This window comes from Calonectris borealis, chromosome 3, assembly GCF_964195595.1.
Source record: "Calonectris borealis chromosome 3, bCalBor7.hap1.2, whole genome shotgun sequence".
Lineage (NCBI taxonomy): Eukaryota > Metazoa > Chordata > Aves > Procellariiformes > Procellariidae > Calonectris > Calonectris borealis.
In genome coordinates this window covers 114521444-114805999 of record NC_134314.1, presented here as the reverse complement: position 1 = coordinate 114805999, position 284556 = coordinate 114521444, and the positions used below count along the sequence as shown (strand labels likewise).

The following is a 284556-nucleotide window of genomic DNA, read 5'->3' as shown; positions in this document are numbered from 1 at the left end:
AGGTTAGAGTTTATAAATACCCAGTTATCCTGTTTGTTCTCTTTTCTTACTGGCGAAACTAAAATTGTTTTTTAAAAAATAGAACAATAGAAATTTTCATCCCTAAAATTGACCTTGAAAAGTGAACATCAGTGTTTTGGAGACTATGAACTAAAAATTATTAAGAGCTACTGATTTCATATCTCCTTCTTTTACAAATTCCATTTGCTCTGGAATCTGCTGTTCTATTAAAGTCTCTAGTGAACATGGAAAAAATAACATCAGAGCAGAGTCTACTTAAGGAAATCACCCTTTTTATGTCACTTTGAGAAAAGCAAAGCCTTGCTCTTTCTCGTTTCTCTGTGCTTGACAACAGAAGAACTGCCAAAGAGGATTAGGCTACTGGTTATTTAAGTCCAAGTATTTCTGGCAATGCCCAGTGCCTTTTTTAAAAATAAAACTGATCAACAAATGGCAGATAAAAATTTTGCCTAGGCAGTAAAGTGTCCTGTTCACTCACGTTCTTGGGGCAAATCAAAAGAAATTGATGTCACTGATTCAGGAATGACTGTGGGAGGAGACTGGTTGTGCCTACCCTGAATCTTCTCAAGGAGAGTGTGTTGCCCCCTCCATCTCCATTCCTGCACCCACAGGGATGCTCTGTGGGGAGGCAGGAGGCAGCGCATGCCCAGCCTGCCTGAGCATGTCCTGCGGCATGCAGACCCACTGGGCCAGGTCCTATGAGCTTCAGAAAGCACCACACACCCCGTCTGGGGTTGCACTGTCTGGGGTTGGTTATAGAAGGGTGAATCTGACATTAAGGGAGCCTCAGGCAGGGCAGATATACCTACAGAAATCAGTATTTGGAAGGAAGCGTTCACTGTAACTCCACTGGAAACACCCTACCTATGCAGTAATACCTCCACGTCTCAACTTTCTTCCAACACCCATACTTATCCCACGCCATTTTCACAAATGCCTCAGCTTTCTATATGTTTTCTTGTCTGTATCCTGTGCTTATATACTTTCTGCAGAGTATTTTACTTTGGACTCGCACTTTCCTAAAGCCCTGAGCATCAGCAATGACCCCTTCTTCTTTAACCTTAACATCCATACTGCTTCTTCTCCCAGAAGACCTGACCAAAGGCTCATTTCAATAGAAGACAGTTACTACATTCACTTAGGTCTTCATACAGCCTGTTGTTTTTTATGGTGCAGCTATACTGAGAAGGGCAATATATCCCTGCAAACCCAGGAAATATGGATACTTATGACAATTTAAATTAACTTTGATCTCCCTTTTCCTCTGAGATTCAAGTCAGTTTTAGACAAGGGCTCCAGGGGCTCTGTATACCAAGTGCTGAGGCTGGTTTATTTCTCAAGTGAGATCTGTTACCACAGGCATTTCCAAGCAAGGCCAAGAAGCAGGGCTGCTCTGCCATTAAAAAGCTGCAGGTGCCTAAAATTTCTGGAATTTAGAAACAGCGTAATATACAGCTGGATCAGTAAGAAAATCCTTGCTATCCAACTCTTGACAGTCAGCGCCTCTGGGGGAAGGCAGGTAGATTTGGAGCAGCTTAGGAGTGGAGAGCAGACAAACAGGTCCACTGTCAGGTAACAGAGGCAAAGCCAGAGAGACAGAAATACGTGGTCACTGTATGGAAACCAAACCGCAACAAAAGCAAGGGGATTTCCAAAGCCAAAGCAACAAAGAGATACATGATCGTAACTCCACAAGAGGGACAAATCCTGAGGTCCTGCCTCAGGTGAGCTTCCAGTAGGAGTCTGCCTATATCTAGATGGAGTAAAACCGCCTACAGATTTGGCCCAGTGTAAGATACCAACAAAGATGCTTGAACCGATTTGCCCAGGGAAGTAACGCTTGCTGATACCTCCACGGTCTCTCCACTCCAGTCATAATTTGACAATGTGGCTTGAGTGCATGTGTTCAGCGAGGCAGCCCTGCACTTCCTACCCCAAGGCTGCAGGACGCGCAAGTGAGTCTCTGAGATGAGCCCTGGCATCCACCTCTTTCACACATCACACGTTCACCATCCGCGTTCTCATCTTCGGCCATGCTGCTGCCCCTCGCCCAGGGGGGCTGGGAGGTTTAGAAAGGCAGATGTTTTCAGTCTCTGTGAGGTCTGGTTGCAGGGGCTTTGGAAGTTACAGTACCTTAGGCCAGTGTTGTCTGGGATTCAATATTGCATTAAGTGGTGACACATTGTGGGCAGGTGGGATCTATTATTGCATTATGGAGGCTGCTGCTTCCCTGAACAGGCTATGTTTTGTGTGTGAAGCGGGCCCACACCTGCTGGAGCTGGGACCTGGAAATGCGGAGGACGGAAGGCATGAGTCTGTGGTTTCCTGCCGTGAGGGGCATGTGCCTGCGGTGGGGCATGCGCACGGGACTGCTCTCCGCTGAACGGCTGCGCTGTATGAAAGTGCCACCAACGTGAGGGTAGTGTTCTGTCTCCAGGGTTGAGGAGGAGAAAACGGAGGACGCCAGTCTTCTCAGGGGGCTGTACCTCGGGAGGGAGTGCTGAGAAGGCCTGTCCTCCTCCAACTGAAAAAGACCAAGAAGAGTGGAGGAAAAGGTGTCAGGCAAAGACTTGACTCGCCCCTGGTTTGTGATGCGCATGCTGCAGACATCTTCGCTGGCGGATGAAAAATGCTTTTGCTCTACGCGGGGCTTACTTACTGCTCTGTGTCTATAAAATCCCGGGGATCCTACGGGCACCATGGGAGCCTGCCATTACAGGGGGCCTGCCATGCTCTCCCCAGCCACACATGGACATGAGCGACACCAGCAGTGTCAGGCTCTGCTACGTCCGTCCCCTCCTCTGGCTCTTCAGGCCACACGCCTCACCTCTCTGTTCCTCTGGCATCACTCATCTTGACATGTCACTAGGCTATTCATACGTCTTGCATAAAGCTAACAGTCAAACTCTGAACACACTTGGAAACCATGTGTACGAGAAAAGGTGAAACACCTGGCGCTAAAATGATTACATGTGTTTAAAAGCGAGGAATTCTCAGGGGCTCTTTCAATGAGTCTTATTAACACTCGCTCCGGGGATTTGCAGAGACAACTTTGGGGGCTGTTAGTGGACTTTCCTTTTCTCACACTTACACTGCTGGCCTCCGGATATACTTTTATATTGAGTACCTGCAGGGGGAGTGTTAATGCTCCCAGTTTTGGTAAGTGGAGGACAGGCAGCCCCTGGAAAGGCAGGCAGAGTATAATTCTCCTTTCAGTGAGAAATTCAAAACACAGAGCCACGCGAGGACATGAGGAGAAGATGCACTCAGGTCCCTTTTCTGCTTCTGTGATCCTGGGATGGCCAGGAAAGGGAGGAAAGTATACTCACAGAGAACAGCTTGCGCCAGGATGAGATCGCAGTCCCTACCTTCCCTTTACGCACTGAATGGAAGAGAGAGGCATTACGGGAATGACTTCAGATTCTTCACCCTGAAAATACTAAGCCCTTCCTCCCCTTTCTACCTCTGCTATGAAACTAGCACTTTCACAGGGGTCAGCAACCTCAATTTCCAAAACCAGACCATTTTTCCTGGAATTACGTTTTTCCTTTCAAATCCATTCCCTTCCTTGTGCTGCATTTCTTTTCAGGAATCCTCTGCAGGTTTCAAAATGTAATTGGGAAATGTGAAAAGGCAATATTGTATTTTCTTAAGCCAACACTGCTCTCCTTACCTTACTAGACATGTTGCCCTTGCAACTGATATAAGAAAAAGAGCTGAACTTCATCCAGTCTCATCTCTTTCCTGTCACCTTCAATATCTTTCCAATGCTTTGAGGCAGGTACCTTATCTTCATAAGTGTCTGAGAACTACTCAGCTTGTGGTGAACATTAAATATGAAAAGCAATTATTCACAGTCCTAAATGCAGAATCATAGAATCATTAAGGTTGGAAAAGACCTCCAAGACCATCAAGTCCAACTGTCAACCCAACACCACCATGCCCACTAAACCATGTCCCTAAGCACCACATCTACACGTCTTTTAAATACCTCCAGGGATGGTGACTCAACCACTTCCCTGAGAAGCCTTTCCAAGGCTTGGCCACTCTTTCAGTAAAGAAATTTTTCCTAATATCCAATCTAAACCTCCCCTGGCACAACTTGAAGCCATTTCCTCTCGTCCTATCACTAGTTACTTGGGAGAAGAGACCAACACCCACCTCGCTACAACCTCCTTTCAGGTAGTTGTAGAGTGCGATAAGGTCTCCCCTAAGCCTCCTCTTCTCCAGACTAAACAACCCCAGTTCCCTCAGCTGCTCCTCATAAGACTTGTTCTCCAGACCCTTCACCAGCTTTGTTGCCCTTCTCTGGACACGCTCCAGCACCTCCATGTCCTTCTTGTAGTGAGGGGCCCAGAACTGAACACAGTATTCGAGATGCAGCCTCACCAGTGCCGTGTACAGGGGCACGATCACCTCCCTGCTCCTGCTGGCCACACTAGTTCTGATACAAGCCAGGATGCTGCTGGCGTTCTTGGCCACTTGGGCACACTGCCAGCTCATGTTCAGCCGGCTGTCAACCAGCACCCCCAGGTCCTTTTCCTCCGGGCAGCTTTCCAGCCACTCTTCCCCAAGCCTGTAGCGTTGCATGGCATTGTTGTGGCCCAAGTGCAGGACCCGGCACTTGGCCTTGTTGAACCTCATACAGTTGGCCTCAGCCCATCAATCCAGCCTGTCCAGGTCCCTCTGCAGAGCCTTCCTACCCTCCAGCAGATCAACACTCCTGCCGAACTTCATGTCGTCTGCAAACTTACTGAGGGAGCACTCGATCCCCTCGTCCAGATCATTGATAAAGATATTGAACAGGACCGGCCCTGGGGAACACCTTGTGACCGGCCACCAACTGGATTTAACTCCGTTCACCACAACTCTCTGGGCTCGGCCGTCCAGCCAGTTTTTTACCCAGCGAAGAGTGAACCTGTCTAGGCCGTGAGCCGCCAGCTTCTCTAGGAGAATGCTGTGGGAGACAGTATCAAAGGCTTTACTGAAGTCCAGGTAGACCACATCCACAGCCTTTCCCTCATCCAAGAGGCGGGTCACCTGGTCATAGAAGGAGATCAGGTTGGTCAAGCAGGAACCCGTGCTGGCTGGGCCTGATCCCCTGGTTGTCCCGCATGTGGCTTGTGAGCGCCTTCAAGATGAACCGCTCCATAATCTTCCTGGGTACCGAGGTCAGGCTGACCGGCCTGTAGTTCCCCGGACCCTCTTTCCAGCCCTTCTTGTAGATGGGCATCACACTGGCAAGCCTCCAGTTGTCTGGACCTCCCCTGTTAACCAGGCCTGCTGATAAATGATGGAGAGTGGCTCGGCAAGCTCCTCCGCCAGCTCCCTCAGTACCCTCGGGTGGATCCCATCCGGCCCCATAGACTTGTGAGTGTCCAGGTGGCGTAGCAGGTCATTAACTGCTTCCTCTTGGATTATGGGGGGTTTATCCTGCTCTCTTTCCCTGTCTTCCAGCTCAAGGGGCTGAGTACCCTGAGGATAACTGGTCTGACTATTAAAGACTGAGGCAAAGAAGGCATTAAGTACCTCAGCCTTTTCCTTGTCCTCGGTAGCAATGTTGCCCCCTGCATCCAATAAAGGGCTCTCTTTTTGTTGTTAATATATTTGTAAAAACATTTTTTGTTGTCTCTCATGACAGTGGCCAGGTTGAGTTCTAGCTGGGCTTTTGCCTTTCTAATTTTCTCTCTGCATGACCTAACGAGATCCCTGTACTCTTCTTGAGTTGCCTGCCCCTTCTTCCACAAGTGGTAAACTCTCCTTTTTTTCCCGAGTCCCAGCAAAAGCTCCCTGTTCAGCCAGGCCGGTCGTCTTCCCCGCCAGTTCTTCTTATGGCACATGGAGACAGCCTGCTCCTGCACCTTTAAGACTTCCTTCTTCAGGAATGTCCAGCCTTCCTGGACCCCTTTGCCATTCAGGACTGAATCCCAAGCGACTCTCTCAAGCAGTGTCCTGAACAGGTATGTACTGCATGTCACCGCATAGATCAGACTCTCAGATAACAATGTAATGCTGTCATACAGAGTATTTGAGAGAGACAAAGAAATTCTAGACAGCAGCTCTAATTTCTCATAAAGACAACTGTCTCTTCTTTGTGTAGATGGTGTAGAAATTCAGTCCTGAGTGTCCTGTTTGTATAGGCTGCTCAACTAAGTATACTGGAATTCCTATTATTACTTTTTGCTCTACCTTTGGACTCAGTATATTGTATGATTTCCAATGTACATATCATCCCAACATGGTAAAGACTTCTCAGATCAAAAAGGATCACTCCAACTACCCAGATGGACCTCCTTCACAGCACAGGACCAAGGACCTCACCCAGGCTAAGAAGGGGCAAACTGCAACACCCCACCAGCAAACGCACTTAGGTATTGCTGCCTCCTAGCTGAAGCTGAGGTAACAAACATGCCGCTTTTCTTCATTGATGCTCTAATGCGTAAATTACACAGTCAAAGGTGTTGCCCCCTTTTATCCCTTTGCCCTTGGCAGCAATCAGGCTGGACCACCTTCCATCAGGCCTATTCTGCTCTGTTTGGACAGAAGCAGTATGACACCTCTCATGTGAAGTCCCAGAAAAATCTGATGTTGATAGAGCTCAATATATTTTAAAGATATGAAATGTAATTAGGGATTTCTACTGAGCTTAAGGTATGGATTGTTATGATCTGTATATATATAATGAGCATACATGAGCATTACTTCTTTTATAGTATCACCCTTCTGCTGATCCTTTATTCCTAACATATGGATGGACAGGGACCCTGAATCTAAAGAGCATAAGGGACAGAGGTCAACTCTACATACATCCTTCTGTGTCAGCTGGCAAGCTCTTCTCATGTGGAGGGAAGCCGGAGGAGCTGAATGTCAAAGAAGTGCACCATCTACAACAGGCACCAAGCGCAGCTCAACGGGAATTACACTGAGTGAGGGGCAATGAGAGTCTGCCCCTCTTCTACAAATGTCCATTTCTCACCACTGAGAAATGGTCCCTCAGGTCCCCTCACTCAGCCCACAGGGCCACGCTGTAGAAGGAAAAGGAAACCAAGACACATAGCACCTTTTCATATCTCATTTTTCCTGCTGCCTTCTTCCCCCAGGGTTATAAATCTGAGAGCCTGCTATGTTTTTCTCGATTATTTCAGCCCAGCTTTTCTTCCTTCTGCCTCAGAGCCAATAAAACTGTATCTTCTGTCCTCTCCCCCTGCTATCTATAGGCACTCTGGGAGTGAGTGACAAGGATTTCCCTCATCGCTGCTCCAGGCTTTGGGGCCACAGAGGCCACTGGGCCCAAAATATAACGCAGAGAAAGCCCTGTTCAGCTTTTAGTTCTCAGTGCAAATCAGAGTTCCTCCAGGTAACAGACCGGGGGCAACTCAGGGCTCTACACCACATGAACCAGAGAGGCAGCACAGATCACCCAAAATGCTAAAGCCCTGTCCTTGTTGTGAGGGAGCCCCCTCCTGTGTCTCTGTGTCCCTTTCCAAGGAATAATCATCACCAGCTCAAACCAATGGAGGAAGAGAACAGCATACTGGCATCGCTGAAATGGTCGTCCCCTGAGCAGCTGTGCTGCTCCCAATGGTATCAGGCAACATCACAACTATAGCATCTCTCAGATGCAGCAATGATGAAGTTCAGGAGCATGGGGGCACCCGTGGGCTCAGCACCAGAACAGAGAATATTTTCTTGGCTCAGTGAGGGTCTCAGCACAGTTTTTTACAGAAGAAAACCAGTGATTATAGGTAAAGTTGGACTCCCAGGTGAAGCTGGCCCAGGCAGCCTGTGCAATGTGCTTCTGACTGCCTCCTGTCTTACCCATGGTATTACCAACACAGGTCCTCATGCTCAGCATCCTTGCATGATCTCTCAGCAAAGATGCCAATGGTGGGGTATGGCTGGGAAGGGCTCATAAGCTCCATAACTGCTGCCCTCTCAGGGTCAAGACATGGACAACTTTAAAGAAGTCCATTTGTGGCATTCTCCTGGCTGTGGAAGGCTGGCTGTGGGAGAAAAGAGGCCTAATACAGCACCAAGGGAGATTTTCTTAAGAGTGATTCTAACTACACATCTAAGTTGGTGAGGAAATACACCAGTGCCTCTTCACATTGGGACCTTTTCTAAAAGATGAACTCTTGGCTCTGGGAGATGGGACTGTAAGACACAGTACAAGCAAAATGCTCTCTGAACTCTGCAGAATATATCCAAGAATAGATAAGAAAGAGTTAGTATGATCTCTCACTATTGCTTCACTTTTCTCGTGTTTTTTAGATGCGGCATCATTTGGACAGGCACGTTTTAGGCAGGCAAGTCTCAATGCCAATTGCACTAGCAGCAAGAGAGATTCAGAGTCAAGAAATACCTATGAGCACAGACCTACAGTCAGAAGTAATTGCTAAAACTCACAAATGTATGAACATTTGTATTTCTTTCCAATGCAGAAGGCAGCAGTAAGATGCCATCTCTGTCAAGTGTCAGTGAATTTACCCAGCATATTTAAGAACTTGACAGATTTTAAAATTATATAGCTAGGTGTAGATATAAATGATTTCCAACAATAATACCAATCCTATGTCAGGATTAATATGCAAACAAAAGTGCAGGTTCAATCTTTTTTTCCACTCATTTTTAGCTATTTCTATAGCTATACCTGCACATTAGTGCATAAAAATAAGCAGAGATTTATTTGTACATTCCTGAAATGCATATATTAAAGTAAACCCTAAGAGCTCTGTTAAACAGCTCAGTGCTGCACTGCGTGGTGCACAGACAGAAGGGCTTGAACAGGACATAGTTTCATGACAGACCTGTTCTCCCTCTATACCTGGGCTTCCTATGAGGTCTACGTTCCACTGCAGCTGTCTTCTTGTCAGCTGAAACTGGGAGATACCTAATATGTGAGAATATTTGGGTCAGAAATTCCCCCAGGCTATTCAGAACCTCCTCTGTACTTGACTTTCCCCACGGTAGCATCTGTTCATACTGTGCTCCCTCTTATACCCACACAGTTTCACAAGGACACCACCATCACTCACACTTGCACTACAGTATCTTTCTTCCAACAGATTCATACATTTGAACAGACATCTGAGCTCTAAATGAGGATAACTCGGGGAACCACAGGCTGGTCAGTCTGGAAAGGGCATGGAGCAAATCCCCCTGGAAGCCATTTCCAAACATATGAAGAAGAAGATGACTGACAGCAGTCAGCCTGGATATATGAAGGAGAAATCATGCCTGATGAACCTGATAGCTTTCTGTGATGAGATGACTAGGTGGGAGGTTGTTTACCTCGACTTTAGTAAGGTTTCTGACACTGTCTCCCATAACATCCTTACAGACAAAATGATGAAATATGGGCTAGATAAGTAGACAGTGAGTTGGACTGAAAACTGAGCTGCTTGGTTGAGCTGCTGGGCTCCAAACATTGTGCTTAGGGAAATAAAGTCCAGCTGGAGGCCAGTCATTAGTGGTGTGGCCAGGGGATGATACTGGGGCCGCTACTGTTTAACAACTTCATTAATGACCTGGATGATGGGACAGAGTGTACCCTCAGCACGTTCACAGATGACACAAAGCTGGGAGGAGTGGCTGACACACCAGAAGGTTGTGCTGATATTCAGAGGTGCCTGGATAGGCTGGTGAAATGGGCAAAAAGGAATTTCATAAAATTCAAGAAAGGGAAGTGCAAAGTCCTGCACCTGGGGAGGAACAGTACATGCTGGGAGCCAACTGTCTGGAAAGCAGTTTGACAGAGAAGTACCTGGAGGTCCTGGTGGAAGCTAAGCTGGACACAAGCCAGCAACGTGCCTTTGTGGCAAAAAGGGCCAACAGCCCCCTGGGCTGCATTAGGAGGAGTGTTGCCAGCAGGTTGAGGGAGGTAGTCCTTCCCCTCTACTCAGCACTGGTGAGGTCACACCTGGAGTGCTGTGTTCCCGTTCTGGGCTGCCCAGTACAAAAAAGACATGGACATACTGGAGATAGTCCAGCGAACGGTCACAAAGATGATGAAGGGACTGGAGCACCTCTCATTTGAGGAAAGGCTGAGAGAGCTGGGACTGTTTAGTCTGGAGAAGAGAAGGCTCAGCGGGGTTCTTATCAACATTTATAAATAACTGATGGGAAAAAGAAGATGGATCCAGTCTCTTCTTAGTGGTGCCCAGTGAAAGGACAAGAAGAAATGGGCAGAAATTGAAATACAGGGAATTCCATTTAAACATAAGAAGAAGTTTTTTTACCATAAGGGTGATTGAACACTTGAACAGGTTGCCCAGAGTGGTTGTGGAGTCTCCTTCCTTGGAGATATTCTGATTGGACACCATCCTGAGCAACCTGCTCTAGTCGATCCATCTTGGAGCAGAGGGTGGGACTAGATGATCTCCAGAGGTCCCTTCCAACCTCAACCATGCTGTGATAATCTATGATAATCCAGAGGTCACTGTCTTTTTGCCAGTAACAAGTAATGGCTTATATAATGGAGCCTGATAATGGAGGAACAGAAGAAAGCGTTAGAGCAGGGATTACCCAATTGCTCTCAGTTAGTACTCTACTGACACCAGTGGATGATCACCAGTTTTCAGCAGACCAGAATGAGGACCCAAATCAGTACAACAAGCCTATGCCCTTAGTCATGGTAGTTCTGCATTTAGTGACATTTTTACCTATCTTAAAGGCTCAGTTCATATTCAAAGATAAGGAAGATTTACTAACACACACACACTATCTAATCAGTTTCAATCAAACCCAAAGGAAGCCCAAGCCTGAGCTACAGGAAACATCTGTCATTGCTAGTGAGGCCTTCAGTATTTTAATTAGTTAAGCCCTTGGTCAACTTCTTATTAGCGTCCCAACCAACTGTCCCTCCATCTCTGCTGTACCTAAGGAGAACAGGCTTCTGCTTTCCTTTAGGCACCAAGTCATTTTTCCTTTGAGAATTAGCAGTTGGTTTTGTGACAGCAAATGGAAAATTATGAATGTCACTGCAAAGCTGTGAATACAGAGGCAACTGAAAGATCCAGACATCAAAGGAAGCACAACTAAATCCCAGCCAGCCAAAGAAGTCCAGTGTTGGTCTGTATGAACAAAGGTAGGCCCAGGAGTAACTAGAGTGTATTTCAGAACATAGGAGCAAAAAAATGCGCAGTCTGATGGAGAACCAAGGCTGTCTAATATATTAGCAGTGATCATCCACAACCCCATTAATTTAACTTTTTTGCCTGCTTTTTAAGTATCACTGTGCAGTGATGAGCAGCCTTCATACTGCATCATACCCAACTCCCCCAGTCATTTCACATAGCAGTATTACGTGCTATGGCCAAGAAGGCATCTCCAGCCTTCTTCAGCTACGCTGAATATGTCAGTGAAGCGTCCCTGCTGGTTCTTTCAGCTGGTTCTTACCAGCTGACTCTTGCCATGTTCATCGCATCTTGCACGTCTTGCACATCTTGCACTGACCAGCCTACTAAGTGTATAGACAGAGCAAATTCAGACACAGACCCTTCCAACTCTGCCCATTTTGCCTATGCAATTTCTAGATATCTGGGGCATTCAACATACTGGCTTTATACAACAACACCTCTACCTAGGAACCTTGCAACTAGATGCAGTCTCCGTGAGAAGCATGTACTGCTACTATTCCGTGCTTAGCAGGACAGTCCCACTAGTGCCTGCTGTCAGAATTTCTATTCTTCCTGTAAATGCTGCAGCCTCATACACCTTAGCAAGGAACACCTTGCCTGGCAGGCAAGGATTTGGTTTGATTCTTTTTATATAGTTTCTTGTATCATTCATGTTTTGCTGCCAAAATGAACAGTCCTTTTTTTCTTGTACCTCTCCGGGATCCAGAGAAGAATCTGGGCAAGGCCTGAACGGAAGGATGTTCTTTTAACATGCGCCAGTCCAGTGAACACTCCCTTAGAGAATAAGCTCAAGAGGGAATGGGAGATGGAGTTACCATCTTCCAGAGGGGAACAAGCAGACTGCACGAACGCCTGCCGTAGGAGGCTATCACTGTGTACATGACCCGAGACTCGCCTGCTCTTTGCTGCTTTTATGGATCCCATGTGCATGAAGGATCTTCATTAACATACAAATACAAAAAGCCCTCAGGAGAACAATTTTAATGTCTCTTGCAGTGAACACTCTGGGACAGCCTTCTTCTGAATGTCTGAGAAATGAAGATTAGATATCAGGAGGAACTCTGAGCCTAACAATATATCATGTTTTGCCAGGAAATCTAATAAATTACCTCCCACTAAAAACTGAACTTCTTTGTATCTTCAGAGGACCACAAAAAAAAGCAAAACCGAAAGAAAAAAAGCCCTCTACAACTATCTGGAAAAAACACAGTAGGTAAAGAACATTTCTGTGAGTAAATAACAACAGTGCCAGTCATGGAAGTAAGGTTGACGGGATGTTGTGTGCTGGTTACTCTGAGCTTTTTATTAGGTATTTAGAAGAAAGTTTAATTTCAGGGAGTTATTTTATGATTTGCATTGCTGCAGGCCTGCCCAGTGCTGATGTGTGATTAGATTAGAGGGCATTCTCTTGCCATACACTGCCGTTGCTGCTGAGAAACTATGTGGAGAAGATTTGCTAGCGACACCTCCATACAACTAAGTGGTTATTAACAAAACACCGTTGAAGACCAATAAGAGAACTGATTAAAGATACCCACAACCACAACAGCATCCATGCTTGGAATCACAGACTTCTCCAGCACAGCTGAGGTCTCCTAAGATGATGCTGTGCTAGGCAACAAGATACAAACCCAGGGATCTTACCTGCCTCTGAGGACCAGTAGGTTCAGATTCTCGTCTCCTTTGTCGGATAGCTGGTGCTGAATGTAGGGGGGAGTGGGCTGGACTTCCTGTCTGCTGTTCATGTTTACTGTCAGATACTGTTTGAGAAGGTCCTTCATGTCTGTGGGAACTGTCCTCCTCAGTCACAGGCTGCATACCCCGACTTCGCCCATCATGCGTCTTCGGCCTGACTGCAGCATCTGCCCCCAAGCGCCTTCTCTCCTCACCCTCTTCAATAGGTCTTAGTTCCTCAGGCTCCTCATCCGTGGTTCCAGAGGTGCTTGGCTCAGCACCTGGGTGAAAGTCCTTCAGCTCTGTCTCCTTATCAATGATAACCCACTCCTTGCTATCGAAGTCCTCCTCCTCTGCGAGTGGCACTGAGCGGAAGGCATTGCTGAGGGCTTCATGTTCCACCGAAGCAGACACATCCATCCTACCACTTGCCTGCCGGTCAGCCTGGCCAGTATCAATGGACAGCATCTGGGCTGGTTGGGAGGAGCATACAAGCCGTGATGGAGAGCCAGGTAAATCCATTCGAGATCTAAAGACAGAACATGAAGCCATTAAAAATACATCAGGTTTGTGGTTAAAGTTAAAGTTATGATCCCTTCTAGGGATCGTAAGAGTTGAGAGAAAACCTGTATAGTCCTTCTCACTCATTTCTTGGTACGCTTCAGAAAGGCAGGCTTAAGCAAAAATATTTCTTTAGAACCTGCAATGGCATAAAGATGTTCCCACTAAAGTGCTTCAGTATGACAGCCGATTCAGCATCTCTCTTCCTTGTAGATGACAGGATGATAACCAGTTTCCCCCAACAACACCAATATACTCTTTCCCCTTTGGTAAGTTCTACTGGTTTGTGAAAAAAAAAAAAACACCAAACCACCAAACCCCAACACTCCTAAATCTACTGTCTGACTTAACAGTGTCTCTGCTGGGCTCCTATAACCTCTTCAGATGCACTGTGCTGTCTCTGTGGTGGCCACTGAGGCCTTTAAGGTGGCCACATGAGTTCTTCAAAGACAGCAAGAATCTTTGACCCCATTGTGCACAGACGACCCCAAAATACTTTGGAGGAGCAGGAAGGAAATATGGCAAGCATCCTTTTACAAAGAGTAGTATAATGTTCAGTGGCTCACAGTCTAAATAGCAGCAGCTTCTATAGCCATGCAGAAATACCTTTCAAAGAGGCCCTGGAAGCTCCCTATGCCCCAATGGCCCTGGCAGCATCTCAGCTGGAAAAGCCAGTGGCACTTCTGTCTTTCTGCTCCACAGTGTTATGATCCATGCTTCTCATTTGGCCAGCACCTGCTGCTTGCTTTGCTTCTGTGTCTACCACAGAGGCTAGCAGCTTGCTGCACAAAGCCAGAGTGTCTGCTGCCCAGAAGAAGACAGCTGCATGTGTTTTACAAAAGGATTTCAACAAGGACCATACAGGAGCCTTGCAGACTCTTCTGGGAAAGGCCTTCCATGTGTGAAAAAGCATGAGGGGAAACAGACAAGTGACTGACCACTGGGGGAGGGTTCCCCTGCAAAACTGGGTATCTTTAAAACAGTGGAAGGTCAGAGCTGACATGGGAAGAATTACAAGCAAAAATGAAAAAATTCTGATGAAGAAAGGGGAATTACAGAAGCAGGTGAACTAAAGGTTGATGTAGAGAAAGTTGTGAGCAAAAACAAAGATCTCAGCAAAAGCCATCTGATGGATCTGAAAGAAGCAAGGCTGTATTTGTTAAAGTCTTAAAAATATATTATTGTGAATAGGGAACACTAAGTATGCAAAGTAAGAATGAAAAATGTGTGAAGATCTGGATTTTAAAGAGCTGTTGCTAGGAGAAAAAAAGGAAACTCTGGATTTAGCCAGTATCTCCATCCATTCCCCAGCAGAGGAGAGACTCCTGGAGTGGGAGAATTTACTCCAGAAAGCCAGAAGAATTTCTCAGTGCTGGAAGTCAGGTCTGTGTTGTGAAAAGACGAAAACAGAATTTGTGGCAGAGTGGGATTGTATTTGCACCATACTTGGTGCCGGCTACTTGGAAGATGAAAAAAGATCTTGATTTTAAAAACAGGAGCTGAGGGAAGAAGGGAGGAGAAAGGGATCTGTTTTGGATAATACACATTTTCTATATTAAGTTAGCATGATGCTGAGTAGACAAGGAAGAGTGGGAGAAACAAATGAAGGAGTTAAAAGCATTCAGTGAATATACAGGACTAGTGTTGCTGACTGTTATAAGTGGCCTTTTTCCCTTCCTATTTTAAAAAGTCTTTTTTCTGAGTAAGAAACATAAGAGGTAGCAAGACCCAAGATTTGTTATTCAAACCCTAAATTATTAATAGCAACACAAACAATCTTTCATGAATTACAGAGAAGCATTACAGCTTCCCCCAGCCACAGAATAAAACAGTACCTAACAAACTGAGGGTAGTCCTAGGGGCTCATCCTCCCTCTAGTTCTTTTTGATCCTCCATTTCCAGCTACTGGCTCCTTGTGACTGTTCCTCTTGGCTGAAGTCTGTCAGATTTTCTCTGAGAAGAAGGCCTGTCTCTTCCCTACCTCTTTTAGAGGGGCCATTTCACCAGTACATCCTGCAACCACAGTCCATGCCCTGACTTTCAATGGGAAGAGGAAGACAGAGTAACAAAGGATGTGAAGGGGGTTACCAGCACCAAGGGCTTATGTCTTGTAACACGTGTTCTCCAGCACACAATACTTTAAAAAGCTTCTTTTAATTATTTTTATTATTCTTGGTTTTTTGTTTATTTCTTTGCTGTGGATCTGAGAGAAGGTATTCCTATTACCCTCAAAATCAGAGTGTAATGTGTACTTTCCACATGCAAACAAGTGCAATGCTATATGCTGAAAAATGAATGCTATTATTACTATTAATGAAAAATAATGAAATAATGAAACCCACCACATCAGGATCTGTCAGCTAGCTCCCAGAATACATGCATCCCGCTATGAATCCTAACAAGACCCATTCTTCCCTCCCACCTCGGGCCAGCCAAAAGCTTTGTGACTGTTTACATTATCTCTGATCTAATGCTTTGCCTTCCCTCTGACAAATGTCCCTCCTTCCATCTGTGGAGTTCTTCCCATCCAGGGACAGGATGAGAGTCATTCCGAATAACTCTCCTTATTAACAGACATCAGTGTCTCATCAGAATGATCATAAAGCCCATGAACACCTCCACCCAGAAATGAACTTCCAGTGCCTGCTGATCTAATGATTAGGTTGGTCTCAACAATCAATCCTTAAGACACTGCTAAAAGCAGTAGGAGGCTACAGAGTGTGAGCAAACCTTCTTTCATGTAGATCTGCTTTGCCATCAGCAGTGGAGAGGCGTTCTGACTCAGGGCTGTTCACACGGCGGTATCTTAGGGAGCGCACTTGTGCGGTAGGGGACTCCGGAGGCACTCGGACAGGGGAACTGGGGCAGACGCCATTTCTCTGCTCCTCTTCCACCATGCACTGAGTCTGTAGGGGGTAAACACAGAGAACCTCAAAATTTGACCAAAGACATTGATTTCCCATCCTTCATTGTTGCTCTGTGCTTTCTTCCAGGATACAGTTTCAGCTTCATTTTCGCAATCTACACAAACAATGTTTGAAGGAATGCAAGGGCCCACACGCCCTGGCAATTATTTAATATTAAAACAAGGTATGGATTTTAAATTAATTCAGATATTTAAACGTCTTTAAAAGGTGGCCTTTGCATTTCAATTACCCTGAATAGTTGATCCAAAGGAGTTATTATGGACTAACCTACTGCATAAACAAACCTAACTGCTTATCCAAGATGTCTAAGAGCCCTTGTTCGTCAATATTCGTCTATGCAGGGTCCATGCATTATATTGCAATGTACACACTTTTACTTCTGACGAACTTGATATGACTAAGTCATCTCCTAATTCCCACGGTGGTTTGGGTTTTTTTTGGTTTTGTTTGTTTGTTTGTTTTTTTAAATCTTGGTCTTTTAGACTTTTAGGTCCTCCAGGACATATACTCAACCACAACATCTGTAAGAGCTTTCTACAGACCAAAGGTCATGCAGGGACCTGAACATGCTCAAGGATACTCGTGAGCATTGAGTGTTCATACTCCACCAGTACATATTTTCTGTTTTCATATGGCCTTAGTGAATTTGATTTTTTTTTAATTTAGCAGCAGACAAAGGAGCAAAAGTAGGTGACTGTAACACAGCTGCCTTCTGCCTTCCACTGTGCTGCTTCCCTTTGGAAGAGAAGACCTGCTTAGGCAAAAGCATAGAGGCAGAATGGTCCAAGGGCTACAGCAGCAGTCTAGGATTTGCATTCAACGCTGTTGTGCGCCAGCCATGCAACATCAGCTGCTACACACTGCCTCTGTGTAGGGATGTGCATTGAGGTGCCAGTGCAAGTTCCTAGTATGGAGAGTGTTCACCCTTCTCTGCAGCATGCCCTACATCCGCTTGTCCTCTATTAATGCCAAGGCTCTGAATGTAAGCAGGCTTCTCAGTAAAATGCTGCTGATCAAGACAGTTGCCTTTGTGTGTGCACTGTGTATATGGTAAGTCAGTCAGTGTCCATAAATTAGCAGATCTAAACCATCCAGGCTAGGTTTGGAATGCATATCTAAGGAGCCTTTGCAGCTAGGGAGAGAGGAGAAGAACTTTCAGACATTACAGGAAAAGCAGAATAGATGGTAATAATCCATTTAATCTGTAATCCATTCAGGCCAGGAGAAGGTTAGTGACAGAGGAAGGTCAAATGTGTTTGTGAAAGGAGCAAAGTGCTGATGTAACTGCAGGGTACCAGGCAACTTGGTAAGTTTCAAGAGCAAAGAATTGGAGGAGGGTGTGGGAGAGAAGGAAGAAGCTTCTGAAAAAGCACCGAATGAGAACTTTGATCCAGTGGAGGAAGGAGAACCAGAAGCAGGATTTAGAAAGGTCAGTGACAGTAAGCAAGGAAACCGTCCTTAGCACAGAAATGGGAGAAGTGGGACAGAAGGAGATCTGAACTGTGTGAACAGAGAAATAAGGATGACCTTAGAGAGGTATTGGGGAGAAAAAAAATGGCAAGATCTACTCATCACCTAAATTCAAAGAGCAAGACAGGGAGAGCCAGAGTTACTTCTAGTGCTACAAGACTGGAAGATGAAGGATAGTGAAGTTGTGAATAGCAGAAGGGTGTTTTACACACCAGCTGCCCTTGTGGTTCTGAAAGACACAAGGGATGCCTGAGATTACAAACAGAAGTGAAGCTGTGCCCTTACAATATCAAATCTGCAGCCTCCTTTTTTTCTCCATGTGGTGACTGTGACTTAAATAAAAACTGATTCTCTCAGAGAACAGTCAGACTAAAGATAATAAGCCCCGCACAGCGGAAGGACAGGCAAGAGTCAGAATATAGATAACAACCCTCACAGAGAAAAAGGACAGACTTCTTAAGCTTTGGAGAGCATGATGCCCTGGGCTCTATTTCATAGACTGCTGTGTAGCTACAGAGCTTGTCAGAACTGAAGTGCTCATTGCCACGCTGACTAACTCCCTAAGCCCCTTTGCCAGCAAACTGACAAGAAATAGCATATGCCTTGGCAGAAGAGTCACCTGGTCATGCTGTGGATCTTGTAGAAACCTCTCCTGCCTCTAGCTGCTGTTATGACAGGGCCTGTGAATGACAGCGCTGGGTACCTAAGACATGACGTACAACTAGCATGCAGAAAGGACATTTAGGACTCCCTTGTGCACATCTCAGTCTGACTGAAGAGCATCAAGGCACCTGGTGGTTCAAAGGAACAGAAAAACACATAGGAGTTACTACGATTTTTCTGTAATACTCTTTTTTTTTTTTAATGTATGTGGTGGAAACAGAACTGTTCCACTCTACCAGGCTTTTCTTATTTCATGTGTCTTCAAATGAGAACTCTGGGAATGCACACAGTTTACCAGTAAGAGATGAAGAAGTGATTTGAACTTGGTTTATAATTCTCAGTATTGGCGAATGCCGCTGGTAATGTTCCATACAGATAACACGTTGATCCAAATTATTTGCATTGGAGAATTTTAAGCAAGTTAGATGAGATTATTTCTTGTCCATGAATAATGTTTTCTAATAAGACTAAGGATAGTGGAGATATCTACAGGGCTGAAAGAAGGGCTAACTTTTTGCCAGCAGAGACTGAAGTGAATTCTGGTCAGAACCAGAAGACTGGTAGATTTAACATGCTAGTCCACAAATGTCCATTAAAGACAGGTTTGTGAAGTGAATTCAATATGCCCTGATAATATTTTAAGTCTGATGAAAGTTTCTCTGCTATCAGATTCTGTATGTATCTGATGTCATGCCATGTGACATTCTGATTTTTAAATAAGAATTGAGATCCACAAAACAAATACTAATTTACTTACAATATGTAAATTGATCTAGTAAATAAACTAACTGGTAGATTCTCATACTTAACATTTACTATGTAATCATCATTCAGTGGGGATGCCCCCAAGAAATTAGGTAACATTTACAACAAAGGACTGAGAAACAGCTTAGGGATTATGAGGAAAACCAACTGAAGTATACACTTTATGCGAGCTAAAAAGTCCAGTATGATCTTGGAATGCTGAAGTATGAGAATATTAAGTGATAGTTTCTCTCACTCTTCACAGGGGTGAAACCATCACTAGATGCTACCCTTAGAAAGGAAAGTTAAAAAATTGGAAGAGAAAAATTAGTGATGATTCAAGATGTAGAAAAATATGGCTTACGAAGACATCTCTGATGAAATTTATTTACCCAAGAGGTTAGGACACAATAAAATTTTGGTTTATAATTTCCAAACCTGGGACATTTCTGATATTGTATCAGTTATGCAAGGACTAGAATTCCACTGCTTGAAGTATCAAGATCCTAGATAATGATATAATGATTGTACGAAAGATTCACTCTAGCATTATTGGCCCCCAAAATGTCATTGGCATAAAGATCCGATTTTTACTTGGTGAAAAAATTGTTTGTAATTTCCGACTTCCACAGGGAAATTCCACAGTGCTTTTTGTGTTGCGCTATGTAGGATACTACATCAGTGGATCCGGGTGGCTTCTAGCAGTCTATGAATCCATTGCCCTAAATCCAACAGCCACAGGAGATAAATAAATATTCTTTACTTTGCTGATGCTGATCCTGAGTTTGTTGCGATTCACATCTGTCTCTTCCCAAACTTCAGCCTCATTGAAAGCAGTGTTTGGAGCCTGACCAAGACCTTCCGCTGGCCTGCCTGACAGGATGGGAGGAGCATTCTCTTGATCACTCAGATGTTCACCCTGTAGGACATCCTCAGTGTTCTCACGAAGCAAGTCCCCAGGTACTGGAGTGACATTAACCACCCTAAGAGACAAGAGACAAGAAGAGACAAGAAGAAAGGTAAAATTATTAGTACTTAAAGAAGGAGGCCTATCACACTGCCCCACAGGAATTCCTTAGCAGCTTTTAGGGTATTACCAGGTTGAAAAAACAGGCAGTCCAGCATTATCCCAGATATGACAACCTGAAACAGAACAGGAGGATTCCACCTAACATACAGTCACAAAGACAGTGGGATGGATCACTGAAAGCATCTTGGGACCCTTGATACACAGGCTGCAAACTTCTTCAGAAGAGCCCATTGAACAACATTTAGCTTAGAATGAGTAAATGAGGCTTAATAGGCCTTATATTTTAAGATTTTATCTTCTATAATATTACTAAGGATTATTGTTATCCCTTAATGTCAGCCCCCTCAAAAGCACCAAGACAGACCAGTGAACTAAGCCTTATCAACTTTTGTTTGGACTCATTTCCATCTCTGAGCACCAAACTCTGTGTACTTTTGCACCAGCACATGAAACACCCTGTAAAGGTTGAGGAGCTGTGTTCGAGGCGTGACCAGTGCATGCACTCTGCTGTGTTCAGCTCACTATCAATCACAAACCCACCCCACAGCAAGGCAACAATTGCCTTACAGCAGGCACTCTCACAGAAGCTCCAGCCATGTGTGCCATATAATATGCAAAACATACAAGCATATGGGCTCCATCAGTCCTGGCCAAAGGTCTCCAGAAATCCCTTAATGTGTCTCCAACCCACACACTCATCCCCAACAGAAAATGTGTTTTCAGGACAGCAAGGATCTGAAACTGGGTTCTATCACCTTAGATATATGTTAATATATATAAAGTCAAATCAAGTGGTGGCTGCCATGCAGCTCCAACTTCCCAGGATCGTAATGGCCTTGAAATCTTTCAAAAATGAACTTGTTACTGAGCTTGTTTCTGAGGATGTCCATAGTCTGACTAGTGCAAATGCAATACTCACCCAAACATGGCTGCTGTTTGCCTGGTGTTTTGCTGTGGTGGAGTAGAGGTGCTAGTGGACAACAAGATATCTGTACCAGCCTTCTCCCAGTCAAAGGCTTCATTTTCAGTGATGCCTCTTTCTTTCATGCTGTTCTCGAAAACGGACATGATTAGCTGGAATAAATTTACAAAACCAATTTATGTTAAGTAGCTGAGGGTGGCTCTCACAAAAAATCTGAAGTATGAGCATGAGGACCAAGTGCAGTTTCTAATCCCCATCTTGCCTACGAAAGGTACCAAAAAATGAAAGCAAATGTCATAAAATCGTATCAGTTGTTTCTCAGGCTGGTTTTGGCTTGGTAACTGAAATATCTTTAAATCTACAAAAGAAGTGCATGCAACATTTTGACACAGATTTTATGAAATCTTGCAGTTGGCTTGTTACTCTAACTCTAAAGCCTTAACTTCAGCTCAGCTTTCCTGTAGATTAGACATATGCAGAATAGTACATTTGATATGTAGAGTTCAAGGGCTGTTGGAAGATGTAAACACAACAGGAAAACACAGTCCTAGGATGCAGACTCGTTGCAGTGTCTGGCTCAAATACAGCTTGGTCAGGAGTCCTATGATACGCTTATGCACAATGTGGCCTGCCATATTTGGCTACAGAAGAAAATAAAACTGTAAAAGGGATGATACAATTTTCTTTATAAGACGGCAGGTACAAATGCTCACGCTGACATGGTTTATGCTTGTTGCTTTCTAAGAACAGATATTCTTTAGGAAAGAATGAAACTACTGGCAACAGTGCTCCATGCAACAGTGTGTTACCCAGGGAAATCTGTCAAAGGGAAACTGAATGTTACAGGCCAACACAGCCATATGTGAGGTCCTGCATTTCTAATAAAATTATTCAGCTAAATAATGCAGAACTGAGAGGATTCAGCCTAAAGTCTATATGGAGAGAGAATATGGTGACAAATACATTTGGCTTATGGCATAGAATTAGCCATAAGTTATGAATAAAAATTACCATGAACAACCCCCCTATTTGTTTGCATTTATATTCCAGTTCTGTTTATCACCATGATCAGAAGGCCAGGAGAGTCTGCCATTTCCTACTACCTTCCACCAAACTGCAGTAAAATGCCTATTTGCAGCTTTCTGTTGAGCCGTCTTTCTCCTCCTTTTTGTGACCTAGAATCCTAGAATTAGGTGCTCCACTCCTGCAGTGGCACTACGTTTGATTAAAAGAATTCCCAGAGTTGACTGTCGGTCAGACCAAGGAACAGGTAACACCTCTCCAGAGAGTGGACATGACATAGCAGTAGTAGCAGCTTCTTTGATTTGAAAGGGATTTTACTGTTGTGACAGTTTAATATGATAGGATTGTGTTTCTGCTTGTTAGCCTCATGTCATGATGCTCCTTTTCAACTCCGATGGAAATGGGAGTTGTGCTGCTTCTGTTGGCAGGGAATTTCTTGCTCAAAACTGATGTGAGTAACTAAAGGGTTACAAATCTTGCTTTTAGTAAATGCATTTCTGGTATTTAGTAACCTTAGATGGACCTTTTCTCATGAATTTGCCTAATTACTTATTGAATACATAAGCTTTTGGACTACACCTATCTTATGGCAAAGAATGCACCAATTATATGAACTACCTTCTTTGCTCCTTCAAACCTGCCACCTGCTAATTTCATTTGGCAGTTCCTCATTTTCATATCAGAAGAAGCAGAAAACAATCATTCTCTATCCATTCACTTCTTGCCATTCTGCCTTTTATTTTAAAGATGTCACGTACATGTCAGTCCTCTCTTTTTTTCAGTGTACTGTCCTAGTCTAATTAGTCTTTCCATATCTGGATCTCTATCCTCCTTGTTACCCTTCCCTACAACTTCTCTGATTTAATCCTTTTTGAGATGCAGGAATGGAACTACACACAGTATTTAAGAGTATGCTTCACACAGATTTACATGGTAGTATAAGGATATTTTCTGTTTACCCTCTAATACTACTCTAATTATTCTTAGGATTATATTTGCTTTCTGACTGCTACTTTGGCAAGGATTACTGTCAAATGTCTTTTAGAAATTAATACCCCACATCCTCAACGACTCCTTCCAAGAACTCCATACATTTGTAGACAGATGCCCTTATAAAAGTCATACTGACTTCTGCTCATTAGATCATCCTCACCCATTTGTCCACTAATCCCAGCCTTTATCACAGTTTCTGATTCTTTGTGATTTACATATCAGTGTCAGGGACTGGTATCTTCTGAAGCCATTTAAAAATTGGTATTGCTTCTGCTGCCTTCCATTCCTTTGATACTGAAGCAGTCTGAAGTAAGAAACCACATGCTAAAACTAGAAGTTCAGCTGTCTTATTCTTAGCATTCATTCATGCTGTAAAGGATCCACTCAGTCAAAACAACTTTTGTTACTTTCTGCTATAAATTCTTCTGTAACACTTTCATTTGACCTTGGAGGCCATTCAGGATTTTACAGACCTCTACTGTATTCCCTGTAGGGTCTTTTTTCACAGGCTGAAGGATACTAGTGTCCTCAGCTGCCATTATTCTCAAGCCTTTCCATGGTCTTATTGAGCGTTCTCAGCTTTCTCTGAACCCTTTGAACCCTTTATACTTCTGATGAAAGGTCAAAGCTTTACAAGGAGGGAAGTGGAGCGGGATACGGCACAGAACAATCCCAACAACAACCACTGCTCCCAAAAGTCATGCAGAGTTACTGGATCCCGTCTAGGGATCCTCTGCAGACATAATATTATTAGGGACCAGAAGAGTTTCCACAGTCACTACAAGCCTCCCATACTGAGTTTCCTTCTGCTGGGCCCAAGAACAGCTAACTTGGCAGAGCCAGGAGGAAGATGACAAGAGATCCCTCAGTTACACAGGATGTCAGATAAGGAGCACAGCGAGAGCCTTGGCAGGAGGTGCTACAGATGCAGAGGGCTAGAACTCAAAAGATCTTTAAGTTGCAAGGGAACTCAGACGATCACCTAGTCCACCCCCTACTCAAAGTAGGGCTTACCTTCAAGTCAGATCCAGTTTCAAAGTCAGATCAACTTGTTCAATGCCCTGTCAAGTTACGTTCTGACAATCTCCAAGGATGAAGATCCCACTACTGTTTGACATCCTCGTGGTGATAACTTTTTCCCATAGAGCCAACTGCAATTTCCTTTGTTGTGGATTGCATCAATTGCATCTCATTGTTTCGCTGTGCACCTCAGAAGAGTCAAGCTCAGTCTTCCCTATAGGTAGCAGAAGGCAAAACCAGGATCCCCTTTGATCCTTCCCTTCTTAAGGTCAAAGAAACCCACTTCTTTCAGCCTCTCTTATGGCATGTGCTCTACTCCCAGTCATCTTGGTGGCTTTCCACTGGGCTCACTCCGGTTTGTATGTCTTTTTTGCACTGGACACAGCTTTCCCGATGTGATTTAACAAGTGCCTAACAGAATGGAATAATCACTTCCCTTACACTGCTGGCCATGCTCTTCCTAATACAGCCCAACATGCAGTTACTGTGTTTTGTCACAAGGACACGCTACTGTTTCATGGTCACCACTAAGACATACAGGTCTGCAGAAGCAGAGCTCCTCCCTAGCCAGTTAGTTGATCCCCAGCCTGTACTGTTTTTTCCATCTCAAGTGCAGGACTTTGTACTTGCCTTTGCTGAACCTCATGAGGTTCCTGTAAACCTGTCAAGGTCTCTCTGAGAATCAGTACTGCCCAGAACTGGCTGAGAGTGTGCTCTGTCCCCCTATCCCATCGTCCAGGTCTTTAATGAAGACACTGAACACTATTAGCTCCAGTACTGTTTCCTGAGAGATAACACTAGTGGCTAGCCACCAACTGAACTTTGCATCGCTGATCACAACCCTCTGACACCCAGCAATCCAGACAATTTGCCACCAACCTTGTGGTCCACTTATTCAAACCATCTCTTTCCAATCTGGCTACGAAGACATTATGAGAGACTGTAACGTCAAGATAGATAACATTCACTGCTCTCTCTGCATCCATAGAAGAAATCACCTCCTCACAGAAGGAGGTTTGGTCAGGTTGGTCAGGTATGCTCTGTCCTGGATAATTCCATGCTGGCTCTTCCCAGTCCCCTTCTAATCTTTCATGTACCTGGACATGCTTTCCAAAAGTAGTTATTTCATAATGAGCCCAGCATCCCTCTTCAGCAAGAATATAATGTCCACCATAGCTATGCCTGTATACACCACTCCATTAAGAATTTTTTAGTTTGTATACCATGGACCTAAGGGTAGATAGAGGCTGACCTGCCATATTTTCTTGGCAGTAACAGACCTAGCCTTTTGGTGTCTGGACAGAACACAAAAACAAGGAAAGTGATTATGAAGCATGTGCATACATGAACAATATTACCTTTTTTTTCAAAAACTTTACGAGTAACCATTTGATGGGGTTTGAGGCTAGATGAAGAAACTTCAGGGAAGGCTGAGGGAACACAGGTCATAAGGGAACATAGGAAAAGGCAGCAGATGACCAAGTAACATCTTCTCGTAAGACTTCCTTGATGCAGGAAGATATTCCAATTTCTTTCTACTGGTTGAGAATAATGCATATGTCTGTCATCCATGCATCAGGTAAAAGTTATGTACACCTAATTGTAACCTAAAAATTAAGCTCAAATCATGAAGCTACCAGAAAGGATTAACCTGCAGTACACTCAACAGCTCTATACCACATGCAGACAGGGACCTATGAAAGCAACCCATTATCACGGTGCCTGTAGTTGGCCTTACTTGGAAAAGAGCTTCCAAGTCATAGGGAAGTTGTGGTGGAAGACCAACAGTTTGGATAGGTCTCACTGGGAATTCCTCATATATAAAGGAATGTTGGCCATTCTGGAACCCTGGGAGGTAACAAGAAAGGCACAAGGCAGTATATTTCATTCAGACTAGCTGCACTGTACAGCAATCACTCCACCTCTCCAGGGTCCAGAAAGAGAAGGGAGGCAATGGCTACAGATGCAGATCAGATCCTCTTCCCCACCTACAGGGTAAGCAGACATCCATAGCACCCCAGTGAGAAGAAATACAGAATTTTCCCTTGGAAGGTTATCAGAGTCACAGGAGAATGTTTCTGAAACAGGGGCAAAGCATGGACGGGATCAGCTTTGCCCCTTTAGGGCTGTTCAGACTCCTGAGCTTTCTATTGGGCCAGATTTAACAACAGAAAGGGATAAACAATAAAGAAAATACATTGGATAAACCAAACTGCATCACAGCAATGGGAACTAGGGAACCCTCGTGGTACCTTTCCCTCCCTAGCACTGGACAAGGACTCATGACTCAGTAGATGTAGGCTGGTGAGGGCATGGCTTGTCAGGCTATAGGCCAGGTCTAGATCATGTCCCATCAGAGCATGTCAACTTCCACAAGACAATGTGCAATTCCAACTCTTTGAGTATCAAAACCACTGGTAGGACAAAGAAGAGGCCCAACATGTTTCTCTATTAAAGATGTTAATGTCCATGAGGACATAAAACTTAATTGCACATTTTGTAGTAGCATACCATATTTTGGGCTGATGCCTCACAGAATAAGAGAGAAGCAGCCAATTGTGCAGAAATTATCCATTAAACTGTCATGATACATCTTGTCAAATGCCTTCTCCTGGCCAAGGTTCAGGAAATGAATCATAGTCAATCCTGAAATACCAGGTGAAAAAGGTCCCAAAATAGTTATGGATTGTCCAGATGCTCCAGCCTTGAATTCTTCAGGGCTCATCTAGTGTCTAGGAAGATGGAACCTTTCAGCACAAACTTCAGGTGTGGCAAGTTGGTCTTGCTCAAGTTTCTAATCTGCACTATAATCCCCAACACAGTATTGAAGAATAAATATTAGGCACACCTCTTAAGTGGCAGGGGTCCCCTTTTGACAAGGGAATGCTCCTGATATGTGTTTGTAAGCCCTAGAGGGATGCCTGGGGAGAAAACACTAAGCCTACAATGGAAGACTTCCAATAACTTGGCCAGCATGAGAGAGCTCAAACTGGCACTGGTTGTCCAGTGTTGGGAGTCTTTCCCAAATGCTCTGACAATATCTGGTGTTGACTGGATCTGAAAGGAAGAGGTCCATGTACAAAGCTCTTACCTTCCCACATCTGCTCTGGATGCGTACAAGACAGACATTCTCTTACACAATCACAGGTGATGTGATCACTTATTCTTGGGTGAAATACAATTCACAATCCACCAGCTGAGGGAATCTGATGGGCTCCCAGGCAAAGGCACCCTGATTCCTATAATATTTCAGGACCAAACGTTACCATTCCTTTTCTGACACTCATTGCAAAAAGATGGATCTTTGGGGAGAGAAGTCAGCCACCTCCCCAGCCATACCTGAAACTATCCCTCTACCAGTTGGGCCTAGCATGCAACTGTAGTAGAAAAGATTTTCATGCACCTTTCTCACATCCTATCTTCACTATGCCAGGGAAAAGGCGTGTGTCTCTTGCTTTCAAATGAGTCAGAAAACCCAAAAATGTTGCTTTAATGCCCACATCCTCCTGCTGTGAAAGTGCTAAAAGTTTGATCCTAACCATCAACCAATACTGACAATGATCCATTAAAGGGACAGGCCTGATGTCGGAGGCTGTGAGCCCAAGAAGTGCAAAACCACAAGGTGGAAGTAAGATCCATCACGTGACAGCCCAACTCTATTTTATTCTACCATCATTTTCTTCACCTATGCCTAGGCAAAGCTTGTGCCATCTATCCATCAGAGATTAGCGGCCTCCAGTCACACTTAGTCTTCAGTCACAGCCTGGTATCCCTCTCTTCTGACATGATCTCAGGGGCCCAGAACTGTGATAAAATTGCCACTCAATATGAAGTGTGCTTAGGAGGATCTAAAATGGCAAGGGAAGGCAGAAGACAACTGACGAACACTTTTGGATGGCTTGGCCTTGGGGCATAGATGTCAATAGTTAAGACACTTCCCATGGATCTAGAGCCACCGTCTGTGACCAACTATGATCTTGGCAACCTTCACCGCCATGGGGAGTAGGTCCAGGAAGAACAGGCTCACCATCCCATCAGCTTCTGGGCCCAGGTAAGGTCACTGGCTAAGTAAGAGTGAACCGGCTGCAGACACACAATCCCCTTTTTCCCCCAAGGCAGGTGACTACTTGGATGCTGCAGAGCGTCAGCTGTAGGCCTGAGTGTTAGCAATGTTATTTTCATGTGTTAAGGAGGATTATGATCTTCCCAGTCAGAGGTGGTAGGGGAAAAGACAGTAGTGTGATTACTTAATTGAGGCAAACAAGAGATAATCATGGTGGCTAACAAGTGCAAAAAAGAAAAAAACAATCACATAGGGTCAAGGATGTGAGTAGGAGAATTGCAAAACTAGGAGACAGAGAGGAGCGAATTCACACAAAGACAGAAAAAGCCATAAGCCAGGCTAGGGGGTGGATGGAGAGAGAGAGAGAGAGAGAGAGAGAGAGAGAGAGAGAAATACGGCTCTGAGTAGTGGGAGAGGACTGGTTTTTTTTTGGTTGGGTTTTTTCGCCTTTTTTTTTTTTTTAAAAACAACAATATGGAGAAGGAAGGATGGGGAGAGGGAGAAGTCATGGGGTCACTGAGATGAAGTATCTGCATTGCCTTCCACCCCTAAAACTTTTTTCTTGTGACAGTGATAAAACAAGTCTGAAGACAGCAGACGCAGTTGCTTTTCCTTCATGCAACAGTTAAGGTGTGCTGCACAATGGTGGTGAGGGCTACAGGTGTACTTCACCCCTCTCCCTTTCCCATCCTTCACACTAGCATATCTGCCTAGATGGACAATCCCAGATGATGATGGTGGCAGAGCTGAAGAAAAAGATTGCAAACTTCAGGGCATTGACCACTTGGAGCAAGGAGGACAGCAGCAGTGGCCAGTCCCCTATTTTCTGTCCACATTTACAAATGAGCAAGAAAGGAGGGGCTGACGCAGTATGGCTCTTCTTACATTCATGTCTGGCCTCTTTCTAAAGCCAAAAGCATCCTATGATATCCAGCATCCTGCAAAGCCAGAAGACATACATCAGGAGAAGTTAGAGAGATAATACATCAGAATTCAGACAGTGAGGGAGGAGGGAGCAGTTGGAATGATCTTATTATCGTATGCTCACATGCAGCGTTTATGCATCATTCCCCACTTCAAAATGATGGAGGTGGGAGAGGAAGGATTTTACCAAAACTTCATGCTACTGCAAAAGAAGCCAAAGCTTTACTTGGTATATGGAGATGGGAGCAATCAAAACTGCGTTATCAGTGGATAAAACAGATAGAATATTAGAAAGTCTTAGGAATGGAACAGAACATTGTAACTGCAGTTTATCACTTCATGGGCTACATAGATCTTGAACATGCAATGCTGGCAAGTCCTCACCTCACAAAGGTACAATTGGACAAGGTTCAGAGGAGGACACAAACCAAAGGTCCGGAAAGGTTTCCTTCTGGGCAAAAAGCAAGTAAGTAGACTAGGATCCTTCAGTCTGCGCAAAAGAGTAACTGAAGAGCAATGCCATGGAGGTCTGTAAGATTCTGTGTGTCTGGGAAGCGACAGAGGGACTAGGACCAGCGTTCACAGTTATGTCCAAGATATAACAGGAATTAAATAAGGCTGGCAGGTGGCAAGTTTAGAACAAACAGAAGAAAGTAGTTCTTCTCACAGCAAGCATTTAAGTTGTGGTGCCTGCCTGTCACATGATGGATGCTAAAGGTTTACATGAATTCAGGAGGAGACTGGACAAGTTATGGAAGACAAATTCATTGAGGGCTATGAAATACAGAGACATTTTTGGTTTAGGAGATTCTTGAGCCTCAAGAATCCTCGATCCTCAAGCTTTGAGAGTTTTCTGGGGAAATGTCACTGAATGCTCATTCTTTTAGAATCCTCCCACAGACAAGACTGTTGGAGACATGCTACTAGGGCAGACAAACCTTTTCTCCAGCCCAGTGAGGCTGCCCTTTCATCATAATTTCTCTCAAAGAGGAGAACTCGGAGGTTGACTAGAGCTGGGTAGCTGCATGAAACACCAAACCTGTCCAGCTACAGGACAGCATTCAGAGTCATAATCCTCACCTGCTGATTAGCATACATCTTAAATTGAAATATATTAAAGAGCTAGGAAGGGAAATGGTGAACTGTAACTTCAAATTATATTCATATATGTTTTATTCTGTTTCCTTACTTCTAATCTTGTCATTCCAATTTTTAAATAAACCATGACTTTATATATTAGTAGACATACTTCCCCAATTTCCTTAATTTTCCTGAGGATCTGGTACTGGTGACAAATTCAGATGCCATTTGATATACTTTTTAATCTTTCACAGTAATAAATCCAGATAAATCAATATAAAGACATCTCTGGAGCTGAGATGTTTGGAGAATTTGCTGGCTGGAATAGGCCTCCAAGTCAAGCTAGAAGAATCAGTGTTTGGTGGCAAGCTGCAGGTGCCAGACTTTTGTGGGGAGTTCCCTTTTGGAGGCTTCTTCCCAGAGCTGCACCTGCAAGAAACTGAAGGCAAAGAGGCAATTCACAGCTTCAGACAAATCTGCTACTGTGAAAGAGCTGTTTGTGACTTGTACTGCACTAAAATTGTCTGGAAACATCTTCTTCCATTTCCATCTCAAGGATGGCTTTTCAGTACTGTTAGGACACAATTATTTTAAATTGGAATAGAATATAGGAGCATGTAGGTTTAAAAGGAGCTTTGGAGATCTCTAATCCAACCACCTGCTCAAACCAGGACTAATTGCAAAGTCAGATCAGGTTCCTCATCCAGTCAACTTTTGGAAATCCCCAAGGATGGAAATTCCACAGCTTCTTTAGTTACCTGTTCCATACTTAAGAACCCTCATTCTGATTTCCGCCCCTCCCTAGACTTAGTCACAATTTCCCTTGCTGCCTCTGAGAAAAGTCTGCCTCTATTCTCCCCAAAACCATCCTTGAAGCAGTAGAAGACAGCAATCAGATCCTCTCTTTGACTTTTCTTCTCCAGGCTAAACAAATCCTGCTCAGTCAGCATCTCCTCAGTCTACCTCCATCCCTCTATAGCCCTCCATCTTAGTGGCAAATGTTATTTTTCCACTGTACTATCCAGAAAGTATTTGCCTTTTTTTTTTTCCTTTTTAAAAAAGTTGTGGTTGCTATGCTGCAACATGTACGTGGCTAAAATACAAAAGCACTGTTGGAGAGAGTTTGCTGGAACACCCTCCTACCATTTTCCCACTCATTTGATGCACTATCAACAGGAGCAGGCACAGATCTGCTAATAAAATGTTGTTTTCATCACTCTGGCTTTAATGTACAGAGAAAACCACTGCGATAAAAAAGGGACACAGAATCAAGGTTGTCTCAGTTATATTGTGTTAGTTGAGCTACGGTAACTGATCACATATATGCTGATAGCAAACAGTGAATGGGAGAAAAAAAAATGTTAAGATGAATATTAAAGAAAGAGATAATAATAGCTAAGGCCCATATGAGTCTGCAGGAAAACAAAGGGGTTGGTGTGCACTGTTGAGCTGTTGGCATAGGCTCTTTGCAGACTTTGGCAAGCTGTGCTAAAATTCCGTCACATTTGGAGTATCTCAAAACTTCTGTGTTTTAATGAAAGCCAAAAGTACTCTGTTGCTGGGAAGAGCTTTCTGGTCTGGAGTACAAGATTATTTTGGACAAGGTGGTACAAGGAGAAAAAAACTTTTGAGATGTTGAAGAACTGTACAGTCCAACCTTTTCCTCCTGGTCCTAGGAAAGGTATTCCTCAGCCAGATATGAACAAGTGCATGGAAATGTTAGAAAATCCAGATGCCAATCCAGAGTGCCATGCATCAGACTGGTAACAAAGAACGGCTCCTACCTGATAGTCTGGCTTGGTGAAGTAGTCTAGGCTTGCAATATGATCCAGAAAAAGGTGGAACTCTGAAGGCATGTGTTTTAGCAGCATTCGGTGCTCGTACTTTTCTTTTATCATGCCAACCTGCTCCTGGAAAAAAGAAAATATCTCAGAGGCAAGAATCTCTTCTATTGCTTCATATTCATACAGTCTTATCATTCCTGAATACCATCTAGTCTTGTCATTCCTGGAACGTGGCCTCTTCTTAGACCTGGCACTGTGCTGTCCCTAGCAAAGTGAGGTTGATCACTGCAGGCAAAGGTCAAAGGGGAATCCTGAGTTGGAAACACTCTTCAGAAGCTGTCCCTTTAGCAGAGCTTTCTGCACAGGTGACCTATTTCTTTCCAGGATTTTATTCTCTAGCACAAAGTATTTCCACGACAACATGAACAGTTAGCTTTATCCTGTTTAACCTTCCAGTTGCAATTCTCATTTGGCTTGTTTGGCATGGCAAAGCATTATCCTCCCACCTTTCTAAAGGCTCTGTTTATTTGTCAAAAGGACAGCTCAGCCTTTTCACTTTTGTTGTTTGCTTTGCAAGAACAAAGTCAAAGTTGCTTGATCAAATATGATTAACAACATGCATAAGAAAACGTCTAGCTATTCCAAATAAGACAAGCTCCACGCTGTGTGTCTGAACACACAAAAGCAGGTTAGCATCTTGCAGCAAGATCTGATGAAAAGCAGGCTCTGGCTTTACTTCAGCAAAAAGCTGCACTGAGCTGCAGGAGGAATAATAAGAGTCATAATAATAAAAATGTAGCACCCTATCCCAGGCACAGACACTAGGTTTCCTACCTTATCTTTGATCTTTCGCCATGGAAGCTGACCAACCGCAAACTCCACCAACATATAAAAGAGGGACCACAGATCATCATGCCTACCCATCTCCTGGAGAAAAGAGAGACGAAGACTGAGGAGCAAAGTTCCATGCTGCTCAGTAGTCCAGCTGTGCTCTCCAGATGAGCTACCACATTTTAAAAAGCAGGAAGAGAAGTCATACTTCCCATTCAATGATTAAAGAAGCCAGGTTAAAGACTACAGATGCAAAATCAAACATTTATTAAACTTGGCAACGTCAATACAGTCACCCTGAATAAGCTGTTTTGTTTTCCTTTTTGTGAATATATTAGGAAATAGTTTTTTACCTATACAACAAAGAACAAGTTTTCTATCGTACTCTCCCTCACTGAGTATACAGGAGTGGAATATTTGTTAATGGGATGTGGAATTACCTAGATTAAGAAAACCAAACTGTGTGTAGAAAGTCTTTTCTATTATTATTTTTAAGCTAAATATCATTCAAACTCTTTTCAAAAGACAGCATTTACTCAAGGGCTTTTGCAAAACATTCATCATCAAGCACCACAACAATTTACAGATTTATAACATTTCCACATACCACTTTCCTCCTGGCCTAGCAAATGGGAAATTGAAACATGCAGATTAAGGCTGAAATTGTCAAAGCACAATTTTTTGAAGTAATTTTTGGTGCTCAACATCCAATGTCTAGAACATTATTTCTCAGAATAGCATGTATTATACAGCAATTTTTGTGCCTAAATATACATTCAGCTGATGCCAGCTACAACTGGCACTATTCAGCTCTTCCAAAAATTATACCTCAGGTTTCTCAGTGTCTCCCAGGAAACAGAATGAATTCATGATGGCATTCAACTGCCCTCCCCACATCACACTTCCCACCTTTTGCAGACAATAACTTCTTTCCCTAAAAGAACTTGAAACTTCCTCATATGCCACAGGTCATCCTACAGACTCATCCCAAATAAGGCCAGAAACCTGGAGGTAATGCAGGAGGGCTGATAGTTTCCATCTGGCAAGCACTTAGCAGCAGAACCAGAGGATGTGGTTTACTGTCTACACAGGAACATTACTGAAGTAGGACAAATGAGTGTTTTGAGAAAAATGTTGGATGAGACTTCTGGAAGCGTTTAGAATGAAACAGGCCAGACACTATGTAAATAATGGCTCTTTTCAGGGAAAAATATACCTAGCTTTCACTAGGTGGCTCTTCACCTGACAGCATGATGTTAATAGTAAAAATTCCAGGTGGAGAATGGATCTGGGGACCTGGCAATTGGTAATTCACAGCCAAGTTCTGCTAGAAACTAGCAGCAAGCAGCCTGGCACCTGATTTCACTTTAGCATTTTTTTTTTTTCCTCTTAAAAAGTGTCTGATAATGCAATAATTACAATTATTAAGGCTGCCAACTAGAGAGGATCCAATAGCTGAATCATAATTTTGATCTTACAGTCAACAGCTTTGACCACCTAATGGAATTCATCTGGTATACTAACTTCTGTAGGTGACAAACCAGAACTCGCACCTCTTACTCCTCTGCTCCTGAGAACAGGTTTCTGAAGAAATAACCTTGCTGTTAACTCCTTATAACCTAAAAATACTCACTCGGTTTTTGTGTGCATTCACCGAAGCATAGCGGACCGTTCCTCGAAAACCAGCAACATTGCGAGGCTGAAGGGAGACAATGGAAAATCTCAGAGACAGAGCAGATTTCTAAATCCCTTGTGCAGCTAACTCCTGAGAACTTCTCGTCTATACTGTTATTTCATATGTACCCAAGGGATACAAAGCTTTTACTGCCTTCATCTGCTCTAGCAGCCAGCTAAACAGACAGCATTCTCCAATTCTGCATTTATAGAAAAGCGTATTTTACAGAGAGGGCAAGGTGGTTACAGTGATAGGTTAGAATAGTAATAGTCTAGGCATGGAGCTAAGAACATTATCCAAGATCATATTTTCCTTTTTAAACTCCAGGTCAAGGGAAAAGCTAGTAAAGAAGCGCAAGTGCAAAACTGAGTCATGAATAACATAAGCTAAGCAAAGCCTGAGGGCAGCCTGGTCAGGACAAGAACGGGGATCCCCTACTCTGACACAGGGCAGATGACCATACATGTTTGCTGACACTGCTTATCAAGAACCTCTGTAAGACTTAAACAAATTAAGAACCTCTGACTTTCAGAGTTCTTGTTTTTTTCCCCAGATACTTCCCAGTATATCCTAAACCATGTATCTTTATTTTCTGTTCCTCTGATTCTCTTGTTTTTCGCATCCTTGGGAAGTGAAGGCTTGATAACAGTGGCCTTGGGAAGAAGGCAGTCTTCCCGTGACTCTTCCTTCGAGCCGGAGGCTTTCTCTGTTCTGGGGGCTGAGCAACACTTCCAACTCTTTCCACTGCTGCCTCCACAAGAACATTAGACCATGTGAGTTCACTTACTGAATATGTAATTGTTCTGAAAAAATTGCATTTAAATAATGATGTCCACCAAATCCTTTCAGCTTAGCTAGAAGCACCAGAGTTAACAGCAGTTTTCAAAATTCGTGTGGCAAAACCAGGTTCAGGCCCAGACATCTTCCATCATAAGGCTAAGCTTGGGCAAAGAACTAAACATACTCATAATTAAGATCCCACTCTTGCAGAAATTTGAGCACATTAATAACAACTTTAATTGGGCAACTTTTCCCAGTTAGGTCAGTTGATTCATGTTTGTTCTTTCAGCTGTGCCCATGCTTTCAGAACTAAGCCTAAAACTCTGTACTTTTATTCTAGGGCACCCTTCTGTCAGTTTAAATGCATATAATTCAGTTGCTTCCTTTTGGGTGCAGGAAAGTTGCTCTGAGTTTCAACACTCTCAGAAAGAATAAAAGTTCAAATGTTTTTTAAACAAGTTTACCAACACTGTGCCACTAACACACACTTGAATGGTGTATAATGCAGCTCTTAAGTTATAGTGACTCCAAGCCACAAAAGCTACAAGTCTATCTTACAACTCCTTTATGTTAATCAAATAGTCCCCAAGGAGAACCCGTATGCATATCCCATGCGCTTAATGCAGCATTTAATGTTGCAGTACACCAGCTTGAGCTATATGCTCCTTATTTAGCAGCAGGTAATAGTCGAGATTACATTCATGATCGTGAACCTCATTCTTCCCGGAGCATAAACTCAGGATTCCCACTGACAAATGACTGCAAAATATTTTTCAGAATTCCAGTGTTGTGAGTTCCTGAAAAGCAGAATAGTGTCCACTGGAATACATCTGTTGGAATCAGCCATCACCATAAATGGCCTCTACATATTGAAAAGCAAGAGGACATTCCTCTTTTCCGTTATGAGTGGAAGCTAGTGTGTTTGGATACTTTTCATGAGCCATAAAATAAGAGCATATTGTGAACAATTCTAGTGTGTAACTCGTCATGTTTTCAGAACAAATATTGTTCAACTTTTGCAGTCCATGGGAGTTTGTTCTTTCTGTACTTCAATGTCTTCAGTTATCAACTGTGTATGTACTGAACCAAGTATCACATGTGCTGGTTTCAGTATGGTTGGCAATGTCTCTGAAAATCTTTTTAGATCAATACTTACTATTTCTGGCAGACAGGCTATCTTTGCAGTCTTTAATTAGATCTATTCTGAAACCAGCGCTAGGCAGTTTACAAATGTATTCCCCTCCTCTTTCAGAAGCAAACCAAAAGCCCAGCCATCTTTTAACTGTGCATCTGTCACACAGTCAACATGAAACAGTTCACCAAACCAGTCCTACAGCTCAACCTGAAGGGCTCTCTCTCCAGTCCTTTCTCATGTGGTACCTCTGCGAAGGGAGAGCACTGCAACTGAGCATGACTTTGCAATTGTTTTGACAGGATGTTTAGAGCTTTGAACAAAATAGGCAGATGCTAACTGTGTTAACAGCATCTTTTTCTCATAAAGGTTTCACCTCTTTTAACCATATTTGACTGCCCTGCCAGTCACAAGGCAATTAGTCATGCCTTTTGACTTTGTCACTGATCACTGCAATCAAATATTTCCATGGCTGTGGAGATACCTTGTTTTTCATCCAAACAAACAGTATTTATTGTAGCACATGCAGTATACCCAACCGTTATTGACTTTTCTTCTGAATTCATCAACATTAATTTTCCAGATGATTTCTTTACACACCTAATTTCTTCCAGTTTATAAATTTCATCCCACCACTGCATTGCCCAGCAGTGGAAAAGAGCCTGGATAAATCATCCTTGCTGTCCACACCGGTCCTCATTTGACACAGAACTGAAATTGTAACAGTTAGGAGCTTCAAACTGTGGAATCATATATAACCCAACTGATTTGAATCCCCAAAATGATAAGAAGGTAATAAGCTACCAAGCTGAAATACAATTTTAAACCTTGCATGATTTATTTTTTAATTTTTCCGTATCAGTATTACTGTAAAAAGGGTAAAGTATATCTCTTCCTACATTCAGACTGTGTCTAGCACAAAGTTAAAATAATTTATTACACAGAGCTGTCAGGGAGATGATAGAGAGATGAAGTATATTGCATTGTGTTAGAAGCTTGGTTTAAAATGAGTTTTAGCTTGGGAGAATGTGTTAGATCACTACCACAGAGCAAAAATTATACTCTGTGTGCCTTTCACTATATTAGCAATGTACACTACCTCACAGAATTAGGTAACAAAATCCTGTATGAAGTGGATGCATTGTTCCAAACTGTGCTCTTTTGCTCCCATCAGCTTTTCATTATTCTCCAGTTCAGACACTCATGATCATTTATATTTTAAGTGCCAACAGTGTCTCCCTTATGATTCACATGAAGTCTGTCTTTCCTGTATATGCTCCATTTATTTCAGGAGTGCTCGTATTTCCTCATTAATCTGAATCCCTGCTCCTTACACCACATTCATACATAGAGATTAAAACTTTTCCTCTTGCCTCACTGGTCCCCAGATTGGTATTTTCAATGTCCCAGTTTCCAGCTTCCTTCCTAAAAACTTATATTTGGATTCCTCCTGCCGTTTCTTATGCCTGTGGTACTCTCATGGAACATGACTGCTGGTTCCTCCCCAACTTTCTGGAAGCCTGTGGAAACACCTCATGAGATCTACCACCTTTGCCCCTGGCAGGCCTGCTGTCATCTAGGATCATTAACCCACTTCTCCTGGAACAGGAAAAGGATTTCCAGCAGTAAGAAAATGAAAAGAAAGTTAGCGCAGATCGAAGAGAAGGTGGTAAGGGAAGAGAGGAAATGCCACAGATCATGGGAAGCACTTGGAAATATATCTTGGATTGAAATGACTTGTTGGAAAAGTTGTGATAAGAAGGAAAGGTGAAAGGAAGCTTTAACTGAACTAAAAGGAAGTATCTCTGTGATTTCTAGGAATCTCCTGCTTCCATCAGTTAGGCTCATGGGAGAGATGCAGGGATATGCATCTCCACCTCTTCTGTGGAGACAAATTCTGCACCTCCTATATGCGTTTTGACTTGCTAATTTAAACAGCAAGACTTTGTAGAATCATTAATGACAGCAGCATATTTTATCCCAATGGGGAGTCAGAAATGAATAGAGGAAGCTGGAGTCAAAAATGTAAGATAAGAGAACTCCCCTCCCCTTGCCTCAAAGCGACAAAAATCACAGTCTCTGGCACCACCCAAATGTCTGCCAGCCCCTGAGGCAGAATCCCAAGTGTTCTAGGCCTCTGCATCACATTTAGGTAGTTGTCACGATCCTGCTGAAAAACAAACATATCATGAGGGAAAAAAAGAAAAACAGGTGTAATTCGGACTTCCATATATAACAAAAGCACAAAACAAAATGAAAACCCAGAAGCATGGTGATGGCTCACTCACAACTCATAGCAGAGATGGTTACGAGCAGCGGATGGGAAGCCAACGCATCAAACACAGCCTCAAAAGAAGAGCCCAAAAGAACTGTAAAACAAAGAGAAACCCAAAGAAAAACATGATAAAAACCAACAAAATGAGAAAAAAATTAAACAGAAATTAATTAAAAAACAATTCAATATTGTATCCCTCCAGAAACCTGGGAACCTTGTTTAGCTGTTGCCATCTCCCAGCATCCTTCTCAGAGCTGTTGGCCCACGTTGTATTTAGTTTCATTTAGACACAAAGTGTTGGGTGAGCCTGCGTGGTTTGTGAGTGCTCTGTAAAGTGGTGAGAGGGGTCCCTCTAGAGACTAACTTCCCCCTGCTCACATATCACACTAATAGTATAAAAAACAAAAGTTGAGAGCAGGGATGCATACAGCCTAACCACAGGTCAGTTGTATGGTTCTACCGTAATTTTCCTTCCTAAAATTATCTGATACCTACACCTCCCTTCCTCCCCTAATCAAACTGATCTAATAACCAGCAAGGGGATTTCCTCTTTCTCATCTCTTGCCCTTTTCGCCCAGAGCAAGTTCTAACATTAGCACATAAGTTTCTAAAAATGAACAAAGATGTCCCCTTCCCCATTTGAATTGTCATGGGTTCCCACCCAAGATATTTGGCTTTTTCTGCAACCACCACCTTGCTTTCTCAGCAGCAATTTCCATGCAATCACTGGCTTGCCAACTTTACAAGCTTCATAGCTGCCAACTTCAGGCATCTTCCCCTTCCCTGATGATTGCTGCAGCGCTCCACCTAGAAATAGCGGGGTCTTTGCTGTCCATGGTGGGATGCAGCATGGTGGTTTGAAAGAGAGCAGAATGAAAGTCAGTGCTGCTTTTAGGCCATGTGAGCAGTCACTGTATCTTAAGATGTGAATTGCACAGTATGGAAACATGAGGGCCACACTGATCAGAGGCAAGAGCTAATATTATAATATATTATATAACCTTAAAACTCAATTCAGTAAACTGAGGAAAGACCTCAGCTGAGAGATACTTATTCCAGCAGAAATCAACTAATCAAAAGCAATCAACCCAATGGAGTTTATTTGAGTCTCAGTATTCCTCTTCCCTAAAACGTGCAAGTTCTAAGAATTCCATAGATTTTGCACGAAATTTAGTTTTGAGAAGGTTACTTAATAGTCCTCTACTATTCTTTCCAAAGCAAAAGACCAGGACATGAGTTAAAATGCAATCTTTCCTTCTTTACTTTAGAAGAATTCAAAATTTCCAATGGATTTTAACCAGAAAAGACCAAGGTAATAATTTTGTCTTTCTGAATAGCATGCGCCAACCATTTCCTCATGCGATTCCTGCAGCAGAACTTGTGCTGGAGATGAGGATGCCCTTCTCACATTAAAAACTGTGCTAAGAATGAGCATTTTTTTTAAATCAAAAGCTTATTCCAGCTCTAATCCTATTATTCAATTATCATTCAATTTTTAAGAAGAGAATTTTGGCCTCAGAGCTGCATTTGTTTCTTACATGCATGGTCCCATAGGGGAACAAGCAGCACAGAATATCCCCGTGGAAAGCATGGGGAGTGCCAAGTAAGGTAAGTTTTTCATGCACTGTAACACAGAGCAGGGGAACCACTGAAATGGAAATGTTTTGGAGAGTGTTGTAGAGTGTTAGTCACATCTCATTTGGCATTTACAGCTCATAATGCTTTCCTGGAGTCGGATGGAGAAGACGGTCCTTTTCTACCAAAAGGAAGAAGACAAAAGACAGTCGTGGCAATCACTGAGATGCAGCAGAACTAAGTTCAAATCTCTCTACCCCTTGGACAGACATGAAAACCACACCTCCCTCCTTCCAGAGTACACCCTCACTCCTAAGCCACAGGGTGCTTTGAGATGCAAGTCTAAGAACATCCACGTTGGAAAGGATCCCTTTTGCACAGAATAATTGAATATTTATTACCAAGAGAGAAAAAGTGTATGACAGGCACTCTGTAACCTGGCAGGACTTACCTGATGGACGGGAGACTTGACCTGCAATCCAGCTCAATATTCACTTGACCAGGGAGTGAAGCCCCTGTTCCCTCACCACCGGACACAGTAATAGTTTCCTGTTTCTCTCTCTGTAGTCCAGTGGGAAGAATAATCAGAGCTTCAAGTGGAACAGCATTGACCAGAAGGAATAACACATTCAGACGTACCATATCCCCCCTGCAGCTTGGCAGTAAAGGCACTCGGAAATGGAAAATGGGATGTCAGGTCCCTGCAGACATATATGAGATTTGAGCCTGAGTTGTCCTTCCTTTTCCCTCACCCCTGTAGCACAAGAGCTCTAACCAGAGAGCTGCTACATAAAATAAAACTACCAACAATCTGATGTAGATGATCTCCGGTCACCCTCACTGAACCAGGGCTTCCAGGGGAGGAAAGCGGAGAAACAGCTGGTTATAACAAGATACAAGAGTCCCTGCTTGCTAATAGATTTTCAAATCCATCAGCTAGTCTGCTTTTCATACATTTAATTTCAACTGCACTAGCTTTCTGTAATTGTAATGTTTTAAACCAGACCATAAACTCCCTTTCTCAAGTCCAGATATGCTACTCCAACAATGAAAGTAACACTGAGAACCTTTATGTAATTTTCACGATGATCTGTTTTATAACTAACCCATTCCCACAGAAACGGCATTTCTATAATATATTAAATGTGCAATATTTTTAAAGATATAGGTCCATTTTTTTCCTTTTCCCCATCTCTGTGTGAACCAATGTGACCATGCTGTGCTTTCAGCCTTTTCTCTGACTACCTTTTTACAATACAAAGTTCAAGACAAAAATTATATCCCTTCCTAAGCTAATACAGTACTCCAAGTAGTATAGCTTCACAAATCTGTTTATTCTACTGCAAAATATTCATCTCCTACATAACATTACAGCTTTACATATATTTCAAGTACAAAGTAAGTATAAAAGCTACTGGGCTTCTATCTTTGAATATTTGGAGTCAGGATATAGGAGTTAATATCCTTTGTGTTATTTTATAGCTCATTTTCAAGTGGGGGGAAAACCACTTAGTAGAAAAACATACCATACTCTCCTCTTCTAATACCTCATTCACTGCAGCGAAATTTATTTTTAACTATGCACCGACATTTGGAAAATAAATATCTTTTTCTCAATTAGCTGACACATTTCTGCAGCCTTCATCATGCTTGTCTAAACAGACTATGTACTGTCCTGCCTATGACATCTTCTTTCTGCCCACTGACTCACAGAACCGCCCTTGCACAAGTACAGTATCTTCAGCAAGGCACTGCAAACTACTGCAGTGCAGTCTGAGCCACGAGGAGATCGAGATCTAATCAATGGGCTGCAGCTGACTAAGCTAAAAAAATGCTTGCTGAGCATAACAGTCCAGTGTCAGATCCTGCAACGGGAGACAGACTCCAGGAAAAACATAGCCTCTCCTCTATTTTCAAATAAATAATTAAGACCAAGCTGCTAAACCCTCGACCACTTTCAATTAATATTTGTGGAGCCACAGGGAATATGTTTCTGAAGGCAGGGTGTCACAGACAGAGGAAAAGTATAATGCTTTCTGTACTGCACGTTAGTGATGAAACTAGCAGACCTGAACAAAGCCCAGTAATGATCAAGGAGTTATTGTTCAAAACCTGACCTACTCAGAAGACCTTCATGACTCCGAACACCTCCACTATACAAGCACATGTTGTTCATCATATTATCTGTACAACAACATTTATGTCTATTTTCCCCTCCAAGTTCAAATTTTCTTCTCAGCCTTAGTTCGCCATATCAAACATGTTCTGCTAGTCCAGCTCTCTGCTATACAAATTAATGCAAGATGAAAATTTTGACTTGTGCATTTTCTATAAAAGATACTTCCACAAATTTAAAAAATCCAACTTTTCAATTCATTACCCAGTTGTTTAGCTCTGTTGTTCTAACATGTGCATCAACACTGACTGCTTATACTGCTGCAAAGATGGGTTGCACAACCAGGACATCACAGTGAATAAAACTGCTCATGCCTCTATCTGAACCATGGCAGAAGGTTTCCACCAGAGGAAATAATAATTAAATCCCTAAAAAAGCTCTCTGCAACCCGTAATATCAAATTTGTTACGGAAGGTCTTGGGATTCACCCCAACCCCAAAATGGACTTTTTCATGGGGGGCGGGGGGGGATTGCTTTAGGTATTAAGGAAAGGAAAAACTGCTTCCTATGTATCAGTAGTCTGGACAAAGGTCAGATTGGTCCAAAACAACACTGCCCCCAAGCTACTTATATTTCCCAATTTTCTTCTCCAACGAAGCAAAAATGGAGTGCAAATGTTCTACAGGAAGACCATTGATATGGAAGAGAACACCAGTTCTTTCTTCTACCTCCATTTTTTAAATGTTTCTAAACAGATTTTATATTTACCCATTTTCCTGTTGCTGGGCTAGTTTGCCCACATGCAACCACAAAGTGAAGCCATTGCAAAAATCTTAGAGAAGGGTTAAAAAGTAAAGCACCCTAAAGCAAACTCTTTTAGTAGTAGATGGCAGAGATGGCCCATACCCACAATTGCTGCTAGTGTCACACTATGACCAACACGAAGAGAAAGGCTCTTTGCAAGAACAAGGCCAATAGATACTCAGCCCTCCTCAGATCAGTCTAAAGTTTTCTCTCAGGTATGCTATGAGAACACTGAAAAGCCACCCCCATCTCATCAAGGCTCACAACAGTGATCTCTGATTTGTCCTGTAATCCCTTCCCGATGACTTCCAACGTTTGAGCACCTTCTAGAAAGCTGTTGAGTATCAAACCCATGTTTTCCTGAAGCTAATCCATAACATCAAGGTCTCACTTACCAGTGATACCTGTCAGCTCAGAGGCCACTATCATATATGTGAAATTAGAACTGTTCTCCCCCCCCGCAAACACACACCATGAGCATCACCTTTTATCTACACAGAATTTCACCTGCCCGTTTATAGCCTCCCCTATTTTCTATAGCTGGCCCTTACCTTTACCACAGCACACTCTGTCCCATCGCTGCTATTTAGACCAGCCTCTGACCTGCACGCGTGTATTACTCTTCCCAATGCATGCTGACTCCCTGTCAGCAGCAAGTGATGCCTCATGAATAAATGAATCCCTTTATTGGTTTGAATTTATCACCTGTTTCACTGAATATCTTGTTCCTATGTAATCAAAAAACAGAGGCTCTCTCATTTGCTTCTCAAGACTTTATAATATTTTACACACTTTTATAAAATTCCTTTTATTCATCTTCTTGCTCAGGTTATAATCACAACCTTTTCGATCCCTCTTCATGCAAGTTTGTCATTACTGTCTTCTGAATACTGTTTAGATCTGCAATACCTTCTCTGAAACTGGATGGGTGGTATCTTGTGCATCATCAACTGTTATCTCATCTAGATTTATATAAAGGCACTAAAAAAAGGTTTTGTAGCTTTCATCATCCTATTCCATATGGACCATAACAATTGCATCACTGGCTCGATGCATCTCATCTGGTAACCTGCCTCCAGTCCTGAAGAAGGTGCTTCTGGATATCCTACAGGTAGGGTACATGTAGTTGGGCAGATGCAGTCCCTATGCATTCTGTTTAATCTGGCATGTGCAATACTAATTTTTAAAAGGTATAATGTTGGTTCAGACCCCAGGCACCAGAATGAATACTTGAAACTTTCCTAAAGAGCAAAATCAGTAGAAATGTGGCTAGCCGGGATGTAATTAGGAAAAGTCTATGCAGCTTTTCTAAGGGAAAGTAGCGTATCACCAACAGTGCTCTCTGCAGCATTTGTGCATACAGACAAGGGCAACCTAGTCCATATAGTACATCTGAATTTTCAAAAACATCAGCCCCTGAGAAAGTCCACACTTCAAGAAATTACACTGCAAAAGACAATGTTTCTCTCTCATTTGAGTGTGGCAATTACAGTTATCCTTTAAAGAGGCAACAAACTCTTACACAACAAGAACTTCATGATACGACCTGGTCAAAGTTGTGTTTTCAGTTTCCCCTCTCCTGTTATATTATTCATCATATCATGAGACAAGAAAGTTTTGAGATCAGCCAAATTCAGAACCTGATTTCCTTCAGATCAAAGTTTAACTGTGAGATTCTTAACGTTTAACAAAAACTTCGGCATGAAAAGCATGAAAATTTTGATTTAATTTTTTCCACTATTTATGGTATTTATAAGCAGCACAGTAAACAGACAACTAACAGAGCTGTAGCAGTTGTGACAGCAGTTAGCAAAACAAGGTGCAAAGGGGCCACAAACTTTCCTCAGGACAATGTGGGCCTGACTGAGGCTGCAATAATGGTGGTGATGGGCCACAGGGTCTGGTCCCCAGCATGGGCTGATGCAACTATCTTTAGCATATTGGAGACCTCAACCCAGAAAAAGCCCCAAAGGAAGGATGTGGCCATCCACATTGGACTCATTTCTAAGAGAAGTACTCTGGTTAAGGCACGGAGTTGTCAGGTGAAGGAGCTGTGGTGAGGTCGGAGAGGAGGTGAGCAGACTGTGTAGCATCAGAGAGGGTGAACAAGAGATCAACAGAATCTTCACAAAGCCTCTGAAAGTGAAGATCATGAACCCTGCAACACAAGGAAAAAGGGAAAACTAGCAGTTATGCTCCAAGGAGCAACAGATGGAGACTCCCAAGAAGAGGGAAGCTAGCAGCAGAAGGGAGGCTCCTGCTCCACATGCAGATCTGCAGTTGCAGAATAGATTTAGTAACCTGGGAACTGGTGAGGAGGAACAAGACCTGTCAGGGGAGCCAGCTGAGCCTGAACCAACTGTCCATACCAAGAAGCAAAGGTGAGTGATGGTCACTGAAGACTCCTTCCTGCAAGAAATGGAAGCCCCATCTACTGGCCTGACTTGAGACTCTTGATGTCTCAAGAGCTTTGTGGCTTGTTGGGGGCCTGGATATGGGATGATAAGGACAGATTGCCAAGATTTGTGTGGCCCTCTGACTATTCAACCTTGCTGCTCATTCATGGGAGCACCAAAAGCACCTGTTTTTCAAGGGGTGACCTTGAGTATACTAAGAGTGACTACAGATCTGGGGGCTTGAGGGCCCGGGTGCTGTCCTCCTAAATCCTGCCAGTGAGTGGGAAAGACTTAGGTAGAAGTGGATGCATCCTGCAAGTCAACACCTAGCTATCAAAGACAGAGATTTGGCTTTTATGACCATGGGTCCCTCTTTGAGGAAAAAGGACTGTTGGTGAAAGAAGGGACCCATGTGACAGAGTGGCAAGAGCATCTTTGCAAAGGCTTTGATTAGGCTTGCTAACCTAGCGAGGAGGGCTTAAAGCAGGTACAATGAGAGAGGATTACCGTAACCTGAAGAGAAATGGAAGAACGGAGGCTATGAGGAGGTGACCCGGGAGAAGATGATAGAAGCTCTCATGCCTGGGAGCAGCACAACTGGTGGCCCACCACAAGTGCCTGTCCACAAACACCTACACATGTGAAACAAACAGGAGGAGTTAGTGGTCCATGTCCCGTTGCAAAACTATGATCTCACTGGGATTACAGAGAATTGGTGGGACAGCTCGCATGGCTTGAGTGCTGCAATGAATGGAAAGAAGGACTGGGAAGGCAAGGAGGTGCGTTTGCACAGGATTGGCTTGAATGTATGAAGCTCTCCTTGGAGCAGGTGATGAGACAGTCACTACTGATGCGTAAGTGATCAGCACCAACTAACACAGGTAACATAATGGTAAGCACCTGCTACTGATTGCCTGATCAAGAAGAAAAAGTAGATGAAGCCACCTTTAGACAACTGACGGAAGCCTTGCAATTGCAAGCCCTGGTACTCATAGGGGGCTTGAATAACCCTTGTATCTGCCTGGAGAGCCAATATGGCCAGGTGAAGCAATCCAGGAGTTTTCGGGTGAGCATTGAGCAGAACCAGAAAAACAAGAAATGAAGGTTCAGAGTCACAAAAAAAGGACAACACCAAACAGTTTCTTCTCTCCAGCATTAGACCATCCACCCAAAATTTGGAAGTCTCAGGTTCAATAACCACCTCTCCTACAGGAGTTCCTGCATTCTCACCTGACAGTAGAGTACCACAAACATCGTGTATCTAAGCCACAGGCAGAATGGGAGCAGACGTATTGCGATCTCTCTCATTGAAGCTTTACAGCTTTGCACAAAATTAAGATACATTCCCTAGAAAAGGAACCTCAGGAGTCTCACAGCCCTGGAGATGGCCCTGTTTACTGTGAATAAGTAATTTTTCCACTCTCTGTTTCAGTAAATATATAAGTATTGAGCTCCAAAAGATGTTACACTAAGGGTAACAGACCAGGAATACTTTGTGGATTATCACTGACAGTGCTCTCTTGAGAAATGGGAAATCCCAGGTCAAACATACCCTGCTGAATACAGATCACAGATCTTAACCAGTATTTGCCACCTTTCAAACAGGAGAGTGGGGCTTGGAGGGGCAGGGAGGAGCAGGAAAGAAATCAGCATGTCCTCTAGCAGTTTTGTCAAGCTGCCTGTCTTTTCCTTCATTTCCCTGTCCTCACAAGTGTTTGAAAACAAAACCCTCTGGAAAGATTAATTTTTTTTTGCACTAGCAATCTGTCCTGTTTATCATAATAGCTAGAGTCCCTCCTGCTAGCCAGGATGTTGACTCTGATCCAAATGCCAGAAACGCTGATAGTAGCCTTCAGCCAGGCCCTAAGCAGTTCTCAACACACAGGGACACCAAATGGCTATATGACTGATGCACATCGGCTCTACTTGTCCAAAGGAGTAACTATCAAAGACTGGCTTCTACAACCCTCAGAGAAATATCAAGTAATGAGATTGTTGAGAACAGCTGAGTTCCCCTGATTGCTAACAGAGGGAAAAATTGTTGCTGATGCTTCCTTACACACCTTCTGGCTCCAATCATCTTCTGTCTTTATAGTGCAATGTGAGTTCCTACAGACTGTTATCCAGGTGATTTTGTAACATGTGTGTCCTGGTTCCGGCTGGGACAGAGTTAACTTTCTTTCTAGTAGCTGGCAGGAGGCGGAGGTGTGGTGCTGTGTTTTGGGTTTGGTATGAGAGGAACGTTGATGGCCCGTTGATGTTTTGGTTGTTGCAGAGTGGCGCTTGCACCAGGGACTTCTTGGCTTCCCATGCTCTGCCAGGTGCATGGGAAGCTGAGGGGGGAGCATAGCTGGGGTGACTGACCCAGCTGGCCAATAGGGTATTCCATACCATGTGACATCATGCTCAGTATATAATTAGGAGGCGTGGTCCAGGAAAAGGGGAGGGCTCTCGTGGTTCGGGACACACGGGGCATTGGTCAGCGGGTGATGAGCAGTTGCATTGTGCATCATCTGCTTTGTATATTCTATTATTGTTGTTGTTATCATTATTATTACTGTTCTACTTAGTTTTATTTCAATTATTAAACTGTTTTTATCTCAACCCGGGAGTTTTCCTACTTGTGCCCTCCCGATTCTCTCCCCCATCCTACCGGAGTCGGGGGGTGAGCGAGTGGCTGCGTGGTATTTAGTTGCTGGCTGGGGCTGAACCATGACAATCTGGCAAGGGCCAAGTGGTAGAGGGTTGAGACCATTCCCATAAAAGCAAATCTGTGTGACAACAGCTTTTCTCCAAAAAGTAGCATTTATGCTAATATTAGCATTCCACATAAGGTAGATCAGTTTTGTTTTCCTAGAAGCACAGAATAAATTCAGATTCAGAATAAATTTGGATTTAGTTAAGCCAAGTGGCCCATAACTTTACAAATGCCGAGCAATCAAGTTGACCTGTCAAGTAGCTATCCTCTGTAAAAACATACAAACCAAATACATAGCACTCATCAGAAGCTTAGCAGAGTAACAGCTCCCTAGGTAAAAGCTACTGTGGTAGCCCTTGAAAGAGGGTCTGGAAAGCCAGAGTGGTAACAGCTGAGGATGGAGGAACAAATGCTCAATGAAGATCATGGAGAGTAGAAATAATCCCACCTCAAAGCTTTAATCAATCTTTAGAAAATCAGAATGAGACCTTTTTAGTGACAGCCTATGCTATCTGCCTACTAAGGAGCTCCTTGCCTTTTCAAATAAAAAAAATTAATACTGTTTGACATCAGTGAATTGCACATAAAAAAATAAATACATAAAATCTGTGCCAACACAGCTTTCTAGAGGATTTTATTCCACAGGATCATTGGCTTTTCCCTTTTTCGAAATCAAAGATGTTTTCAAAATAGAAAAGTGACCAAAAATAAGCAGGCCAAAGGTAAGTTAAAAAAACAAAACAAAACCACAGCATCCTAAAGGCCAGGCCCATTATCTGTATTACTAGCAACTCATTCAGAGTCTTTCTGAAAAGCTGACAAGCAAGATTGAGGTTATGAATTTCAGAGGATGTGAAAAAAACAAATGCTTTTTATGTTATTATTCATAAAATATGACAATGCTTCTGAAACTGTAGGAAACTGCACAGAACCTCCTTGAGCAGAAAACACCTGTTAATAAATGAATACGACTGAAAGCAAAATTCAGACATGCTTCCAGAAAAAAAGAAAGTGAATTCCCTCCCCTACCTCTCTTGTGTATTGTACCTCAGAACCAAATCACAAAAAAACTAGGCTCAGAATGATCATGTTATAAATCTGGGAATTGTATTCTTCACAGATAAAGGAACTGAAAGAGAACGGAGAAAGAAGAATCTATCTTACTAGCTTGAAATAATCTCTTCAGTGAAATAAAAGATAAAGTTCTTAATTAAAAAAAAGAAAACACCCCACCCCAAAAAATAAAAAAAAAATTTCATTTCACTTATCTTCATACCGCCCTTCACCCCCATTTCCTTCCTAATCCTCAGTGGAATATTTGGGCAGCAATTATGCCATGCTTCTCCAGGCAAAGGTCTCAGTGCGGTAAGTGGGACTCAACTGTGGTGTCAGGCAGCAGGGACACAAAAGGATCGAACAACCCAGTGACTACAACATAATGTTAAAAGGGACTGAAGTAAATATTTATGTCTTTTTTATTGTATCATTTCAGTCAAAAAGCCTCACCACCTGAAGTGTGGCGTGGGAGAATAGGTACATTAGGTATATGAGACTTTACCCCATACGATCCTCCCACATCCCAAACAAACCGAGACCACTTTCAGCAGAGGATAGTCCCACTCCTCTGGGGATCCCCATGTCTTTTTTCAGGAAAAGATTATGTGTCATTAGTCCTTCTATGACACCCATCTGTGGCAAGTAAGCAACCAACCACCAGAATGACCAGAATTAAGACCGACCTTCTCAAAGTCTTGCATCCTAACAAAGCCCCACCTCACCCACACCAACCAAGGCAGGACACAGCCTCCGAATCCTTCGCTCTGAAAAATGTCAAGGCTGGATGTAGTGCTACTTCCAAAAACAAGGCCTGTTCTCTATTCTCTAAGGATGTAGCAAAATAAAAGCAAAGTAATTTTAAATTCATGGGAGAAAGGAAGAAAAGAGAGGATACAAATAAGAGACATCTGAAAAAATTAGTTTCTTTAACTGTAAAGAAAGAACAGTGTTCAAACAATGGGACTTGAAATACAGACATAAAACATAGTTGTTCAGTGAAGCAATGAAGAAATTTTGCAGAAAACCAAATGCCAGTTTCAATCCATAATGGGCCTGAATTCTGACTGCAGAAAGAGGAAATGAGTGGGGCTGCATTTTGAAAAGGGCAATATGGAGAAGGGTTAACCCCAAACTAAACAGCATTGACAAGGAAGACCAGTAGTACACAGTGTGTGTCTTTTTAAGAATAAGATGCAGACACAACCTTTGGAGCTGCTCCCATCTACAGCTAAAAAGAAAAGGCTTGCAATGTCCAACTGAAAAGACTTATAAAAAAAGAAGAAAAAAATAAAAGAAAAATCCCCCAGCTGTGTTCATCTGCTAAAGACACAAAATCTGCTCACTGATCTTTGCTTTCTTCCCACTCACCAACCATATCCTGTCTCTGAATTTAGCTCTCACATTGTCAACATTTTCTGGAACAACAATTGTCTTGCAAATGGAAAAGATATGCAGACCAAAAGGTATAAGCCTAGGCTGATAAACAGAGAGATTGTCTGAGCCCTCCTTGCTTGTGCTGTGTTCCGAAATAAATCTAGGAATGCTTTGACTGATACCTAGAGCATCTGAAGCTTAATGCATCCTTATGAGTGACCCCAGATAGCGCAGAACTGGTAAAAGGACTAAAGATAACATACATGACACGTGGCGCAAGTTATGCCCCCTGCCCTTACCTCCCCTTCAAGCAGGCATGCTGAAATACTCCTGCTAAGGAATCTGGACAGGGGGCAATATACACAAAACCAAAGCCAGGCAAGGGTAAGAACAGCATTACAGGATGCAGTTCACAGGAAGCTCAGCCTCAGAGATCAGGTAGCCTCTAACTTCTAGCATTTTTTTTCATAAAAAGCTTTAAGAACGCATCGACCTGGTTCCTCAGATCACAGAGAACTAAACTACACCAGTCCTATGGGACTACAGAAGTGACATGGCCAGCATTGGGCTCACCCTCTTTGCTTGGCCATAATGTACTCAGCAAGTATACCAAGCCTGTGGAAAACACGATTATCCTAAAGGGAAAAAAAAAAGAAAAAAAAAAGCCACACACATCATAAGACAAAAGCAAGCAGCCCTTCTTAGATTCCCAACTCAGTTGAAGTCACCTGCTGCTTCTTACCTTGCAGAAAATGCAGTCCAATATAATGACCAAGCATAAGAACCACAAAACAAAGAAAATCACAAAACCTTCCCATGCCTAAGCAGTTGCAGAAGTGGAAAAAAATTACTTAAAATTTACTTACTGGCCGGACTTCACCAGTAGTGTTGGTATACTGACGGGCCAGACCAAAGTCTAACATGTAGCACTTCCTGTACGTTGAAGGTAAGCGTCCCATGGCAAAATTGGACTAGACAAAGAAAGAAAAAAAATCAATTTGATACCAGCAACTTGGGTAAGAGCAGCCATTTGTTAACAAGACTTTGTCATATAGCCCCACATGCCTCTGGTAGAAACGTAAGTCAAAGAGAAGAGTTTTAAGATGCATCTTAAGCATCATGATTAGAGAATCACTGCCATGTTAAGAAGTTCAATTTGCAGATAAGTGACTGTGGAGTCTCAAAATAACTAAAATTCACATTAGCTTAGCTAAATTTCAGCTGCTGTGAGGAAGAGCTACATTTAACACCACTAGCTCTGCAGTGAGAGCTCCATCACTTGCATAACAGGCTGGAGTTATTGCAGACAAATGCGTCTGTTCATGGTTCAGCTGCTAGCATGCATTATTCTGCCCTAACTCCCAGAATCTCCATCCACTGTATTGCATTACCTAAATTTATCTGAACATTCAGACATCTAAAAAACACCGGGTTTGGTTCTTAGTAAATAAAGACAACAAGCAAATGGAGCAGCTCTTTTTTAACCCCCATCTTGAAGTTATAGCCTTTACCATAACAAATGGCTGCTAAAGGATTTGTGGCCAGTCACATTAGTGACTGATTTTCAGCTGAATCTGATCAGCCAAAGCCAGCTGATTTTAAAAGCAGCAAATGATTTTCCTGGAAGGAAAATGGTCTCAGGGATGGTGTAGCAACAAGTGTTCAGGTCAAGTAGTGACGAGGAAAAAGACAGGCTCCTACAGTGAGACTTAGAATTTTTGTGCCTCACCTAGGTAGGTGACCAATACTGTGACTGTGTTTCTGACACTGGAAACTGTGCTCCACTTTTTTTGGCAATTGCTCAGAAAAGATTAAGAGGATTATTTAGCTAAGTCAAATACATGAAATAGCATTTATTCAAGTGATGGGTCATAAAGCAAGACATCCTTTCTGAACCCCTTTTATAGTAATAATTGGTTGGACTCCAAATGATTGTTCAAAATTAGATTGCTTCGTCGTGTGATCTTGACTGGAACAAGTATGACTGACAGCTACTAACCCACCATGCAGCAGCCTCTGCTGATAAAAACTAGTTTGCAATGCACTTAAAGGAATGACAATACTATATTACTATTCTGTACTTATAGAAAATAGCCAATGTGTCAGACAGTGGGAGTGTGCAAGGAGGCCTAAATGCCTCCACTGGGATCTGCCCATATTCAGACTGTCTTTATGGACTCAAGCAGAACAGACAGACATACAACCAAAAGAAAATTTTCCAAAACAACATACAGGCTTGATGTCACGATGCAGGAATCCCACAGAGTGAATGGCTTCTATTGATTCCAGAATCTGTTTGCCTAATCGCAGCGTTGTGCTCAGCGTGAAGGTCCCTCGAGGCTGACTCCTTCTGAGATCTGCAAGATTTCGGCCCTGGAACAATCAATAAAACACTTAAACCATAACACTAAAGCATAGCATTTCACAGCTGCAAGTTCAAACATGCATCCCCAAAAAAGCACAAATGCTAATCAGACAGGTGCTCACCTTACGTCTGCCTTATTTCTTGTATATGACCTTCTAATACTTCATTTTAACTTTTAAGTGATGTATTTGCTGATAAGAAGATACTAGACCATTATCTTGGGAAGTCAGCTGATGTACTATTTGGGAAACAGGCACGTCATGGACAGCAGTGCCTCAGACTGTGTCAGCCCAGTATCTCCTTCCTGTTAAACCCAGACTATATAGCAGCTGATTTAAGAACAACCTTTGACTGTTCTCTGAGCCATCTAAAGATTAAAGCAGTACAAATATGATAAGCAGGTTATGAAGCCACCATCTATTACACCTCATAGAAGCAGTTTCACCAGAAGCTCCCTAGCACACAACTGTCTAGCTCAAGCTCAAGTCAGCATTGTTGTGGCAACGCCACAACACAACGCCACAGGGAAAGTTGTCTTTCAAGAGTCATACCCAAAAATCAGGAGAGGAGGACTTTTCTACTGACTTAAAAAATACTTATTAAAAAACTTGGTAATTTACCCCCAGTTAATTAAATTTCGGGGGGGGTGGAAGTCTACCAGCTGTGCATGAAAATAAAGACAATTTAGAGAGAGAAAAAAAAAAGAGGAGAGACTAAACACAGTGTTCTTTGATCTCCGTCATCTCAGTTTTGTCTATACCTCTTTAAATTTGTAAAGAGAAAGAAGGTTTTGAAATGACTATATTCTATGGCAGAGTACCCCTCTAATCCACAAAACTAATGCATTTATCAACTGATCAAAAACATTAGGAATAAGAGTCCACTGTTTCAGAGACCATACATCAAGAACAAAAGTTATAGGGACATGCTGATTATCACTATACTATGGAATCTCTTGATTCTGCTTCTGCAAAGACATATATGCTTATAATACAAGTTCAGATGTATTCAAACAAAATTCACAACAGAAGATATATAAAAGATTCCAAACATTTCATGAGAAAACACAGATGGCTCTCCAAACCAGTGAAATGCCATTTATTCATCCACCCATTTCCAGTTCTCAAGTTATTTACAGACATTAAGGGGCCAACTGCAACTGGCTCTTCTAGCGTATGACTGGTCTCTCAAATTGGTTTGACCCATGTTTCACTTCAGGGCTCTGGTTCCTTGAAGAACCACATTTGATACAGGTCAGCTAATACAGATACAGTCAAGCCACAGCAACCGGCCCAGGTTTGCTCCTTAGCATGAACAAAATAAGACTAAGCTACTTCTCTAGTGCTTAACTTTTTTAATTTCTGTGACAGTTTACTAGAGGCAGCACAGATTTGTTTTCACTATCCTGAAAGATCCAAGTTACTGAATTGACAGCAGATCTTTCTTTCCACTGTAAAGTGGTTCCTTAGACACCAACTCTCTTATCCAATGGTAATAGGGAAAGGCAGATTTTTTTCAGAGCCACACACTGCAATGTACTATAATTTTCCCCAGCTAGTCTGGGGGACGATCTCAGACACCTGCTCTCCAGAAACAACCCAAGGCATGTGAATATCCAATACTGCCCTCAGGAAAAGACAGAAAATGAGCATTAATTTCCAAATAAATGCCATCAGGCTGGCTAAGAAACAAAGCAGATGCAATGAGTTGCAAAGCTTAGAGTGGAAGCCTCAGTCCCAGACTGAAGAGAAGGGGAGAACTGCAGTACATAACAGTCAGAGGGACACATGATAAACCATGTCTCATCAGACCTTGAAGTTGAAGAAGAATTTTAGCCTGAAGAGTGATGGTGCAAAACTAGCTAATGCTTTAAGTATCAAAGTCTTCATTTGCAAATAATGAAATGATTTTTAGCTCTGCCTACTCTACGAGCTCAGCTACATAGTCAAGAACAGGCTAGAAAGTAAGAGATTCTGTGCAGAGAAGTTTTTTTCCAAGGTATAGCCATCTTCATCAGGCTTGTTAAGGACAGGATTGGGGGGTTAGAAGCCTTGTTGTTCCATGAGCTCCAGGTTAGCCCTTTCAAGAATCATACTCACACTCACACTGCAGCAGCAGCAACAGCCAGGGTTGGTTAGAGAGCAAAAGGTTTTTTCTATCTATTACAGCAGTTGGGATACCAACAGTGCGTAAAAGGCAAACCCAAGTACCAGGAATTTACTAGTTTTATACATGTGCCTTGCAAAGTAGAACTACACTTCAAAAGAAACAGAAGTTTATTTTTAAGAAGCACTGGGGTCTGCTGGTGTCTATTTTACTTCATTCACTGTTCACTAATTAAAAATAACCTTCCAGTTTATGCAGCAGCTTACTTCTCATTACTTAGTGCTTCAACCTTCTCACTTTTCTTCAGCATGTTCTATCACCCAAATTATACATAAAGAAACATGACATGGCTGCAAGCTCTTCAGAGGAAGGGTAGGCTTCTATTGTATAATCATACAGTGCTTTGCACAGCAAAGCCCTGATCATACAAGCTAGAAGAGAGAGAGGACAAGTTCCCTGTCAACTCTTACGTCAGGTGCTGAAACAGGCCAGCTTCCAAGGCAACTGTGTCAGAAAGAAGCACCTTTAGTTTGAAAGTATTCCCTTCGAGCCAGGGACAATCTCCCTCTCCTTAAAGGGCTTTCTTCCATGTGTTTTTGACTCAGCCATCTCTTCCCACTTGCTCCCCTCCAACTCTTTCTCCTGTGACTGTATGCTGTAAAAGAAAGCTGCTTTCGTGAATAAGAAAGCTGTTTTCATGACAGTACCACCATATCTGGTCTCTGAAGATCTAACTATATATGTTTTCTTGGTGAAGTTTCATGCTGAACCATGCAGAGGTCCCTGCAGCTCCTGCTGTTATTCTGGCTTGTGTAGACACCCATGTAAGACTTCAGCTGGCTAACTGATAGGAGTAGCTGGCTGTCTAGCTGTACAGTCACTATGGGCTAGCTACCCAAGTATTTACCCATATTGACTTAATATCAGCAGTGTTCAAAGAGGAGAAAACACTTTCACAGCAGAAGCCAAGGTAGTGCTGAGCTTGGTAGAGTCGGGGGAGCCAGATATCACTCCCTTTCATAGAGAAGACTGTGCTGCTGGTGTGACACCACTGGCTCCTACTGTAGTCTGAGCTCTGATACAAGACACATATTTTGAATCCTGCATCACAGAGCTCAGCAGGAGATATTTCAAACAGCTGCCACTACTGCACGATGTTGTGGGTAGCTCCTGCGAGCACTCTGAATTGCTTTCCCCAGAAAATTGACAGAAAGCCATCTTAAACAGAAAAGCAGAGCTATGAAATATCTTAGTGCATCTTGACAACTAGAGCTATCCCAAGGGATATCACAGAAACGCCACCCCTTCTCACTGTCTCCCATTCCACTCACTTTATATGTACAACAATGTCTCTACACCAGTGCTTGGCCTTATTCTCTCACTGTAAATCCTTCCCTGCGATGCCATCTCCATAGCACAGGGGAGAGGGGAAGCACAGAACTCACCTGAAGCTGCATGACCACATAATTAAATTTTTCATTCCTTCCGCAGCCAATAAATCTGCAAACATGATCCTTCCCTGAAAAGAAACAGAAACATACAGAATGGAACATAAGATAACAACCCTGTGATCATGGTTTTTAGAAAAATGTTTTCTGATCAAGGGCTTGTAACCATAAGCGGCATCAGGCAGGGAGTTTTGCAGAACAGACTGATTTTGTTTCTGCTTCCCAGTCTCGTAGCTTAGGAGAGTACTGACATTCACAAGAAAACTGCCTGTGAAATAGCCATGAGTGGATATCAGTGTCAGGGATCCTCAAACCCTCAAATTGACATAGGGCACAAGCAAGAGTGTGACAAACTGCAGTTCATACCACCACCACGTGCATGCAATACCACCACAGCCACCACCATCCCTGAAGAAAACCATGGGTAGCAGACATGACCATGTGGTTTCACAGTTTCACTGGCAGCACGTTTAAGCTCATTAGACCAACTTTACTCAGTAAATGTCGACTTTTACACACCACCACTACACTTGCCTATTAGCATTGCTTACCCTGAAACAGCTAAACTAATGCTAGTTCAACATGGACAAACCCTGATTTTAATAGTCAGAAACATCTGCAAAAGAAAGACGCTTATGGAAAAGCTTCATTGAAACATTAAAGCAATTTCATAATAAAAGAAGGAAATAAACCTGCGCAATTTCATGTCGAGTTCTGGCATGGTGTGAGAAGTACAAACTGCATCTATTCAGGCAAAATCAAAACCAACCAGCCACCTCGCAACACTCAGCTAGTCCTCTAGGTTCATTCTTTGTGGTACAAAAGTGCTGCTGCAACGTCTACGTTTCATCACGTGGCGCCAGGCAGGACCTAACTAAAAAAAAAAAAACTGCAGAGGGAATAGAGGCTGTGGTTTCAGATCCTGACTGTAATGGATTTGTGATGGTGTGCTCTGTGTATTAGCAAAAGGGGAAGTATGATGCATGCATTTCTCAAATAGCAGACTACCTATAACAGAGTAAAGGTTGATGCACACCACAATGGTGAACAGTTGGTTCCTGGTGGGGTCTCTAAGAAGGGAAGAGGGTGAGCATCATTGCATAGTTTTGCCCTGTATTTCTTTGCAGCACTTGAGCAATGGTGATTTTAATTAGTTTTTAAACCAAAGCTCATTGTTTGATACTTGTGTGCTTCAGCAAACTGGCAATCTACACAGTCTCAGGCAGGATGGTCAGGCCAGTGCAGGTCCACTCATCCCAGACCTGACTCCTTTAAGTCCATACAGATTCACAGAGACCAGCCTGGCTTACTTACAGACACTCTGTAAGTCCCACTTTGTTTTGCCTTTCAGAGCACCAGGAGATGGATACTGAGGCACAGTCAAAACAATGACTTTTTCTACTGGCAGTGAGAGATACTGTGTGGTAAAAAGGGTAAATTACTCCAATTTTTATTTGCTTTTATTGTTTTAAATAATTGCAAAGCACTGATAGGCAGGACACCACATGCTTTTTATTGCTGGAAAACTACAGACAAGAACATTAAAAAAACAATCCTCTGAAAGGGAGATCCTGGCCACCTAAATCAATCGTTTCAGCAAAACAGGAGTGGTAGTGTCCAATACACTTGATTGTGACTTAAGACACATCCCTGCTAATTCGGTACTGCCTCTTCTGATTTCCAGTATATTCCTGAGACCTTTTTTTTTTTAAAAAAAAAAAAATCAGTTTCCTCCATAACATTATTGTTTTCTGGATCACAACATTTTACAGAAAGAAAAATCATTTAAATTTTTAATTTATTATCTTTGAGAATTGTATGCACGTTTAGGCTGACAACATTTTTCTGCTTACTATAATTTTCGAAAATGATGAACTGACTGACAGTTCTTGATGACCCACATCCCCAAACTGACTTGATTTTATACTGACTCCTCCTTTCAAGCCTAAAATGGGCTCCTACCTGACCTGTTGGTCTTGGGAATTTAGGCTTTCCCTGGAACAGTTCTCCCATGCACTATTCTGCAACACAAGCAACACCAGGAAAAGAAGAAGAAAGGGGGGGAGGGAAGACTGTGCCAATTCCTACATGAAACAAAAGGAATATAACAGAGTGTAGAAAAAGCGGGCCACATTTAGAGGTGGTGTATGTACAGCCAGCTGGTCATATAGATGGGATAAATGCTTGCAGCTTCAACCCCTCTGGGTTTCCGAGGCTTTTACTCATTTTTCAACTAAAGGAGGCACCAGGTTACAACTGTTTGCTCTCTCGGAGTTCATGTCATGCTGAAGTAGCAGATGGAGGCTGACAGTCAGGCGTGACTTTGGGATTACTGCAGATCAGTCCTGAGGCTGATCAGAATTATGAAGCCCACAAGAACAATCATGTTAATAACCTCCCGTGCGGTCAGGATGATGGGACTGTCATACTTTCCTTTAAGGCAGAAGGAAATAGACCTCTTTCGTCACACATGCCCTCCTCAAGCATGAAGATCATAGCACAGAAAGCAGCAAAGCATATTTTAACCCAGAAAAGTAAGAAAAGAGAAAAAAAAGTTTCTTCAACGTATACTTGGTATGGGGAGCCTCACAACCATTTTACTGCACTAACTGCCAGATCACACTTGCTCCTTTGCTAGACTGTGCCACTGAACAGCCATTCTGATATTACAGAAGATCACAAGCTCATACTTTAGAAAATAAGTCCCATATCTGTATTTGCTAATTACTAAAACAAAGGAGTTAACTTCCAACAAAGTAAAGGAACAGAGCAAGAGATTATAAACTAATCTCTTAGTTAAGTTAACTAACTAACATAGCTTGGAGGAATAAGTCAGCCTGATGTTCATAAACACTGACCTGAGAAAAACTTCAGAGAAAATCTGTTTTATTTTGTTTCACATGCATTCATTTTTCCAAGCATTTAGTTAAGGCAATGTTTTAATGTTCACCCATAGAAAAATATTCTTTCTACTGCTGCCTTTAAACTAAAATGAACATAATAATCTCCCATATAATACTGGGTAAGAAATACAAATATTTCAGTTACTGAAATGGTCTTCACCATTCTTGTTCTGAAGGAACTTAAAAAATACAGTCAATAACCATGTCCTCATGTGTAAAAATAACTTCAAGTATCTGGAAAACCTTTCCACCCTAGGATAGATATTCATCACCTTGTAGAGATATGATTAAAAACCCCATGTTAATACTTAAAAACTTCCATTACATGAAAAACTTTCATTACACAGCACTTAAAAAATTAAATGATGATCCTTTTTTGAGTGTATTTTTCCACACGGATCAATTTCAAACTGCTGGAAACCAATATTCATTCCAATCTTCTACTCGTTTTAGTTCCTAATGTATTTTCAATACAGCAACAAAACTAATCAAATAAATAGTAAGAAAGAAAGATGTGACATTAATGTTGCAATTTGAAGTATCTTTTTTTTTTTTTTTTTGTAACAGACTCCGTATTTCCTGCATTTTCACCTGCAGAAAACAAATAAGCACTCTTCTCTCCAAAGGAGTTCAAGAATTTAATCTTTTAAATTTATGCTAAAATTATTTTGTGATTCATCTCCATAGATGAGCTGTCTCATTGCTAACAGTCCACCCAAAACACTGAAGCAACTTCTATTGCATAGATTATCAGAAATCTCATGGCAAAAACTACACTGGAAAAGGCCCAGAGCAACCTGATCTATTTCTTTCTGCTTGGAGCAAGAGGTTGTACTAGAGACCTCCAGAGGTGCTCCCCGCCACCCTAAATTATCCTCCGGATCTATCCGTGTCAAACACTTATTTTTCTTTAAGGCCTGCCTCTCACATCAGCAGCGGCCTCTGACCTCTCTGATCACAAACCCAGCTTAATTCCAGAATCATCAGTCAAGTTTCTTTTTATTCAGGTAATACATGAAGTATCAAAACCAATAGTATACTGCTGGCCAAAAATAACCATCGTGGCACAGCCATCCAGCAGCTCAACCCTAAAGACAACTGCATAAGAAAGCCCAAGTGTTGAGTGACATAACTTGCTTGAGCACTTGGCACTGCCAGGGTCTCTATTATATGCACAGTTCTGGACATAGAATCATTAAGGTTGGAAAAGACCTCTAAGATCAAGTCCAACCGTCAACCCAACACCACCATGCTCACTAAACCATGTCCCTAAGCGCCACATCGACACGTCTTTTAAATACCTCCAGGGATGGTGACTCAACCACTTCCCTGGGCAGCCTGTTCCAAGGCCTGATCACTCTTTCAGTAAAGAAATTTTTCCTAATGTTCAATCTAAACCTCCCTTGGCGCAACTTGAGGCCATTTCCTCTCGTCCTATCGCTTGTTACTTGGCAGAAGAGACCAACACCCACCTCACTACAACCTCCTTTCAGGTAGTTGTAGAGCGCAATGAGGTCTCCCCTCAGCCTCCTCTTCTCCAGACTAAACAACCCCAGTTCCCTCAGCTGCTCCTCGTAAGACTGGTGCTCCAGGCCCTTCACCAGCTTCGTTGCCCTCCTCTGGACACGCTCCAGCACCTCCATGTCCTTCTTGTAGTGAGGAGCCCAAAACAGAACACAGTATGCGAGGTGCGGCCTCACCACACCTAGCTATACAATTGTCCTCACCGGCATTTGGAAAGCTGCAGCTATTTCTCATGCTCTGCATTATAGATATAATACACATTTTACAACTATCCTCTTTTTTATTCACCTGTCAACATCAGTATCAGGTTTATCAGCTTATCACAGATTTTGTACTGTGAGGATATTGGATTCACTTCTGTACAAATATTCTAAAGAAATGGAGGATCCATCAGGACTAGAAATGAAATTAAGAGTTATTTTCATCATCTTCTAACTTTACTGGGAAATGGTGTCTGTAGCTTAGCAAAGCTGACTAGCATACAGTTTTCTTTCCTTTGCAGTTAGCAAGTTTCATCTCTGGCCGGACAAACTAGCTCACTTCAGGGACTTGTCAACTCAGCTGGAGACAAGGAATTTTGAACATGAAAGAAAACAAATTCTATGCTGGAAGTAGGGCTTCAATAACTACATTATCCAATTGTAATCAACTAGGATTTAATCAAGTGGGTTAACCTTGCTAGTGCTTCTGTAACAAATGAATGAACTAAAGGACATAAAAACAAAAGGCTGGTCATCATCTTCTAATTGAACAGTAAAAGGTAAAACTGCCTGACCTTGCATGGCATAATTTCCTCTACTTGTTTCCCAAGACCACTAAAAACTTTAAGATGAGCAACTGATAACAGATCCCACGCAGGGCAAGGGAGAATGGCAAAGAAGCAAGAATTCAACACAGCCTCAAAAGAAGTGTGTTTTAAATCCTCTTTCATCCATCCCATGTCCTTCCCCCATCCTGTGACTCCATGGTTGACACAGAAAACATGTCGCCCAAATGCCAGTTCATTCAAACACCCGTAGGACTCTTCCACGTGGAAAAATGTAGTGCTGGGCAGAGAGGCTAGAGCTACATCAAGTGTCTGAATCTGCCACCCTGTGATAGCCTAAAAGCCTGCCAAGGGTAATTTACCCTGCTTTCCAGCCTTTACAGATAGCTTGGTTACATCAGTCTAGCAAAATACTGTTGAAACATACAAAACGTGTCTACAAAAGTAACAGAAACTAAATCACAGAGAGTTAAGACACCACTTTAACACGAAAAACTCACATATGCAAAAAGAAAAGACTAGGACTGGCAAATGAGAAAAAACAAGATCCCTTTTCTTCCCTTATTTTGTTAGGAAACCCTTACCTGTCCAACCCCTGGCAGTAAACGGGGAACAAGCAACACAGACCTGCTTCACTATCTGCTGTAATAAAATCAGGTACTCAAAAACTACAATGTGACCAGGCTGCATCTTGCACAACTACTCAATATGCAGAAGATCTCTGCACTGCAGAACAAAATTAATCAGAGTCCTACGCAATGAGATTGGTTACACTGAAAAGAAGGCATTTACAAAGAAAATGACACACTGAAGAGAGCTTAGGAATATCTGGCTGCCGAGTGAGGTCAAAGGCAAGTACACGGGGCCTTGTAGCCTCACACCAGGGCAAAATCGCCACCGCGGATGAACAGAAAACAGTGCTCAGCACCAGAATAATCTGGCCATTTTAACTGACAATCTGAAAGTTAGGCTGCTCCAAGGAGAATCCCAGCAAAGGAAACTGAATGCTGTGGCCACATCCATATTTTGGAGAGCCTGTGGACCCGAAGGCATCCAAGTGCACACCTTGTGAGAGATACTTTTGCACCATCCTCTTCTCACAAGCCCTCAGAGTGCTCTCAGAGAGACCTGTCCAGAAGTGGGTAAGGACAGGGAGAATACTTTTGAATTCAAAGCATCTGCTGCTGGGCCTCACACAGCCCCAGATGAGCATCTAGAGCAGACACTGCCTGGTTTGGCATGTAAAGATGGTTTCCACACCCCTCTCTGCAGCAGCCTGAAAGCTAGAGAAAATAATCCATTGGATTTAATCAGGGATACTGGTTTTATTTCTGCAATTAAGGCTACTATTGGAAAGGCAGGCTGACACTGAGATAGCCCAAGCCAAGCACCTCAAAAGCTGTGCAAGAGCTGTTCTAACAGAGCTATTGCATTTTGATAACCTCAAAGACCTCAGAGATGGGAAACAGAATCTGGATAGTATTTCACAGATGCTCCTTTGCCACCTGGATGTTGCTCCACAGCAAATCCAGGGTGGGAAGAAAAGTCAGAGAGAGAGCAGGCAGGTTTCTGTCTGTCTGTATTCCAAAGAGTTAGAAAAGCATTGAAGATATGGAAAAACATCTGCTCTTCTAGAAGCGACAGGACTCTCGTTCCATGTGTTCAATGGCGGGAAACCATCCCATTTTTTCTCCCCATGATTCCAAAGAACAGGAGTTTCAGAGTCCTGATTTATAATAGCAAAGAGGTTTTAAAGCAAGCCCCCATACTGCCTTAAATCATTGCAATTACAATGTGTCAGTGTTGTTCACAGAGTGGCTTTGGGTCATGTAAACTTTTCTGAGCAAACAGACCCAGAAGTTCTATTCCAGGTGCACACCAAATAGTACCCAAATCCTAAAGGAGACAGTCCAAGCCAACAACTGGTCCCTCGGAGAGGGGGACCAGATTAAAACTAACCCAAAGCAAAATCCCCCAAATGCATGCTGTTTTATAGTGTAAAATAAACAACCCCCAGTAGCAACCCCTGGGGTTATCGAGGCAACCCCCGTATCAATACAGGCTGGGGGATGAAGGGATTGAGAACAGCCCTGCGGAGGAGGACTTGGGGGTACTGGCGGATGAAAAGCTCGACATGATCCAGCAATATGCGCTCACAGCCCATAAGGCCAACCATATCCTGGGCTGCATCAAAAGAAGCATGGCCAGCAGGTCAAGGGAAGGTGATTCTGCCCCTCTACTCCGTTCTGGTGAGACCCCACCTGGAGTACTGCATCCAGCTCTGGAGCCCTCAGCACAAGAAAGACATGGACCTGTTGGAGCGGTCCAGAGGAGGGCCGTGAAAATCATCAGGGGGATGGAACACCTCTCCTATGAAGAAAGGCTGAGAGACTTGGGGTTAGCCAGCCTGGAGAAGGCTTTGGGGAGACCTTACTGCAGCCTTCCAGTACTTAAAGGGGGCTTATAAGAAAGATAGAGACGAACTTTTTAGCAGGGCCTGTTGCTAAGGGATAATGGTTTTAATCTAAAAGAGGGTAGATTTAGACTAGATACAAGGAAGAAATTTTTTACAATGAGGGTGGTGAAACACTGGAACAGGTTGCCCAGAGAGGTGGTTAGATGCCCCATCCCTGGAAACATTCAAGGTCAGGTTGGACGGGGCTCTGAGCAACCTGATCTAGTTGAAGATGTCCCAGCCCACAGCAGGGGGGTTGGACTAGATGACCTTTAAAGGTCCCTTCCAATCCAAACTATTCTATGATTCTATGAAAATGCCCAAGCCATACATGCTGGAGATGTACAGGCCTGAGCAACTGCTTCTATCCACTGATCTGCTGGTACTATACTGCTCACTAATGTAGACGTATCTTAAGAGGGTGAAACATAGAAAACCCAGCAAAGGCCCTTGTTACTCTCTGGATAAGCAAGTTGCTAATTCACTTAGCCATACAGATCTTATTTCCACTCGCTTTTTAACATATATGATCAAAAGGCTTGTCTACACTGCAAAACACTTGCAGATACCACTAGATCAGCAACCTTCTCTGCTGGAGACAAGCTGTATCTGCAAGAAGTATTTTGCTAATGCAGCTTAGGTTTGGTTTCAAAATGCTTGACTGCAAAGTAAAAAAGCCCAATAGGTTAAAATTATGTGCAAATGGTACAATCATATACAATTACCTCACTTAAAGATAATTTTACAGTCATGATTAAGGTAATAAAATGAGGGCTTGGCACTAAAATAGTATTCTTCTGTCAGAGAAGCTGTATGCATGCAGAAGTTCCCTGTCCAGATGTGCCAAACTATCCCTGAAACAGTTTTGGAATTTGTTATAGGTAAGATTTTTGTCCCTAGTAGGGTAATTCTCTATTAGCTGTCTATAAAATAATTTTTCTTATTATCTTTTTTCATACTATTACTTTGATATATTATCCCTATACTTACCAACTACATACACACATTTCTTATTGCTGCACACCATGAATTTTTCATGTCTTTTCCATATTGCTTGTTACTTATTGCACATTTTAGAGATAAATATGCATATAAGAATTTATTACTGCAAAAGTCTACTCTCTGATGTGGTTCCTTGGACTCTCCATGACACCCAGTAGCCGGGAACTGCACAGCAGCCTTCTTCAAGGGAGGAAAATTTTCTGATCCTCCAGGTAAACTTAGTCCTGCTTACTCCTTCATCCATGGAAGGGACAGATAAGCCAGAGATAATCAAGCCTCCTGTAGTCAGGCCAAAAGGGTTGCTCAGGCTGGTGCTGATAAACAGCAGAGGACTTGACCTACAGCAAACAGTGGGTAAACACATGGTGCGATCTCAAGTAAAAGAGAGGTCCAAGGTCGTAACCTGTAGTGGCCACCGGTTCTACAACAAGGTATGATTGCCTCAATGCCACCACGGGGTGAGGATTTGGAAAGAAAGACTTGTTTTCAAATGGTGATTCCTCATGGAAGAGGCCTGGCATCATGGAGGATCCCATCTGCTCATGCTGCAATGAAGATACAGGTAAAATCAGGCTCTGCGGAGGGTGCAGGCCTCCTTGAGCAGCAAGGACAGTAGTACACATTGTGATACTTTGGTCAACATTCCTAATGGTACCAAAAAGAGAACGCAATTTCCCTGTTCCCCAAGCAAGCTTACCAACACACACTGAGAAAAGGGCTTTGGTTCAACAGTGCCAAGGCTTGTCAGAAGAGGGGAGCAACAGGACAATGTAAGCCAAACAGTGCTTGACAAAGATGAAAAAAAAAAAATGTTATCTTGTGGTGCTCTGATTAGAATTGGCCAGATAGAGTAGCACCAGACAGAATGTCCTGAGCCCTGAAAGCCCAGCCTTAACAAAGAAATACTCTACAGCAACTCTGTGGGACCAAGAGGTTTTGATTTTCACTAAAATAGTCCATGGAAGGCAAGAAAAAGACAGGAATTTTGCTGGAAACTTTTTGGGTAAGTGTGCAACAACAGGACAACTGAGAGCTTCAGCTCATCACCTGCTTGAGCAAGAAACTCTGTAAGCTGACTTCTGCCCTGGAGGTAACACATATTGATGCTAGCCAGCATGATAGCATCATCTCCTGTATTCTAATAATCCGCCGTTCTACACAGTCACACCCTCACTCAATTCAGAGCAGTTCCAAGTGTACAACCAAATGCAAAAATCTAAATCTCTGCCTTGCTTGCCCTCACTACATTGCTTTCAGACCTCAGCCACCTGCTCTGCGGTTCTCTGGGAACTCTGTGTATCCAGACCTTTCACAGATCAACAGCAAGCTTCCTCCTAATGACCTGCGTTGATTTCTTCTTTGTTTCAATTCTCTTTACACAGCTCAGCTGCATCTATTACAATACAGTGTATTCAAAAAAGGCCTTATCAGTCCTCCTCTTAGAAGAGCTGAACTGTGGAAAACTATTTGACCTTCAAAAATAATTCACTTTTACCTAGAGGCGATCTGTCAAACATTACCCCTGTTTCACAAGACCTGCAACAGTCTCACCCTCTAATTCAATCATATCTCTGGAGATTTTGTGCAAGGGCAGAGGTATAGACACAGACATAGGGCAACAACACTATCTCTGAAGCATGAGCCCTTGGTGACAAGGATACTACTCTCTGCTTCATGGGAGGGAGTTTCCTCAGCCCAAGTGGGAATCCTACAAAAAGGAACATCCCTTCAAAGGCCTATTATACTTGAATGTGTAAACTGTACCTGTCAATAGCTGGTCTTGCCTTCACAAGAAAATCCATGCACAAAGCACTTCAGCAAACAGCAGTTCTCAGCTCCTCAAAGGCAGATTTGGAAATTCCTTGTTTACATCCTCCCCTAGTGATCGGTTTTTAGTAGAAGTCCCCTCACTCTTCCTTCAGCCAGGAACAACTGCAGCAAGACTGCTCCTTTGCACCCTTTGGTATTAAACTGTATCTCATTAGCATCGCAAAAGCCTTTGGGATACTGGCTGGCTTCTTTCACCCTATTCTACTAGTTCACTCCTGAGAATGACTGTGACTTTAAAGATCAACACAGGAAGTTTTAACTTTTAGCTTTATTTATAGTTTCATCGGAGTAAATGGAAAACAGCATCCTGGCATAAGGCAAGTCCCCCTTCAGTGTAATTTCTTAAGTGGAAGCAAGGTTGGACATGAGTCCAGGAAGTCCCATTTTGCTGCTTCCCAGTCAGTTTGAAACCTGCTTATAAGTTTTGCCAGGTTCAACTATAGAAATCGATGGTCCCAGGGCTGACTTCCACATCCAAACCTGGATTTGGAATTTCCCTAAAGCTGTGTTAGGGAAAATTAAGAATAGGCATATCATTCAAATTAACATAGTTCAAACCCCCCACTCCCAAAACTAAAAGGCCTAAAATCACTTCACACTTTGCCTTCACGACAGTCAGGTACATGAAAAATTAACTAATTGCCAGTTTCCCTATAGTCAACCATTTTACTTGGAGACTCTGTCATGCTCACAGTGCTATAGTCAAAAACATTGTCCCAGTCCTCTGGGAGGCAATCAGCTAACCCCATTTCTTAGTCAGACATTGCTTGCTGTATTCCTTATTATCTAATCAGTATCACTAGACTGCACAGACCAGTGTACCAATAGTTCAGTTTAAGTCTTCTCATTGTTCTTATAGCCTGGAGGACAAAAATAGTCCCTGTAGTTGGAACTCACTTGAGTAGGATGCTTTGCAGAATGTAATAACTTTCTGAGATGAATGACTTAATGTAACATAATGTATAGATGGAAGCTGAAGAGAAAATTATAGAAAACTTTGGATTCTAATTGTTAACATGCACAGCGTCCTTTAGCACTTTCAAAGAGCTTTCTGCCTTACCTTGCAGTTTTTTCAGGACAGCCACTTCCATCTTGAGAACTTGCTTGGGCTGCTGGGCTGATTCCACCTTCAAGGCCACATTCTCACGGGTCAGCAAATCCATCGCCTCATAGATCTCCCCAAAGCCACCGCCACCAATCTTCTTCAACTAGAAAAGTACAAAGAGGTTTGGTACAATGTATAAGAGAGACGACATCAAATTGGCTCTCACAGAGCCAGGCACTAGCTTCTTTACTGCATAGGGAGAACAAACTCAGCTCCCAATCTGTGCTGTGCCTGGATCCCTTCACTGCACAGCTAGGCAAAAGTCCAGCTACCCACTTGACTATGCTATGTATAAATTCTTTGCTGTAACAACAAAGAACAAGCCTAGCAAGTGATGACATGTGATACATTTAAAAGCAGATGATAACACCTATTACCTCAATAATGTTCTTGCCAAAATTCAAAGAAAGACCCTTCAAGGAGATAGCAGAACCACTATCCAGACCGTGATAGATAAAAACTGTCATTCCCTCTCAGTAAACACATCTCTGCAGTAAAACACAACCATGGTAGTTGGAACTAATGGTTTCAAGAAATAAGTTAAACTGAAGTTTAGATCTCATTCACAGGATTTTAAATACAGAACAAAACATCCACTGGAATATTTTACAAGATGCTTGACCTCCTCTGCTAGTGAGGTTACTTCAGTGTCAGATTTCAGAGAACTGCCAAGTGCATTACCTCAAAACAGTTACGTACAAGCCACAAGTACAGCTCCATTGTTTCTCATTCTCTCTTTCCCTCTTTTTGTTTTTCTTTTTAATTTTAAACCACACCAAAGGATGCTTTTTGTGTCTCTGAGCAAAATTAAAGACTGTTTCATAATAGAAGGATATCACTACTTGGAAATGAAAACAATTTCAATTGACATAAACTCAAAGCTAAAGATGTCTAAGTTTCAGCATATTTGACATGCACCTACTAGAGATAGATCACCTCCTGTTCTAGAGTAGCCACCCACTCAGAGAGCAAGCTGGGATCTTCTGCCTTTCCTGGAAGGCGATTCCTTGATTCTCCTTCTGCTGAGACTTCACAGCATATGCACATATAGTTATACATATGCATGTATAAGACAGACTCCTAACGTGTTGCAAGTGTCAATGTCTATGCCAGGAAAATTATTTTATATTTGTTTCTCTTAGATATATTTAAAGCATACTATGCTATCCAGGAACAAACTCAGGTTTACAGCAGAGCTAGATCAGGGCTCCTTTGATCTGCTTAGCACTTGCTCATTGAACCTAGCTGCAGCCCTTCCCTTCAGCATTTCGTGTTCCCTCTGTTCACAACTGTGCAGAAAGCCCTGAGCACTGCCTCCTTCCAACAGCAGCAATAACCCTTGAAGAGAAAAAGAAGTTTAAATCAGGCATAGTCAAACATATATCTTACACAATGTTTAATGAGGTTTAGATGATATTTTAGTGTCTTCTGCACCACAGAAGGCCTGTCCTGTGCATCTGTCCAGTTTGCTGAACAAAGAGCCCTGCCTCTCAGGAGCAGGTTTTTTTTCTTCTTAAGGCAACCCAAACCATTTGCTTTTCTGGCTCCCAGGTCAAGAAAAACAGCTCTGCATGAAGAAGGTAGTACTTTCCATATTAACAGCCTGACTATTGTCTCTGAAGCTATTTCCTGATAACCCTTTGAGAGCTACTGTCCAGAGCCATTCTTCTTCTCCTTTTATTTGTTACTTTTCCTCACAATCTTCCACTGGGCTAAACAGGCATATTCATACAGTAAACAGCCCAATAACTAGGTCACCACATATTATTCACAAATTATTACAGTGCAGCCCTACTTCTACTGGGAAATTCACACTAAGTGAGCTGGCTATTAAAAAATCTTTCTATCAAAACAATGCTACATTCAGCATAGCAACAACATGGCAGCTAATACCTCAGGATTCAGTACACAAGATCTTCTGTTGCCAGACATATTAATGACACAGAAGTGAAAGGGAAAGCTGCAGAAGGCAAAAAGTTTAGTCGGGATCTGGAAGGACTCTGAGGAAGATTAAAAAAGCTTCACTGGAAAAATGGGTAACATAACAAGCAAAAGTCAACAGTAATAAATATAACACAACATAGCTGGGACAGAGAAACATCTTGCTGGGCTGCAAATCCAAGAAATGGATCTGGGGAGAAATATTGCTGAGCCAGCACAGACACACACAATGATCCTTTTTCATTCACTGGCCTTAACAGGAACAGGTCCCACGTCCAACACAGTTGTCAAAATGCAAAGCTACTACAATACAAATGGAACAACACAGTAATATGATTAGGATAGCGGCACTATAAGGATCTGTAGGAAGGTCTAGTAATCTACAATGCACAATATCAATCACCTTGCTGCTAGAGGCTCTCACTGAGTTAGGAGTGGTTCATTTCAGGATGATCAGGAGCCTGGAAAAACTAAGGAGACTAGAACTGCTACCTCAGAAAAAGCAAAAGAACATGTGCATCAGAGAAGCAGGTTCAGGGAGAAAGGTACAGGTATTGAGACTGCTCACCTGGGAAAACAGCCAAATCAGAGGATACATATAAGTCTACAGAGCAACAAATGCGAGATGACATGAGATCAAGATCAGAGCTTCTGCTGAATCAGAAAACCGATTTTATGTACACATTCCAGCCAAAGGATGCACCTCACTGTCCAAGAGCCCTCAAGCTGCCCCTGCTTCCTCACATCCTTTCTCACCCTCTTATGGAAATTATTCTCTGGCATACTTTTCCCAGCACACCAGATGGTCCTATTCATCATTACCAGCACTTCCATCCTCCTTGATTTTTCAGTAACATCCATAGGCCATCAGCAGCCATTTCCTTTTCTTTGTTGCAGAGCAAGTTGTTATCTTGCAACTCAAGGTCTTGGCTGAGGTCAGGGGCTTACCACACAGGCATTCCCTCATTGCTTGGGTACTCTGTGGGAGTTCACTGTCTAAGGTGAACTCAGCACAGCCTTCTGCTGGACACAAAGGAGAGATGGGCCATATACCACTCAAGAAAACAAACGAATAATGAAACCGTTAAACACAAAGTCAAGAAAGAGAAGGAAACATCTAACGAGAATCACTTAAGTGGTAATCATGAGCCACCAGCCCATGCTAAGCTTCACTGCTCTGGGAATATTCTCTTCTCATCCTGTTTCCTACCTTCCACCAGTCCATTTACTGTTAAGACCGGGATACAGGCTGACAACACCAGCAGGATTCATTCTACTTAAATGCACGAGCCTATATGTGAGCTGGGTGTCCAGGTTTCCATTACAGCCTGTGGAGTCAAGTGAACAATTCATCTGACCAAACACAGGTATCTATTTGGACTTGCACATAGAAAACTAAAACAAGTAAGCTGCATCTTATGAGGTCATAAGATGACCTCATATGCATCATATGAGGTTCAACAAGACCACATGCTGGGTCCTGCACTTGGGCCACAACAACCCCAGGCAACGCTACAGGCTTGGGGAAGAGTGGCTGGAAAGGAAAGGAAGGAAAAGGACCCAGAGGAAAAGGACCTGGGGGTGCTGATTGACAGCCGGCTGAACATGAGCCGGCAGTGTGCCCAAGTGGCCAAGAAGGCCAATGGCATCCTGGCCTGTATCAGAAATAGTGTGGCCAGCAGGAGCAGGGAGGTGATCGTGCCCCTGTACTCGGCACTGGTGAGGCCGCACCTCGAATACTGTGTTCTGTTTTGGGCCCCTCACTACAAGAAGGACATGGAGGTGCTGGAGCGTGTCCAGAGAAGGGCAACGAAGCTGGTGAAGGGCCTGGAGCACAAGTCTTATGAGGAGCGGCTGAGGGAACTGGGACTGTTTAGTCTGGAGAAGAGGAGGCTGAGGGGAGACCTCATCACGCTCTACAACTACCTGAAAGGAGGTTGTAGCGAGGTGGGTGTTGGTCTCTTCTGCCAAGTAACAAGCAATAGGATGAGAGGAAATGGCCTCAAGTTGCGCCAAGGGAGGTTTAGATTGGACATTAGGAGAAATTTCTTTACTGAAAGAGTGGTCAGGCCTTGGAACAGGCTGCCCAGGGAAGTGGTTGAGTCACCATCCCTGGAAGTATTTAAAAGACGTGTAGATGAGGCACTTAGGGACATGGTTTAGTGGGCATGGTGGTGTTGGGTTGACGGTTGGACTCGATGATCTTAGAGGTCTTTTCCAACCTTAATGATTCTATGATCTCAGACACTATTTCAGTCCTTTCAGCATCCCACTAATGGCCACGTGACCATAGAGCTCATTGCAGCGCTTCTTCCATATTCTAAGAGGTTTCATGCCACATTAGGCCCTTGGAGTAAACTGTTACCTAAAAGCCACTCTACTTGACCCCCCAGTGTTGCAGTCTCCAACCAGGGGGTTCCAGGAATTCCCCAAACTGGACTGTCCCTCAGGACTATGGACACAAAACAGCCATGTCCTGATGGGGACATCCGGATGGGATGCACCACCACAGGAAGTCACTCCCAAAAGCCCCTCTGGATGTATCAGTAGTTACACAGGACACAGATGGCTCCCTTTGAAGTCTCCTTTAAATATCCTGAAATATTTTGGATTTATCCTGAAAAGACTCTTGCAGCACAATCCTCCAGAGCCTATTAAAAAAATAAAAAACCCCACAAAACAACACATAGCCTTCCCACTAAACAGAAATCAGTACTCACAGAGACATAGTTCAAAAAAACAAGGCAACACCCCCCCAAACCAAAAATAGCCTTCAATTACAAATTTAATCTTTTATTCAGCAAGCGTATAAGACACCGCTGCTCTAAACAAAGTCTGCCTTCCAAGGTTGTTACATAAAGACTAGACCTTTCCAGTAAAACACTCCAGGACCAAGGCATGAGTGGTTCAGTCTCAGGATCGGTGGCAAGGTCACAACCAAGAACATGTGCTCTGAATCCAGAGCGAAGGACCAAATCGAGAGCCACCGAGGTATGGTGAACAGCCAGGGTCAAGGCTGTCACCCACAGGCTTCAAATGTTGATAAGGTGAAACAGTGACTACTATGACTGCCTTTTAGGAGCACTTGTATAGTCAAGCCTGCAACTCCTGCAGTCCAACTCAATGGGCTACTTGATCCAGAAATGGCTAGCAGGCCTCATCTGACTTAACAACAGATGAGGAAGGGTGGACCTACATTCATCAAACTCTCAGAGACCGCTCAACTTACTTAGGAGGACTGGAGTTATACTGATCTCAAGGGAAACCTAACTTATATAACAGGCATGAACTGAGAAGACAATCAAGGAGAAGTCAACCAGCCACTTTCTAAATCATCTGAAGACCTGCCAAAGCCCACTTAAAGCAATTCTGCACTGAGTGAGACCAAAACAGGCCCCGCGACTGCCAAAGCACCTTCTTTGTCCCAAGTTCCCTCTTGGAATCATAAATGGCCTTTGTGACCAAGACAAGGTGAAGAGTCCACAAAGTTTGTGGGGCTTCCAGCAAGGTTTCCAAAATAAACAGGAGAAGGACAAGTGCAACCAAAACTTCAGTTCAAGAACCTCAGAAACCTGGAAGAAACCAAAGCATGGATTGCACCTGACAAAAGAACATACAAATGTACAAAAGTCACCACTTGTATTCAAAGCTCAGAGCAGGGGCTGCCAACTCTGTCTTGCTAATAAGTCTCAGTTACGCATACCCAATACAAATCGTTTAGGTGAAATAAAGGTGAAATAGAGAGATACATCCATTCAGCCTTAACATCTATACCTAGTTCAAAGCAAGTACAAGTTATGTTTGATTTTGTTCCTGCCCTGGAACAAAGCACTTCACATCATTCAGAGCACGTGTGGATCAAGTCACCCTTTGGGGTCTCAGCAAAAGTCACAGTACCGTCCAAATTTCATCCAGTTGAAGAATCAAAAATATCTACAAGTAAAGAATGATGACTCCAAAGAATACTTCAAGTCCAAAAGTTGTGATAAAAAGCATAAGCACTCCCTGTCCATGTCTTTCTCCAAAAATAAGAACAAAAATATCATTGCTGTCAGACAGCCAAACTTTACTGACTTGCAGCCACAGGAAAATGAACTACCAACAGGCTAACTGCAGAGAACTAACATCTTCATTTGTCAAAACTTTGTCAGCCAGCATATTGGAGGAGAGGAGGAAAGGAATTCAAGGAATACATTACACCAATCTAAAATTAGAAATTGGCTCAATACTGGAAGTATGCCAGCACTAAGAACTACAAGGTTCAAGCAGATGCCCAGCCAGAGACAGTCACAATGGGAGGACAAATTACACAAGAAGCCTTCTGGCACCTGAACCCCAGCATCACGTAAATATGCCACACACCTGCTTGAGCAGGATCCATCACTCAAAGCTTGCACTGTCTGGCTTGCATGCTATGGGTTAGATTCAGAAATGTATATGATAATGAAAAAAAATTCTACTACTGATGTTACAGCTGTATGCTCACTTTAAAGTACACTCCCTTTTTCATCTGTCACTTGATCCTGTGCTATCCATTTCCTTGGGTCAACAGAGGTATTTTTATATTTTTTCCAGATTACTTCGAGCCCCATACAGCTTGCAGTTCTGACTGGTCCCACACCAACATCAAGCACAGCAAGGGGACAGCACAGAAGGCCTGCCTAAAGGGTGTGCATTTTTGGGGGGACAGAAATGACTGTTCAATGAAGGCTCACAACACACAACTTAGCTAGCATAAGGCCAAATTTCCAGTCCTACTCAGCTGGGAATTAGAATTTCTCATCGCTATTTACCCTCATTGCCCTTTAGCAAGTCATGTAATTTCTCAGGGCCTTCAAGTGGGGTAATGACCTCACTGCAATATTGAAGACTACCGTGAGCCAACATTATAAAACATAAAAGGCTGTTTCTCTAGTTAGAGGTAGTTGCTGTTGACAATATAGCTGCACATTTCTATATTTTCTAAGGCCGAGTTAGTGGGTAGAGCTTCTAGCAGTCCCCAGTCACAGATTCATGCAACAATGAAGTCATTGAATCCTGCATTTATTGCCTCTAACAAATTTAAAATTAGTTTGAAATGTTCCCCTATGAGCACATTTTAGGCTTTATTGGGAGTTTTTGTGCTTTTAAAAGTTCTGCTGTTTCCAAGAACAAAGTTACTTTGTTTAGACTGTATTAAAAAATACTCCCATCGTTTACAGAAGTTTTAGCACTCCTGTCTATGAAGGAGAAACGCAAAGTTTGATGAGCAGTAGGAATGGTACAAGCCAAAGCTAGCTAGGGTAAAGGAGAATGGAGAAGAATGAGTATTTGCAACCATGCACCTGAAGCAATGGCTTAGCATCAGAAGAGCATCTAAATTCAGCTTTGCAAAGAACACGTACCAGTCTGACCAAATTGTAGGCTCTGAGGAAATTTCCATTTGTGCAGGGAGGGTCAGATAAAAATTGCAAGCAGTATTTTCCAAGAAGTCCATAAGCACAAAGCATGTTTCAAGTCCTATACTTGAGTTAACCTGCACATGTATCATCCTGCCAAAACAAGTATACGTGCTCCAGCCCAGAGCTGCAAGAGCACAGCAAGACTTTCCTTCAGCTGTGCCAGAAAGCTTTGGGAGGGGGATAGGGGTTGTCTCCATTTTGGTATCTAATCACAGAGAAAATTGAGATTCTCCATCTGCTCTCAGGAAGCATGGAGAATGAAGAGCAGTTTGAACTGCTTAAATATAAATAGGCTGGTCAGGGATAGGCCAGTCAGAAAAGTGAAGGCTGTGGAGATAGCAGGAGCAAAGTGCTAGGATGAAGAGAGGCAGGCAATGGGGGAGTAACAAGAACAGAGCAAGGTGGAACTGTCCAGGGCAACAGATACAGGCACGAGGCAAGTCTAACGAAAGGATAACATGTTGTCTGAAGTGGGCTGTTGAAAATAAACTATCCACAGCCTGGAACTGCAGCAAGTTCAGAGTCCTGAGTCTCTTTAGTCCTCTGCTCTTCACAGCCCACTGCAAAACTCACAGGGCAGCTGTACCACAGCTAGTTAGCATAGAGAAACGACTCCGTGCTACTACTACAAATCACTTGTAGTTCAAACTAGTGAGGCTTCTGCTGTGAGTTTAGTGATTCAGACACTGCTGGTAATCCAAGTTAAAAATGGACACAATGGCACAATGGACACATGGGATTTAAATTTTTTTCAGTTTTTTAAAAGCAAAGCTTTTAAAGCCAGAAATCAAAACCCCTCAGAAAACACATACAGAATTTCAAGAAGTATAAAGGTACATCATCCTTTCACATGTTATATTCTAGTTTCTTTAACTGAGATGATAATGTAATGCTACTTGCCCCACCACCCCAGAGACCTCACTCTATGACTAAAGAGAAAGCCCTATACGTAAGAGGAACTGCACCTTCTGAACAAATCTGGTGGCAATGAAACACATGTCTAGACGATGACATTCTTCCCATGTCTCTACCACAGCATTCTTGCACGATTCTGGTCAAGCTGCGGAAGTCTCTGCTCACAAGCCATCATTAATTACATGCTCATCTCCTGGGTGCCTAAGGCAAGACAGCCAGGTCCAATCTACAGAAGTGATGAGCATGCCTAGATGCCCATGATGTCTAGCGGAGTTGTGCTTTGGTCATAAATATTAAGCAGTCAGTAAAAGATAATAAAAACCAAGATTTAACTAAATTTGAAACTGTATCTGTAAAAGCAAGCTAATAGTTCTCTCTTGTATGACCTGGTAAAAGCATGAATAAAAAAAAAATTTGACACAGATACTACAGCAATAAGAAACAAAGAGCTGAGTTTAAATGACAAACTCATGCCAAAAATTAAATGGATAGTGAGATCTGGAGCCATACAATGAATACATAAAAGATGAAACGGCTACTAATTCAGTGTACCGCATCCAGCTTGCACAACAGATGAGACAGTTGTCCCATGAAGAACTAAAACTCTTAACATGTGATGATATAATTTTAAAAAGTATTGTAATAAATTTACACAGAAGTTGTACCAACAAGCTAATTATGGAATTTCTGACTTTTGAAGTAGCTGACTTCCAACCTTAAACATTTGCTTTTAAATTATTTTATTGTAATGCAATTTATTTATAGGCATGTCTGTAGTATTCTTTGCCACAGTATCTCGAAATCTAAGTTTCTTACTAAAAGATGACTCAGCCTGTTGCAACAGTTCAATCCTACCTAAAAATCCTTGGCAGGTTTAGTCTTCTAAAAATACCAGACAGTCTAAAAAACACTAGAACAATATTAACCATCTTCTTGCAGTATCTTACTAACATGTCAAACCATACCACTCCACTGTTGCTTGCCAGAGCCCAGGATTAACTAGCCAAGTTTCTATACTACTACAGGAGGAGGAGATCTGTTTGGGCCACCAAAGGAAGCACAAAGCCAGGGCTACTCACCACTTTCCAGCGATCTTTGACCACATAATTGGCCGGAAGAATGTCCACCTGTTCCCCTCCTCCACTCATGTTTGGTTCGTCCTTGATGACTGCTGCTAGGCACTGCATTTGCCAGCCAGAGAGTATTTTAGTAGCTCCCAATTTAAATGAGCCATTTATCTGTGGAAAAAAGGGGCGGGGGGAAGGAATGACAAAATTAGTACAGGTCATGGCAGAAGTACATGCTACATTTCCACAGGTTTTGCTTATGACTAAATCAGAACCAGTCTCTTAGGAAAGAAGGCAAACTCACCTTGCAAACACCTGAACTCACTTCATGCATAAACTTGGCAGACACAACCATGCTTCAAGTAAGCAGCACAAAGTAAGAGAGTGACAATTACCAGCTATACCATGCAGGAGTCCAGTGCTCTCGGGCCTGACAGCCAACAAGTCAAAGAGAATCCAATGCCAAATGCTGCAGGAGCTGTTATTGTTAACAGGCAAAAAGGTCTTGCTTTAACAGAGCAGCTGCTACATATGCAGTTTTTATGGTTTTCACTGGACAACATCCAACACAAATCAGAAAGGTTTGCCAGGTATTGCATTCAATAAGCCTAAAAGCATCTGAATAGGGTAGAAGGGCCTTTACAGAGCCAGGATTACAGACACTATCACTGTGATGAACAGCCAAGCAAAGAAAATGAGGATGGTTAGAAAGGGCTTCAGCCATGTATAAATTAGTCCTCCTCATAGCGTACACACAGTGCTAAAAAATGATCAAATGAAAATTCAGAGAGATATCTTGTTCCTATGGTGTTTGCATTCTACCTCATGCCCCTTTTTCCTGCTTTTATAGGGAGCTCCAGATAGCCTATGCTGAAATTAATTTTGTTTTGAGGTTTTTTGGTTATAATTCTTCTACAAAAATGACACATTAACTCCACTCTCCTGGAAGAAAATTGATCGAAACAGGACTAATAAAAGATCATCCTAATGCATTTCATCTCTTCCTGTAAGATATTTTTCTGGCTTTAGAAGTAGGCTGGATCTTTTATTAAGCTTTCTGGGCAGTTCTATTGTCCTTCCCCCAAGATATGAAATATTTTCCTTCCTAAAAATGAATGTTACTGTAGCACTCTGACTGCAGACTTAAATAAGATTAACAATATAAATACCCAAATTAGAAAAAAAGACTAGAGCTGGTCATTCAACCATCACACTTCTTCAGGCCCAAAAAAAGGAAAAAAGTCACCAGTGAATTATGAGCTCAACTAGAGAAAAGAGCTTATTCCCTAGCAATAAAAGGACTGAGAAGGAAGAATAGGAAGTGACCAGCATGTAGTGTGCACAAGGAAGCAGCAGACAGAAGTATGTTAAAAGTGCAAGACATAGAGGATGATCAAACAAAACATGAACAAAAGATCTCAAAGCGACCTTCTCAAAAGCTCTTCAGAAAAGAAGATTTCATTCTAGATATAGAAAATAACTACATGGAAAAAAGGAGCAGCAGACTAATGCAGTAAGAGGGCTGCTGAGAAATGTTCATACAATCCAACGCCTGCTCAAGTACAATCAAAATGATAGAAGAGAAATAAGAAGAAACTAAATATTGAAGAAATTCAGAAGCAAGGTGTTGCAAAATGCTCCGAATTCTCATAGAAAGAGTGCTGCATTTGTACGGGATAGCAGCCCTTTCAGTGACCAGGTATTGAAGTAAGAAACTGGAAAGCTCTCCAATGAGAAAGTACATGTTGTGTTTGGCAGCACAATATTTGTGCTCCTTCTTCCTAATGAAGAATTCTAATGCCATTCCCAGGCTTCTTTATGGTCACCAGAACATCTGAACTGACCACCCCTAAGCTACCAGTGAGCTCTGCATATGCTGTGCACCCAGCCTCTCTGCACATCACTGCAAACTGCACAGGAGAGAGAATCCCCACAAAAATCTCTTCTAAGGCTGGCTTTTCTGTTATTTAAAGAAAAGTAATTTAATTATAGATTGTCCCCAACCCTCAACATTACAAAAATATAAAAAACCCAACATTAACACACAGGTAGAGAGGCAGGTATCCCCTCCCTACTCTTGATGGTCTCTTCGCATCACTTCATGAAGACAAGTACAGCACAATGCAGGCTCTGGATTGCAGGAGATACAAAGGCAGCTAGAGATCCAGGACGTGGGGTGGTAGTAGCAAAGACAGATAGAAAGAAGTTTAGGAGTTTTCCAGAGAAAGTCTGCCATGCGCTATTTTTCACTTTGAAGCAAAACACCTAAAAAGTATGGTACATGATGTACGCATTAGCGATGCATGTGCGTAATAAGATTTCAGTCTAGTGACTAGTGGTGGAAAGTAATCCCAAGGAATAATTTTAGAGGAGAGACAGAGCACGAAAGTCTATAAGCACTCAAAAGTAGGCAAGGTAGAGCTGCCTTCCCTGGTGCACTATTCCACTTTCCTTTACCAATGTTATAATACAATGTTATAAATGTGTACAAAGATAACATGTTTGTTATTTAGAGGAGTCACATAAATCTTCACTGGCTTGAAATAGAACAAAATCCTCCTGGGTACTACCATGAATAGCAGCGATTTGGCAATAGAGAATTACAGAACTAAGTCTATGGATATGCTCTGGTATAACCAGAGTGATGCAGCTAAACCAAAAGCCAGTTTAATTACAGCCTGAGACAAATTTCAAGCTGTTTTAGATCACAGTAGCAGCATAAAGCAGTGTTAACATATCAAAAATTTGTTCCTGAGGCAGTACTAATACTGCAGAAACATGTTCAAGCCTACGGACCAAGGGTTTACCAGAGTAACACTGAAGCATTGCCTACACCCATGGCACATGTTAACACGTTAACCTAGATCTCCAGAAGCGTCACAAAGAAAGGGCAAAAGAAGGGATGAAGTTACCTTTGTGCAGAAAACATAAGCACATTTAAATGATGCTTTTAACTTAAAAATTATTATAGTTCCTTCTAAATCAATAAAATATAGTGTAAATATTGTTTGACTAGCATCAAAGCCTGCAGCCAGCCCCCTGCTAGAGCTGAATTTGCTAACGTGTGCTACAGAAGGGAGGTGGCAAAGGATGGTCAGTGGGGGAGAGGTAAGGCACTACCATCTCTTCCTCAACACACAGCAGAAAGCATCATTTCTGCATGTTAAATGTTGAGTGGTGTTAAGGGGAACTGGAGGAGAGATGGAAAGATTATATCTCTCTTGAACTCCAGTAAAGCTGTTCCTGATCCAAAGGGTGACCAAGCATATGAACTTTGACATATCTGCATCACTTTTATCTTTAAAATGTACAGACCGTAGAATGTAAAGATACATAATTTTGAAGATAGTGACTGAGAAGACAAAAACTTTCAGATTGTCTTTTCGTGTAGGAAATGTACAGGATGTCAAGAAATTATTGTATACCCCTCTCCCATGAAGACAGGCAAGAGAGTTGAGCAATCTTAAGATGCTGTAAAACTGGCTTCCTAGAAATAGCAAGTGAAGCAGAAATGAAAGCAGCTGTGAGAAAGAAACAGTGACAACAACAGGACCAAATCCCGCCTCTTGGCCAACCTCAGCATGAAGAAATGTGAAATCAGCTCTTGCATACTCCTATCTCTGCCAGCCCATACTGGAGAATCTTTATAGTTTTATAAATTTAGTCTTGGCCTTTAAAAAAAAAGAAATCCAAAACCCCATGCTTAAACAGGCTAAGCCCCATTATATATTCTGACACACTGCTCTGCTAGCTGTTCCTTCTATTTGGCATCAAGACAGTTCCAGTCAATAGCACTCGTGGGTAAATTGTCTCCTTATTTTTAAGGCAGCTTACAAAAATCTGATGGACTATAGCAGCAATTATTTAGCCGACATGAAAATCAAGACCCAGCAGAGAAGCATGACTGGGATAGGCAACAGTAACAAACTTAGGAGGAAAGCCTGCAAGAATTTCAGTGCAAGGCCTGGTGTTGCAATTAATGTGGCAGAGTCTTACATCAAATGCATCTGCCTTGTTCACACGTGTGTTCATCAGGAGACAAACTAGACCAAGCAAAAGTAACTTCATACAAGTTGTTAAGCTGAAGAAATCTTCGCTGCAGCTGCTAAAAGCTTACATAGATTCAAAAAGTGACTTGACAAATTCACTAAAAATAATAAAAAAAAAAAATCCATTAAACAGTTACATACAAATATTCCATCTTTAGCTTAGGAAGCCTTCAATTTACAAATCACTGAAGATGGCAAGAGCATTCTGTGGAGCCATTTTATATGTTTTCCCTGCTCTTATTCTCTACCCTAGATACCCACTCTTGGCCAACTTAGGATGGGATACTGTCCTAGATGGACCTGTGATATGGCTCAGTATGGCCAGACTTGTGTTTTTATTAGTTACTTTCAGAGGAAGTAGTGTATATATAATATATATGTCTCCTTTATCCCTTCAAGGAGGTCAGAGACCAAAAAATAAAGAATCAATCAAAAAGTCTCATATACACAACCCAATTACCTATCTTAGAATGTTCTTTCATGCAAGTATCATTTTAAACAGCTTTACTGGAAAAATTATGTCCTAAATTTATAGGATCATAGCACTCTTAAAATTAAACTTATAAATATGGAGCATTCCCTGTGGAAATTCCTAACGCATATATGAGATCTTTCCTATGTTAGCTTACTTCAGTCTCAATATACTGTGGTAGTGGTGCTCAAAATACAGCCAAACTCAAACAAACATCAAGTTGAAAACTCATCAGAGCAGGGTGGTTATTAAATAGCAGAACACAGCTATGGAGGTCTGTCTCTCACCATCTTACTAAAGGTCCTGGATAATCTTAAGTGTCTTAATCTCACTGTGGAGGAATTGCAATATCCCACTTTATTTCAGGACACATCCTCACCTCTGGAAGCCTACAAATTAGAACAATTAAAACAAGTGAAGTTTATTTAGACTGCTGTATCCCATGACCCTCTTTACTTGATCAAAATTCCCCACCATGAACACAGGATCCACCTTAAGAGCAGATCCCAATGGTGTTTTAGAAAGCTGATGCAAACTACAGCTTTTTAGGTGAGACAAAGCTGGACATCTGCAAAAACAAAAGAAGTAACCTCAGTAAACTGCAGTGTAGAAATCAGATCAATCTCCCTGTCTAATACTGGCATGGGAGGACAAACAAAAAAAAGCTGTAAATAGGATTTAAGCATAACTTAGCTGTTCCTGACATGAACTTTACTGGCATTAAGCCAAAATGAAACAGATGGGGTGGGGAATAAGAGGAGAATATAACAAGTAGGATTGAGAGTGCTTGGAAGTAAGAAAGAACAACAGTGGAGTTTCCAAGTGTAACTGAGCAGCAGAACTCGGGCTCAGTTAATGGCAGCATTAACTGCACGCACTCAGTGTCCCTCACTGTTTTACAAACGTCATCCGCTTCCAACACACAATACCAATTATAAAAATGAAATCCCTCAGATTAAAACAAACAAAAAACCCCTTAAATCTTTGTATAAATAACTTGTACCATGCACTAGCATTCTGTTATTAGGGTAGAAATGCATATGACAGTACAGGAAACAAGTTGATTAAAAAAAAATACAGTGCACTGGACTAACAGCCCCTCAGCCCTGAGGATGAGGAATACATCATACCTCCTGCTGAACTTGAAACAGCAATTAAAAAAAGTCATACGCTGTTAGGGTAGGTCTGACAGCAGGAGCTCGAAAGGTTCTGAATTGTTCCTTGAAGACACATATCTTCCTTCATTGCCTGCCTCTGCTGTAGCAAACCCTGCTTAGAGAGCAGGCTCAACTCCTAGCAGCTGCGGCTTAAAGTCTCCTCTGTGACATATTCTTCTCATAGGCATGCAAGGGCATCGGCCTTAGAAATTCTGGATTTGCTATTCACAGCATTTCATTTCTGTAAAAAACAAAACATCTAAAGGTGAGGTTGCAAGATACTAGGACTGTTTTTCACCTTTGAAAGGTTTATGACCATTAAGGAGTGATGTAGCTATGACTGGGAAAAACAAAAAAAAACACCAAAAAACCCAAACCAAACAAATGAAAAAATACCCCCCAAAAAAAGCTGCAATCAAAACAGACAGGTCCGGATTCTCTGCTAACACGAGGCTGCACTGAACAGAACATACGTAAATATATTAAATACGATAACAGATGCACCTTGACAGCAGTACGATGGCTACCTGGTTGCACAGCCAACTGAATGTATTATTGCCTGCACAATAATGTGACTTACAAGTAACAGCATACGACCTAAGCAAAACAAACAAAACCCACAAACACATAATTTCATACTGCAGAGACTGTATTCACATACATTATAGTGCAGTCAGGCACACCAGTGATTTCTGTGCCAAAACCACCTATCTACAGGGAGAATCAGCACAGTTAATTATGACAACAAATCATTAGGAACACACACCAGATAAGCACGCCTGCACTACTGGCAGTTTATGTGATCCTAATCCTCTCCAACTACATCCCAGCAGCAAAGCTAAAAAAATGGGGAGCAGGAGAGTTTGAGAGGAAAGACTATTACCTTCCACCAATCTCCCTGATAGAGTCGCTCCAATTTTTGATCCAAGCAGAAAATTAAACCCAACACCAGGAAATCCCTCTAATATCATAACCAGCTTAACCTTTGCTAATTTAACAGGCAAACATTATGGTCTGCTTACAATAAACATTTAACTGCAGCTTAAGTATATCTATCTCCAAAGTCAATATAGATCACTACTTGCAAAGCTTGAGTAGTCTGCTGGTAGCCAAAACAAATATATCTGAATAAAAGCAAGAACTAAGCAGAGGTTATACTTACGGTATCAGACCCAATCTACACCTGACACCACCAGAAACACAACACGGAGGTATGTTTTCATGACCTGATCCTGGACCAGTTTGTTTAATTGATCCTTAGATAATGCAAAGTGTCCTTCTTAGGCAAGCCCTCTCCCCTCTCCCAGCAGAGTGCTTTTGTGGGGAGCCTGTTATTCATCTTCCTTCAAACGTGGCCACTCCAAGTGGCTTTTCATAGCTGTGGTCAACAGTACCTTCCTCAAGTCCTTGTTCTTGGAGAACAGTATTTTACCTTGAGTAACCAAGTCAGCCATACAGCAAACTGATAACATCTGTTGCTCAATGATCTTGTATATAACCTATTATATTAGGTTATTAAAAGGCCCACAGTCTGAGATTAATCATTTTAAACCTCCATTCCAGGGAAAATGGTGCTCATCTTACCCATTCAAATCATTTTATGATAGATGCAGTCACCATAATTACCAAGGATTAAATAAACTTGTCAAAAAACTATTCAGAGGTTAGCAACATAACAATAAGTTCCTGATCACAGATTTGGTATTTTGATTCAAATTCTGGAAGACAGGGTATTTTGCAGGGAAAAATCACGTATTTATAGATTTGCCACATAGACTTCATGTTGCCAAGCGCTTTCTGAAATTTAGTAAAAATTAGCATAAGTGGGGCAACTGCCACTTGCTGCACTGATAAGTCATATCAGACTAAATGAGACTGAATGGGACAAAATTTTTGCGGTTTTCAAGTCCACTGCTGGTCACAGCAGAGATTCTCTTTGTAATTACACAGAAAAGATTTCCTGGGACTGACAAAAAATGTTTTATCATGCCAACTGTTAGTCACTTAAATAATCTCTCTACAGCCTTTCTGTAACCATTTTTCCCATTTTTGTAAGGAACTCTCCCCCCTAGTTAGAGCATGCTCAGGGGAGCACGTTCAACCTTCCTCTGTCCCCTGGAAATCTACAGTTTCATTCTCTGATCTGCAGCCTCACCATTTTTTAGTTTGCAGACAGCTGGTGACTTGCCCGAAGGTGATATCCTCATGGTTGACCCACTTTTTCTTCTACCCTTGGGAAATCCCAGTGCATTCTCAACCATATTCGATGGTTCCCTGAGCTTTTTTCTCAGAGACAAAAGTCCCCAGAGGTGTAAAATTTGGTTTTAGATTGGAAGCTCAAATTTCATTGTTATTTGAAGGATCTACAGTTCTAGAGGAATTTGTTTCCTTTATAGTTAATATCTAAAGATAATATTAACAAAGAAAACAATAACATCAAAGCAGATAATGGCTGAGGCCAGCACCTGTTTCTCTCTATGCCTAAACATCCTAGAAAGATATATGAAAACTCTTGTATATGCAAGCACGGTCTGTTTAATTTCTTTCTGCACTTCTGCGTGAGTCAGTTTCCAAGAAGAAATGGTGTTACTAAGATTATGGAAGAGTTTTACAAGCTGGTCGGGACTGCCTCTATATAAGCCATAAACCACATGTGTCAATGATGCCATCTAGTCTTCAGCTGTCAGTATCTGCTTGCATTCTCCCAATCCATGCAAATAATTGTTTCCGATCCATAAGTTTTCCTATCATCTGTTAAGTAGTTCTATGACTTAGGCATGTGTCTTCTCATTCTGCTACCAGATCTTACACCAGCTTGTTGTGCTTGACAGCAAAATCCCTTGAAAATTATTCTCAGGTGGGAAGGAGGGGAAAAAAAAAAATCTTCAAAATGTGTCATTGTAATAAACCATATTTGTACTTTAATCCTTAATTTGCCAGTGCTATGCCAGGTAACTGGATCCTGAGAATTTCCTACTACAGAATACAGAACACAGATGGTCAGAATTTGTTTCTATAAAAAAGCATCATAAACCTTATGTCATATTTGAATGTAAAAATAATTTTAATTCTATTCATAGCTGTAATAAAGTAATGGAAAACTGATCTCAACCTGAAACAGGTAATTGCGCATTCTGTGCTCAACTTGCCAGAATAAGCTGGCTACTGGTGAATGCTTTTAATAATATTCTACCGACAGAATTACTGGTTCAAGTCCAGCCTAAGATGTTTGGAGGGGGAAAAAAAAAGTGTGTCATTTCATGACAATCAGAAACACAGGTAGAAAGGTTAAAGAAAATCTGTTTCGCAAAAGAAGCAACAACCACACTAAAAATACTAGCTTCTGAGTCGCCATCAAACTTGAAAATAGGTTGCAGAGACCTATGCGACCAGATAGCCCCGAGTCCTAGAACCAAAGGCCTCCTGCCATTTCTCCCACATCAAATGTCACAAGAGTGAGAAAATACTTGACTACCTGCCCTTTGCATCTTTTACATTTTCTTTTTTTTCCTGTTAGCTCAATGGACAAAGCCCCTTAAGCCTCATCTCTCCTTGATAAGCAGCCGCTCCTGATTTTTTCTAGACGTGGAGAACAGCAGAAAGAAAAAGTACATCTTCCACAAAACGCTTCTTAATACAACCAAATTCATGCTCAGACATCTATGAATAAATCATACAGGTCATGCATACAGAACACAGCATTGCTACAGAGAGAAGCAGAAAAAAAAAGGGAGGCAATTCTGTCCTTGCCTACAACTGGGGAGAGACAGCGGAGCCTGGTAAAGGGCCAACATCAGTGCCTCACAGTCACTAAAAAAGCTGGAGCTGAAAAAGGGCTGAAAGATGCCTTCCAGCCACCTGAAAACTAAACTGTTTAAAATGCATATATCTTATCCAAAAGGCACACTGAAAAGCAAATTGATGTAGTGTAGAAGTATCTCCCTATAATGAAAATTTAAGAAACTGAAGGGCTTTCCCATTCTAGCTCATCCTCTGTTAGAAGCTGAAGCCTGACAACTGCAGATTAATTTTTCATGGGAGTTTTCCTTAAGGACAGGACCTAGAACAAGGGAGATGGTGGATTCTGGAACTCTTGCTCTTTTCAGATCAAGGCTGGGCACCTCCTGCTCTTTTCTGATCAAGGCTTGGCACCTTTAAAAAGGCATGCTGTAGCTACTGCAAATTTTACTAAAAACAAAAACAATGACAAAAAAACAAAACCAAAAATCACATTTTTGGGTGCTTAGACACTAATGAATGAAAGTGGAGAATCAATGGAAGCACTGTTACATCACATTACCTACATTCTTTCCTCCATAAAGCCTACAAAAAGACGCTGATCCTGGATCCACAGCTTCAGGTTCCTGGTCAGCCAATCTAAAAACCTACCTGCAATGAAGAGAAACAGTTCCCCTCTCTCCTGCCAGTTCTGAACTCCTGCATGCAGGATTCCACCATGGGCCAGTTCAATGACTTGTACCAGCAGAAAAACTATTCCTCTTCCTAATAAATACGGTTATTTCCTTGGCTTAGAGCTCCTTGAACTGGTTCATTGTAGGGTCGGTCAAACACAAGTGCCAGCACAATGGAGGAGCGGTACCTCAGATCCATTTCAGCTTCAGTCAAGCTGTGCTCCGTGTTTGTCTCCACAGCAGGAAGCCCTCGGCCTTCCATGAGATCACAGGATTCAGCCACTTCTGCTTAAAAACAGTGGAGTAACTCTGCCTGAGGCCAACTTTTTTTTTTTTTCAAGGAAAGCAAAATTTAAAGAAACCAGTTAGTTTCAGTAAGTTACTTGCATAACCCCTAAACTAGTAAATTTTAGAGTCTAATGCAGCTAGATTCTGTTTAAATAATTCAAGATGTAATTAAACCACAAAGCTCTAAGTCTCCTAACACAATGTCACCACAAAAGTGACTTCTATTTTCTGACTGAGGTACTTCAGCAAGCAAGCAACTTTCTCTTCTTCATGAAATGAGGGGAACAATCCACACAATTTAATGGAGTGTCCACTCAAAAGGAGCATTGCGCTGATGCCTATACGAAGGTAAAAGTATAAGACAGCTACACCGTCCCCTTGTTTGAGTGAGCAGAACATGTATCAAGAATTTAAGCTATATGTCAAGAAGACTATGAAGTCCCTAGTCCCTAACTGTAGAAGTGAAATAAAAAAAAATTATGCTAAAAGAGGGAAACAACAGAACTACCTACTGACTGCTCTCCACTACCTCTAAAAAGGCTGGAAGCTGGGAAGCAGGCAGCAGTGCAGCAGAAAGGTCAGACAGCTATAGTCTGCTTCAAGCGCTGCATGTATAGCTACCTACCTCTGAACAGATGTATGCACACCTCACTGTCCTCAGAAGCAACGTATTGCTTTTTCACATTAGGGATGGATGAACTGCACAAATTGGGGTTTGGGGAGGGGGAAGAGAAGAACTCCAGATACGTTCCTACCTTCAGGCTATGCTCCTACCAAGGAGGGGAAAACACTCTGTGGCAGTAGGTCTTAGGGTGACTAGCAATGATCCTGTTGGTGAAACCTCCTCACCGGATGGCAGTATCCCATCCTCTTGCACCAGGAATACCCACCCGCTGGGCAGAGGAAAAGGAAGGCTGCAGAGGCAACTCAGATACCTGGCAGGCAGACAGCTGAATTTGTGAGGTGAAAGGACAGTGCGGTGACCTGCCAGTCAGGTGCAAGAGTGGCACACCAGGTGCTGGAAGGCAGATTCTTACAAAGAACAAGTTGAGGTGCACTACGATTGAGGTCTACACAACCAAGTTCCACATGGAGAAGGTGAACAAGAAATGACTGCTTACTGCTTTTTCCGATGCGTTAAGGAAGCAGCAGCAGGCAACTCTAGCAGGTGGCATGTCTGAAACAAATGCAAAGCACAGAGGAGTTGTACAACACCCTGCTGCAAGACACAGTGGAGGTTAGCATTTACACTGAGTCCAAAGAACTGGACAAATTCATAGAAAAAAACAACCAAGAAAAACAAAACCCAAAAAAAACAACTAAGAAAAACAAAACTGGAAAAAACAACTACGAAAAACAAAACAAAAACCCCAAAACCAGCCAGTGGAGGACAACAATACAATGACAAAAATCCCTAACCAAAAAAATCACTGAGCTGAAAGCGACTGAGCGCTGAGAAAGCACTCCAGGAAAATGGCACTGGCCACCAGCTCCAACCTCCGGCTCCCCCCGGGCATTCAGCGTTGGTCTCAGTCACAGGTAACATGCTGGGTGGTCTAATCCAGAACAGCCATTTCTATATCACCCCATGGAAAAGCTGGCAAGCATGATCCGTATGGCTTTCAATGGTATAAAGGCCAGGAATGACAGCCTGAGTGAAATCCCAAGTTCTGTAACTTCTGATGCAGGTTAGGGAAAAAAGGGGCAGAATTTTAGAAGAAACAGCCCCCCTCCCAAACAGCAGTTTCGGGGTTATATGATATTTAAATAGGCCGCAGAAAACCAAACAGATGAAATAGGTCTCAGAAGTAAGGTGGGGAACTAGGATGTATGGATTCAAGGGAGAACATGGAGGTAACATATACCCCAGGAACCTGTTAACAGGGTGGCAAGGTAGACAGGGAAAAAGGTACACAGAAAAAGGCCAGGTCACTCAAGGGGAGGAATAGTACTACATACTAAAAAAAAAAAAAAATAGACTCAAAGGAGATAGATAAATTAATTGTATCAAGCCTAAACAGAAAAAATGGTAGAAGTAAAACTACCCCATTGGACCAGAATAAAGCAGCAACGGTGATTTGCCATGGGAGAACAGATGGGCTGTGCCTTTAGGAAACAGGCAGCAATGGGGAACTTCAGTTTCCTCGTGGAGATCATGACATGTCACCAAGATGAAATTTTAAATAATAACTTTATAACTCAACAGTAACTCAACTTTGTTGAGTAAGGACAGAAATAGATCACCTTTAAAAAAAAAAAAAAAAAAAAAAAAGAGTCTTTGGCCAGTGCAACTTCTGCTTGGTCCTTTAAATTGTACAAACAAAAAGTCTTTTAAAAATAGAAGATGTGCACGAAAGAAGAACACAGCACAAATCCTTCCAAGTTAACTACGGTATTTTTTCCTTGATGATTTTAAAGAGATTAAGCAAATTTCTACGATAAAAACTACATATTTTCCATACATACCTGACCAGAGGCCAGCCAGCCAGTCTGCTGGATGACAGACAGACAAGAAATAGAAAGACTGAATAGAGAAAAGATAAGAAAGAAGATGCCAAGGATTTTTGGTTGTTGTTTATTTTAAAGAGCTTTGCAGAGGATCTGGAAAATCAGTGTCTTACCTCTGCATCAGACATGTTCAGAAAACAGAAAATGAAAAAACAAAACTAACTGGCAGGCAGGGGGTAGAAGTCATGATTTACACACCTATTGGGAAAGGCTAGGTGCTTTTAGGAAGACTCAACAAGCACACAGATAGTGCCTCACTAATATCTCATTAATAACAATGTCTCTGGATAGCCAAAACCTGCTGGTGTGGTATCAGACCAAAGGCCTTAAAAATTAAGATGTTAGGATAAAACTAAAGTTTCTCTGAAACTAATAACTGGCTAAAAGAGAGGAAAACACACAGGAATGCATAGCTGGGTTTCACAACAGAGTGCTGTTACCAGTGGAACAACACACCTTGTGTAGGTACAAAATTATTCAGGCTAACAAATAAAAAGACTGAAAAACTGTGGACTGCAACACCAAGAAGGGTATAACTAGGGCAAGCATGTTATACGTGTCCTCTTAGCCTTTCCTTAAGCATCATCTCTTGGTCACTGGTAGAAAAAGGGCTGGAGCAATACAGGGTTTTGGCCTGAGCAGTTGCGTTGATAATCCTATAATCAAAACCTTTTCACTAGACATCAACTTCTCCTTATCCCTTTTGCAGTCTTTTCATATCTGATTGGTAGGCCACCAAAGCTTTCTACACATGCAGCCTCCGGGCTGACGGTGAGCCTCCTAACATTTACTGTCGCATGGATGCGAGGAACCACTTCCACCTATCATGGCTGACACTAAATCTCTTTGCTAAGGCTAGGCTGCCCCATTTCTCCAGAGAAGAGGAAATCTGCGCCCTCTGCTCCCCATTGCGCCTATACAGCTGGAGTCAGCCCATGATCTGCAGTTTGTCCTCTCATATTGTTCACAGAATTTGTTCCTCTCATATTGTTCACAGAATTAAAGATGACACGGCTTGACACCAAAAGGAAAGGGTTTCCAAGCACATCTTATCTGATTACATCTACAGTCCATCACGCTGTCAACATCTTCCTTCTCACTACAAAAAAAGACCCTTTCCCATGTAAACAGCTCTTGAGTAGCGAAAAAGACTTAATGGAAAACAGCGTGGAACCGGGTAAGACCAAAAGGGATTGCGAGTCTGACATCTGACGATGGTGGCAATTTCCACCCCCCCCAGCAAGTCTTATATATTGATGTATCTGCTGGTCTCCAAAAAATTGAAAAGTTCGTGTGAAAAAACACTTGATACATTGAGTTCCAAGCCACACTGTTATTGCTAGATTATTTCCCATATTTTCTGGGATAACTGTCTCAACAGTGTGATACACAGGCTGTATGTGGGCACTGTTGTGGAGAAGACCAAGAGCTGGTCCTGCATGACATGGAGGACTGCCATTGCCCAGTTTGTAGCTGGCAAGACTCTTACAGGCAAGGGAGTCTCAACTCGGGTTCAGACGCATGGTGTAAAAATCACATCATCTCCCTCACCTCCCACCTCTCCTTCCTAACACTTCAATAAACGTCCAACAGATTCTCCCATTCTTCCTCTGCCCTAGGAAGGGAGGCCTCATAGGTGGCCTTCCTTATTCCTCTCTCCCAAAGCAATCTTAACATTTATTCCAATTGGATGGTGTCCCACAATAACATCTAAGGGGATTTCAGGATTTTTCAGAGGAATACCCACTTTTCGGTTATTTTTGATGGAAGAAGGGGAGGGAAGGACTAGTCGTGCCCATTCTGTATCTATTCAGTAAACTGAAGAGCTTAAGTTAATCTTTAAGCTCTGAAGAGCAGAGCTTAAATGTCCTTTTAGCAAATGCTTCCACAATGACTCCAGCAAATATTGGGCTGTGCCTTGCAATGTTCAAAGGAGAAGATACCAACAAAGCCAACAAACCCTTAAAAATCAGGGGACAATTTAGAGTCCCTTGAGGACTTTATAGAGACGTATTCCTCTATAAGGCCCTATTTTCTGTCTTCTGCTCTGTTTTCAAAGTGAAACAATATTACTGGAAGGTCATTATGGAGCTCTGGCAAATGAATCTAATCTAGGACCTTCCGAGAATGGGGAGTCATTCCTTCAGAGTTTATCTGGACCCTGCACATTGATACATACCTAAATAAGACCAAGGCAGAAAACTGACAGGACATAATTGAAGAGGTGAGCCCACAGCAAGACCCACAAGAGAGTAGTGGGCTACCTAATAAGCTATAAAGTGATGTGGCAATCTTTCTCCAAGAAAGGGCAAGAAGCAGCATGAAGGGATCCCAGCACTAAAGATGAAGGAGGGATTTGGCTCTTCCTGGATCTGTCTGATCACTCCTGCTTTGGAGTGAGTACCACCTACTTCCAATGGAGGAGAGCTCCATGCTGCTTGTTGCAGTGTAGAGATACACTTGCCTTCGCCACCAAACATTGGGGTTGGGACAGAGAGGGAAGGGGAAGGAAATCCACATGGGGGCCACAAGCACCACTTCATTAGCATCAACCCTGGGAGCTGGTGAAATAGATTTCCTAACATCAGAAACACTCCTTTCCGGAGGACCAAGAGCATTGATGGGGATCCGACTTTCCTCTTGCTAACTATTCCAAGGAAAAAAGGTTAGGCAGGTATCCCCAAGACTGATCCTGATAAAATGGTTCTACAAGGGAATGATAATTCCAGTGTTTTTCTTTGCCAGTCAGAGAAGAGGAACTTTGCCCATTCCTGAAGGAATGAGATTTTCATAAAGCATGCAAAAGCACACAGAACACAAAAGTAACAGCAGTGGTCACCACATACACCATTCCTGAGCATCGCATCTCAAAAGTTTCTGATCCCACATACATCAGCGTGAGAATGCTTGTTATGAGCTGGATGATCACCAGCACACAAAGGAAAAAAAGCCAAAACATTAACACGTAATTCCTAACCTGCCCCTTTTATACTGAGAGATAGTCTCAAAAGAAGCTGATACACTGAAATGTGGTGAATAACTACTAGTGAGACAGTACTGATGCACACTGCCCTTTATTCATAGCACCTGTATAGGCACAGCACTTATAAGCATTGGGGTGTGCTAATGTTCCCTCAACACTATTCCACACACAATGTGGGTTTAAATTTCACTCATACAAAGAAAAAGTTCTCAGGCTGAAAAATGTCTATTGTGACTCTCGAGAAGTTTGTTGCTAAAAGGTAGCATTTTCAGTGAAAGTACAAGGAATATAAAGAAATTAACCTGCAATGGTAAGATTAGGAAACCTTTCCTTCTATCAGTCAAATTCTATACTTCCTCCTTGCAAGCCTAAGGAAATTTAAAAATATAGAAGAAAGATTTTAATATACAGCTGGTTTGGACTGCTCAGACACATGATAGCAACAGGTATTGAAACCTCAACCCCCAAAAAAACATAAGGCATCTTGTGAACACTTGGCATGCAAGTAGTTCAGCAACACTGATGGAGTGGCAGTGTCACTCCAGCCCTTCATATAGTACACTGGTTCCTCGTTAAATACAAGATGCACTTCAAGGTCATAGTGTTCATCTTGAAAGTTCTCAGTGGGTCAGACCCAGGTTACTGGATACCTCCTCTCTCAGTAAGCAGGGAAAGCATAATGACTACAGTCGCATTTGCCAATGCAAACTTGGGCACCACGAGGAATAAAGACACAATGGCAGGAGACTTCAAGCCAAAAAGCTGCAGGAGACATGGCAACGCACACAGGAGTAAAATCTCCCACCCCACGAAAGCTGAGAAGAAACTCTGTCTCCCGCCTCAAACCCAAGCACCAAAGAGTTATCCCAAAATACCACAATGAAAACGCTCCCTCCCTAAAAGCCCCTACAAAACGGGCTGGCTTTCTAGCACCGGGTTAAACAGGCACCTAATGACACCTGGAAGGATGCTCGTCCCCTCGCCCCCTCGCCCCGGCCGGCAGCCTGGCCTCGCTGAAATAGCTGACACCCCCCGTAGGTTCACCTGACACGGCCCCCCAGGCCCCGGCCCGGCCGCCCGGCACAAGGCCACCGGCTGCCTTCGCACCTCAGCCCCCACCCCGACCCCGGGGGCCGGGCGGGCGACGGAGCGACCAGGCACCTCCCGGCGGGGCCATTCCCTCCGCGGCGGAACCTCTGAAGGCGCGGGGGGACAGGGCACCCCCGCTCAGGCCGCCCTCGGCCCCACACGACGCTGCCGTCGCCCGCGCCCCTGCGAGGCCACCGCCCGCCCCTCCCCCGGCGGGCACCCCCCGGGCCTCGCCCTGAGCCCCGGCACCCGCCGGCCCGCAGCCTGCCCGGGCAGGACGCGGCGGGGCGCGGGCAGAGGGAGGCCCCGCCACCGCCCCGGGCCCCCCCCGCCCTGCCCCTCACCTCGGGCCGCCCCGCCTCCCCCCGCCGAGGAGGTGGCCGCGTCCGCCCCTGCACTGCAGCTGCCGGCACACCGCCCCCCCCACCCCCTACCGCCCCTCTCGGCAGATGGTTCGCCCCACCCCGGCGCGCCTTCTCATTGGTGGCCCCGCCCGTCACTCCGCTTCGGGTCCGCCCAGCCCCGCGGGCATGCTGGGAACCCGAGTCCTCCGCGCGTGACCCTTCCCCTTCCGCAGCCGGCACCGGGCAGAGGGGCGAACTACAGTTCCCACAGTGCCCCGCGCGCAGCCCCGGAGCGGCCCGGCCCGGTGCGGCCCGCGGCACCACACCTCCCCAGCCGCCAGCGGGACGCCCCTCCCCCGCCAATGACCGCAACGGCCGCCGCGGCCCGGCTCGGCTCACCTGGCCCCGCCGCAGCCGGCGCCTCCCGCTGCGGCCGGCGTGGGTAGCGCATGCCCCGCGCCCCTCAGTGCGGCTGGCCGGGCTCGGTGCCGCCGGCCCGGCGCGCTGCGGCTGCGGCTGTGGGGCGGGCCGGCCCCGGGCGCATCCTCCCCCTCGGAGCCGCGGCGGGCGGCGGGATTCGCCCACAATGCACCGCGCGCCGCACCGATAGCATCAGCCTGACATCACCCGCGGGCCGCCCCCGCCCGGCCGGGCCCGCCCCGGGCCCGCCCCGCCGCCACCGGCAACCGGCCCCGGCGTGAGGCTGGGCGCCGCACCGCCACCGGCACCGGGCACCGCACTGCCGGCACACGGAACTGGGCATGCAGCGCGCCGGGACACGGGACGCTGGGCACCGCACCGGCGTGGGGCTGGGGACGGCACAGCACCGCCCTGGCAGCCGGGCCGGCACGGGACTGCCCCGCTCTGGGACCGGGACCCGCACCGCCGGCACGATCACGGGCATTGCCAGGACGGGGACTGGTGCAAGGCTCGTCTCTGCACTGCTGGGATCAGCACTGGCGTTACCAGCATGCGGCTGGGCACTGCACGGCCCGGGGACGGGGACCCATGCTGGCACTGTCTGCAGAGGGCCAGGTGCTGCGCTTTGACTGGGACCAGCACACTGGTCCTGGGACTGTGTCGCCACGACTGTCCCACTGGGCCTGGGACTGTCACCAGCACCTTCAGCGTGGAGCTGGGCACTGCACTGTTGGGATGAAGGCCAGAGTCAGCACATCTGCCTGGGGCTGGGCGTTGTGTTGCGCTGGGACAGGTAGTGTCACCAGTGTGGGGCTGGCACTGCCCTGGGCTGGCAGCGGAGTCAGCCCCAGTAGTGCTGGCCTCGGGTTTTTTACTCCAGTGCTCTGGAGCCAGGACCAGCTCTAGGACCACCAGCAAGGGACTGGTGCACTACGCTGCACTGCCAGTGCCAGCACCAGCATAGTCTGGGCTGGACACTGCGCTGGGACTGGGACCAGCACCACCAGCATTGGGCCGGACACTGCACCGCCAGGACCAGCACCGTCCCCATCTGCATAGGGCCAGGCCCTGCCCTGCCAGGGCTGGGAACAGGCGCAGCAGCCCACAGCCGGGCGCAGCACCAGTGCTACTAAAACTGCACCACACGCAGAAATGGCTCACACAAGTGAGCCTCTCCCTGCACGTGGCTGAGCAGTGTGCCTGTCCCCAGGCAGTCGCCTGTTCCCCCGCCCTGAGGTACACAGCTGCGCCCCTGCTCCAGGGATGTGCCATCCTCCATGCTCCAGCTCACCACTACTCACGTTGTACTCGGAGCGCAGATAAGCACGTGGCTCCTACAGATATGCTGTGCAGTGCACGCAGTTATGCTTTCTTGTTCCCTTTCATCCCAGATATGCACTGCAAATTGCCCATATCCCCAGCTGTACCTTGTACCTGTGCCCCAAACTGTGGATGTGCACTGTCTCGTGCCCTATAGATGTTCACACAACACACTGCAAAAGGCGCTCCTCCCAGACCCTCTCCGCAGACTTGCAACACTCTCATCCCTTCTCCCTGTCCCCACCTGAGTGACCCAACCTGTTGTTGGTCCCTAGCTGGAGGTTCACATCTGATGCCATGTGTGGGATGTCACACCAGCTTCCACAGGGCTGTGGTGCTCCCCAATCCCTTGTGGGATGTATCTCCTAGCCAGGACTCTTCCCCTCCCAAAGCAGTCCCTTGGGGCCAGGGTGGTGATGAGGGGGATATGTTATGAAGATTGACATACCTGCAGACATGCCTGTGCAAAGGTAGAACCACCATAGCTGTGGCCACCCCCAGCCACTCAGACCAGGGAGAACAGGGCTACCAGGCCCGTGTAATGTTCCTCCACTGGCTGGAGGTGGCCCTGCTCTCCCTGCATTTAGGGCTTGCTTGGCAGAAGCATCCTGCAGAGACTCCAGGGAGTCTCCAGCCCTGCAGGGGCTCAGCCCCCAGGTCCCAAGGTGTTACGCAACCCTTCACAGGCAGTTGCATCCTCATCCCTGTCATTCTAGGTCTATGATTGACAGATGATTGACAGATGATTGACAGTTGCTGCATGAGCTCTCTGTGCTGCAAGTCAAGTCCCCATCACTTGTATCCTTATGTGCTGGCCCCTGGTGTTGGGTTTGAGAAGGCTCGAAGGAAGCAGGCAAAGCAAAGGGAGAAGGTGGGGGAGCTTCCCGTGCAAAGGCCCTCTCACATGCTTCTCGGTGCCCTTTAGGCCCCTTTTTCAGCATTCTACCTGCTGCCATGGACATCTTTGGCACACTGGTCTCCCAGGCTGCCTCCCAGATATGCCCAGGGGCCTGGCAGAGCTTTCCCCATGGAGGGATGCAACCAGGGGAGGGATTCCCAGCCAGAGATGCCAGCTCCTTCATGCCATGTCCTGCTGCCAACATCCATATGGGCATTCGCTGGGGGAAAGGAGCCTGCGTGGCTGAGGGCAGGGTTCTCACAGCCCAGCAGAAGGCTGGTGGAGCACCAAGCACAGACCCAGCAGCAGAGTTGTGTTGGAAGAAACTGTCTTGGTCCTGAGTGCACTAATAAGCCTTAATGGCTCTTACCAGCCTCATCGGGGGCTCTACCTACACCCTGCGCATGGGTCCATGAGCTCTATTTCAGCTTAGTATTTAGTCCCTGCCTGAGCAATGCTGTGCTGATCTCCAGCTCAACCACAGCTGTACCTGTCCATGGACCCTGACCTGTGGATGGACTTCCTTGTTTGAGCTTGAAGCTGTCTTGTCAGTATAGGACTGCTGAGGAATCACTGGACAGTGTCTGAGCTAGGCTATCATCACTGGACCTGATCCTGGTCTGTAGATTGACTACCTGGCTTGAACCCCACAGCTGCCTCATCACCACAAATTTGCCTGATGATGGGCTTTTGGTTGAAGCTGGCTACCACCGCTGCATCTACCTTGCTTGGGTAGTGCAATACTGGGCCCTGGCTGGCGAGGGCCTTGCCTTGCTGGCAGGGCCAACTTCAGAATTAGAACAGGGACTTGTCCAGTCCAGTTTGGAAGATCTCCAGGGATGGAGAGACCACAGCCTCTTTGGGTCCCTCAACCCCTCTCCTGGGAAAGCAGTTTTTCATGCAGTCACAGTTATGTTGCAACTTGTGTCTCTGACCTTAATTGAAAGGAGAAGGCAATACCACTTGATCAGCTGAAGTGGAAGTCAAGTGAGAGCTGGGGGCTTCCTAACTTTCTCAGTGGTTTCCCCCAGGCAATTGTTTGCCTATGAGTGGGCTTCTGCCACATGTGGACACTGAGCCTAGTAGCAAGCTGGAGGGGACAGAAGAGTTTGGTGCTGAAGCCTGCAGTCCCCCCTCAGGGTGGGCAGCCCAAGTGCTGCCCAAGAGGAAGCCAGCATGATGGGGAGGTTCATCAGCAAGGACTTTCTGGAACAAAGCACATCATAGCAAAAACAGCGCAGACTGTGCTGGTGCAGGAGAGGAGCCAAATGGCAAGGGAAGTTCAGTGTTAATCAGTATCAACAACAGCACTGAATCCCTTTGGTTTGAAATCCAGCCTTGCGCAGGAAACTCTTGAGGATGGGAAAACTGATGGCCTGGGCAGGCTAATGGCAAGTGAGATGGAGAGTATGGGCACTAGCAGGGAAGGATATCCAGAAAAAGCAGTGATCTCTTTTGCTACTGATTGCCCCAGTGCGGTACTTTACCAGTGGTGGCAAGGAGTCTCAAGAGGAGAAGGAAGCCGACTCCGTACTAGGTACCGGGCTCTGAGCAGTGCCCCTGAGGCATTGGCTCTCTAATGCCAAACACAGCATGCCCTCCATGCACTCTGGACAGACGGCCTGGAGGAGCACCAGACACCCCTGTGCCCACACCCTGCGGGGTGCTCCTGCACTGTGCACCGCCACTGTGCATGTGGCAGCCATGCCCCGTGCTGCGCTGTGCATTGCAGCCAGACCTTGCATGGCAGACGTTTGCACTCTCCTGCTTCTTGATGCAGAGCTGGGCTCTGCTCCTTGGTCCTGTGCTGCACGCTGCACCCGGGCAGGCACCGCGCGCTCTATCTGCCTTTGTGTTCAGCTGGGCACTGGGTCTCCAACAGCCTTATCATGAATTTGTATCATGCTTCTTGAAACATTCTTGGGGGAGAAAAGGCATTTTTGTTCATGATTTTTTTAACACTTCTAAGTGGTGTTTGTGCTGTGTACAGCAAATGCAAACCTTGCAGCCAATTTAAGGGAAATATGTCCAATTTTGTGAGTTAAATATTTGCAAGATATTTCTATAATGTTAGAGATGGTTTTTAGTCTCTTTACATCTGTCTAAAAGCACTTCAGTTATTTGGATATTTCTAAATATTGTTTTTCTCCTTTGTCACTTACTGGGCATTTATTACACATTCATAAATGGAAGAGCAGCAAATCTATTTTTCTTACTGTTTAGACCTTTATTTCAGGTGTGGCTGGATGTAAGCAGATCAGGCAAAGATTCATGTGCCCGATTACCTTGAGTACTCTGCCCCTTCAAACCCTCTGTAGTTCCTGTTGCTTTGGACCCAAGGTCCGTGCTGATCTGTGCCACTCAGTTAAAGTGGTACCTGAACAACTGCATTTTAGCTTTATTTCATCCCTGCTCTAAACCTCCCTCTGAGCCCTCTCCTCTGCAGATGGAGCTGAATGGGCCCACGAACCCACTGGAACAGCCACCTGGGAACATGTCCAATTTCATCTGCAGATCCAAATGTCGCTGAAAATGATCAAAAGATTTTATTAAAATCTGGGTTAATTGTGATTTGGGAAGATTTCTAACAGAGACCCGTGTGTACATGGCTCTGACATTTTTGCCTGGCCCTGCCTTTCTTTGTGGGGGCAGATATCAGCTGTGTGCACACCGTCTGGGAAGACCGCTGGAAACTACCGTTAGGAGCAGAACAGTGATAACCAAATGGCAGTCATGGATTTCACCATCTTCTTACTCTCCTTTTTAGGGCATTAAGGGAAAAATAGGGGGGTGAGCAACTGGGAAACATAACTCACGTCAAATACCTGCTTTGACAGAAAAGATAGAAAGGCAAAGCAAAGCTGTCAGAGGGCATCGATGTGCGTGCCCATAGGGTAGCCGTGCCTGGGAGAGGGGCACGAGCAGAAATCCCTGATATTCTCATTCTCCCCAGTAGTGCAGGCCTGGTGCTCACCAGGGAGAGCAAGAGGTGGTCTGTGGGGTAAATGCAAAATGAGCCCATGGAGAGTTGCTGTGGTGTGGAGGCTGTAACTGGGATTAGCCCACCTGGTGGAGTCCTGGCTCTAACCAGGGTGGCTTCAGCTGAAGGCTGAGGTTTCAAACTGTCTCCAGTGGGCCAGGGATGGATGTGGAAAAGCCACCAGGATTGCTAGGATGCCAGGTGCTCTTTAACCTGGCAGGGATGAAAATCCTGTACCTGAGAGCTTCCAGTTGAAGGTCCCAATCCTGCAAACACCTCTGCCTGTGTTCAGCTTTATGCTGGCACTTTTAGGGCTTGCACACTGCATTGAGAAAGTCTTGTACATCTTGGCAGGAATCAAAGATGAGGCCAATAAATAACACTGTTGGTAGTAGTAGGAATACGAGTACAAAGATGTGGGGGATTGGGGTTTTTTTTGTTTTGTTTTGTTTTTGAATTTTTTATCTGTTGTTTTATCAAGAGATACCCGCAGCCAAACTCACCCCCTACTCCAACCACTGCTGGCTTGGTTCATCAATGCCTGCTGTCATATCAGCACAAAAGACCCATAATATATGCCAAGGGCTGCAGCTATTTAGCAGGTGATCCTCTTAGCTGCTAAAATCTCTTGCAAGACAGTGAGGTTGCCTGGCTGGACCACGAGGCCGTGCCAGGGAACTTGGCTGCAGCAGGGAATGACTTCTTCTACCCTGGCAGCCACAAGCCTTTGGGAGCTGCCATAGAGAGGTGGCATTTGCAGATCACAGTTACTGGACTTCCACAGAGCATCGCATCGCTGTTTGGACTCCATAATGCCAGGAGGGTCTTCTGAATGGAGACACCGCAAATGCAGGAAGCAATTCCATAACCTGTCTTTTACCCAGTGCCAGCCTTTCCTGACATACTCAAGTGCCATACTTAATAATGTGAATTGCTGTAACCCCCATCAGCTTTCAAAAGTCAAGAGCCTGGTGGCAGCCTTCACCGCCAGAAAGTCATAGCTGGGACAAGTAGACATCGCAAAATCTCAGGGACTCATCTCCCCTCTCCTCAGCTCTCTTGGAGGTAAGAAAGGAGATTTGGGGTTGTGCTTGTCCTGTCCAGCAGCCCAGCTGAATGGGGAGATCGGGTGGCCTCCAGGCTGGATTACATCCGAGTTGTGTTGATGACAGTCATGGCTTTCTTTGAGGAAAAAGACAGTCAAAACTTGAGGGTGGGGAGTGGTCTGGTGAAGAATGAGAAAAATAAAACTTGGTGGTGGAAAAGTAAAATCAGCCTTATGTGGAAGAAAACCGGAGGAGGGCACCATTCCCAGAAGATTTCAAGGTCTGCAAATGAAACAGCTAGTTTTTCAGGCCAAAGAATTTAAATTCATGCGCAGTTTTTTTGACAACTCATTTGCTTGTTTTGTAAAAAGTATTACTATGAAATCCTGGGGAGGGGGGGTGGTTTGCATATAAGTAATGTTTGATAGAAAACTTCTGAGCAATCCTTAAGCAAACCAAGTGAAAGCCGAAGAGCTCTCCATACTCCTGTCTGGCACCAGGTGGCACTCGTGCTGCTGTTTGTAACTTAGCACTTGGGCAAACCGGAGCACTGGCGTTTAAAACATAAGGAAGGAATACCGAACTACATTAGCAGTGCGGTAATGCCAACTTTACAACGACGTTAAGAGTATATTTATTCTTGTACTTTACCTATAAAACAAAGCTGCAAACGTCAGAAGTGCCAGAAATCCAAATCCTGATAAAATCTGTATTATTTACTTAGATAAAGTCTCCGGTGATATATCTAGGGTAGGAAAAATTTATAGAAAACACTACTTGTCTCTACCACTGCCGGAACAAGCTTCAGCTTAGCATAAAGAGTAGGTTCAAGTTTTTAATCTCGAACATGAAATGTGCTTTGTCTGCCCAAACTCTGGGCATGAGTTGAGTTGGCGCTCAGATAGTTTGGCACTTCTTAAGGATGCCTAGACCTTGCCGCTCTAACGTGAGTTTTTGAACTCTGCTGGGAGGCTTGGACCAAACTGCCTGAAAGAATTAGTTTCTTCATGCCAGCAAAGATGTCCCTGCTACGCAGAGGGAAGAAGCTCCGTGTTACGTGCTGTAAAATCTCGCTGCTCATTGTTGGGGGTTTGCACTGTAAAGTCAGGGTTAAATCTGGTGCTGACGTTAAGACAGAAGTGTAGTGACATCAAAGCCAGGAGCTCCACGTTGTGGTAATGACGATGCTCGCAGGGCTGCCAAGCAAACAGTGGATGTGTATGCACTTAGAGAGACTTACCCCGTTTCGAGCAAAGACGGGACAGGGGTATGACACGTGGCAGTGCGCGAGGACACAGCATGTTCGCCACCTACCCACGTGCACAAGCACTGTCTGTGCACAAGGGCTGGGCACGCCGTTTGAAGACCGTGTGTGCTGTGCTGTGCTGACTTTGTGGTTGGTGTCCAGGCGTGTGGTGACATAGAGCCGTCGTCGACAGGACAGTGTGCATGTGCGCCGAGTGTTGCTGTGTGTGTTGAAGTGCCTGGCTGTGCCTGGGCGCCTGTGTCCATGGTGATGAGGGTGTGTGCAGGGGTGCCCCTCTGCCTGCCTGTCTGTGCAGGTGATGTTCCCAGGGTAGTGTTAGTGCAGGGTGCATCTCTGTGGGTGTCTCTGGGGGTGCAGGGGGGTTGCTCCCAGGGCTGTGTGGACACAGGGGTGTATTTGGGTAGATGTCTCTCTACCAGTGTATGTGCTATGGGTGTGAGGGTGCAGGCTCTCCCGGGGCCCTGTGGCTGCTGGGGTGTCTCTGGGTGTGGGATGCTCCCAGGAGTGCAGGGGCGTCCCTGGGTGCGGGGCGACCCTGGGTCCGTGCGGGTGCAGGGGTGTTTCTTGGGGTGCTCCCGGGGCCGTGCGGGTGCAGGGGTGTCTCGGGGTGTGGGGCACCCCCGGGTCCTTGGGGAGCGGGGTGCCCCTGGCCGCGGGGCGCTCCCGGGGCCGCTCCGCTGGGGGCAGCCCCTCCCCGCAGGCGGTCTCTCCCGGCGGGCGGGGGCTGTTCCGCGGCCGGGGGCGGTGCCGGGGCTGGCGGGGACGGGCGCGGCGGGGCCGCGACAGCGGCGCAGGGCTGTGCCCCATGGCGCTGGCGGCGGCCCGAGCGCGGGTGCTGCGCGCCCTCAGCCGCCCGCCTCCGCCGGGACGGGTCCCGGTCGCCGCCCGGCGCTGCTGCAGCGACGCGGGGAGCCCGGCTGCGCTGCCGCCCGGCGGGTACGGGGTCTGGCAGGAGCGGGCGGCCCGCGACCCCGCCGGCTTCTGGGCAGAGGTGGCGCGGGGGGCGCTGCGCTGGGACAGCCCCTTCCACACGGCCTGCCAGGCCGGCCCGGCCGCCGGCGCCACCCGCTGGTTCCTCGGCGGCCGCCTCAACGTCTCGGGTAAGGCGTCCCCGGGCCCGCGCATCCCCCGCGCCCCGCCGCCCTGGGGGCCGCCCTGCCGGCCCTGCCCTCCGGTGCTGCCGGCTTCTGCCTTCGGGCTGGCCGCGGGGTTTCCCGCTGGGGTAGTTCTCGCCAGCGCCCCTCTTTGGGGGAAAACCCGAGGATTTCGGTTGGGCGGCGCTCGGAGAAAATCTGCCAGGCATTGCGAAATGCTGGGAAGCGGGGAGAAAATCCGAAGCCGGGATAACCCTGGCTAAGCCTCTTGCCCTGGCACTGCTTCCCGGCGGCCGCCCACCGCTTCTGCGGAAACCCTGCCGCAGCCCCGGCGTCTGCCTTGGGTCCGCGCGGGGCAGAGGCGAGCGAAGGCCTGCCGAAGGGCTGGGATGCGGCATCCCCGGCGCCATGCCGGCAGGGATGCCTTGACCTCGGCTGTGCCGCCCTCGACCCGGCGGCCGGTTGCGGGGTGCTGCTTGGTCCTGTGGTGGGCTCTGCAGCGCTGACACAAAGATGAACCAAAGGTGGGGGACGGTGTGAATCCCAATCTTTTATGGGGGAAGCTGCAGCCTCTTTTCTCTTTTAAATGAAGATCTGAGTCTTTTCCTCCAACTTCACCACTTACATGAAGGAAGAGAAAAATTTGCCGTGACAGTCCTAACTACCTCTGAGTTTCTTCCTGGCCATATCTGCCTTGAAGGCTCTTCTGTGCTCTGTGGCCCTGCTTCATTCAGTGGGAGTAAGCCCCAGTCCTGTCTAGAGTACAACTCGGTGATGAAGTCTTTTAGCAGGGATGTACGTTTCTTAACTTCATTTCCCGTTCCTGAGAGAGTACTTGCATCACCAGACTGCGGTTCAGAAGTGCAGGAACTGTAACATCTCTGGCCACCTTTTTTCACAGCAAAAGAGCAAACCCTCCTCAGGTCTTCCAGAGAACATAGGGGAACGTCTCCTCCCAGGAGATGGTTCCCAGCAGTGGATCCCAAGTTGATAGAGGTGTGTGTACAGCCCTGCTTCCAGCACCTAGCAATCAGAAGGATTTTAGCCAAACTTCTGTTTTCATTGATTCCTATTGAAATGAAGATCTTGGCTAAGCACAGAGACTTTCGAGGATCTGCTTCTGTCCTCTGTAGATGGGATCAGCACCTTCTGGATCCCACATGGGTCAGGTGTCTGAAATCCAGATATTGCTGGGCCTGATTTTAGATCGTGTCTTGGGTCTGGTTCTTCTGCAGGCACTAAATGCCGCTTAGTTTTCTTTGCATAGGTAAGAAAAGTAATCATAGACCACTGAAACATAGATGCATAGAATTAAACAGCTTTGCTATTGCTGTTTTTCTTCTTTTAAAGCACGATGAAGACGGCACTCGGCCACAGCCGACTGGCTAGTTTTCTGCTAGGAGGCTCTGGTTTGTCCCTTGATCTTTTGATTTGAACTAGTTCCAGAAATACAGCAACAGTTCAGGTCCCTGATCCAGAGCATCCTGTGTGCCTGTCTCCCAACACAGCTGGACCACAGGCAAATGAGTCATCTGCTGCTTTTGCTTGGGGAGACTTTGCAATAGGATTTGGGGGAACTGAGCTTCAGCGCTTCTGGGTTTATTGCACTATAACTCCTGGCCAGGAAAATACCCTGACAAACTACTGCACTTCCAAGGCACTGAGTTCTCAGGAGCATGTCTTACCGAAATGAATCATTTCCAAGCATTGTTGTGGAGGCGAGAAAATCTATGGAGAAACCATTAGGGTATAGCAGTAAGGGGAAGGTCTCTAAATTCTATTTTGTAAAATGAGCAAAAGGTTCTTGTAAGCCTAAGATCAGGAAGGAAATAATAGCATTTGGCCCTGGTTCACCTGCCAGTTCTTACTGACCAAAGAGCTAAAGCTCTCCCTTGGCTGCGCTGGGGTTTACTGCAACAGAAATTCCCTCTGAAGGCTAGTACAGCTGCTCACGAGAAAGAAATGCTGCTTGGCAATGAATCCCCGTTAACGTGGTTTACTATAGTGTGGCGCAATACGTAAGGGTGTTGCTGCAATGAGCTTGGAGATGGGAATTGCTAAGGGTCATGGACCAAGCCACAGCAGATCCAATTACTTGTGGATGGACAACAGAGGAAACTAGTGTATAACTGCTTAAAGCATTCTCCATTAGAGCTTTTGTCCTCCCGTATCATATTAGGATTACCTCAGAAGTGGCTTTATTTCCTTTATTTTTATAATATCGCTGCACGAATTTACTTTAAAAAATAAAAGACTTTAAACAGCTGAAGAGTGTTTTTTCATATTTTTGAGATTGACAGTAGTCCTTGAAATGAAATATGCCGAATTCTGAGGGATTTCTCTCTCTGTGCACCTTTAGGGGCTCATTCCCACCCTCTGTGTGGTGGTCTAAATCAGCTGTGATCAAAGAACAGCTGAAGCTGGCTCCCGGGCTGCAGTTTACTTAAACTTCACAAATTGTGACAGCAATAGGCAGCTTTCGTTGCACTTAATTTATCTGGAAAAATGAAATCCTTCCCCACCAGTATTAATGTTTCCAGGAAATATGATCTGAAACTCAGCAATTTTTTAAGGGTTTTCTCTGAGTTGTACAGCAGTGTGCCTGACTGTTTTTAATAGTTGTCTGTTGAAATAAAGTAACTGCCTTTGGAAGATTATAATGAAATAAGTAAGTGTAGTTTAGGCTTGGAATTAATACTTTACAAGGTTAATCTCTAACCACCAGGCAAGTTGCTACTGAACAGCAGGAAGGTTTCTTGGGTGGATTCTCTATAAGTTTCTTCAGGGTGGGTGCTCTCCCTGAGTCCACTTGAGCATCTCGTGTAGTTGTTCAGGTTTCCTCTACCTCAAGTTGTTGGGGGGAGAGATGCACCTTCGGAGGGTAATTTTATACCTTTAAGCTTTAGGAGGTGTAGCACACAGCTTGAGACATGTTCATCTTTCGCAGATGTCTGGTAATATGTAGATGTCTGTATTCTGTGAGTTTACCCTAGATCCTAAAGTTTTAGATATTTTCAGTTAGGTGAGATTCAGCTCTTCTGCTCTATATCCTGGGATAAAAATGTTTCATATGAGCTTTAATTGGAAAATTCAAACGATGCAGTGCTAAAAATGCAAGCTGGGGAAGACAGTCTGTCAGATTTATGTAGTGAAATGCTGCTGTGGGCAGCAAAAACAATCAAAAGAGTGTCTTGTCTTTGTGCTGCTGGGAGCAGGGGAGAGGTTTGGGCTGGTTTAAGCTTAGCCAGTGGAGCTAAGCTGAGCTGAATCAGCTGAGGCCTCTCATGGAGATGCCATCTCTAAGGCAGCTGTACCAATTAAGTGTAGTATTTGTAGTATTTTCATACTACAGATATGGCAAAGAACAGCTTTACCAGTGCTACACACGCTGTCACTTCCAGCGTTATAGTGTGTGGCTAGCTAGCTAACAAATGATGTTTCATCTTACGCTAGCTTGCTGTTACACTTGACCAAGCTAAGTTTACAGAGCACCTTGTTTATGATCAGGCTTTGTTTAATCCTCTGTTTTCTTACAGTAAATTGCTTGGATCAGCATGTCGAAAAGTCTCCGAATAGAGTGGCTTTGATTTGGGAGAGAGATGAGCCTGGCACTGCAGTGCATGTCACGTACAGGTATGCCACCTTCTTACGATGCCTGGCAATGTGGTGGGGCGGGGAGAAGAGCTGCTGCTCTGAAATCGGACCTCTGTGAAACTCTGCTTTCTTCCAAGGTACTCCAGCACATAGGACATGCAGCTGCAGCGCTGCGGCTAGGTTGTGGAGTCATGGTGAGATAGCTTCTGAAAAACGGAGGCATGTTCCCACCGAGAAATTATATTCTTCCCTTGGGTTCTTCATGGAGAGGGCTCCCTGATCTTAGACATCTGTATAGTAAACATACTACAGGGTGAGAGGTACAGTGGATGTAAATTAGTGACAGCTACTGAAAATTTAAGATTGAGATCTGGCATCATCTTCTGGTTATGGCGTTAATCAGGCCTGCCTATAGATTCCCTCTCTCTAAGTGGGGGCTTTTAGAAGAGAAAGGCTTGTTTTTTCTCCCTGGCTTATGTTCTCACCTGCCAGTTTTCTTTTTGCTTGTTAGAAGTGTTCATGGGAGAATTTCTGTGAGCAGCTTTTGGTTTCAGCACAGCAGTTTGTCTTGGTGCAAACATCTTGTGTTGATGGTCAATAGTATGATACCGAGTCCTGGCTGGAGGGGATTTGAAGCTCCCTGTGTTCCTCTTCCCCATCTTCAGTGCAGTTTAGAGCAACCTTGAGGCTGCTCTGAGTGACGCCAACTTGTAATTGCTGCTATAGATTGTAGGGTTTGTTAGAATATGGCAGTTTTCAAGCATATTTCTCCTTTCCCTGCTATGTGCCCTCATTTAGGAGACAGGCCTGCCTGCAAAAATGCCTTTTAAATCATCTCTCTCTCTAGTGACAGTTAAAGGTTTCCCAGACTTGTACGTTCCTCAGTGCGTATTTGAGGGAGCCAGATGTTTGATCTGCTGGATGTCAGGAATCTGCTGAATCAAAAAGCAGAGGAGACATAGGAAGTCCTGGTATCTGACTCTTTTACAAAATGTTTTCTGTAGCTTATTGATAGTTGGGATTCCTGGAGCTCCTTGAGTCTAAATAGGTTCTAGTGGTCTGGTTCACCTCCAGAATTTATTAAAGCTCCTGAAAACATTCTTCATTGGAGTGAGGAAGCTGGTCAGCAGGGAGGAGTGGGTGTACAAATATCTTTGAGAGGTTAGTGCTCCATGCCACAGAAATAAACACTATCTGATATAAAGGTGTGGAAGAAATGGATTGGTTTTAATGTTGGTATCGTTATTTGACAGGCTATGTAGGCATGTTATGATCCAAATGTGTTGTAACCAACTGGGTAGCTTGGCTAAATGCTTTGAGTTTTGCTTTTGCCATTCTGGTGGTAGAAAAGGAGATGGAATTGAAGGTTTCTCCCAGAGTTTGGGCTGGTGTATGTGCTTTTACTGCTCTCTTCATGCTCCAGGCATGAAACTGGGGGTAGGTCAGAGGTGGGAATTGTGTTCTGATTAACCTGAGAAAGAGAGCAGCCCATCAGATAGCACAGCCTCATTCAAGGCAACTCTAGCCTCCCCCTTAGTCCGTGCTACTTGAAATGTGCTGAGCTGCTCCAGACCCTCAAACCATCTTCTCGGGATCTCTGGAGATATGAGAAGGCCTTTCTGAACAGCAACAGAACTGTTTTTTTCTTGGCCACGCCAAAATGTATTTGGAAGAAAGCATATTTTCAGCCTGTGGATTTGTGATTGCTGTGGCTTGAAGACAAGTAACCCACATCTGAAAATTGAATCCCTCTTTGTGCAGCCTTACAAAGGTACGGTAATTAGCAATCAGAAAGAAGAACATCCAAGTGAAAGACAAGTTGGCAACCTCTATTTTCGAACTTCTCCTTGTATTTGGGAGCCATGTTCCTGTTTCTGTCTGATACTCGTGGTGAGATGTGACTCCATTTGAGCGACACATTTTCGCAAGAGACTTTGGTCTTAGGACGTGGTAAAATAGGTCACTTGGTTCTCTGCTTATCTCATTAAGTCAGGAATAGCTTTGTTGAAAACAGTGATATTATATGGGTGTGTACGCAAGGAGAGAATCAAAAGTATTGCTTTTTCTGTGATCTTTGGGCTGCATTTTTAAAAGTTTTAAATGGGGCAATGAGGTTTTCCAAGGTGTGTTGGCACTGACCTCCCTTTGAGGCTGAGCTTAGTTGAAAACTTTTTGCAGTAGCGTCTTGTTTTAGCTAGAAGTTTTGTGAGGGAAAGCAGATCAGGAAAAGAGATGGCCCAGAAGCTGTGATGCTGGTTGAATAATCCCCTGAGAGCCTTCTGTAGCAGCGTGGTCTCTGCACGCCAGCCTCCATGCAGGACAGCCCCAGTGTAAAGAGGGGAGTGAGAGCGATGCTGGATATCAGGACGACCCAACTCTGGTGTCTGTGGCAGAGGAGATGTGCCCCTTTCCTTAGGATCTGGATGCGCTGTTAATAGGACAGCAGCCTTAAAGTTGTGTGCTAGGAAGGTAAAGACTTTAATTTGGCCACTGCCTTATGGATCAGCTTTGAGGAAGGTCCTGGAATCTCAGCTGGTAGATGTCCAGGGCTTATGTGCAGAGAAGTACAAGGCACCAGTTTTTTGCATTATCTACTTTGCAAAGCTTGCTGCTGTGAGCTGCTTCTTATAGATAAGCCCTGGGTGGCACCAGGAAGGATGCGGCTGCTGGTGTGGGTGCTCTCCCTTCTCCCCCGGGGAGCTGTCAGGGGCAAGAAAACAGCTGAGCGCAGGCCCCGTTCCCATCGCAGCCTGCAAAGGAAGCAGGTGGCTGTGCAGGAAAAGGGCTGGAACAGGCTTCCTCCTCCCTGAGGAAGGGAAAGGCCTCGATCAGTGGGACCTCCTCCATGCATCGGCAAGAAACGCAGCTATATTGGAAAGTGCTGTCCCAGCTTGCTCATGCTTGGGAGAAATAAGAGCCTCCGTTTGCCTCTGCTGCCCCACTAACGGCCTAGCTCGCAGCAGGCAAAGAGCTGCTGGGGCCGTGCTGCCAGTCAGCCTACGTCCACTTGCACGTTTGTCAGCAAGGTGGGTTGTGTTTATGCAGCTGAGTTCAAGTGCGCCGTGCTAGGAGAGGAATCCAAACATCTCCTTATTGGCAAAGATACACAAAGCCATGGGTGAAACGTTTCAGTTTTGCTTGAATGATGATTGCTGCCCTTACAAGCTCGGTTGTGATCATCTTTTTCACTGCTGTGTTTTGTTCTGTCTCTCCAGCTGATGCAACTCAGCCTTTTGGGGGAAAAAAGTTCCCTGGCCCCTCTTGTGCTTTTTCCCCCCTCTGGGTTTCATTTTCATCAAGTAGAAATTCAGCTGTCTTTCAAATTATCTCCAGTTTTGAGTGGGAGGGCAGGAGACTTGTTTTTTTACTACTTTGTGACGGCAGGGCGTGCAACCCTCCTGGGATTTGGTGGCTGCAGTCAGCAAAGTGGGGACAGATGATGCCAATCTCTTATCAAGAGGTCTGGCTTGCCAGAGGCTAAACCACCATAAGCTCATTGGTAGGGCAGTGGCGAAGTAGCAGTTAACCCACAGGAGTGTCCTGCTGTGAGCAGCCAGCTGAATTTATTGGCAGAAGGGTCCAACTCGTCTGGGAGTGTTTTGTCCTGCTCTGTGGGTGTTGTCAGGGCCCAGGAGCTTTGAAACCTTGCAGAGGAATTCCCCAACGCGTTGCTGAGCCTGGGTTCTAAAGGGCACTGTGTTATCAAGTGCCTCATATAAGCAGGCGGAGTTGGTGGCTGGAGCTGTTGGGTTGCAGCCTCTGTAAGCTCAACAACAGGGAATGTTAAAGACAGCAGCTAAAGTTATGCCAGACCTCCCCCTGTCCGACATGGGATTATTTATTGTCTCTGGTGTTCCCTTGTTTAGCACAGTCTATACAATTTAGCCACCTGTGAGCCAGTGTTTCCTAGCACTGCAAAATCCTATGGATATTGCCAAAGGGAGCTGTGCGAAGAAGTGGGCAGCAGTACGTGTTAGCTAACCTGTTTTTGCAAAGGGTTGTAGGCTGGGTCTCAGCGGAAGGGTTTTAATTTACAAAGGAGCTCACTCTGGTGCAGAAAATGTTGTGGGCAGAGGGAATGTTCAAAATGCAAAATACAAAGTAGGGAGAGGAAAGCAGAAGCTGAGGCGCCAAAAATTAGGGTCTTAGGTAGCTTTTCATAGGGTCCTAGGTAGGTGGGAGAGAAGCGGTTGGACATCTTCATTAGCCACATCACAGCTATGCCTTTAACAAGCCGATGGATGGAGGTTCCTCAGCCCGAGCTGAAATGGTTGAAATTGTATTAAAGATCACAGTGAAGACTGCAGCTGGAAGCCATGTGGGTACTTACCAGGCTGTGCGGAAGGTGTTTCTCATTGACAGCAAACTCTTTTCCTTCTTTCCAGTGTTGGCTTCCTAAGCTGAAGTTGCACGTAAATCTAGCCCAGGCTTTTGGCTTTCCTCATCTAAGGCAGCTCAAGGCACTTTGTCACCTGAAAAAGGTCATAAGAGTCCTTGCCTTGGGTTCAGGATATCTGCAGGAAGGCCAGACAATTATGCTCGGCTTAGCAATTGAACCTACAGCCAAAAAGCCTCATGTTGAGCTTTATATTTTTCAGTTATTCTCACTAAAATGGAAGAAATGTTGAGTTTTCCTTTTGGTGAAAAAAGGAAACGTGTTTTCTCTATTTAGCAAAAAGTGAGGGAAATGGAGGGTTAAATTGAGGCACTGTGACAGAAGCTGCAGTGAGGGGTGAATAGGTTTGTGCATTATCCTTGTGGCCAGAACATTGAGCCAGAAGAAGGGATGGGTGTGAAGACCTACTGTGTCCCAGGGGACTTGAGCCCACATCGCAAATGACAGTGCCCGTGGCGCTGTGATCGCAAGGTACAGAGGCAGGCTCTGAACTCTGCTGCTCCACAGTAATTCACGTAGAGCAACAGCTAGGAGGTGAGATATGAGGGTGTTGGGCTGAGAGATGCCCAGATCTTTTTTTTTTTTTTATTTTTTTTAATACTGACCTGTTCGGGGCATTTGACCTGAATTTTCAAATACTTTCAGCCTGATCCAAACTATGGTTCCAGGAAATAAACTGGTCACTGCAAGAAATATTTAACCCAGCTGTAGTGCTGAGACAGCAGAGAACATGGCTTGTGCTGAGCCTCCTAAACAGGCACTGTCAAAGCCCGTATACGGCATTGAATATGTTAGGAAAATGTCTAGAAACGCTTTACAAAAGGCTGCTTCCCAAAGAAGGTCTTGATGCGATTTTTTTGGATGTAAAAAGAACTGGCTTCCTTTGTTTAGAAAGCTGCAGGCTGTCATGCTGTGGTGAAAGATAGCATCAGAAAAACATCTTGGAAAAATATTTCTGCCAGGCATCCCTAAAATGTGTCAGAGAAATGCCATGTGTCGGTGATGGGTTTTACAGGAGTCGTTGTTCCAGACATTGAGCGATGGGCTTTGGAAACACAGGCACCACTGTATCTGGGGAGGGATCTGGGAGAAATATGGTCTGGTAGTTTCTGAACAGAGATGATGTAAAGATAGGAAGAGAAGTACTGCGTCTGTTAGATTGAACAGAAGTACTGGCCTGAACAGTGATCTGCTGGCTCTGCTGGAGGGCCAGTCTTGCAGGTCTTGTGCTTAGAAGTGATGCTGTGATAGCCGAGGAAATAGCCTGCATAAAGGGTGATGAGTCTCTAGAAGAGAACAGTGTTAACGCTCAAAGTCTTGTTTATGGGCAAAAAGGAAGCACACCTTATATAGAGAGAGCCAAGAGTTTATTCTTAGTATAATTGAACGCTTAACATTCTAATCTTATTAGTCAAGATCTATTTATTACAGAAAAAGAAAGAAAGAGGTCCTGTTGGTTACCACTGACACCACTTTTGTCCAGCGTCAGGTCCACATTTCTTTTACCGGTCGTTCGCACAGTGAGGCCGCCAGTGCCAGCCTGTGCTCCGTCTCTTGTCGTCCCACGCCTGTTCTCCTTCACGCCACGTCCTGTGCCTCCACTTCTCAAGGCCTCTATTTCTTTATACTACCCCATTATGTTAGAGTTGTCAACCCATGATGGTAGCATAAAAAGATAAAGTGTAAAAAAAAATCAGCCATGGTTACCTGGTCAATTAGAAGAATTGCTGTTACAGCTAGACCAGGTGAAACAAGGCTGCAGGCAGGTCAAGAAGAGCTCAGACAGAGCGAGCATCACAAGCTGCGTTCCCAAGACCTTGCAAACTCGGTACAAAGCCTGTGGCACCTTGCTTGCCACGGCAGTACCGTGTTACAGGGCTGCAGGGAAACAACAGGAGCAGTCTGCTCTGTCCCTGAAAGAAGATGGTTTTCCACCAGGTTGTGACATGAAACAGCTACACGAAGGGCTGGCTCCAAAGCTGATGGAAATCAGCAGGCTGCGGGTCAGGAGGGCAAACCCAAGACCAGCTCTGTGATGGGGTGGTCATTACAGATGTGGAGGGGGGGATTTATGTGCAGCCCAGCCTCTCCCTGCTCATGTTTCCTGCTGGCATAGGGAGAGAGCTCTCTCTCTGCAGAGCTCTTGTGTATGGTGTTTAAAGCCTGTCAGTGTGTCACAGTGTGTCACCATGAGCAGGCATGTCACTGGGGTAAGACGGTGCTTCCCTCTGGGTTTGGAGGTGCAGGGTTGGGATGGGTAAATTCACGTGAAATCTGTGTTCAGCAGCTATCTAATCTCACACCTGCAGTACAGTGAATTGGACTTGTCCGCATTTTCAGTTGAAAGAGAACATTTTCCGAAAGCAAGTCCAGAATCTCCTCCATGTGTCATAGTTTTTCACCTTCCCTGCCTATGCGCCTACCATCTCCCTGGCTTGATTTGTTTTAAAAGCACATACTATATATACTGTTCTTTCTCCTGTGCAAATGACCTCGCCTCCTGAATCCAACTGGTTGCTGCTTCCCTGTTTCTCAGCTCCACCCTGATACTTTACGCACTGGAGTGGCGTTCTGCTGCCTGGTTTGCTCTCTAATTTCCTCTCAGCCCTTAAGATCTGCGTTTGCAGAGGATCTGCAAACTGTTGCGCCATGAACTGACTTTGCAGTTTCTCGGCTCTCTCTGTCCGGAGGGGCTGGGTGCTTCCTTTCGTTGCGGCGCATTTCCTTCTCCTGCAGTGGCTCTGCTGAGAGCCTCCTGTTGCCTGCCCGGCTTGCGCGCGGGGAGCCGGGCACCCTGGGACCCTCTGTGTGCCCCGCGGCTTTGTCCGTCTCCGGTGGTTGTCCTGCCTGCCTCTGCTGAGCATAGTGCCCTGCTCTGCACCGTCTGCTTGGGCAGCTGCATGGAAATCCTTTGGAGTGCAGGCAGGCAGGTGGCAACGCTGCGAGCATCGCTTGGGATTTTGCCTTTCTCCCTCTTCTTGTGGTTGCCAGAAGCAGTGCACATCTGCTCCAAGCCTCTGGCCACCCTCTGTCCTTCACTGGCAACGGCTGAGCCCTGTCAGCGTAGAAGTTTTCACTCTAACCCTCTGCTTCCTCTACCCTTCCTCTGTACCCCATCTTTCAGTGCAGGCAGAAGCTAAGTGAAGATGCCTTCTTTTGCACTGTCTCACCGGCTCCAGGGTGACAGCATCTAGCTCAGTTCAGCGTCTGATGTATGTTTTCAGTAGATGTGCCTTGCTACCAACACACCTCCTGTGTGTGGATGGGGGCCAGATCCTTCCCTGTGCACAGTCCACAGGTATTCGATGGCATTGCCTCTGTGCCAAGGGTGGGGCAGTGCTGGGCTTGAGGCCAGAATTGCTCTTTGCTCTTCTAACCTTGTGTGATGGAGGGACCGCAACCCCAAGCTTGGCAGCAGTAGCAGGTCGGGAAGAAACCATGGCCGTGTTTTCCTCCTGCTCAGTTCAGTTAGGTCTATCCCACCCGGTTCTGCGGGCAGCACCCCTGCAAGGTGCTCGTTCCGCCCTGAGACGTGTCTAGGTTAAGTACTGGAAATGTGTAACCTGCTGGCATGTACTAATTGCCTGCCTGTTGGATAGCAAAACGTGTGTGAAGGACTGAGGGAGTCAAGGAAAGGATTCCTGAGACAGCATTTCTGCTAACTCCCTTTCTTGAACTGGAGGGGAAGCCTGAGTTGCTGCTACAGGAGCCAGAAGACACACCTGATGCTCAGGGATTTGTGGATTTCTTTGTTGGAGTTCTTGGCTTCACCTTCTCTTTGCCTTTGTGTCCGTTCCCCCATGTGCTGCACCTCCAAGGGACCTCCAAGGCCTTCCTATCTCGGCCTTTCAGAGCACAAAGGAGAAGGCAAAGCGAATAGATCCGGGGGTAAAGACTTGGTCCTTATTGTCTATCAGCTTGCTCACACACTGTCATGAAGCAAATGTTAAATTGGGGTTAATCATAAAAAAACAATGAAAGCATCTGCCATCACAGTCACCGAGTCCTGAATAAGCAAGCGAAGCACAGAGTTGCTTGGAAAGGATGCCCTAGCCAGAGCTCTTCTGGCATTTCTGTTCAGCAGAAAGGGGCTGCAGCTCTGAAAGCACTTGGGTATTTCCCGTCACAGATAAATGGTTTTTATTTTGCTTTCTCACAACTGCCTCTCTGGGGCTTGTTTCACTTCCTGTGCTTTGCACTTGAGCAGCTTAGTTTTGTTTTGGCTCTTTAATATTTATCCACATTGAGATTTTTCTCTAATGCAGCATCGGATGAATTCTGGACCAGAGAATGTGACCTTTTAGGACAAGGCACAAAACCAAACGTTGAGTGGGAATTCGTTATAGCATGGAGTCACTCAGTTCATGAACTTAGTAAAAGTAAGCAAAATAATACATCTAACAGACTGTGCACTTATGTAGATAGCAGGAACGTGCATGGTCATGAGGCGCTTGGGAAGAGGTATTGAATGTTGTGCTTTAGAGTTTAGGCTGATCTCTAGCTGTAAGGGATTAGGAGGAAATTCAGTCCGGGGTAAAGCTGCTCCATATCTGCTTTCTGCAGGGTTGCGGTCTCTCTGCAGTGGCAGCTGTGGCCAACTACTGCCAGAGAGCAGGCACAGGGCACGTCTGGCCACCTCTCCTGAGTTCCTGTGCTTCAGGAGTGGTCTATTTACTTGATGCTACAGGAATAGTCTTAAAATAAGTAACACAAAGTGCTGTGGCTGGGATTCGAGGCTTGACTTCCTTACCTTCCAAAAGGTGGCAGGGAAGTGGTATCCCTCCAGCCATCACTGTATCTGTCTTCATACTTTCTCTACGGCTGTGTCGCTTCACTGCCCTCACAGTGCAGATGGAGTTTTATCCTAAAGAAGTAAGACGCCAAGTTATTCTCAGCCCATGGTTTTGTTATGACATTTCCAAAGTGGAGCACTTGGGCTTTGCCTATTTCCAATTTGCATTGGTTTGAAAAAAGAAACAAAACAATTTTTGATGGATCAGAAACAACATTTCATTTTATTTGCAGCTTAGCCACCAGCTGAAAACTGGTTTTGTTCGTTTGTTTGTTTTTTCACAGCTATGGCCAGTTCTGGGAGATAAGGATACATTGGTAGATTCATGCTTTACAGCTTAATATGGAATGCAGACCCCCAAAATTCATTTGTTTGTTAACAGTTTTTGGAGTCCCTGGTGGTGTAGCTTACAGACCTCTAAGGGTTCACAGGTGACGGGTTGAAGAGGAATGTGCTAGGGAGTAGAAGGTATCTCTCTCCTCTGGGCCTCGGTACTCAGCAAGTTCCTAAACCCAGAGGACAATTTTCATTCCTGGCGGACTCTGCAAGTCGTCTCCTCTGAGCTAATGATTGACACCAGTAAGGGTGCCCTCGTGCTGCCCTCGTGAGGGTCACCTCCTTCCTTGACATGAGACCACTCCTCACCTGGCCCAGTTATCTGTATTCTTCTCAAAGCCCTTCCACTGCAGGCACACAGAGCTGTTCAGTTCATGACAGCACCTTGGTCCAAGGCATGCCTGCAATCGTGTTATCCCCGTGCAGGCAGCAGAATAAATGTATGTGCAAGTCCTTGCCCACGAACTGCTTTTTCGTTCTTTAGAGGAACGTTTCTGCTATTAAGTCAGCACGTTGCAGTGGTGAGCCCTGTGAAAAGAGCCTTTGTTCCTGTTCTCGGTGTTCCCAAGTTTCTCTATGCAAGAGTGGCTGCAGTTTTACTCGGAGCAGTATCCCTGTTCTGCGAGGCTGTTGTGCTCTGTGGCACGGCAGGGTGAAGTGACAGTAGAGGGATTCGGGCTGCGAGTGATCTGCCTTTGATGAGAGTCTTGTAAAATCTGCCACTCACACAAGTGTCTTGGGACTTCTCCTTTTCTTCCTTATGCATGCAAATGCATTGTTTACCCTTGCAATTTAAAGAGAAGCTACAAGTTGTGAAGCACTTCCAGCAGTTCCCCAACATAAATAGTGTGGGGAGTCTTTGGACGACGCTTCCATTTCATCTTGTGTTTATTCCACACGTGTTCCCAGTAGCTTCTGACTGAGCCTCGTAGGTAAAAAAGGCATCAAGGATGGCTAAAATGGGCACTGACTTCTGGAGGCAGCAGGACAGCCACTGGCCTGCTGGCTGCTCTACCCACGCCAGAGCCCGGCAGCTCTGGGCAGCACCTGCGGCTCTCGCTCACTCGTCCTTCTGCAGCAAGCGTGGCTCTCTGCCCCGCTTTTCTTCTCTCCCCAATGCAGTCTGGCTCTCACCACACCCCAGGCCACCCTTCTTTACGATGCAAAAGCTGGCGTGCCCTATACTGCTGAGATGACAAGGTCCAGAGGTGATCGTGGTGCCTCGCTCGGTTCAAGTTCATCCTTTTTTGCTCCCCCACGTAAAACAGGTTGTGCGGTCACATGACAACGTTGCTTCTGTGCCGCAGGGAACTTCTGGATCAGACTTGCCGTCTTGCCAACACCCTGAAGAAATATGGGATACAGAAAGGGGACAAGGTGGCCATCTATATGTCCGTGTCTCCCTTGTCTGTGGCAGCCATGCTGGCTTGCGCCAGGATTGGTGCCATTCACACTGTGGTCTTCCCTGGATTCAGCGCGGAGTCCTTAGCTGGGAGGATCATGGACTGTAAGTAGATGCAGACCAGGGAACAAACCCCTCTGGACAGTGCTCCAAGACATATCCCAATTCTGTGTTTTCTTGGCAGAAAGAGAAAAGGTTCATTCTCAGCTGGTGGGACAGTTCACTCTCCTTTGCAAAGTACTGTGAAGAGCCTTTTCTTTAGTGGTAGCTGCAGTATCCTCTGGCCTTAAAATACTTTATAAATTGCTTAACATTCGGTCTGCACTGGGTTACTGCCAGACAGCAGTGAAGCTGGAGGGAAAACCAGAGCTTAGGAATGGGGCCTGATTTGTTCTTTCGCAGTAAAATCGCAGTGTTTCTTTGAAACTCCTGCACAGTGCTAATTCTGCAGTCTCGATTGTGATACTGTGATTTATGTATAGCACTGCAAGTGTTGGCAGCCTGCCCCCGCTCTGTTAGCCGTTGTACCAACAGACAGAGCTGTTCTTAGCCTAAAGCACTTGTAGTGTGATTAGGTAAAAAGTACTGCTAAAAATACCAGCAGAAGAACAAAATAGCAAGTGGCTCATGTCCTAGCAGTCACATCAGTTTCTTTATGGCTAGTGTGAGGGAATAAGTCTTACAGCAATTTTCATGCTTTTTTTTCTGCTTTAGTAGAGTTAATCTATAGAGAGCAAGTACATGTTTTAGTTATCCCTCACTTTTGGCCATTTGTGTGGAGGTGGTGGGCTAAAGAACCATTTCTCTGCAGCCACAACTCTGTAATAATGTAATGTGGTACAATTTGAAGTGTTCTGCCAGAGTGCTGCTGTCTGCTGTGGCTTCCAGGAGGTTCCCCTCAAGGTACGGGTGAGTTTCAGAAAGCTGCAGGTATCTCAGAGCAGGGTAGTGCCTTCGAGAGGCTGCTGAGTTTGGTGCTGTTCACTTCGGTTTGCAGTGGGGCAATTATATGCAGCTTCAGAGAGAGGATGAGAGAGGGGCAAAGGTGCTTGTTCACTAAGGTTGTAGGAAGTCTTGCACTGGTTTCAGTGCATGAGCTAGCACGTTAGGCTAAAGCAGCAGTATTCTCTGTAACACAGGTAACTGGGAAGAAACTGTTCTGCATGTCGGCTTTGCTAGGCAGGAACGGAGGCATTTGAATTGCAGTGGGCGATACTTAGGCTAGACATTGGGAAAGACTTTCTCATGTTCATGATAGGCATTGGAGTGGACTGGTGGGGAGAGAGTAGAATAGCTACCATTGGAGTGTTTTAGGAAGATTGGACTGACAGCTGTCAGAAATGGTTTAGCTGGAGTGGACCCTGCCTTGAGGTGGGGGAGACGAACTAGATAACCTGTGGAGGTTCCAGCTACCCCTAATCTCTGTGGGTCTCAGGTTTTAAAGTATTTTCGTCAGTGACACTGACTTTTTGTTTGATAGAAGTTCTGAGTATTTGTCACACATGTTGTCCTATACATCATCCCCAAAAGTAATGAAAGCAGGGTGCACATACCAGCCTGGAAGACAGGCTGGTACGTCTGCTAATTCTTTCTCATTTTAGCTGGATGCAAAGCAGTTATCACCTACAACCAGGGAGTCAGGGGAGGCCGAATCATAGAGCTGAAGACGACTGTGGATGAAGCTGTGAAGAACTGTCCAAGCATCAAACATGTCTTTGTGGCTCAGAGGACAGATAACAAAGTCTGGATGGGTGACCGTGATGTTCCCCTTGAGGAGGTATGTTGGTATTGGTAAACCTTGCCTGTTTCCCCTGATGTCTTTGAAGTATGCGATGTTTACTGTGCTGAGGGAGAGAAATATGTAGGGACCAGCTAACATAGACATCTCTGAGAGACTTGATGCAGGGCTGTTCAGAACATGTGTGTGAGAGTCTTGCTGAATGTGTAGATCATGCACACTCTGGCATTTGACTTTGGTCTTTGATCTGCTGTAGGCTGCACTGGGAATCGGCAGCCAAGGAAGATCAGGCAGTCTCCATACTTTCCTTGTGTATGTGTGCTGAGCTAAAAGCCTATGAAGCAGCCGCTGCACTGCAGCTTGGCACTCTGGTGTAGCTGCATCAGACCTGCTGGTGATGACTGGCCTTTCTGCTGCCCCTGGAGCAGTTTTCAGCGTGTGCTGCTCTTCCCGTGCTGCCACAGTACCCCTGGATACAGCTATGTTGCAGTGACAGCATCTGTACGTCCCTGCAGTCACCTAGCTCTGCAGACGCCCACTGGCACTCTGGATAACTCCTTTTAGGTCTGAGTGTTGGCTAGATCATCTTTCTCTCCATCTGTGCCTTTTGGACCCGAGTTCTGCAGATGAAAAGGAGATGCCCCTTATGGCATTTGGATCTTCATCCTCAAATGGATTGCCTGTATTTACAGTCTGCTAGGATTGTGAGCCGAAGCAGCTCAATCTGATTCATCTCAGCATGGGCAGGGGGTATGCTGCTCCATTTTAGTAGTCTTGCAAACAGTGCTGACATTTAAGGAAGGAGTGTTTCCTGAGACCCAGAGTGCGCTGATACCATTGCTGTTGTTATAGTGTGTTCAGGCACTCTGTTATGGTTTGTCATGTGCACTCTCAGACTGGACACTATTGAAAGGCAGCGCAGAAATAATCAAGTTCCTGGAGAGGCCTATGGACAGTGTCGTGGTTACCCCGTGATGGGAGGACAGTGATGGCTTGGGAATATTTAGAACCTGTGCTTCCTGGGGAACAAAACAGCAGTCGTTTTAATGTGTTTAGCTGGTACACATGGGACTGCAGCCTAATGCAGAAGTAGTTTTATCAGTTTGCCGACAGCAGTAAACAGAAACTACTCATCATAATAATGCCTGGAAATTACACGTCTGCAGCCAAGATAATTACTCAGGAGTCCCTGTGCTGGTCACATGAGATAGGAGCAACTACTAGGGTAAGTTAAACAGAGAAGGCAGGTTTTATTCGGAAATTGTCTTACTCCTCCTTACTCCACAAAGCACATTCTGATGATTTTCCTTAGTCTGCAAACAGCCTGAGGCGCTCTGGTGATCCAAAGGCTCAGCCCATTGTCAGTTGTAGGGTCTGAAACATAACAAGAATTAAACCATTAATGCTGTTAACTCTGTCCTTGCTGATCTTTACAGCAGTTGTGCTTTCCAGTTCTTGTGCAATGGCTTACTGCAAAATTTAAGCTCATGTTGTAATGGAGCGTATGAGAACTCCATCTTAGTTTCAAAAACTGGCAAGTCAGCCTGAATTGGCAGTGCTGAAATGTTACAATAAATACCTGAGATGAGCAGGAGTGCTGTAACTCAGAGGCTGAGAATTACATCTGACCCTATCAACTCTTCATATTTTATTAAGCTTTGTTTGTCAGACACGTAAACAACTGGACCTGCCGTTGGTAGTGTTCACTTGTAAATACAGCCTGTTTACAGTGTATGCTTGTATAAAGGCGGTACCTAGAAATTCCTTCGAAGAGCCACCTAATAACCCTTGCAGGAATCATTATTCATCTAGGACAGTACAGAGCTTAAGAGAAGCAAGCCAGCTGTGCTTTTTGTACAGCCATATGTTGACCATCTGGAACACACAGTGATTATTGCAAGTTTGCACATGGATAAGAAAAATGTTCAACCTCGTCCTGAAAAATCTACAGTCTGGGCAGACAAGCTTTCTGCTGCTACAAGGTTCAGTGACCACAAGCATCTCTTTCAAAGTACATTATTTTCCCTTCCTCTGCTGTACTGGGCACACAAGCTGGACCAAAAGTTTGCTCTGACCTAGTAGGACATTGCATCTTTCCCTCCCATGGTTCTGACCGTAGGGGTGAGGAGAAGATCTCAAAAACCTGACCAAACAGTGGAGTATGAAGAGAGTGACAGAGTCAGGAGAGTAAAGCACTCTCCTTCTCATGGGCAGAAGCAATTAGAATTTGAGGATCAAATGGGCAGGACAGACACCCACCGCTGGGGCCAGGGAAGGGAGATGAATGCACAGTTTGACTGTAGCACTGCAGTTTTAAAAGGAAAAGGAAGGTCCTAAACAGTATCCACTCAGCTTTGCTGCTGCTGTCAAGTGTGGTTCATGTTTGCAGTCGCACTTTGGTTTTCTACCAGCAGCTTGCAAAGGCTTGAAATGTAAGCTATGACCTACCATTTTTTTCCTGAAATGCTATTTTATCTGGCCAATTCCCCTTGACTTCTGCTCTTAGCAGAGGTATTGGTGGCAAGGCTAAGTGCTATGCATCCACAGGAACCTTTCCAGTAGGTGAGCACATATAACCTATGACACATCCGTGGACGTTTGTGGGGGGCAACAGCAACAGTGGTTCTCGTCTCTGGACACTGCTGACATGCTTACAGAGGCAGTATTGGTTGGCTCTATATAGCCAAAGGCTTTCTGTCATTACCACCTTTTTTTTCTTAGGAGATGGCCAAGGCAGCTTCTGTATGCACTCCAGAGAGCATGGACAGCGAAGACATGCTTTTCATGCTGTATACCTCGGGCAGCACTGGGAAACCCAAAGGAATCGTTCACACCCAGGCTGGATACCTGCTGTACGCTGCTCTCACGCACAAGGTAACTTGGCTGCACCCTCTGGAAAAGGTTCACTTACCTTCCGACAGTACTAACGAGAGGAACTTGGACTGGTGAGAGGTGCTGTATTCTGTGTTTGCTGCCCAATTGGCTTATTGGGTGTAAACAAACTGAAAAATGTCCGAGAACATGCAATTAATCTTCAGGATTTGCTCTGGGGAATATAATACTATGCAAACCAGAGCCTATAGTTATGAAAGGAAGGAAACTGCAGTGCTGCTATTTTTGCATTTAAAATGTGCTAATGTTGCAAGCCAGAATTTGCAGATATTAAAGTGATACAGCTGAGGAGATTCTGGTAAGTATCTTACTGGCATTGGTAATGTGGATATTACTGTAATATTTTGCAGTGGGATGCTGGCCTTTTTTATTTCAGAGAGGATCTGCACTCAAAACAACCTCATGGCATAGCACTTGTCTGAAGATCAAAAATTACATTCATGCTCTGCGGTTGCACCTTTGTGCTGCTTTTCTATGTGATCTAGGCTAAATGTTTTAGCCCCCTTTCTCATGCAAAAAAAGTCAAGGCACTGCTTCTTGAAGCTTCTGGTCTGAGCGCTGCATATGAAAAGGTAATAGTGAAATGTGGAGAGGACTGTGGTGAAAGATCTCCATCTGGCTTTAGTGGTATCACCCTGTTTGTTATCAAACACAATTCAAGCAGACGTTTTCTTTCTTTAGGCTGACACAGTTGAATTTTTAGAAGATGTGAATGTGCAAGCGTCAGACTTCTCTGCATGAAGGGTGTTTGTTACGTCAGCTTTTCTAAGTGACAGTGTAATCTCCAAGGCATCTTTCTTAGTCCAAAAGGTAGATCCTGCACCCTGGTGCAGACATGCAGGGAGGCACTGTATGCTGCTGCGGTTCCTTTAGGGGTACTTCAGAGCCTGAGAGGGAAAGGCACTTGCAAAAGTAAGGTGAGAATTGGCTCTCCTAGGTAGAGGGATCAGCTGACCTGTGTGGCCTCTGTGGTCTTTGCGCGCTCATGTGTGACACTCTTGTCACACACTCATGGGGTTTTCTTTTAGTTCTAATCCACTTTCTTTCATTTAAAACATAAAGGTGACTCTGCCTTCAGAGTCAGGATCTCTTCACCATACGGTAGAGGAGTTAGATTTACAGTGGGAAGCATTTTCCATAACCAAGAAGAGATAATGAGTTTTCCAAGATTTTTATCTTGAATTTGATGAGCAGGGAGAGGGGGGCATCTGGAAAGCGATACACTGATAGAGAAGCTGCACAGCTAAGAACATTTCTCAGAAAATGTTTCACGGACATGTCTCAGTTTCTCCAACTTTCTCATGGGAACCTGTTCATATTCGTGAGGGATCTGAGCCTCCGAGGCCCTGAAGTTCAGGGTCAGCTCTCCCACGTGAACTGCCTGGAGTAGGCAACCTTAGGTATCCAGGGCTCTGGGCTTTGATTGTAAGCTTTGTTGCTCCAGTCTGAGCAGCTGCTGGTGCAGCCATGCTCCCTGTATGTTTGCAAAAGCAGTCAGGAGCCGGGAAGCCCTGGTACTGGTCCCTCTGACTTGCTTCCTCACCTTGGACTGGCTTTCGTGTTTCTGTGTCCTACGTGCCTGGCTCCACTCGCCCTCTTGCAGGGGCGCTCTCTTGCTCCCAGTCGGATGTCCAGTCCAGCACCTCACCTTACCTTTAAGTTCTTTGCGCCTGCCAACAGAAATCAGCTGGCCTTACATTTATCTTTGCAGTATGTATTTGACTACCAGCAAGGCGATGTTTTTGGCTGTGTGGCTGACATTGGCTGGATCACGGGACATAGCTATGTTGTGTATGGACCACTCTGCAATGGAGCCACCTCTGTCCTATTTGAAAGCACTCCAGTGTACCCTGACCCAGGTGAGGAAGTAGTGGGCAAAGATTTGGCTGGACATGGCAGTGTGACAAAGGAGATCTAGAAACCTGTCCAGTGTGACCTGCCTGCTCAGGGGAGGTAAGCTCCATTTCTTTGGAACATATGTCTACGGCATTCAGGAACATCTGTGCATCCAGGGTGAAAAAGAAAAAGTTGCCATTGGTTTTGCTCTGTACTCCTTTGCACAGTAGCCATAGCTTTATCTTTGGCTGTTAACCTTCCTGCTGAGCATTTGTGGTGGTATGTCAGTACTAGAAAGATAAAAAGCCTCTTTGTGATCTTGCAGGTCGTTACTGGGAAGTGGTACAAAGGTTGAAAATTAATCAGTTTTATGGAGCACCTACAGCTATACGCTTGCTGCTGAATTATGGAGAAGAGTGGGTGAAGAAATACGACAGATCTTCCTTGAAGACCTTGGGATCAGGTAAGGGGCATGAAATCTTCTTCTGAAAAAGACAGGGGGTTCTAACTGGTGAAATGAAGGTACCAGAGGAGCTCGGCTGACCAGATGGGATGTGATTAAAAATAGATGATAAAGCAGGCTCCCTGTCTGGCTTTTCAGATATTTTCTCAGCAGAAGGAGAAACAAACTGAAGTTGGGGCCATTGAACCTTAGTGTGATTGCCTGTTTCCTGGCAGATTTTGCAGGATCGCATTCATTACCAAAAAGATTTATCCAATGGTAAATGACAACACTTTGAATTTTAGTGGCTTAGGAGACCCAAGCAGCATTTTCCTGCATTATTTAGGATTCTAGAGGTACTTATACATGTATAGTTGATGCATTGATGCATTGATTAGTTACTTTCAGTGATATTTATTGCTTGCCTTTTGGTCTTTCTGGAAAAAGTCAGTCCTCAGTTACGTGAGTGCATTGCAGTCCTTTGCACATCCCAGCAAAAATGCTGTAAGCATTCTGCTCAAAGATCATGCATTCAGCCTGTTGTGCACCAAAAGGGAGAATGAACTGCCTGCAACCCCCTGAGTCTCAGGCTGCTTCCTTTCTTATTTTGGTCTAGTGGGAGAGCCCATCAACCACGAAGCTTGGCAGTGGTTCTACCACGTGGTGGGAGAAGGGCGCTGCACTCTCGTGGACACATGGTGGCAGACAGGTAAAAAGCGTCCTTCCGGGAGCGTGGAGGGCCCTGACTGTTGACAGGTTGCTGGTGGGTAGAGAAGAATTAATACATTTCAATTCGATCCAAGAAGTCTGTCAAAAAAAACCTCCTGGCATTTTGATCAGCTTTTGAAAGTCACTGGGGAGTTTCAGCACATAATAGCAATGTAACAGCATACAAAAGCAATAGCGATGTTGGTTTTTTTTTTTCCTCTTTTCCGTTCTAAATGTTCTTTGATATTTTGAATGCTGGAAAATCTCAATTGGTTCTAGAAACAGGAGGCAGAGATTGAATTTCTGGGCAAAGCTGAGAGCAGGCAGCTTGGATTGGAAACCTCATTTTCAATTATTTATCCAATTGTATTGACCTTGATATGGTCTCATCATAAAAAGGGCATTTATAGCACCATATAGCCACAATCTGTACTTAGGTGTGCTGTGTTTCCCTTCCTGGGAACAGTCAGAGGAAGATGGAAAACCAGGCTGTGTAGTCAAAGGGACCTAGTGCAACTGCTCTGGCGGAATTGGAAAGGAGTGAGTGGAGGCTTGCTGGCTGTGCATCAGGTGGGGAGGGGACAGTGGCTGTCACCCAGCAGGGCTGCCTGGAAGCAGCTTCTCCCAGAAGCAGTATGCTGTAGTTGCTTTGGCCCTGGACCTTGGGTGCCTCAAAAAGGAGTGTGCTTCTGCTTTGGCAACATGCTTGGCCCAGCTGTGTGCATCAGTTAAGGCTTGTTTTCCATTTACAACCGCTGGACAGAGTGACTGGCTCTCATAGATCCCTGTCCAGCTGGAGCAGAGGTGGTCCCTGCCTCCTGCCCTCCCTGGTCAGCAGCGGAGAGAGGCCACAGCACTGTACCCCGGCTGGGGCTGTGCTGCCTGGTGGGGCCCTGCGCTTGGAGGAGTCCTGCAGCTCCTTCCTGGCCACCTCAGCACGCGGTCCTCTCTTCTGGGCACCAACATTCAAGAGTTGCTAAAGGCATCTTGCAATATGTCCTTCTCAAGTTGTGAACCACGCAGTTTGCCATGGAGCCATGGACTTAAAGGACACAGCGCAGCTGCTGGCATTCTGTCTCTGCTGAAAAAAAGCTGTCCCTACTCTTAAATTTCTAGCTGCCATTGGGCAGATTATTCATCCCCTTTCCAGTCAAGCTGCTCCTGATTTCATCCTTATTCCTGCTAGGAGGATCCTCTCTTCAGGATCCCTGTGGATCTCAATGTGATGAATTAGCTTCTGGCACACAACCAAGTTCCATTTAATCCAGACCAAACTTGCAGACTCTCTTTATTTTCAGATTTGAAATAAAACAACCTCAGAATTCAGAGCAGCAGTGTTAACTACTATCTACTTCAATTACTGATCTCTTAAACCATCTGGGTTCTTACATGCTGAGCAAAGGAAAGCTGACTGGCTAGGTGCTATATGCTTTCCTCCTCACTGCTCTGAAATAAAACACTGTGGAGAAGCAGTTGATTACTGTACAGTGACAGAGTTGAGAAGAATCTTTTTTTTGCCCTAACATTTTTTTGTTGTAGTTTGTTTTCAGTTAACTGGTACATGCAGGGTGCGTGCAGTGTCTCCTATTTCCTCTGAAGTACAGGGTTAGATCTTATATTAAACTGTATTTCTCCTGGATTTTTGGAGCAACAACTGTCAGGTGCGAGGTTAAAGAACATTTGCTGGACAGTCTGTGAGTGCAGTGTGTTTGATCTTTTCTTGAACCAGGCATAGTTTTGCATAAAGAGTTACCAGCTCCTGGAAGCGTAATATGATGATAAATATTCATGAAATTGATTTTATTAGAAAGTAGAATCAATCTTTCTCCACAGTTGATGCTTCCAATAAAGAGGAAGCCAAATTAGTCTTGGAAACATTATATACGCCATTTGAATGTAAAGGGAGCGTGGAAAGAGATCATAGAAACAGTTTGATGGATGCTGGTTGTGGTCCTGCAGTGTCACCTCTCGTAGACAATTTCAATATAGCTTGTTAATTGCGCTGTTGTATGCAGTGTCCTCTACGGTATATTGCTCTCTGAAGCAGCAATGTGTTGCCAGCTAATAAAGCCTGGTAGGCGTGAAGATCAGCAAATGGTGATTTAAGAATCCACTTGAAAGTCTTTGGATGAGCAAATGAGTGAGATAGCAATTATGAGAAGCAATTTAAGTAGTGTGGTACGTGCAGATGAGAGAGATGGAAAATTCCTATGGTTCTTACTGTTAAAATATTAGGTACTGCTGTGCTGTGATTGAAAGTAATAGAATCAAAGCTGTGTTTGAGTTTCAGGTGTAGTTCTTCACAGTGCAGAAGAGACACTAGGTATTTTTACTTTTGTTGTTGTTTTTATCAAAAAAGTACAGCTGTTTTATGCAGCTGTGAACAAAAGCTGATTTTGAAAGACATCTCCGAATAGGCCCTGGAAGCTTTTGTTGTTGGCATCATCTTACAGTGATTTAGACTGGGCTGGTGCTTCTGAGATGGATTCCCCGCGGAGTAGTCAGTCCAATCTATCTGTGGTGGTGAAGACAGCGGTGGCAGAGAGGACATGCTCCACCCTGCTGCCAGAGGTCATTTACCCACGGCAGAGGGGAGCCTGTTTTGATGCATCACCCTCCCTGCTCAGACTCTGCTGTCCTTGCTTAAAGTCTGGGTGGATTTGCACTATGGTGACAGCATGGGCACAGGTAACGTGGAAGCACAGCTTTTCTTCTGCCAGCTCTGCCTCTAAAGAGACAGACTTCATAAGGGCAGGGTAGAGCCTAGAAGCCTTGCTAGCTGTCATCTGTCAGTGGCTAGAATTGGTACTTTTAAACCAGTTTAAAATAGGTCTTTACCATGCAAATAATTTTTAAAGCACCCTTGCCACCATGCAGCTCCCTCTGGAATGCGACTTTACTGCCTTTATGTGCAGCTGGCTGCAGGATGTGTAGGATGTGGCAAAACCCATGTTGAAATGTAGCTTGCAGTGCTGTATTCAGAATGAGTACTGGCTTAGGAAGAGCAACCATCAGTTTAATCAGGTTCCTTGCTCTGATGCAGATTTTGTCTGTGCAAACAGAGAACAGCAGGTGTCTGGGGTGCTTTTTTCTTTTTCTGAAAAAATTCAAGATGACCCTTTCAAAATAAACAGAAACATGTGAAGTGGATGCATGCCTGTCCATGAAATGTGAAATAATTTTATGTGTAAGCCATATGTGAAACTATTTTCTTCAGGCCTGAAGCTTAGGGTTCCTCAAAGAGACCCTTCCTCATAGCTATGTTAGGGCAGCTGGATGCAAATTCAGGGTCAAATTCAGCCTTTCCAACCCCTGGTTTCAGTTTTCACAACCTCAGCAAAGCTGGTAGAGGAATGCACTCTCAAAGTGGCAGAACATACCTTTATTTATAGAGCTGTATTTTTAAAAGCCTAATGCTCCTTTGTTTTTGTTTCTCTCTTGTGTTTCTGAATTAGTTTTAGAATAGAAAAGACCTGATTAAGGTTGAAATCTGATTTAATGTTCATCCCAGCAGGAATGAAAAAGGATGATTAAAAGGTTCAATTTTGTGTAGAAGATAAGCTCAACTTGCCTGTAAGGGGTGGGTTAATCTCATACTCTGTAATAATAGTAATTCAGACTCCTGAAGTGCTGTTCATGCTAACCTTAGACAGCTGTAAAAACAGCACCGGGAGATAAATCCCCTGACGTGCTTATACTTTCCCTGTAAAATCACTTCTAGGGTAGGAAATGGGGCTGGCGAGTACCGCCTCTGCCACCAGGCAGCCCTATTAGTGTGAGGAGGACCTGCAAGGGTGTAAGTGTGCGTTAGAGCTGCCTGTATTCGTTGCTTGGTTGGTAGCTGGGTTTATCTGTGAGCCGACTTAGGGCCAGCAGTAGGGAACAGAGCATGTGGGCTGAATCAAATGGGGTCTTCACTGTCCCCTGTCCCCTGCCATGGACGGGACTGTGGGAAGGCTCTTGAATGCACATGTTGTGGCTGCTGCTGCAGGTCCACAGGCCGTCTGGTGCAAAGCCAGCCGCTGTAGCCTGTGTACTGCTCTCCTCTGAGCCTTTGAAGAGCTAAGCTGGACGTCAGCGATCCTGATGCTCTGGGGCATGGGGAGCTGCTCTTCCCCTGAGGCAGCTGCTTGGCCATGCTCTGTGGTTTGTCACCAATGTACACAGGGGGCAGCAATTTTTGCAGCCAGCACTGAATGATGCATCATGCAAACAGGGAGTAGGAGTAGCTCTTGATCCGAGCTCTACCTGCTGCAATGCCCCCTGTAGATAAACAGGTCTTGGTGGTGTTATCCTGGCTTGCCAGACATTTTTCTATGTTTAAGCCTTTCCTGTAAACACAAAGAGCTCTTGGTTTATCAGGTCTGTGCTGCTTTCAGATAGCTGTGCTGCTTGGTGTTGCATAGTTCCTTCCCAGTGGCTTTATATTGCAGGATGGCTTCGGTATTCTCTTCTTTAACTAAGAAGAGCTGGCATTTGCTTTCATCCAACATTGGATGGATCCCAAATATTTTGTTTTTCATTATTCTTCCAGAAACTGGTGGCATCTGCATTGCCCCACGGCCTTCAGAGGAGAAAGCTGAGATCATTCCGGCTATGGCTATGAGACCTTTCTTTGGGATTGTGCCCGTGCTGATGGATGAGAATGTGAGTAGAGGCTGTGCTGGGTGCCCAAAAGAGAAGCTGCTGTGTGTTTCTGCCTTCAACACCTTTCTGATGGCAGAGGAACAGGATCCAGAAGGATGTTTGTTCCTCCATTAAAATGGTAGAATAGATGAGCAATTCATATATTCAGCATATCTCAAATGTCCATACGGATTGCCAACTGGGCATTGCAAGCTGTCTGCAAATCTCTAGAGGAGTGTTTGCATTTTCAGCACCACTTTTATGGTCTTACACTGCTTCTGATTAAGAGGTGCTGCCTCTATTTATGAGAGCAGTCAGAAGTCACTCAGCTCCTGGGAACCAGTTGGAGCCGTGCATGCAACATCCAGTGATGCGGCAAGAGGAGCAGCCAATGGGACTGGTGGAGTTTTCCAAGGAAAATGAGAGGCATGAGGCCCTGCAACTGTGCGTGTCTGTGAGAAAACTGGTGCTGGTCTGTGAAGCTGTACTGAGCAATCCCCACCTCCACTCCAGTGCCCTGGAGCATTCCTGGTAAGGGGATGTGGCAGTTAACAAAAGTGAAAGTGGAAGGCATTTCCTTGTTAGCCTCATCCCAGGCATCCTCTGGCTGCTCGGCACATCTTTGCTGTCATTGCCCTCTGGAGAATCACAGGACTCACTTTTCTTTTAGTCTTACAACTGTCTTATCTGCTGTGCCGCTGGCCTCAAGGAGTGAGGAAGGCATGATAGAGACAGTGCCTAGTAGCTCCATGAGTGGATTCATTTTCTCCACCTGTGGCCCTCCACTGGCAGTCTGCAGTGAGCAACAGGGTGACTCTTCCCAGATCAATGACACAGAAGCGCTTACTATTCCTCATTTGTTCACTTGATCATCCTTTCTGTGCTTGAACCTGCAGGGAAAGGTTATAGAGGGCAATGATGTGTCCGGTGCACTCTGCATTGCCCAGCCATGGCCTGGCATGGCAAGAACAATCTATGGAGATCACCAGCGATTTGTTGATGCCTATTTCAAAGCCTACCCAGGTAAGGAACGTGCCAAGGAAAGGCAGTTTGCACTGCAGTGTAAGCACACTGAATATTTTCGGCAGCACTTTGTGATATTTCTGTACCAGCCAGATCTTGGTTCCTTGGGGTTGTGTGTCATGTGTTGCAAGTGTGCACTAATGGTCTTAGATAGTGTTGACCTTTCTAGCTGTCAAAAGGGAATGTATTTTTTAGAAATTTTTAATGCCCGAATTGTAAAGTCCAAGTACCTTTTGTTTGGGGCAGTTTTGTGTCTCATTTGGAAATAGTACTTTGGGAAAGTACTTTCTACATCACTGAATCTCACCGCTGCTGTCACAGGCTGGTTACACCCTTACTTTTTTAAAACATGGTCAAGTTGTATCTGGCAAGTAATTAGAAGTGGCAGGGAAACATTTTTTGTAGAGATTGGACACTCAGGGGAGCAACTGAAGGATTTGAAAGCTACAAGGTAGACAAGAATTAGAGAGACAATCCTGTAAGTTGTACAAAAGGGGTTGGAAAGTAAGAATGGGAAACTGGTAGAAGAAATTGAATGAGCCCATAGTCCCTTATTACTCACTACATGTTTGCATCTGAAATCTTGTTGGTATTTAGTTGATAGTTGTTTAATTGATTTGGAAGGGCAGGAGGCATGACTGAAAGTCCATGAATTGGCCAGTAATGGGTCCTGGCAAGAACCACCTTCAGATTTTGCCTCACTAGCTGCCTGCTGCTGCTCAGAAGTGCCACAGGAACAATTCAGATGTGGACATGGCTTTGATGAAGAGCCCACACAATCTGTGTCACCAGATGTGTCCTCAGTGACACTGGAATTTCCTGGAACCACTGGGTCTTTTTCAGTTTCCATCAAAAGTTTTAGGCTCTCCAAACACCATGCTTATCATGGGTTGTTTTTTTTTTTTCAGCTAATCTGGTAGCAGTGTTTCTGCCATGCTAATATGCTGGAGAGGGACTGTTATCTGGGATCTGAATCTTTGTTAGCCAGGAGGGAAAATGACTTTTCATCAGTCCCAGTGTAAGTGATTAAAAAAATTGGCAGTGTTGCCATGTACGTAATAGAACTGCTCCCTTTCAGCTGAACATTTTTAGCTTTCTGTGAGCGCTGAGGTGTAGGTGAGTTTGACCAATAGCCTACGGCATGATGGCAGGTGGCATTTGAAGTGGTTTTATCTTAGAGCTGTATGCACCAGGCCTGAGCACACAATTGTAGGCATGTAAAGCCTAGGGAGATCAGAGAGCCCCCCTTGGTTTTGTAAATCCAACAAAGCAGCATTGTGTTGTATTGCTGGACTTGGTTTTACTACAGGGAACATCAGCCACTGTTCGCTGCTGATTGCCTACAGTGATTTTGCCCATCTTGGCAGAGATCTGACCTCCACTGTCTTGGTGCTGCTCAGGTGCTTACTAGGAGGCAGCACAGCCCAGGCAGAGCAGACAAAGGTTGGGGAGGGCAGAGGAAAGTGAGAAGTTATGTGTGGCAGGTCATGCAGCTGTGAGCTTAGGAGTCCCTGCGAGCTGCCTGATCCTACCCTACCCTACTCGCCACCCTAGAGCATAGTCTGTTCTGCATCAGAGCCCAAACCAATAGGCTGGCACACTTCCTGCTGCTGACCACCCACGTGTCTGTGCTGTAGGTTACTACTTCACAGGGGATGGTGCTTACAGGACCAAGCAAGGCTATTACCAGATAACGGGGCGCATGGATGATGTCATTAACATCAGCGGACACAGGCTTGGGACGGCAGAGATAGAAGATGCAATGGTAAGTTCTGAGCAGGTAGAGGTCTCTTGACAGGGCATATCTGTGGGGCAGGGTGGCCCCTTGAAAGAAGCTTTATGAATTTAAACAAGCGCAGGGTCTGTTGCCTTCAAACCCCTGCCCCTGCATACACACAGCAGCTTGATGCATAATGAATAGCAAATGTGCAAAAGGAAACAACACCCTTATTAAGGAGATGACGAATGGGCACGTGAGAGAGCAGTCACACTGTGGGCATTCCCTGCAGTTGAACTGTCAGAGCTGTGTTTCCCCTCAGTGACATTGTACTGTTGCAGTTGTAATTTTGGATGCTGGTGGAGTCTCCATAAGGGATTGTCTCTCCTGTTTGTTCCTTCCCATCTGCTAACACCTAACCTCTCCTTCCCAAATCTGTAGTTCTTGCTCGTCTGAGCTAGCTGAGTATGCCTGAGAATTCAGCAGCATTAAATATGGAGCAGCCTTGATTCATGTCAGCTGCAAAGCTAGCCTGTCATTTTGAGAGAAAATAATATTAGCTCAGGGAATTGAAAACAAGAAGTCCTTAGAGCATTTATCTTCAAAGCTTGACCTGAATATTTATTTCTACATTATGTGCCTTGTCTGCAAATGGCACTTAAATGTAACATTTGATAAACCTGAGCTGTGTTCACATGGCACACAGGATCCTACTGTCTCCTCTGTGAGTAAATTTTTTGTCTGTGTGGCTTTCTGATTGTAGATACAGGATCCAGTTCCTCTCCCACTCTGTGTATGTGTATGCATGTGTATATGCAAATATATTTATATGCTTAGATTGCTCTGCAATGTGTTCTTTCATATTTTAATCTAATTTAAGATAGCATAATCCAGTTTTTGGTGTGGGATTCAGATATGCGATTTCTTCCGGTCTGTACACAAATTGTCTTCTTACTGCAGAAGAATGTTAAATTAAACTCTGAAGTGTGACAGAATAAATCACTGTTGTGTAGCATAATAATAAAAATATGCATTCGGCAAAACAACCCTTCCCCCCCGTTCTGGGAAGATGAAGAGGCCTGATTCTTTCTGCCTTCTGGTCTTCTTATAAACACCAGTCAAGTGTGGACTGTGATGCTGGCAGCTTCACTTTTGCCCTGCTGGCAACAGTTCCCTGTGGCACAGAGAATGCAGGACTGGTTTTGCTTGTGATTTGGCCATGGCCAGTAACCACTTGGGACTGTAGCCATGCACACACAAGAGCACAGATAAAGTCAGAGAAAGCAGGTTTCGAGCTGGTGCAAATTCAGCTTGGTGTGCAGTGGGCTTTGCAGTGTATGTAAGAGTACTTATTTGTGTGTTTAAAAGCAGGGCCAATCCAGTGAGTAAATGCTATTCCCAGAGACGTGGCCATGGCCGTGGCCACCAGCTGACCATGCAGTAGGAAAGTGCCATGCAGCTTTCCTGTTGTGCATTCAGCAGGATCTGCCAGGGGCAGGGTGGGATAAGATAAGGTGTTTTGTTCCTAGAGCAACTGGTGCAAACTCTGCAGGGCTTGAAGCAGTTGTTATGCTCTGTGTATTTTTGTTTCACTTTTTGTGAAGGCTGATCACCCTGAGGTCCCTGAGACAGCTGTGATTGGGTATCCACATAAGATCAAAGGAGAAGGTATGTGAAAAGCAGTGTCCTGACATGACACCTACATACACTTTCCTTAATTTCTAACCTGGGCTCCGTGTTAGGAGGTGCCTAGGGAAAGGGAGGGCAGTTATCCTTATGTTGACTGGCGTTGCAGCCCCAAGAGGCAAAGACAGCCATGAAAATAACTGCATGTTCCTAAGCTGGGTGCAGGTATTACTCCCCTGAACTGTTTTCACACATAGTGTTTACGTATATGGTAGAGCTTCCTTAAAAAAGATTGTGCTCAGAGATGTCCTTTGAACAGAATGGGAATAGCTGATTTGCATTGGCCAGCTTTTGATCCCAGTGACACTTTGGTAATTTATGTTGAGTTGTCATTGTCACTGAGATCAGTTTGCTCCATAGATGCCAAGACAAGGCTGGGCCATCATTTGAGGGCCGGAGTCTGACTCCCTTTTGTAAACGGGATCTATGGTTTTCTTGGCAGTCCCTAGATTGTGCATAGGAATGATTTGAAACGTGCCTTGGCATTCGAATGAGCATCCCTGGTCTTGCCAGCCAGGATCTAATATGAGGTATGTGGCTTCTGCTCATTTGTCTTCCAGGTGCCTTTGCTTTCATAGTGCTAAAGGAGCAGACAGCTCATATAGACCGTGTCAAAGAAGAGCTCAAAACCATAGTGGCTTCCAAGATAGCAAAATATGCTGTGCCTGACCACATTCTGGTAAGTGGGAGACTGTAACTGGGACCAGGAGCAGGAATGGTCACATTGAGCAAGCCTCACCTTCTGCCTGCAGTGCTGCTGTTCCTCTCTGGCGGGACAAAGAAGCACAAAGCCAGAACTAGCTGGAGGGATCCCTAGGTAGGGGAGGGCAGGTGCAGTGGTCTGTATGTGCTCCTTCTCCATGCCTGAGGATCGGCAGTGACCCAGAGGGTGGCTGGGATATTACAGGCTCCGGCCTGCAGAGCAGCTTCTTGGTGGGGCTGTTACAGAGCATGTTTTATAGCTACCCTGAGGCCGCTCCATTTGGGCCAAGTGCTGAACAATCCTTTAAATGGGATGCACAGAGAGTGTTGAGAGCACCGTGCTTGGCAAGAGCTCTGGCAAAGGGAAACCCCAGGCCCACCCTGTGCCTCAAGATGTCCCCGTTCACCGTGCAGCAGCATTACTGCTCCACATAGCTCTTGCCCTCAGCTAACCCCTTGCTGAAGCAATGTAGCACTGCTCTCTGTGGCCCTGTGCAATGGATCAGATAAAACCCCACCAAACTGTAGAGAAACGCCACAACCTTCAGTGTCAGTGAGGGGCACAGTGATTTCTGTGCACATTTCCACTGCCCAGCTATTTTGCATTGATAATTAGCATCAACTCCAGATCCCAAAGCACTGACTGTTTCTATTGCGGATCTCGGACAGCTGTTCAGCCTGACGCTGGGAGCACTGATGAACTCCAGGCTCTGTTTCAAGCTGGCTCACCTTTCAGCAGCTCCCTTTTGTGTGTTTGGGGAGAGTGCACAAAGCTGCCCCTTAGCTGGCCCCCAAGACCCGTCTGCATCCAGTCCACACTCTGCTTGGAGGCAGTGGCCACACCACTTCTTTGAGGGGCTCTGCCTTAGCCACATGCTGGGAAAGTGGACACCAAGACCCAGGTTACAGAATACAACAGGAGTAGGCAAGGGTGGCTCATTGAACTTGGAACAGCCCAAGACATCCTCAGTGGATTGGAGCAGCTCCCAGAACTTGCAGGTTTGCAAGGAAACACCTCTGTTTCCCTGTGTTTGGAGGTAGTCCTGCAGAGAAGACCTACAACTCTTTCCTTGTATGTTTAGTTAATGCTTTGGAGTTTTGTAGCCTACTGGCCTGATCATGTAGCAAAATGTGAGGCTGCTAGTGTCTCTGTTCAGTGCCTGAGAATCCTTTACCAGGCTCAAGTTTATGCTAAAGCCTTTGAATCTGCTGCTAAGTCCTTTGAAGGAAGCATAGCCAAGACATTTAACATTCTTCTGGTTATGAAGGAGGGCGTGTAGGCTGCCAGATATAGTCAGGCAGAGGGAAACGTTAGCAGACAGGAGTTATCCCCTGAGTAGGAGATCCTGTAGCTGGCGTGCAGTATCGTGTGCTTTATATTCCTGCCCTGTAAAGGGGAATATGAATGTCTGTTCTGGTAATTCGTTGAGATCTGTGTCATCATCAGTGCCTGAGTTTTCAAGCGTAACTAGCTTTCTAGTTCAATAGTTAACGGTTTATTCAGGACCTGATTCTCCAAAGAGTTGTGCGTCCTGCAGCACCCAGCCTGGAGATACACAACAATGAGTAAATGGGGAACAAAGTCCACTTAAATAAGAATAAAATTTATAGCACAAGGAATTGATGCTAGTGACACTCCTTTCCTTGGACATAAACCAATGCGCTCAATGGTCTAATATTTGTCAGGAACCTCAAAGGAGCTGTGGCCATGAGATAGTGTGCCAGGCTTAGGACAGTTCAGCCAAATTTCCTTGTCATTTCCAGCAGGACCCAGGTTCTAATATGGGTGCATCTTTCCCTTCTCTGCAGGTGGTGAAACGTCTTCCTAAAACCCGATCAGGGAAGATCATGAGAAGGCTGCTGAGGAAGGTAGTCACTGAACAATCAAGCAACATGGGAGATGTCACTACACTTGATGATCCAAGTGTTGTCAAGGAGATATTGGATGCTTACCAGAAATACAAGGAGAAGAGTTCCTCGTAGCAGGCAGCTCTGGAATCTCTCTCCTCTGGAAATGTGGAAGGTCTCAAATAACCAGGCGAATGACATAGTTCTCTTTTTGTGTTTTTTTAAAAACTCTGTTCCCTTCTAGGGCAACAAGATTTTCCGCTCCACAACGTATTTTGAGATGCACAGAGCTACGAGCAATCTGCAGTTTTGCAGTCAGTGAGCTCCCTTTCATTGCTTTTAGGGCTGATGTAGAGCAGCCATTGGTGGTTTCCATTAGCTATGATGAAATTTAATACTAGCTGAAGCACGATGCAGATGTTAGTGTTTCTCATTTTAATGTTACTGTACAGGGAAATGTTTTTATACAATACTTTTGTTGTTTTTAAAGAAGCCCTGGAATACATTTCTTCAATTTTTTCTTCAGCTTGGATATCCAAGTTCAAGTAGCTGTATTTCACTGCAGCTCTGGTGCCTTTTCAGCAATGCTGGGTATTCCAGTAGATGTTTCACATGTGTTATTAGGGAAATGAGAAGGACATTGCTAGTCTGATAATTCTTTCTTGTGTTTACCCAGTCGTTACTCTTTGGCTTTCCTCATAAGGATTTGCTTCTTCTGCTGTATGTCCTGGGACTTGCCAGAGAGATGGTGAGCCTGTGTCCCTTCATGTCCCACCCAGGCAACCCAGCACTAGCACTTCCAGCTGCAAAACTGAGCCACAAAGCCTACCGCTGGGCTCCCCACATGTCCTCAGTGCCAGTTGCATAGGAGGGATCTGGTCCCACGTGTTTTTATTCTGCCTTGAGAAACTGAGATTACCAACTGGGTTTTTAAAGTAACTGTCCTCTTCCTTATAGGTGATGACAACTGATTAGTATTGTCCATTGTGGTTCACTTCTGCATATTAGGAGTGGTGGGCTACAACTGGTAGATATTTGTTGCCAGTTGGTGATTTGTGTAGGTGCCTTTGTTTTTTGAAGTCGCTGGAGAAGGGATGATGTTTGCTTGCTGTCTGTCAGAGGAGCATTGGGAAACAAAACCCTGAAGTGCTCAAAAGAGGTTTGAAGCTGAGAGGGATGTGCTGGAGGGTTCATTGTGACTTGCTGAGCTGTCTGGTTTCTGGCCAGGGAATGATTATTTTAGCCCACTTCCAAATGGCCTGTAATCTTGTTTGCTCCAACAAAAACAGGCACCCAGTTTGGAGGTAGGTTGGTTCTCCTGTCAGAATTTATGACTTAATGCTTATTGTTTCAAGCTGGGCCCTACCACGTCTGCCCCTTCCGCATGCTGCCATGCTGATCTTCCAAAGAGTTAAATGCCAGGTGGGTACCTGCAAATTCCACAATCCACAAAGAAGAAGGAAGTGCCTCTTAGATGCCTTCTGGAAAGCGTGGTAGCATTCCAGACCAGCAACCTCAGAATAGCAGGGAAGCCTTTGTCTTTCATATGCTTTCAAAATTGCAACTAATATATTCAATGTTTTATTTCTGGACTCATTTTATCATGAACACATTTTGAGTGAAGCAGTCCCTATATTTGGGCTGTTCAGAAGAATTTGCTAGTAGGTCCCCTGTCCTCTACTATGCCACTGAAGGTCATGGAAAAGCCTGTAGGTGCCGAATGCCTTTGAGATTCTGCCACTGCTAAATTTGGTTTAAGCTGGGTAAGGGGTTCAGAGTGGAGGGGCCACAGAGCATGCCAGGAAGGCAGATAGAGGACTCCTTCCCTCTCCCTGGGTGCAAAAGCTGAAGGTATACACCAGTGTAGCATGCACAGTGCTGATCCTGGGAGTGTGTGCCACAAGGGCTCAGGCAGAGCTTCTCCATCTTAACCTGCCTAAGCCAAGTGACTGCTAACCACTATTCCACCGCTGTGGCTAGGGTCACTCCATCAAACCTTGCAGCCCTGCCTCTGTTTTTCTCAGGTGACAGTCTGCTTAGTTTCATGGAGCTGTGTGTTTTGGCCTGCCAAACGCCTGAGTAATTGGCAGAATCGCCAATTTTTGCCATAGTTTTACAGGGGTTACTTATTGCTGAATTTAACTGGAGCAGCACTGCCTTTTCTAGTGGGACTGTGTACTGGAAAGACAGTCTGGGCACCTAACTGGAGACAGGGAAGGCAGGAAGGAAATGGCTAGCTGATCCTGTAGGACTGGGAGAGGAGTGGCGAGTTTTTTGGCCAGAGATTCTGGTAACAAATGGGGTAGCAGGCTGCTTGCAGTACGATGTGTTCTCAAAGACAGGCGTGTTGTCTTAGATCCCAGAGTTCCTCTAAGTACACTAGCTGCATTTGCTGGTTTTTTTTTTTTTTACATTTATTTTAAACGTCTCTAGGGACTGGGTAATACAGTAGGGAATATCATGCTTTGTTAAAATTCCCATCCTTGTGACGGCAGTCCGTTTTTGCTTAAGGTAAGTAGACACCCTGTGGACTTTATGGGAAGTCGAAGATCAGAAGGTTTGATAGAGTTGACAAGATGTTAACATTTTAGGAGACAGCCACTACATATATCCTTTATTGCCATTGCAAAAGAAAAAGAAACCCATTTCCTTAAGTGATTTTCAAGTGGAAGCAGCCAGGAGTTAATGCTTTTGACACAAAAAGTAGACTCCCTTGTTTAAACAAGTTGTCTCCATTCTGAAATACAGCATGGAGAAAGAAGAATTACTTTCGAACAAGATTACACACTTTCCTTTTAGTCAAGAAAGCATTTCCTACATTAGGGATATAGAATTTCTTGTCCTATTGACCTGAAATTTCCATGCTAAGTGTGACCCAGTGGTCACAGACATATGGTCTAATTCATCTGAACTGTCTCACGAAGACTAGCTATGTGAGGAACAATGTGCTTTGGTGCATTGAGACGTTCGTCATACAATTCCTCTGCTCAGGGAAAATGGGAAATAGGTGCGCTCCCTCACCTGCATCCCTGTTGTCTCAACTTGCATGGGCTTAGGGACCACGGCTGCCAGGGAGGTTACAGACTGACCAGGTAGCTGCAGCACCCCAATAAATTCACAGCCATGCCAGCTATGGTGTGGACAGACTGTAGTTACAAACAAGCCTCACACTGTGAACTTGTGAAACCTTATAAGCACCTTTGCTAAAATCACGTCACCAACATGTGCAAGATTAGTGCGCCACATGCCTGCCATCCAGTACCACAATGGACACTCTGTTTCTTCCTTGCGCATTTCCACAGCTGAGCTGTGGTCCTTGGGATGTCCATCTGCTCAGAGGCCCCCTCGGGGTATTCAAAGAGAGTACGTGGTGGTGGTGTGCTGCCCACACGGTGTTCTGCAATGGACACCTCTCCTGGTAAAACTGCACTTCTGCACGTATACCAGCATCTGCTCTTGGAGCTAACACCCTGTGCTCAGTTAATCTAATAGCACCCTGAGGCTAGTAGAAACAGAGCTAGGCAGGGCTTGGAACTGGTGGTACTTACAAAAAGAACACTGTGCTTCGCTGGGTAGGCTACTCATAGAAAGCTTTGCCAGACATGAAATCTTCTAGCCAGAGAAGCCCCCCTTTCTTCTTTTCCCCTGTGATCTCATCTTCAGTGCAAGCCTGAGTTGAGCTTTGCATTTTCGTTATTCCCTGGACATCATGAACATCAGCACTGATGCGTGGCGACAGTGCTTTCTGCTTCGCATGCAGCAGTCTCACCCCCCCACCAGGCTTATGGTTCAGGCCCATCAGAACTGGCACTGACGCCCTCAGTTCTTGAAATGCTAGGAAGGAGGTAGCTTGCAAAAGACCCTGGGCCTGCAATCTTAAGAGCTGATCTTCACTAATCAGTGAAGGAGGTGATGATATATGGAATAATTTACAGTGGGATCGTGGGACAAACTTGGGGGCAATGCTTCATTTAGAAAAGCAGAACTGTTGAATTCTTCTAAATCTTTGTGTGTCCATGAGTAATGTGTGGGTTATTTGCCAGATTGCCTTTGTAGCTTCATTAAGAGAGATCCAGAGTCAATTTTACCTGTTGCAGTTTGTTGCAAAGCGCAAATGTGCTTGCTTTTTTTCCCACTCAGTTTTGCCAGTGAGACCCAGTCATGGTGCGTTATCCCCCACTGGAGACACAGACCATGACTTTTTTAATCATAGAAAGGGAAAGTCCATCTTTCTAGAGATGAGGTGCGTGTTGTACAGCCTAATGTTAAGCCTTTAATTTAATTTTATTTCCTTGTAATCATGCTTTAAACACATTTATTGTCCTTGACAAAAACCAGTTTCTTCAATGATCTCTGTATTGATATTTTCATTAAAGGAAATATCTTTCTCTGTGTGATGGGTTGGCTTTGCATCATAGGTGTCCGGCCCTCCATCCCCTAAAGGGTCTGGGACTTTTTCAGTTCTTTGGACTTGCTTCTGCTGTCCTGATTATTTTAGTCTGCCAGCACAGACCAAAGAAAGGCAAAGGAGTTCGAGATCAGGACAAGTCATCTTGTGGTCCAAATTACTGGTTTGCTTTGCTGCTTTTCTCTAAACAGTAGCTCACAGGAAATCGAGTTACTGCCAGAAAACGGCCACTGCAAAACAACTCAAGAAGTTGAAGAACTAGCATTTGCATGTCAGTAAGCTGCATGTCTCGTGTAAATCCCGAGGTCCCGACACTCATTTTCCTGTGTGATGCAGAGAACTATTAGTGGGAACAATTAATTCCCATTAGTTGATATGGACGGTTCAGCTACTATTCTTGTCTTGTGCACAGTGTGCACAAGTAGAAAAGTAGAAAAGGAGTGAAAACAGGATGTGTGCGGGGAACATGAGAGACAGCATTGTGTGGAAAGTGTGTAGCTGTCCCAGAGCCAAGCAGATGAGAAGAAATTTATTTCCAGGTGCCATAGATCGTTTGTAAGTGCCAGGAACGCATCCTCTGCAGCGCACCTTGTCCATTAAGAAGTGAGGAAGATTGTGTTTCACCCTCTATGTACCACATAGATAACACTATAGTTGCAATGCAATGCAGAGACCGACACTGAACATCCTCATTAGCCACTTTTTCTGTTAACCTCCAGCAGCTGCTTCTGAAAAGCTTCCAATGCCACTCTTTAGCTCTTGCAACCCTCTGTCAGATGCCTCCGACAAGTCACAGAAAGAGCTAGATGGAAAGGCTGGTGCCCATCTTCTCACTTTGTGTTTTGCTACTGCAGCTGCCCTGATTTATTTACTGAGTATTTATTGGTAATGGAGATTGTTTTCCAGCCTAATACAATTATATTCAGGGGCTGTCTCTGTGGCCAGTTAAAGCCACAGAAACTGATTTCAGCAACAAGTTTCTGTTTTTAAACTAAGCAGGAACAGACGATTCTTTTTCAGCTTGAAAACAGAGAATTCTGGACAGGGAATTGTCTTCTGGCTGAGTCTAGAGGCGCAGCATGTTTTTCCTGGCAGTGAGCCTAGCCCTGCTTTGTCCTGGATAGAAGGATTTGGGGATGTAACCACCTTTTGGGGTGGAAATGGTCATGGCTGTGCAAAATTGCCAGCCTACAAACATTGGTAATGAAGGATCTGCCACAGCAGCTTTTTCACTGTTGCTTGTATTCCTCTGTACCTGGTGTGTATCTGCCTGGACTCCCTGTGCCTGCAGTGATAAAGCTTACTTTGGCTTTTCAGTCTGTTGAGGCTGGGAGAGTGGAAACCCAGTGCTTTTTAGTGCTCATCCTGCACCTGGCATGCAGAATTGGACCTTGGGGATGCCATTTCACTCCTTTGTGCCTCAGCCCTCTGCACCCCCAGGAACGACAGTAGCCTCACAGCAGAGTTGGGAGGAGAGGTTGTGAAATACTACTGACAAAGTCCTGGGGTAAGATGATGTTCAGGAAAGCGGGTGCCTTTAGGGTACAGCGCTGCTAAGCTCTATTGCAGCTGCTGGGCCTGTTGCCTGAATTCAACCCGAAGAGAGAGAGAAGCCCCCCTCCTCCCGCCCCCCCTTTCCTGGCCGCAGCCCCTCTCTGTGGAAAACCCACACGTTTAGTTACTAGGCGTGATGCCAAATAGCCTTTCCCATTCCTTGGCAGCGCGCAGCTGGGGCCGTCCCCTGTTCCAGCCCTTGTCTGTTGAGCTGCGCTTGCTAAACGCTGGTGTTTTGCAGAGTTAACAAAGCCGTGGGTCCGGTCTTGGCGCTGGCACCCAGGGTCCTTCCTGTAACGCCGCTGCTCCTGAGCAAGGCAAAGAAGCCAGAAAAATCTCAGCACATTGTGTTACCCAAAAGACCAAGAGGGGAGCAGAGGTGATGTTCTGGGAGCCCGCGGGCTGACAAAGACGGGGGGGCGCGGGTGTCACCCCTCGCATCTGGGTTCAGTCATCCCGTGGGCGTACAAGTTGTTGAGGGGGACTGGCAGTCATAAAGAGGGGCCCAGCAGCTCCGCCAGCTCACACCGCCCTAACCGGCTCCAGGAGTCAGCAAGGGACTTGCCTTCCGCGTCCCAGAGCCCCCCGGCGGCCCTCTGCCTTCCCGTCCCACCGGAGACCGTTTCCCCCGCCTCTCCGGGGAAAGTCACCGTCCCGCCCCACCGCCACGTCCCTCCCTCGCGGTTTCCTGGCGCCATCTTGCGGGCCCTGGGGCTCGGGCTCGCCGCGCCCGGGGGAGGGACGGCTGTAGCACCGGCCCTGCCCACGGGAGCCCCAGGCCGCTCAGGAGAAGCGGTGGAGCTCGCTGAGATCCCCATGGCGGCAGGGTAGCTATTACGCGTACTGCCCACCGGCAGGGATGGACCCAGCGGTGGCTGAGGAACCGGAGCGCCCTTCACCCCATGGCCACCGCAGCGCGGGGGCGGCTCCCCCTTGAGGGGAGAGCGCGGGCGTGGTCTGGGACCCGTGGGGGCGGGGCCACGGGGGGCACCTTGGGGGTGTGTGGAGAGGGCGGGGCCGGGGGCGGGCGGCGCGAGCACCGGTACGCGGCGGCGGCGGCAGCAGCGGCGGCAGCGGCAGGATGAATGAGGCGGAGGGCCTGCGGCAGCGCCGACCGTTCCGCCCACAGGTCATCACTGAGGACAACCCGGCGCAGGAGGCCAAGGAGGGCAGGTGAGGCCCGGCGCGGTCCCCCTCGACGGGAGGGGAAAAGGGGCCTGCCGTGACCGTGGGGGTCGGGCAGGCCTAGCCTGAGGGGCCGGGCTGCGGTGGGCGGTGTGACGGGGGTGCTGTGGGCGGGCCGGGCCGGGCCTGACCGGTGCGAGAGGGTATTCGGCTCGACCCGAGGGAAAGGCCCGGTCTGGCCGGGGAGCCGAGGGGAAGAGTTCGTAGGGGGCGGGTCGGGGGGCCCGGCCTGACCTGGGGCTGTTGGGCGGTGATTGGGCCCGGCCTGAGGGAAATCTGGCTGGGAAGTGTGCTGGGAGGGGAAGAGGCTCCACCGGCCTGGCCAGACCCGGGTGAGGGAGGCCCTGGTCTGGGTCAGAGTGCTCTGGGAGAGACTGTCCTTGGCGAGAAGGGGTGGAAGGGGCTGGCTGGCTGCCCCGGGCGTGGGGCAGTTCCCCTTTCTTGATTGGCAGCACAGGTTGATGCTGGGGCACCCGTGGGCATCAGCCTGTGGGTACCCCCGGCCTCCCAGCACCCCAGCTCCGAAGTGGGTGCTTCTCTCCCTAATGCTCGTGCTTCTGCTGGAGGTGGCTGACAGAGGGAGGAGGGTTTTGGGCAGGGCCTGCACACCTGCTTCTGCCAAGCTGCAGAAAGAGCTTTTAACCAAAAAAATGGTTTAATTTGTGGCTGAGTGGTTGGGTTTCTTTTTTCGCAATGGGTCTGTTTAAGTACTGTTTATCTTATGCTAGTCAAGAAATAAATTATCCTGTTGTGCCTTGCACAGATTTATTGTGGGTGTGATTAAGTCCTGTGTAACTCTGGTTAGTCTGTTTATATTTGGCAATAGTTTAAAGAATAATCTTACAGTTTAAAGACTAGCCTATATAGGTCTGAGACAGAATAACCTTATAAACAGTCCATTTGTTTGTGGCTAAGTTGAAGATTCCATTTACAGTTTTCTGTTTGGGAATTTTATAAAAAATTAGCTTCACTATAACTAAAGGCGATAGCTTCAATAAGAAGGTGGTGGTGGTTGCTTTGCCTTCTACTGAATAAAGTAGTTGATGACTTGTAATACTTTGGTTCACCATCTATTATGTCTCTTCTGATTTGAGTTCCTTGCAGATTCTCATCTCTGCCCTTCAGGGTCATCAGAATGAAAGACTGGGTATGGTGGCTTGCATGTGTAGCCCCTGTTTTTGAAGGAGAGCATCAGCATCTCTCAGCTTGAGAGACTCTTCCTGGCTTCAGCCTCTCTTGGTAACTTGGTAGCTTTCCTCAAATCAGTTGAATTTCTAGGGCTCCAGCAATGATCCAGAGTATCCATAGGTCCTGTTTTGATGAGACTGTCCTGCATGAAACCAGTGGAAAAAATTCTGGAGGCTGCCCTTTTTCTGGCTGGGAGCCATGGCAGAAACCCTTGATGACAGTTGCTTTCCCCTCTGGCCCCCCAGTAGCTCTTCTGCCAAGAGGATGAGGCAGCCTGGACTCCTGGCTATGGTGACCCCTAGTATCGTCTTGCCAGCCTCCTGTCTGTCTTCAAGAGCTGGTGCAATGGCTTCTCTTTTTAGTTCTTAGTGACAACTAAATTGCTGTTATTATAGCTGGAGTCCTGGTAAGTTGCATTACTGAGATTTGTGGCTGGAGTCCATGTAGGATTAATTATCAGAGAGACAATTAGCAAAGAATTTCTGTTTTGCTTATCAGTGTTGGTGAACCATTACTTCAGTGATTCTTTCCAGTGACCAGTCAGTAACTTACAGTTGTCAGTATTCTATATCAAGCATGTTTTATTTATTTACTTTTATAAGGATTCTGAGCAGCTGGATTTTTAATTTCTTTTTTTTTAAGTTTTCGGGTTTTATTTAAATTCTTATGGTTTCAGCAGTGTCTAAAATAGGTCTTGCGGTTTGCAGGCTTGAAGTGTGAGTTTGCTTGTCACCTCATTCTTCCTGCCTTTTTCCTTTATTGTCAATTCCTTGCAAGTTTGAATGAGGATCAGAAATACGACCTTTACTTAAATCATGCTTTCAGGAGCTTTACTTAAGTTTGCTTTGGCAGATGAGTTCCCGTTCATCCCATTCCCTGCTTTTGTGTGAGCTGTTCTCAGCTGTCACAAAGATGGTCAGGTGTCTGCTGACAGTACTTGTAATCTCACAGTATTGAGCCTTCATCTTTTGAAGGACAGTGGAAGGACAAGGCTGACAGCTGAAGTCTTTGTCTTTGTGTGAGGTTGGGGATTGCCTTGTATCTTTACCACCTGCTCTCGATTCCAAATCCAAGGGAAAACAGACTGGGAGGTTGTTGCTTCCTTGAGACATCTACTGTTAGAGCAGGAAGTGCTGAATTCTTCTCAATAATTACAAGGGCAGTCTGGCTCTTTGGAAGTATGAAGAGGTCAGTGCAGATGAAGAAGCTTGTTTGAAGCAGTTTCCCAGCCTGGCCCAGCTCAGATGGGGACAGGCTTAGTGCTGTAACACTGCTGCTGAAGTTCATGATGGGCATGCTGTACTCCTGAGTGTGAGAAATAAAATTTATTTTTTAATATATCTGAGAGCAGGAATACTTGGGCATGCTGATAGAAAGGAAGTAGGCTCAGGTGGTGAGTGCCTTGGGGGATCTGGGAAAAGTTTTGTGATCAACAGCAGCAGCGCTAACAACACTTCTTGGAGTGGGCTGAACGGTCTGTGGCTTTGGGCTAGCAGCAGTGGCAGCTCTTGTCATGGCAGACTGTCAGCATCCTTGTAGCAGTCACCTCGGTACAGCCTGGTGATTTGCGTGGTGGCTTGTAATGGCCTGTTGGGTACTGTGCAGAGCTGGGGAAACTGGGGCAGGCCTCCATCCTAACCGCCTACGTCTGCTGCCAGAAGAGAGGGCTGGGAGCAGTTGTGCCATCAGGAAAGAGCTGTGATGGATTATGAATATTCCAGCTTCTGTACATTGTGCATGCAAGCAGTGATCAAATCCAGACCTAGTTCTGTCCTTGCTATTCCAGCTGATAATCCCAAAGGTTACCTTGATGCTGATACCAGTACTGCAGGTACATGTCATTAGCTCCCCAGTTGTGATATATGCGCTCTGGGCAGTAGTTCATATTTCCTACTGTCTGGATGATTGGCTAATGAAGGACAAAACAGTGGAAGTGTTCCAAGGATTAATGCAGAACCATCAGGCACTGTTTGCCTTTAATTGATACTGCAAGGAGACTGGCTGGCTGTGTCAGTGAGTGGTTCAGAGTAGCTAAAATTGTGGGAGCTGCTTTTCCAGTTCAAGGCTAGGATTTGTTGAGTATGGCTCTGTACTTTCCTCTGTAAATGCCTGATTGATGCTTCTAAACTTGTTGAGAACAAAACATGTTTTTCTCTCATGGAAGAACAGTTTTTACTTTTTTGTTGTGTGTTTTGATGGGTAAATAGAAGATACTTAATTTCTTTTGTGGGGCTTGAGTTTCAAACCAATGTTCATTAAGTTAAGCAAGCATTCATTTAACTTCCTCTAATGTTTGTTGTTTTAGTTGAGCTTCTAATCCAAAATTTGTGCTGGGAGGGAAACCACTGCCAAAACTGAAGATCAAGTTAAAAAAAAACCCAACCAAACAACATCACCTCCCCCCCATTTCTTGGTTTTTTTTGGTTTTTTTTTTAGTCAGCTGTAACTTGTAGCGTGCATGAAACCTGTACATGAGAATACTCTGCCTCATGTGATGCCATTATGCTGAGACTGGATAAATACCCCTTTCTTTTATCCTAACGAGTTCAAAATGGACCTTAAAGGTCGTTCAGGATGGTGGTTGGGCAAAAGTATTTCTGGTTCCTTTTGTGAAGAAAATAGGGTTAAAGAATTTTTAAGGACTATTGTATCTTAAAACAGCTTAGCATGTTAATTCTATTTCTTGTCTGGTTTTGGCAGTACTTACAGCAGCAAGGTGTTCCGTGTTACCTTCTTGACTTTGGCTGCGTCTCTAACTGTGCCCCTGCTTGGAGTAACTGTTCTACTGGATTGTCCTATAGACCCTCAGCCTATAAGGTAAATTGTTGCTTTGTTTTCAAATAAATGTTATTGAAGCATAACTTCTCATATGTGTTCTGTTGTTTTGTTTCTTTTTCGGCAAGCAAGAGTCAACCACGTAAAGTGGTTCTAACTGGATTAAGAAATTGGGGAGTGATTGCAGTATTATCCATTGCCATGGCTTGCTTCACACACCCAGTCTGTTCCTGAGCCGTCTTGTGCAGTTGTGTGTCACTACTGATCATTGAAGGAGTTGAATTACTTTCTTTGATCATTAATCTAGAAAATGATTTTCTGCTGTCCAAGCTGTCAGTGGAGCTTGTGATTACTTAGGTGCACTCTTGTCTCTCTGAGACAAGAACTGCATTTTCACTAAGGAACAAGCTGTACTCCTGCTATTACAGTTCTGTCAAAGCGAGACTGTTTATCTGAGGATGGAAATTGAAATGGGTAACCTGGCTGAGTTGATTTGGTGCTTTGTACCAGTGGAACCATATGGTGATGTTATATTTAAATGCAGATCTCATAAAGCAATGCAGCTAGGTGATTTCTGCCCTGTCTGAATTCATAAACGTCTGAATCGAGTTCTCTAAAAAAAGAGCAGTGTAACAGTGAATCAGCTACGTGAGAAGATGTGACCTGTGTTGGGAGTTGTGCGTGAAACGCTTTGACTGCTAGCATAGGGTGGAATCAGGCCGTTTAGTGCTCCTAGCATTTTGAAGTAAGTGAAAATGGTCGGTCTGCTAAATATTTATGATCAACTCGATAATTCCTTAATGAAAAGGAACAACAACACTGTAAATATCTCTGGAGTTGAAAGAAACTGTTAATGTGGTGGGATAGTACTTATAAGTCTTGCCAATAGGCTATTAGACATAAGCTGCCTCATTGCAAATCATATTGAAATGCTTTCTACTGTGGTTGGGTTTAACAAAACCCAATTCCCTGAAATACATTGTAACTGAACAGTAATTCTGACAGCCAATAGGATATGTCTATAATACTTTTGCTATTACATAGTCCTGGTCAAAATCTGGTCCAGGGTAACAGTATTCTGCATGCTTACATTTCTTACTTTAAGTCCCTGTTACAAGAGTGGGAGAACTACTCTTCTTGCCCACTTCTTAATTAACTTCTTAGTTTCGCTGCCAGAAGTGGGGTTCCAGTCTGTACAATAGATAGGATGATTCTGTGTGATGTTTATGAAATATTTTGAAAAAGCTCAAGGAGGTAGATGCTGTCTGAATCAATCCCTTCAGTGAAAGAACACGTACAAATCTTGTTTGCCAATAGTGATGTTATTCCTGTAAACCACAGGAAATAATGAGGAATAAGAGGGGGGAGAAAAAAGCAGATGTGCTCAGTAAAACCCCATGTGAAATTCCTGCAACTCTGGTTTATTTTAAGTTCTTTTTCTATGAGCTTGTCTTGGATAATATTGATCCCAGGGAAGATTTTCTGTTTGCAAACACCACTATCTAAAGTTCCCAGCAAATGAGTTCCTTATCTGACGCCTGTTATCCTCATCTGAAATTCTCTAATGCTTGGAAGAAGGGATGGAAAATGAATTTGTGTTAGCATTGTGAAGACAACTCTGCTGTAAATCTTCTGTGGACAGGAGCTTAGTAATTCAGTTGACTTTGCCGCTGCAGTAGTACATACCTAAAGAAAACTTTTCTGTCTGTAACCAGACAGATAAAACTATGTATTTTTCTCTCCTTCTGAATTATTTGTGTTATGAACCTGTTTTCCTCAATTGTCATGGCTTTTATGAAATTGAAATTTCAGTTGACTTTTTTCCCTCAGTCACTGAAGCTCTAGAAATTGTAATGATTTGCACCATATGAGCAGTAGAGTTGCAAGGTGATTGGTGACAAATAGGTCCTGGATCCTGTGAACCTGTGCAAGTTTTGGACTCAAATCTCGTCTTTTTAAGATTCTACAAGTGGAAGGCATTCGCTTATGGTCATATAAGGAGTTATTTTAAAAAAAGAAAAAGATTGAGAAATTCTTTCAAAACTTGGCTTAGGGAGCTTTAGCTACTCTTGTGAATGAACACCTAATGAGCTTACCACCCTGGGCGTGTATGCAGCTCTTAGTAATAACTTGAAATCCTTAACTCATGGAGGCTGAGGTGGCTTATGTGTGTGTTTTTAAGAACTTAACAGACTGAAACATATTCGAGTTTGTCAGCACAGTTAAGGCTGGTTTTGAAGCACAATGCTTGGGAGCCTGGTATTTAAGTTGAAGCTGTGTACGCATCTTACTACTTCCCTTCTCCCTATCTCTGCAGTTGGTTGGAACTCCATTTGGCTTGAACCTGGCTATTTATGTGAATAAGGGCTTGGAAGACTGGACCTTATTTTGTCATTTTGAGATTTCAGTTCAAAACACCTTAAGTTTATGTGCAACTTACTCCTTTGAGTTGGTCTTTCTCCATGGGAATGCATTCAAGTAATGAACGAGAATATATGTTTCAATATGGTATGAAAGCATGTGTTTCCTAGTGCTCAAACTACATACTAGTTGTATGCTAATTAGTAGTTAAAAATTATTTTTTCTCTGTGATGAAAATGCTATACAGTGTCAGATCTGGGTGTATTGTAAAATGCCAGGCTTTTAAATTTTAAAACCTCTTTGCCTAGGAATTTGCATATATCTACTTAGGAAAAATATTCTGGTACAAACAACTCATTCAGCTCAGTAAGAAAGCAGTTATTCTTTTGTGTTGTGGCAATGTAGAAATCCTTTGCCTTTGTGTAAGATAGATGAACTGGGAACGTGTTGTTGGATTTGAAGCTGTATAGATTTCCAGATACGTCTTAGGAATACATAACTGCAACTTTTCTGATAATTTTCTGAACCAGAAAATTATGATCCTTGATGAACAAGAGTCAATTTTTCAGCTTGTCAGCTCTGTTTTCTTTTTTTAAAATAGGCTGTGTGTAAAGCATAGGTCAGGTTTGCAGGTGTTGGCAAACTAGGAAAAAAATGATCCAATATGTTACTCAAGAGTGTTTGCAGATTTTTGCAAAGGATCATAAGGTCTGTGTTCTCTTTTGCAGCTTAAAGGAACCTCCCCTCCTGACGGGTGTGCTAGAGCCCAATATCAAGTTACGAAAAGCTGAGCGGTTATGGGAAAATCAGCTGGTCGGACCAGAGTCCATTGTCAATATTGGGGGTAAGCACTGACAATATAAGCTTTTAAAGAAGGGTCTTCAAATGTTGCTCCATTGATAAGGGTTTGTTCAGCAATATAGCTTTTGGATAACAAACTCTTATTTTCAATATGCAGGTTTTTTAAAAAATAATTGTGTTATGCAGCAAAATCTGGCTGCTATATACTGCTTTTCTCCTCTTTCCCCAGTATAAAATAAATCTTGTTGCCAGATTAAAAATCCCTGTCTTCCAGGACTGAAAGCATCAGCAATGTAGTCAGGGGCTACTTATGTTTGGAGGAGGTGGTCCCATTTTTCATTTGGCTAGCTCTTAACTGGGAATTTACAGGGTACTACGTACTGTTTTAATGCTCATTGCCTCTGAAGGAGCTGAGTTTTGTGGTGTTAATTTTTGCTTATATGACAGAAAAAAAATCTCAAATTGATAAATAGCATATTTACATTTTAGTGCTGTTGCATGCATTACAGGTGCCATCCTATACTTCTCTCTTATGGCACGTATGTCCTCCCCAAATCACAAACCCATGCCACCTCTCAGCAGTTTCTTAATGAGGTGGCTAGACTTGTAATGGCATGACACCCACTTAGTAGGAAACGAGCTTTGTGCGGGGGTTGTTCCCTGTGCCTCCTGAAGCAGGGTAAGGCTAGAAACTACTCTTGACATGAGTCCTTGACTGTTTTAATGTGAAAAGGAAGGGGTGTGGAAGTGCAAGCAAGACCCTTACTGAAGCATCCTTCAGTACAAGAGGTGTTCAGTAGCCATATCATTTATTTTCCTTCTGCTATATCTCCTAATAAATTAGTAAAATATTTTTTAAAATTTTTTTACCCAGCAAGAAACTACTGTAAATTCCTTCCTCAGATTATGCTTTTTCTACCTATCTCTGTTAACAATGTGCTAAAGTGATTACCTGAAGTCACTGATTCTTTTCTGTTACCTAGGCTTGTCAATCTCATTGGAAACTCTTTAAGGAAACCTTCCTGCAACTGACCTATGGGGGAAATAATCTGACTGGGAATAAGTTTTGTATGAATAAATGTTGAAGTCTTCTTATTCCCTTTTAAAAGAGTAATTAGCAAACTTAAAACTTCAGTTAAATTGGAGATGGAAAAGTCCAAGCAATGGGCTTTACTAATCCAACGGTCTTTCATTTAATTTGGTTGTATGGAAAAGTTGGTGTGTTTTTTGTATTCAGTGAATCTGTCTTATGCTATCACATGGCTTGGCATGAATACAGTAATTTGGCAATGCTTTTGATTTGGGTGGTTGTTCAATTGCTATGGTTTTTGTAATTCTTCTCCAGAACTAATACAATATGAGCATTGGCAGGTATCCAGCAGCCTATGTGGACTGTATCATAATGAGAAGTTTTATCTAGTCAGTCTCTCCTTGAAGAGCAGTAAGATGGATGCAGTACCTGATCGCATTTTATGATGATGTAGAAATTTGCCCAGACCCAATGACTAGCCATTAAGTTGTTATGTCCGCCTTCAACCAAGGATTTGGACCACTTATGGGTGAAAAGCTTCATATTCCATATTCATAACTCCTAAGGCTTAAATCCTTCCTCTTCTTTTTGAGTTGGAAGAAATCTAATGAAATACTGTTATTTGCCTTCATCTTTCCCCTCTCCTCTTTATTCTTTTGCTATGACTGAAGACGACTGTTACTTCACTATACCTTAAACATGAATTCTACTTCATGCTAGTAGAAGGATCATGTAGAAGAACGTTTGCCACTACGGTTCTGTGATCAAGCTAATCACACCAGTTGTTTTTGCAGATGTGCTATTTACTGGAACAGCTGATGGGAAGATTATCAAAATTGAAGATGGGGAAATACAAACAATAGCCAGAATTGGCCATGGTCCTTGTGGTGAGTGACAGCTCCTGAACATAGAGTACCTGAAAACATCTTGGTCAGGGCTTGTGTTGATTAAACTGGTGTTCTGGCTGGATTGCTCATGCAAGTGCCTATTTTCCTCTGTAGAGATTTGTAACAGAAATATTAATATATTTGTATGAATGAAGTATGAGTGAAAATACGTATATAACCCCTGGAAGGAACAGCAGAACAAAGGGCCGAAAGAATGGGAATGCGTGCTCTTGATAACAAAAGAGACTATTCCCAGCAGTAAAATTTAGGTATGCAAGTTTTTTATGTCCTGACTACAAGGCCTGCACTCTCGTAAGGGAGCAGCATGGATGACTGCATCATAGATGATGCAGCAGGTAGAAGATCCTGCATCTTCTACCAGGAGGAAGACGAGGTTGAAGTGCATCACAAATAACATTCCTTTTCCTGTTAGTCCATCTAGAAAAAGCACGTATCCTAAACAAGAAAAAAATGGGCAGCAACCTGGTCTAATATTTATGGAAACCGAAGTCAGCAAGATTCTGAGGTGAAGGGCCACCCCATAAAAACTGAGGACTCCTAAACAAGTGTGAGTGAATGAATGAACTCTTGAGATAATGTGTGAGTGGGAAAGATCAACTTATTTAGAGATTTTTGAAAATAAGTATCACCTTCCCCATCTACAGAATTTTGCCTTGCGTTTTGTTGTACTAATTTCCCTTCCTCTCTAAGTACAGTGTGGGGGTTGTGGTAGCTGCACCTGCTTTAGCAGAGATCTTCCATTGGTCATGTTATTTCTGTTTTCTCACCGCTAAATTGCAGTTATTTCTTGTTGAATTCCACACCTTTTTTTGAACCACTTATTTGCTTCATTTAATGAGATTTCTGGAACTGAGTGAGAAAAACTGGTAGTGGCTTGTTTATTAACAGAACCATTTCTATGGGAATGCTTAATGTTGGCCATCTCAGTACTGCCTGGGCAGCCTGAGAAGCCTGGCTGGTGTTTGTTGGGACTGTGGGTGGTTTTGTTTGCAGTAACGATGTAGAAGCTTACATAAGGTTCTGCAGCCCTGTGCTGGTTGCCAGTTACACAGAAATTATGGGCAGAAACTGTTGCTGTCTTTGAGGCTTGCATTGACATGTTCATCATGTTAGCTATGTCATTTTACATGGATGTTCACATGATTAGGCTCTGGACTGATTTGAAAGCACTCTTGGCTGCCTAACAGGTAGGACAGCCTTGGCGGTGACAGCCAACGAAGTCTGCTGCCAGCTGATGGACTTCCAGCTGCTGCTTAGGCGTGAACGTAGGTTGGGATGGATATGAAGAATCACCTTTCCACTGCTTATTTCCATTGGACTTTTACAGCTTTGGAGAGATGGGAAGATTATGCTGCCCTATTTCTTTGGGGCCAAAGAGGTAGTGGGGAGCCTAGACTTCCATCTTGCCCTCCTTGAGTTGGGGAGGGGAGTGGAAAGGCTGTAGCTGACTACCTTCTCCAGAAGTTTCTCATGCTAATCTTTCAAACTACAGATGTTCTGAAGTTCTTAGTTCTTTAGGACTCAAGCAGACAAATTTTTCAGATTTGCAGTATTCCGCTTCCTCCTCATATAGAAGTCTTCAGTGTCTGTGTCTTGAAAAACCGTCTGTTTCATGACAGCGTTGGACCTTTCCAGAAAAAGAAAGTTCCAAGATGTGCATGTAGTTGTTTTTTTTTTTTTTTATTTAAAAAGGAAAAGAAAAAGAAACCTGCAGTAAAACTGATTCTTTCTGAGAAGAAGCATTTAGTTAAATACTATTTTCTGACAGTCAGCCCTACTCAGGGCAGCTGTTAGCTAGCTAGTAGCCTGGCAAATTATATGATTATCTCTAGACTGGTGAAAACATGGGGATATCTGTTTCACTTGCACCTAGGAAAGTAAGATTCATTTCTTTAATGAATGTGCGTGGTGCTGGCCGTAGTGTTTTGTTAAGCTACAGTTTGACCTCTGTAGGTAGCCTGAGTGCCTTGAATTTATTTCTATTTGGAAAACCATTTTAAAATTGTTCCCTAAGGAACCCGTGAAGATGAGCCCACATGTGGAAGACCACTTGGCATCAGAGTGGGGCCAAATAACACCCTTTTTGTGGCAGATGCTTATTATGGACTCTATGAAGTTAATCCTGGTACAGGTATGACTTTTCTGCTCAGAAGTTCTCTCCCACTGACAAATCTGCGGTTCATTTGCGGTTTTTCTGGACACTGGAGGCAAAACAATGCCTTGCCTTCTTTGTAAAGTGGTTTGGAGCTGTCTGGATGAAACATGCCATACAAGAACTTGATATTTACTTTCTTGTATCAATCACTTCCTCTCTATGTCTGTCTGTCTGGATCGGAGTTACCAGTGGCTTTTCTTCTGGTGACATATGCTTTTGGTTGTCAAAATTGGTACCTCGGGATCCATGAATAAAGCTCTGTGTAACTGTTTCAGTTTTCATAAAGAGAAAAAAAAATATTGCTGTTACATAAACTTTTTGTCATATTTGCTGTACTTTTGTTTCTGCCTTGATCTCGCTGTGTGGTAGTGAAGCGCTCTTAACTTCCCCAAACTATAGAAAGTGAAGAAAGATGTGTTTTGGTGCGACTGAAGATCAAGTAGCGTGTTCCTGCAGAGAAAGGCACTATTGCATCGTGCCCTTCGTTGTATGTCCCTGAGCCAGATCTCAGATTTAGGAGCTGTGCTGTCAGAAAGTGATAGTTGCTTTAATGTAGGGTTGATTTTCTGACAGTTTACTGTCAGAAACAGTGGCTTCAGGTGGGAAGAGGGAGGCTAGCCAAATGCTAGGTGAGATGTAACCAAAGGGCTCAAACTGTGTGGCTCTGGGAGGGTATGATCAAGGTCTTCCCTTTTGATGGCAGACAGCTGCCATGTTAGCTCAGTCATGACAAAAACAAGCAAACAAACAAACCCAAACCCCGTGCCCAAAGATGACTTCAATAGATTTTGGTTAAATTTTAGAGATTTGAGCTTAATAATTTGCCTGGTGATATGTGGCAGAGCTGACTGTGGTAGTGCAGTTTAGTGAACCTGCTGATGTTTTGATGATTAGAAAGTACTACTCTTTGTTCCTACAGGTTGATGGGGAAAAAGGGAGTAGTGATTGGCTTGCCTGCATCCTTCTACAAGGTTGGGATCTGAGTTTGCACTTGGTTTCATATGAGCTTCAGAAATGTGAAAAGTTCGGCACGTTTTTTTTTTGGCACCAAAATACACTTTCTTCACATAGGGAACATCATTTACTGTTTCAATTTTTCTGAAGAGTATTTTCTCCTGGTCATTCACATTTGGTGTTGAGTTGTTCCATTACAACCCAAAACCTTATTACTTAACAAAGGCACGAATGGAAAAAATGTGAAGTGCCTGCTAGTTTCTTGTTAGTATTTAACTCATTTCCAAGGCAGGACGTATAAAAACTTGTCTTGTATGTCTTTTTTTTTTCCTTCTTCTTTTTGTAACCAGGTGAAACGAAAATGCTTGTGTCAACCAAAACACTAATTGAAGGTCAGAAGTTGTCATTTGTGAATGATCTTACAGTGACCCGAGATGGGAGGAAAATCTACTTCACTGACTCCAGTAGCAAATGGCAAAGACGAGACTACTTATTCTTGATTATGGAAGGCACAGATGATGGGCGGCAAGTATCTCTTCCCCAAGGCATTTAACTTATTGTAAGCTCAGCTGTAGGAACGGACTTCACCACTTCCTTGGTCTTCAAGTTTTTTCTCTTTATAAACCACCTGTGCCAAGACTGCACTGCCCAGGAGAGGGTGAGAGAATGTGTGGAGATTGCTAATGAGACCTGCAGTGAAATAAATTAGATTCCTCTTTTTCCTTCAAGAGGACGTGCATGGAACATCTATTTTAAAAGGGAAGGTGTTAATATTACGTTCAGCCTAAATCCTTCATGAATGCTGCCAATCTCAGGTGGCTTATATTTCTCCTGTGTTCATAAACAAATGCTTCCTGGCTATTCTGCCTTTTTAACTTCGGTGAAGTGCATAAGATAGAATGCCTGGAGAATGAAACCAAAATGAATAAATATTTGTCTTCACTCAAAACCATATATAATGCTTTCTTTTTAGCCTGCTTGAATATGACACAGTAACAAAAGAAGTGAAAGTCTTAATGATGGGGCTGAGGTTTCCCAACGGTGTCCAGCTCTCTCCTGCGGAAGACTTTGTCCTGGTGCAGGAGACAACCATGGCTAGAATCAGGAGGTGACTATGACTTTGCTGAAATTATTACTACTCTCTGTTTAGAGATTGTTTAAATAAATGAGTTGAAAGACAAAAGAAATCCCACACTCTATTCATGCATAGTTATCAATGGCAAAGAAGGTGGCCTTCCTCAATACTTAATTTTTTCTTTCACTGTAAACATCTGGACTGCATAGTCTTTCCATCATGGGCTCCGTGAGCATAGTGGAGTGAGCTGACTTTTTCTGGGGAGAGGAATGTGGCTGTGCGGTATTTCCCTGTACCAAAATAAGGAAAAAAAATTTTTTTTTTTTTAATTGAATTCTTTTTGGGACATTTATTTATTACTTAGACTGCTTGGGTTAAGATGTCCTAATCCTACTATCTATAACTTTCAGGTATTATGTGTCTGGGCTGATGAAGGGTGGAGCAGATATGTTTGTTGAGAATATGCCTGGTCTTCCAGATAATATCAGGTTAAGCAGCTCTGGAGGATATTGGGTAGCTATGTCAGCTGTCCGGCCCAATCCTGGATTTTCTTCGTTGGATTTCTTGTCTGAAAAACCATGGATTAAAAGGATGATATTTAAGGTAAAAAAAAAATTAAAAAGAATTTTTAAAAAATCACCTTTAGTATAGGAATGGAAATGATAAATACTTGTTTGTCCTGTTTCTTACTCTTCACAGGAAGATTTTTTAAATTTTTTAGTGCTGTGGTTAAAACTGTTGTGGTTGTCCCCAGGTAGAACAGTCCTTATATATTCATAGGTAGTAAAACTAACATTTGCTTCTCTGAGTAGCAGGTACACATCTCTTAAGTTGCCTTCCATCTTGACCTCAGGAAAGAAAAAGAGACTATCTCTGCCCTAGCCATGCAGCAACACAGGATCTACATTTGGATATGTGAAGACTTCACCTTTGTACCCGAAGTGCCTAAACTCCTTATGGCCAGGTGTCCGAAGAGCATTTGGGAAGTCTGACCTGTTCTAATGACTACCCTAGGCATCCTAGGAGACAGTGTGTATGTTATGTATGCTGCTAGGTGACACTTTAATCTGACTTGATATGCCTGTTGTTATGTCACACTCCCCTTTAGGATGAGCAAGATTAATGTATTTTGTAAGAGATATCTGATGCTAAAGAAACAGCATGGTACTTTTTAAACAATACAAAGACTTGAAAATACTCCTGTTCTCCAAAAAAAAAAAATCAACAAGCAGTGTTTAGGATGGAAGTGCCATTTCAGCTAAACAAACTCTGTGCTGTCCCTGTAAAACCTGTTGTCTCTCCTGGTGCAGTGCAGGAGCCTTAACAAACTGATGCTATGGGGAGCAGAGCATGATGTCTGCTGCTTGACATCAGCTGCACCAGAACAAGCTGATGTCCCCTGCATGGACATCCTTTCAGCCTAGTGCTGGAGTAGAGTATGCTTCTGCTGTTCTTTTTTTTTCTAAAGTGGGCTTTTCAGGTGTTCATGTGTTAAGCCTGTGTAATAGTGTTTACTCAAAATGTGTGCTTATGTTCTTAGCTGCTTCTTCCAAGGAGTGTGGAACGGTCTTTGACTGTGTAAGTGTTTGAGATCTAATTGTGGAGAACAAAATCTTTTGTTGTTAATTTTCTTTTTTTCTTTTCTTTTTCTTTTAGTTGCTGAGTCAGGAAACCGTGACAAAGTTTGTGCCCAAATATAGCCTTGTTGTTGAACTTAGTGAGACAGGATCCTACAGAAGAAGCTTTCATGATCCCAATGGAGTGACGGTAGCTTATGTTAGTGAGGCACATGAACACAATGGATATCTTTACCTGGGCTCCTTCCGGTCTCCATTTATTTGCAGACTTAATCTTCAGCATGTTTAACTGTCCATCCACGATAAAGTGCCACTGTCCCATAATACTCCAGAGGTACGAAGGAAGCATGTGCTTGAGGCAGTGTGTGACCAAGGACAAAAAGTGAAAGACAGTCTGTTAACATGCAGTAGCACTGTTCAATTGCCATAGGAAAATGTACAGCTTGCTGTACCCGTCCTCTTCCTTGGTTTGACTGCTCTTGCTTTGGAGTTGGCATGCATAATTATTAATATCTGAGGAGTATGGTGGGGCATCTTCATACGGTTATGTGCTCTTTAAAGAAAATCCATTGCTTTTCCATGCCCAGCCCTGTTTGGAGTCGTCTTAAACAGAGATCATCTGTCACCTTTAATGCAACTGTATGTCTTCTTACATTGGAAGGATTTGTGATGTATGGAATTTAATTGTGTATGATTTGGATTGAAGAGGATGTCTTGCATGTGTTTATTTCTGTTTCAGAACCTTCTGTTTAGGAGTGATTACAGTGCATGTTCTAATGTCATACCATGGTGCTGTGGTAGAGGCAGCAACATCCAGAACATGCCTAGACATCTAGTTATACTATTTGGGTTTCTTCAATTCCAGCCTGTGTAATCAGCATCAAACACTACAATTAACTGTTAATCAACATGCAGAATCAAATTTGATCGTTTTCTGTGGACTCCTGTGTTTCTTTATAGCATTGTAGTCAGATGATGAATGAAAGTTGCATTTTCTATGTTATTACAGACTAGTTCCAGCGGGTTTAAAAAGGGTCGCTTCCCTACCACAGGGTATTTCCTCTGTGTTTACCAGGTCCTGCAAGTCTCCTGTTCGTTACGTAGGTGGCCATTCCAGAGAGACATGGGAGGGAAGAGGGCCAGCTGCAGGAATCCTCTTCAGCATGGTTTTTATGGAGAACTGGTAAAGGTTTTGGGGAAGGTTGGTGTCTGAAGATGGATGTGGACTGAAAGGGCCTCTGTAAAATCTAGTAATAGTGGATGAGGAAGACTTTGGTGGAAAATCTTGGAATGCAGTAGTAGCTCATGGATGCATTCTGGCATCTCCAGAGGAAATGGTTTACTACTTCTGTTAGCAGATACTCTGCTTGGTAAATCCAGAGGATGCTTTTCTGTTAGCTACTACAAAGGAAAAGCTGTGCTGTTACATTTTAAATAAGACGTTTTGCATCTTGAAGAACTAAAGGTATTACTTCAGCAGCTGAATGATTTAGTGGATTGATTCATGCTTTGGGATTGAAGACTTTGCTGCTCTCTTTTTCTGCCACTGGGTGATAGTCAAACATAAACTTACACTATTGCTCAATTTCCTCACCTTTGAAAAGGAAATAATCAAAGTTCGCTTGATGTATAATGAACAGCACACCAGGGGAGGGGAAGGTGATGTTAAAAATATCATCTGCTTTCACTGGCCTTCTGCGCTTGTCTTTATTAATGGAGGGATATGCAAAGGAAAGTGATACTTTTCTGTCAGTGCTTCTGTCACCTTGTTCTGTGTTACTACCAGGCTGCAGCAGTCCTGTGGCAAGTAGCTGATGGTTGCTGGATCAGGCTGACTTGTTCTATATAGGCCAGGGGCTGCAAGCCCTTTTGCTTGACCTGGTGGTTACTGGGTTTGGGAGAGAGCTCAGTAAGAGGCAAAAGAAGCCTAGTAGATGAGTTGCTGCAGGCTCTGACCTTTGGTCCAGCTGAGCCCTACATAGCCCTTAATAAGCCCTTAATAGTTTGTGGACAGAGATAGAGTGATACTGTGGTAAGTCCGAAAGGCTGGAGAGGCGTTACCTGCCTGGGGGCGTACAGACTTGTTGCTGTGGGAACTCTGAAGAAGGGCTGAGAATGGGACATGCTTGCAACATCTCTTTCTGGGGAAAGCCAGCACAGGGCAGGCTGTTTAAACAGCAGCTGGTTAGCATTGCTCTGCCGGCCCTTGGAGTTATTTGTCCCATTCTGGTAGGATATGAAAGTTGAACTTGATGGGATCTTAAATTGGGGATGTAAAAGCCAGTCTGTTGTGGGACTTGTTTCATGCACGTGCTTTGGTAGCCTGGGGGCAAGCACAGCTTTGCCTGTTGTTGCATAGTTACCTCTAGTGATTCATCTGCCAAAGTATCTAACTGAATAACTTGTGCTGTCTTTTGTAGTGAAGTAGACCTTGGCTGTTTTGGCATGCCAAATGTCATGGCTTTTGTGTGACTAATTCCTTTTTAAGACACTGTCCCTGAAGTTATGAAGTGGGAAAGAAAATAATTTGTAGTGCTGCTGATGCTCAAGAGGGATAAGACATATAAAGAGTTGTCTCTTGAGAGTTTTTTTGTTCTGATCCTTTTTCTACTCTTCCATCCCCTCACTCTTTCCTGGCCACTGTTGGAGACTAACTTAGTACACTGATGATCCTGTGGTCCTACCAGGAAGTACTTGAGTCTTTTCTGGTTCTCTCTGAGCTCTGTAGCAAGTACAGCAGACCCAGAGGTCATGTGAATAACTTGCTTTTTTTGGGGAAGGGGAAAAGAGAATGCCAAATGAGAGATATCTAACAGAGTCTGGCTTTTTCTGGCGTGACTTTTGAGCGGTCTAGTCCGAACTGTCAGCCAGTGGCCAGGCATGAGTATCTTAGGGGCAGTGCAAGAAGACTAGAAATGGTTAATCATGGCAGAACTGAAGCCCAGAAGCAGCTTCCCCTAACCTGAAGACAGCCCCTTGTTCACTGGGGCTGTTGCCTTCTGAGCTCTTCTCTTAATCCTGTGGTAGCAGGATGTTGTTCTGCCAAGTGCCACAGTCAGGAAAGGAGGCTGGACACCATGAAGATATTGGATCTGTCTGCACAAGAGTCTTCCTGTGGGGAGCAATTTGCCTATAAAATTCAGCAAGTCAGTGGTGAGGGCTAGTGCTGTAGCACAGAGGAAGCTGAGCTGATGCCTTGGGCACTTGGGTTCTTTGTTGGCCCTGGCGTCTCACGGGTTCAGTCACTACTTCATCTTTCTGGCTGGTGGTGTGGGTTCTTTGCTGGCTGGACCTCTCCAGCTCTGCAGAGTGAGCCTCTAACCTCCGCATTAGAAATAACTGCAGGCAGACAAAAGGCAGGCTCTGCACTGAGGGCAGGAGGTGAATTCTGGGAGTAAGGTTCAAAGGCAAGCAGGAATTTGTGCCCATAAAAGTCTTTATAGTTTCTGATGTTTTGCCCTGCCTGTCATTGTGTCCACCCCGGGCAATAGAAATTTTTCATTGTTCTTGTCTGTCCTTCATTGGAAAGCAGCTGAATAGCTGTCAGTCTAAATGAGTTTGTCTAAAGGTTAAGCCTTTGGACAGAGTGTGCAGTTCTTTTCAATTTAATTTCTCAGAATGAATAAAGCCTGTCTGTCCAGCCTCTACAAATAGAGAGAGTTCACCGGGTACAGGTCCACTCAGTCAGCAGTTCCCTTAAAAAAAATAAAGACCACTGAAGTCTGTAAAGCACCAAATGTAAACTGTGGTAGGTCGCACAACTTAATATCATTCTAAGCAACAAAGTTTGCATGGTAATAGGCTGCTTAACCAGGCCATTGGTATTTCATTTGTCATAAGAACCTTAACGTTTCATTTTAGCTGGAGCTTTATGGATGTAAGTATGGGTTAGTCTTTTCCTCAGAGGGAGGTGATTTGGCTGTCTCCTCTGTTTTGATAGTGACCCAAAACTTGTCTGCAAGGTTTTTCAGTGCTGTACTTGACCCTGCAAGTTAGAGCTCAACTGAAGCAGAGTGGGATAGTGGCATGTGAGGCACTAAGGTATAGGAGAAAGTCAGTATGCTTGATGCTTCCTGGTGAGAGAGATGTCTGGCCCAAGACTGCTAATGCCTCCATGGCCACTAAAATTGAAAGGAGGCCAATTACTGTCATGATGGCTGCAACACTGGTGGGGGACCAGGGTGGAACTGCAGTACCAGGCAGAGGTGTCATTGTGCAGTTTAAGGATCTTAGGACATGTATCTGAATGCAGGGTCTGGATACCTCCAGTCCAAGGAGACCCAAAGTCTGCAGAGGCTGAAAGGAGTGCCTTTCCTGAGCTCAGATGGTGTTGGCTCCCATCCCTGGTGCTGTGCTGGATCTTGATAGTCCATCCTTTGCATGCAGAAGTGGGGTGGTCTGCTGTAGAACACAGATGAAAGGTTGACTGACACACAGCTCTTTCATTACTAAGCAAAAGGGATGCTTAAGAACAGTATTTTCATAGAAGCTCAGGTCTTTTAATTCCTGACGGTTCCTCAAATGCAATCCTCCCAGAGTAATGCAGCAGCATTAAAATGCCTGTGAAACGAACAAACTGGAATAAACTCCTCTTGATGCTCCTGTAAAGACTGCTTTTACAAGCTCATTCCGCTTCCACAGAAGCGTGAGTCAATGGCATGTTACAGTTTCAGATGGATGGTGACACATCTACCTTGAGCAATGGGGAAAGCTGGAACAAGTCAGGCTTGGAAAAAAACAGCTCTGTCTTCTCGCTTGATGGTATTAGTGCAGGAACATGACACCTTTGCAGCTCTGAGGCTGGCTCTTCTCTAGTATGCACACATTGCCCACGCTGGATGAAGGAGGAGCATTTACAGCAGTATCCAAAGATCTTGTCAGGGCAAGATTGTTTTTTGGTGGCAGGAGAAAGGGGCAATGGCTTCCTAAGAAGGGAGGAAACTCTCTCTGCACAACTCCTAGAAGAGCCTGAGGGTGCTTGCTGTGTCTTACCCAATCTTCTATGGAATGTGGAATTGGAGAACAGTGCCCAGTCCCCTGAAGGGCTTGGGGAAATCTTTGCTTTAGTGTAAAGCCCTACAGTAAAACAGCTTAAGGAAAAGGAACTGAGCTGGAGTACACCACAGCAGTGCATTTTAAAGGTATGTTTTGTTTTGCCTTGTTGGTGGAACAGGTGTTTCTGCAAGGCACAAGTATCAAGTAGATTTTGCTGAAGCTATTTAAAATGCTAAATTTTAAAATGCCCTGTCCCTTTACTGGAGCAAACTTCTCCTATAGTAGAGCTGCTGGAAAATAAATCATGTATGCCTCTGACACTTCTATGCCAAGGTTGGTATCAGTGTAAACAGCTGATGAAAGTGATTGCAAAGCCTTGGCGTAAATCCAATTCCTTTAAATCTGAGTCTGCTTTGTGGCAGTAACCTTTGCAGATGAGATAATGACCTCCTAAGCTTCTGGGTCTGTCTGCTCAATGATCACAACAGAGATCTGATGATGCTGATGCTCGGACCTTGTCGTCTAGTTTGCTTAGAAAAGAGAGTGCTGTAGAAGAATAAGCACATGGGGCAGCTCATTTTGCTGCTCTGTTTGAGGTAAGGACTGAAAAATTTAGCAAAGTTTAGGTGATTGTAGTTAGCCATATACAAGTTTTTTCCTCCCAGCCAGCAGAAGTCTCCTTATCTAGCTGCTGCCAGTTAAACCTTGTCTTGGTTCTGTGCAGCTGCATGTATGACTCCCCCAGCTGTCAGTGGGTCCTGGAACTCAGTCAAGTTGTGAAATCAGGTACAACTGGTATAAAAAGGCCTTCCAGGTGAAGCGAATGCAAAGTCGGAAGTCCGTCAGTCAGCAATGCTTTGTATTTTGGTGGCAGGCAGTTTGTTTCCTATGCAATTTAAAAAGTAGGAGTGTGAGAGGAAATATTTGCATTGCAAAGCTTTTGACCATATGCAGATCTCCCTCTGAGGATCACTGGGCACTGTGAAGCTCTGGTGAAATGCAGGCTAGCATGGTTTGAGTTGCACTGTGTGCATGGAGGTCTCCTGAGTGTGCAGCCAGTCCCTTCATGTGGCAGACTGTTAGGGAACTCTTGTTCAGATGAGGCTAAGTATCCTCATAAGCAGATGAGCCAAGAAAGTATGTTGTGCACTGAGCCCGGTGCTTCCAACATACTGGAGAGAGATCTGAAGCTGAAGGAAGCTGCTCCTTCAGCTTGTTTGTAGTACTCTTGCATGAACCCATACTTCTGAAGCACCAGCTTTGGTTGTCCCAGAAGCTCTTAATGTCACTGCTGGGATTGTTCCTTTTCCTCCAGCATCTGGAGCTGGCAGGAACAACTTTCCCTTCTCTCCTTACGCCCTAAATCTTTACTAGAAATATTTATTTTTATTTAATTGCCTTTGTAGCCTGGAATAGATGTCAGAGCCTCAGCAAGCTCTGCAAGGGTATGAACTCCCTGGAGTGAACTGCTGAACAGTTAACCTTGTTGTAAATTCTAGCGAAGATGCAGAGAGCAGAGATGTTGGCTTTTTGACTGCTGCATCGCACTTAAATGGTACTTAGCTGCAGTTCTTTAGGTCAGTGCTAGCAGTGTCCTCCTGATGCAAGACTCTTTAATTGCCCAAATCCTTCCTGAAGGAAGTGTTCTGGAGTGGTACAAAGAGCTCAGTTGACTTTAGCTCTGCTCCTTTCTTTGGTGCTCATGATAACTTTGTTACCTGGGGGGGATGATGGTTGCTGCTATTCCAGTGTGCTTTTCTTATTGTAATGTTGAAGTATACATTTTGCTGCAGCTGTCAACATAAGGCTACTCTGTCTTTCTCAGAAGGTGCTTGTCTCCATTCCCACTGTGTTGGTTGCAATAAGCCCATCTGTATTGCAGTAAATGCTGGCAACAGTTTTATGTAAAACATGCTTCCAAACAAGCCTGTTTGGATAGAGAGGTCTGAACGATCTTGCTGCATTTTCCTTGAGAGAGCAGCAAGAGCATGTTGGGTTTGTCAGCCTGCATGATGTCAGGTTCACCTGGCTTTAACTTTTTTGACAAATGGGGAATTGACTCGGTGAGGAGACTGAGATGAAGCCCTTCATGCCAGGGGCTTGAAGGGTCACACACGGGAGACTGTTCTGTGGTGTGCTTACTGCCTGCACGAATCTCTGCACAGACCTAAGCTGATTGTGTGCTGCCTTGTCGCCCCCACTGTGGCATGTGGAAAGGCTGATGATATCTGTAACTGAGCACCAGCCTGTCCTGCTGGCTGAAGGAAGAAACGTGGATCTGTCTGGCCTGTTCTGGGCCTGTCTGGACCTGACAGCCTGGTTGGAAGCCCTTGGCATTGTGTAAAGCACCCAGCTGAAGTGGAAGAGGGACTGAGACCATTGCTAACCCCTTTGAGATTCAGAGAGCAGCTCCTCCTGGCTCCTCTTGCCCTCTTACAAACTTAGCTGTGGCTTGGCTTTCCTGCTTTGTGGACAACTTGAGCCATCACAGTTGGCTTTCTTTTTCCCTGTCTTTGGCATCAGGCTGTCAATGGTGGCTTGTGTGATGGATGAATGTAGCACCACACTACATCCATCCATGGCCCTTCTGGAGGTTTCTTTTGAGCACTTCTTTTTTTCCCAGCTAAGAGACTGCTGCCCCCAAAGATAAGATGCAGCACAGCTGTCTCTCCGGCAGTGGATGCTGAATTTAAACTGCTGCTGGGCCACCTGCTTATCACAAGTGATGTTTCTGAAGCAGAACTTGAGACTTGCCCAGCCTGCAAAGGTTTGCTTTGGGATTACTTAGAGCAGAGACATCAGCTATGCTGTTAATAGATCCATCTGCCTTAAGATCCCTGGACCTTGGCCTGGAGCCCTTCACTGTCCTTTCTTGACTGAATGGTTGTTATAAAGGCTGAAAGTGCAGGTGTTGCTGCTAATAGGAGTTGCAATATTGCTGCAGAAAAGCACAACTGTCAGAAGAAAAGGGATGTTTGTGGAAAGAAAGTGTTCTTCATAGCTTAGGTCAGGGCCCTGTCCGTTTATAAGTGCTGGTCTATGTATGACTGAACATGGGCCCAGACTAGTGCTGGTTTAAGGGAGCAGTTACCCAAATCCTTCCAAGTAAGGGCCTTAGTCCAGTATAAGCAATAATCTGCCCATGCATGAAGAGTGACGGCTGAAGGAATGGTGGATACCCACCTAGGGAAGACCATCATTCTACTAAACTTGAATATAAGCTGTGATCAGCCAGAGATTGAATGTCTTATATTAACCTGAATGAAACTACATTGTTTAACCTCAGCAAAAATACGCTTTGGGAATATGATTGGGTTTATTCGTCTTGGCATTTGCAATCATGCCCTTTCATAGTATAGAGGAGCTTTTGATTAAAGTAGAAACACTAGTTAGACTGTGTAATTTCTGGGCTGTGGGTATGTTTCAAGACAGCCTTATACTCGTCTTGAAGAAAGAACAACTCTACCTCACGCATTCCTGACAGATATGTCTAACCTTTTCTCTAGCACTGGAGACTCTTAAGACTTTTTTTTTGTGTGCGTGTGTGTGTATCCCCAAGCAAAATATCCCACTGTTTTAAAACTTTCCTCAGTGTTGTAGTCACGTGTGCTGTGGTTTGGACTTGTTTACATCATAGCTGTGTGAAGGTTCATCAGAGAATAAAGCAAGTCCAACAGAGCTTCCTGGGTGCGTTCACACTGGTTGGAAATTCAGCCAGAGGGTGCATGGTTTTCTACTGAATGAATGACAACATGCTCTCATCTGCAGTTTAGTTTTGGAAAAACAGATACACAACTGGATAGCAATAAATTCAGTCAAGGCAGGTCTTGTCTTTGTCACTCAGATTTTGAGCATCTTTCTAAGAGAGAAAAACAACCATGTGCTTGAGAGAAAGGCTCTGTGGCGATTCTGTACAGCCGTTCCCACTTCAGTTTTGGCCTCAACAGTCCAGGCAAGGAAAAACTCATGGTGGTAGGTCCCCTGTAAGTCAGGCTCTCATGGGGAAAGGTGAGTCAGTGACAGAGAGCAACGGGGACATATGCTTTTCGTAACCAAGGCGTTATCCAGACCTCAAAATAGCATCTCAGCATCTGCAAATAAAAGGGAAATCGGTGACGAAGTTCAGGTGGCTGCTGGTTGTTCTCAGCATTGTGGGCCATGATGGGGTAGGAGAGAACAGCATCTTTTTGTCTGCCCCCTTTATCTTGGGAAAAGTACTGTTTGCTAAGTAATCATATCTTATTGGGAAAGCCCCTGTAAGGATTTCCCCTGCCCAGGAAATCTCTCTGTTTAGCACATACTCTATTTCTGCACAATTTCACTCATTTATCCAGGAATATGGGCTAGATGGCTGTGTCTGGTTCAAATCCTCGCAGATGGGAGCTGGCCCTAGATGCATGAGAGGTATTATGCTGCTCATACTGATAACCCTGCCTCACCCTAGCTGGCTCTGCACAGAGGAGGCTTGTACATCTGTGGGGACATGGTAGAGCTGGTCTGAAGGTGACTACACAGCTAGAGATGGCCAAGAATCACCTGCAGTTACTGGGTACCCAGAAGGAATTGGACACATACCCGTTGCAGGTTTTTTTTCCTCTGGAAGTGACAGCTGTCCAGGCTGGAGTGCTCCCTCTTCTCACACATGGTGCGTCCAATTTCCACGTGGAGCATGTATTTCAGCCCTCTGACAATCTAGAGAAAGTAGTTTCCTCCTTTGAAGTAAGGGCACGGGAAAGGGATGCCAAAATTTTGGCTAGGAATCAAATGCTACATCTGTGAATTGTGTGTGGTGGTGTGGATAGAAGTGTGTTATGTTGACTTACTAGGGTGGGGGGGCTCCTGTGGAGCAGTTGAATGCGATAGAAGGACATGTGCTGTTTATCTTTAGGCACGCATAGCAGTCCTGAGGAGGATCAGGGCTCCCATGACTTGGGTGCTCTGTAGGAGGGTCAACTGGTAAATGGTGTAGAGGACCACCAGAAGTCTGGGCTCTTCTTACCTGTACCATGGCTTTGTTTATTTGTGATTCCTTAAACAGAAAGAGGTCATTGGAACTGTTGTTGTATCTGTAAACCCCAAAGCGAGCTGCCTTGCGAACACCAGGATTGTCAGTGTTCATCGGGACAGGGAAGCCAGGTTTCATGGTTGAATGAGGTGGTGGTACATATGTAGCTGAAACAACACAAAACATGAGTGCAAAACACATTAGGTGCCTGAAACGGTGGGAGCTTCAGCCATCTGAAACAATGCTAAACCTTCTTACTTGTCCCATGCACTTGTGCTTCAGGAAGACTCTGCTCACATCCATTACAAAGTTTTTTTCCTTTATATGTTTGAAATGGTGAAACAATCCTGTGGAATGAAGTGACAGAAAAAAATGCTGCTAGAAGTGGTAGCAGAGCTCAAACTGACTTAGAAGAAGCCAGAGTGTCATGAATATTGTTTAGAACATCTCTGGTACGACTCCCAGGTCATAGAAGGCCCAGCTTTGAATCTAGTTATAAAGCTAGATCATGTTGCTCAGAGTACAGAATAATTTTGATAACTTATCAAACACTGGCTGGCAGAGCCCTGATGTTCTTAGTTGGCATGTCAAGTTTAACTTGCAGACATAAGTCTTTCCCACTCCCCCTTAATCCTTTGATGGCATCTTGAGGTTTTTATTTCAGGGGCATTTAGGTGGAGATAAAAGTGGGGGAAAGATAGCCTCCATCTACATGCTGACATAGGAGAGGGCGTTCCTTTTCTCCAGCTGGGCGGGGAAGGGCCTGGGGCTGAACTTGGACTAGCTCCCCACTATCCTGCTGCTTTGGGTGCTGCTGAAGTGCTGTTGCCCTGACCCAAATACCAAGGACCATCTTATTATCACAGCCATGAAGTGGAGGAGCAAGGTGTGTAGGAAATGGAGATCAGGGGGTGGGGAGGGAACCCATGAGCTTTCAAGTTTGAGCACTTCTTTCCACACAGCTTGCTTGGTTGTGTAGCTAATTTCCCCATGCCCTTCTTGTTTTTTTCAATAATTTAGAAGAAGCTTGAAGCTTACAGTTGATGTCATTATTTCCTCCCTTTTTACATTTGCCTTCCCCTCCATTTTCCCGCTTCTGAAATACAAACGAGGAAAAAATCCTCAACATGCACAAGTTGCCATGCAGCCACTGCTGATGCCAAGACCTGCCAGTGCAGGAGGTGGCCTTGGAGTTCACACTGTGTGTGTGCAGGCAGTGAGCCTGCGTCTGCGTGTGCACACAAATGTGCACGTAGGGCATGTACTAAATTTGCTGTGAAAGTCAAGCTTTTTATCACCTCCACCCTTTTTTTCACAGCTGGATCTCTCACTAACAGCCCAGCACAGAGCATAGACTGTGTATTTAAGCCAGTTTGTACTGAGAAACCTGAGTAGAAGAGAGAGGGGCAACCTGGTGATTCAGAGTCTATTTAAAAAGAAAAAAAACAACACAGCATTACATGCCATTATCAGCATAGGAGGCTGCAAAAATTCAGCTTTCAGGTTGCTTATGTATGTCCTAGTTACACCATCACATCCTCCCCCACAGGTGGCAATTGCTGGACCCCCTTGTAACACTGCTCAGGGATTAAAGTGTTGACCTGCAAAGGATAGACTCAGTTCCATGTCCCTCCTCAACCCAAGGATGTCCAAATTCACGTCTCTTCCTGGCTGATACCCCAGATACCTTAATGATTCCCCTGTTTTCTTGCAAGTGGGAGCTGAGAGACCCAGGCCATGTGTCTGAGAGGAGCTGATGTTCTGCAAGTGGCTTTGTGTCTGGTGCGGAGGTGACAAGCTTTCCTGTCCCGCATGTCTGATCTATGTTGGGTCTGTGTGTGCAGCCAGTGCTGGGGAACCTAGCAGTGTTTTTTCACCTAACAGCCCAGAATCCACTTGTCAGTCCTAGGACTATTCTCTGTGGGATGATATTTTCCCACTGCAGCAAGGGTGGGATTCAGGAGTCACAGAAACTCGTGACTATGCAGCCTAGGACTGAAGGTATTTCTCAGGCAGCACATCTTATACAGTGCTTAGCTCACGGGTAAGACTTTTCAACACATCCGTTTGTTCTCTTGTCCTGAACAGGGACTCTGCCTGGGGGTTAAGGTGGTAGGACCCACAGGTGATTCAAGACGGCCATGCAGGACCTGTCTGAAGTCAGAAAGGAAGCTTGGGGCAGAGCAGGGCCTTGGTTTGGGCCTTGCCCACAAGGCCAGCTGTCCTCTTCCTCAGGGATGCCATGCTTTTTCCTGCACCATCAATACCAACCCAGTACCTTATAGGAACCAGCTTTTTCCTGAGTTCACCTAGCAGCTGAGACAGGCTGCCAGGCTGAGAGCAGGTCACTGGCTTGGGCTCTTCTGGCTGCTCTCTAGGACCTAGCTTGAATCTATGCTCTTATGCCTGTTGGAAAGTCCGATGTGGCAGTGGCAGCGGTGGGGGTGTTGACAGCAGATACTGTCCCTTGTAGTAGAAGGCGATAACCGCAGGCTTTTTCAATCTTAGCACATGGTCCCTCAACACCTCTTGAGTCATGGTGACGTCTTTTTTAGGCATGGGGTTGCAGGGTGAGCGAGGCTCACTGTGAAGTCACACTGTGTGTATGGGAAGAAAACTATGAAATGTGTTGCTCAAAGCAAGAGTCAGAGTCCAAAGTGCCCTTGTTCCTGACTCCAGTGCCTGCTAGATCCAGCAGTGTCACAGGTGGCAAGGCCCCTGAAATGCAACATTTGGAGAGGTGGCCTCACAGTCTAGCAAGCTGGACCACGTGTTGTAGACAGGTAGCAGGCTGGTAATACTCCATGTGTTGTAGGCAGGTGGTAGGCTAGTGTATTTTTTCCCCAGCTTTCACCAAGGGGTACTGGGCTTTTCACTCCTTCACCTATTGCAACTTGATGTTGAGAATGACTCATACCAGAGCAGAGTGGGTATAAAATCTACTGAGCCCTTGTGGGAAAACTTTACCCCCTCTGTTTTCCTCTGGTGACCCAGATTCCTCAAGACTTGGATTTGTTTTTCTTTATATGCTTTGATTCTCATTCAAGGTGGTCACTGCATGGCGCGCACACTGGTCTGAAATCACTTTTGCTGTTTGGAATAGTTTGCACCACTGTATTTCCAAAACCCAGAAACTCTGGTGTGAGGCACCTGTAGTTCTGATTTTCTCCACCGCAACCTTTCCTGACAGCTTCTTCCCTAGCTTGGCCCTTGAGAGCCATTACCTTAAAAAGTTGAATGTTGTGTAAGGTGATGGCCCTGCTCCAGGAGCAAAGCAGAGCGGCCCAAAGGGTCAGATAACAGTGCAGGGTTCTGGGTATACCAGTATTGGTGAAACACTTGTTGTCCAGACCTGGGCAGGAGCAGAGGCACTGCATGACTTGGCCAGGTACCTACAATACTCAGAGGCCCAGAGGATGTGATCTCATGACCTGGGAAAACAGCTCTTGCTGCTCTACAGGGAGATGCTTAGAGCCAGAGTATTTGTATTTCAGACCCGTCCTTACTTCTGGGTTTGGAAATGTGAAGAGAGGGGAGAAAAATCTGGCTGCCCTCCTCTTGTTGGGTAGACTTTTCTTGCCCTGAGTTAACAGGCAACTGCTTGTTATTAAGCAAGAGAGAGCTGTTCTTGCAGAGATAAGTTGAATGTTGTATTGAGAGGCTTTCTCTTGTGCTTTCCTCATTGAGGAATAATTTGGGGGCCCTGTTCCTGCAGTATGAGAGAGCAATCCTGTGGATGCTCTCTCCCAGCCTGCAGTGAAGCAAATAGGCAGATTGCAACAGGTTGCTTTTTTTTTCCATGAGGTGCTTTCAAAACCTCCTCCCCATTACTAGGAGCAAGGCTAGGCTTTATCTTTACATTTAAGACACAGCAGAGTTCCTGCATGCCTGTGCAACCCCCAAAGGAAACCGCAGCCGAAACAAAAAGCTACTGGCTAACCAAACACCATCCCTGAGTGCATTAGTACTTTCTGTGTATGGGAGCCAAAGTAAAACTGAAGTAGAACTAAAACCTTCAGAGAGAAAACACTCCTGTCTGCAGCTCCCATTCTAAATATTTAAGGCCAGCTGAGTTTCCTTGCTCAGCAAAGAAAGAAATGATACGGAGTAAGGTTTCATTAAAGTCAGGTAATCGGGACTCAAGTGCCCATCTGTACTTAGCAGTCAAATTGTTATCCAGTCTTTAGATTTAATAATCAAGGTCATGCAGAGTTTAAACACTGACAAATAAATAAGTTAAAACCATAAGTTGACTTTAAAATCCTTAGATGATGTCCCTGGATAACATGGTTAGCTACAAGGGGAGAAAGTCTTTTAAGCAGTTGGATTTTCAGCTGCAGTCTGAACCCTGCAGTGCTGAGCCAGCATGGGCAGCAGTTGGAGAAGGGCTGTTATTTACCAGTGCATTAGAAAGCAGCACTCACAGGACCTAAGGCACAAGGAAAACACAGTATTTTCCACTCTTACCACCTGAAGTCTTGGTGAAGCTCCAGAGTGCTAAACAGCAAAGTGCGGCGAAGCTGCAGGCGAAGTTCACTGCCATCTCCGCCACTTCAGAAGAGGAGCCCGCCAGCGAGAGGAGTGACCGCCCTGCTTCCTGCAGGGGAAGATGTGCCTCTTTGAGTGCTCTTATTGGCTGGGATGAAAGAAAAAAAATCACCCTAAACCCCCCTGAATCATCACAGCTCTGATGCAGACTTTGTCTCCTGCTGATGACCACGCACCTCGAAGCCCAGCCACAAAGCTCTGGCTTGGTGATAGCAGCACCAGTCCTGCATCAGACAGGGACTTTTGCTTCGTGATCCTCAGGGGTTGTGCAGAAGCATGGGCAGATATGTGTGATGGAACACTGAGAAGTGGTGTGGGGGTGAGGAGAGTCATGTGCTTTAAGATTCATGGGGAAATTTAATCCCTGAGAAATGGGCGGTGAGCCCTGGGGATGTAGTTCTTGACTTTTATATGGGTATCTGTGTGGGCAGAAGCCTGACAGAGAAGATGGGCCCAGTGTCTTGCTTCCCCTGACGTGGAGATGTGGGGTTTGGGTCAGGGAGACAAGGAAGTTCTAGGGGTACCTACCCAAGGGGGCTGTGTGCAGCAGAGCCAGCAGGAAGAAGATTGTGGTTTCAGTGGCAGAGGAGAACACTGTGCCCCACATTTGCAAAAGGTGTTTTGACAACAGGAAAGGGCTGTGTTAGGCTCAGAGGAGGTGAGGTTTTCTCTAGGTGCTCTCCAGAGAGCAAGAGAAACACAGGGAGAGGGGTAGTTTGGCTCTCTGTGCCTTGCAGAGCTTTTCAGCTCAGGGGTTGGATTCCTCAGGGTCAGTACTTTGTTTCCAGAGAGGACCTCTCCAGGCAGTGTTGGCCCATGCTCTGAGGAGCTTGCAAGTCTGGGGAAAGGGCTTGGTTGCCAGACCTTGTGATGCACCTGAAATAACTAGCTGCCAGATTCAGGACACTAGGGGATGAACTGATGTCTCACTGAAGGGCTGAGAGTGGTGGATCTCAGTCTGTGTATGTGCATTTGTTTCAGGTGAGCAGGAAGGTGATGGTTGCCTTTCACTTGCCCCAGCAATGAACTGTGCTCCTTTCTGAGCAAAGACATCTTACTGCCTGAAGGAAAGTCCTAATCCAGGGCAGTGTGGGTGGTGCATAAGAAGCTGGAGGAAAATAATCTTAGTATTTCCTTGTAGGAAGGGATTAGGTAAACCCTCTGTTGAAATGTCCCACCAAGAAGCAATGGGGCAAGCATGGTGAGTCACATTTATCGTCAGTCCTACTTGCGTAGAGCTTCTGAATCAGACTCCAAAGCCTGTGGAAAACATTAAGAGGGAATGAGAGGGACTATATTGGGGTTTTTTTGCCCTCTCCTCTGTCGTGGTTTAACCTGGCAGCAGCCAAATACCATGCAGCCGCTCGCTCACCCCCCCCGCCGGGTGGGATGGGGGAGAGAATCAGAAGGGTAAAAGTGAGAAAAACTCGTGGGTTGAGATAAAGACAGTTTAATAGGGAAAGCAAAAGCCGCGCACGCAAGCAAAGCAAAACAAGGAATTCATTCACCACTTCCCATCGGCAGGCAGGTGTTCAGCCATCTCCAGGAAAGCAGGGCTCCATCACGCGTAACGGTGACTTGGGAAGACATGCCATCACTCCGAACGCCCCCCCTCCTTCTTCTTCCCCCAGCCTTATATGTTGAGCATGACGTCATATAGTATGGAATAGCCCATTGGCCAGCTGGGCCAGCCGCCCTGGCCACACTCCCTCCCAGCCCCCTGCACATCTGGCAGGGCATGGGAAGATGAAAAGTCCTTGACTAGCGTAAACAATACCTAGCAACAACCAAAACATCAGCGTGTCATCAACATTATTCTCACACTACATCCAAAACACAGCACTATACCAGTTAATAGGAAGAAAATCAACTCCATCCCAGCCAAAACCAGGACATCCTCCTTTTCTTTTTTGGAGCTCACACAGTGGCCTGTCCCTCAACTGTGGCACAGGTAGAGACTGAATCAGGTATTTTCAGCCCTCCCTTTCTCCTCAAGAACTGTGCTCTACAGTTCCTACCTCACTGAGAGACTCTGGGGGAGTGCCTTTGTAAGCCTATAGTCAAGTCCTCCAACAAAAAAGAAAGGGGTGGTTGGGACCCTCGCCATCAGATCCCAACACATCTCCTGTGTGTTGCAAGAGCCTGTTTGTCACCCTGCCACATGATGCCACAGAAAGGGGTTCAGGCTCCCTGCAGGACCTCCATCTCTTCTTTCTTTGCTTCCTGGTGAGCTCACAGCCTTCTGATTTGAGTCGGAAAGGGTCCAGTGTGAGGGATTTGAAGGGATCTTTCTAGAGCGTAGATTCTTTCCTTGTTTAAAACAAGCTCCTTGGGACACCCTAGCAGCCCTTTGACAGGGTTTGGTGTGGGTGGGGACGATGACTAATGAAGGCAGAGAGGGTGGTGAGATGTACGGACCCGGGTGGAGGAGGGCTGTGGGTACCGGAGTCGCAAGGCCACCTTGCTTAGCTCTTGGCACTAGAGGGCACCAGACGGTAATTCACTGTGCCGGAGCCCAAGCTTGCCTGGTCCAGGCACCCACAGAGCATCCCGAGCAGCTGCTGCTGCATTACCTCTGACCTGAGTGCTGGGGAGATTGGGGTGCCCTTGTGTGGAGCCCCTTCCTCTGCACAGAAGCCAAAGGCAAGTGCAAACATCACGCAGAGCAGAGTTGTCCCCAGTGGAGCAGGGATAGACCCCAGGGGCAGTGGCCCTGTATCAGCCTCATCCAAAACTAGCAATGCCATGGGCTCTCTTCTTGCCTAGGAGGTTGCCTGTGGCTTTGACAGATCAGCTCTTGGGTGTCTGGTGGTTGGTGCCGCAGGGCAGAGGGGAGTGTGCTCTGGCTGTCAGGGCACCCATGCCCATGGTCTGATGCAAACCTGGCTTGTTCTGCCTTCTGCTGTCCTGCTGTGGTGGCATCTGTGCGGCCATAGACTTTTTCCTGGGAGCTCAGGACCTGCTCTTTCCTGAACAGCACTGTTTCACTGTTAATAGGGTTTATAACGCCAAACAGTGACCTAAGGAAAGCAGCGTGTGTCTGCAGAGGGCACATTTTTCCTGCCTTCTTCCCTCTCCCCTTCTTTCCATAAAATTGCTCATTTACAGCTCATTCCTTTTCCTAATGACCCTTTTATGACTGCTGAGGAAGTTTCTCCAATTCTTTTCTCCTAGGAAGTACAGAGTGCTCACTAATGAGCAGTAGTATTAATAGTGCTAGGTGCTATTATGTAAAAAAAAACCCAAATCAAACAACCAAAAAACCCAAAACCCACCAAAAACCCCACCAAAAAACTCCCCCTCCCCAATAACTGACAAACAATAGCAAACTCCTCCAAGCCCACAACGTGCAAATACTTGTTATTTTTCTTTGGAATTTTTGTACCGTGGAGGAACCTGTGACTGTAGACTGCGACTGTTGTCCCTTTGCCACGTCTCATTCCAACCAGGTGCCATCTCCTGGGACGCTGCTCTGTGCCCCAAATCTGTCTGCAGGAGTGGAGCAGTGTGATGTCTCATCTGACATCCAACCCAGGAAAATGAGGCAGATCCTCTTGTTGAAACTCCCTCAATGTCACTGATGGGAGTTTCGCCCACTTTCCCTGGAACACACGTGTAGACCACCTCCTCCAGACCAGCACAGGGCACTCCGCGGGGTGGTTTCCACGCTCTAAATTTCCCACAATGTGGTTGCTCCTGTATGAGTAGAAACCCTGAACAGGGAGAGAATGAGAGTAAGCGGGCAAGGAAAGGCTTGCTGATTATCCCAGGGTAAACAGAGCATTTGCTTTAAGCAAATAGCTAGCCCTGACCCAGTGAAATCAATCCTGTGATCTTTCTGCATTAAGCTGGGTTAAATAGATCTTAAAAGACTTGCATATCTGAAGAACTCTCATGTTTGTTTTTGTGTGAGTAGGGGACGTTCATTGCGAATTGTGGGAGACCAAGTCCACTCTTTTTTCTGCAAGGAAGTTTGCAGAGTCTGTTCATTCTCCCACTGTTGGGCTGGATTATTAGAGGCTTGGAAACAGTGTGCAACTGTGGGGAGATTTTTTTGATTAAAATAAAAAATCCACAACTTTTATTATCCATAAATCAAAGATGTAATTATCTCCTCCTTTTCCATTGAAGAAGAAAAACCACAGTACCTGAAGTTTGATTTTCATGACGTTTGGTGCATGAGGTGGACTTTTTCAGTATCACTTTTTGCTTCTGTCAATCAAGGCACACCTTTGGCCACACAGCACAACCCAGTAGTTGCCACATAGCTTCCTGGAATAATGCCAATGGGGTCTGCAAGGGGTCATGTTGGAATTACACTCCTGTAAATGCAATCAGCGTCTAGCCCGGCACCCACAATTTTTCATTTGCAGTTCTGACTCCCTCTTTGCACTTCACAGATCAATGGGGACTGTAAGAAAAATTAATCTCATTAACTTTTGCAGGGGCTTGGAGGATGACTGGAGCGTGTTTGAATTGTGCTTTCAAAAGTTTTAATTAAGACACATTTACCAGTCTCAATAGTTGTTTTTTTTTCCCCTTTAATCTTTTTTACATTTTCCAGGCCTTCATTTGATCCCCAGGGCAGCTAATTTAGTTGGCTTTACTTTAATGAAGAATCTGAGCAGGAGGATGCTTTTTTGGCTCTCAGCTGGAAGAGAGAAATCACCACATTTCAGCTTTTGGTAGACTAGTACATGCGAAAATGTGTGTTACTTTGGCAGAGTGGCAAGAGCAGACTTTAAGCCTTAAAGGTGAAAGAGGTGGGCATGATGTCTTCTTCCATACTTGGAGACCTGCACTTTGCAGATGCTGAAGTATGTTGAGGTGCAGAGAAAGGACAGTCCAAGGAAGAAGGACCAGGATAAAGAAGTCAGGTGAGGACCCAGCTGCTCCTCTGCCTTCCTATGGCAGGAATACCTCGCCAGCCCGTCTTTTGTAAGTGGAAAACCATGCAGCTCATATAGCAGCAGCTTTTAAGTACAGGGTTACCTGGGCAAGCCACAGGATACTGACAAGCAGGCATGTGGCTGAAAAAGTTTGGTCAGGCACAAGGGAAGGAGGAAAATCGTTCAGAGCACATGTCCCTAGGTAAGATTAAGTCAGCAGTGGTAGCCACAGTCAGGATTGTGGGTCTGTGCACTTGGCAGCAATAGGCCGTAAAGGAGAAATTGGGGTTTGACACTGGCGGGTTGGCCTCACCCAGGGAATTTGTCTCCTTATGCTCCCTTGTCTCTTCTGCTCGGTGCTCTGTAGCTCACCAACACCGCACCTGTGCCTCCACTGCAGAAGTTGCTCTGATTTTTCAAAGGGATCAAGGCTTATGCAGTTGCATCTGTTTTTCTACGGGCAATAACTTTTCAACTGATGAATTTCAATCAGATATGAAAGCAGGCTGGAAGACTTGAGGATAATCTGTTTACCATACATTTCTAGAGAAGAGAAGCGAAGCGAAGAGAGACCCAAATGAATGGCTGGGCTGAGGGGAGGGAGAGCACAAATGTGGCATTTTCTAGTCTATCTGCCAGCAGCACTGTCAGCTGTCTGCAGAGATTGCTATAGATTGCACTGCGGCGTATTTATAAGGGATGGGTATATAAAGACTCCTCCATATTTTACCTTGGGGCTGTTCTATTCATTTTGAGATGAACAAACCTCCCATCCCCACCCTCTCCATCTGAAGATTTGAAGTAGTTCACTTCTAGGGGAAGCCTGCTCCTCTGTACAACCATTGCAATGAGAAAGGAGACACACGTTTCACTAAGATCCTGGTGCTGTTCCCACTGCAGCATCCAACGTTTGCTACTTGAATTTAAAATCAGCTAGAGCCTCATTACCTCAGTAAGAACAAATCCTCCGTTCCTATGATATACAGATGCCCAGAGCAAAGGTCTCTTTAGCCCTGAACCTTCTCCTAGAGCACAGCCTGGAGGGGACAATTATTGTTCTCTTAAGCTACCCTGAAAGTGTTTCAAATACAGTTAATCAGCTTGTTCTCAATCCCATTTGGGGACCACATTTTCACTGGGAACTACTGATCAGAAGGTGTTGGTGACCGTGCAGATGTTCCCTGCTTCAGGTTCCCCACTGACCTTTTCTATATTTTGCTTGTTTTGCTAATGGCCATCTCTGGTCAGGATTGTGTACAGCACCTGACACCAGGTGGATCCGACTTTCTGATAGAGCCTCTTGGCAAGATCATAACATAAGACGAATAATGATGAAGCACTACCAGTTTAGCTCTTGCCCCTGTGGCACCTTGCTTTCTCAAATGACTGTCCACATGACCTCCACTCTGTTACGCCCTGGTGTGGTGCTCTGAGTCAGATGACTGTGCAAGCCCCTGCAAACCTCTTGGCAAATGAATTAAGGCTTGAGAAGCACTGGATCAGCCAGCCAACTGGGGGCCTTTTTGAAGGAGTCCCACCTAGTTAAATAGATTTTTTTCTTATCATATTGGAAAGTGCCTGGGCAGAGCCATAGGCTTAGGCAGACACTTAATGTTGCTAACTGCTTGTGTTTCCGTTGTGCTGGAGGTCCCTGCCATGGACTAGGGTCAATTGTGCAAGAGGTACATGGAAAACACCCACCAAATGAACTTGCGAACTCTTCCTGTTAGACACCAGCTACCACAGGAGGCAATTAAAAGTAGTTAGCAAGTCTCTAGTTCGCTGGTGTGAACACTGGCACTGCTGGTGACAGCTGCTTTTCCTCCCCTCACATCACCCTGGAGGAAGCAAGCCACTGTTCCTCTGCCTCAGCGACAGAGGCGAGGGTTGTGTGATGATAGATGAGCTCAAGAGGGGTGGGTAATGCTGGAAAAAAGGGGAAACGTGGTCTGCTTGATTTTGCATCCAGGTGCCTCTGTGTGGGAGCGCACACAAGCGCAAATGTGGATTCATTGTGGCTTGCCCCTAAACCTGTGTAAGGCAGTGGCTGAGAGAGGCTCTGAAAGCCCCTTCTTGTCCTCGAAGGGTATGGTGCAAGAGTGGCTTCAGACGATTTGGTATTTCTCTTCTCAGATGTCTTGCAAATGAATCCATCGCCGATTCACCCAGCCTGCACTGGACCTGTGGAAACGATGCATGTTTTGGGGACTCAGGACTGGTTGGTCATTTGTCCAGGCCTTTGCCGAGTTCCCCCCTCTGCTTGCACTCACTTTCCATCTGCTGGCATCCTTACTGCTCACCTCATATTTAATAATTCTCTCTAGACAGGGCAGATGCTATTGACAAGAGAACAGCAAGTGTTATGCTCTGGTTTAAGAACAGGGCGTTGGGAAGTGATGTTGAAATGCAGGGTCCCTGTGCTCTGCTGTACGCCCCACTCAAAACATGCTTGGCAGGAATGGTTGCTCCTAGGGCAGAGGGGTTCACCAAAGACAGGATGTGCTGCACTCACTCTGCACCTTTTTAAATACGATGATCACTTCCCTTTTGTGGGGAAAATTGACTGACTTCATGGTTCTGGATGCATTGAAAGTATTTGCCGTCGTGTCCTGTGGGAAAGGATGGGGGGAAGCTGCAGGGGGTCAGAGCTGCTAAAAAGCCATTCAGGTGGCCAAAGTAGGGATCGCAGTGAGAGGCTGTCTCAGGCTGGCAGCTGTCAAGGATTGCTTTTCAGATGAACACTGTGTTTTCTATATTCAGGCTCAGTCTTGGCACAAGCCATGAAAAAGCAAGTGCAGACAGAGTGAGGCATATTGGTGCTGCAATGTAAGCCCGTGCCTGCAATGCAGCGTGTGCTGCAGGTCTCCCAGCATGAAGAAGACAAATCTGTGCTCTCTAGCTTTAAAAATCCCATCCACAACTCCATGGAGCTTCTCCGCCTGGCAAGTACCCAGGTACTCAGCACGGCTGAGACTTGGATCTGACAGCCCCAGTCTGCCTCTGCTGTGCTATGTTCCCTTTTACCACCACTGTCAGCTCTTATCTAGTGCTTCAGATCCATGAGGAGCAACCATAAGCTGATTCGAGGGGGGGCTGAGCTATGATTTCATATGCAGGTGGCAACACCAACATGTGCAAAATGCTTGCCAGGCTAGGAGGATGGTGTCAGAGGTGTTCTCCCATAGAGAGCAGAAAATTGTTGTGTCCTGAATCTAATTTAAACCAAGCCGAGCAGTGCCCGTTACCTCGATTCCCTAGGCAGAGGGATAGCTTTGCACTGCCCCTCTCCCGTGAGAGGTACACGTGGGTGCCCAGGCTCAGGGCAACAAATGAAGTCCCTCTCCCTTCCCAGCCGCTCTGCATCTCCCTGCAGTTCCGGCAGAGGTGGAAAAGCCACACTGCCCCCCAAGGCTTATAAAGCAAGTGTTATGTACCGAAATCCATCACTGAAAAATGTGGTTAAGCCAGTTCTATAGCAACAAAAGTGAAGAATCAATCAGGGCTTAATTATCTTTCCTGAATGCAACAAGAGCCGTTTCACAGCAATTCGCATCCCTGCCCTTCCACTCCCCCTGAAAGGTAGCACATGCATTTTCCTGCATTCAGCTTCTTTCCCTTTAACAGCAGATAATCAGCTCAATAGAGAAAAGATTGTCCTTACAACGCAACAGAGCCGTAATGGAGAGAAATCTGCCTTGAGAAAAAAAAAAAAAAGAAAAAAAAGTGTAGCTCACCTATAGCAAAACTGTTGGTTCTGCACTTGTGGTGTTTGGAGAGTCTGGGGTCTGTGTGTGAATCAACATTAACATCTTTCCCTGGGAAAGAGCATTGTGGGGCTGCTGATACAGCCTCTGCCATCCACTGCCCATAGAAGTGGGAGACGGAGAAAACTTTGAGGAAGTTTTTGATCATTGGCTCTAAGCTAAAGCTTCAAGGCCCTTCTGTCTGCAGACAAAAGGGAGTTCTCAAAAACAACCCCACCTGGGATGAGTTATGAACAGCACTTGCTTCGTTAGTGCCTACGAAGCAAACCAGGTAGTTAACAAGGATGGAATAGCTGTGCTGAAATTCTATAAAAGAATCCAGAAACGACACTACCCTCTATGCTTCAGGGCACCGTGTAAGCTGAGCAGCGGTGGTCAGGGAACAATGTGATGCTTAGTTACCCCATCTCTTGGGTCCTATGGGATTTCTGCAGTTTTCTTGGAAGGAGCAAGTGCTGCTCACTGTTGTAGACTGGCAGAATGAATTCAGCCATGCTGGAGACATTGGTTGGGAATTTTCTGTAGAAAATGTTTTTTGCAATGCCAAAATATATTCCTGTGAAATGAGCTCTTTCAAGTACCTTTGGTGGTTTTTTGCTGTTTTCCACCAGAAATACAAAATCAGGGAAAACCAGAGTGCTTTGGATTGTGCTGCCATTACACGGGGCTGCTGCAGTGCTGCACCAAGGGAGCTGTGATAAGACATGCTGTGCGCAGGCTAGCGGAGAAAGAGCAGCCCATGTGGGAAGGGGTAAAGCTGTGTATTAACTTTGGTCTCCCCCTGGGGCTCTCGGTTTCCCAGCACACCTACTGGTACCTCATTCTGCAGTATGTGCCCTGCCCAGCCAAGCTCCATCGCTTCCTCCCAGGCCCACGACCAGACCCCCTGCTCTCGCTCAAGGACATCTCTTCTGTACAAGACAAATGTGGTGAGAACCTGTGTGTTGGTGGTGGGGGTGTTGCCCTATGGTCCTTCAAGTTGGCTTTGCTGGGCTGTCTGCAGGTGAAAGGTGCTAAAAAGTGAGGAGCCATCTCTGGCAATGGGAGCAAAGCTGCAGGAGGGGAACAGACCTCCTTGAGGCTCACCCTCTTCAACCTCCTAAGCAGCTGTGGTGATCAGGTCTTCCCATATTGTTATCTTTCTTCAGACTGCTGACCTTTCTGAGACAGTGGGATGTCAGGCTTAGAGAGTTTCAGCAGAGATCAGTCAGTGGCTTTCTCTGTCAAAAACAGCTTTTCCCTGCAGAACATGATTATTTTGTCACAAGCTGCCTGAGAAGACCCATTGCCAGGATGAGTAATGCAATGAGGCAAAATGAGATTGAGACCCTGCAGAGTTTCTGTGCAAGATGGAAAGAGCTGGAGAATTTCAAGTGAACACTGAGGTGTGAGAAAAATCCCCTGGACGCTCAGGGAGGTTGCTCTTGTCCTCCGTTCTGCCGGGCAGCCCAGCATCTTCACCCCAGCATGCTAAGGAGCCAGAGGAGATGGGGACAACAGCCATGGGATGCTTCCACCAGTCAGCAGTTTCTCTCAGCGTTATGCTGGTGGTTTGGTCCCCATCTCTTTCTCACCACGCTTGTGCCAGCAGCGCTCAGCTGACAGAGGGGATGGGTGGGCAGCAAGTGGGACTTACACTGCCCAGAGGGAACTCAGGGACAGGGTAACATCATGGCTGTAGCTGCTGGCACTGAAGATAAGTGGTGAGGGGAGCATCAGCCAGGCACTGGACGAGTATTGTCTCGTGATGCGATCAGCACACACTTTCACTTAGGTGAAAGGCCCCTGAGCTGAAGATCCTGAGGGAGGAAAGGAGTTGTCCATCATTAATACCCTGTGAAGGTGAGGGACAGCAGAGATGATAAGGGATCTGCCACTGGCAGGGCAGCAAGGTGCAGCTACCAATTTGTCCAGCAACACCTTGGAGAAAAAAAAAAAAACAAACTTGGAGATTTACAGGGTAGGTTTACAAGCATTAAAGAGACTTAGGCAAGAGTAGCTTTGGCCTGTGGAAATATAAATGTCTTTTGCATAGGTACCCTCATCCTGCAGGATGTGTATGGCTTTGCCTAATGAGAGGCCTCATCAATTAACTTGAACATGCTCTCTTGTCAAGGGCTGCTTACTTGTAGGAAGACATCATTCAGAAAGCCAAGGAACCAAGACATTTGCATGAAAACTCAGGGAAGCAGTTGTGTCACTGAAGAGCTGGGAACATTTATCTTTTCTCCCTTGTTTTCTTTGTAAAACAGCAGAGTAAGAAGTAAAAGGTGGAGTAGAGCCGAACTCAGAGTCTGTAAGCTGCACTTCTGCTCTGAACGGGGCTGAGGGTCCAGGACCCTGTGTGCCCCATGCTGCCCTGTGGACAGGGGTCCCTCTTGGGGTTGATAAAAGACGGCGTGTGTTGACCTTGGAGCAGCAGAGCTTGGCACAGAAGGCTAGACCCTTTTGGGATTCAGCCAGAAGCAAAGGAGTTCATTTCCCTCCCTCTGGACTCCCAGGCGTGGAATGGAAACTGCATCGTTCATGAAAGCACTCGGTGCTGAGCCGAACATGAACCTCCTGTTGACGCAAATGCAGTTTCCATCCTAGAGCTTCCTTTAAATCTAATTAGCGTCAAATGGTAAATCATCTCCAATAGCTTGGTGTGTCTGCCCGACCTCAGCTCTGGGACCACACTGCTAAACTCCACAGACCTACAAAAAAGCCAGAGTCAGTAACTAGGAGGGCTTTCTCTTGATTTACAGGGCCTGTGACCTGTAAGTCAGCACCTATTTAATTCTATTTTATTGTCTGTCTTCTGTAGGTCAGTTTAAATGGGAGAAGCAACTGAGTATTGAAAGCGAGTTCATGAAGGGCTCTTGCATGCGTGTGTGAACAGGAAATCTTTTTGCTTTGTTCTGGATTTTTTTTTGTTTTGTTATGCAGAAAGTGCAGCTATTAATGAGGAGCTTTTGGGAATTGAGCAGCCAGCTGTCAAACTACTGGGATGCCTTGTGTGTCAGTCCTATCACACACAAAACCCCGTCCAGAGGCCTGAGCTCTGTTATTAGCAGTTGCAGACAGTGTGCACACATCAACAACAACTGCTGATTGCCCTGCCACTGGATTAGGCTTGAAAATCTTCTCTCAAGCAATATCCAGGCAGTATATAAATGCCTATGTGACAGCACGTCAGAGATGTCTCTTGGGGATGTGGACTGGGGAGTGGCAGTAACCCCTATCCCTGACTCAGCTCATCTAGAAGGGGTGAAGCCAAGCCATCGCCACTGGGGTTGGGAAGACCGACAATGAGCCTGCCCTCCTGAGTCAGGCGGCCGGGGCTGAGCCAGGCAGCAAGGGCCAAGCAAGAAAAAAAGGGACGTAGAGAAATACAGAGACTGGGCAAACGCTGGCTCCGGCTGGAAGGAATTATAAACCTGGTGGGTGTGGGCTTCCCCTGGAAAGGGGGAACTGGGTGGGCCCCGGGGCCAGCCTGACCCTGGAATCAGGCAAGCCATGCCCTGACAAGCAGCAAGTACTGCCCATGTGGTCTAACTACTGAAAAAAAACCAGGAAGAAAGGCAATTCTCCACATTCAGCCGGGAAACCAAACCAGGACCAACTGCGTCTGAAAGCGATGCCTGCACCAGTGCTCTGAGCAAACAGGATGAATGTTTTCCATGCCCGTCTCTCCTGCCTGCTCTTTGTCCCCTAAGAAAGTCAGAGCCAGGAGCTTTCCCCAGCTCCCCCTCTCTCCAAGTGCTCTGATCCTTCAGGGAGCAGGAGTGTGAGCTGTTCCACTGCAGCGGAGCAGGGGAAGCAGGGATGGTTTTGCATACAGGGAGTTTTGCATACAGAGGGTCACATTGCACGAAGCCCAGCTGCAAAATAACCTCAAGAAAAATCTGCACGAAGCTGTAAGTAGGAATGGGGGAGCATGCTGATTTAGAGAAGTCGGAGGTTGGATCCACAGGGAAGAGAGGATGTCACTGCTGGAGGAAGAATTGGAGCATGTCTGGGGGTCTTCTGAGCTTGGTGTTCTTGGGAGGAGGCCAGCTCTCCTAAAAATGCCTTGCTGGATTGCTGGAGAGTAGCGAGGGAAGGGTTACAGAAGTGCTGTGTCTGGTAAGTGTGTATGTCTGGCACTTGTGCAATAAGGGCCTGAAATGTTTGGTGCACAAACTCATCTATGGAAGGGGGGGCCGTAGAGCTGCATGGTGCCTGTCTCAGCAGCTTTTGGCCATTTGGCCTCACCGTGGCTTTGGGTATCTGCAGCCTCACCTCCTACCCCTCCGAGGGGTCTGGCTGCCGTGCTTAAGGACAGATGTGATCTGGTGCTGCTGTAACCAGTCTGGGGTCAGACTGGGAAAACAAGTAAGATGTGAGAAAGAGCCATGTGAGAAAGAACAGTGAAAAGCCTCGTTGGCATCTCCTCTCCTTGGCTGTGGACCTGCATAAAGTCAGGTCCTTGACTCCGGTCCTTGCCTGAGCTGTGCTGTGCCTCTGCCTGGCCTTGTACCTTGCTGATCTTCATGTTGCTTTGCTGATGTGGCTTCTCAGCTTGACCGTCAGTCTGCCTTTTCATCATGGACCTGTCTGGGGATCACTAGACTGTGGCATTACCTTGGGTAATGTCACTGGACCTGCTCTGCTCTCTGTGTCCAGCACTGTGGGACTGCACCCTGGTTGGTGAGGACACTGCCCTGTCTTGCTATCACCCTGGTGTCCCAGCTCCCCTTCCCTCAGGGAACAGCCTCACTCTTGCTGCTTTCTGACACAGGCTGTGGGGACACCATGAAAGTCCACGCAAGCAAGTCTCTAATAATGCTTTCCATCCTTCTGACCCTGCAGGATGTAGTCAACTGGTCTTTCTGACAGTCTTTGGAAAGTCAGAGAGGTTGAATGTGGATAGAGTTGGTGCAGATAAGCCCATAGGGAAGGAAGTCTGGAGCCTGCAGTACCATTGCAGGTTGAATCAACGGGGCATGGTGTTCTTCGCAAGCATTTTTCACTTGCTGTATGTATTGGTCCTTGTCTGTAAGAACATCCTGATCATGCTGCTGCAGACCCTGGCCTCAAACCCCACTTCAACACAGTATGATGGGGAGTACTGAGAGCAGGGCCTCAAGCTGTCCAGTCCAGGAAGAGCTAGAGATATCTGGGTTTATAGAGATGTCAAAGTAGGAAGGTGGCACTTTTGGGGAGAGCACATTAAGCTGGTGTGTACGTAGCCTAAGTCAAATACAGATTTTTCATTAGGTACATGAAGAAGTTGTCATAGCCTTTCAGGCCCAGAGCTCCACAGTCCTTGAAGAAAGCCTTTATTCAGGGCGCTGGCTGTGTACAAGGTATGATAACAAAAGCCCCCAGCACAGGACCGTGGTGGCATTGCGGTCGGAGGAGCATGAATGCTCCCCCCAAATGCACACTTCACGTCCTGCTTGTGGGAGGGCAAGGTGTACAGCTCTGCCCTGGGGAATGGAGGGAAAGTACTGGAGTACCCAAGCACCGTTGCATCACCTTCAGCTGCATCCACACAGCAGTACAGGTTGCCTTCATGGAAACCACAGTTCTCACCTGCCTTCTGAATCAGCTAAACGGATCCGTGTTCACAACGCATGTAAGTTTCTCTCCCTCTTAAAAAAACCAAACCAAACCAAACCAAACCAAACCAAACCAACCACAAAACCCCAGGATCTCCCTTAGAATGCCAGTGGGGGACTTTCAGGCCATCTCACTGTGTTCCCATTGCAACAGTGGGAGATGTTCCCTTATGGATGATTCCTATGCAATTCACAATAATCAGGTGCTTTTAAGGAAAGAACAGTCTGATTACAAAGCACATTTTTGTGGTTAATTTGTACTTTATGTGGCCTTTTCCACTGTAGTCCTTGCCAAATGGGAGCTAGATATTTTCCTGGAGCTAGAGCAGAACTACAGGAGCAGGAGGAGCAGGGCCAGGACTGGGACCCCACTGTGTTGTAGTGCCTAAATAAGACCGCAAGCCTATTTACTGTGTCAGAAAGAAGTCTGATGAAATGACTGCCCAGGGAGAGGAGGTTTTAGAGGGCTTCTTAATAGGAAAAGATATAATATCCAGTGTGTGGAAATAGAAGTCAGCAAAAATCAACCTGGAAATACAATGTGGATTTTTAAGAATGAGAGTAATCAGCCATTGAGACTGATTGCCAAGGGACTAGATTCTCCATCACTGTGAGTCTTTAAATTAGGGGGACATGTCATTAACAACCTGCAGGCACCATGGCAGGAGAATTTTGGGACTTCATGCAAGGGCATTAGATACAAGGGGACCAAACATTCAGTCTGTGTGTATGTGTGGGGAGTGCTAAATCTCTTCAGTGGTGCTCCTAGGACAGAGCCCATCTTGGGTTGGATGTATCTGGAAGAGAAAGGACCACAGGACCAAGAAGGTGAGAAAGCTGAGCAGCGGGCATTTCACAAATCAACTGAAGACCTGCTCACCAGGCTCCCCGTGGGCCACATCCCTGGATGAGTTGGGTGTGAGCAAGGGCAGAGGAGGCTGTCAGCAGAGTTAGCAGAGCAGTGTGACTAACGGGTTGTCCAATTCCTCACCTGAACTCCATATTTCAGGAAAATAATTTTTGTTCTGAACAAAATGAAAACTTTTCTTGAACTTGCTGAGCAGCGAAGATAAAGGCATCTCCCACTCCCAGCTGGTGGCCTAAGCCAGGGTTTGCTAGATTCATTTAAAGTCACTGTTATCCAACAAATGGCTTAATGTGGCCATTGAATAGGGTGGGTGGACACAAGGTCAGTCAAAGGGGCAGATGTAAGATAATCTGTGCAACCTTTGGTTTTGGACAGTTCTTCATTTTTCAAGGAAATCTTCATACTGGAAGCTCTTTCAGTGTGTCTTTTGTAAGCTATTGCACTGTCACTGCCAACCATGAAACCATTCTCATTTTAGAGAAATATTTATCTCACAGTAGTTAGATGAGGTTTTCAGAGAGTACACATTCAGAGATAACTTGTGGGAAGGGACATTTAAAATTTCCCAGCTTTTAGATGGTCTTTTTTTTAAAATTTATTTCTACAGTATTTTAGCAACGTTGTATTAAAAGAACCCACGCAGTGTCAGAAGCTGGCGTTATTAATCTGGAAATGGTCTGGGCTGTACTCTGTGGGAGCATACCACTGCTTGGTTCACATTACTGGTTACCGTACAGTGCCCACAGGCAGAAATGCAGCGATAAAGGTGTCAGAGCACTTTTACACCAGGACAGTTGATTTTGCTTCCTGAAGTGGAGGGATCCATATACCCCTGGAAGTACTTTTGGGCTTGATAACCTTGTCCACCCTTCAAGGGCGTCCCACATGAATTACACTCAACAGGCAAAGCAAAGAGCTTTGACCTGCAACAAGGCTTCGTAGCCAAAGCCTGGGTACATCAGTGGAAAGAGCATCGGTAGATTTTGGATAAAGCCTGTTGGCTGTAGAGCATAAAGTTTAACAGAAGGCAGCTTTCCAACAGGATATTTCCCAGCCTAGCATTCTCATTTAACGCATAGTCGTCTCTGACCTATTTGCATTGTACCGCTTGCTTAACTGCTCTGTTATCTGTAGAGGAGCTCTGTACTTAGAGGCGCTCTTCACTTATGGCTTCAGATTTCAGTTATTATTTAAGCTCGGCTTGTTCCTGGCTACATCATTAAAAAGAAAGAGAAGTTTCTTTGCCCACCTTTTCTCCTTAAACTTCTGTATTGCTGCATTTTATGCTGCACACATTCAGAGGGTAATAAATTCCGTCGTTTTTGGTCTAAACGTAATTCCTTAGTAATTGCCATCTATTTATTTTTATTGGTAGCAATATCTTAGCTTTATGAATGCAGGATCTGGACTCTTCTGGCAGTGTCTTAGGGAAGGCTTGCTTAATAAAAGTAAAAATGCATTTGGGAAGGTTTAAATTAGGCGGCTGCAAAGAACTCTCTTTTTTGCTGAACATGGCAGAATTCATTCCCCAACAAGGCCATGCGGGGATGTAGGGGATGGAGAGCAGAATGAAACCCTTCTGTCTGTGAAGGTTTAGGACATCTCATCAGCTGCATGACTCCTTGAAAAGCAGAGCTGGAATCAGACTCAGGTCCTGAAAGGCCAAGTGTAGTGGCTATTTCAGCCTTGTCAACAAGCAGTGGCTGCAACCCCATTTGTGACCTTCCCCTTCTCTTCCAATGCTGGGGGAGCTTTGCATAGCTGCTGATGGCCTTTGGGATGTGCTCTTACTGATTTATAGTTTCCTGATTCAAACTGAGCATGGCACTGGGAACACTAGTTATTATTTGTAATTTTCCATCCCTTCTGCAGTTTTCTTTTTCATCTTTTGATCTATCCACCTTGACAACAGTAAACCCCCAAAACTCACTCTGACCCACATGCACACGCAGCACAGAGCATCTTTTTGATAGTCACGTTGAGCAAACTTCAAGAGAAACTCTGGGTAATTTTCATCTCCATTTTCATCTCCATTTCCATCTCCATTTCACCATCAGATCATTAAAACAAGATAAGTAAAACATCTCAGAATAAAAATGACAGACACAAAAGCAGGTCTTTAAATATTAGCAGCTTTAAAATTAATGTTTGATAAGATTCCATGCTGAATTTTGCTTACTGATGCCTTTTACAAAGTTCAGCTATAAGATCTGAATCTTTTATTGTGCATTCCCAGGAAGATAAAACACAGTTATTGCTAGTGCAGTTTGGCTTCTATACCCTTAACAAAAATGCCTGTTCCTTGGTTGCCATATGCTACCAAAAGGAGTAAAATTTTAATTAGCAGTCAATAAAGTCCCTTCGCTTTTTCATGATAATAGACCTAAAAAAAGTTATTTTTACTCACTAGTTATATAGTGCCTCTTAAAATGTCAGTGGTTAGGTACATATTGGGGTCACTGAAATTCAGAGGGGTGTTTATTTGCAAATCACATCCCCCCTAACCCACGTGTCTCTGTTCCCTGGCAGTGGTTTCTGCAGAGGGACACCCAGGATCCTGCGAGCCCTGTGCGTTGGGTTGTCTGGGACTGTCACTTTCCCATGCCAAAGCATGGGGACAGCACTAGCAATTTACCAGTGGGACTCTGTGTGAGTGTGTGTATCTGTCCATGCACAATATTCTATGTATGGTCTCTGCTGCTGGCAGGAATGCTTCCTATAGGGTCCTTGCTTTTATTGCTGCCTCTGGCTGTGTCCGGGAAGCCATAAAGTGTAGTAGAATGTGAGAAATAGTTTAAGTTCTATGCTGTTCATAAACACTTAACCCTGCTTTTCAAGAGGCATACTTAATCAAGGGAAGGAGAATATGAAGTCTCTTCCAAATCACTTGGGCCATAAATGAGCCCTGTAGCAAGGGTAAAGTGGGGCACACAGAGAGTTGCTGCTGTTTCCACTGGCTGAGAAACTGGCTATAACGATTGTTCTTAGACGACTCCACCTCATTAGGATGGTGGGTCTAAAAAAACCTCTTAAGTCCCCAATGATGTGACTGATGCTAAAATGCTAAACCCAGACCTGTTCCAGTGCTTATTTGTAAAGCCTTGCCCTGAGCATCCTGCTATCACCAGTGGAGAGAAGGGGGGTGCCTCCAGACTCATGCCTTTCCTGTGGCTTGTTCTTGAAAGGTGCCTGTCTTTCTTTCCCTGGAGAGGGCGTGGAAAAGGAAACCAGCCTCCTGACTCGCATCTTGAGCACCTCCAGCTTTCACATTGCATTTGGAAGTGATGCTGGTGAGGTGAGGGTGACACAGAACTATTCATTTACATTCCTGGGGTAAACCAAGTGCTAGGATGCACGTAGACAACACCCCAGAGGGGTGTGAAAGAGGATGGACAGATGTTCAGACCAGAGCTGAGCATGGAGACACTGCTGCAAACACAGTAGTCTGCGTAGACAGGGATGGGTCTCTGATCCTGCAGACCTTCAGCTTAGCAAGCAATTCTGGGTCATTGCTCTGCACTAATTAAATTTAGCGGGGAAACTCCTGGGGGTGTTTCAGTGCGTGTGGGTGCTGCTCTGTTGGAGCAGTCATAAAGGAGCATTGCTTTGTCAGAGACTCGGGCTGCACGTGGCTGGATGAACATCAGCATCAGGGAAGCAGAAATTGCTTCCATTAGCAACTAAATGGTTCTGTGTCTGCAGATGACAAATACGCTGCTTCTGACAACGGAGGGCATGCTGACACAGTTCTGGGAAGTTAAATACAGGCAAATTCAGCACTGGGGACACATGTTGTTTCATAGAGAGGGCCAAATCCTGTTGTCTTTACAAGTTACGTTCCAGAAGAAAGGTGGCTTGCTTGCATGAGCCTGTGTGGGGCTTTACGCAGCTTTCTGGGGGACTTCCTTCCCTGCACAAGCAGACCCCAAGGTTTCATTTGGGCTGTAAGCAAGTCAGATGCTATTGGAGGTGCAGAAGCAGAAGCGGGTATTACACTGTGCCTGCAGCAAGCTGTGGGGAGAGGAAATGGCCGTGAATAAAAACATCAGCATCTGGCCCAAAGAGACTCCCTTGCAGCCAGCGGGCTGACTGCAGGGAAGTCCATGGGGACAGCAGTGGTTAGTTTGACTCATTGATCACGGCAGGCAGCTGATCTAAACTCAGCTGCGGTGCAAAGCCCTGGGCGAAGGAAGTGTGAGGGCCGTGAATGTTTGCTAGAAAAATAAACAGCACCATTTGGAGTTAAGAAGGTGCACAGGGTGTGGGCTGTTGGCATTGAAAACAATTTGCTGGAAGAGGGAGGACGTACTGCCTCTAGGTCCTCAAACAGTGACATGAATGGTGACAACTGATCTAGGTCTTCTCCCTGAACTGGTTCATCTTGCTGTGCAAGGACGTCCTGATCCTGCAATGGGCTCTGGACAGGGACAGCAGCCTGCTTACATGAGGCAACTTATAGGATCGGGACTCTATCCTGAGTTTAATCCTAATGCACATACCTACTTTGATGATGTGCCTTTACATACTGTCTGTGCCTGGGCAGAGGACACTCGGAAGGTCTCATCAGGGAAAGAGTTTCCTTGAGCCTGTCCTACATCAAAGATACTGAACTCTTTGCACTGGCCATGGAGTTTGTGTCTGTTTTTTTAATGATTCTGTGCATTCTCCAAAGAGATTAAGCCAAAGCATGGGTCCAAAATGTCACTGCAGAGGAGTAGCTATATTTCTTAGTGCTTACACTAAATCAATCATTCTATGTAGCACAAGAAAGAATTGCCTTATAGTCCTTCTGAATGTTGTATGGTCTTTGTGCTAATGGCTGTAGCTCGCAGACAACAAATCAACAGTATCTTTTCCAAAAGCTGCTAAAAGCAAAGCCTCTTTAATAAGAGGCTCCAGGTAACTGGGACTGTCAGGAAGAAGTTGATTTTAAACGTCAAATGTGCAGGGCCACTCTCACCCAGGAGAGACCTCGGATGGTCCCAGCTGCTCTGCACCCACCATGCACTGTCACCTCGGCTGGGCAGAGCACGCTGGGTGCTTGGTGAATATGCCAAAAGATAAAGTCGTGTGCATGCCTCGAGGGGGAGAGGCTGACCCACCTCTTCTTTCCTCAGTTTCCCTTCTGTGACATGGCAATCCTCTCCTACTGGCTTCAGCCTAGCAGCATACGCTAGATCAGGCTGGGGAAAAGACGAGATGCTTCCCTCCACCCTGCCATTTGCCGGGGTTTTGTCTGCATCAGCGCCTCAAGTTGCAGCTTCCCTCATCACCGGCAGTCCTGCAGGGAACGGGCAGCCTCATGCTCGATGCTGCTGCAGTTACTGCCCGTTGCGATAATGTTGTGTTTGCTTTTTGAAGTGGCAAACGGTTCCTGACCCAGGCTGTTAGACTTCCATAATAGCGTGGCTAATAACCAACAAAGCTTTTGCATTTTTTTGCAGCCCGTTTCACAGGCCATCTGGTGAGCCTGGCTGTAGGTTTGCACGTGGGTGGAGAGTAGACATCCAGCTCTAAAGACTTAACTTTAGAGGTGACTTGCAGAAATCACATGCTGCCACAAAGGATACTGAGAACATCTCTTAGTGAATATTTGGCTCGGAAAAACAAAACAAGCAAAGCAACAACAGCAACAACAATACATCCAAAGGAAGAAAAGACCTGGACCCCTCTTCTGGACTTCCAAAGGTTCTTTGTGGTTGTTTCTGTAGCAAAACAGGCATGAACTCTGTGCTACCAAGGTAGACTGCAAATGGGTGGCAGGGAGCTAAGCAAACAGTGGGGAACTCCTGTAGCATTGAACTAAGCCATCTACTACTATTTTGCCATTGCTAGGAGGAGACCAGGACAACCCAAATGCCAGGCTCTGCAAAGAGTAAGCCTGCTGAGAGTTATATCCTTTTCATAGCTTTCTGACTGTGATTGCTCAGCAAGAGGGAGAGGTGGCAACAATTTATGCCATTAACTTGAAGCCTGGGATCCATGTGCACAGCATCTCCTCCTGTCAGCTGTGGCTGAATTTCAAGCAGTTAAATTTGATGGATGTGGGAAACAGCAGGCTGTACTGTGAGGTTGGAAAAGCAAGACAGGCTGCCGGAGTGGTGGATGAACTGCAGTTTATTGTCAGGACAGAGATTTAGCGTCAGTATTTGGGACCTTTGCCCGCCCCAGGCATGTCTCTGGGGTTCATGTTCTTCATGGTCTGTACTGAGGTCAAGACAGCATTGCTGGAGGAGTGTGCTTGCTGACCCATGGATCCCCATGAAGCTGGGCATGTCCTGAGATGGTTGTCACTTTTGGGAATGAGGGCAGGAAGGAGAGAAATGCTTTTTCCGCTTGGCACACTGTGTCTGTTTGGGTGACAGAGGCAGCTGGTGCCCAGCAGGTCAAGAGCCACCAATTCTGCCTTTGCTCAGCCTGTCTGCAACCATCTCTTGAATCCCAGATTGCACAACATCTTGCACCAGCCCCTGGGATGGGGGACTCCAGCCAAAATCATGCTACTAGTCAGAAAGATTGTGCTGCAGGGAAAAAGTGGAGTGTCCTAGGAATAATGAGCTGTACCATGCCCTTTCACTGACTGTGGGATGGTGAACTCTGCTCCTTGTGGCTGATGACACCAGAAAACGTGCTTTGGCCTCCTGCAGGGACAGGTGAGGTGGGTGGCTGTGGGTGTCCATCACTGCCCGGGGTACGTCTGCCCCGCAGCTTGGGCAGGAAGACAAGTGGGGCCACGGAGCAGCTGAGGGCTTGGTACCCAGATGCTGTTGAGGTTATTGAAGACACACCAGTTTGCTCCAGAGCTTGGTCCATGATTTCAGTGGGGCTACACTGATTTACAGTGACGCAGGAACACGCCTGCTGCCCTTGGTGGTGCTGGGAAGTTCTCTGGTGGCCAATCACACCCACTGTCTCCCAGCTCGACTGAGAGGTGAAACTCCCTGGCTACTGTAGGCAAGAAACCACATAGGCAGAGTAATAAATGAAATGGTGCAAGGCAATGCTTCCAGGCACTCCTCCAGCACTGTTACTATTACATTTTTAACATTTCCAATACGGCTTTTGACCAAGGCCAGCCTAGTGCTTAGTTCTCAGTCATGAGCCTGGTAACTGAAAAAAAGGGGGAAGAAGTTTATCAAGGGTCTCATGAAAAGAGCAAACCTGTGATGGGACGTTTCAGGAGGCTTGTGGGAAGCTTATTATCAGATGTTTAAAGTGGATTGTAGGAATGTACAAAACATTATGGGATGTTTAAGGGAAGGGCCAGAGGCAGGAAAAGGAGGGACCAAAGCAAATTGGGGAGGAACAAGCATGGGAGAATGGGTAGGAGAAGGGATAAAAGGGTCCAACTGTGTGTAAGCGGGCTGCTGATCAGCGTGCTTTTGTGGCCGAGCCCTGTGTCTGCACTTCAGCCTGGGAAATGGACTGGTGAGGAGAAACTCCTTGGGTCTTCAAGCCCACTGGATTCAGCTTCTTCTAACATGATGCTTTTCAGAATCAGCTTTGGAAAATGCTGTTCCTCACCAGGAGAATGTATTTCAGCCTGGTACCATAATGGCTTTCATGGAGGATTTGTTGCAAGAACTGCAGATTTCTGCAGAACAGGCGTTCCCAAGGTGGAGTCAGCAACTTGCTGTAGTTGTGGGACAAGGTAACAAGTCCAACTAATCTGTGGAACCAGATTAAACATGGACCATTTCCAGTTAAAACTTTGAATGTGACTGGTAAGCTACAAAAAATAGTAAGCCTCCATCCAAAAATCTTGGGAAGTGCGGTCTAGCACCATATCTTCTAAACCGAAAATGTGTGCTCATATTCATCTTCTGCACATGCTGTATACCTGGTGTTTGATGGTGCATGTCTCAGGAAGGCAATGTTTTGCATTACCAACAGTGAAATAAGTGGCCCAGATATGTTCTTTCTTGTAATGTAATTTTAAATGGATTTTGCTTCTAAAACACCATGACATTGATTTCCTACAAAGTGACAGTCTTGTCTCATTACCTAGATTAATTTGTTGTCTGATGGATTTTAATAGCAAAGATCTGAAATCTGATGATTAACCCCCACCCCCAAAAGAAAAAAAGAAGTTCAGAGCTGTGTCACATCCTTAACAGAAGCTTCAGAAAGAAGCATGACAAGCAGTGCTTGGGAAGAAATTCACGCTGTTGGAAGTCTGATGGCAGGGAGTCTCAGACAAAAGGAAAACATCGAAGAAGGAGAGAGAGGGGAGAGAAATCTTGGATGGCAGAGGCATTAACATCAAACAGGCAGGCACAGTGTCCCTACCAAGAAAGAGCAGATCTGTCTATATGTCCAAATATCCTTTGCTGTGACTTCATCCCTTGCCTGTGCTGTGGTAATATTTCCCTGAAAGTGGTCTTTCTCATATTTGGGTCTTCACCCTCCTGGCTCCAAAGGATCAGCATCACTTCCCTAAGTTCAGTGTATGGGATAACTGGGGTAATTTAATGCACAGGATTTTCCACCGTGTCTTGTATGCCACAAAGAGCTAGACTTCCACCAGGATGGATTTGACTTATGAACTTAACAGATGCTGCTTCTGAAATTCTGGGATGGAGTACAAGCCCCTTGTACTAAACACAGGAGAAGGAAGGAGGGAGTATAGAACATGTACAGAACATGCCAAGGAAATAAAAGGCGGAGGAAAAAACAGCCTTGGAAGTGGGCAGGGATACTGGGGTAAGGCTTCTCCACTGTCTTTTAAGATTTCTATAATAGCCTAGTTATCTGGCACCTCTTGGGCTCATCCCCATAAATGTGGCAGCTAGGAAACTACATTCTCACTGTGAGTCTTTCAGGATGCAAGCTGTGCTGCTTTATCAGAGTGATGGCTCCTGCTTTAACAAGCTGCATTAGCCCAAGATTGATTGTCCCATTCACAGCATGAAAGATCAGCGCCATTTGCAGCAGTGAAGGTCTGCCCTCTCTGGGGTTACTGCTGATGTGGGGGTGTCAGGCAGCTGCCTGCGCGGCAGTGCTGGTGGAGAGCCTGCTCTCCCGTAGCTGGGCATTGCGCTGGGGACATGGGCAGCCTCCGTGCTGCCTGCTGGGACACTTGCAGCCCTCTCCTCCACTGGCCCAGTGACTCACTGCAAGTGAGGATCGTTCATTTTGGGATCCCTTGTGGGCAGCTGTGCAATCCCAGTCCCGTACGGGTGTTGTCTGTGTGGAGTAGCAGCAGGGTTGGGAGCGGAGAGAGCAGACCAGGCCTTCCTCTGGAGGAGTGGGTCCATATCATCTGTCCCAGACTGTGCGGTTGCCTCAGTGCAGCACTAGCCTTCTGCTCATGGTTGGGACCAGAAGGGTCACTGGGACAGGGAGGTTACGGGGTCGCTGGTGGGGGCTATCACAACCTCCACACACACTGTATTGCCCATGAGGCTGGGTCGTAATCCACTTGTGAAGTGCTTCCCTTGGCTGATGGATGGTGAGTCAGACTGGCCTGGTGTCACCCCTTCTCCAAGGAGCAGATGTGTAAAGGTCAGGCAGACCCTTCGAATCAGGCCTTGGGGGGGTGGTGGTGGTGGGGGATAGCAGGGTGCAGCTTTGCTGAGGAGGAGGTACAGACAGAGAGAGAAAACTGTGACCTGCTGCAGGGTTGGGCTCTCTGGGAAAGCACAGAGCATCAGGGATTGATCAGGCTCAGCACCGCAATCCCAGTAGCTGAATACTTCACATGGACATCTCACATGAAGATTCTGGGCTCATGCCAAATGCTCTTGAAGTATTTCTACTAACTGGGTCCCAGAATAAGAAAGGTTACGTGCAGGAGAACAGAAGTGCACGAATTTATAGCTAAATGAAAAGCCAGTGTGCAGAGTTGTGTCTAACTAGTTTCCGAGACCCAGAAAGCCACACAATGTCCTTAGGCTGTGCCTGCCTTTATTTAAGTGGGAAATTTTTGGGGATCCGTGGGAGGGAGCGAGCTCATGTGACAGCAAATGAAAAATGTGAGGCCTGAAGCAGTGCCCTTAAGTTAACTTCAAGTTGGAGGAGACCCAAATTCAGTGCAAAGGCTACGGTGAGGCATGCTGGAGTCAATTTTGCTGCCATGCACTGACAGAGGCATCTGGGGCTTATTTCACGGCTGGCTGCTTTTTCAGGTGACTCCCCCCATCCGCTGCTCCCCTCACCCTGTGACTTGGCTCAGAGGACATGAGAGGTGACAGCTTTTGTTCATTTTAAAGTCATTTTGAACAGATCCAGACAAAAATCTAACTGAAAGAAAAGTGAAAGAAGTCTTAGGCGGGTATTATAAGCACACAGGCAAAAATGGCAATGGTGGGGTGAAGTAGGGAATAGCAACAGCAGCTGAATCTTTCACAGGTTTCTTGCTGAGACCCTGTACTGGCAGGTCAGCATAAAGTCTGTGGTCCTGTGCTAGTTATGACCAAATTCCTATTTAGTGGGCTGCGTTGGGCTTTACAACTGGAGACTGCAGCTGGGTTCAAGGAACTGACAGTGAAAGATGTCATTTCCCTCTTTCAGTATTTCAGGCTATTTTTAGATAAATGACTGATGTTCTTAGCCGATCTTCATGCTTTTGAGAGCCTATGTCTGACCATCTGTCTCCAATTAGTCCCTTCAGCCCTGCAGTCTTCTCTCTTTGAAGTTTTCACACTTCTTTTTTGACACATCAATAATAAACGGAACCTCAAAGCACTCTCAAAGTATCATTCTCCCTATTCAGAGCAGGATAACTTCACCCCTCTGGGAGGAGGTGGGACAAGACAAGTGAGGTGAATTTTTTTCCTGGACTTCCTTCTCTTAAGAACCATTATTTTTTTCTAAGCTGTACCAGTTGGCTAAGATAGTACTGTGGCAGAGGCCCTGGGCAAGGCATAGAATCAGGATTCAGGAGGTCTGTGTTCACTCTCACCTCTGCAGAATGACGCCTACCTGGTCAGGCATCATATCCTTACTTTTTCTTGCTTCTAGTGCTGTCAGGACCTGAGCAAACAGAAATGGGTTCTGCAAACTCTGCACCCCCTCCTGGGAGTGTGACTGCCTGTTCTCAAGAGCAGCTCCAATACGGTGCAGCTGCAACCTGGGATCATGCTGTTGGGAAAACAACCTTGGTCTAGCAGTTATATTTAAGCTCAGGCTCTTACAATCAGTACTGTAGACCTTTGTGTGCCAAGTGAGTTCTGAGTAACTACCCTTCCCTGCCTCTCTCATGAATTCAAAGGTCATCTGTCCATCTTGGTTCATTTTTTTCAGGGGCAGATTCCCTGCCAGTGTACATGAGGTGAAATTGCTACCATTTTGTGTGTGTTGGGCTAGCAGTTCAAACAGGCTAAACAGCAAATATTGCATCATTGTTTTTCGCTGAACCCCAAATCTTGAAAGATTTCCTTAAAATATCCACTTGTGCTAAGCTCCTGGATCTGAACTGGGGGTTGGTGATTTTGTTCTTTTTGGTCTATTTTGTCCAAAAGCCGTTAGGTAGAAGAAATTTACTTGAACGCCTCTGGAGAATGCCACTTCAGCACCCATGTACCTTGGCCATCATCCCCAGACCCATGTAGTATTGCTTGATACTTTCCAGGTCTCCAAAGGCAATTTTGTTGGTGCCCACTGGATGAGCAGCAGGGGATAATAGACTTCTGAGGCTTTTCTGGCCTTCAGACTATCCTCAATGTCCTGGATCCTACCAAATCTCCCTAGGCAGCGTCAGGCTGGCAGATGGAGGCCTCAATAGGAGTAGGGAGTCTCCTATTGCTATTACTCACCACTTTCTCCTAGTGCTGCCATGTGATTTAGGCTCAGTTGCTTCCGATGTGCTCTGAACAGAGCTCCCAGCCCATCATCTGATACTATGGCACCAAATCTATTCTATAGTTGCCGATCTGCAGGTGGAGCAGCAGCCTTCCCTCCTGGTGCCAGAAGTCACTAGCTTCCAGCCTTTTCCATCATGGGAGTCTCCATTTCCCAACCCAATGGGTACAGACTCTGAATGCTCCTCCGTCTGTGCAGTTGGGTGTTCAGGCTCTTGTAGGGTCTTGGAGAAGATCCTGTCCTCTTTTTCATAATCTCTGATGCTGTGCAGACTTCCCACCTCCTCCTGCAGCTCCTCAACAAGCGCTTACCTTCTGCAGGCAAGATGACCTTTTCCTCTGCTCCACACTCATTGAGGGCACGTCCTGCAGCCCCAGGCCTGCAGCACTGCATCCTTCCTTGGGAGCTCAGCCTGTGCTGAGGCCTCTGATGTGCCAGGGGTAGTTGCTGCTGTTGGTGTTGGACTGTGCCCTGTGGTGCATCACCACCAATGCTGAGCACACATACGCTGTCCTCAGTGTATTTCTGGCTCCCTTCTGTGTGCTCTTCTGTGCAAACTGGTGCATCTGTTTGCACCTTCTGTTACAGCAGCACAGACCGATTTTTGGTGCTATGTGACACAGTGCACTTCTTATTCTGAAGTTCAGGAGCACAGAAATCACAGAGCAGGAGGAAGACTCAAAGGGCACACCTGCAAAGCACAGGTTCGTTCTCCTCCAACCTCCTCCTGGCTGGGTAGGTCCCTCTATATGGAGCTTCACCACTTTTTCATCATTTCTATTTCAGTGCAGCTGATAAAAGCCCAGGCCTAGACGCTTGTCTGGCATACAAAACCTTGGCCAGGGCTCATCAGGTCAAACACAGCACGGTTATAGCTGCTTCACTGGTAAGGCACTAACTGCAGTAGGGCAGAGGACTGGAGTAGTTTTCTTCTTCCAGCATGGCTGGCTCCTAAGAGCATTATATTTGATGACTCCTGTGCAAAAATGCAGGCAAGTGCAAACAAAATCTGAGCTGGTGTTTGATGGGGAAAGAAGCAGTCCTGTCCAGAGCTGTGATAAAGAAGGAGGGGCTTTCCTGCTATACATGGGCTCATTCCTGGTTGGGGTGTGCTGAAGTAACTGAACTACTTGTTGAGCCTGTTTAGAGGTATCTCTGTTGTGGTGGGTCCCAACTAGAACAACTTTCTTCCGTGTGCAAACATAGACCTTGCTGATATTGATGTGTCCTGTGGGTATCTTTCACAGACAGCAACTGAAGGAGCAATGAAATTCTTTTCTGCGCAGTGATGGCTGAATGAGTGAAGGCTACTACCCAAAGGCTAGGCTGGATGAAAGTGTGGGAGCTGAGGACTGAGCAGGTCACGATGACCTGTGTTTCTGTTGGGGTGATGAGGGAGAGAAGAGAGAACTTGGCTAGGGAGAGAGGTGGAGACTAGGGAAGGAAGAGTCCTTCTGGCAATAATGAGAGGAGAAAGCCAACCGTACTCTTGGGCAGAGGACTGAATGGAAAAGTAGACTTGGAATTAGCGGATAAACTGTTTTCTCTCTGAACCACATTTTGAAAAATAAGATGTTGAGATACATTCTTTGTAAACAGATCAGCATCCAAGAAAATCTGGCTTACGCGTTTGCTTGCTCTTGCTAATACAACAGCCTGAAAAACTCCAAAGATGGGTTTACTGCTTACTCCAAGAAAGTCAATAATACCACGCTGGGAATAGCTTCAAGTCAGCCAGGGCTTAATGTAACATGGCATATGTAAGATTTCCGAGCTTGATGCCATCTGCTCACAGAGAGCATTGGATCACTTAAGAATGTCAACAAATAGGCTTGAGAAGCTTGTGAAAATGAGGAGGGAATAGCAAGCTCCAGGGTGTAGGAAAATGATGATTTTTCTGTGTGACTGTTGTTTTTGTGAGATTGGTTAGTATGTTTTTTTAATCTGCTCAGTTCTACTGTCTCTGGGGAAATGCCTGCAAGAGGAGAGACATGAGTCCTTGAGTTAAATGGAGACAAATATGGCAATGAGACTAGCAGGCTAATCAGACAAAAAAAAAACTTCCACATGGTCTTTGGAGGCATCACTTGTGAACCCCCAGAGAATTAGGGTTGGTGGGTTAGTGGGGGAAAAGCAGCTGGTGGGCATTATAGCTGGTAGCTATAAGATCTCTTTAATGCAGCTGCCAATATAATCTGTGAGGAAGTACCTAGTTTTAAAAAAAGATATATAAAAAATGTGAAATTTAAACCCCAGCTGGTAAACCTGGGGAATGTAGGAATGTTCTTTGCTCCAAGAGTCAAGATAATTGTACTTTGAAAAATTTGTTAGGTATAATATTAATTTTGACCTTTCTGTGAAGTGTGACATAAACATGTTTAAAATGGATATTCATGCCCAAACTATTTCCATTATCAGCTAAAAAGATTTGGGTATTATGTTACAGTTAAGCTGTTTTAAATAAACAATCTCTCTTGCTGTGCTGTTTGCATGCTATAATGGAGGTGCTTAACAGACTGCACAGGTTTATCTTTTCTTCCTCCTGTGTAGGAAATAAAACTTCACTGTTTTCCAACAGCTGATACATACAAAATACTTTGTGTGTATGCAGATGGCCTGTCACAATGTTTAGCTACTTTAAATTGTTGCTCACTAAAGACTAATTTTTTTCCTGAACCTCTGTCCTACTTTTACCTGTGACAGGTGAAGAATAGTTTATTCATGATAATAAGGATTATTAATATACATCAGTTTCTGATTGCTGTCTTACTTGCCCCACCAGCTACTTGAAGGGCAGTTGCATGGATGATGGGGCTAAATTGTTCAGGCAGTGCCAGACAACATAAAAATATGCAATGTCCACAAGCTGAGATGTGGGAGGTTGAGTCGGTTTCAGGAGCAGCCCTGGGGCAGGTCACTGGGGGCAGCACGGTGGGATCTCCTTCCTTGGAGCTTTTCAAGACTCTGCTATACAAAGCTGCAACTGATCCAATCTAGTTTTGGTGCTAGTGCTGCTTTGAGAGCGATGATGGACTAGAGATCTGCAGAGGTCCTTCCCACCAATGCTTCTGTAAGCATATGATCACACTCTTCCTCTCCTCTGATCTTCTCCAGAGTTGGAGACCAGCTTCATTATCTCTACCTTGTGACGCCTAAGAGTGAGAGCAAAAGTGCAAATGTATGCCAAAGGCTGGACTCATCCTTCTTCATCGGCATCTGCTCCTTGGTGATTCCTGCAGGGACAATTCATGCCCAGTGTTCTCTAGAAGTTAAGGGTAAAAGGCTTTCGCAGGAGGCCCAAAGCTGGGGCTCAGGGTAGGCATGTGTTTGAAGCCATGGTCCTCCATGGAGCCCAGGGGGTGGCTGCCTTGCTGTGTTGGAGGTAAGAAGCGGCCCATTTCCATGGTGCCTAACACATAGTTGTGTGTGTGTAAGGTAAAAGGGTTAAGGAGGGACTGGGAGCCAGTGTAGCGCAAGGGGCAGTTTTGGAAGTGTGGGAATGAATGAGCAAGGCTCTGAAACTCATCTGCATGGTATGTGGATTGCAGGTCATGGACTTACTGGGGTCAGATCCCAGACCCATTGAGCTGAACAGCCTTAGCTCCTGGGAAAGCATCCCAGAAAAATGTGCTTGTCTACCATCTATTTGTAGCTCAATATTTCTTCCTCCATCATCATTTCTGTGAGTTACTTCGATGTGTGGTCGTCCTTGAAAGCCAAGAGGTAGAACAAAACAAACAGATGAAGATGAGGTTGCAGTGGTGGTACTGCTGGAAACTAATGTTCTCTAGGTCAGTGTAATGATAATGTCACTTGGCACTTTACCAAAGTCAGTTTTTGCTTATTTTAGTTGCTCTGTGTTTCACTCCAAAGTCATTTTTTTCAGTACTTGTGATGATGTGTCCTAAGAGAAATGTATAAGGTTCCTTTAAGGATTAGCCATTAGATCCAACTCTTTAAAGAGTGTAAGCCCTGGAAGTAGAGAAAACTTGATTTATGCTCTCAGTGCCTGAGGCTAGCCTGGGTGATTTCTGAACTGTGAAGAGAACTTTTCTTTGGGAATCCAAGGTATATATTTTTGTGAGAGGAACAAATCTATAGTTTTTCTCACTGACTCTTGTTTCATTTACTTTTATGAAGTACTCTTGTCATGTGCACGGACCACTGAACAACTGAGTTTTACCTGAGGTTCAATGAATGCATTAATTTTTAGTCTGTTATTCTCTTCTGCAGCTCAGTATTTGTTTACATAGTGTGTTATCAAAGATGTAATTACCCAGAAATCCCCTTACACTGCCCTCTCTTCCAGTTACCACAGGTCTGCAAAGAAGAATGCGCAACAAAAAGCAAATTTGGAAGGTGCCTGAAATGCAACATGGGCTGGGGAAGGAGGGAAAATTACAGATTTTTTTGACACACAGATTTTGAAGACAACTTTTTAACAGACCCGCTTTTATACTAGTGTTCATGATACAGTGTATGCTGGAAAAACTGCTTTGGTGAAAAGGCTTAAAACCTAACCCAGTTCTGTTGTCATACCCAGGCACAGTAGCATGAGCTATGTTTGGTATTTCACCAAGAAAGCTTGGATGAAAAGATTCTGGTTGCACTGTTTGGAGACCTTCTTTTTTCATACTTCAGTTGTACACTAAAAAAGGCCTTTTAAAGAGTGGGGCAGGGCAGCATAGGGGTACTGGAGAACAGGCTGCCAGTGCTGAATTTGTAGTTGAGACACCTTTCTGGGTCTGGAGCAGAAGGGGAAGATTTGGTGTAGGAAGAGATGCTGGAAAGAACAGAGGCTGTGAGATATGAGATACCACAAGAAAAGCCAAGAAGACCGTCTGCTAGAGTCTGCCTACACCTTAGCTAGGTGTGGGGTATACACAAGTGTAAAAGGGCAGAACTGCAGCCCTTATAGCAAAGATGTGGGCATGAGGCAGACTGGTTCCAGAAAACCATGGATACAACCTCCCAAAATGACTTTCCACCAGCCTGTTGCTGCCAAGTGTGGCTTATAGAGGTGGTGCTAAACTGCTCCCCCTTTCAAACCTCTTGCTTTGAGAGATGTTTCTTCAATGCTTTGCCGATTCTCCTCCTCCAGCAATCATCCAGCATTGCTCTCTTTTCTTTCCCAGGACTCGCTGCTCTAGTCACCTCTATTGCTTTAGGGCCTGAGCGTTACCTCCTTTCCCTTACATTCAGGTGAAAAGTCAGACTGGGTTTTGCTGTTGTTTCTTTTATGTGTTGCACGAGTTGGGACCTTCTTTAGAGACTTCCATCCACAGCTCTCCTGGGGCAAGCCAAAAGCAACTAGCCTTGTTTGTTTCTTTTGGAGATCCCTCTGTTAGCAAGAGCTAGCCTCCAAGCACCCATAAGCATCTGAGTTCAACTTCTCAGCAGCAGGAACAAACAAACGCCCTAGGTGTTCCAGGCTTGATCAGAATAGATCAACCTCTCAGCCTTTCTGCCCTAACAAAATACAATCTCCAAGTCCTGGTTGCATGGATGGAAGGGGGAAGACAGCTTGAGGGAAAACAAAGGCATCAATACTTAAGCTACTAAAGACTTAAGTCTTGAAGTTGGCCTCACTTTTGACCCGACCTTGCACTCTCGGTGAGAGCAATCAGTTCTGTAGCCACTTCAGTGGCCTGGGATTGTCCTCTGAGCCTGCCCTGTGCTCATGAACAATTTCTTTAGGATGTAAAGGCTGAAAAATCCAGCCCAGGGTTCCTGGAATCTTTTCCTCACTGCCTCTTTGATTCAGACACTGAGGTCATGCTGGAAGGAGAACTTCCCTGATCTTCCTGATGTCCTTTCTTTCCGTGTCCTTGCTTTTCGTTTTGGACGCGGGAAGCTCCCGACACCAGTGTAGGAGAGTGATTTAGAAAACGCTCGTTTCTGCTGGTGAGACCCAGGCCTGGGACAAAATTGACAAAAGTTGGACCTCCTGCAAGCAGCCCCAAGCTTGTGCCCTTATAAACAGAAATCCCCTGCAGTAGTTCAGGGTCTGGCTGGCACCAGTGAGACTGGAGGCTAGAGGTGCGTTTCTCCATGGTGGAGAAGATGAATGAATTGCTTGTTTCTAGTAATTTGGGCAAGTCCAACTCAGGTGGACAGCGCAGGGCCCAGAAGTTGGTGGGACCTGTGGAAATATGCCCTTCCTACCATCCCACAGCGACAGCAGTGTCCTTGAGATGTTGCTTTCCGGATCCCTCAGCAGTGGCTCCAGTAGTCTAGGGAGGTAAAGGCATGGAATAGCAATGGGATGTTTTCTACCCCTCAAGTAATACATCCTATGCCCCACAGCCATTGAGAGCGGAGAGCAGAAGTATTGACCCACCAGCTCCCACCTGGAGTGGGTTTTGGCCAGCAGCTAAATGAGCCATCAGGATTATCATGCAGTCCTGGTACACAAGGCTAGAAAATGCAGTCCAACCTCCCTTCCCTGTGTTGGTACCGCACGCTAATTAGGCACCTTTCTGTGTCAAATGAGTTCTCAAGTCTTCTTTGTTCATCCCCCTTCTAAGGATGAAGCCCTTTCAGTGCCTGTTGCAGTTAACTGTCTGCCGCGGCTAATTGGTTTTTGCACAGTGCACAACAGCATTTCAGTGGTGGGGGTGAGAGACGTGGTAGTGCAGATTGTGATTATGACAGGACAAATTGTGTCTCTGAGCACGTGCTGAAAGTCCATCTCGTATAACATGTCACTCTTTCCGCATAATCCCATTATGTGAGGCAATTGGGCTCTGCTTTCCCCAGTGAGTAAGTAAAGCAACACACTTTGGAGCAAGATGAGAAGAGATCCCTTTCTGGGTTAATCGTGTGCCTGGGACAGTGCCTTGCTTTCATGAAGAAGACATCACTAGCATTGCTATGTCCAGGGCTGGATTTGCAGGCAGCTTTTGAAGGCTTACTGGCTCTGTGTGTTGATATCATTTGAAAAGAGCAGGCAGCTCTGTGCTGAAGGTTTTCAGGCTGTTTGTGTTGTGCAGCAGTGCATGGTTTGACACAGGCATGCAGAAATGAATCTGGGATCCCAGACAAGGAGCAGCTGGCTGTGGTCCTGTGCCTTGCTTTTGTTGTTGAAGTGCCCTATAGCAGGCTACACCCCAGTTTTCTTTGCCAAGCACGGGGTTACTGTTATGGTACAGAGCAGGATGGTTTCTGACAGCCCAGTGGTGCACGTTGGGAGGCTCGGCAGGAGTTCCTATCTGTCACCTATCTGTCACCTATTTAATCTGTCAGAAGGTAGAAGTGCAAGTTCCTTTGTCTCGAAGGGCATGAGTTGAGCTTTCCAGCAAGCTGGGCACTGTTGAACTTGGTGTGTCACAGGTGAAGCACAGCTGGTTTGCAAGTCTAGACATGACTCTGCAGAGGACAAATTCATGAGTGTCTGAGCTCTTTGGGTAAATAGGAATCAGAAAGACCCACGAATGATTCCTCTTATCCTCTGTGCAAGGAGTATTCAAGCCTTTTGCAAACAGGCTGCAAAATAAAGAAACAGGTCGGTGGGTCCTTTTAGTAAATCTGTAGGTATGCAGGGTTGGGCCTTTGGCTCTCTGTGCCTTGGCCACCCAGACAAGGGGACATGGGATGGCACTGGAACTCCTGTCTTGGGCTGCGTGCTTGGCTTGCACTTGTATGGCAGCCAGCTGTTAGGACCAAAATGTACCTTGGACATAGATCTCTACAAGACCTGGGCAATGTGCCAGGATTTCCTCACTGGGACAATCCCTCAAACACGCTCTCTGGCAACATGGCAGGGGTTAACCTAATGAGGATTATTAGCTTTTTACATTGGTATGGGGAGGTGATAACTCTTTCTAAAGTCTGTGCTGAAGTGGGCACTGGGAAAGGCTGACATTTAACTTTCCAAAAAAGCTCATTTCAAGGAGTAATTCACTGTAGTACTCTTCAGATTAATTTTAAAGCAAGTAATCTAAGAAGCCTGAGGAAAGTGGAATTTCAGGCAGTCTAGAGACCAGGACAGCAGAGGATTGCAGTTCTGGAGAGGTGGCCGGGGGTGTTAAACTCTGCACAGAGGGGATGACTTTCAGGAGCTGGTTTGCTTCTGGCACATTGGTTAAGTTACGTGGGTGGGAGGCAAATGTGCTCCAGATTTTTAGAGCAGAAAATGTTTTTCTGCCTTATTAATGTGTCAGGCCCCATAGCTACACAATCTGCAGAGGTGTTGGTTTTGTTTTTTTTTTTTTTAATTTCCAAAAGGCTGAATGGAGGTAAAGAACAAATGGCTCCTTTCTATACTTCCCAGAAAGAGGCAGAGGGAGGCAGTGCTCTGTAGTCCTGGGTCCAGTTCTCTGCCAAGGGACCTGTTGTGTATTTCAGGCTGGGACTGCTCTTCCCAAAGGAAGTCACTGTTTCCTGCTTGACCATGTTGCCAGCTGGCTGCTTTGTCATGGTTTGCATGAAGCTTTTTATCTGGTAAAATAAAGGAAACTTTTAATGTCTCCTGCTCTGGGTAAGGGTATATTTCTGGAGCCTGCTTTCTCCTCTCTAGTGGCCAGGACTCCCTAAGGTGAACCCCATGCAGGGATGCTTATCAACATTAGCTCTGCCTGCAGGCTTCCCTTCGCTGTGCTGCCAGGTACGTGGGGGGCATACAAAAGGGTTCTTGCACTTCTCCAGGAGTGTGGGCTCTGTATTACATTCAGATGTGCTAAAGTCAACAGGTCACCTAGCATGTACGAACAAGCGGGATTTCCAGCAACAAGGAGAGGTTCCTTGAGTGGGTCACACTGATGAGAAGAGCTTTGCCTGAACACTTTGGCCTCAGAGTTTAACAGAGAGATTAACAGAGTTTCTAGACGTGCAAAGCTAACTGGGACTGCACGTCCCGACTGCTGGCAGACAGGCTCCCTCCAGAGGGGCCAGCTGAGACCTCTGGGTTCTTGCTCGGTCTCCATTCAAAATGCACCTGGCAGTTCCTGGGGAGAAATGCAGATTGCGTTCCCCTCCCTGTGCCAGGACACTAGCTGCCCAGACAGTGCTATAGGCACAGCTACCAGACACGGCCCCTCCTATATACCCAATTTCAACCCTGTGTCATTGACCACTCTAAATCCTCTTACCAGGGAATGGAAAGGAGACAGCCAGCAATGAAGATTTTTTTTCTTGCAATGAGAATCTGCCAGCTGGGGAGATGCTCCTGGCTCCCGTGATGCTAGTGAGGATGTGCAGAGAGATTTCATGTTGAGAGTGGGGTGGTATGGTTTAGATCGTGGAAACAGCAGTGCTCTGCAGCTTCTGCAGGAGAATTTCAGAGATGCTTTGGGAGCACATCTGTTCTGACAAGTGCAAGGTGGTTTGGATGGGAAAGGGCAGAATCCAGCCCCACATCTTGCTGGGTGAATGGATCCAGGCACTGTCTGTGGAAGCCTTCCTGAGGGTATCAGCTGTATTTGTCCAAGGGGGATCACAGCAAGTCGTGTGTCTTGTTTTGGGGTGCCTGCATGTGGTGTTTAGCACAACAGCATCCTGGTTCCTGACTAATGCTTCCTCTGATAACCGATGATGGTGAAAACTGGACCTTTATAGTGTAAGGCAACCATTTTGCAAAAGCAAATGATAAAAGTGTTGACATTATTTCGTCCTTGGCAAGCCTGCCTGTCCTTGGGAGCTATGGTGTATCCATGGAGTATATCACAGCTCCAAACAAGGTGGCTGAGCAAAACCAGGAGCTGGGGTGTCCTTTGACCGCCCTTTGTCACAGTGATTGGGTGAAGGAGGGTGTTTAGTCAGGTCTTTGCAGGGCAGGATGAAGACAATCTGTAGAGGATGGTGGTCTCTTTTGCTACTTGGATCCTGGATCCGGGGGTCAGCAATCCCACAATAGGGCAGTTCCAGAAGACAGTGACTGTCATTTTACAGAGTTTTCATTCTGCGTGTCTTTCTACATGTCATCCTGGGGACTTACCCACCTCTGATGACACCAAAAGGGAAAAAGTGGTCTGGTCAAACAGGGGAGTGGTGTCCGCTGTGAAACTTGAGATAAAACATCTCTTTAACATCTGCATCCCACACCCCAATCTTCCCTTTTTGGAAAGGCTACACTGCTCTTCCGTGTGGTAGAATGGGACTGGTTAACTGTGAAAGGAGAAATCCCTTCCGCTCTGGCAGGTTTCTCAGAAAGGAAATGATGTTCCAGCTGTGCAAGAATTTGGGGTGGAGGTGTGGGTGTGGTGTAGAGGGAGGAGAAGCTGATGGCACTCAGATCCCCTAAATCCTAGACCTGCTGTTAGCCACAGTGGGGAAGGAGTCTGTCTTCTGAGTACGACCAGTGTGAATCCTGTGGCCTTGTTGATTTGTTCCTGTAGGGTTTAGAGAAGACAGTCCCTAATCTAACAGAGCTGTGTTTGTGCAAACTGTTTTAATTGCAGTATCCAGCTCTTCTGTACTTAAATGCTCTGTCAGGATGGCTGCTTAGTGTATCCTTCTAGTGACCTTCACTTTAATTGTCTAATTGCTTGCAGTTGATTTGGATGATTCCAGGAGTGCCTGCTTGCTCTGATTAAAACTGTTTTCTTTCCAAAAGTATTAAGGTTCTTCCTCTCACTTCTTTGCATAAGTAAAATAAATATTTACATGCATGCTGAGGTATCCTGAAACATTCTTATGGGATGGGTGGATTGAAGAGCTGAGGTACCTCACTTCTTACTGCCTTGGGGGACTTGGGGTCAATCGTTCCTATCTGCAGGTCCCTGACTTAGAATCATAGAATCATAGAATCATTAAGGTTGGAAAAGACCTCTAAGATCACCAAGTCCAACCGTCAACCCAACACCACCATGCCCACTAAACCATGTCCCTAAGCGCCTCATCTACACGTCTTTTAAATACTTCCAGGGATGGTGACTCAGCCACTTCCCTGGGCAGCCTGTTCCAATGCTTGACAACCCTTTCGGTGAAGAAGTTTTTCCTAATGTCCAATCTAAACCTCCCTTAGCACTTGAGGCCATTTCCTCTCGTCCTATCACCAGTTACTTGGGAGAAGAGACCACCACCCACCTCGCTACAACCTCCTTTCAGGTAGTTGTAGAGAGCGATGAGGTCTCCCCTCAGCCTCCTCTTCTCCAGACTAAACAACCCCAGTTCCCTCAGCTGCTCCTCATAAGACTTGTGCTCCAGGCCCTTCACCAGCTTTGTTGCCCTTCTCTGGACACACTCCAGCACCTCCATGTCCTTCTTGTAGTGAGGGGCCCAAAACTGAACACAGTATTCGAGGTGCGGCCTCACCAGTGCCGAGTACAGGGGCACGATCACCTCCCTGCTCCTGCTGGCCACACTAGTTCTGATACAGGCCAGGATGCCATTGGCCTTCTTGGCCACCTGGGCACACTGCCGGCTCATGTCCAGCCGGCTGTCAACCAGCACCGCCAGGTCCTTTTCCTCTGGGCAGCTTTCCAGCCACTCTTCCCCAAGCCTGTAGCGTTGCCTGGGGTTGTTGTGGCCGAAGTGCAGGACCCGGCATTTGGCCTTGTTAAACCTCATACAATTGGCCTTGGCCCATCGATCCAGCCTGACTTGTGATACTGGGCTCCAGCACTTCCCAGCATGGGTAATGTGCTGCGTAGAGAGGGTTATGTAGGAGAAGGGGCTCTGCTCACATTGCACAGGGAACGCTCAGGGCAGGAGTGGCTGAAGCAGAGGGAGCAGAAAGAGGGGACGGCACTTTAGCAGAGCGGTGCACATCCCCTGGACTGGGCTCTCCCGGAGCCAGCACTCCAAGGGACAGGGGAAGACAGCAAGAGATGGGGGTTGCTGGGAACTTCTAACCCCCTGCTCCAAACCTGAAGAAGGGTACTGGATCCAGCTGGCAGGACACCAGCTGGAGTCCTTGACTCAAAGAGCAATTGCTCGCTGTGCTCACAAGTGCTTGCTGTCTGATCAGAGCTTAGAGATGTGTCCACTCCGCTACCCAGATGGGAAATGGAGGAACAGAGAAGGGCCAGGACCCTTGTGTCACCCAGAGATGCAGTGGCAGAGCTTGAGTGCATCCCCCTCTTCCTGAGGGTTTGGCTGCCTGGCTCAGGGTCAACTTCGGTATGGTGCAGGCATTCAGCTTTGAAGAGAGCTGTTGGAGGAGGTCCTGCTAAGAAGCTCAGTGGGGACTCCCTCTGCCTTTGATTGCATTTGGCTTTTAAGCTGAAGGTCTCACTGGGTCTGTCCTACCTGCCATACTAGGATATGTGGGACTGCATGCTTGTTGGTGAGGTCATCGCATCTGCTCAGAGATAACTCAGTAGTTATCTTCCTCAGCTCCTGCTGCCCTTTCCTCATGGAGCAGCCATGCTTGCTGCTCCCTATTGGGAGAGACCCAGCCTTCCTCACTCCTGCTTTAGCCACCAAGGCAAATCCTCTAGCAGCAAAGAGAGAACCCAGGAGTCCTGGTTCGATCTGTGCACCTTACCTCATCACATGAAACAGCCTGTGCCTTCGCATCACAGGGTCAGGCTGGGTGGGCAGTCCTGGTGCTCAGAGGGATTGGGCTGAGCAGGTAGTGCAGCATAGAGAAGTGCTAACCTGATGATGGTGGAAATCCTTTCACAGTCAAAAGTGTCCCTGGAGGAAGACAAAAGTTCCCAGATACTCAGCTCTAGCACTGCGGGACAGGAACATTATGTTTGGAAAGGTTCTTGCTGGGAATTGCCCTGCACTGTGTCCTTGTATCTGCGGTGGTGTGGGGAGAGGCTGAGTGCTGTTTGGAGAGTGTAGGCTGCTCTGCAGGTGTTTCTGGATATCAGACGTCTATGGTTTTTTGTCTCAGTGCAGAAAGCAGAGTGGAGCTTCACATAGTCTTGTTGGCTTCTGAGAAGTCTCGCAGAATTTCAGAATGGTTGAGGTTGGAAGGGACCTCTGGAGCCATCCAACCCCCTTGCTCAAGTAGGATCACCTAGAGCTGGTTGCATAGGACCATGTCCAGGTGACTTTTGAATATCCCCAAGGATGGAGACTCCACAACCTCTCAGGGCAACCTGTGCCAGGGCTTGGTCACCCTCACAGTGAAAAAGTGTTTCCTGATGTTCGAATGTAACCTCCTGTGTTTCGGTTTGTGCCCATTGTCTCTTGTCCTGTCATTGGGCACCACTGAGCAGTGTCTGGCTCCAGCTTCTGTATATCCTCTCTGTTCTTGGAGATCTCCAGCACCTGCCTGGACAAGGCCATGATCCTGGCTGGACCCACTTTGAGCTGGAGGTTGGACTAGAGACCTCCAGAGGCCCTTCCAAACCTTAATTTTCATGTGATTTTATGGCAGAGCCTAAGGACTGTACCTTAAGGGTATTTCGTCAGAGACCAATGAGGGGACCAAGCTACCACTCACCAACAGCTGCAGCACTGAGTGAAAGAATACAATTGTGGGCAATTTTGCCCAGGTTCCTCTTTAGTCAGAGCATACTTCTTTTTATAAGAAGTCTTTAACTTTGATTACTGCAAACACTCCAGTCAAAGGCACTCAGCAGGTAGCTATGGCAACCTCTGAGGTAAGTGGTCTAAAATATACCAGGTAAAATAATGAGGGGATAATAATATGGTTTTAGTTCAAATAAACTATTAAGTGTGACTAATGGTTTTACATGTAAAAAATATTCATACACCATATTTCTGGGCTATAAATTAGTAATGGTTCAAGGCCCATTGTTCATCCCACTGCTGTAGGTGGTCTCCAAAGAATACTGTTAATAATGCCTCCTGCATTTGTTAACCCAGCACTCAGCAGGAGAAAAAAAGTCTTGTATCTCCACAAAATAAAACTGTTAAAGGGAGAAGAGAGAGGGGGGAGGGCTCAGGGAGGAAAGATTACCCATGCAGAGAGAGCTACAGCCCCTTCTCAGAGGCTGACCTAACTAATTTAATGTGCCTATCTCCTCAAGACTTTTTTTTTCCAAACGGTCTCTATTGGACCCAAATCAAAACTAGCAGTTAGCAGCTGGGTGGTAAGTGCTGTGCTTACTCAGGATTGGACAGTCATTACCCAAGGAAAGCTTATGATTTAAATAGTCTAATGTATTTTCTTAACTTGTGGCGAGGAAGAGTGCAGCTGGGACTCTCTGTTCCTGAGGAGCTGGTCTCCTACGATTACTCCTCCAGCAGAACTGCTAGCCCGCTAGCGATGGGAAATTGCAAGAAAGCAGAACTGGAGCTACTCATGCTGTTTATGGTGGGTAGTAAACCTTTAGACATCTTGATTTTCAGAATATACCCACAACAAAAATGGGACACCATCCCTCTTACCCTCCTTTTCTCCATATAGGCTTCCTGTCTTCATCCTGTCCTGAGCAGAGCCTGTCCCTTCTAAGCTTTCCTTTGCCTTTTGACTGTGGGTCACACAGAAGCAAATAGACCTGTCCTGACATCAGGGAATAATTCATCCTTCAGACCTGGCAACTACCCCAAGGATTTTGGATCATAAATCCTGCAGCAATCCTTTCAGCTTATTTAGTTGGTTCACCTTGAAGTATCTAATACATAAAAGATTATGATGTTATTTTTTTCCAAAGTACTAGCATTATGAAGCGCACATAGTAAACAAAAAGTAGTATATGTCCCTTTTTTGGGTATCGTCCCTCATTTCTAGGTAGTTACAGAAAACCCAGAAGACCATAAGCAAAGGGGCTTTGTTGAGTTAGCTTTTCTTATCAACAAAAAAAATGTATTTGAGTGTATTTTAGGCCAACGGAGAGGATCCTGTGAGGAAAAACATAGTTCTCCGTGGGGTTGCTTTTCAAAATGGACTTCATCATTGATTTTTATTTGTCAGAGGCTCTTCCTGACCAATTTAAATTCCTCCTCCAGGAGCTCTAAGTATCTCTGTATGCTCGTTTTTGTCAGGTATTGCCTCTGAAAGAAGTTAGCTTTGTATCACAGCAACAGTGTCTTAAATAATGCAGTATGCAGTGTTTAATCAGCCATTACCTGCAGCAAGATTTTGCAGGTAGGGAAGGGAGGAGAAGGAGCAGAAGATGCAAGTCCTTCATCCTCTTCAGTTAGTGGGTCCCAGCAGATGAGGGAAGGTACACTTCCAGCCCTCTGCACAACCCATCAGTGTTTCCCTTTTGCCTGGTGGGCTCTCCGGCCCTTTCCCAGCTGCTGCGTTTCACCAATCATCCTGCAGTGCTTTGGACCCATTGCTGGTCGAGGGGGATTTGGACCATCCTCCTCCCTATCAGTATCGTTCCCTGCTGTCTCTAAGGCGTTTTGAGATGAGGGCTCACTTCCTCATAGAGGTGCTCTGGGCAGCTGTGGTCTCAGCAAAGTAGGGTGCTTTCTTAGACCTGGAGTGAACTGGGAATCAGTGTTCTGCATCTGTCTGTTAATCTGGGCTTCAGCCTCCCTTTGCTCATCGAGTCTCACCCCTCCGGGCCTGACACAGCGTGGCCTGGATGTCAGGCGAGATGATGCCCAGGACTACAAGCAGTTCCTTTCCAGCCTCTGCGCTCCTTGGTCATTACTGGCTTTTTTTGTTTGTTTGTTTTCTCTGATTTCCTTTTGCTGGCTCCATGCTTCCCCTCGGACCGCAGTAAGGCTTTCTCAGTCTCTCCTTTCACAGGCTGTTGAAAGGCTGTTCATACAGTGAAAAAAGAAAGCCAAAGCTGAGATCCGCTCTTGAATTTTAATTCTCTTGTTGGCTGGTGGCAGGAAATTAGCCTGTGAAAGTCAATGGACACTGACACCTTCCTGCTGGCCAAGCGCTAAACTGAGTGTTTTAGCAACAACAGCCAAGCCATGCACTGCAGTCCCCCAAATCTCATCCCGCTCCATCCCTTTCCCCCAGCTCTGGGGCCAAACCTGGCTGGGTGTCCCTCCCCTGCCTCTGGGTGCTGACTCCCCGTTAACTGTAGTGTGTGCAGCAGGAGACTGGGGCAAGGAATTTCCCTGCAGGAAATGCTGGTGGCATAAATATTTTGTATTTAAATGACCATGACTTATTTTTGTGTTAATGTAAACTAAAAGTCATGAAATAAGGGGTAAATAAAAGGAGGGCAGAGGGGGTAATTCTCACACCAGTGGCAATTGCTTCCAAGGAGGAACCTGCTATAACACTGGAGCAGGCAAAGTCATGGGAAAAACAGCATAGAAAAATCAGGTGGAAAACACTGCCCCAGAGGCTCTGGACAAACCCGCTGTGGGAGTTTTGGTGAGGGGATGCAGATCTGGGAGGGAAAGGCAGGCTGCAGGATTGCAAATGGAAGGCCCTGAGTGTTGCAAAGGTGAAGGCACTGTGCAACCACACACAATACTGAACCTTCATTGCTCATTTGTGCCGTCTCCTGTAGCTGACAGGTTCTGAAGAACAGCTTGATTTAATGGGAGTGCTGGGAAACGGCCATGTCCCAGGCCCTTTGCCTTTCTGGGCTCCAAAAGCTTCAAGTTGCTGCACACTGAGAACAGCAGTACTGGTTATTCCACTTGTCAGCAATGTCACCCTGTTTCTTGGCTTCTGACTTGACTTGGGTTTTGTCTGGTTTCAGTAAACAGGGTTGCATTGTATCATCCCCTGTTTTTGTTTCAGGGAAGGATGTAGTCTCATCAAAATCCAGCTTCCTATTAACCTGTGTTAGTAAACTCAGCACCTCCAAATTTCTCATGAAGCCAGGGAAGCCTTATGCTTCCTGGGAGCCAGGACATAATTGTGCTCATCAAAAATAGCAGTCACTGTAAAATACATGCTCGTGAGAGTGTTCCTGTGCTATGGGCAATTATTTTCCAGCTCTGCCGTGGCTTGTCACAATGCTTATCTGGGCTCACTCAAGCATTGTGCAAAATAAATTGCAACAAACAAACAAATACTAAACACAGGAAAAAGAAAGGGGCGGGGGGGGGGGGGGCAAAAATCTCCTCCCCCAACCCCAAAACAGAAATAAGGAAGAACTGTGCTAATGACTTCTCAAGCAGATGAGGGAGGAGAGAGGTGGCAGCTTGTATAGGCAAACAGATGTGAACGTGCATGTTTTTGAGGGCCAGAGAGAAGTGAAAATGCAGGAGTGTTGAGAGACAGGTTAAATTTCCTAGGCTGTAAGGCAGATACTGCACAGAGACTCTGTCATTCCACCATAAATTGACACTGCAAGAGAGACCAATGGACTGACACCAGAGCTGCTTTGAGTGAAGATAATGAGCCCTGCATGGGTGCCATGCCTCTACTCTGTGCTTTCTGCAGCAGGGATCGTAAAAAGATACTTGAAAGAATATTGCATGCTTCAACATCCTTTCCTGTTAAAGCACAGCTTATGTGTGTCTGCTGCAGTATGCCATGCAGATGTTTATAAAATCCAACAGTTTATTATGCACACTGTTAGGTATATGCATGAGTACTTCAGAAGATGAAGTGCTCTTCACTCCCCATCTGGGCTATTTGGATACTCCCCATCACCTTGAAATAGGGCAAGGGATTACTCAGTCCAGCTGACAAAAGGTGATAGTGTTTAATATTTGTTCTGTGCTATTGATTTTAAGTAATCCAAGCTCTGTTTAGAAGTAGGAAATAAAACAAGGTGAGAAAAGGTTTTCTGAAAATATCTGAAGTATCTATATGCTGATGAAAATGTGAAATGTGGAGGATTTTTTTGTGGCTGTTGTCTGAATCACCCCAAATCAATTAGCTATGGAATTGGCCATTGATCTTTTTTTGCCCGTTAATTAAAAAAGAATCTTAATCCATTTTGATTTCAAAACAATCCCAAATCAGAAAGCAAAGAATGGAAGGGGAGGAGTGGGAATGGCACATGACAGTTGTGTTGTCAAAACTGTCTCTTTCCCTAAGAATACTTTCGGTTTGTTATAAACTTTCATTTTTTTGGTAGAGGGAAGAGTATGAAAATAATTTCCTGCCTGGCTCTCATTGTTGCTTCAGTGGAGAGAGACCGCAGAGAGGGAGCTGGTCAATGTGCCTTATGGATGCCCACTCAAAAAGTGTATCACTTTGCTGTGCCCCCAGGAGAAACTTCTTTGTCCCGCTCTTCATTGCCACTTTTTTCTTCTTCCTTGCCATACTGGTATTTCTATCTAGTATTTCTTTCCTGTGTCCTGTGGTTGCCTCCTGCCCACTGCCCACACTTCCTTCTATCACCAGTCCCAGCAGTGGTGACGAAGAACAGAAGCCAAACTGGGTGCAATTGGTTGTGTCTCAGGGTGGCCTTTCACAGTAGCTGCAGAGCTTATCAGCTTGGTTATGAGCTTCCTCCACCCGGTGCATTACAGCTGGGACTCTACAGCTCAGTGAGTGGACAAAATGCCCTACGTCATCTGTTGTACTTAAAACCTATCCTAATTCAAGTGACAGCTCCCCATATCCCAGCTTGCTTTAAGGGAGAGTGAGGGAATGCTTTGTTCAAGTGAAAGACCCAAAAGAGGCCACTTCTCAATCTTTCCGTAAGATGCCAATGAATAGACTGCCTCAGAAAATGTATTCTGGGCTCCGCGAGTAAGTGCTTTAATTTTGTGGTGGAGACACACATAAGAATGAGACTGATTCTCTGCTTGCAGTGCAAATTCCTTCGTAATTGATCTGCTATTAACAACTCCGGGGCAGTGCACTATGTGTTTTTATGGACCAGTAATAGATGTCTAGGGTGATTGGAGGCAATCAGCCTTCAGCCTAGAATTTTACAAAGCCCCAGATGTGTAAAATGATAGGCCACTGAAGTCTTCCCTTCTCAGACTTAGAAATAACCCATGCTCCAGGAAAGCAGGTCAGCTGCTAATTAATGGGGAACAAGCAAAAGACCTGTGGCCATGGTGTTGTGTATGGCCTGGGCCACTGCCGGCTCAGTCAGAGGAGTTGTCCTGATTGCTCTGGCCCATAGTGTCCAGCAGGGGTTAATAGTACCAATTTGAGTGGTAGCGAACGGTATGAACGAAGTGGGGCGTGGTAGGTGTGGCAATGGTCTGGCAGTCCCTTGCAGTGGCAAGAAGGTTTTGTGTGTTTGAAATGTGTCAGTTTTGCTAGAGCAGGGCATGACCTGTCACAGAGGTTGAGGCTCATGGCCAATCTGGGACCCTATGTAAATGCATTTTCCAGATTACCGTTCAGGGCTGGGTATTACCACTGAGCCTGCAGCAGAGGTGAGCCTTGTTGTACAAGAGTATACTTGATTTCATGGCAATGCTCATGGGTTCTGGAGCACAGCCATGCAAAATAGTACTGAATTTGGAGGTGCTTTCTGTGCTAAAAGCAGTCTCTGTGATCTGGCATTTCCCAGCATAAATCAGGACATCTCTTGCTGCTGCCTTTCTTCTGGTGCCCAGGAATGGGCCAAACATGTTACTGTCTTCTCTCCATGTTCAGCAGCCGCGGATGCACACAAATCTGCACGTATGTGGGGAGCTCAGTGAGGTTGTTCAGAGTCACTGTCCAACAGCGCAAGTGGGCAGTGTGTACAGCACCTGCGACAAGCAGGATCCTGGGCTGAATCAGGGCCCCAGTGCTGCTGCCCTGATGCTTCTCAAAAATCCCAAATGTGTTCCATTCTCTAGCAGGCAGTGAGCCTTTTGACTTTGAACCCATCTCACAAATGGGAGAAATGATGGATGCTAATATAAAAAAGATTCAGCGGATGGAGGGAGCAAAATGGGGAGGCATTTAATGCTTCTCAAGTGAGAAATCACTAGGGAAAGGGGGAGCAAACTGTGCTTTAAAATAGATGCTGAAGTGTTTAAAGCCAGAGGAGAAACTCAAATCAAGGCATTCTCCATTTTGGAAGTGCAATGAAGACAAATTTCCAATACTTTAATAAAGAGGAGTCTATTAACCATAGCCTATGCTTACCAAGGGCAGTCAGTTGTGCTATAGCAGTGTGAGATGGGTAACTTTGCAGTGTCTCCCAAATTGATATTGCACAGTGTTGTTAGATGCAATACTAAGATACTCCTTTCCTGGCAGTGCTCTGCTTCATCCAGGTCTTGTGTCTCTGTTCCTTTATGCTATCTTTTGTATTCCTAGCTGAAATCAGGTTTCAGGTGAGACTGGGGGGATATCAGAACAAGCAGAGGTTCCCAGTGCAGTTCATACCTAGGAGCTACGTGAGACGATGGAGGAAGATGTGCTATGAAAACCCTACCTGGCTCAATGCTGGTTTTCTCTTGTCACATTTAGAGGTGTAGGTATTTCTGTTTGAAAAAATAGCTGGTGATTTAGAGGTATTAATACTATTAAGAGTACAGTTAATTAAGAAGGCTCCCAAATCTGATCTTAGGCACATTAGCCTGTAGGATGGTGGTGACTGGGAGTTTTCCTTTTTTCACTCTTTTTCTTTTCCTTTTTTCGTCTACTGGCAAAAATATTTGCTCAGTGTAGAAAAGCACCGTTCTCTGTGGCATATACTGTAGTTAGTAAAGTAAAAATTTTGTTTGAGAGTGTTAGTTGCTGTGTTTCTCTCCATGTAGCAAGGGAGATTTTGATTGTTTGGAAGAGAACTCTGGTTGGAAGGCAGCAAAGAAGTGCCTTTCAGTTGAAGAGCAGGAAAGGAGCAAAATGAAACCTGCGTTGGTCTCTTTAAGGTATAAAAATAAATGAAAGCATAAATATGAGCCCATTATGGATCTGCAATAAATGTGGTGATAAGTCAGAGGCAGCTGATAATGTAAGAGTAATACATGTTTGCAATACAATCACCACATGATATTAAAAGATAAGTGTCCATTTACAAAGCAATGATGAAGCAGTTCTGGATGCCTTGAAGATCACCTTGTAAAACTGCTAAGTGAAAGGAAAAGGTCCCTGTGTTGGATCCAAAGGAAGCGTCAGAGACATGTGAAATGTGAAAGAATATGTGAAAGAAGGTGAACTGCCTTTGCTTGCCCAGCAACGCTGGCCTGAGGAATGGGGAATCTGAGCTGATCTCCCCAACTTGCAGTTCCAAACCTGTCTTCGAGATGAAGGATCCTATCAAGTGAGAAGGACAATGGTTTGCTTGCAATGCTGCCAGATTGAAACTGTGCCTAAAAAGTACCGTGAAACCCTCATAAAGCATGTAGTAATTATAAACATCAGTTGTGATTGTGATAAGATGAAATGAAAGCGGTAACTAACAGCCAGGATTAACAACCAAAAATTTTGTGTTGCTCTATAAACCTTAGGCTAGGCAGTGAAGCAATGAACAGGGCTGCATAATTACAGCCATAAAAGCGCAAGTGTCCTTAGCACACTCAGAGCAGAAGAGTCAGATGAATACTGCTGATCTTGGGAAGCTGTTAATTTGTTTCATTTCTGTAAATTTCCATCCTGTAAGCTGTATCCTCAGCTGGTATCCTCACTTACTTAGCTTAGATCCAGTGTACGCAGTGGAGTTCTGGGGACTTGTATCCAAGACAATGGCTGCTGCTAAAATGAAAGCAGAAGTAACTGTATTATTCATAGATCTTAAGGCTCGATGGGGTCGTTATGAAGCTGTATCCTGCCCTTCTGTAATAATTCAAGCCTTGAAACTTTACCCAGCAATCTCTATATCTAGCCGATAGCTCCTGATTTAGTTAGGATGCATCCTTTAGCCAGCTGGCTGTAGACCTCAGGTGATGGTGATTCTACTGTGTCCCGAGGGAAGTTGCTGAGTGATTGATTTACCTCACTGTTAAATATGTTCAGTTTTCAGTGTTGAACTGTATTTTGCTTTTTTTGGAGATGGAAGTAACTTTTATAACCTTTCTCAGTAACTTTTAAAACCCACACTGAAATAATTTAATACAGGCAAGAGCTTTGGAATACATTTTTCTTTATAAGGCATCTTTTCCAGAACTCTGATGGGCTTTTTTGCTCTTTTTTGAACCATTCTTTCTTCTTTAACCTCCATCTGGAAACATAGATACAGGGTATGTTACAGTCTAAAAGCACTGCTTTGTTCCTATCTGGTATTCCCTATGGCTGGACAAGAAACATTTTGCCTGAAGTTTTTGTAGCAGGTAATTTTTTTTTTTTTAAATTTGAATTTATTTCTTCTCTTCAAAAAAGAGTCAAAAATTCATCTGAGGGCAGCCAAAGTTTTTGCTGAAAACTGTAATTCTGTGAAGACAGAAATATTTTTGATGAGCTCTTTGTTCTCCTGTATCTCCTTTCTCTTTCTGTCATGGTTTGCAAGACAGTGTCTATTAGAAAAGTGAAGTATCTGGGTCATAGTTTTCCCTGTCTTGATCCATTCATTTTGCCGTCTGTCTTTGAGGTGGGCTGGCATATTACCAACGGAAGTGAATAACTCATTAACAACCTTGACAACACTAGCTAATGACCTTGGATTCTTCTGGAGCAGATGGAGATTGAATTGCCGCATGTGATCACAGCTCCAGTTGTTCCTGTCTCATTCCTTTATGCTCTGGGACCCCGCTTAGTGGTTAACAGCACCTAAGAGAGATGCTCTGATCAAATGAAAGTCTCATGTCTGGATTTTCTTCTCCCTTGTCTTCTCTGGTCACTGGGAGTGTTTTGGCCTTGTATTGAGTGTCATGTCGTGGCCTGATGATAGGCATATAGAAGGTGTAGGACTGGAGAGCATCTCCAGTGTCATTGTATCCACTCCATGTTGAGCTCTATCTTACGTTCGCCAGCCATCTTGGACGGGTGATCCAGAACAGGCTGATATTAAGATGATACATAAAACTATGGGGAGAGCCTGTGTTTAGTTTACAGCTCTGATCAGACACACTGTGGTTTTTTCAAATTTCCTCAGTTTCCACTTGTAAATAATAGGGATAGAATCTGTCTTCTCCTTGGTAATGAACTTAGAAATTAGAGGGTGAAAATGGCTTTAGAAAACAGAGACTCTAATGCATGTGCATGAGGAGTTGACAAGCATCCCTTGATCTGATTAGACATGTTTTGAGCAGATGGATGGGCTAGCTGACCTCTGGAGGTTCCTTCCAACCAAAATTGTTTTAAAATTCAATGAATATGAGTCATTTGAGGCTGTGTTGTTATTTTAACGTGTTTGTGTGTTTTTATTCTGAGACTGGCAGTTGTATTTGCCAGATTCACTTAAGCAACTGGCTTGACATTTTTAATAGTTTCACCTTATTTTTTTCAAGTGCCTTAGCAAACCAATAAAGATCAATTTAAAAAACAAACAGATAAATTACATAGTGGAGCCCTGTACCGTGCCAACTGATAAAACAATCAAGGTGCTCCGTGCTGTGTGACCTGAACCAATGCTGCCTCAAACACTGAAACAGAGGGAACCTTTGAGATCTAGGTTGGTCTCCCTTCTCTTCAACCTGGATCATTCAAATCCAGAGCCACTCTGCTTTATGCATGTGTACCGGTTCAGGCTCCAGCCCTTGGTCTTTCTTATTCCTTCTCCTGAGAAGAGTGTGTTTGGAGCTGTTTGTTTGCCCCTGCCTTTTTGTTCCTCAGAGGCAGCCTGCAAGCCGTCCTGTTTTAGATTGTGTTTGTATCATAATTCTCTTCCTTCTAAAGTGAAGAAGGGAATGGTAGTTTTGCTCTTTCGGAACAGCTAAGCAGTGGTGGGTTAGCATTGTCTACCAGCCTAACTCCCACCCAGCCGCTTGATCCCCACCAGCTCCAGCAGGATGAGGGAGAAAACAGGAAAAAAAAAACCCCGTACACGAACAAGAAAGCTCATGGGTCAAGATAAAGACAGGGAGATCGCTTACCAGTTACTGTTGCAGGCAAAATAGACTCAAATTTGTGAAAATTAATTTGTTGCCTCTTCTGACTCATCTACGTCCCCCTTCCCCCTCACTCCCCAGAGCAGTGCAGGGGGATGGGGAATGGGTGGTTGTCATAACAGCTCCTCTCTGCCACTTATTCCTCCTCAGACTTTTCCGCTGCTCCTGCATGGGTCTTTTTCATGGGCTGCAATCCTTCAGGAAAAATCTGCTCCAATGTGGGCTTCTCCATGGGCCACAGGAGAACCTTCTCCAGCATGGGGTCTCCACAGGCTGCAGTTCCTTCAGGGGATATCCACCTGTTCCAATGTGGGGTCCTCCACGGGCTGCAGTGTGGATATCTGCTCCAGCATGGTCCTCTTCACGGGGTGCAGGGAATACCTGCTCCACCAAAGTCCTCTTCACAGGCTACAGAGGAATATCCGCTCCAGTGCCTGGAGCACCCCTGTGGTGAGGCTGACCAGCCTGGATCCTTGTTGAAGAAAAGCGACACTTGCTTTCTTCCAGTCCTCAGGAACCCCTTCTAATCACCATGATTGTTCAAAGATTATTGAGATTGACCACAAAATGACATCAGCTAGCTTCTTTAGCAGTCATGGATGCATCCCATCAGGGCCCATGGTCTTACGTATGTCCAGTTTGTTTAAGTATTCCCTGACCTGATCCTCTTCCACGAAGGGTACGTCTCCCTTGCTCCAGACTTTCCCCTTGGTCTCCAGGGTCTGGCATTTCTGATGCTGATCTTACTAGTTGTCCTGGTTTTGGCTGGGATGGAGTTGATTTTCTTCCTATTAACTGGTATAGTGCTGTGTTTTGGATGTAGTGTGAGAATAATGTTGATAACACGCTGATGTTTTGGTTGTTGCTAGGTATTGTTTATGCTAGTCAAGGACTTTTCATCTTCCCATGCCCTGCCAGATGTGCAGGGGGCTGGGAGGGAGTGTGGCCAGGGCGGCTGGCCCAGCTGGCCAATGGGCTATTCCGTACTATATGACGTCATGCTCAGCATATAAGGCTGGGGGAAGAAGAAGGAGGAGGGGCGTTCGGAGTGATGGCGTTTGTCTTCCCAAGTCACCGTTACGCGTGATGGAGCCCTGCTTTCCTGGCGATGGCTGAACACCTGCCTGCCGATGGAAGTAGTGAATGAATTCCTTGTTTTGCTTTGCTTGCGTGCGCGGCTTTTGCTTTCCCTATTAAACTGTCTTTATCTCAACCCACGAGTTTTTCTCACTTTTACCCTTCTGATTCTCTCCCCCATCCCACCTGGTGGGGGGGTGAGCGAGCAGCTGCGTGGTGCTCAGTGGCCGGCTGGGGTTAAACCACGACACTAGTAAAGACTGAACTGAAGAAGGCATTCAATACCTCACCCTTTTCCATGTCCTGTGTCACCAGGTCCCCCACCCCATTCAGCAGTGGGCCCACATTTCCCCTAATCTTCCTTTTGCTATGTACGCACTTACAGAAGCCCTTCCTGTTGCCTTTGACACCCCTCGCCAGGTTCAATTCCAGGTGGTATTTGTCTTTCCTAAACACATCTCTGCATGCTCGGACAGTGTCTCTATATTCCTCCCAGGTTACCAGTCCCTGCTTCCAAATTCTGTATACTTCCTTTTTACGTTTGAGGTTTGCCAGGAGTTCCTTGATTATCCATGCAGATTTCCTAGCACTTTTGCCTGACTTTCCGGTTGTTGGGATGGACAGCTCTTGAGCTTCAATAAATGAAGTCAGCTTAAACAGTTCCCATATCTGGAGGTTTACATTTCTAATATTTCTCCTTTTTTTGAGTCCTTCAGGTCAAGCTTTCGAGTTGCTTCTTCTCCATGGCAATTAGGTACTTACCTAGAAGAACAGAAAATTATTATCTTGAACTTAGTGGACTCCAAAACATGGGACTTCAAAAAAAACCCCCAGCAAATATAGATTTGGTCATGAGATGGCAGTCCTGTTTGTGGAGAGTAATTTATGCCATTTTTAAAAAGCATTTTGACTCAGTTTTGCTTTGATGGTCAAATTCAAGCTTATCTGAACTTATCCTGAACTTTAACACGGCTATACCAGTTTTGATCAATTCAGAATGTAATCTTCATTTCCCATACACTAATGCATGTTGTGGATAGAGTACAGCATGAGGGGCGTGCATCCTCCATGTCTGCATTTCCTGGTTTGAACTTTTGTACATTTTTCTTGAGAGCTTACTCAGAAAAAAGTGGTTCAATAATTTAAATGTGGATGAAGCTATCTCTTTCTGGCAGGTCTGATCTCCTCTGCCTTCCTTTTTTTTAGTGTTCAAGATCTACTACAAATTAGTTTCTCCAGGGAATATTTGCCTTAGCTTCACTCAGAAAACTTACTTGTTGAAAGAAAGAAACAGTGTAAATAACCCTCCAGCTCAGGCACCATGGCCAAGTGCCTTATAGCATTTTTCTCTTAGAATTTAATTTGTTCTAGTGATTTAAAGTGCAGCATTCACACTGAGCTTAGAAACCTCCGTGCTTCCTTTCATCACTGTCTTTATCATGATCAAATGAGCCCTTATGGTGTACAATGAGACTTCTCTGCATTATTAATAACAATTCAGATCTATAGAGATCCTCTTTGTTTCTGGCAGGGGAAATCTATCTGCGATGGCTCAGGAGCAATTGTAGCCCTTTGTGCTTGTAGGTGAGCATCAGTCAGTTTTATACACACTGCAGTTTTGCACAGCCCCTGCCACCTCAGCCGACTAAGAACAACACAAAAGGCAGAAATATGTTTTTCAGCTTGACTGAATCTGGAGCCTTCAGGAGGTGTTAGTGGGCCATTGCAGGGAAAAAGTCTGCAGTGCAGTCGCTTTGAGTTCTACTTGATGTTCAGATAGTTAAAGACACTTAATTAGCACTCTGCTTTCTTTAGCTTATATGAGCATCCTATAAATCACTTTCAAACTGGAAATTTGGGCTGACTCTCAGGCCGATTGACCGACAAACATCCGAGGAAGATTTGCCTGGACTTTTCACAAGTAATCATACTCAATCTCAATAACTGAAGTATGCATTTTTTTTGATGTGTGCATTTATTCATGTTTCATAAATGCGATCTACTTGCAAGAGAAGTGTACATTAAAAGGCTATTGGAATTCAGAGGTATTTATCATGTTTTCAGGTTCTTTTTCTTTGAGATGTTGAAAAAACCATCCTAGCCTGCAGGAGAATCTACTGTTGCTGCCTATTAAGTATACTAAACCATTCAGTGGTTTAAGACTTTCATGCATGATAGATTTCACAGGTCTAGATGGCTGAATTAAGTAAAGAAAAATAATTTTCCTCTTGTTTTTCCCCTATTAAAATGTAGTATGTTTACTTCCAATATGGCTCTAAAGAATTTTTCTAATGTGAATATTGTTGGCTAGATTTAAAACTGAGCAAGAAATGAGTAAAATAAGAAGAGACCTCTGTTACAGTGATAGTTATGTTCAAAATTTCCACTGTAAACATTGTGCTGAATTTTTAATCAGAATTTTGAAGGAGGGGACAACATCTAGTTTCAGTGTTGTGAGCAGTACATTTTAGATTTCTGAGGGAAGATCTGTGCTCTGTGTTTCAGAAGTGGAAGGATTGCCTATAGGGCAGCTGTTTGTTCTCATGAGAAGCATGAAAAAAAAAAAGGATTTCATCCAAGTGATGCTTCAGGTTACAAGCATGCAAGCGTAGCTTGCCACATCACACCATACAGCTGCCATGTCAACCCTGCTGACCCATACGCAGGAAGAACATCCTGGCCATCTCCACAAACAGCTTTTCCACGCTGTGTGATTCAGGGTTTAATTTCTGGCAGCTCCCACCCAGACACCTCCTGACGGACAGCCCTATTACCTTCCCAGTCCTGATGAAATTCCCTCCTGAATCTTCCAGCCCTTGGTTGCTGGGGCAAACTTCACTTGCCTTGGCCGGATGAAAGAAGACCCAGTTGCATCCCGGTCTGTGAGACATGTGAACAGGGATAAGGCAACTGTTAGCTTTCTAATGTTTTTTAATAAAGCCTCTTACTTGATCTCCCACATAACGGAGAGAGATTTTCTACACATGCCCCATTGCGATGAGTTCATTGTTCACCAACAATGAAGGGCTGATTATAATGAAGAAGTGATGCCTGATACTTACTGCGGGGCAGCGAGCATGTTTGTTTCCGCACATCCCACTGCAATTTAGCCTCCCCTGAGACAGAAACTGTTGGTGTCTGCTGGAAAACATGGCCTGCATAAGTAATGCTGACTGCAGTGTGGGTGCCGGAGGGGGAAATGAGAAAAAGATATGGATGGGAGACAGCTTGGTACCAAACAGACAGCCCTGAGGAAGGGCCAAACAAGAAAGCTTCCAGAAGAGCCTTGGCACTGGTTGTGCTGTTAAAAGAGCTGCCATAACTTGGGCATGGTCTTCTTGGTAGTAAAGTTCCTCTGCTCTTTCACCTTTTCTGTTGTCAGCTCTCTTACAAGGAGATTAATTCTCAAATATTTGAAGAATAAGCCACTTGGCTATATAGTGCCTGTTTTTCCTTTCACTTGCACTGGTTTTATTTCGGCCTCCTTTGGGCTGCTCCAAGTCATTTTGGCTGTTGGGGCCAGTTTGCAGCAGTAATTGCTTGTGCTGCTGGAAAGCTCATTCAGCATTGTTTGCTGTGTATGTGTTGCATCTGTTGAGCCCAAAAGGAGAACAACTGTACTGTTATTGCCACATTGACCTGTGGGTTCTTGGGGGATCAGCTGGCCCAGCAGGAATGACACACAGCCCAGGACTTCGGTGAGATGAGCTCCAGCCATGCATGGGTGGTGCTCTGAAAAATCATCCTGTCCTTTTAAATGCACAGATAACCAGCTTCCCTATCCATAAAGTGTCCGACTTTTGTAAAGAGGAGCACAGAGGTCCTAATTTCCTTTATGTCATCTTCTCTGGCAGGGCAAGGGTCCAGGTGTGGCGTATTGCATCCATGAGGTCTACTGAGTGGAAGATCCACCTCACACATGGGGACCCTAACGGCTTTCTCTCTGCAGCAGCTGGAAAAGGAGAGAAGGCTGGTCCCTAGGTAAGGCCATCCATGTGGGAAGATGGATGTCTCCTCACAGCTGGGTTTTCATCTAGCAGAAAGGGGCAACAACATCCCAAACAACCAAAGCAGGCAGGCTCTGTGTTGGAAGATGACCCAAGCACACACCATCCTGCCTGTCCTGCAGCCTGCTCTGCTACCTGCAGCAAGAAGGCCCTTTTTCCACTCTCTTCATGGGCTTGAGGCAGGAAAAACACTTCCTGAAGGGCACATAGGTTGAAGAGTGTGTTGGAGAAGTGAAGCCAAAAAGCTGGATGGCAGGATGGAGTGGCGTAAGGGACACTTAACAATTTGCAGGGTCTAGGTTTGTGATGCTGTTGTGCGTCCTCCAGAAAGCTTCCTGCCTGCATTTTTAGCAAGGAGCTGCAGATCTCTTAGTGAAGGGCTATAGGTTGCTATTTTCCTTCTCTTTCCTTATTCTGTTTCTTCTTTTATCTTAGTCTTTTTTCTTTTCCTTAAAAAAGCAACAAAAGCAAAGAAACAACAAAATCTTCAAAGTAATTCTGTCTGGCAGTCTCAAGATAGCACTGCTAAACTCACCTTGGCAAGCTCCACTCAATTAAAAGACACATTTGGTAGCTTCTTGCTGCTTTTCTTAAGGAAAGTCTGCCCTTTTTGGTAGGCATGTAAAATGCCTGGATGAGATTACAACGCTATCTTTTAATGATCCCAATAGAGGCTGAGGCTACTTTTTCAAGGTATATACTGCCCGTTTTGAAAATTGACATGCAAGTATCTCATTTGGGGAAAATTGCAAATTCAAATGGTTATGAGGCTGCAAATTAGAGAGAGGTAGCACAGCCCATTATTCCCAGTCCTGCTTGTGTGACACAGTGCACTGCTGAGGCTTGAATATAACCGAGACACTCCAAGTGATGTCTGTAGATCTCCCCTGCCTGCAGCGAGGAGGTGTGTGTGAGAGGCTGGGTCTGGTCTGCAGACTCCATATGGTCGCAGGGCTGTGTCAGCCCAGAGGAGCTGGGGACATGGGTGGGTGGACATGGCCTTTGCTCACCATCTTGGCTGTCCATCAGGAAGAAAGAGGAGTCCTTGAAGCTGAAGGGCAATGCTCAGAAGAAATGAGGATGCGTAGGGTGAGGTGAGGGCCACAAAGCTCTTGGCAGCTCAAGCTGTCTGAGCCTCTCTGCTAAAGCACTCCTCTCCCCACCCTCCAGCCCCTAGATAGTTTAGGTAGCATTTTTCCTCACTGTCTTTGACTTTTCCGTGCTTTCTTGATCTCCAGATGCCAGAAGGCTGCATAGTATCCCAGCACTGGTCTCCTTGTCACAGCACAAAAAGTCACATGCGGTCTATCGGTAGACAAGGATTGTGTCTCTTTGCCAAATCCTAATGCTAGGAGGTCACATTCAGTCCTGTGGCCATTGCAACCCCCATTTCGGGGTACGGTGCCTGTTCTGTGTGTTTCTTCTTGCTAGACACCTGACTTTGCATATTCAAATTTGCATATTGCCGACTCTGTGTGAGTGGTCCCTGCTCCCTCAGTGACCTGGATGCCTTGGTATGGCAGCCTGATCCTCATCACTCTCTAATGAGCTGCTGGCATTTGCGTCACTTGCCAGTTCTATCTGCATCAACTCCCATAGCACAACTGAAAGCAGCAAACCATTCTGGGCATAGTCCTGCTCCTTGTGCCACCTCACTAGGGCCGTTCCTATTTAATGCTGGTTTCCCCTGACTGATTGCTGCTTGATATCTGTCAGGTAGGCAGTTCTTAATCTGTTTAGCTCATGCTTTATTGATGCTATACAGTACAAATTTTTTAAAATCAAATGTTATTTGATACTAAGTCAAAAGCCCTCTGAAGATCTAAGCCTATTACATCTGGACAGTTCCCTTTATCAACCAAATTTGTAATCTCATCACAGAGCAAAATCAGGTTTGTTTGACAAGCCCTATTTTCCATAAAACCAGATTGATTTGCCTTGTTGTATTCCCTTCTTTAATTCTTCAGAGAATAGGTCCTGTATGGAGATTGTCTTGGATTGATGTTACATATCCCTTTCACTCTGCTTGTGTTTTTGCATCATTGACAAGACATTACTACCCTCCGAGGCTGCTGGGCAGGCTGTGCTGCTCTGGGAAGACAGAAGAAGTAATTTCTCAGAAACCAGACTCCCAGCTGTGCCTCAGAGCAGGGGAGCAAGGGATCCCATGGGAGGCAGTTTGAAGGGCAGAAGAGCTTAGGAAAGGTGACAGGCCTTGAAGGACAGCATCCTCCGGGTGCAAGAATGGGCCATCCTGATATTAAAGACCCACAGGACACCTGCCACCAAGGCACTAGGAGCCAAGTGGCAGAGCAGGTAGTGCTCTTTCTCTGCATCCCCTAATGAGTCCCATACCCCTAGGCAGTAACCCCCCTTATGACTCCCAGAGATGGTTGACCCCTGGCCCATGGGGCTGATGGCTCTCCTGCGACAGCCCTGGGAGGAACTGGGGCAGGGTATCATTCGGTGTTCCTTACCTGCCACTCTTCCTCTGTGAGCTGGAGGCAAGATTTTGTCACCTACAAACCGACACTCAGAAAGACAAACAGATGCATCAGGAGACTGACTTAGCTAGGCAGGGGAATCACGATCTGACCTGTTTCATGCTCACCAAAAATGGATAGGAACTGAACTGAAACCAGTTGTTTCGTGTTTCCACAAAATTCAGAGATGTGTTTTTATAGCACCGAGCACCCAGGGACTTTGGACTGGGATGGGGATGATGGGTGGTTACTGCAGTATAGACTCATGTGACTGTTCTTCAGTTTATAGCTGTCCTTAGACTCCTGGAGTGGGTGAACCAGAAAAACCTGGATGAAGGTGCTCACTTTGATGGGAACCAAGGCGTTAAATACAGCTTCTTGCCATCTTTACCTTTGTTACCTGCTCAGAATAAAGCCAAGCCCAATACATTAGCAGTGACAGTGGGAAGCCAGCCTTAAGACCTTCTTCTAAGTGCTGTCAATAAAGATTACCTTTTGTAATGCCTCACAGGTAATCTGCTCCCTACCTGCCTGCCGGATGATAATACAGCACAGGGAAGATCACAGCCTGTTCAAAAGTAATACCTGATCAATGCAGACTGCCCACCTGTCTGATGCAAGACAGCTTTGATAAGCAGTGTAGGGAGGCTTGGTGGGTCTATATACCCCTCTGTTACTGTGTAGACTTCTTTAAGTTCACCTGTGACCATATCTTTTTTCCCAGCTTTCCCTGGAAATCCCTTGTTAACCTGACCTATTCCAATGTGCTATTTTGTCCACTTGTGATGTTCTCCTTTTGGATTACTCTCCAAGCTACATAAAAAGCCCGTGTTGGGATAATACCTCCCAGGGCTGAGCAGAGAGGTTGCCTTCCTCACTGTACTGGCAGTGTTTAAAAAGATGAAGAAGGCTGATGTGCTTGAATGTGGCAGCTCAGATACTGATGCTAGGCACAGTAGCACCCTCCTTATCGCATTCATTCTGCAGTCTCCTGCAACCAGATGTAATGGCTGCAGGGGAGGTAGCTATGTTCATCTTTCAAGCAGGGGAGGGGAAAAGATGCTATGGGGGAGGTGGAAATACACTCAGGAGGCTGACCAGCGATGTCTGTCTCCCATAGAAGAACTTCATACTCTGTGGTTTTTTTTGCTAAAAGGAGGTCAGTTTTTGCCCATCTTATTTACTGAAATGGTCTTGTATGTTATAATCCTTTCTTATTGCCAGTGGGCTGCCAAAATTTCCAGATATGCAGCTTAGGGAAGAAGAAAGGCTCACAGTAGAGGAGACATTAGACATTAGGCAACATTAGACATTAGAGTGCTGGAGACTGGGGCTGGTGTTCATGCTGGAGTCAAATGCTTTTGCTATTCAACATCACATGTAGCTTGATAAGCAGACCTGAATGCTGAGCAGTCCCCTTCTAAGAGGTCCAGCCAACTTACAGAGGTGGAAACATGTTAGATGGAGAGGGTCTGTCTCGTACAGGTGGCCTCAGCCATGCCACTTGGAGGGATGAGAGGAGTTTGTGCCCCACAGCTGCCTCTTCTCACAGGTGAGGAGTGATGGGTGGCTTATCCTGCTTCAGTCAGAGGCAGCTGGATGTGGTGTGATGGAGGTCAGCTCAGAGTCCTCCCCAGTTTGACCTATTCAGCAAACAGGAGATACCACAAGGAGCTGAGAAGCAACAAAGCTTCCCACGGGGCGTAGGGAGAGACTGGGAAGGAGGAAAGGCACTTGCCTGCAGAGGACACCCTGTCTGCAGGGTGAGACATAACCTGATTATGACCGATTGCTCTCCACCTGACAAATATGGCCTAAATTACTGTCAGACAGTTTATATTGATGATGCTGAGCTCAGTTTTAATGACCTGCACATCATAACTTGGGCAGCAGCCACAAACAACAGAGCTAGAGGACATGTGAGAGGAAAACATGCCACCAAGAACAGCTGAAGTGGGGGCAGCCGCCCCCAAGGCATGGGGTGTTTGACCAGCTGTGCTCCCCTCCTCCTGCAGGAGCTGCAGTGCCGTGGTTTGAGGCTGCTACCTCAGCCTAGGGCTTTAAAACCAATTTTCCTTCTTGTTTGTGGATTTTGCTGAAAATCACAGGTTCGCAGTGGCTCCAGCCAGTTAACCTTGTCATGTACCCATCTACATCCAAGTTTCTTCCCTGGCCTCATGGAGGGCTTGTAGTCTCTCACCCAGCAGAAATCTGCCACGTGGGAAGAGCGGAGCTGGAGGGAGGGGAACAGACTGATGTTTGTGAGTAACACCTCCGAAACCATCTGCCTTCAATCTCAGAAATCCTTTGGACACAGTAACTGCAACTTCAGCCACCTTCCCCAAGACTTAGGAAACAGAGCTGCAGAGGAATTAAAATTCTTTGACTGACCTCTTTTTTTCAACTCTCTCCAAATCACTAGTTGTCTGTATTGTTTTGTGCCTGTCTTCAGCCAGCCTTGGTGGCCAAGTACATCAGAGCTGAATGTCACCACCACAGGGGACGCAGCTTTTCTTCTTAGCCCTCAGGCAGTGGAGGGAGGCCTGCAGCAGCCAAGCTGTGTTTTGTGTTGATATCCACATCGATGTAGTTATCTCGATGTCTATAGTATTTATACCATATTTACCACCATGTGTGAGCAAATCTGGAGACTGTCCTTGCTTGGGAACATCCCTCTTCCCCCCCCTACATCTGCCACAACTCTTCACACTGCTGCTGCTGCACAGTAGCTAATGTCTTCTTTCTTAAGTAAGTGTTTTGTCTCTTTAGTGACTCTGACACGGAGTCTGCTCCTTGCTGTGTTCACATATGGCAGCTGTTACAACCAGGTTGAAAGCCTGGCAAGACTCCAGCTAGCCTGTGTTATCGAAGATATATCCCACCACCTCACCTGGTGCCTAAGCCGGCTCCATTTGGCCCTTGTCTTTTCACAATATTTATCAGCCAAACATCCTTTTCACATAGCTGGAACTGCTCACACAGGTCTCATTGGAGATGGAAAATTGGTATAAATTTCCTCTGAATGAAGCTTAGCTAATTTGCAGTGTCTCTTGGCATCAGAAAGGCATGGTTTAACCAAAACAAGCACAGTTCTGCTTGTTTTCTTGGCAGCAATACTGAGAAACTGGGTAGTGGAGCAACTCCTCGACTGACTTTGCACAACCAGACCTTTATGACCTTTCATCAGAGTCAAAGAAAGGTGAGGGAATATGAGTGTGTTCAGAATGTATTTTATTGTTTTTTATAGTGGAATTGGTTTAACTGGAAGTTTTCACAGCATGTTTGTTTATATGATGCATATGAGTAGTAAAGCAGAGGAGGAAAACTTTGGGGTGATGTTTTACAGCAGAGTCTGAGTGACTTTGGAGTCATAGAATCATAGAATCATAGAATCATACAGGTTGGAAAAGACCTCTAAGATCATCGTGTCCAACTGTCAACCCAACACACCATGCCCACTAAACCATGTCCCTAAGGGCCTCATCTACACGTCTTTTAAATACCTCCAGGGATGGTGACTCAACCACTTCCCTGGGCAGCCTGTTCCAAGGCCTGACCACTCTTTCAGTAAAGAAATTTCTCCTAATGTTCAATCTAAACCTCCCTTGGCGCAACTTGAGGCCATTTCCTCTTGTCCTATCGCTAGTTACTTGGCAGAAGAGACCAACACCCACCTCGCTACAACCTCCTTTCAGGTAGTTGTAGAGCGCAATGAGGTCTCCTCTCAGCCTCCTCTTCTCCAGACTAAACAACCCCAGTTCCCTCAGCCGCTCCTCATAAGACTTGTGCTCCAGGCCCTTCACCAGCTTCGTTGCCCTCCTCTGGACACGCTCCAGCAACTCAGTGTCCTTCTTGTAGTGAGGGGCCCAAAACAGAACACAGTATTCGAGGTGCGGCCTCACCAGTGCCGAGTACAGGGGCACGATCACCTCCCTGCTCCTGCTGGCCACACTATTTCTAATACAGGCCAGGATGCCGTTGGCCTTCTTGGCCACCTGAGCACACTGCCGGCTCATGTTCAGCCGGCTGTCAACCAGCACCGCCAGGTCCTTTTCCTCTGGGCAGCTTTCCAGCCACTCTTCCCCAAGCCTGTAGCGTTGCCTGGGGTTGTTGTGGCCGAAGTGCAGGACCCGGCACTTGGCCTTGTTGAACCTCATACAGTTGGCCTCAGCCCATCGATCCAGCCTGTCCAGGTCCCTCTGCAGAGCCTTCCTACCCTCGAGCAGATCAACACTCCCGCCCAACTTGGTGTCATCTGCAAACTTACTGAGGGAGCACTCGATCCCCTCGTCCAGATCATTGATAAAGATATTGAACAAGACCGGCCCCAGTACTGAGCCCTGGGGAACACCGCTCGTGACCGGCCGCCAACTGGATTTAACTCCATTCACCACAACTCTCTGGGCTCGGCCGTCCAGCCAGTTTTTTACCCAGCGAAGAGTGCACCTGTCTAGGCCGTGAGCCGCCAGCTTCTCTAGGAGAATGCTGTGGGAGACAGTGTCAAAGGCTTTACTGAAGTCCAAGTAGACCACATCCACTGCCTTTCCCTCATCCACGAGGCGGGTCACCTGCTCATAGAAGGAGATCAGGTTGGTCAAGCAGAACCTGCCTTCCATGAACCCGTGCTGGCTGGGCCTGATCCCCTGGTTGTCCCGGACATGGCTCATGAGCACCCTCAAAACCAACCGCTCCATGATCTTCCCCGGCACCGAGGTCAGGCTGACCGGTCTGTAGTTCCCCGGATCATCCCTCCGGCCCTTCTTATAGATGGGAGTCACATTGGCGAGCCTCCAGTCGTCTGGGACCTCCCCTGTTAACCAGGACTGCTGGTAAATGATGGAGAGCGGCTCGGCAAGCTCCTCCGCCAGCTCCCTCAGTACCCTCGGGTGGATCCCATCCGGCCCCATAGACTTGTGAACGTCCAGGTGGCATAGCAGGTCATTAACTTCATCCTCTTGAATTATGGGGGGTTTATCCTGCTCGTCGTCCTTGTCTTCCAGCTCAGGGGGCTGAGTACCCTGAGGATAACCACTCTGACTACTAAAGACTGAGGCAAAGAAGGCGTTGAGTACCTCAGCCTTTTCCTCGTCCTTGGTGGCAACGTTCCCCCCCGCATCCAATAGAGTCTCTATTTTCCAGGCTCCTGAGACTGAGGACTACAGCCTTGGGGTGTCTAAGTGTCAAAAGAGACTACTACACGCTTCTGGAAGTGCCTGCAAGAAGGTTTGCAGTCCAGCTGGGCACCTCATCCAGGTAGGCTCTTAAAGGACTTCTTATGACTAATGTGCTTAGGAAGTGCTAAAAATGCTGCTGGGAAAGGAGCTGCATGTGTAAGTCCCCACAGCAATCAGACAGCCGGTTGCTCTTCACTGCAGGAACTGAGACAGAGGTGCCGTTGGGTGTTGTTTGAATCAGCCTCCTGTTGGGAAGGAGGCTTCGGTTTCAAACTTGATTTTTCTGAAAAGTGTATCTGTGACTGGTGCCGCCAAGCCCTGTCTATAATGCTGGGGTATGAAATCCTTGGATCATCACTATTTTGCTTTTCCTGTTTATTTAGAAGAAGATACGATCTCTACTAAACACATACACAGCATCAAGCACTCAGATCTTTGTGGGCGCTTCTGTCCACACTCCCCTCTACTGGTCTAAGTTACCAGAGGGTTTTGCAGGTTTTCATGCAGTTTGAAGTTTTGCAACAAAATCATGGTGAATTGTATGATTTCAAGTATCTAAACTTTGAAGATTTATCTAATACTGAGAACAGGATTACTTGGCAGCTCCAAGGTTGGAGAAAGCTTGGTGGAAATTAGGGAAATATTTGGCAGGTCAGGTTATTTTGGCAGGCTTTTGAGAAGTGTAACTTTTGGGGACAATGGAACACCACGTAGATGACAGAGAAGAAATAGGTAAGGATGCAAAAACATCTCTTTTTTTTTATTTAAAGGATATGTAGAAGGCAACTTTGACAGTTCCTCTGCCATATTCTGCTTATTTTGTGTGGCATTTGCTGTTTGTTCATCTTCACTTCAAGCTTTATCCTCAATAACTTCATTTCCTGGTGTCTTTTTTTTTTTTTTCTTTTAAGAAGCAAAGCATGAAGGAATCAAGATAAAACCAAACCTCCTTGTCTCAGGAACTTTTGCAGCCACAAATTTTGGAAAACATGACTCCTTAATACTCCTTTAGCATTTTAAAATAAAATTAAATAACTTAACAAGAGAGTCCTATTTGTAGCTTGAAATTAAATTAGAAAATTAAATGCCACTTTTTGGGCGAGGTTTTCAGCTAGTTTAAACTGCTCCATCAGAGTCAGAGATATGCTAATTAGCAAGAGCTGAAAAGCTCTGTCTCTGCATAAAACCATATAATGCTGCTAGCTGAATTTTTAAACTAACTTTGTACTTTTTGTTTCATTAGCTAAAAATACATACATACATATATATGTACATATATACACAGAAAGAGAGACTATTTCAAGAGAATAAATTAATTTCTGTGTAGCCTTATCATATTCAGACAAAACCTATGTATCCTAGGAGATAAGAAGATTGCCTCCTATGACTGGATTTTTACAAAATAGTGTTGGGATAAATAGCCATTATCTTAAAGAGTAAAAACACTTACCACAAGTGCATGGAAATAAAAACGAGCATTTCAAAGTCCTCTAAAAGCGGGGGCTGTTTTAGCTTTGGATTTGCAGCATCCAGGATGTAAGGATGCTCAGAAGCTCCCTGCAGTTTTCGTCACAGAGCTGATGGCTGGGGAGTAAGACAGCTCTCCCTGTGTCTGATACTAGATGTTTTACCCAAAATTCCCAGAGCCCCACTATTACATGGCTGTCTTTAAGCTTCCTTCCTTGTTTGTTTGTTTGTTTTTCCTAAATAACAAAGCCCCTAATTGGGCTTCTTATGTGACCGGATCCAAACCCATAGGCAAAGTCACGTTTCTTAGTTTTATTAGACAGGCATGTGTTGCTCACAGATGGGAGTGCAGCAGAGCACCCATCCTGCAGGTTTGGGGTTCACAGTACGAAGGCGAGAGACAAAAGGCAGGGAAGGGAGCTGAACCAGAGGGCTGACATAACCAGTACAGCTGGGCAAAACTTTTCTTTCTTGCTGCCCATGTTGAGGAGGATACATTTTTAGTGACACCAAAGGCTTTTGTGACTCTGTCAATGTTTTCTTCTTTTGCTGTATTTTTTAATTTAGAGGAAAATTAATCAAGGCATCCAAAACCATTCTAGGTTTGATGGCATCAAAATAAACCAAAAATCATTTCTAGGAGAGTTGGAAGCCAGTTTTAATTTAAAAATCTTCTTTCACTGTAAGACATTCTGGAACAGCCACAAAATTACAAGCTCAGATTTGAAACCAAGCATTGTGGCTGACGTGAAATTTTTTCCCCATTTTTTTCATCCACTGGTAGCTATAGGAGTTCAAAAAGGGATTTCTTTCAAAATTTAACTTTTATTTTCCTCTGTCCTTCTTCTTCCTTAGCAGTGATCTGAATTTTGGTGCGTTTTTTAGTGCTATGTCACTGCGGTAATAGCTGTGATAGAGACACAGTAGGACAGGTAGAAGATGATGGTGGAGATCAGACTGGAGAAGCCAAAGGGAAAAGCAGGGGACTGGAGTTGCCTGGAGAGAGAGGGACCAGTTTCCAAACTAGGTCACTCGAGTCCTCAGCTCCCATGCGGAAGATGAATCACACACATGGACTGCAAAGCAGTGTGACCCATAAAAAAAGGTTTCCTTAGCTCTGGATTGCCCAGGCGCATTCAATGAGAATTCAGCCCTTGCCAGCAGGAAGGAAACATGCCCTGTAAGCTCAGGCTGAGACATGAGACCTTCGCTGGGGCTAAGGGATATGTCAGGGGACCTACGTGAGACCCCCAGCCCCTGGAGTGGCGGCTGGAGCATGGGTAGGTCAAAGGACCCTGATGGGAGCCCTGCAGGGCTTCATCCCTTGCGCCAACAGGCACCTTCCCTTGTCACACCACAGAGCACCTCATGGGCTGGAAAAGGGATGCTCTGGAGAGCTTCTGGCAAATCTCTGGAGAAGAGCTTGTCTCGCCACCTCTCCCAGGGGCTTCCTCAGCTCTGGTGCCCTCCCCAGGGACAGCCCCACCAGGTGGGTGCAGTCAGCATCGCAGGAGAAAACAGGCAGCGGCCACAACCATCAGCACTGCGGGAAAGCTGGGAACCCAGAGACCTTCCCAGGCTCTCCAATCCCGGAAGAGTGGGTTTAGATCCCTTCTCCCAAAGTGCTCAATTTCCTTGAAAGCATTAACCGCTGGACCCACACTGTTTCTCACTGCAGTGTAAAATAGCCAAAAGATCCTTTTGGAAATGTCTCTGATTTCCTGCGTTTTTCCTGAGCTCTCTTAGCTGCTTCTGTTTCAATCAAGGCATTGCTCAGTGTCAACAGTTAAACCAGACACACGACGCCAAAAGCTGACTGGATCCTTTTTTTGCCATCAGGAGGGCCTTGCGCACAAACTTGTCCCTGGCTGTGTTGGCCGCTCGGTGGGTGAAGGTCACAGGTAACAGGGCAGGACTCCTTTCTGGTGCTCCTCCAGCCGTGTACGCCGAGGGAAAAGCCTTAACGCCCAAGAGCGATAAAGCCTTAACCCCCAAGTGTGCTGCTCCATGGACATGAGTACTCCTGCCTAAGCTCACCACCCATTTCATCTCCATGTGGCTCTCGGCAGGAGATGAACGGCTCTTCAGTGCTGGTGGTTCCTCCCCTCTTTCAGGAAAAACGGCAAGTTTTCTTCCTTGTTGGACCTGCCTTAATTCCAGTGTCTTGGGGATTGAAAGCTGGCACCGCATATGTGCCCACTGTGACTTTCTATGCTGCTGGGCCTGTGGGGATGGTTGGGGCACAAAGGATGAAACCTGAATTACCCACCTGAAATACAGCTATCGCTAGCCTGGGTGCAAGTGGAGCCAGGAGCTGGTCCTGAAAACCATCAGCCGGGGACACGGAAAGCTTTTAGCAACTGTGGCTCTTCTGGAATAGACTGTGCCATGTGCATCCATGTCTCTTAACAACGCTTCCTTACAGCTGAAAAGAGGTTTGAGATCTTGCTCATGGCTAAAGGAGGGTGGTGGCCCGGGATGGTGGCTGGGGCGTGGGGCTTGCATTGCCTATGCCCAGCTGTGCCCACAGGCTGACAGAGGAAAGGCTTTCCCTGGGGAAGAGGCACCAGCCAGCGGTTGAGATGGAGGAAAACTTCACCACTACTTTTGCTTGTAGGTGGAAAGTTCTGGATCAGAGAGGAATTCCACATCTCCCCGAGCATAGCACAGGTAAATGGCTGTACAGCAAGTTTTTTTTCTTTGTTTAATTTTTCCTGGAAGTCTTATGTTGGTACCGAGTAGAGGCAGAATGTCAGACAAAGTGGCTCATTGAAAGGGAACGATATAGGGAAAATTACTTGGCTTAAAAGCCCGATTGCTCTAGAAGTGGAATCCTTTTTCTCTAGAGCTTTTTTTTTGGAAGGAGGCGGGGGGAGGGGCATGGATGATTTATCTTCAGAGCTCCTAAAACATGCATTGTAGCAGTCAAGATACAATATGCCTTTCTCATGTACCTTTTCTTTTTTGAACATGGTGAATTCAATCTGCTGATCAATAGCCCACTGAGTTCAACAGGCACCTTTCATTTTTATCCTTTGCCTCAAGAGCTAGATGCAACCTCCTGTCACTGGTGTTAGCACAATTACTGCAGATAATCTGCTATCTACTGTGTAATAACCTAGGCTACCTACTACCTAACGACCTATGGGAGAGTACAACCCGATCCGATGTTACACATAACATCAGCACTAGGAAGAGATGTGAGGTTCAAATGAAAAATGAGGCAGTTTGACACCTTTTAATAGCTTGCAGGAATAAAAAGGGGAAGCACGGTACGTATAATACAAAGAAAAATAATATGGACTTTGCCCCTAAATTTCTGAACCTTCTGTGACAAGTTCTGTCATATCAAAGCGCACGTCTGCAACGCCCTGCGCTGCACTCTGCGGGTCCTGTTCACACCCAGTGGCCTGGATGATGGGGCAGAGCGCACCCTCAGAGAGCTTGCAGCTGGCACACGACTGGGAGGAGAGGCTCATGCGCCGGAGGGTCCTGCTGCCAACCAGAGGGACCTTGACAGGCTGGAGGAAGGGGCTGACAGGAATCTCATGCAGTTCAACAACGGGAAGAGCAAAGTCCTGCACCTGGGGAGGAACAAGCCCTTGCACGGGTATATGCTGGGGGACATCCAGCTGGAAAGCAGCTGTGCAGACACCTGGGGTCATGGTGGACCCCAAGTTGACCAATTTAGAGCAAGCAAAGAGCCCTTGGGGCAAAGAAGGCTAACTGCATCCTGGGCTGCAGTAGGCAAAGCATTGGCAGCAGGTGGAGGGAGGTGGTCCTTGCCCTCTGCCATCTCCTGCTTGGGGCTCCCCAGTGCAAGACAGACACGGCCATACTGGAGAGAACCCCCAGGCCAGGGCCCCCCCAGGGCCCCTCCCACTTTCCGTTGGCCTCGGAATCTCGGTCCGTTGGAGCCAACAGCCACCAGAGACAGCAGGACGGAGCTGTGCTGGCACGCAGCAGCGCTGGGAGGAGGCAGGCTCTGGCCCAACAGCGCTGCCGCGGCACCGGCACCAGCACCCCGCTTCCCAGCCTCGCTGTCCACGCCTGGGCAGCCTCCTTGCTGCACGGCGAGGGTCCTCCTCTCCCGGGCAGGATGGGCCAGGCCAACTGCTGCTGCGGCTCCAGGTGGGCTCCCCCCATGGCTCGGGGACACGCGGGCACCCGCGGGCCCCCAGCAGCGGCCTTTCTCATGCCCGCCGCTCTCTGCTTTGCAGGGAGGCTCTCACCGATGCCGAGACGGTGCTGAGCACGGACGTGCGGCTGAGCCGGGGCCGCAAGAGGAGCGAGAGGCGCCTTCTCCTCCTCCAGGAGGAACTGGTGGTCGCCAAGTTGCAGTAAGACCCCCAGAGCCCAGCTGCCTTTCCCCCAGCCCTGGCCCTGGCACCAGGGCAGGGACACCCTGGCACCTTGCTGCTGGGTGCACCAATGTCCATCCCAATGGCAGGTGGGGGACAGGGCTCTTCCCGGGGGCACCCCAAGGAGGCCACCTCCAGCTCACTGCCTGCCTCTCCTCTGCAGACGTGGCACCACCCTGCGCCCACAGCTCCGCCTGCCCCTGGACCAGCTGTGGGTGCTGAGTGGTGGGAAGGAGGCAGCAGGGCAGGAAGAAGAGGAGGAGGCGGAAGGCAGCCATGAGGACAGCACCTCCATCATCCTCGCCTGGCCCACCGGCTCCTGTGTTGCCACTTTTGCGTGAGTCGTGGTGCCACGTCCCATGGCAGGGCACGAGAGGTTCCCAGCCATGCCCAGGCCCTCTTGGGAATGGCCTCTGCTCCCCGTGCAGAGCCTGGGCAGGGAGCGGGCAGCACGCATGCAGGGAGGGATGGGGGGGCATTTCCACATCCTGTATTCCCTGGTCACCTCTTGGTCCCCAGAAGGGAAGGGCAAAAGCAGCGGCTCTGGCAGGAGAGAGGGAGCCAGGCCTTGGGCAGCACCTCCGTCCTGCCCCACGGGGCTTCGTCCTGCCCCTGTGTCCTTCCCCACGGGGCAGGGCTGTGTGGGCGCCCGCCTCTGCCCACGGGCTGGGGGCAGAAGCGCCTGACGCGTTTCTTCTTTCTTTCTGCAGCTCCCGGGCGCTGAAGGAGCTGTGGCTGGGCACACTGCTGGGGTAAGCTGGGGGGATGCTCCAGGCACAGCCGGACAGGGGAGAGGTGCCCCCGTGGCTACAGGCAGCTCTCGGGCAGAGCTGCCTGACAAGAGGATAGAGGCAACTTGGGGCTCACGCAGCTCTCTCTCTGTCCCTTCCCGGTGCACAGGACACCAGAAGGAGCAAAGAGAGCCAAGGTGACCCGTCTGCCATCCATCAAACTCCTGGAGAAGGAGCTGAGCCGCCGCCATGCCGTGAGTTTCTCTCTGCTCTGGGCTCTGTCCTCGAGCACTTTTCCTGCAGCCCAGCATCAGAGCATCGCTGCTCACCTTCTGCCACTCCTTCTCTCTTGCCCAGTGGAGGACATTCAGCGCCAGGAGCCTGCGGAGGCTGATGGAGGGCCAGGCAGAGGTGAGAATGGCTGCCTTTCAGCCTCCTCTGGCTGTGCCGGGCTGTGCGGCGACTGGGGTGAGCTTGTGCAGGAGGGAGGGAGGGAGGTCCCATGGTGCCACTCGGGGAGCGGAGAGGGTTGGGGAGCTACCAGGAACGCCGGCACGTCCTCACTGGCGGTGCTGGGAGGAAACCTGCTGCGCAGGGCAGAGAGCCTGGGAGGCCAGAGGGTCCCAGCTCTGCCGCGCTCAGGCTGCTGGTGCCGGGCGGCAGCTCGCCGGTGGCCCTTTCTGCTGCAGGGCTGCTCTCTAAGCGCAGCCTGGTTCTTGCAGGGTGATCCCACGCAAGGGCCTCCGACGGCCCCATCTGCCAACAGAGTGGGACTTTGCCGCTCGGCAGGTGAGTTTTGGTGAGAAAGGCAGGGAGGGCCTTCTGTTCTCCTGAACTGGCACGTCTGCAGAAGTGAGGATGCTGCTGCTGCTGCCCTTCGCCCAGAGGCAGTTGGTGCCCATCACGCTGCAGCAGGAGAGAGCTGAGCCCTGGGGACCCTTTGATAGTGCCCAGCGCTTGAGGTCCCCAGAGCCCGGCGGATGGGTCCCCGCTCCTCGGCTGGAGCCGGCAGGAGCTGTGCTCACTTGTCCCTTGAGTGTCGCCATGCAGGTGTGGCACCCCAAGGGAGGACGTCACCTGGAGGAGCAAGGACACCCGCTGGGCAGCAGCCGCTGGACGTGGTTCTGCGGGGACACGCAGGCGCTGCTGCTGCCCACAGCTTGGAGGAGGGCAGGGCGAGTCCTGGGACAGGCTGTCCCGGTGGCACGCCGACTCTCGGGAGCCTCCCACCCGGAGCCGCGGCTCCGGCTGCTGCCTCCCTGCCCGTCCTGCCGCACCGCTCAGCACCGCGCTGCAGGCAGGGCAGGGCAGGGCAGGGCAGGGCAGGCTCCGGGAGCGCTGGCCTGGCGGTTTCCATTGAGGGGCTCTTGCTCTCTTTTCCTTTGCAGCAGCAGGGAGTGGCAGCAGCAGGAGGAGGGGGCTGCCCTGGCCCTTTGCTCTGCGGCGGAGCCCGGCCGCTGCCCAGGCGCCAGGGCAGGCGGGCTCCGGCTGCAGCAGGGCGCTCTTTGGCCAGCCCCTGGCAGCCCTCTGCGGGGAGGACGGCACGCTGCCCCAGCCCATCCAGGTAGCTGGTTCTTGGGCAGAGCTTTGGCCCCGGCCACCGCTGTCAGAAGGCAGCTCTTCAGCCAAGCAACTGTCTCCTGTGTCTCCTTCAGGTGGTCCTGGATATCCTGCATCAGCAAGGACCATCAACGGAGGGGATATTCCGCCTAGCTGCCAGCGGGACGGCGTTTCGGGAGCTGCGGGAGGCCCTGGACAGCGGCGCAGACGTCGACCTGGGTAGCCAGCCTGTGCTGCTGCTGGCCGTCATCTTGAAGGTGAGCGCTTCTGACCTGCAGCTGGAAGAGCCCCTGGCTGGCCTGGACTCTTCAAAGGCTCACCGCGAGCCCTTGGCATTGCAGGACTTCCTGCGAAGCATCCCTGCCAAGCTCCTCGTGACAGACCTCTACGAGGACTGGATGGCGGCGATGCAGAAGAGCGTCAAGGAGGAGAAGGTGGAAGAGCTGAAAGCGTAAGTGAGGCCAGCAGCCTGCCTGTTGAGCAGGAGGCCTGACCGCTGGCTGAGAGCACCTGCAAAGCTGCGCAACACAGCCGCTGGCTCCCACCTGCCTTGGGCAAGCTTCGGGGACGGCTGTGGGCAGCAGCTGCTCTATTACCGTTGCGTTCCTGTTCCCTCAGGGTGGCCGAGAAGTTGCCTGCAGCCAACCTCCTCCTCCTCAAGCGCCTGCTGTCCCTCCTCCAGCACATCGGCCACAACGCCTCCACCAGCAGGATGACCTCCAGCAACCTGGCCATCTGCCTGGGGCCAAACCTGCTGAGCCCAGCCAGCGAGGACCTGCTCCCGCTGGAGGCCATGCTGGAGGTGACTCAGAAGGTACGCTCTATTGAGCAGCCGGCTGCAGCCTTCCCGAACCATCAGAGCTCGGCTGGTCAGAGGTCCCTGGCTGCCTCCTCTCTTGAGCAAATGCCGGTGGGGCGGCTGCCTGGCAGAGCAGCCCCACAGCCACAGCCTTCTGCGCAGAGGCAAGGGTCAGGAGTGGGAGAGGCTGCTTGACACGTTTTCCGCCCCCTGTGCTGAAACCAAGGATGTGATGTGTGCAGGTGAAGGTGCTGGTGGAGTTTCTGATTGAAAACCATTGTGAAGTCTTTGGGGAGGAGACAACTGGCCTTTCCAGTCCCTCAGCTGAGGCGTCACCAGCGCCCATGGACAGATCCACAGGTATGAGGAGGGACTGAGGCTCATCACAGCCTCAGCAGAATGCTGGCGTAGGGCTTTGGGTGCGTTTTGGTTTAGCTGTTGTCCTCTTGCAAGAAATCACTTTGCTGCCCATGCTTCTGCTTTCCAGAACTGCCTTTAGAAGAGCAACGGGGCCCTGCAGGCGACGCAGACATGGAGCACCAGGCAAAAGCCTTCCTGGACACACCAGCCTCTCTGCTTGTCCTCCAGAAAGCAGCAGGGGCAGACACGGTGGCGGGATCGGAAACGGCAGAGGTATGGCAGCTCCACAAACGCCGGGACAACGTGTCTCGTGTAGGAGGGTAGTTGCTGAGGAGTCCAAGTAGCTGCTGTGCCTCTTCCTGGCGCTCGAGCTCTTGTGGCTTTGTGTGGGGTTTTTTATCCTGCAGAATGATACGTGGTAAGTAAAACCGGAAAGGTGGTTTCTCGCATGTTAGGCACCTGCTTAATGAAAGGAAAGACCTACAAAACACCTAGAGAAAGGGAGATTTCAAAAGCAAAGCCTCCCAGCGCAGAAGGTGCTATTGCACCAAAGGGATATCCACCGAGCTCTGTCTGGGGAGGGCAGAAGAAACCCCGCAGAACGAAGCCGGCAAGCCTTTTCTTGCGCGGAGGGGGACCGCAGGCTCCCTGCTGAATGGCCCCCCCAAATTAACTGAGGGTCACACAGCCGTGTGAACATGGTGTTCCAAAGTGAGGCCCTTGGAAGAAAGGGCTCACGCAAAGCAGCCAAAGGGGTCTTCTCTGGAGAGCTAAGGTAGCAATTTGCCAAACAGTCGCTTACTACTCCAGGGCGTCCCTTGCCAGCTGCTAACGCCAACATTTCTGTTCTAGGCACCCGTTGCTTTGCCTCCAAGCACCCCACAGACCACGGCAGACTCCCTGGGAAGCGCAGAAGAACTAAAGGGCCTTTCAGAGGAGAGAAGGTAAAACGAGTCAGCTTTGGTGAAATCAAGAACTGATGCCAGTTGCTCCTGGCTTTCCCTATCTAATCACATTGTGGGATGGAAAGGTTTGCAGGCTCCCGCCGGGACAACGAAAACCAAGGAAAAAGAAAGAGACAAGAGGTCTGGGCAGACGAGCGGGAATGCCAACGAGCAAAGAAAAGAAGGAAGACAGAAAAAGACGGGGACTGAAGGAAAGCAGGAAGGTGCAGAAGGTCAGGAAGGCCAGGTGTGTACCAGGCTCTGCTGCCCATCTTTCCCAGCTCGCAGCAAGGGACAGCGAGGGATGGTGCTGCGTGGGGTTTGGGAAGAACTCCATGGCAGCTCCCCGGGGGCTCCCCATCGAGCCCTGCTGCGTGGCACAGGGGCACCGGGCATCTCTGCACAGGCACAGGGCTCTGAGGGCATTACCCGTGGGGATAAGGCACCAAAGCCAGCCCATAGCCAATGCCAGCAACAGCTCTCTCTTCTGGGCCATAAAGAATTCCTCGTAAACGCTCTTCCCCAAAGAAAAGGGAACAAAATCCTGCCTCTTCCTGCCTCTAGGGATTTATCAGAGCTTTCTGACTCTGTCGTTGCAGGGGCTGATTTGTTTTCACCAGCTGAACCGCTGTGACTCCTGGGCCCCCACAGCTGATGTGCACAATAAAATGGTCTTTTCTCTCTTCTGACTGTGTCTGCCGAACGATATTGTGGAGTGGGGAGCTGTTGCTTTGTGATGAATGCTCGGGGAGGAGTTTGGGATCGTCCCTTGTGCCAGCATCCTTTCCAGCGGGCATCAGGCCTGAGTTGGGATGCTTTAGGAGTGAAAGCGAAGCACAGAGTCCCACAGGAGGGTGGAGTTTGGGAGGGACCTGTGGAGGTCATCTGCTCCAACCCACCTGCTCCAGCAGGCTCACCTGGAGCCAGTAAAATGTATCACCCCAACAGTAAAATATGGGTTTCTCATGTGCAGCTGGAATATCATGTGTTTTCATTTGTGCCCGTTTTCTCTGGTCCTCTCAGTGCACACTCTTGAGAAGAGCCTGGCTCCCTCACCTTCTTTCCTTCTCAGCAGGTTTTTATACCCATTGATAAGACACCCCCTGCCCTCCCCTCCCCGCCCCCCCCAGTCTTCTCTTCTCCCAGCTGAAGAGTGCCAGCTCTCTCAGCCTCTCCTCATGTGGCAAGAAGAAGGAGAATTTTCACTGGTCCTCTACTGGAAACATTTGGAAGGCCTCCATCTCAAGGAAGAAATTTGAGACATTAGTCTTCATCTAGGTTGCCTCATGAGCTGTGCGATTGCAGTTTGGTGTAGAAATGCCAGAGGCATCATTAACAGGGTGCTAATTTGGCAGTTCCGGTCATTCAGCTCATCGGAGCACTAAGCTGGACACCCGGAGAGGGCAACTGTGTGTCAGCCAGGCTGGATGCTCAGTGTTGAGCACAGCAGTGGCACAGCAGTGCCACAGCCACTGCTCGAGCTATGTGTGCGCTGGCAACTTGCCCCTGAGCGTCCTCGTGCCCTGACATCTTGCATCTCTCAGGTCGCTTTGACAAAAAGTTATTGACAAAGGTATGAAGGTGGCACGGGGCACAACTGCTGGAAGAATCTGCCACGGTCCTTGTCTTGGTGGGAAGGTGTTGGCAGCGAGAGCTACGTCATGGGGGACATTGCTTATCGCTAGTGCAGCAACCGAGTGAGGAGGTGCTACCATTTGCCACCTACCATGAAGGTAGGCTGTAACGGAGAGGATGCGCTGCTTTGCCGCATCCCTAACAACCAGAAGTATCAGCTTCAGTTCCTTCAGTGTCTTTCAGTTACCACGTGTGGCTTTCTACGTGGGTGCTACTATTTTGCTGTCGAGGGTAGCTTCTGTCAAGCGTTGTGCTTTGGCCTTTTCTTGGTCTCTACTGAAAGAGTTGATAGCGTCAATCCAATGCAGCACGTAAGAGAGCAGCGTGCCACCAATGGGGGTTTGGGCTCCTTGCCTTGAGCCACCTGCGTTAAAAGAAACGCAATGAAGCTGATGACTCTGGTCCTGGACGTCTCCCTTGCCCGTGTGGAGGCAGATTGCCTGAGTCTCGGTCATCCTTCACTTTCTGTAGTCATTTACAACAATGGTTGCTTTTGAAATGTTTTTCATGGTGCAAGTGCTCTTTGGCCTTTCCCTCTCTCCCCCTCTTTCACAGCGCATTGCTCTTAGGAAAACCTGCTGATGACATGAGATGTGCCAGATGAAAATAAGTAACAAAAATAACCTCTTAACCTCTGCTGACTGGATCCGGCCACTTTTGAGCAGGACTTTCCTAAGTGTAAAATGGCTGCGGAGAGGAATCTTTACCGTCCAGATTCCTAGGGCTACCGGGACTGGGGGCTAAAAAGACAAGAAAGCATGGTAGCCTGCTTGCTTTATTTTTGCTTCTTTATTTCTTCTACTACCTTCTCCCATAGGTGTTCCCACCTTTCGTCCCTTAGCTCCTCGCAAGCACGGACTCAGCACTGGATCACGTTTTAGAAATGATTTGTTGGACTCCTTCCAAGCAAAGACTCAAGCGATTCAGACCTGCCTGTATTTTCCAGTTCAGTATTTCTTCTAGTCAGGGTGTTGTTGATTCCGTAGCTGTTGAGAGTTGGAATCTTTGTTGGAATCTTTTTCCGAGCAGGTCATCATGAAAGCTGATAGGGAGCAGCAGTTGATCTGAACTGGCCCCGGCGACCCACCGTGCAATTAATTGTTCCCCTCACTTGGGTCATGGAAACAGGTTTTTCTGTGAAGTAAGTACGTGCGGCTGCTTCAGGGGAGGTGCACCCAGCTGATACAGGACGTAGGGGCCTTGAAAGCCTGTCTGTTCTGTGGGATTTTGGAACATGTTTTTGGAAATGCTGGTTTTAAGTGGGAATGAACGAAGACATTTGCTACCACCTTGAAGTGTTTCCGCAGTCAGAGTCACGGCTTCAAGAAAACTGCGATACTGAACTGCATGTGACAAGGAGGAGAAAACGCTGTTGTTAGTAACTCTCTGAGAAGCAGAACATTGAAGGCTCGGGGTCTGTGCCTTCGGGCCTTGTCTACCTTGCCTTTCCCATTTGTGCCTGCTAAAAAAGGTGCAAGCTTCTGTTGCTGGAATAAAAAGCAGCCGCTGTTTCAATTGCACACCTTGACAGCTACAGCAATTACAGAGTTGCTAACTCCCCTGCTCTGACACCCAAAGCAAAACAGACTTGTTCTGAAGGCTTTGTACGAATGTACGGCTTTCAAATATGGCACTCCTTGGAGACATGGCTGGTTCGATAGTGGGTTCCCTTGTTCCTGGTTGGCAAACTGAAAAGCACAATGAGGTTGGGCTGCCAAAAGCCGAGCCGGTGCTCTTGAAGAAAATGCCGGTTGGTTTTAAATAGGCAAATGTGCCTCCTCTCGAAAACCTGTTCCACGACACAACAGCACGGTTTTCAAAGAGCATTAACACCATCATGAAGACAAACCCGGGTGGCGAATATTCACACTCAATCTCCAGGTGCGTAACACCTTCCCTGGGGAGAAGGGAGATGCTATTAATATAAACAACTTCTGTATATGAGTCTTTCCCTGGTTTCAATATCCCTGGGTACCTGAGACATTGGCTGGGGACCTACATGAGACCCCCAGCCCCTGGAGTGGCGGCTGGAGCATGGGTAGGTCAAAGGACCCTGATGGGAGCCCTGCAGGGCTTCATCCCTTGCGCCAACAGGCACCTTCCCTTGTCACACCACAGAGCACCTCATGGGCTGGAAAAGGGATGCTCTGGAGAGCTTCTGGCAAATCTCTGGAGAAGAGCTTGTCTCGCCACCTCTCCCAGGGGCTTCCTCAGCTCTGGTGCCCTCCCCAGGGACAGCCCCACCAGGTGGGTGCAGTCAGCATCGCAGGAGAAAACAGGCAGCGGCCACAACCGTCAGCACTGCGGGAAAGCTGGGAACCCAGAGACCCTCCCAGGCTCTCCAATCCCGGAAGAGTGGGTTTAGATCCCTTCTCCCAAAGTGCTCAATTTCCTTGAAAGCATTAACCGCTGGACCCACACTGTTTCTCACTGCAGTGTTGTCGTGGTTTAACCTGGCAGGCAGCCAAATACCACGCAGCCGCTCACTCACTCCCCCCACCCCCAGCGGGACGGGGAGAGAATCGGAAGGGTAACAGTGAGAAAAACTCGTGGGCTGAGATAAAGACAGTTTAATAGAACAGGGGAAAAAAGGGAAAATAATAATGATAATGATAAAATATACAAAATGAGTGATGCACAACGCAATTGCTCACCACCCGCGCTGACTGATAACCAAGTAGCGATCGGTACTTCCTGGATCACGCCTACCCTTCAGATACTGAGCATGATGTCACATGGTATGGAATACCCCATTAGCCAGCTGGGCTGGCTGTCCTGATTATGTTCCCTCCCATCTTGTGTACCTAGCTCAGTCAGTAGGCACGGGAGCTGTCCTTGGACTAGGAGGGCACTTAGCAACAACTGAAAACATCAGTGTGTTATCAACATTCTCCTCGTACTAAATCCAAAACACAACACTAGGAAGAAATTTAACCCTATCCCAGCCGAAACCAGGACAAGTGTAAAATAGCCAAAAGATCCTTTTGGAAATGTCTCTGATTTCCTGCGTTTTTCCTGAGCTCTCTTAGCCGCTTCTATTTCAATCAAGGCATTGCTCAGTGTCAACAGTTAAACCAGACACACGACGCCAAAAGCTGACTGGATCCTTTTTTTGCCATCAGGAGGGCCTTGCGCACAAACTTGTCCCTGGCTGTGTTGGCCGCTCGGTGGGTGAAGGTCACAGGTAACAGGGCAGGACTCCTTTCTGGTGCTCCTCCAGCCGTGTACGCCGAGGGAAAAGCCTTAACGCCCAAGTGCGCTGCTCCATGGACATGAGTACTCCTGCCTAAGCTCACCACCCATTTCATCTCCATGTGGCTCTCGGCAGGAGATGAACGGCTCTTCAGTGCTGGTGGTTCCTCCCCTCTTTCAGGAAATACGGCAAGTTTTCTTCCTTGTTGGACCTGCCTTAATTCCAATGTCTTGGGGATTGAAAGCTGGCACCGCATATGTGCCCACTGTGACTTTCTATGCTGCTGGGCCTGTGGGGATGGTTGGGGCACAAAGGATGAAACCTGAATTACCAACTGAAATACAGCTATCGCTAGCCTGGGTGCAAGTGGAGCCAGGAGCTGGTCCTGAAAACCATCAGCCGGGGACACGGAAAGCTTTTAGCAACTGTGGCTCTTCTGGAATAGACTGTGCCATGTGCATCCATGTCTCTTAACAACACTTCCTTACAGCTGAAAAGAGGTTTGAGATCTTGCTCATGGCTAAAGGAGGGTGGTGGCCTGGGACGGTGGCTGGGGCGTGGGGCTTGCATTGCCTATGCCCAGCTGTGCCCACAGGCTGACAGAGGAAAGGCTTTCCCTGGGGAAGAGGCACCAGCCAGCGGTTGAGATGGAGGAAAACTTCACCACTACTTTTGCTTGTAGGTGGAAAGTTCTGGGTCAGAGAGGAATTCCACATCTCCCCGAGCATAGCACAGGTAAATGGCTGTACAGCAAGTTTTTTTTCTTTGTTTAATTTTTCCTGGAAGAGTCTTATGTTGGTACCGAGTAGAGGCAGAATGTCAGACAAAGTGGCTCACTGAAAGGGAACGATATAGGGAAAATTACTTGGCTTAAAAGCCCGATTGCTCTAGAAGTGGAATCCTTTTTCTCTAGAGCTTTTTTTTTGGAAGGAGGCAGGGGGAGGGGCATGGATGATTTATCTTCAGAGCTCCTAAAACATGCATTGTAGCAGTCAAGATACAATATGCCTTTCTCATGTACCTTTTCTTTTTTGAACATGGTGAATTCAATCTGCTGATCAATAGCCCACTGAGTTCAACAGGCACCTTTCATTGTTATCCTTTGCCTCAAGAGCTAGATGCAACCTCCTGTCACTGGTGTTAGCACAATTAATGCAGATAATCTGCTATCTACTGTGTAATAACCTAGGCTACCTACTACCTAATGACCTATGGGAGAGTACAACCCGATCCGATGTTACACATAACATCAGCACTAGGAAGAGATGTGAGGTTCAAATGAAAAATGAGGCAGTTTGACACCTTTTAATAGCTTGCAGGAATAAAAAGGGGAAGCACGGTACGTATAATACAAAGAAAAATAATATGGACTTTGCCCCTAAATTTCTGAACCTTCTGTGACAAGTTCTGTCATATCAAAGCGCACGTCTGCAACGCCCTGCGCTGCACTCTGCGGGTCCTGTTCACACCCAGTGGCCTGGATGATGGGGCAGAGCGCACCCTCAGAGAGCTTGCAGCTGGCACACGACTGGGAGGAGAGGCTCATGCGCCGGAGGGTCCTGCTGCCAACCAGAGGGACCTTGACAGGATGGAGGAAGGGGCTGACAGGAATCTCATGCAGTTCAACAAGGGGAAGAGCAAAGTCCTGCACCTGGGGAGGAACAAGCCCTTGCACGGGTATATGCTGGGGGACACCCAGCTGGAAAGCAGCTGTGCAGACACATGGGGTCATGGTGGACCCCAAGTTGACCAATTTAGAGCAAGCAAAGAGCCCTTGGGGCAAAGAAGGCTAACTGCATCCTGGGCTGCAGTAGGCAAAGCATTGGCAGCAGGTGGAGGGAGGTGGTCCTTGCCCTCTGCTGTGTCCTGCTGTGGTTTCCCCAGTGCAAGACAGACACGGCCACCCTGGAGAGAACCCCCAGGCCAGGGCCCCCCCAGGGCCCCTCCCACTTTCCGTTGGCCTCGGAATCTCGGTCCGTTGGAGCCAACAGCCACCAGAGACAGCAGGACGGAGCTGTGCTGGCACGCAGCAGCGCTGGGAGGAGGCAGGCTCTGGCCCAACAGCGCTGCCGCGGCACCGGCACCAGCACCCCGCTTCCCAGCCTCGCTGTCCACGCCTGGGCAGCCTCCTTGCTGCACGGCGAGGGTCCTCCTCTCCCGGGCAGGATGGGACAGGCCAACTGCTGCTGCGGCTCCAGGTGGACATGGCTCCCATGGCTTGGGGACACGCGGGCCCCCGCGGGCCCCCAGCAGCGGCCTTTCTCATGCCCGCCGCTCTCTGCTTTGCAGGGAGGCTCTCACCGATGCCGAGACGGTGCTGAGCGCGGACGTGCGGCTGACCCGGGGCCGCAAGAGGAGCGAGAGGCGCCTTCTCCTCCTCCAGGAGGAACTGGTGGTCGCCAAGTTGCAGTAAGACCCCCAGAGCCCAGCTGCCTTTCCCCCAGCCCTGGCCCTGGCACCAGGGCAGGGACACCCTGGCACCTTGCTGCTGGGTGCACCAAGGTCCATCCCAATGGCAGGTGGGGGACAGGGCTCTTCCCGGGGGCACCCCAAGGAGGCCACCTCCAGCTCACTGCCTGCCTCTCCTCTGCAGACGTGGCACCACCCTGCGCCCACAGCTCCGCCTGGCCCTGGACCAGCTGTGGGTGCTGAGTGGTGGGAAGGAGGCAGCAGGGCAGGAAGAAGAGGAGGAGAAGGAAGGCAGCCATGAGGACAGCACCTCCATCATCCTCGCCTGGCCCACCGGCTCCTGTGTTGCCACTTTTGCGTGAGTCGTGGTGCCGCGTCCCATGGCAGGGCACGAGAGATTCCCAGCCATGCCCAGGCCCTCTTGGGAATGGCCTCTGCTCCCCGTGCAGAGCCTGGGCAGGGAGCGGGCAGCACGCATGCAGGGAGGGATGGGGGGGCATTTCCATGTCCTGCATCCCCTGGTCACCTTTTGGTCCCCAGAAGGGAAGGGCAAAAGCAGCGGCTCTGGCAGGACAGAGGGAGCCAGGCCTTGGGCAGTGCCTCCGTCCTGCCCCACGGGGCTTCGTCCTGCCCCTGTGTCCTTCCCCACGGGGCAGGGCTGTGTGGGCGCCCGCCTCTGCCCACGGGCTGGGGGCAGCGGGATCTGACGCGTTTCTTCTTTCTTTCTGCAGCTCCCGGGCGCTGAAGGAGCTGTGGCTGGGCACACTGCTGGGGTAAGCTGGGGGGATGCTCCAGGCACAGCCGGACAGGGGAGAGGTGCCCCCGTGGCTACAAGCAGCTCTCGGGCAGAGCTGTCTGACAAGAGAGAAGAGGCAGCTTGGGGCTCACGCAGCTCTCTCTCTGTCCCTTCCCGGTGCACAGGACACCAGAAGGAGCAAAGAGAGCCAAGGTGACCCGTCTGCCATCCATCAAACTCCTGGAGAAGGAGCTGAGCCACCACCATGCCGTGAGTTTCTCTCTGCTCTGGGCTCTGTCCTCGAGCACTTTTCCTGCAGCCCAGCATCAGAGCATCGCTGCTCACCTTCTGCCACTCCTTCTCTCTTTCCCAGTGGAGGACATTCAGCGCCAGGAGCCTGCGGAGGCTGATGGAGGGCCAGGCAGAGGTGAGAATGGCTGCCTTTCAGCCTCCTCTGGCTGTGCCGGGCTGTGCGGCGACTGGGGTGAGCTTGTGCAGGAGGGAGGGAGGGAGGTCCCATGGTGCCACTCGGGGAGCGGAGAGGGTTGGGGAGCCACCAGGAACGCCGGCACGTCCTCACTGGCGGTGCTGGGAGGAAACCTGCTGCGCGGGGCAGAGAGCCTGGGAGGGCAGAGGGTCCCAGCTCTGCCGTGCTCAGGCTGCTGGTGCCGGGCGGCAGCTCGCCGGTGGCCCTTTCTGCTGCAGGGCTGCTCTCTAAGTGCAGCCTGGTTCTTGCAGGGTGATCCCACACAAGGGCCTCCGACGGCCCCATCTGCCAACAGAGTGGGACTTTGCCACTCGGCAGGTGAGTTTTGGTGAGAAAGGCAGGGAGGGCCTTCTGTTCTCCTGAACTGGCACGTCTGCAGAAGTGAGGATGCTGCTGCTGCTGCCCTTCGCCCAGAGGCAGTTGGTGCCCATCACGCTGCAGCAGGAGAGAGCTGAGCCCTGGGGACCCTTCGATAGTGCCCAGCGCTCGAGGTCCCCAGAGCCCGGCGGATGGGTCCCCGCTCCTCGGCCGGAGCCGACGGGAGCTGTGCTCACTTGTCCCTTGAGTGTCGCCATGCAGGTGTGGCACCCCAAGGGAGGACGTCACCTGGAGGAGCAAGGACACCCGCTGGGCAGCAGCCGCTGGACGTGGTTCTGCGGGGACACGCAGGCTCTGCTGCTGCCCACAGCTTGGAGGAGGGCAGGGCGAGGCCTGGGACAGGCTGTCCCGGTGGCACGCCGACTCTCGGGAGCCTCCCACCCAGAGCCGCGGCTCCGGCTGCTGCCTCCCTGCTCGTCCTGCCGCACCGCTCAGCACCGCGCTGCAGGCAGGGCAGGGCAGGGCAGGGCAGGGCAGGGCAGGTTCCGGGAGCGCTGGCCTGGCGGTTTCCATTGAGGGGCTCTTGCTCTGTTTTCCTTTGCAGCAGCAGGGAGCGCCAGCAGCAGGAGGAGGGGGCTGCCCTGGCCCTTTGCTCTGCGGCGGAGCCCGGCCGCTGCCCAGGCGCCAGGGCAGGCGGGCTCCGGCTGCAGCAGGGCGCTCTTTGGCCAGCCCCTGGCAGCCCTCTGCGGGGAGGACGGCACGCTGCCCCAGCCCATCCAGGTAAGCCAGCCTGGACAGGGGGCCCCAGCCCTCCCTCCGGCTGCTCCGGAGAGGCGGTGGGTGTCCCCAGGAGCTCCAGGGATGGGCGACTGCGCTCTTCACCCCCAGAACACGCTTCTGCTCCCAGCCCCTTTGCGGGGGAAAGGAGCTGGTTCTTGGGCAGAGCTTTGGCCCCGGCCACCGCTGTCAGAAGGCAGCTCTTCAGCCAAGCAACTGTCTCCTGTGTCTCCTTCAGGAGCTCCTGGATATCCTGCATCAGCAAGGACCATCAACGGAGGGGATATTCCGCCTAGCTGCCAGCGGGACGGCGTTTCGGGAGCTGCGGGAGGCCCTGGACAGCGGCGCAGACGTCGACCTGGGTAGCCAGCCTGTGCTGCTGCTGGCCGTCATCTTGAAGGTGAGCGCTTCTGACCTGCAGCTGGAAGAGCCCCTGGCTGGCCTGGACTCTTCAAAGGCTCACCGCGAGCCCTTGGCATTGCAGGACTTCCTGCGAAGCATCCCTGCCAAGCTCCTCGTGACAGACCTCTACGAGGACTGGATGGCGGCGATGCAGAAGAGCGTCAAGGAGGAGAAGGTGGAAGAGCTGAAAGCGTAAGTGTGGCCAGCAGCCTGCCTGTTGAGCAGGAGCCCTGGCCGCTGGCTGAGAGCACCTGCAAAGCTGCGCAACACAGCCGCTGGCTCCCACCTGCCTTGGGCAAGCTTCGGGGACGGCTGTGGGCAACAGCTGCTCTATTACCGTTGCGTTCCTGTTCCCCCAGCGTGGCCGAGAAGTTGCCTGCAGCCAACCTCCTCCTCCTCAAGCGCCTGCTGTCCCTCCTCCAGCACATCGGCCACAACGCCTCCACCAGCAGGATGAGCTGCAGCAACCTGGCCATCTGCCTGGGGCCAAACCTGCTGAGCCCAGCCAGCGAGGACCTGCTCCCGCTGGAGGCCATGCTGGAGGTGACTCAGAAGGTACGCTCTATTGAGCAGCCGGCTGCAGCCTTCCCGAACCATCAGAGCTCGGCTGGTCAGAGGTCCCTGGCTGCCTCCTCTCTTGAGCAAATGCCGGTGGGGCGGCTGCCTGGCAGAGCAGCCCCACAGCCACAGCCTTCTGCGCAGAGGCAAGGGTCAGGAGTGGGAGAGGCTGCTTGACACGTTTTCCGCCCCCTGTGCTGAAACCAAGGATGTGATGTGTGCAGGTGAAGGTGCTGGTGGAGTTTCTGATTGAAAACCATTGTGAAGTCTTTGGGGAGGAGACAACTGGCCTTTCCAGTCCCTCAGCTGAGGCATCACCAGCGCCCATGGACAGATCCACAGGTATGAGGAGGGACTGAGGCTCATCACAGCCTCAGCAGAATGCTGGCGTAGGGCTTTGGGTGCGTTTTGGTTTAGCTGTTGTCCTCTTGCAAGAAATCACTTTGCTGCCCATGCTTCTGCTTTCCAGAACTGCCTTTAGAAGAGCAACGGGGCCCTGCAGGCGACGCAGACATGGAGCACCAGGCAAAAGCCTTCCTGGACACACCAGCCTCTCTGCTTGTCCTCCAGAAAGCAGCAGGGGCAGACACGGTGGCGGGATCGGAAACGGCAGAGGTATGGCAGCTCCACAAACGCCGGGACAACGTGTCTCGTGTAGGAGGGTAGTTGCTGAGGAGTCCAAGTAGCTGCTGTGCCTCTTCCTGGCGCTCGAGCTCTGGTGGCTTTGTGTGGGGTTTTTTATCCTGCAGAATGATACGTGGTAAGTAAAACCAGAAAGGTGGTTTCTCGCATGTTAGGCACCTGCTTAATGAAAGGAAAGACCTACAAAACAGCTAGAGAAAGGGAGATTTCAAAAGCAAAGCCTCCCACCGCAGAAGGTGCTATTGCACCAAAGGGATATCCACCGAGCTCTGTCTGGGGAGGGCAGAAGAAACCCCGCAGCACGAAGCCGGCAAGCCTTTTCTTGCGCGGAGGGGGACCACAGGCTCCCTGCTGAATGGCCCCCCCCAAAATTAACTGAGGGTCACACAGCCGTGTGAACATGGTGTTCCAAAGTGAGGCCCTTGGAAGAAAGGGCTCACGCAAAGCAGCCAAAGGGGTCTTCTCTGGAGAGCTAAGGTAGCAATTTGCCAAACAGTCGCTTACTACTCCAGGGCGTCCCTTGCCAGCCTCTAACGCCAACATTTCTGTTCTAGGCACCCGTTGCTTTGCCTCCAAGCACCCCACAGACCACGGCAGACTCCCTGGGCAGCGCAGAAGAACTAAAGGGCCTTTCAGAGGAGAGAAGGTAAAACGAGTCAGCTTTGGTGAAATCAAGAACTGATGCCAGTTGCTCCTGGCTTTCCCTATCTAATCACATTGTGGGATGGAAAGGTTTGCAGGCTCCCGCCGGGACAACGAAAACCAAGGAAAAAGAAAGAGACAAGAGGTCTGGGCAGACGAGCGGGAATGCCAACGAGCAAAGAAAAGAAGGAAGACAGAAAAAGACGGGGACTGAAGGAAAGCAGGAAGGTGCAGAAGGTCAGGAAGGCCAGGTGTGTACCAGGCTCTGCTGCCCATCTTTCCCAGCTCGCAGCAAGGGACAGCGAGGGATGGTGCTGCGTGGGGTTTGGGAAGAACTCCGTGGCAGCTCCCCGGGGGCTCCCCATCGAGCCCTGCTGCGTGGCACAGGGGCACCGGGCATCTCTGCACAGGCACAGGGCTCTGAGGGCATTACCCGTGGGGATAAGGCGCCAGAGCCAGCCCGTAGCCAATGCCAGCAACAGCTCTCTCTTCTGGGCCATAAAGAATTCCTCGTAAACGCTCTTCCCCAAAGAAAAGGGAACAAAATCCTGCCTCTTCCTGCCTCTAGGGATTTATCAGATCTTTCTGACTCTGTCGTTGCAGGGGCTGATTTGTTTTCACCAGCTGAACCGCTGTGACTCCTGGGCCCCCACAGCTGATGTGCACAATAAAATGGTCTTTTCTCTCTTCTGACTGTGTCTGCCGAACGATATTGTGGAGTGGGGAGCTGTTGCTTTGTGATGAATGCTCGGGGAGGAGTTTGGGATCGTCCCTTGTGCCAGCATCCTTTCCAGCGGGCATCAGGCCTGAGTTGGGATGCTTTAGGAGTGAAAGCGAAGCACAGAGTCCCACAGGAGGGTGGAGTTTGGGAGGGACCTGTGGAGGTCATCTGCTCCAACCCACCTGCTCCAGCAGGCTCACCTGGAGCCAGTAAAATGTATCACCCCAACAGTAAAATATGGGTTTCTCATGTGCAGCTGGAATATCATGTGTTTTCATTTGTGCCCGTTTTCTCTGGTCCTCTCAGTGCACACTCTTGAGAAGAGCCTGGCTCCCTCACCTTCTTTCCTTCTCAGCAGGTTTTTATACCCATTGATAAGACACCCCCTGCCCTCCCCTCCCTGCCCCCCCCAGTCTTCTCTTCTCCCAGCTGAAGAGTGCCAGCTCTCTCAGCCTCTCCTCATGTGGCAAGAAGAAGGAGAATTTTCACTGGTCCTCTACTGGAAACATTTGGAAGGCCTCCATCTCAAGGAAGAAATTTGAGACATTAGTCTTCATCTAGGTTGCCTCATGAGCTGTGCGATTGCAGTTTGGTGTAGAAATGCCAGAGGCATCATTAACAGGGTGTTAATTTGGCAGTTCCGGTCATTCAGCTCATCGGAGCACTAAGCTGGACACCCGGAGAGGGCAACTGTGTGTCAGCCAGGCTGGATGCTCAGTGTTGAGCACAGCAGTGGCACAGCAGTGCCACAGCCACTGCTCGAGCTATGTGTGCGCTGGCAACTTGCCCCTGAGCGTCCTCGTGCCCTGACATCTTGCATCTCTCAGGTCGCTTTGACAAAAAGTTATTGACAAAGGTATGAAGGTGGCACGGGGCACAACTGCTGGAAGAATCTGCCACGGTCCTTGTCTTGGTGGGAAGGTGTTGGCAGCGAGAGCTACGTCATGGGGGACATTGCTTATCGCTAGTGCAGCAACCGAGTGAGGAGGTGCTACCATTTGCCACCTACCATGAAGGTAGGCTGTAACGGAGAGGATGCGCTGCTTTGCCGCATCCCTAACAACCAGAAGTATCAGCTTCAGTTCCTTCAGTGTCTTTCAGTTACCACGTGTGGCTTTCTACGTGGGTGCTACTATTTTGCTGTCGAGGGTAGCTTCTGTCAAGCGTTGTGCTTTGGCCTTTTCTTGGTCTCTACTGAAAGAGTTGATAGCGTCAATCCAATGCAGCACGTAAGAGAGCAGCGTGCCACCAATGGGGGTTTGGGCTCCTTGCCTTGAGCCACCTGCGTTAAAAGAAACGCAATGAAGCTGATGACTCTGGTCCTGGACGTCTCCCTTGCCCGTGTGGAGGCAGATTGCCTGAGTCTCGGTCATCCTTCACTTTCTGTAGTCATTTACAACAATGGTTGCTTTTGAAATGTTTTTCATGGTGCAAGTGCTCTTTGGCCTTTCCCTCTCTCCCCCTCTTTCACAGCGCATTGCTCTTAGGAAAACCTGCTGATGACATGAGATGTGCCAGATGAAAATAAGTAACAAAAATAACCTCTTAACCTCTGCTGACTGGATCCGGCCACTTTTGAGCAGGACTTTCCTAAGTGTAAAATGGCTGCGGAGAGGAATCTTTACCGTCCAGATTCCTAGGGCTACCGGGACTGGGGGCTAAAAAGACAAGAAAGCATGGTAGCCTGCTTGCTTTATTTTTGCTTCTTTATTTCTTCTACTACCTTCTCCCATAGGTGTTCCCACCTTTCGTCCCTTAGCTCCTCGCAAGCACGGACTCAGCACTGGATCACGTTTTAGAAATGATTTGTTGGACTCCTTCCAAGCAAAGACTCAAGCGATTCAGACCTGCCTGTATTTTCCAGTTCAGTATTTCTTCTAGTCAGGGTGTTGTTGATTCCGTAGCTGTTGAGAGTTGGAATCTTTGTTGGAATCTTTTTCCGAGCAGGTCATCATGAAAGCTGATAGGGAGCAGCAGTTGATCTGAACTGGCCCCGGCGACCCACCGTGCAATTAATTGTTCCCCTCACTTGGGTCATGGAAACAGGTTTTTCTGTGAAGTAAGTACGTGCGGCTGCTTCAGGGGAGGTGCACCCAGCTGATACAGGACGTAGGGGCCTTGAAAGCCTGTCTGTTCTGTGGGATTTTGGAACATGTTTTTGGAAATGCTGGTTTTAAGTGGGAATGAACGAAGACATTTGCTACCACCTTGAAGTGTTTCCGCAGTCAGAGTCACGGCTTCAAGAAAACTGCGATACTGAACTGCATGTGACAAGGAGGAGAAAACGCTGTTGTTAGTAACTCTCTGAGAAGCAGAACATTGAAGGCTCGGGGTCTGTGCCTTCGGGCCTTGTCTACCTTGCCTTTCCCATTTGTGCCTGCTAAAAAAGGTGCAAGCTTCTGTTGCTGGAATAAAAAGCAGCCGCTGTTTCAATTGCACACCTTGACAGCTACAGCAATTACAGAGTTGCTAACTCCCCTGCTCTGACACCCAAAGCAAAACAGACTTGTTCTGAAGGCTTTGTACGAATGTACGGCTTTCAAATATGGCACTCCTTGGAGACATGGCTGGTTCGATAGTGGGTTCCCTTGTTCCTGGTTGGCAAACTGAAAAGCACAATGAGGTTGGGCTGCCAAAAGCCGAGCCGGTGCTCTTGAAGAAAATGCCGGTTGGTTTTAAATAGGCAAATGTGCCTCCTCTCGAAAACCTGTTCCACGACACAACAGCACGGTTTTCAAAGAGCATTAACACCATCATGAAGACAAACCCGGGTGGCGAATATTCACACTCAATCTCCAGGTGCGTAACACCTTCCCTGGGGAGAAGGGAGATGCTATTAATATAAACAACTTCTGTATATGAGTCTTTCCCTGGTTTCAATATCCCTGGGTACCTGAGACATTGGCTGGGGACCTACATGAGACCCCCAGCCCCTGGAGTGGCGGCTGGAGCATGGGTAGGTCAAAGGACCCTGATGGGAGCCCTGCAGGGCTTCATCCCTTGCGCCAACAGGCACCTTCCCTTGTCACACCACAGAGCACCTCATGGGCTGGAAAAGGGATGCTCTGGAGAGCTTCTGGCAAATCTCTGGAAAAGAGCTTGTCTCGCCACCTCTCCCAGGGGCTTCCTCAGCTCTGGTGCCCTCCCCAGGGACAGCCCCACCAGGTGGGTGCAGTCAGCATCGCAGGAGAAAACAGGCAGCGGCCACAACCGTCAACACTGCGGGAAAGCTGGGAACCCAGAGACCCTCCCAGGCTCTCCAATCCCGGAAGAGTGGGTTTAGATCCCTTCTCCCAAAGTGCTCAATTTCCTTGAAAGCATTAACCGCTGGACCCACACTGTTTCTCACTGCAGTGTTGTCGTGGTTTAACCTGGCAGGCAGCCAAATACCACGCAGCCGCTCACTCACTCCCCCCACCCCCAGCGGGACGGGGAGAGAATCGGAAGGGTAACAGTGAGAAAAACTCGTGGGCTGAGATAAAGACAGTTTAATAGAACAGGGGAAAAAAGGGAAAATAATAATGATAATGATAAAATATACAAAATGAGTGATGCACAACGCAATTGCTCACCACCCGCGCTGACTGATAACCAAGTAGCGATCGGTACTTCCTGGATCACGCCTACCCTTCAGATACTGAGCATGATGTCACATGGTATGGAATACCCCATTAGCCAGCTGGGCTGGCTGTCCTGATTATGTTCCCTCCCATCTTGTGTACCTAGCTCAGTCAGTAGGCACGGGAGCTGTCCTTGGACTAGGAGGGCACTTAGCAACAACTGAAAACATCAGTGTGTTATCAACATTCTCCTCGTACTAAATCCAAAACACAACACTAGGAAGAAATTTAACCCTATCCCAGCCGAAACCAGGACAAGTGTAAAATAGCCAAAAGATCCTTTTGGAAATGTCTCTGATTTCCTGCGTTTTTCCTGAGCTCTCTTAGCCGCTTCTATTTCAATCAAGGCATTGCTCAGTGTCAACAGTTAAACCAGACACACGACGCCAAAAGCTGACTGGATCCTTTTTTTGCCATCAGGAGGGCCTTGCGCACAAACTTGTCCCTGGCTGTGTTGGCCGCTCGGTGGGTGAAGGTCACAGGTAACAGGGCAGGACTCCTTTCTGGTGCTCCTCCAGCCGTGTACGCCGAGGGAAAAGCCTTAACGCCCAAGTGCGCTGCTCCATGGACATGAGTACTCCTGCCTAAGCTCACCACCCATTTCATCTCCATGTGGCTCTCGGCAGGAGATGAACGGCTCTTCAGTGCTGGTGGTTCCTCCCCTCTTTCAGGAAATACGGCAAGTTTTCTTCCTTGTTGGACCTGCCTTAATTCCAATGTCTTGGGGATTGAAAGCTGGCACCGCATATGTGCCCACTGTGACTTTCTATGCTGCTGGGCCTGTGGGGATGGTTGGGGCACAAAGGATGAAACCTGAATTACCAACTGAAATACAGCTATCGCTAGCCTGGGTGCAAGTGGAGCCAGGAGCTGGTCCTGAAAACCATCAGCCGGGGACACGGAAAGCTTTTAGCAACTGTGGCTCTTCTGGAATAGACTGTGCCATGTGCATCCATGTCTCTTAACAACACTTCCTTACAGCTGAAAAGAGGTTTGAGATCTTGCTCATGGCTAAAGGAGGGTGGTGGCCTGGGACGGTGGCTGGGGCGTGGGGCTTGCATTGCCTATGCCCAGCTGTGCCCACAGGCTGACAGAGGAAAGGCTTTCCCTGGGGAAGAGGCACCAGCCAGCGGTTGAGATGGAGGAAAACTTCACCACTACTTTTGCTTGTAGGTGGAAAGTTCTGGGTCAGAGAGGAATTCCACATCTCCCCGAGCATAGCACAGGTAAATGGCTGTACAGCAAGTTTTTTTTCTTTGTTTAATTTTTCCTGGAAGAGTCTTATGTTGGTACCGAGTAGAGGCAGAATGTCAGACAAAGTGGCTCACTGAAAGGGAACGATATAGGGAAAATTACTTGGCTTAAAAGCCCGATTGCTCTAGAAGTGGAATCCTTTTTCTCTAGAGCTTTTTTTTTGGAAGGAGGCAGGGGGAGGGGCATGGATGATTTATCTTCAGAGCTCCTAAAACATGCATTGTAGCAGTCAAGATACAATATGCCTTTCTCATGTACCTTTTCTTTTTTGAACATGGTGAATTCAATCTGCTGATCAATAGCCCACTGAGTTCAACAGGCACCTTTCATTGTTATCCTTTGCCTCAAGAGCTAGATGCAACCTCCTGTCACTGGTGTTAGCACAATTAATGCAGATAATCTGCTATCTACTGTGTAATAACCTAGGCTACCTACTACCTAATGACCTATGGGAGAGTACAACCCGATCCGATGTTACACATAACATCAGCACTAGGAAGAGATGTGAGGTTCAAATGAAAAATGAGGCAGTTTGACACCTTTTAATAGCTTGCAGGAATAAAAAGGGGAAGCACGGTACGTATAATACAAAGAAAAATAATATGGACTTTGCCCCTAAATTTCTGAACCTTCTGTGACAAGTTCTGTCATATCAAAGCGCACGTCTGCAACGCCCTGCGCTGCACTCTGCGGGTCCTGTTCACACCCAGTGGCCTGGATGATGGGGCAGAGCGCACCCTCAGAGAGCTTGCAGCTGGCACACGACTGGGAGGAGAGGCTCATGCGCCGGAGGGTCCTGCTGCCAACCAGAGGGACCTTGACAGGATGGAGGAAGGGGCTGACAGGAATCTCATGCAGTTCAACAAGGGGAAGAGCAAAGTCCTGCACCTGGGGAGGAACAAGCCCTTGCACGGGTATATGCTGGGGGACACCCAGCTGGAAAGCAGCTGTGCAGACACATGGGGTCATGGTGGACCCCAAGTTGACCAATTTAGAGCAAGCAAAGAGCCCTTGGGGCAAAGAAGGCTAACTGCATCCTGGGCTGCAGTAGGCAAAGCATTGGCAGCAGGTGGAGGGAGGTGGTCCTTGCCCTCTGCTGTGTCCTGCTGTGGTTTCCCCAGTGCAAGACAGACACGGCCACCCTGGAGAGAACCCCCAGGCCAGGGCCCCCCCAGGGCCCCTCCCACTTTCCGTTGGCCTCGGAATCTCGGTCCGTTGGAGCCAACAGCCACCAGAGACAGCAGGACGGAGCTGTGCTGGCACGCAGCAGCGCTGGGAGGAGGCAGGCTCTGGCCCAACAGCGCTGCCGCGGCACCGGCACCAGCACCCCGCTTCCCAGCCTCGCTGTCCACGCCTGGGCAGCCTCCTTGCTGCACGGCGAGGGTCCTCCTCTCCCGGGCAGGATGGGACAGGCCAACTGCTGCTGCGGCTCCAGGTGGACATGGCTCCCATGGCTTGGGGACACGCGGGCCCCCGCGGGCCCCCAGCAGCGGCCTTTCTCATGCCCGCCGCTCTCTGCTTTGCAGGGAGGCTCTCACCGATGCCGAGACGGTGCTGAGCGCGGACGTGCGGCTGACCCGGGGCCGCAAGAGGAGCGAGAGGCGCCTTCTCCTCCTCCAGGAGGAACTGGTGGTCGCCAAGTTGCAGTAAGACCCCCAGAGCCCAGCTGCCTTTCCCCCAGCCCTGGCCCTGGCACCAGGGCAGGGACACCCTGGCACCTTGCTGCTGGGTGCACCAAGGTCCATCCCAATGGCAGGTGGGGGACAGGGCTCTTCCCGGGGGCACCCCAAGGAGGCCACCTCCAGCTCACTGCCTGCCTCTCCTCTGCAGACGTGGCACCACCCTGCGCCCACAGCTCCGCCTGGCCCTGGACCAGCTGTGGGTGCTGAGTGGTGGGAAGGAGGCAGCAGGGCAGGAAGAAGAGGAGGAGAAGGAAGGCAGCCATGAGGACAGCACCTCCATCATCCTCGCCTGGCCCACCGGCTCCTGTGTTGCCACTTTTGCGTGAGTCGTGGTGCCGCGTCCCATGGCAGGGCACGAGAGATTCCCAGCCATGCCCAGGCCCTCTTGGGAATGGCCTCTGCTCCCCGTGCAGAGCCTGGGCAGGGAGCGGGCAGCACGCATGCAGGGAGGGATGGGGGGGCATTTCCATGTCCTGCATCCCCTGGTCACCTTTTGGTCCCCAGAAGGGAAGGGCAAAAGCAGCGGCTCTGGCAGGACAGAGGGAGCCAGGCCTTGGGCAGTGCCTCCGTCCTGCCCCACGGGGCTTCGTCCTGCCCCTGTGTCCTTCCCCACGGGGCAGGGCTGTGTGGGCGCCCGCCTCTGCCCACGGGCTGGGGGCAGCGGGATCTGACGCGTTTCTTCTTTCTTTCTGCAGCTCCCGGGCGCTGAAGGAGCTGTGGCTGGGCACACTGCTGGGGTAAGCTGGGGGGATGCTCCAGGCACAGCCGGACAGGGGAGAGGTGCCCCCGTGGCTACAGGCAGCTCTCGGGCAGAGCTGTCTGACAAGAGAGAAGAGGCAGCTTGGGGCTCACGCAGCTCTCTCTCTGTCCCTTCCCGGTGCACAGGACACCAGAAGGAGCAAAGAGAGCCAAGGTGACCCGTCTGCCATCCATCAAACTCCTGGAGAAGGAGCTGAGCCACCACCATGCCGTGAGTTTCTCTCTGCTCTGGGCTCTGTCCTCGAGCACTTTTCCTGCAGCCCAGCATCAGAGCATCGCTGCTCACCTTCTGCCACTCCTTCTCTCTTTCCCAGTGGAGGACATTCAGCGCCAGGAGCCTGCGGAGGCTGATGGAGGGCCAGGCAGAGGTGAGAATGGCTGCCTTTCAGCCTCCTCTGGCTGTGCCGGGCTGTGCGGCGACTGGGGTGAGCTTGTGCAGGAGGGAGGGAGGGAGGTCCCATGGTGCCACTCGGGGAGCGGAGAGGGTTGGGGAGCCACCAGGAACGCCGGCACGTCCTCACTGGCGGTGCTGGGAGGAAACCTGCTGCGCGGGGCAGAGAGCCTGGGAGGGCAGAGGGTCCCAGCTCTGCCGTGCTCAGGCTGCTGGTGCCGGGCGGCAGCTCGCCGGTGGCCCTTTCTGCTGCAGGGCTGCTCTCTAAGTGCAGCCTGGTTCTTGCAGGGTGATCCCACACAAGGGCCTCCGACGGCCCCATCTGCCAACAGAGTGGGACTTTGCCACTCGGCAGGTGAGTTTTGGTGAGAAAGGCAGGGAGGGCCTTCTGTTCTCCTGAACTGGCACGTCTGCAGAAGTGAGGATGCTGCTGCTGCTGCCCTTCGCCCAGAGGCAGTTGGTGCCCATCACGCTGCAGCAGGAGAGAGCTGAGCCCTGGGGACCCTTCGATAGTGCCCAGCGCTCGAGGTCCCCAGAGCCCGGCGGATGGGTCCCCGCTCCTCGGCCGGAGCCGACGGGAGCTGTGCTCACTTGTCCCTTGAGTGTCGCCATGCAGGTGTGGCACCCCAAGGGAGGACGTCACCTGGAGGAGCAAGGACACCCGCTGGGCAGCAGCCGCTGGACGTGGTTCTGCGGGGACACGCAGGCTCTGCTGCTGCCCACAGCTTGGAGGAGGGCAGGGCGAGGCCTGGGACAGGCTGTCCCGGTGGCACGCCGACTCTCGGGAGCCTCCCACCTGGAGCCGCGGCTCCGGCTGCTGCCTCCCTGCTCGTCCTGCCGCACCGCTCAGCACCGCGCTGCAGGCAGGGCAGGGCAGGGCAGGGCAGGGCAGGGCAGGTTCCGGGAGCGCTGGCCTGGCGGTTTCCATTGAGGGGCTCTTGCTCTGTTTTCCTTTGCAGCAGCAGGGAGCGCCAGCAGCAGGAGGAGGGGGCTGCCCTGGCCCTTTGCTCTGCGGTGGAGCCCGGCCGCTGCCCAGGCGCCAGGGCAGGCGGGCTCCGGCTGCAGCAGGGCGCTCTTTGGCCAGCCCCTGGCAGCCCTCTGCGGGGAGGACGGCACGCTGCCCCAGCCCATCCAGGTAAGCCAGCCTGGACAGGGGGCCCCAGCCCTCCCTCCGGCTGCTCCGGAGAGGCGGTGGGTGTCCCCAGGAGCTCCAGGGATGGGCGACTGCGCTCTTCACCCCCAGAACACGCTTCTGCTCCCAGCCCCTTTGCGGGGGAAAGGAGCTGGTTCTTGGGCAGAGCTTTGGCCCCGGCCACCGCTGTCAGAAGGCAGCTCTTCAGCCAAGCAACTGTCTCCTGTGTCTCCTTCAGGAGCTCCTGGATATCCTGCATCAGCAAGGACCATCAACGGAGGGGATATTCCGCCTAGCTGCCAGCGGGACGGCGTTTCGGGAGCTGCGGGAGGCCCTGGACAGCGGCGCAGACGTCGACCTGGGTAGCCAGCCTGTGCTGCTGCTGGCCGTCATCTTGAAGGTGAGCGCTTCTGACCTGCAGCTGGAAGAGCCCCTGGCTGGCCTGGACTCTTCAAAGGCTCACCGCGAGCCCTTGGCATTGCAGGACTTCCTGCGAAGCATCCCTGCCAAGCTCCTCGTGACAGACCTCTACGAGGACTGGATGGCGGCGATGCAGAAGAGCGTCAAGGAGGAGAAGGTGGAAGAGCTGAAAGCGTAAGTGTGGCCAGCAGCCTGCCTGTTGAGCAGGAGCCCTGGCCGCTGGCTGAGAGCACCTGCAAAGCTGCGCAACACAGCCGCTGGCTCCCACCTGCCTTGGGCAAGCTTCGGGGACGGCTGTGGGCAACAGCTGCTCTATTACCGTTGCGTTCCTGTTCCCCCAGCGTGGCCGAGAAGTTGCCTGCAGCCAACCTCCTCCTCCTCAAGCGCCTGCTGTCCCTCCTCCAGCACATCGGCCACAACGCCTCCACCAGCAGGATGAGCTGCAGCAACCTGGCCATCTGCCTGGGGCCAAACCTGCTGAGCCCAGCCAGCGAGGACCTGCTCCCGCTGGAGGCCATGCTGGAGGTGACTCAGAAGGTACGCTCTATTGAGCAGCCGGCTGCAGCCTTCCCGAACCATCAGAGCTCGGCTGGTCAGAGGTCCCTGGCTGCCTCCTCTCTTGAGCAAATGCCGGTGGGGCGGCTGCCTGGCAGAGCAGCCCCACAGCCACAGCCTTCTGCGCAGAGGCAAGGGTCAGGAGTGGGAGAGGCTGCTTGACACGTTTTCCGCCCCCTGTGCTGAAACCAAGGATGTGATGTGTGCAGGTGAAGGTGCTGGTGGAGTTTCTGATTGAAAACCATTGTGAAGTCTTTGGGGAGGAGACAACTGGCCTTTCCAGTCCCTCAGCTGAGGCATCACCAGCGCCCATGGACAGATCCACAGGTATGAGGAGGGACTGAGGCTCATCACAGCCTCAGCAGAATGCTGGCGTAGGGCTTTGGGTGCGTTTTGGTTTAGCTGTTGTCCTCTTGCAAGAAATCACTTTGCTGCCCATGCTTCTGCTTTCCAGAACTGCCTTTAGAAGAGCAACGGGGCCGTGCAGGCGACGCAGACATGGAGCACCAGGCAAAAGCCTTCCTGGACACACCAGCCTCTCTGCTTGTCCTCCAGAAAGCAGCAGGGGCAGACACGGTGGCGGGATCGGAAACGGCAGAGGTATGGCAGCTCCACAAACGCCGGGACAACGTGTCTCGTGTAGGAGGGTAGTTGCTGAGGAGTCCAAGTAGCTGCTGTGCCTCTTCCTGGCGCTCGAGCTCTGGTGGCTTTGTGTGGGGTTTTTTATCCTGCAGAATGATACGTGGTAAGTAAAACCAGAAAGGTGGTTTCTCGCATGTTAGGCACCTGCTTAATGAAAGGAAAGACCTACAAAACAGCTAGAGAAAGGGAGATTTCAAAAGCAAAGCCTCCCACCGCAGAAGGTGCTATTGCACCAAAGGGATATCCACCGAGCTCTGTCTGGGGAGGGCAGAAGAAACCCCGCAGAACGAAGCCGGCAAGCCTTTTCTTGCGCGGAGGGGGACCACAGGCTCCCTGCTGAATGGCCCCCCCCAAAATTAACTGAGGGTCACACAGCCGTGTGAACATGGTGTTCCAAAGTGAGGCCCTTGGAAGAAAGGGCTCACGCAAAGCAGCCAAAGGGGTCTTCTCTGGAGAGCTAAGGTAGCAATTTGCCAAACAGTCGCTTACTACTCCAGGGCGTCCCTTGCCAGCCTCTAACGCCAACATTTCTGTTCTAGGCACCCGTTGCTTTGCCTCCAAGCACCCCACAGACCACGGCAGACTCCCTGGGCAGCGCAGAAGAACTAAAGGGCCTTTCAGAGGAGAGAAGGTAAAACGAGTCAGCTTTGGTGAAATCAAGAACTGATGCCAGTTGCTCCTGGCTTTCCCTATCTAATCACATTGTGGGATGGAAAGGTTTGCAGGCTCCCGCCGGGACAACGAAAACCAAGGAAAAAGAAAGAGACAAGAGGTCTGGGCAGACGAGCGGGAATGCCAACGAGCAAAGAAAAGAAGGAAGACAGAAAAAGACGGGGACTGAAGGAAAGCAGGAAGGTGCAGAAGGTCAGGAAGGCCAGGTGTGTACCAGGCTCTGCTGCCCATCTTTCCCAGCTCGCAGCAAGGGACAGCGAGGGATGGTGCTGCGTGGGGTTTGGGAAGAACTCCGTGGCAGCTCCCCGGGGGCTCCCCATCGAGCCCTGCTGCGTGGCACAGGGGCACCGGGCATCTCTGCACAGGCACAGGGCTCTGAGGGCATTACCCGTGGGGATAAGGCGCCAGAGCCAGCCCGTAGCCAATGCCAGCAACAGCTCTCTCTTCTGGGCCATAAAGAATTCCTCGTAAACGCTCTTCCCCAAAGAAAAGGGAACAAAATCCTGCCTCTTCCTGCCTCTAGGGATTTATCAGATCTTTCTGACTCTGTCGTTGCAGGGGCTGATTTGTTTTCACCAGCTGAACCGCTGTGACTCCTGGGCCCCCACAGCTGATGTGCACAATAAAATGGTCTTTTCTCTCTTCTGACTGTGTCTGCCGAACGATATTGTGGAGTGGGGAGCTGTTGCTTTGTGATGAATGCTCGGGGAGGAGTTTGGGATCGTCCCTTGTGCCAGCATCCTTTCCAGCGGGCATCAGGCCTGAGTTGGGATGCTTTAGGAGTGAAAGCGAAGCACAGAGTCCCACAGGAGGGTGGAGTTTGGGAGGGACCTGTGGAGGTCATCTGCTCCAACCCACCTGCTCCAGCAGGCTCACCTGGAGCCAGTAAAATGTATCACCCCAACAGTAAAATATGGGTTTCTCATGTGCAGCTGGAATATCATGTGTTTTCATTTGTGCCCGTTTTCTCTGGTCCTCTCAGTGCACACTCTTGAGAAGAGCCTGGCTCCCTCACCTTCTTTCCTTCTCAGCAGGTTTTTATACCCATTGATAAGACACCCCCTGCCCTCCCCTCCCCGCCCCCCCCAGTCTTCTCTTCTCCCAGCTGAAGAGTGCCAGCTCTCTCAGCCTCTCCTCATGTGGCAAGAAGAAGGAGAATTTTCACTGGTCCTCTACTGGAAACATTTGGAAGGCCTCCATCTCAAGGAAGAAATTTGAGACATTAGTCTTCATCTAGGTTGCCTCATGAGCTGTGCGATTGCAGTTTGGTGTAGAAATGCCAGAGGCATCATTAACAGGGTGTTAATTTGGCAGTTCCGGTCATTCAGCTCATCGGAGCACTAAGCTGGACACCCGGAGAGGGCAACTGTGTGTCAGCCAGGCTGGATGCTCAGTGTTGAGCACAGCAGTGGCACAGCAGTGCCACAGCCACTGCTCGAGCTATGTGTGCGCTGGCAACTTGCCCCTGAGCGTCCTCGTGCCCTGACATCTTGCATCTCTCAGGTCGCTTTGACAAAAAGTTATTGACAAAGGTATGAAGGTGGCACGGGGCACAACTGCTGGAAGAATCTGCCACGGTCCTTGTCTTGGTGGGAAGGTGTTGGCAGCGAGAGCTACGTCATGGGGGACATTGCTTATCGCTAGTGCAGCAACCGAGTGAGGAGGTGCTACCATTTGCCACCTACCATGAAGGTAGGCTGTAACGGAGAGGATGCGCTGCTTTGCCGCATCCCTAACAACCAGAAGTATCAGCTTCAGTTCCTTCAGTGTCTTTCAGTTACCACGTGTGGCTTTCTACGTGGGTGCTACTATTTTGCTGTCGAGGGTAGCTTCTGTCAAGCGTTGTGCTTTGGCCTTTTCTTGGTCTCTACTGAAAGAGTTGATAGCGTCAATCCAATGCAGCACGTAAGAGAGCAGCGTGCCACCAATGGGGGTTTGGGCTCCTTGCCTTGAGCCACCTGCGTTAAAAGAAACGCAATGAAGCTGATGACTCTGGTCCTGGACGTCTCCCTTGCCCGTGTGGAGGCAGATTGCCTGAGTCTCGGTCATCCTTCACTTTCTGTAGTCATTTACAACAATGGTTGCTTTTGAAATGTTTTTCATGGTGCAAGTGCTCTTTGGCCTTTCCCTCTCTCCCCCTCTTTCACAGCGCATTGCTCTTAGGAAAACCTGCTGATGACATGAGATGTGCCAGATGAAAATAAGTAACAAAAATAACCTCTTAACCTCTGCTGACTGGATCCGGCCACTTTTGAGCAGGACTTTCCTAAGTGTAAAATGGCTGCGGAGAGGAATCTTTACCGACCAGATTCCTAGGGCTACCGGGACTGGGGGCTAAAAAGACAAGAAAGCATGGTAGCCTGCTTGCTTTATTTTTGCTTCTTTATTTCTTCTACTACCTTCTCCCATAGGTGTTCCCACCTTTCGTCCCTTAGCTCCTCGCAAGCACGGACTCAGCACTGGATCACGTTTTAGAAATGATTTGTTGGACTCCTTCCAAGCAAAGACTCAAGCGATTCAGACCTGCCTGTATTTTCCAGTTCAGTATTTCTTCTAGTCAGGGTGTTGTTGATTCCGTAGCTGTTGAGAGTTGGAATCTTTGTTGGAATCTTTTTCCGAGCAGGTCATCATGAAAGCTGATAGGGAGCAGCAGTTGATCTGAACTGGCCCCGGCGACCCACCGTGCAATTAATTGTTCCCCTCACTTGGGTCATGGAAACAGGTTTTTCTGTGAAGTAAGTACGTGCGGCTGCTTCAGGGGAGGTGCACCCAGCTGATACAGGACGTAGGGGCCTTGAAAGCCTGTCTGTTCTGTGGGATTTTGGAACATGTTTTTGGAAATGCTGGTTTTAAGTGGGAATGAACGAAGACATTTGCTACCACCTTGAAGTGTTTCCGCAGTCAGAGTCACGGCTTCAAGAAAACTGCGATACTGAACTGCATGTGACAAGGAGGAGAAAACGCTGTTGTTAGTAACTCTCTGAGAAGCAGAACATTGAAGGCTCGGGGTCTGTGCCTTCGGGCCTTGTCTACCTTGCCTTTCCCATTTGTGCCTGCTAAAAAAGGTGCAAGCTTCTGTTGCTGGAATAAAAAGCAGCCGCTGTTTCAATTGCACACCTTGACAGCTACAGCAATTACAGAGTTGCTAACTCCCCTGCTCTGACACCCAAAGCAAAACAGACTTGTTCTGAAGGCTTTGTACGAATGTACGGCTTTCAAATATGGCACTCCTTGGAGACATGGCTGGTTCGATAGTGGGTTCCCTTGTTCCTGGTTGGCAAACTGAAAAGCACAATGAGGTTGGGCTGCCAAAAGCCGAGCCGGTGCTCTTGAAGAAAATGCTGGTTGGTTTTAAATAGGCAAATGTGCCTCCTCTCGAAAACCTGTTCCACGACACAACAGCACGGTTTTCAAAGAGCATTAACACCATCATGAAGACAAACCCGGGTGGCGAATATTCACACTCAATCTCCAGGTGCGTAACACCTTCCCTGGGGAGAAGGGAGATGCTATTAATATAAACAACTTCTGTATATGAGTCTTTCCCTGGTTTCAATATCCCTGGGTACCTGAGACATTGGCTGGGGACCTACATGAGACCCCCAGCCCCTGGAGTGGCGGCTGGAGCATGGGTAGGTCAAAGGACCCTGATGGGAGCCCTGCAGGGCTTCATCCCTTGCGCCAACAGGCACCTTCCCTTGTCACACCACAGAGCACCTCATGGGCTGGAAAAGGGATGCTCTGGAGAGCTTCTGGCAAATCTCTGGAGAAGAGCTTGTCTCGCCACCTCTCCCAGGGGCTTCCTCAGCTCTGGTGCCCTCCCCAGGGACAGCCCCACCAGGTGGGTGCAGTCAGCATCGCAGGAGAAAACAGGCAGCGGCCACAACCGTCAACACTGCGGGAAAGCTGGGAACCCAGAGACCCTCCCAGGCTCTCCAATCCCGGAAGAGTGGGTTTAGATCCCTTCTCCCAAAGTGCTCAATTTCCTTGAAAGCATTAACCGCTGGACCCACACTGTTTCTCACTGCAGTGTTGTCGTGGTTTAACCTGGCAGGCAGCCAAATACCACGCAGCCGCTCACTCACTCCCCCCACCCCCAGCGGGACGGGGAGAGAATCGGAAGGGTAAGAGTGAGAAAAACTCGTGGGTTGAGATAAAGACAGTTTAATAGAACAGGGGAAAAAAGGGAAAATAATAATGATAATGATAAAATATACAAAATGAGTGATGCACAACGCAATTGCTCACCACCCGCGCTGACCGATAACCAAGTAGCGATCGGTACTTCCTGGATCACGCCTACCCTTCATATACTGAGCATGACGTCACATGGTATGGAATACCCCATTGGCCAGCTGGGCTGGCTGTCCTGATTATGTTCCCTCCCATCTTGTGTACCTAGCTCAGTCAGTAGGCACGGGAGCTGTCCTTGGACTAGGAGGGCACTTAGCAACAACTGAAAACATCAGTGTGTTATCAACATTCTCCTCGTACTAAATCCAAAACACAGCACTAGGAAGAAATTTAACCCTATCCCAGCCGAAACCAGGACAGTATGCACCCCTTATTCCATACCATTTACGTCGTGCTTAGGTCTCACATCTTTTTTTAATACATTTCAATTAACCACCACTATCTTTCTTTATATATACACACATATATATATATGCACGCGCAGATATCATTCCCTCGGTCTATGGACTATCCCTCTAAAATGTCCATTGAGTTCATTTAGTCCATGACTTTGGGCTCCATCTGTTATAACAGTCTTTCAGGGCCGAAGAGATGGTGTGCGGTGCTGGGCCGTTGCATCCTGAAGCCAGTTCTCATTTCGGTACTGCTGCGCTCATCCAGTTCTATCATCGTTGCACTTTGCTCGGTTTCATCGGAGTTAGTTCATTCTTCACTAATCTGGGTGATTTTCACTGTTATACCACTGCTATATCATAGAAATAATGATATACAATATCATGTAACAGTTGACATCAAAATTCAGTTCATTGGCTATTTTCACCCAAAATCAAATCCCCTTGAGGTACACACCGGACCTCCCCATCCTTTCGCATCACCCACCAGGTGTACCCAGGTCCTTGAGCAAAAGCAATCCCACGGATGGGTTTTCCCTTGCCAGAGGCAGGAGTAACCCAGACTGTCTTCCCCAGCATATTCCTTATGTGCACGACAGGGACTTTATCTCCATCTACAGTACGTAAGAGTCTTGATTGAGCAGGGCCAGCTCGATTGGCAGATCCCCTGGTATTGACTAACCAGGTGGCCTTTGCTAAATGTGTATCCCAATGTTTGAATGTCCCACCACCCATTGCTCTCAGTGTTGTCTTTAACAGCCCATTGTATCGTTCGATTTTCCCGGAGGCTGGTGCATGGTAGGGGATGTGATAGACCCACTCAATGCCGTGCTCTTTGGCCCAGGTGTCTATGAGGGTGTTTCGGAAGTGAGTCCCGTTGTCTGACTCAATTCTTTCTGGGGTGCCATGTCGCCACAGGACTTGCTTTTCAAGGCCCAGGATGGTGTTCCGGGCAGTGGCATGGGGCACAGGGTATGTTTCCAGCCATCCGGTGGTTGCTTCCACCATGGTGAGCACATAGCGCTTACCGTGTCGGGTTTGTGGGAGTGTGATATAATCAATCTGCCAGGCCTCCCCATATTTATATTTCAACCATCGTTCTCCATACCAAAGAGGCTTTACTCGCTTGGCTTGTTTGATTGCAGCGCACGTTTCACACTCATGGATAACCTGTGCAATAGTGTCCATGGTTAAGTCCACCCCTCGATCACGAGCCCATCTCTTCCTTGATGGCCTGACACGTCATGGGCCCACCGAGCTATAAATAGTTCACCCTTATGTTGCCAGTCCAAATCCACCTGAGCCACTTCAATCTTAGCAGCCTGGTCCACCTGCTTGTTATTTTGATGTTCCTCAGTAGCCCGACTCTTGGGTACGTGAGCATCTACGTGACGTACTTTTACAGTCAGGTTCTCTACCCGGGCAGCAATATCTTGCCACAACGCGGCAGCCCAGATGGGTTTACCTCTGCGCTGCCAGTTGTTCTGCTTCCACTGCTGCAACCACCCCCACAGGGCATTTGCCACCATCCATGAGTCAGTATAGAGATAAAGTACTGGCCATTTTTCTCGTTCAGCAATGCCCAAGGCCAGCTGGATGGCTTTCACCTCTGCAAACTGGCTCGATTCACCTTCTCCTTCAGCAGTTTCTGCAACTTGGCGTATAGGACTCCATACAGCAGCTTTCCATCTCTGATGTTTTCCCACAAGGCGACAGGACCCATCAGTGAACAGGGCATAGTGCTTCTCGTTTTCTGGTAGTTTATTATACAGTGGGGCTTCTTCAGCACGTGTCACCTCCTCCTCTGTGGATATGCCAAAATCTTTGCCTTCTGGCCAGTTCGTGATCACCTCCAAGATTCCTGGGCGACTGGGGTTTCCTATTCGGGCCCGTTGTGTGATCAGCGCGACCCACTTACTCCACGTAGCATCGGTTGCACGATGTGTAGAGGGGACCCTCCCCTTGAACATCCAGCCCAGCACTGGCAGTCGGGGTGCCAGGAGGAGCTGTGCTTCAGTGCCAACCACTTCCGAAGCAGCTTGAACCCCTTCATATGCTGCCAATATCTCCTTCTCAGTTGGAGCGTAGGGGGCCTCCGATCCTCTGTATCCCCGACTCCAGAACCCTAAGGGTCGACCTCGAGTCTCCCCTGGTGCTTTCTGCCAGAGGCTCCAGGTGGGTCCATTCTCCCCGGCTGCGGTGTAGAGCACATTCTTCACATCTTGTCCTGCCCGGACTGGCCCAAGGGCTACTGCCTGAACTATCTCCTGTTTAATTTGTTCAAAGGCTTGTCGTTGCTCAGGGCCCCATCTGAAGTCGTTCTTCTTCCTGGTCACGTGATAGAGAGGGCTTACGATCTGACTGTAATTTGGAATATGCATTCTCCAAAAACCCACAACGCCTAAGAAAGCTTGTGTTTCCTTTTTGCTAGTTGGTGGGGACATGGCTGTTATTTTGTTGATCACATCTGTTGGGATCTGACGACGTCCGTCTTGCCATTTTATTCCTAAAAACTGGATCTCCTGTGCAGGTCCCTTGACCTTACTTCGTTTTATTGCAAAGCCGGCCTTCAGAAGAATTTGGACTATTCTCTCCCCTTTCTTGAAAACTTCCTCTGCTGTGTTGCCCCATACGATGATGTCATCAATGTATTGCAGGTGTTCCAGAGCCTCACCCTGTTCCAGTGCGGTGTGGATCAGTCCGTGGCAAATGGTAGGGCTGTGTTTCCACCCCTGGGGCAGTCGGTTCCAGGTGTACTGGACGCCCCTCCAAGTGAAAGCAAACTGTGGCCTGCATTCTGCCGCCAAAGGGATGGAGAAGAAGGCATTAGCAATGTCAATGGTGGCGTACCACTTGGCTGCCTTTGACTCCAGTTCGTATTGAAGTTCTAGCATGTCCGGCACGGCAGCACTCAGTGGCGGCGTGACTTCGTTCAGGCCACAGTAGTCTACTGTTAGTCTCCACTCTCCATTAGACTTTCGCACTGGCCATATGGGACTGTTAAAGGGTGAGCGAGTCTTGCTGATCACTCCTTGGCTCTCCAGTCGACGAATCAGCTCATGGATGGGGATCAGAGAGTCTCGGTTGGTGCGGTATTGTCGCCGATGCACTGTTGTGGTAGCGATTGGTACTTGTTGTTCTTCAACCCTCAGCAACCCCACAACAGAAGGATCCTGTGAGAGACCGGACAAGGTGGACAGCTGTTTAATTTCCTCCGTCTCCAGGGCAGCTATACCAAAAGCCCACCGGTACCCTTTTGGGTCCTTGAAATACCCTCTCCTGAGATAGTCTATGCCAAGGATGCACGGAGCCTCTGGGCCAGTCACAATGGGGTGCTTCTGCCACTCATTCCCGGTCAGGCTCACTTCGGCCTCCAATACAGTTAACTCTTCGGATCCCCCTGTCACTCCAGAAATACAAATGGGTTCTGCCCCTTTATAGTTTGATGGCATCAGGGTACACTGTGCACCGGTGTCTACGAGAGCCTTATACTCCTGTGGGTCTGATGTGCCAGGCCATCGATTCCACAGAGTCCAGTAAACCCGATTGTCCCTTTCCTCCACCTGGCCGGAGGCAGGGCCCCTCTAGTCCTGGTCATAGTATCCATCTCTCACTTCTTGCAAACGTGAGTCAAGAATTTCTTCATTGCAATTACAATCCAAAGTAAGATCAGCCCTTCTACTCTGTCGGGGGAACTGTTCACTGGAAACTGGACCATCGTGAGACAGGTTTTTCCTGACAACTGGAGCAGCATTTTTCCTGGGAGAACCCCCTTGTGTGATTGTTTTTCCTTGCAACTCACGTACACGTGCCTCTAGGATGAAGGTAGGTTTTCCATCCCACTGCCTCATGTCCTCTCCGTGGTCACGCAGGTAAAACCACAGGGTGCCCCGTGGTGTGTACTTTCTATATCCTCTCTCTTGAGGAGAAAAACGCTGACTCCTAATGGCTGAGATACTGGTCCGTACAGGTGGAGAATAAGACATATCCTCTTTGAGTTGCCGGACCTCCCGGGACAGTTTCTCCACAGCCGAGACAAGGGAGGAGGAGACAGTTTCTTCAAAATCCCGAAGTCTGCTAACCACCTCATCCACCGTTGGTGCTTCTTCCTCTTTCCAGCACAGTACTGCCAACGAACTGGCATACGATGCTGGTGCGCTCTGTACCAACTTCCGCCACATGGGTCGGGTGCACTGGACGTCATCTGGATCTTTGGGTGTTCGGGTGTCGTCCAGGTCACTATAAACCACCTCCAGCATGCCTAGTTCTCTCAGGTACTGGATACCTCTCTCCATAGTGGTCCCTTTGCCTAGGCGATATATAACATCTTCCTTGAAGGGATACCTTTCCTTCACGCCTGACAGCAGTCGCCTCCAGAGGCTGAGGACCTGTGTCCCTTTTCCAATTGCTTTGTCAATACCCGCTTCCCTAGCAAGGGATCCCAGCTGTTTGGCCTCCTTCCCCTCTAATTCCAGGCTACTGGCCCCATTATCCCAGCATCGGAGTAGCCAGGTAACAATATGCTCGCCTGGACGACGGCCGAAATCTTTCCGCATATCTCGCAACTCATTCAGGGATAAGGATCGGGTGGTTTCCGTCTCATTTATGAGTTCTTCCTCTTCCTCCTCCCCTCCTCGTGATGGCCCTGGTTTTCCATCATCCTTTTCTACATGACCTGACTTCTGCTTCAAAGACTTCTTCTTCTGTACAGGGGCAACGGATACCAGTGACGGTTGGTCCTCTGGTTCAGCTGTAGTACCCGTCGCGAGGGTTTGGGTAGCTGCAGTGCCTGTCGCGGGGGTTGGAGTACTTGTAGTGACTGTTGCCGGGGTTTGAGTGGCTGCAGTGTTTGTCGCACTGGTTGGAGTAACTGCAGTGACTGTTGGCGGAGTTTGAGTAGCTGCAGTGCCTGTTGCGGGGGTTGGAGTAACTGTAGTGACTGTTGCTGGGGTCTGAGTAGCCATAGTGGTTGTTGTGGGGGTTGAAGTAGCCACGGTGCCTGTCGCAGGGGTTTGAGCAGCCACAGTGGTTGTCGTGCGGATTGAAGTAGCTACAGTGCCTGTCGTGGGGGTTTGAGTAGTCACTGTATCTGTTGCTGGGGTTGATCTCTGGACAGTATTCCTGAATAGTTGTTTAACTCTGAACAAGGCCTGAACCACATTCAGGAGACATAGCAATATGATCATGCTTGTTTGAACATGCCAAGGATATTCAAAATTCTCAGGGAATATTGTGGACGTCTTCATGAAGAGGATAGAAGAAAAAGGAGTTTCTGAAGATATGGAAGGGAAGGTGAACAAGTGGGAGAAAGTGTCCCATCCTGTCTCCCCCCTAAATTCATCCTCTGAGGTGAAGACGTAAGAAGTGTAATTATTAATAGTTTCCAAAAGATAGCTCCCGAAGAACAGGAATGATGGCAGTGCTGAGTACAGGCTCGTGACCAATAATTTTATCATAACATAAAGCCAGGTCACACAGTATAGCAAAACAATGACCTTAATCCATTTCCCAGAGATGACCAACCCCACGTAAAAACTGATAATCAGCAGTATAGGCAGCCAGTAAGGTGCTACAGACCAAACTGCAAGAACAGATCCAAAAACTCTGAGAGCAAATAAATCAACATTGTGAACATCGAGTACTAAACTGATATCATGAATGCTTATAACAAATTTGTTTTAACCCGTTCGGGTCAGATGTGTCGTTATCTCAACCCTTCGTGCCCCACGTTGGGCGCCAAAAAGGACTGTCGTGGTTTAACCTGGCAGGCAGCCAAATACCACGCAGCCGCTCACTCACTCCCCCCACCCCCAGCGGGACGGGGAGAGAATCGGAAGGGTAAGAGTGAGAAAAACTCGTGGGTTGAGATAAAGACAGTTTAATAGAACAGGGGAAAAAAGGGAAAATAATAATGATAATGATAAAATATACAAAATGAGTGATGCACAACGCAATTGCTCACCACCCGCGCTGACCGATAACCAAGTAGCGATCGGTACTTCCTGGATCACGCCTACCCTTCATATACTGAGCATGACGTCACATGGTATGGAATACCCCATTAGCCAGCTGGGCTGGCTGTCCTGATTATGTTCCCTCCCATCTTGTGTACCTAGCTCAGTCAGTAGGCACGGGAGCTGTCCTTGGACTAGGAGGGCACTTAGCAACAACTGAAAACATCAGTGTGTTATCAACATTCTCCTCGTACTAAATCCAAAACACAACACTAGGAAGAAATTTAACCCTATCCCAGCCGAAACCAGGACAAGTGTAAAATAGCCAAAAGATCCTTTTGGAAATGTCTCTGATTTCCTGCGTTTTTCCTGAGCTCTCTTAGCCGCTTCTATTTCAATCAAGGCATTGCTCAGTGTCAACAGTTAAACCAGACACACGACGCCAAAAGCTGACTGGATCCTTTTTTTGCCATCAGGAGGGCCTTGCGCACAAACTTGTCCCTGGCTGTGTTGGCCGCTCGGTGGGTGAAGGTCACAGGTAACAGGGCAGGACTCCTTTCTGGTGCTCCTCCAGCCGTGTACGCCGAGGGAAAAGCCTTAACGCCCAAGAGCGATAAAGCCTTAACCCCCAAGTGCGCTGCTCCATGGACATGAGTAGTCCTGCCTAAGCTCACCACCCATTTCATCTCCATGTGGCTCTCGGCAGGAGATGAATGGCTCTTCAGTGCTGGTGGTTCCTCCCCTCTTTCAGGAAATACGGCAAGTTTTCTTCCTTGTTGGACCTGCCTTAATTCCAATGTCTTGGGGATTGAAAGCTGGCACCGCATATGTGCCCACTGTGACTTTCTATGCTGCTGGGCCTGTGGGGATGGTTGGGGCACAAAGGATGAAACCTGAATTACCCACCTGAAATACAGCTATCGCTAGCCTGGGTGCAAGTGGAGCCAGGAGCTGGTCCTGAAAACCATCAGCCGGGGACACGGAAAGCTTTTAGCAACTGTGGTTCTTCTGGAATAGACTGTGCCATGTGCATCCATGTCTCTTAACAACGCTTCCTTACAGCTGAAAAGAGGTTTGAGATCTTGCTCATGGCTAAAGGAGGGTGGTGGCCTGGGACGGTGGCTGGGGCGTGGGGCTTGCATTGCCTATGCCCAGCTATGCCCACAGGCTGACAGAGGAAAGGCTTTCCCTGGGGAAGAGGCACCAGCCAGCGGTTGAGATGGAGGAAAACTTCACCACTACTTTTGCTTGTAGGTGGAAAGTTCTGGATCAGAGAGGAATTCCACATCTCCCCGAGCATAGCACAGGTAAATGGCTGTACAGCAAGTTTTTTTTCTTTGTTTAATTTTTCCTGGAAGAGTCTTATGTTGGTACCGAGTAGAGGCAGAATGTCAGACAAAGTGGCTCATTGAAAGGGAACGATATAGGGAAAATTACTTGGCTTAAAAGCCCGATTGCTCTAGAAGTGGAATCCTTTTTCTCTAGAGCTTTTTTTTTGGAAGGAGGCAGGGGGAGGGGCATGGATGATTTATCTTCAGAGCTCCTAAAACATGCATTGTAGCAGTCAAGATACAATATGCCTTTCTCATGTACCTTTTCTTTTTTGAACATGGTGAATTCAATCTGCTGATCAATAGCCCACTGAGTTCAACAGGCACCTTTCATTGTTATCCTTTGCCTCAAGAGCTAGATGCAACCTCCTGTCACTGGTGTTAGCACAATTAATGCAGATAATCTGCTATCTACTGTGTAATAACCTAGGCTACCTACTACCTAACGACCTATGGGAGAGTACAACCCGATCCGATGTTACACGTAACATCAGCACTAGGAAGAGATGTGAGGTTCAAATGAAAAATGAGGCAGTTTGACACCTTTTAATAGCTTGCAGGAATAAAAAGGGGAAGCACGGTACGTATAATACAAAGAAAAATAATATGGACTTTGCCCCTAAATTTCTGAACCTTCTGTGACACGTTCTGTCATATCAAAGCGCACGTCTGCAACGCCCTGCGCTGCACTCTGCGGGTCCTGTTCACACCCAGTGGCCTGGATGATGGGGCAGAGCGCACCCTCAGAGAGCTTGCAGCTGGCACACGACTGGGAGGAGAGGCTCATGCGCCGGAGGGTCCTGCTGCCAACCAGAGGGACCTTGACAGGCTGGAGGAAGGGGCTGACAGGAATCTCATGCAGTTCAACAACGGGAAGAGCAAAGTCCTGCACCTGGGGAGGAACAAGCCCTTGCACGGGTATATGCTGGGGGACATCCAGCTGGAAAGCAGCTGTGCAGACACATGGGGTCATGGTGGACCCCAAGTTGACCAATTTAGAGCAAGCAAAGAGCCCTTGGGGCAAAGAAGGCTAACTGCATCCTGGGCTGCAGTAGGCAAAGCATTGGCAGCAGGTGGAGGGAGGTGGTCCTTGCCCTCTGCCATCTCCTGCTTGGGGCTCCCCGGTGCAAGACAGACACGGCCATACTGGAGAGAACCCCCAGGCCAGGGCCCCCCCAGGGCCCCTCCCACTTTCCGTTGGCCTCGGAATCTCGGTCCGTTGGAGCCAACAGCCACCAGAGACAGCAGGACGGAGCTGTGCTGGCACGCAGCAGCGCTGGGAGGAGGCAGGCTCTGGCCCAACAGCGCTGCCGCGGCACCGGCACCAGCACCCCGCTT

The 284556-nt window shown here is 46.8% G+C and overlaps 7 protein-coding genes and 1 long non-coding RNA gene across 16 annotated transcripts in view; 6 read left to right on the top strand and 2 right to left on the bottom strand.

The window, feature by feature from the left end:
* TTBK1 (tau tubulin kinase 1) overlaps positions 1–88404 on the bottom strand; it is a 114605-nt gene extending 26201 nt beyond the window's left edge. The window contains exons 1-13 of one of the 2 annotated variants that reach the window (XM_075147399.1): positions 87685–88404; positions 77630–77788; positions 68209–68356; positions 56666–56739; positions 52982–53122; positions 51616–51720; positions 34502–34567; positions 32872–32964; positions 32038–32163; positions 21148–21302; positions 19962–20181; positions 16125–16300; positions 12804–13362 (exon numbers count right to left, since the gene is read on the bottom strand). In XM_075147399.1, coding sequence (XP_075003500.1) covers positions 12804–13362; positions 16125–16300; positions 19962–20181; positions 21148–21302; positions 32038–32163; positions 32872–32964; positions 34502–34567; positions 51616–51720; positions 52982–53122; positions 56666–56739; positions 68209–68356; positions 77630–77788; positions 87685–87753 — 2091 coding nt within the window. In that variant the 5' untranslated portion in view covers positions 87754–88404. Of the gene's footprint in view, positions 1–12803; positions 13363–16124; positions 16301–19961; positions 20182–21147; positions 21303–32037; positions 32164–32871; positions 32965–34501; positions 34568–38743; positions 40026–51615; positions 51721–52981; positions 53123–56665; positions 56740–68208; positions 68357–77629; positions 77789–87684 lie in introns of those variants that run through there. The other variant, XM_075147400.1, reaches the window with a different exon arrangement.
* Positions 88405–103640: 15236 nt separating this feature from the next.
* Positions 103641–138312, top strand: ACSS1 (acyl-CoA synthetase short chain family member 1). 5 transcript variants are annotated; one of them, XM_075147395.1, is made up of 15 exons: positions 103641–103950; positions 107481–107577; positions 118370–118569; positions 120066–120241; positions 122924–123076; positions 124806–124953; positions 125256–125393; positions 125989–126081; positions 130615–130727; positions 131603–131729; positions 133367–133494; positions 135051–135114; positions 135693–135811; positions 136504–136833; positions 137644–138312. In XM_075147395.1, the coding sequence occupies exons 1-15, from the start codon at positions 103656–103658 to the stop codon at positions 137815–137817; spliced, it is 2355 nt and encodes a 784-aa protein (XP_075003496.1). In that variant the 5' UTR covers positions 103641–103655; the 3' UTR covers positions 137818–138312. The 5 variants fall into 5 exon arrangements, with proteins under 5 accessions (XP_075003496.1, XP_075003495.1, XP_075003499.1 ...); XM_075147394.1 differs by having other exon boundaries at positions 118331–118569; XM_075147396.1 differs by lacking the exon at positions 103641–103950 and adding an exon at positions 104372–104940 and having other exon boundaries at positions 118331–118569.
* Positions 138313–144652: 6340 nt separating this feature from the next.
* APMAP (adipocyte plasma membrane associated protein) lies at positions 144653–234660 on the top strand. 3 transcript variants are annotated; one of them, XR_012673195.1, is made up of 10 exons: positions 144670–144817; positions 148718–148834; positions 151882–151997; positions 153779–153871; positions 155907–156023; positions 157352–157526; positions 157975–158109; positions 158487–158679; positions 231872–232137; positions 234509–234660. XR_012673195.1 is itself a non-coding variant. In XM_075147390.1 (9 exons), exons 1-9 carry the CDS (start codon positions 144726–144728, stop codon positions 159940–159942), a joined length of 1248 nt encoding a protein of 415 aa, XP_075003491.1. In that variant the 5' UTR covers positions 144653–144725; the 3' UTR covers positions 159943–160580. The 3 variants fall into 3 exon arrangements, 1 of the variants encoding a protein (XP_075003491.1); XR_012673196.1 differs by lacking the exons at positions 231872–232137; positions 234509–234660 and adding exons at positions 158930–159109; positions 159733–160580; XM_075147390.1 differs by lacking the exons at positions 231872–232137; positions 234509–234660 and adding an exon at positions 159733–160580 and having other exon boundaries at positions 144653–144817.
* On the bottom strand, positions 166953–174251 carry CST7 (cystatin F). Of its 2 annotated transcripts, none has more exons than XM_075147392.1 (4): positions 174124–174251; positions 169648–169820; positions 169224–169340; positions 166953–168739 (listed from the first exon to the last, which is right to left on the bottom strand). In XM_075147392.1, the coding sequence occupies exons 1-4, from the start codon at positions 174194–174196 to the stop codon at positions 168662–168664; spliced, it is 441 nt and encodes a 146-aa protein (XP_075003493.1). In that variant the 5' UTR covers positions 174197–174251; the 3' UTR covers positions 166953–168661. The 2 variants fall into 2 exon arrangements, with proteins under 2 accessions (XP_075003493.1, XP_075003492.1); XM_075147391.1 differs by having other exon boundaries at positions 174121–174249.
* Positions 234661–245081: 10421 nt separating the features above from the next.
* On the top strand, positions 245082–248386 carry LOC142081251 (T-cell activation Rho GTPase-activating protein-like). The gene is made up of 10 exons (XM_075147941.1): positions 245082–245212; positions 245535–245601; positions 245693–245854; positions 245939–246048; positions 246216–246411; positions 246639–246756; positions 246884–247029; positions 247609–247700; positions 247787–247947; positions 248300–248386. The coding sequence occupies exons 1-9, from the start codon at positions 245082–245084 to the stop codon at positions 247908–247910; spliced, it is 1146 nt and encodes a 381-aa protein (XP_075004042.1). The 3' UTR covers positions 247911–247947; positions 248300–248386.
* A 4280-nt stretch (positions 248387–252666) lies between these two features.
* Positions 252667–260189, top strand: LOC142081250 (T-cell activation Rho GTPase-activating protein-like). The gene is made up of 12 exons (XM_075147940.1): positions 252667–252716; positions 255859–255943; positions 256047–256100; positions 257160–257258; positions 257494–257655; positions 257740–257849; positions 258017–258212; positions 258440–258557; positions 258685–258830; positions 259412–259503; positions 259590–259750; positions 260103–260189. Exons 1-11 carry the CDS (start codon positions 252667–252669, stop codon positions 259711–259713), a joined length of 1236 nt encoding a protein of 411 aa, XP_075004041.1. The 3' UTR covers positions 259714–259750; positions 260103–260189.
* A 4280-nt stretch (positions 260190–264469) lies between these two features.
* LOC142081249 (T-cell activation Rho GTPase-activating protein-like) lies at positions 264470–269656 on the top strand. Its single transcript, XM_075147939.1, has 6 exons — positions 264470–264519; positions 267662–267746; positions 267850–267903; positions 268963–269061; positions 269297–269458; positions 269543–269656. Exons 1-6 carry the CDS (start codon positions 264470–264472, stop codon positions 269654–269656), a joined length of 564 nt encoding a protein of 187 aa, XP_075004040.1.
* A 1613-nt stretch (positions 269657–271269) lies between these two features.
* Positions 271270–271992, top strand: LOC142081459 (uncharacterized). The gene is made up of 3 exons (XR_012673333.1): positions 271270–271306; positions 271393–271553; positions 271906–271992. It is a non-coding gene; the product is annotated as an uncharacterized LOC142081459 (long non-coding RNA).
* Positions 271993–284556: the final 12564 nt, after the last annotated feature.

Bases quoted from the DNA above. Each gene is read 5' to 3' on its own strand.
- ACSS1 (XM_075147394.1), top strand. From the start codon at position 103,656: ATGGCGCTGGCGGCGGCCCGAGCGCGGGTGCTGCGCGCCCTCAGCCGC. The intron at 103,951-107,480 runs GTAAGGCGTCCC...GTTTTCTTACAG, and splicing joins CGGCCGCCTCAACGTCTCGG to TAAATTGCTTGGATCAGCAT. The intron at 130,728-131,602 runs GTGAGTAGAGGC...TTGAACCTGCAG, and splicing joins CCGTGCTGATGGATGAGAAT to GGAAAGGTTATAGAGGGCAA.
- APMAP (XM_075147390.1), top strand. From the start codon at position 144,726: ATGAATGAGGCGGAGGGCCTGCGGCAGCGCCGACCGTTCCGCCCACAG. The intron at 153,872-155,906 runs GTGAGTGACAGC...TTGTTCCCTAAG, and splicing joins AATTGGCCATGGTCCTTGTG to GAACCCGTGAAGATGAGCCC. The intron at 157,527-157,974 runs GCAAGTATCTCT...CTTTCTTTTTAG, and splicing joins GAAGGCACAGATGATGGGCG to CCTGCTTGAATATGACACAG.
- CST7 (XM_075147391.1), bottom strand. From the start codon at position 174,196: ATGGCAGTGAACTTCGCCTGCAGCTTCGCCGCACTTTGCTGTTTAGCA. The intron at 169,821-174,120 runs GTAAGAGTGGAA...GTGTTGTTTCAG, and splicing joins CTTCACCAAGACTTCAGGTG to CTACATATGTACCACCACCT. The intron at 169,341-169,647 runs GTAAGAAGAGCC...TACTTTCTCTAG, and splicing joins TAAACAAAGCCATGGTACAG to ATTGTCAGAGGGCTGAAATA.
- LOC142081251 (XM_075147941.1), top strand. From the start codon at position 245,082: ATGCAGGTGTGGCACCCCAAGGGAGGACGTCACCTGGAGGAGCAAGGA. The intron at 246,049-246,215 runs GTAAGTGAGGCC...CTGTTCCCTCAG, and splicing joins AAGGTGGAAGAGCTGAAAGC to GGTGGCCGAGAAGTTGCCTG. The intron at 246,412-246,638 runs GTACGCTCTATT...TGATGTGTGCAG, and splicing joins TGCTGGAGGTGACTCAGAAG to GTGAAGGTGCTGGTGGAGTT.
- LOC142081250 (XM_075147940.1), top strand. From the start codon at position 252,667: ATGAACGGCTCTTCAGTGCTGGTGGTTCCTCCCCTCTTTCAGGAAATA. The intron at 258,213-258,439 runs GTACGCTCTATT...TGATGTGTGCAG, and splicing joins TGCTGGAGGTGACTCAGAAG to GTGAAGGTGCTGGTGGAGTT. The intron at 258,558-258,684 runs GTATGAGGAGGG...TCTGCTTTCCAG, and splicing joins GCCCATGGACAGATCCACAG to AACTGCCTTTAGAAGAGCAA.
- LOC142081249 (XM_075147939.1), top strand. From the start codon at position 264,470: ATGAACGGCTCTTCAGTGCTGGTGGTTCCTCCCCTCTTTCAGGAAATA. The intron at 264,520-267,661 runs GCAAGTTTTCTT...CCCGGTGCACAG, and splicing joins CCCCTCTTTCAGGAAATACG to GACACCAGAAGGAGCAAAGA. The intron at 269,062-269,296 runs GTAAGCCAGCCT...TGTCTCCTTCAG, and splicing joins CGCTGCCCCAGCCCATCCAG to GAGCTCCTGGATATCCTGCA.